Source organism: Mus caroli, unplaced genomic scaffold (assembly GCF_978045245.1).
Source record: "Mus caroli unplaced genomic scaffold, Mus_caroli_1 scaffold_5, whole genome shotgun sequence".
NCBI lineage: Eukaryota > Metazoa > Chordata > Mammalia > Rodentia > Muridae > Mus > Mus caroli.
The window spans coordinates 33081439-33369796 of record NW_028227260.1 but is presented as its reverse complement, the minus strand read 5'-3'; the positions used below and the strand labels follow the sequence as shown (position 1 = coordinate 33369796).

General features: G+C 41.2%; 7 protein-coding genes, 1 long non-coding RNA gene and 9 pseudogenes across 21 annotated transcripts in view; 10 read left to right on the top strand and 7 right to left on the bottom strand.

Annotated features, from left to right (window-relative positions):
• The window catches only part of Rab9b (RAB9B, member RAS oncogene family), a 10868-nt gene extending 26 nt beyond the window's left edge, over positions 1-10842 (bottom strand). The window contains exons 1-3 of the mRNA XM_021154031.3: positions 10380-10842; positions 4558-4628; positions 1-3473 (exon numbers count right to left, since the gene is read on the bottom strand). The exon at positions 1-3473 is cut by the window's left edge and continues 26 nt beyond it. Of these exons, the coding sequence (XP_021009690.1) occupies positions 2827-3432 (606 nt within the window). The 5' untranslated portion in view covers positions 3433-3473; positions 4558-4628; positions 10380-10842 and the 3' untranslated portion in view covers positions 1-2826. The remainder of the gene's footprint in view (positions 3474-4557; positions 4629-10379) is intronic.
• A 20438-nt stretch (positions 10843-31280) lies between these two features.
• LOC110287294 (protein tyrosine phosphatase type IVA 1 pseudogene) lies at positions 31281-31738 on the top strand (annotated as a pseudogene).
• A 25148-nt stretch (positions 31739-56886) lies between these two features.
• On the top strand, positions 56887-57594 carry LOC110286454 (uncharacterized). The gene has a single exon (XM_021152778.1). It carries the CDS (start codon positions 56887-56889, stop codon positions 57592-57594), a length of 708 nt encoding a protein of 235 aa, XP_021008437.1.
• Positions 57595-59088: 1494 nt separating this feature from the next.
• Positions 59089-60697, top strand: LOC110287324 (glycogen synthase kinase-3 alpha-like; annotated as a pseudogene).
• A 34291-nt stretch (positions 60698-94988) lies between these two features.
• LOC147004517 (lamina-associated polypeptide 2, isoforms alpha/zeta pseudogene) lies at positions 94989-97488 on the top strand (annotated as a pseudogene).
• A 5999-nt stretch (positions 97489-103487) lies between these two features.
• On the bottom strand, positions 103488-111390 carry LOC110287847 (thymosin beta-15A-like). 4 transcript variants are annotated; one of them, XM_085837571.1, is made up of 5 exons: positions 111295-111390; positions 110675-110753; positions 109925-110029; positions 104855-104959; positions 103488-103693 (listed from the first exon to the last, which is right to left on the bottom strand). In XM_085837571.1, exons 2-5 carry the CDS (start codon positions 110712-110714, stop codon positions 103656-103658), a joined length of 288 nt encoding a protein of 95 aa, XP_085693697.1. In that variant the 5' UTR covers positions 110715-110753; positions 111295-111390; the 3' UTR covers positions 103488-103655. The 4 variants fall into 4 exon arrangements, with proteins under 4 accessions (XP_085693697.1, XP_085693698.1, XP_029329616.1 ...); XM_085837572.1 differs by lacking the exon at positions 110675-110753; XM_029473756.1 differs by lacking the exons at positions 109925-110029; positions 110675-110753; positions 111295-111390 and adding exons at positions 105604-105682; positions 106224-106319.
• A 3697-nt stretch (positions 111391-115087) lies between these two features.
• Positions 115088-127860, bottom strand: Slc25a53 (solute carrier family 25 member 53). The gene is made up of 2 exons (XM_021153474.2): positions 127700-127860; positions 115088-117582 (listed from the first exon to the last, which is right to left on the bottom strand). Exon 2 carries the CDS (start codon positions 117549-117551, stop codon positions 116631-116633), a length of 921 nt encoding a protein of 306 aa, XP_021009133.1. The 5' UTR covers positions 117552-117582; positions 127700-127860; the 3' UTR covers positions 115088-116630.
• A 50-nt stretch (positions 127861-127910) lies between these two features.
• Positions 127911-131089, top strand: Zcchc18 (zinc finger CCHC-type containing 18). Of its 4 annotated transcripts, none has more exons than XM_021153473.3 (4): positions 127911-128086; positions 128453-128507; positions 128674-128813; positions 129235-131089. In XM_021153473.3, exon 4 carries the CDS (start codon positions 129360-129362, stop codon positions 130539-130541), a length of 1182 nt encoding a protein of 393 aa, XP_021009132.1. In that variant the 5' UTR covers positions 127911-128086; positions 128453-128507; positions 128674-128813; positions 129235-129359; the 3' UTR covers positions 130542-131089. The 4 variants fall into 4 exon arrangements, with proteins under 4 accessions (XP_021009132.1, XP_029329178.1, XP_029329177.1 ...); XM_029473318.2 differs by having other exon boundaries at positions 127914-128086; positions 128456-128507; XM_029473317.2 differs by having other exon boundaries at positions 127914-128138; positions 128456-128507.
• Positions 131090-138254: 7165 nt separating this feature from the next.
• LOC110286852 (uncharacterized) lies at positions 138255-172745 on the bottom strand. Of its 8 annotated transcripts, none has more exons than XR_003835704.2 (7): positions 172371-172475; positions 168720-168849; positions 166585-166707; positions 162239-162403; positions 150589-150678; positions 149612-149737; positions 138255-138396 (listed from the first exon to the last, which is right to left on the bottom strand). It is a non-coding gene; the product is annotated as an uncharacterized LOC110286852 (long non-coding RNA). The 8 variants fall into 8 exon arrangements; XR_003835705.2 differs by lacking the exon at positions 168720-168849 and adding an exon at positions 164313-164390; XR_003835706.2 differs by lacking the exons at positions 168720-168849; positions 172371-172475 and adding an exon at positions 172611-172738.
• An 11604-nt stretch (positions 172746-184349) lies between these two features.
• Fam199x (family with sequence similarity 199, X-linked) lies at positions 184350-218363 on the top strand. The gene is made up of 6 exons (XM_021153448.3): positions 184350-184796; positions 196844-197063; positions 207486-207635; positions 207930-208091; positions 209802-210080; positions 211398-218363. Exons 1-6 carry the CDS (start codon positions 184600-184602, stop codon positions 211566-211568), a joined length of 1179 nt encoding a protein of 392 aa, XP_021009107.1. The 5' UTR covers positions 184350-184599; the 3' UTR covers positions 211569-218363.
• On the top strand, positions 216824-237470 carry LOC110286393 (small ribosomal subunit protein eS7 pseudogene; annotated as a pseudogene).
• On the bottom strand, positions 231246-231360 carry LOC115030198 (small nucleolar RNA SNORA17; annotated as a pseudogene).
• A 4477-nt stretch (positions 237471-241947) lies between the features above and the next one.
• LOC110286953 (translin-associated protein X-like) lies at positions 241948-242991 on the bottom strand (annotated as a pseudogene).
• Positions 242992-243768: 777 nt separating this feature from the next.
• On the top strand, positions 243769-247117 carry LOC110286394 (cell division cycle protein 20 homolog pseudogene; annotated as a pseudogene).
• Positions 247118-247365: 248 nt separating this feature from the next.
• LOC110286395 (large ribosomal subunit protein uL30 pseudogene) lies at positions 247366-248452 on the top strand (annotated as a pseudogene).
• Positions 248453-249845: 1393 nt separating this feature from the next.
• On the bottom strand, positions 249846-254562 carry Esx1 (ESX homeobox 1). Its single transcript, XM_021153848.2, has 5 exons — positions 254381-254562; positions 254004-254129; positions 252310-252736; positions 251211-251256; positions 249846-250319 (listed from the first exon to the last, which is right to left on the bottom strand). Exons 1-5 carry the CDS (start codon positions 254463-254465, stop codon positions 249846-249848), a joined length of 1158 nt encoding a protein of 385 aa, XP_021009507.1. The 5' UTR covers positions 254466-254562.
• Positions 254563-262565: 8003 nt separating this feature from the next.
• Positions 262566-264198, top strand: LOC110286396 (ZZ-type zinc finger-containing protein 3 pseudogene; annotated as a pseudogene).
• Positions 264199-288358: the final 24160 nt, after the last annotated feature.

Here is a 288358-nt window from a genome sequence, read left to right as displayed (position 1 = left end):
TTGACACAGATGATTTTTAAACAACTGGAACAAAATATCTTATCCACATTTTTTGAGATTTTTAGCAGCACCTGCAACAAGAGGATGGTGGAATACCTCAGAATAAAGTAGAGATGGCCAAGGCAGGCACAAAGACACCTGAAATTCATCAATCCGCTGAAGACATATGAAATCTGAAGCCCCTTGAAAGTCAATACATGACAATAAACTAAATAAATATTTTATATGATATTTTAATGGACTATTGAAAACCAGTATACTTCTAATTAGAAATACATTGATCGCAAACATCTAGTGTTCATTAAAAACACCTATTGAAAATATTTCGTTGCACATTCTAGATATACAGTCTATTTCTGAACACATATGCACAGTTCTTGGTACCAAGGATAGCAGCTTTTGGTGTTTTTAAATCTTACCCAAACTATGTCAACACCCACTGAGTGTTACTCACTAAAATGCCACTGTTTTGTCACATATTGTTAAGTGCTTGATATTGTGAAGTAATTTGGTAGAAAAAAAAAAGTATGGCTAAGAAGAAAGGGGCTTCGATATGCCTGCTAATAAAATGAACACTTGTCTCGATGGACAGCATGTCTATGAACTGAATCCTCACATACTTTTATTTTTCCTCACATGACCACATGCCACTCTACAGAGACAAATACTTTGTGTGAGCTGATGGAGATCTTTATGAAGGCCTGAGATCTACAGATAGAAACTATTATAAGCAGAGTGCAAGTAGAAAGAGAAGGCCCCAGGTCTCATGCACTTAAAAAATAATTCCCATTTATTAGTTCTGACGTACAGATTTTTCACCCTAACATGATTGTAGCAAAATGACTGTAGAACATTGAAACCAGTGTGGCTGGCTATAGGCATAGGCAAGATAGGAACCAATATTTAAGAGTTGTGGGGTCCCAGTTCTGGCTTTGACTTCTGGCATCTAAATTAATTGGACAATAGGGTCAGGACTATACAATAATTAGAAATATTGAGTAAGTCTGAGTTGAAATAAATACTGTCCTACTTTTGTCTATGTGGCCAAAAGTACCAGAGTTCTTAAAGCACATAAGGTCCCACATGTAAGGCTGATTCCATGTGTGGCTACAATGGAGAATTCTAGGCTGTATTCCTGTGAATGCTCCCACCCAATCCCAGGCCTAAATCTCTTTGGAGGGCCTTAACTAATTAACTGTCCCTCTTTACATTGGTTCATACATGTTTTAAAGCACAGATTAAAATCCATGCAGATCAACCAATTAAAAAAAAAAAGAACAGATGACACACTCAGAATATAGTATATACAATTGGCAGTCATGGTACTCAAAAATTGTCAAACCATTTTTGTTATGAACATTGTACCTTTGGGATATATTTTTTTAAAATAATAGTTGCTGTTAAAGGCTAATCCCAGAATGGCTTGAGGATTTTTGAAGGCCCTCTCTATGGTCTTAACCTTTACTTTCATGTAAGTCCAACCAGGACATGGCACTGACATAGTTTATATTCAGAACGAAAGCATGAAGAAACCTTATACCAAACATGTAGCCAGTTCAGTAATTCTTTTTAACAAATAGTCAGCCAGTGACTACTTTTATTGGGAGGGAGCTCACAATTAAGGCAGTCTATTCCACATTTGAACAAATTTAATTATGAGAAATTCATCCTAACACAAAGGTTTTTTTTTTTAAAAAATCTGCTCTTTTGCCAGTTTTAATGTCCTAGTTTGGCCAGCTGAACATCTGGTGGGACATTCTAAGACTCAGATCCTTCTGAGATCTGAGATCTAACAAACAACTGAGTTAAGGAACCTGTGAGAAAAGCCCATTACTCTCCAATCCTTTCTGAGGCCTTCTGCATGAGCCAGCATGGTGAACTATAGGACTGTGTAAAATGTAGGCAGAGAGCACTACACCCGAAGCCACATACTAAGCAGCATCACTAAATTGATAAGTTGTCAAGGAAGCAACATCTCTATGCAGCAGCAGTAGACTTAATGAAGGAAAAGCAGGCCAACCATGTATTTGCAAATGTGGTTGGCATATTTAAGCGTAATCCATTCACTAGTGTCCTGTGACTCACATGGATTAGAACCAACCTCCAGTGTCATTAGAGTAATTCTTATAGAAATGATTTTTCTTAAGTTCATATGAGAGTAAACCATACGTAAGGATTTGAACATGTCAGTGTGTTTTTATACATCTACATTCCTAATCATCACCACCTTTTTCTAATACATGTTTAGAAATTCTTGCTTCCATTATTTTTTGTAACACAGCTCAGAATCCTAATTTTCCCTTTGGTAGAAATGACATAAACTGCTTGGCAAGAGTTGGTGGCCTTTGCTAGCTGGTTAATGGAACACTTTAAGCTCTTTCACTCCTTCATGCGGCTGGGTTCTAGATTAAACTGTGATTAAAAATACTTAAATCTCTCAGGACTAAAACTTTCTGATATGTCCTGAGCCACACAAGAAGGGAAAATAGCAGGAATTACGCAAAATACACTTGGCTCAATAAAGCTTTTTAAAAAACCGCTTTACAACTTCAATTTGAAAGGTTCTGTTTCAAAAACAGAACATTATCTTTTACTTTCATGTGTGTGTGTGTGTGTGTGTGCAATCACATGCGTGCATGTACTTTCATGTATGTGTCTGTGTGTACCTGTGTGTATGCAATTGCCTGTGTGAGCGTGCTTTCATGTACATGTGTATGTGTGCATGTGTGTGTGTGTATGTGTGTGTGTTCATACTACCAAAGAGCACAGTCGTTTTTACACAACAGACTGACCATCTTATTGCACACTTGTCAAGAGTCCCTACCTCTAACAACAAGAAGAACTTGCTTTGGAGCCACTGTTCAAATCAATGGTGTGACCTAACATACAATGTTCCAGCTGTTCCTCTACAGCTAACACCTGCCTAACAGCTTCTTCAAAGGCCACTGTCACATTAGTATCATCTTTGGCACTTGTTTCTAGATAAGGGTAATTTCCATTCTCCATGCACCAGGCTTGTGCCTCCTCAGTCGTCACTTGCCTATCCTCCTTGTCTACCTTGTTACCCAGAACCACAAAGGGGAAATGATCTGGGTCCTTTACATCTGCATAGTAGATGAATTCTTTTTGCCAGTTACCAAGGTTCTCAAAGCTCTGCCGGTCATCCACACTGAAGGTTAGCAGGCAGCAGTCGGCTCCCCTGTAGAATGGTGTTCTGAGGCTCTTGAAACGTTCCTGCCCCGCAGTATCCCAGATCTGAAGGGTCACAAAGCGTCCATCTACCTCCAGATCTCGATTTAAGAACTCTACCCCTATCGTGTGAAAAGCCTGGGAGTCGAACTTGTTGGTTACATAACGGTTCATAAGTGAGCTTTTCCCAACTCCTCCATCACCCAAGAGGATGACCTTTAAGAGAAGGGATTTCCCACTCATGTTGCAGCACCAAACAGGGAGAAGTCTGCAAACAAAAGAACCTGCAAATACATGAACAGGTAGGAAGGGAAATTGTTAAACCCAAAACAAATCAACTTCATAGCAAATGTCTCTGAATTATGAAGCCCCTGACAATGTACTTACATAATCATTACTTGACTTAAAACACAGACAGAAAACCCTTTTAGTAAAATGGGGGGAAAGTGTTATTCTTTTTTATGAGGAGGTGTCTTACCTGGGCAAGGAAAGGTTGAATACCATGAGCAAACCAGCTAGTGGATGGCTCCACAATTTGTTCAGTTCTGACACTATTCTAGGTGAGGGAGCCTAGAACAGGTATGTCACTCAAATATATGGCCATCCAGTTTGGACAGTTCCAAATGAGATGCAAACATGAAACTTACTTGAGATGTTTGCTTCTGAGGGACCTGGGTGTTATTAAAAGGTATATAAGCTGTATTCTTGATTTTGTCCATTGAGATCTGGGTCCCATTTAGAGCAGACCCAAGAATATGGAAAAGAGAAAAAGTTCAACAATGTTCTCTAAGCATTTATTCCCATTATACTTGTATTGTGATGGATGATCTAATAAATGGATCTTCTATAACATTTCTTCACTTACAATTACAGTTAAAGCTTCTAACAGTTGACTGATACCAATGTAACAGGCATTTTTCAAAAGAGGGTATTATAGACATTTGAATTTAAGTTTAATTACCACAAAACAAATAATATGAAAATTCATGATGAAATCTAAACACTGGGAATCACAAAGTACTTCTCTTGTCACCTACCCAACATATTTATACATGGCTACCTAAATTACATGTTAAAATAAAATATTCTGTTAAGTACTGCTTGCCATACTAGGTCTATAGTAGAAACTCAACAATGATGATATTAATCTGGTAATATTTATGCAAGGACCTCAAAAGAAGGAAACCTAAACTGATCAAACAAGTGTGTGCACAAGAGATTCAGACAGCACACACATTTAAACAGTAATTGAAAGCCATAATAGTCCTTAAAATCATTTTGAAAAGTATTCTAATTATAAATATTCACTTTTAACAGGTGAAAATGTAGAATATCAAAATTCATAGCATGATCTCATGATATACCTACCTAGTTAGGTTTCTCTTCACAATTTCAACCTTCTCCTTGTCCTTTTTGTTGCTTTATATTTTATTAGGATTCTAAAAAAACAGAATGAGAAGCAGATTTTTAATAATCTATAATACAATAAAATAAGTCTTTAGGGAAAACTCCATACTCCATTCAGGGAGAAGCCCCATAGCAATCTCAAATTACCCGTGGAGAATTCTTCTCCTCAACACTTTCAAGAGTTCAAAATGTTGCAGGCAGGTATTTAATGTGAGCAAAATAACTTTATTACCTAAACTTCAACTTACCCTAATTAGTTTGTATTTTGGGTGATTTTCAAAAAATTGTTTGTGTTGTCATTCTGCTGAATTCTCTATTCAAAGTAAAAGTAAATCCAAGAAGGTAGGTGACATTCCAAGAAGTGAAGTTTGGAAGAATGAAAGCAGAGGAATTTCAGGTAAATTGGAGATTGCTGTTTCTTCCCTTTCTACCTACCAACATTCCCATCTCAAAAACTCCCCGGCCACTTGGCAATGTGCCTCAAGGCTGTCTTCAATTGATTCCACATCATAGAAGAAATTATTACTGTTTATAGACTTACAGTGTGCTTTCTTAGCTAACTATTTTATTGATTATTTGATGTTATCTGTCTTGAACACAAGGTTTTTGTTTGATTGGGTTTTTTATTTGAGACAAAGTCTCTCCGTTCAGCCCAAGATGTTCTAGAACTCGCTATGTAGCTTGAGATGGCCTTGGACCCCTGATTTTTCTGCCACAACCCTCCTGAGTGATGGAGGTTGCAAGTATTCACGATCATTACTGAACACAAGTTTTAACATTTAACTGTCCTTAAAAAAAAAAAAACACATACATTTGTTTAACATTAATACTAAATTTTGGCATATCTTAATGAAGCAAAACTAGAATAGTGATCCAAAAAGACAAATAATTCCTATGCTTGTTAAGTATGCTTTCTTGTAGCAGAATGAAGAAGCTGTTTTAATATGTTTCTTTGCTTGGCAAAGCTACTCAGGTGTTTGTCAACTACCTAAATCAGTAACTAAAATGTAAGCGATGTCTCCTAAGTTAGTAAGCTTTATCCTACTCCTTAGGCTAAATCTACTCTGTCGAATCTTAAAATTTCTACCATTTCTCCTGCTTGGTTTTTGTCCACATTTCTCTGCTTTCAAATTTCTGTCTTTAGAACTAGCTGAGGTGCCGGGCGTGGTGGCGCACGCCTTTAGTCCCAGCACTCGGGAGGCAGAGGCAGGCGGATTTCTGAGTTCGAGGCCAGCCTGGTCTACAAAGTGAGTGCCAGGACAGCCAGGGCTACACAGAGAAACCCTGTCTCGAAAAACCAAAAAAAAAAAAAAAAAAAAAAAAAAGAACTAGCTGAGGTGGCAAATATTTCTTGAAATGACGGTGAAACAGATATGTTAGCACATTTTGCCATTCCCCTTTTTGCTTATGTTTTCTTTTGATATGCCTGGGAGGGACATAGGGCCTCAGTGGGCTAGAAAAGTCCTCAACCACCGAGCTATGTTCCCGCTTCATACTTCATTTTTAATACTAGTCCATAATATAATTTTATAGTTCAAAACTCTTCAACTCTCATTTTTAAAAGCAAGAGAAGGTAGTACACATTTAGGTAAACTATAGATGACTGGTATTAATGGTACCTAGAAAATAGGTGTTAACATCATTAAATACTCACTACCCCAGCTGTGGATAAACTCAATAGATGGGTTAAAACAGTAGATATGGAAACAATGGCCACCTCCAGGAATAATGATTAGTATTAATGACAATTTGGGAATTCTCTAGTTGGTAATATGAACATGTAGCTGTAGGTAAATAAACTATATGCTGTGGGGGGGGGGGGAGAAGTAAAGGAGAGTCTTCCTTGCTGCTATACCATGTATTTGTTTGATGAAGATGTTAGTTCCTCCTTGATCTTTAATGTGTAGCAATGCCTGGTTCCCTAACAATTTTTAAGCATCTGCATAGACTCTCAAGAGTGCCAAAAGGAACTTCAGGTCTAATCCTTCTACTGATGTTTGAGAAAGCATTGGATGCTCACTGTATGTTCTCATCATCATCAAGGTGATCCTTTGTATCGGGGGTTCTCAACCTTCCCAGTGCTGCAGCCCTTTAATACGGTTCCTCCTGCTGTGGTGACCCCCCCCCAACCATAAATTTATTTTCGTTGCTACTTCCTGAATGTATTTTTTGCTGTTATGAATCATAATGTAAACATCTGATATACAGGATATTTGATATGCAACATCTATGAAAGAGGTTTTTTTTGACCTCCCCCAACAAAGGGGTCATGACTTACAGGTTGAGAATCGCTCCTGCATATCTTCCCCCACCATTGCTAATACACATTTATTGATAAAGGAAGAATGATACCCAGTTCCGGTTGGTCTCCTTGCCTTCAATCACTAAATCCTGATGACTTGGCCCCAAATACCAATTTCTACTCCTCTATTTCCACCTCTATTTTTAAAATTGGAATCTTGCTGTGCTGGCCAGGCTGGTGTCAGACGTATGGTCTCAAGAAATTTATCCTTTTTTCTAATCCATGCTTCAGAGTAGGTGGGGTCACAGGCATTTATCATTATGCATGTTGCCCTTTAGCCACTATCTTATTGTATCTAAGTTATGTGAGCCTTTTAGATTTTTCTGTTCCTACCTCTGGTTTCTCTCCACCCAATCTATTTTTTAAAGTTTTAGCACTGAACACCCAATCGATACAGAATTCTTTGGAAAAGTTTAAGACAAGGATTTGCCCATAAGGGACTTACAAATAAACATCTAAGCTTCAATCTCACTACAGGGACTGAGGATAGAGTCCACTGGTGGAAGAACATGTCTAATGTGTATGAGATTCTGGGTTGGATTCTCAGGAGAGTTCTATTTCACACTAGAGAGAGTAGGATAACTACTGCTCAGCACAATTGATTATATATATTTTTAAATAATCAGAAGAGGAGGTACCTCAAATAATTGGTAGAGTATTTGAATGCCCTGAGTTTGACCCAGAGCACCATATAAAACCAGACATGGTGGTAGATATGTATCACTGTAACACTTTGGTAATGGACTCGAGAAGGTCAGAGGTTCAAGATCGTACTCAGCTAGAGGAGCAGGAGGAGTGAGTGCTTGACGGGTATGGGAAGGAGATAAGAGAGTACTAAAGGCGAGAATAATCACAATGCATTACATACCCATATAGAATTGTCAATGATCAAATTTAACAAAAATATTTAGACATTTTAAAAAGGAAAATACAATTTTTCCATTTTAAATTTCCTTTATAGGAAAAAAAACCAAGATTATGAAAGTCCCCAATATATAGAAATCAGTAAGACTTAAGGAAATGGAAGCAATTATTTATTACCCTTTGATCATTGCATATTTGTATCAAATGATCATATTGTACCCCACAAACATATCTACATTTTATGTCTCAATAAAACCTCTCATTATTTGCAGTTGATATTATCTCACTGTTTGATGTTAACAGACTTCTTTTTTTAAAAAATCTGTCTTTCATGCACAACTAATTTAAAATTTTTGAATAGTGAGTTATCTGCTTGTGTATGTTTTTGAAGCCTTTTCAGCAGGTGATACCAGAATCCATCATAAAAATAAGCAATAAGCATTTATGATTTAATAGATTAAATAGATACTCCCAAATTAATGAGATTAAATCGATACCCCCAAATTAATGAGATTAAATAGATACCCCCAAATTAATGTCTTGGAATTTATGCCAACAATCGATCCATGATCCTATAAGATATCCAAATGTAATCACATATAATGTAACCAAAAATACAAATTATTAATTCACCTGGATCCCTTTCCAGACAGTACTTAACAGAAATCCCACCTGTTGAAAGTCAATGGAAGATTTTCAGTTTCCTTTTTGCTATACTCACATTTTAAAATAAATATATATTTCTAACCTTATCTCCATTCCTACCAAAATCAAAGAGAAAAACAATGATATCTATTTTGTTTTCAGTGGATGCTGTCATCCCTGTTATTTTTGAAGATGAAGATGATATATGTCAGTACATATGCAAACAGAATTGAATCAGCACAGTACAAAAATCAATGAATTCAACTTCCCTTCCCCAGGAAATGCCAAATTTGATCCAATATGAAAATAAAAAAGCATTAAGCAGTGAGAAGGATTTTTGATAACAACAAAAATATCTAACACGAAGGTGAAATTCAGTATGGCTCCCATATCAGACTAGACCTGAATGAAATATTCTTTTTTTTTTTCTTTTCTTTTTATTTTTCTTTAAAAAAAAAAAAACCCTGGTACTGGGAATCAAACTCTGGGCACTGTGCATCAAACACTCTACCACTAAGCTACATTTTCAGCCCTTGGACCACAATATTTACTCCTAAATATCTGGCTTTGATTCAAATATTATCTTGAATAATAAGATGTATTAGAAATTCATATAACCAATATTCCTAGTTCTTTATCTTTCAGTGCACTTGAAACCTTTTGAATCAGCTATGTTCGCACCCATACGGGCTTATTAAAATTACTGTATTTTAGTAGGGGGTGCTTGAGATTGGGAGCAGAAGCAATAAAATAAAGCTTGAACCTTTTAAAATAACACATGTTATTGTGGCTATGGAGAGGGAAAAAAGACACACGAGCAAATTGGCAGCATCAGTTCAGTTTCCATGGTGTGGAATGATGCTCACAGTCAGTAGCACAGGTTGTTCGGGAGTAAGTCTTTACAGGGGTGTGTACTGCAGGGCTTGATGGGGGAAGAGAGGGGGACTAGACAATGGATGAGAGTGGCCTTGATGGAAGTCTACACAGAGGAGGGGACATTGCTGGAGCTGTGAGCAAAGCCCATCTTGTGGAGACATGCTGGTTGGGGCTATTCAGTTTACTGTCTAATCCTGAAATAATATTCAGAAATACTGCACTAAAGAAATGGGTGTGGCTTTCTTTAATGTATGTAAAAATCAACATAAGAAATAATTGATCTTCAAGACCCTCTAATTTAAATGATGTAGGTTGCTTCTCATACAACCTGATGCTGGGAAGGGGGTAGATTTACAGCGGTGGGGAAGCCCTGTGACGCACTCAATTTACTTCGCAGAGCTCAGTTATCAGCTACACCCATGCTCCAAAGTCTAGATGCCATAGTTGTCATGCCACCAAGATGCTATTTCTAACTTCATGCTTGCATTTCTATCACATATGCAACGAAGCGTTCAATGTGGAAATTCATGTCTAATATTTCACTCTTTGTAACAGTTCTGAGCCAATAAGCCCCAAGACACACTTGATAGGAACTTGGCACTGTCCCCAGGCCACGTCTTCCTTAATAGGCTGCCTGAAAGTAAAGGTTTTCAGGACACTAATAAAAAAAATGTCTGTAGGAGACCAGGAATGTTTGGCATCTTTACGTCAGGAACACTGTTTTAATACTGGGAGCTTAAAAGTGAAATATCATGCATAGTCCCAACTACCTCAGACCTAGGTCCTCTCACCTCATCCTCAGCTCCTAAAGCCATTCTGCGGCGCATGCTCAGTGAACCACACCCGCTCCCCACGGAGCCTTGCGCCTCTCTGCCCCGTCTGGCAGCCACTCTAGATTACTCAGCAACGCCCCCCTCCACCATCACCTACCCAGGACTATAACCTCAGCAGCTTCTAGGCCCCTTTACTGAGGTGCCAGTCGCACCAGTGATGACCTAAACTGTCCTTTCTCCCTCCTCCCACAGGCCCCCACCTCCTGGCCTCCCAGGTCCGCCAGCCCTAGCCCCCTCTTAAAGCCCACTTGCAGACACCTTACCCAACACAATGGGGAGGAGAGAGGACAGGGTTACAGACGCCAGGCAGGTCAGCTCTGCGTGCCTCTAGCCTGGCTCCTCGGCGACCGGGTCACGGCTCGCGCTGCCACCTCGTCCTCAGTGGGGCAGCAAGTGCAGCTTGGACCTCGGTGGCCTGACAGCTGCTGCTCGCTCCCGCTGCTGCTGCCGCCGCGCAGCGTCTCGAGCCCGCGCCCGCCAGGGGAGGGGGCGGGGCCCGCGCCGCCTCCTAGTGCCCCCTTCTCTGCGCAGGGGACCCGCTGCAGCCGCCTCCTGCTGCCTCTTGTAAAGACTGTGCCCTGGCTGACTTGCTCTTCCTTAGTGCTCCTTGTCCAACTCGAATCTCCCTGTCTTTCTTCCCCTCCCAATTGATTAGAAGTCACAGTGACAATGGCCCATCAAATAATTGCTCTGGCAGCTTAGCTTCTTTTCTGCCTAGGGCCTAAAGTCTCAGGCAGAACTAGCTACAGCTTCATTTCCCCCAATGACTCTTCTGTTTACCTCATGTACCAAAGATCCAACCTTCCTTCCTTCCTTCCTTCTTTTCTTCCTTCCTTCCTTCCTTCCTTCCTTCCTTCCTTCCTTCCTTTCTCCCTCTCTCCCTCTCTCCCTCCCTCCCTCCCTTCCTTCCTTCCTTCCTTCCTTCCTTCCTTCCTTCCTTCCTTCCTTCCTTCCTTTCTCCCTCCCTCCCTCTCTCCCTCCCTCCCTTCCTTCCTTCCTTCCTTCCTTCCTTCCTTCCTTCCTTCCTTCCTTCCTCTCTTCTTTCCTTCCTTTCTTTTTTTTTTTTTTTGTATCTGCTTGTTCTGTTTTTACGCCAAGAGGTTAATATATCCACATTCTTCTACAGGAAAGCACACGATCACAACACATTAGTAGGCCCTGTTGGTGCCCATTGCTCAAGAATTTCTCATGACACTCCAAAAGGAAAGATTGGTATGTAACTCAGACACAGAAAACACATAGCCCTGTATGCCTCCTTAACAATTACTGTTCTAGAGAATCTCAGACAGCAATACTGGAGGTTCCAGGAACAGCTACTAGGGTAAAATTCAATATTCCAATTACGGCCAGCCGCCAAACTAGTTCCTCCTGACCTTTGATGGCCCTCTGGTGTCCTCATCTAGTTTGTGATTACCCCTCACCCCTAGGCACGCGTATGCACACACACACACACCTTTCCACCCTCATAACTAAAGGAAAGCAAATCTCTTGAAGTAATTTAGCCTGCACTTTATCTATTTCTCAGCTACATTCATGCCGCACTGCTCTCTGAACAGCCATGTGTATATGGCACTGCCCCCTCCCACCATATGTTCCTCACATACACCATCTATACCACTCTCCCTCTATCTTCTCACAAGGCAAAATAACCAGTCTCAGCAAGGCTCCACTTAAATGCCACTTTGCAGGATAGTCTTTTTCCATAATCCCATAATGAAGGCAGACTCAATTTATCTCTTATCCTTTTTGTAGCTTGCTGTGCTTTTGTTTCTCATCAAAATCATGTATATGTAATTATATATATTTAATACATACTTACTTGGTTACAAGTCTCTACCCCTACTGAACTATACAGCACTATGGTTTCAGATGCTATGTTTAAGTTCACAACTGTAGTTCCCCTCCAAATCTAGATGTATATTTTGCACTAACAGTATTTATTAAATATGAATGAATAAACTATGTGTCATAAAATGTTGATATTTTAAAATAAATGGATCAAGTGGAATCCCCTGCATGGTTTAAACCCACCTCATTTCTCTCACAGACACACTATAATACTCTTGAGGTAAAAGAAGATATATACCATCTCTTAAAGTAACTTTTACTAGTTCTAATCTTCAACAAAAGAAAATATTTTGCATGACCCTTCTACAGCTTGATTCGTCCTTCAGCGGTTCACATGTTGAAGCTTCGTCCCCAGCATGGTAGTATTATGGTTGTGAGAAGGGATAGAGCCTGGTGGAATGTCATTAGGTCCTGAGGGATCTACTCTCAGGAATGGATTAATGATGATCTCACAAAATGGATTAGTCTCTAAGAAGTAAGCTAACTGTGATGATAGTGAGATGCTAAAAATAAAACAAAGTAAGGATACACCATGTACTTGTCTCCTGTGTGTCCATTTTTACTTCCTCATCATGTTGTTTTCCATTCAGTAACCTGTCATCAAGGTGCTGGTGGTATTCCATTTGGATCCTCTAGCCTCTATAATGGTTCATCAAAATAAGCATCTTGCATCTTCACAAGTTTCACAGTCTCAGGTATTTTACTATAGTAGTACAAAATGGAGTAAGGACCAAATATTTGTATGTGCATATTTAATTTATATGTATAGTATTTGCTATTAAATTTTTAACTAATAAGGTTATAAACTTTATGTTTACTCTATATTATTTTATATATGCATTATAAAACATACACTAAAAACACTCCAACATAGAAATTGTGAAGTGAGAGGAAATATATTGATGTTACAATGTTTATTTCTGTACCCTAATAAAATGTTTTGTGAACAGCTCTAAATTAAATGTCTTCAGTAAAGTCTCATCTTCAGGCATAATAATCTGTATTTGTTTGTTCTTTGCCAAGAGGTGCTGTTTTCTGACAGATTTTAACAGGCTTCAAGAATCTCCCAAACATACATATGAGTATTAAATGTTTTCTTATTTCTAGGCTTGCATAGCTAGTCCTGTAGTCAAGATCTCATGACTGATAAAGATATTACACTGTTAGAGAATGCTGGAAACACTAGAGGCTAACAAAACCTTGCTAATAATCCAGAGATTTCTAAATGTAAATTCTATACTATGAACATTTACATAGCTCTTATAAGAAACAAATAAGTAAAATTTCATGACCTTAAACTAGGCACTGAATTCTTAGATATGATACCAATGACAAGAGACAGTTTGACTCCTTCATAATGAAAGAAATAAAGAACTTCAAAAGACAGTACCAAAGTTCTCTGTAATAGACACCTCCACAATACAATGACTGATTTGTATAGCTCACTAACACAAAATTTAAACAGTATGTTTGCTGATTGCTTTGTATCCCATGATATTACTTCAATTCTCTAATTTGTAAGTGTGGTAAATAGTAATATTGTGCTAATCATGGGAATTTATATGTATAAAAATGTATCTAGGACTTTAGTAAGTAATCAAGGAATGTTAGTGCTATTAACATCACAGAAATATCTTGGACATTAAATTTACCTATGCTTTTGGAAAACTAATACACTATCAAGAGGCTGGAGAGATAGCTCATCATAGGGTGCATGACATGGAAGCACGAGGGCCTGAAGTCAGATTCCCAGCATCCATGTACAATGCAGGGCACAGACCATGGCAGTGTGTGTTTGTAACCCCAGTAGTGGAGGTCAGAAACAAGCACTTCCCTGGAATTCATTGACCAGTGAGCCAAGTCAGTCTATTAACTCCAGGTTTAGCAAGAGATCCTGTTTCAAAAAATAACATGTAAAGCAACCAAGAAAGTCACTTGAAGTCAACCTCTGTCCTTCACATACATGTGTTGTGAACACACTCACATGAACAGATGCCTGCATAACATATACACACACACTGCAATGATGATAATGATAATAATTATATTATTTATTATCATCATCATTATTATTATTAAATGGAATCTGCTAAGCAAGGTAGCCCATGTCTTTAATCCTAGCATTTGGGAGGCAGGAGCAGATGGACCTCTATGAGCTATAAGTCAGCCTGGCAGATGTACATAATGATTTCCAGGCCAGCTAAGGTTATATAGGGAGATCTGTCTCAAAACAGACACCCCAAAATTTTCAAAAATAAATGAATAAAAACGAGCAGGTAATCCGAATATTCTTTTACCAAAACGATGTATAAATATAGTGAATGTATAGAAAATTCTTGGCATCATGGGTCATCAAGGGAGTGCAAATTGAATTCACCATAAAGTATTACAACACACCTACTAGAACAGCTATAATTAAAAACTCATGTCACGGACTTGGAGAGATGCTTTAGTAGTCAGGACATTTGTTGCTCTTCCAGAGGACCTGGGTCCGGTTCCCAGCACCCACAGGTGGTTCACAACTGTCTGTAACTACTGTTCCAGGGTAATGAATGTCTTACAAAATGCAATATATCTCCACAACAGAATATTATTAAGTCACAAAAGAATAAAGTGCTAATACATATTATAAATGTATGAACTTGCAAAACATTCTAAGTTTAAAAAGCCAGTTACAAAAATTTCATCTTATATGATTCATATGAAGTATATACAATAGGGAAATGTATAGAAACTGAAATATATTACTGATTATATAGTACTAAAGGGTAAATTAAAATGTTGAAATTTAATGCTATGTATGAAACTTCTTTTGAGAGTAGTTAAATCCATCGGTGTGGCACAATTCAGAAAGCATTCTAAACTCCTTTAGTTGTAGATTATATAAAATGTCAACAATATGGTATGTGATTTATAGTTCCATAAAGTTAGACCTAAAAATACTTTGAAGAGAATAGAAGATGTACAAAAGGAATCTTTAACAAATTTAAGGAGTAAAACAAATCTAAATAATATCCTAGAGACCTCTTTAAACTAAATATCATCTCCCTTGGACTCTGATACAATTCAAACAACAAAAATAAAGTTCTAAGTGGTATATCAATCTACTCTCAAGTTATTTCCTTTCCCAGTGTATCAACATCCTTACTTGAAAATAAACTTAAAAGCTATAATATACGACCAGAGAAATTTGAGCACTAGACTATATATTTTATGCTATTAATAACTGTCAATTTTCTTTCAGTTGTCATAGATATTGTGGTAGTAATTTAGAAAGAAAATTCATCTTTTAAAGGCTTTGCTGAGGTGTATATAGATTATTGATATCACTGACATCTGATACTTATTCAAAAGAATATGGTGGGTGGTAGTGAAATGGGAGGCTTAGATAAGGAGTCTACACACTATATTTTCTTTTTTGTATGTTTAAAAAGAAAAATGAAAATATTTCATTTGTATTTGTTCCATTCTATGCTTATATGACTACTTCGTGTTTTTGTTAATCTAGTACTTAATCCTGTTTTTGTCTAAAAGATAGAAATAAGAATCCAAGTCATATAAAAATGTACTTATTCACTCCAAGAGAATAAATAAGGCATGAACGTAGAGAGATTGGTTAAGAGGTTTCAGTTTCCTCTAAGGTTTCTGGAGCCTGAAAAATAAATATAATGTCTGTTATCTTGGTCTTCATTACAGATCCTCTATCACTTGAAGTCCTAGTAAAGTAGAAAATTCATTTTTACCTCATCTCTTTGGTACTCACTTCATAATTTGCAGCTTTGGACATGTATGTTAAGGTTATATAAACTAGTGATTCCTAAACAAATTGTATATCAAATGACATCAAGGACTTATCACAACCATAAATTCCTGTTCTGTGACCTTGAAATCTCTGTAGTAGGGCTCAGAGACATATATCTTTAGTAAGTTCTCTAGACAATTCTAATAGAGCACGTGTATATGCATTTAGGAACTATGGACTCCATGTGTCTTCTTAGCTATTTTCAGAATCCCCTCTACAATTCCTGGACACATAGGTGTTCAGCTTCTGAATAATGACTTTATAAGTTCCATCATTTAAAGAAGTACTACACCAGAAAGCTCTTCTTATGAAACAATGAAATCTGGAATCTCTTAACACCCACACATGTTGGTACTATTTCTGATCTTGGAGATAGCAGGTAGATTAGATTTGGTTGAACTTTCTCCTAAGAGAGTACAAGCTTTTCCCTAGGAGGATAGTAAGAAGCTTCCAAGAAATAGGCCACTTGTCAGAAAGTATAATGTTTAAAAGTAAAAATAGTCGAAACATACAGAGTGTTCAGTAGCTCTGTTCATGAAGACAGTCCCTCTGCTACTCTTATACCATATACATTTTTCCTTGCAAATGACATCATCTTACTTTTCCTTATAGCTAAAAAAAAATGTGTATATATGGCACACATTTCTTTATGTCCATTTGTCTATGAATGGGTTGCTGATTCTATATTGGATTAATACAAATAGACACGAAGTAACAAGCATCTCTAAAGCATACTGACTGATCCTTTCATATGTTTTCACAGGGGTGCTATCACTGGGTCATATGGCAGTTCAATTGCTGGATTTTCAGGAAACTCCACAAACTCTGTGATTACCACAGAGGCCACTCAATTTACATTCTTATCCTCAGTATATAAAGATCTGTGTCCCTAGCTCCATCCTCATGTCTACTATCGATTGCTTGTTTCCTTGATGGTAACCCTTTTGACTAGTGTGAGATGAAATCTCATGGTTGATTAAATTTGCATCTTCTTAATAGTTTAGGAGTCTAGAGAGATAGGAAAGGGGATAACTAGAGAGTATAATGGGGAAAATAAAAGATAAAACTGACATGTTTTCTTTCACATGTGAATCTAGATTTAAACACACACACACACACACACATACACAACATGAAAGGTGAAATAACTGTGTGAAGGAATGGAGCCAACTGAAAGGGGAAACCAGACAAGGAGACAGGACTCTGAGCCACAACAAAATCATTCTTATCTGACTAAGACATCAATAATAAAAGGAAGTCATTGTATACTAGAATACTAACAAATTCAATTTTAAAATATATAATGTTTTCTGAAGTGCAAGACAGTATTTTACTTTATTCTTTTGAAAATACTATAGACTCGTTGCCTTCTAATTGTTCTCAATGCTGTAAAACCTTGGTCAGATGAGTCTGTATGTGATATGGCATTTGTGTGAAATTAATGTTTTATAGTTTGTGTCAATGAATATGAAATATCCAGAACTTGCTCAACTTTTCTTAAAGCATTATTATCAAAGCCTATAAAAAGGTCCGTTTATCTTTCTGGGGGTAGAGGTATATGTACTTAATCCCAGTACTCAGGTGTCAGCAGCAAGGTGATCTCTGTGGGTTTGAGGCCAGACTGGTCTACAGAGAGAAACATGCATCAAAAAATAGAGCCAGTTTATTTTGATAGTAAAAGAGATAAAGTAAGGTTTCATCTTAAAAGTAAAAAGTTGTCCCTAATTTTATATATAGTCTTCCAGGTCATTAACCTAAATAGCATCTTCACTCTTTCAGTTCAATTAATGTTTTATAATATTTATAAAGTTCAATAACTTGAGATCAACTGAAACTTATCATCTCAGTCACAAATGGGAAAAATACTCTTGTATCTGTTGTGGGATAGGAGAAGCAGTGTGTCAGCAATCTAGCAAGCTGCACAATAATGTAATCCTTCCCCAGCCTAGTAGTAGACCTTCTCATGTTGTTCTCACATACTCTTTTTATCTTCTTTTCTCTGAATTAAGGATCTAGAATTATTTTAATCATTATTTATGTGTACCTGGCTTTTCAATGGCTCTCTTTTCTTTTTATAAAATTTTATTTCTTATTGGTGTGTGTGTGCAATGTGTCTGTGGTCACCTAGGCATATGTGTGTCATAGCATGTGTTTGGGAGGAGCATCAAAGAACCACCTTTGAGAGTGGTCGCTACCTTTTATTATGGGCTTGGGTCATCAAGCATGCACAGAAATCACACTTACTAGCTGATCCACCTTGATGGCTTAGTTCTTTTCTTTCCTTTCTCAAAAATATTCAGTTTTTCTTTACCGACCCTTCAAAACTATGGTGCCAAGACATTAGTCAATGCAAACATGCATCAGCCACATTTATAGTATGTGCAGTCTTTATGGGAAATGGTTATTTATTTTGTTCCATTGCTGATCATTCTGTTTTATTCTGGCCCTCTCTCACATTTGTAGTACTATTGTAAATCACTGTCTTAAGATGCCAGCCTTCTCTTAAATTTGGTGTTATTTAGTAAATCAGCCAGCATGCTCTTGGTTCTATAATTTAGGTAATGATTCATCCATCTAATAATCACAGGTGATTGCCTACTCTGTTCTTGACTTCTACTCTAAACTTGATAGTATGGTAGAGAACAAAATAAAATATGGCACCAGAATACAGTTTTCTGAATTAATAGCCTAAATCCCTTAATAATGGTTGTGTAAGCTGTCAACATCAGTGATATTAGTTATTACAGAGGATAATCTCAAAAAGTAGTGTCTTATACAACCACCAGAGTACTTTAAAGGTCAAGAAGCTTTGTTTAGAAGGGTGTATTTTTCCTGGCCTGGAGCTCACTGTAAAATTTAACATTTACTGAGAAAACCAAAGTATTATTCCCCTATCAGGAAAAATGCATTTACCTATTGTCAGTACAACAATACAAATATACACATTCAATTCCTACAGTAGGAAATGCTATGCTCTATACTTCAGATGAACAGCAAATTCATAACAGATTAAACTACAGTCTAGAAGTGATATTAAAGGATTAGTGGTTCTTAGTTAAAATATTGGTAAAATATATTTCCATCACTATTTGGAGAAGGAAGTGATGTCACATAAAGCGTCTAGAACAAGTTGCAAGTATGTGTGAATCTCAACAAAGACTGACTGACATATAGGGTTTATGACAACTGTGCTAAGTGACTCCTGACCACAGTCTCTTCATCTATACAATAAAGATACCATTGCCTACACTGAAATCATTAAAATGTTGCTGGGACTATGTAAATGTGATCACATCCACTGAGACTTTTGGAAAACAAAAGGCAGTGGGGCTTCCCACCAGATCCACATAGATAGTAAGCTCTGGAAGCTGAAGACATCACATACTTTAGTTGTAGTACACAGAACTCAAACTGGGACTAAGGTGTATCTTCTTCGCTGATAGCTAGCTTCCAAAGTGGTGAAAGGTGCTTCTCAGGCTGTTGGGAGAGAAAAGTCATCAATGATGTTACCTAGCTAGAAATCCTGCATGCTACAGTGCTGACCGTCCAGACAAGATGCACCCATTGGTAAAATAACAGTTGCATGACTGCAGTGGGGGGTTGCCAATCATTTTCTGACTAAATTTGAAGCTCACACCACATGAGGGAATTCACATCTAGTATTGTAAGTCTGACAAAGAGCCCATAGTTAGGGATGTCAGTTCCTAAGAGGAGGTTATTACTGTTGTTTTCCTGTCAAACTGCTTTCTAAATATTTATATTTATGTCAATATACTAGTGTTACTTTCAGCTTTAGTCAGAAAAGCTTTTTGCACTGGGAAACAGTTAAGGAACCAACTCATAACTGGTCGGCATTGAGAATAAGTGATTGTTGGATGTTCAAGTCTAAAGAGAACAACTACATTAAGCACTCTATGGCTCATGAAGCATCATGGAAAGAATGATTAGATACTTCTTAAAATCAAGAGTAATTCTGTGGAAATACACAAAATGTTTTTTAAAACAAACAAACAAGCAAGGTCTACTACAGCAGTGATCTGCTTACAAGATATACTGGTGTAAGAATGGCACAGATGTTATGGAACCAACTACTGTCTGGTTTAAGGCTCACTCCATGAGATAGAACCCATGTCCAATGCTGTGAACGTAGCCAAGAACATGAGACTAGATAGGTTACATACCTAGAAGAAAACAGAATTATATAACTCTGCTAAAGCAACACAGCAATAAGTTGACTCCTGATGACATGTCACCATACCCATAGATCAGAGCATTACTCAGCTCTCATGAAAGAAGCTGCTTCTTGCAGCTACTAACAGAGAACTAACAGAGGAACTAACAGAGGAACTAGACAGGAACTAACTAGACAGGAACTAACAGAGGAAGCAACAACTGGACAATTTATGGAAAGTAAGAGTCAGTCCCTTTTTTATTTTTCCGAGACAGGGTTTCTCTGTGTAGCCCTGGCTGTCCTGGAACTCATTTTTTAGACCAGGCTGGCCTTGAACTCAGAAATCAGCCTGCCTCTGCCTCCCGAGTGCTGGATTAAATAGGAGTGTGCCACCACATCCGGCTGGAGTAGTCAGTCTTAAATGGGAAGTCTTCATCAAAGTCCTCCCATCAAGGTTCAGCGATCTATGGAGAAGAGGAAGCAACAGGATGGTAATAGCTAGAGGTAGTGATATTTTTTCCAAATACAGCAGGACTGATGCACATGTGAACTCACAGACAGTGGTAGCATGCATAAGTTCAAGCCACATGGGGTCCCAGCACTGAGAAGAGGAAGCGCACACAGGGTGTTACCCCTAACCAAGAAACTGTCTGTTTCCGAAACCCACCGACAAAGGAAAAATCCATTTTCTCCAATGGAATTTCACTGGGTCTTAATTAAACTTCAGGCCAGGCCTGAAACAAATTTTCTTTGTTTTGGCTTTTTTTTTTCTTTTTTCTTATTGGTCTTTTGTTTGTCACTTTGATTTCTGGTTTTGTGGGGTTTTATTATGTGTGTGTTTCTTATTTTTATTGTTTCGTTAGTTGGTTTTTTTAAAGAGAAGTTGGGTGGGTAGGGAGATGGGGAGGATTTAGGATGAATTGTGGGGGGGGGAAACATGAGCAAAATATGATGTATGAAACTTTTGCAATAAAAATACAAGCTCTAAAGCATATAATGCATGTCCACAAATATATTCATCTTCTATAATTATGTATCAGCAGCATTCTAGATTTGGGGGCTCTATGTTCTCATCTTCATTTATAAGGTATCAGGTAGTACAGTACTAGACATCAGGAATTGCATCCTAATTACATGGTATTAGTGCTGGTGCCCAAAGATAGCTCCTATCCCTTACTCTCACACTCCACTAGTACAAGATACAGAACTACAGGCCAGAATGGTTCAGCGTGTAAGTGTGCTTGTTGCCAAGCCTGAGGACTTGAGTTCCATCTCCCAGACCTACGTGGTAGAAGGAGAGAACTGATTCCTAAAAATTACTCTCTTATCTCCACAAACACTGTGGTACATACTCAACACACACACAGTCACACAGACACATACACACAGAAACACACACATACACACACTGAACCAATAAATGTACAAATAAACTTTTTTAGCATATAGAATTAGCATACTAGAACAAGAGACAGGGATTTTAAAATTTTGTGATGTACACCAGCGTTTTGTTTTGTTGTAAGTTGCCAAAGATTTAAAACAATACAAGTAATCTTCGCTGAAACAAGTCATCCAGTTTTTAGTGAGAATAGTAGGCTGCATAGAATTTTAACATAGCCTTCTCCTATAGTCTCTCTTCCCTTCTGTGGTAGCTTTGAAAATTAACAGGCTGCAATCACAGCAAATGGAGAGCTCCTGGGTCAGAAGGCTAAGTAAGAATGGGGTTGGACCATTTTCAAAGCCTCATTCCTAGAGGAACATAGTTATGTGACCTGTCCGGCAGTGTCCTGAAAACCCCTTCTCACAAACACAGAGTGCCTTTCTTTTCTTTTCTTTTCTTTTCTTTTCTTTTCTTTTCTTTTCTTTTCTTTTCTTTTCTTTTCTTTCTTTCTTCCTTTTTTTTTTTGTGGTTTTTCGAGACAGGATTTCTCTTGTGTAGCCCTGGCTGTCCTGGAACTCACTCTGTAGACAAGGCTGGCCTCAAACTCAGAAATCCACCTGCCTCTGCCTCCCCAGTGCTGGGATTAAAGGCGTGCGCCACCACCACCCGGGCCAGAGTGCCTTTCTTATTCACCTGACTCTCAGCTAGCTCTTCCTCAAAGCTTTTGTGTAAAACAGTAAATGGCAATTGTGTGTCATTTCTTGTGGCAATGATAACAATGGAAAGAAGCAAAAAAATTGACTATGCAACAGTAAAGAAGAAGCTGAGGAATGAGGGAGGTCTGAAGGCGACAAACACCAGTCACAACAATCCAATATACTGCCATTGATTTGAAAACAAGAGCCAACAATCTAGAAGAGGCACTCAACCATATAAGTGCATCTACAAAATTCCACATGGAGCATCATACTTCCTAAGAAAAGACTAGAAATGTTCTAACAAAATATGGGGGGTCGGCGCTGGTGCTTAAGCTAAGCTAGCTGACCTCTGAGCTCCAGAAATCCCCAGTCTCCACTTGTCCCATTTTGAAGTTATAAGTAAACCCTACCATGCTTGGCTTTATACATCATTCTAGGGAACACATTTAGATCTTCAGAGATGAGTGGCAAATACTTTATCAACTGATATATTTCCCTAGACCGGCCTTAATGACTTTTAAAAGATAAATTGTGTCATCAATACCTAAGCTTTCTAACATGCTATAGATGCAGGTGGATTCCTGGGGCATCCTAGCTTAAGCAGCAAGTTCCAGGTTCCACCGAGAGATCTTGTCTCTGAAAAGAAGCATGTGATGTTCGGGCCTCCACATTTGTATGAGCTCACACATACACACATGTCAGTGTACCTGTACACTCATGTGCATTGCTTCCCATGGACACACACATATGAAAGCTTGTGAGCACACGCATGCATGCATGCACACACACACACACACACACACACACAGAACCATTAAGGTTTACAAATAACTATTTTAAATCTGTGAGCACAGTCTTCAAAATCATGCATAATGCTCCATGGAAATGCACTATTTCGATAGGAGGGTCACTTCATGTTTTCCCATGGCCTCTGTTTCAATTATTGACTCCTTCCATCTAACCCCACATATCATCTCCTTTACCTCTACTCCAATTGACATTGGTTCATGGTTTTATTTGGTTGGGGTTTTTGTTGTTATTGTTGTTGTTTTGTTTTTTGTTTTTTCGAGACAGGGTTTCTCTGTGTAACCCTGGCTGTCCTGAAACTCACTTTGTAGACCAGGCTGGCCTCGAACTCAGAAATCCACCTGCCTCTGCCTCCCAAGTGCTGGGATTAAAGGTGTGCGCCACCACACCTGGCTTGGTTCGTGTTTTGTTTTGAAAGTTTGTCATTACACCTTCTTCTACCAAGTCTTGCAGTCCTGTCTGGAGATGTACCCATATTTCTCGACTTTCTCTTGAAAGTGACTCAGTCTATATCCTTTTACCATGCCAGTTGTACAACCTGTACTTTGTGGATCATACCTCTTACTTCTCAAGGGCTTTGCTTTTCAATTGCTTACTCTCTGTCTCTTGTATCACTCTCTCTGTGTCTATATAATAAACTCTATTAAGCAGAAAATATCCATTATTCCTACTGGAGAAAAGTTTAGGTCTAAGTCCCCCATTAGGCACTGTTCTGATCCTTGGAATCTTTTCTTTTCTTTCCCTAACAAAACTTCACAATAAAATTGCCTCTAATTATGTGGAGAAAGAGGAACACTCCTCCATTGTTGGTGGGATTGCAAGCTTGTACAACTAATCTGGAAGTCAGTCTGGAGGTTCCTCAGAAAATTGGACATAGTACTACCGGAAGATCCAGAAATACCTCTCCTGGGCATATACCCAGAAGATGTTCCAACTGGTAAGAAGGACACATGCTCCACTATGTTTATAGCAGCCTTCTTTATAATAGCCAGAAGCTGGAAAGAACCCAGATGTCCCTCAACAGAGGAATGGATACAGAAAATGTGGTACATTTACACAATGGAGTACTACTCAGCTATTAAAAAATGAATTTATGAAATTCCTAGGCAAATGGATGCATCTGGAGGGCATCATCCTGAGTGAGGTAAGCCAATCACAAAAGAACTCACTTGATATGCACTCACTGATAAGTGGATATTAGCCCAGAAACTTAGACTACCCAAGATACAATTTGCAAAACACAAGAAAATCAAGAAGAGGGAAGACCAACGGGTGGATACTTCATTCCTCCTTAGAACAGGGAACAAAATACCCATGAAAGGAGTTACAGAGACAAAGGTTGGAGCTAAGACGAAAGGATGGACTATCCAGAGACTACCCCCACCCGGGGATCCATCCCATAATCAGCCACCAAACCCAGACACTATTGCATATGCCAGCAAGATTTTGCTGAAGGGACCCTGGTATAGCTGTCTCTTATGAGGCTATGCCAGTGCCTGGCAAATACAGAAGTGGATGCTCACTTCCCATCTATAAGATGGAGCACAGGGCCCCCAATGGAGAAGCTAGAGAAAGCACGCAAGGAGCTGAAGGAGTCTGCAACCCTATAGATGGAACAACAATATGAACTAACCAGTACCCCTAGAGCTCATATCTCTAGCTGCATATGTAACAGAAGATGGCCTAGTCGGCCATCACTGGGAAGAGAGGCCCCTTGGTATTGCAAACTTTATATGCCCCAGTACAGGGCCAAGAAGCGGGAGTGGGTGGGTAGGGAGCAGGGTGGAGGGAGGGTATAGGGAACTTTCGGGATAGCATTTGAAATGTATATAAAGAAAATATCTAATAAAAATAAATAAATAAATAAATAAATAAATAAATAAATAAATAAATAAATAAATAAGAATGTAAAAAAAATGCCTCTAATTGCAGTCTTCTCATGGTTGCCTCCTCATTTCTCCCCACTCGACTCCTCTGACTTCTACCTTGATCATTACATGGAAACTGCTCATGCTTTCCCCAGCATTCACAGCCTCAGTAGTCATTGGTTTGTTTTCATGTGTTTAACTCCTCTGTGACACTTCTTTCTTCTTTAAACATCCTCCTCTTGGTTTCTGTGTGGGTCATCTTTGAGCTTCTATAAAAAAATATTAGAGGCTGGTTGTCTTAGTCAATAGGAATTTACTTCTTAGTTATGGAGGGTGGGAAGTTTTGGATCAAAGGATAGCAAGGCTCAGTTTTTGGAGAGGGTTCTTTTCCTGAATTGCAGCTAGATGGCTGCTTAGTCACCATGCCCTTACATGGCACAGTAGTGGGCAGAGCATGGTCAAAGGCTTTCAAATACCAAAACTATTACCTTATTTGAGAAAGTGTAAAACTATGTGTGCTTGGAGAAAAGTACATAATTGAAATTGAGAAAAGATGGGAATGTCAAAATAAGAAGGGTCTGTCCAAGCAGTGCATTATAAGGTCATAGGACCCTATCTCTCCTTCTCTTATTATAAGGGCAATAACACTTTCAGATTGGAGCTCCAGTCTTATAATCTCATGTTACTTTATTTACCTCTTATTAACTCCCTGTTTTCAAATGTAATCACATAGTATATTAGAGCTTATATTCATTATCTTCCCATTACTACAACAATAGATACTACAACAATTTAGATAATCTATATAGAGAGGGGGTTTATTTTGAACTAGAATCCCTAGTTTCTGGAGATTCTGGTTCGAGATTTGGATAAACTCATTCTTTTGGGCCTGTGGCAAGGGAGCACATCAGAGAAGGAGTGCACGGTAGGCTAGAGTTGCTTACCTCTTGATGGACAGGAAGCAAAAGAGAATAGTCATGTAGTGTGGGTTCTAAAGTGCCCTTCGAGAGCATGACCTAAAGCCTTACTGTTATTCCATTAGACTCACCTTGTAATGCTCCATTACTTCCTGGTAGTGCTATAGAAAGAGGAGTACATTTTTCATACATGGGCCTCAGGGAACACTGAGGTCCACATTATAATAGGACTTCTACATATTGATTGGAGAGGTGGGGACAAAATTTAGTCTGTGATGTTTTCTATGACTCTAATATCTTCTGATTTTTTTCCTACCACAGCCTCTTATTCTTTTTATATATTTTTTTTGCTGCCTCTTTCCTTTTCTCAGAATCATCCAATTTCTTTAATTTATTTAACCATGTACTTTTATGTAAGCTTATACATTGATAAGCACTTTTATTCTTGTGTAGTATTTCTCTTTATTTTAAAATGTATTCTTCTCTCATAGGTTTCATCCTGACTGCAGTTGCCTTCCCTCCGTCTTCTCCTCCCAGTTACTTCCTCCATCCTTATAGCCTTACTCTATGGCTCTCTCTATATATAATGAACTGTAAATGCTGTAATTGCTTTTGTTTTCAATGACTGCTCTTCCCTTACTACATATTCTCTTTAGGTTGATCATGAGTTTATAGATTCAAATGTCATCTCATAATGATGACTTTCATATTTGCATCTATATCCAGAGTTATAACTGTGAAAATGTGTATCTGTGTGCTATAGCATACATTCAGCTATATGCTTGAAATTATGATACTAATATTAACATCAAACAACTTGAAAATGGGACATATTTTTCTCTGATACATTTACTTCCTATTCACAATCTTCTCCATTCCACTTAATAGTGGCAATACTACCTTGTGTTTTATAACCAGAAACATGGGTTCTACTGTTGCCTTGCTTTGCTCCCTTAATATCTCCTTCAAAACTTAAATTGATACACCAACAAATCATTCCAATTGTCTTGTGAAAAAAAAATAAGTGGGATCTGCCTCTGAACTGTACTGTGATCATTCACAGGGAAGGTATCTTGTTCTTGTTATCACAGCTTGGAAGCTTGTCTTCTTGCTTTTATTATTGTTTTCTTCTAACAGAATGAGGGTGGTGTGGTTTTGTGTGTGTGTGTGTGTGTGTGTGTGTGTGTGTGTGTGTGTGTGTGTTGATTAAGTAATGTAGCTTTCTTACTTAGGTTTATTCAGTGGCTGAGAAGTACTTAAAGAAATGTTCAATATCCTTAGTCATCAGGGAAATGCAAATCAAAACAACCCTGAAATTTCACCTCACACCAGTCAGAATGGCTAAGATCAAAAACTCAGGCCGGACTGTTGTGGCACACGTCTTTAATCCCAACACTTGGGAGGCAGAGGCAGGTGGATTTCTGAGTTCGAGGGCAGCCTGGTCTACAGAGTGAGTTCTAGGACAGCCAGGGCTACACAGAGAAACCCTGTCTCGAAAAACAAAACAAAACAAAACAAAACAAAACAAACAAACAAAAACCTCAGGTGACAGCAGATGCTGGTGAGGATGTGGAGAAAGAGGAACACTCCTCCACTGCTGCTGGAATTGCAAACTGGTACAATCACTCTGGAAATCAGTTTGGCAGTTCCTCAGAAAATTGGACATAGTACTACTTGAGGACCCAGCAATACCTCTCCTGGGCATATACCCAGAAGATGCTCCAACATGTAATAAGGACACATGCTCCACTATGTTCGAAGTAGCTTTATTTATAATAGCCAGAAGCTGGAAAGAACCCAGATGTCCCTCAACAGTGGAATGGATACAGAAAATGTGGTACATTTACACAATAGAGTACTACTTAGCTATTAAAAACAATGAATTTATGAAATTCTTAGGCAAATGGATAGATCTAGAGGATATCATCCTGAGTGAGGTAATCCAATCACAAAAGAACACATATGATATGTACTCACTGATAAGTGGATATTAGCCCTGAAGTTCAGAATACCCAAGATACAGTTCACAGACCATATGAAGCTCAAGAAGAAGGAAGAACAAAGTGTAGATACTTCAATCCTTCTAAGAAAGGGAAACAAAATACCCATGGAAGGAGTTATAGAGACAAAGTGTGGAGCAGAGACTGAAGGAATGACCATCCAATGACTGCCCCACCTGGGGATCCATCCCATATACAGTCACCAAGCCCAGACACTATTGTGGATGCCAACAAGTGCTTGCTGACAGGAGCCTGATAGAGCTGTCTCCTGAGAGGCTCTGCCAGTGCCTGACAAATACAGAAGTGGATGCTCGCAGCCATCCATTGGACAGAGCACAGGGTCCCTAATGAAGGAGCTAGAGAAAGTACCCAAGGAGCTGAAGGGGTTTGCAGCCCCATAGGAGGAACAACAATATGAACTAACCTGCACCCCCAGAGCTCCCAGGGACTAAACCACCAATCAAAGAAAAAACATGGTGGGACTCATGACTTCAGCTGCATATGTAGCAGAGGATGGCCTAGTCGGTCATCAATGGGAGGAAAGGCCCTTGGTTCTGTGAAGGTTCTATGCCCCAGTGTAGGGGAATGCCAGGGCCGGGAAGAAGGAGGGGTGGGTTGGTGAGCAGGGGGAGAGGGAGGGGATAGGGAGTTTTTGGAGGGGAAACCAGGAAAGGGCAATGTAAATAAAGAAAATATCTAATAAAAAAGGTACAAAGCACCATACTATAAATTATCAACGTGTGTTGGAACCACATCACACACCAAGTTATTAAAATCCTATCAGGAAAACTAGGCCCGAGAACTGTGGAACATGTGAGACTCAGAAAGCATGAGTTTATCCTTCACCTGGACCCAGTAAAGAGAACACCATGATTCTGATGGCAATGATCCCCCAGCAGCCTGTCATCTGAATGCGTGGTGTGAGTATCATTGGACTGACAGAGAATTCCCAACTGTCCCAGAGGTTTCAGCTCAACCATGTCCACACTGATGACAGGGCTTACCCGAATTCCTATCTTCCCATCTGTCTGTTCCTCTTGACTCAGGTCTGCACCTTGCCTCTACAGCTTCCATGGCCCCATGTATCTTACCTCAGCAGCTCAACTCTGAACCTGTGACTTATCTTTTTGGTAATACATCCAGCATCTCCTTTATGGGGTTCACTATCCAAGCCCCACAGATATTCTCTTTACATCCTAATTAGCCTTTTGCCTGTGCCTTCTGTAAGGCTTCTTTTGGATTCCTTGAACATTGCTATAGTCCTCTAATGCTTTTATGGCCATTTTCTTTTCTTTATAAATTTAATTTTATTTGTAATTCATTTTTTACATTCCATATTCCATTCCCCGCCCCTCCCCAATCTATCCCTGGATTGCTCCAAATACCACACCTCCTCCACACCCCACCCTGGTTCCACGTGGATGCCCCCACCCTCCACCCCATCTGACTGCTAAACTCCCTAGGGGTTGCCTGTCTCCATTCTTTCTGCTGGCCCTCAGGGCTTCAGTTCGTGACCATTTTCTTTCTTTCTTTTTTTTCACCCTGGTCCAAAGATTTTATTATTATATCTAAGTACAGTGTAGCTATCTTCAGATGTGCCAGAGAGGGCATCAGGTCTCATTACAGGTGGTTGTGAGCCACCATGTTGGTTGCTGGGATTTGAACTCGGGACCTTCGGAAGAGCAGTCAGTGCTCTTACCTGCTGAGCCATCTTGTCAGCCCCTTATAGACATTTTCTAACTTACATATATGTATATAGATATAAATATGATGTGCTATAGAATTTGTGATTTGAGACTTAATTAATAATTAAGATTGAAATAAAAGAAACTGTGCTTGCCCACAGCCAGCTCTCAAGGGGAGTTGAAATTACTTGGAAAATTGCTACAAAACAAAACAAGAACAGCAGCAGCAACAACAACAACAACAAACCCTGTTGTTCATTTTGAGTTGACTGTTATTCAATAAATTCTGGTATTGTGGAAAGACATAAACATGCCTGCATACATTTCTGACATAACACTCACAATAAGAACATAGTTAAAGCAACTATTTCATTAAGGGCTCTCTTATAACTCTGAACAGACATTCTTGAGCCTCTGTGGTTTGGGGGGAACCATTATGATATGACCTTAAATCCTACATAATTCCCATGTGTCAACACTATTGAACATATCTGACTGACCATTCCTATGGTGGCTATTTATTCTCTCATTCTAGATTCTGACTAGTCCTGTGCCAGTATGGTGGCGACAGCGCTCTGTGTTATCTGCCTATTGTTTTCTGACTCAGTTCTCTCGGGGCTCTAGACTTCTATATTGGTCAATTAGATGAAATATCATATCACCAACAAAGAAAATAAATCAGCCCTAGAAAGAAAACTGACTCAAATTAAATTGTGGTCAGGCTATATATAGGTTGGACTCCTAGTAGAAACCATAACAAACATTAAGTTATTGTGTCTACTTCCTGGTTCTTGTGAGCTCTTGAATTTGTGAGCATGGTTTGAGCCTAAAATCTTAGGAAATTTTGAACTAGGACTGGAAAGGAACCAGATGCTTGAAGATCAAGAAGGAAAATACATAAGTGAGGTTTTAAAAGGTGGGCACTGTAAAAATAAATGATGGAAAGAGATCTTAAAAGAAGCAGAAATAATGAATTAAGAGTGAGAGGTAAAGAATTAGCCCTGGATAAAAGGGGAAAAATGTCCAGTATACACTCAGTGTCTGTGTCTCAGAGTAAAGGTTCCTGAAATAAGCAATTAAGACTGACATTTCAATATAGATATAAATCATCAGAAGGTCATGCTGTTACAGCATCAGATGTTTATACTATTACATTGACACTCTACTACTACCAAACATATGTGTGTATACGTATATATGTATATATATTGCAATGTAATATGATTATGAAATAAAGTATTTAATATGCAATCAGCAATGCTCTTTATGATCTGTGATTCAACAAGATATAGTTTATACTCAGACAAATTTCATATTCTTCAATCTTCTCGATTTATCTCAGAAAATGAAACTGAGTTTTCTAAAAGTTTAATTTTATCTTAATAAAATTAAAAGTCTGCCTAGACCCCTTAAAGAATGTAAGACCTGTGGTTCGGCTATGCTCCTCTGACAGCTCACTGCATGGTCATCTGGTGCCCCCACTGCCTGCATCACTGCCACAAAGAAGTCTACCACTGCCTACCCAGGTGCTGCTGCTGCCGCTGCTGGTTTCTGAAGGACAGTAGAGATTACTGCCAAGAGCACAGCATGACCTCTATGCCAACAAGTGAACTGTAGAAATTCCTTACTACTCCACCAAGAAGCCCCCATAAGAGTGGATAACCTGGACACAGGCATGTTGAATTGAAATCTGCAGAGCATTTTACAAAGGCTCAGACCTGGATGGGGTAAACCTCAGTGCACTTCCTTTGTATTGCCTAAGTATTACTGGAGTGAAGAATCACTGCTTCTTGTTAGGAGGTTCATTTCATTGCCCACTTCTCCCAATACATACTCAAAGCACTGAGAATTTCAAGTGGAGTATATTGAATATTGAAGTAGACTTCAGGTTGTTTGTTTTTGTTTTATTTTTTGTTTTTAATTATTTCTGTATTCATTTTTTTAATTCCTTCATAACCCTATTGGTTTTTTTTTTAACTAAATTAACATGGCTCGAAGGAACCACCTTGCTCCTGTGGAAGTCACATACAAGAACATGATATTTCTTATTACACACAATCCAACCAATGCAACCTTAAACAAATTTATAGAGGAACTTAAGAAGTATGGAGTTACTACAGTAGTAAGAGTATGTGAAGCAACTTACGACACCACTCTTGTGAAGAAAAAAGGCATTTGTGTTCTTGACTGGCCTTTTGATGATGGTGCACCATCATCCAACCAGATTGTAGATGACTGGCTAAGTCTTGTGAAGATTAAATTTAGTGAATGACCTGGTTGCTGTATTGCTGTCCATTGTGTCCCAGGCCTTGGCAGAGCTCCGGTGCTTGTTGCCCTAGCATTAATTGTAGGTAGCAGCTTTTGTATCTGGACAAGTACCTTCCAAAAATGTGGCTCCACTTCAAGGATTCCAATGGTCATAGAAACAACTGTTGTATTCAATAAAACCGGAGTGCCTCGTATTCTATCTGCTAAAAGCAGCCCCAGCTGTTAAAACAAGCACTCATCCCAAAAGTGCACGGTTTACATTTCCTGGACATACAGAAAATATTTCTACTTATCAAGAACTTAAGCTCCACAAAAGCCTTTGAGAAGCTACTCTATCATTCCAATTTGAAAACATGAATGGAAAATTCTTAGGGTCTGTTCTTCTCTTCCTTTGGTATCTTCTAGTAATAATAAATGTTCTCAAACGGTGTAAAAACAACAACAACAAAAAAAACAAAACAAAACAAAAAAAAAAAAAAACGGAGTGCCTGATGCCTTGGAAGTGGAACTTCAGATGGGACCTAATTTGTAATATGTAATTACCCAATGTGACAGCTTACTGAACAGTCTACTGAAGCTCCACAGGAATATTGAAAATCAGTCTTACCAGGCCACAAGCTTGACAGAATTGCAAGCTCTATATGTGGGCTATGATCAACATGTTTGGACACTTAGCAAAAGATTTTTACTGATCATCATTTAAAATGTGCTTGTTATTTGTACCAATTGACCTTTCCTAAAATAAGGTATTGAGTTATGTCATTAAATGTGCTCCTGTGCCAGAATATTATTAGTCTATAAGGAATTTAGAAGGACTCAGTGCCAAAATAACCAAGCACAATACTTGTATATTTTTAGCATCATACAGAACCAAAATTGCAGGAACTAAGAACTCTAGAGCATCCATGGTGTATCCCTCCAGTCATTTCAAACACTGCAGGGCTTCTCCCGTTATCTGCCTGCTCACTATGTTTACATCTCCCACACTTACACCAGAATACGTCAGGTTTGCTTAGCCATCCTTTATTTTTTTATTTTTTTTAAACTAAGTCTTGCGCTGATTATTTAATGCCTCTGTCTCATTTTGTTCTGTTTTGGGAAACCTCTGTTTGAAAATCAACTTTGTTACAGAAGCACATACCTTCAGTAATGTCTCCAGACAAAAAGCCTTACAGTTAACTTAATGTTTGCACTCAGAAGTGCAACCTAACAGGGAGGGCCTAAAAAAGAAAGGAGAGGAGGCTATTAAATATTTTTAGTAATATGTTGCCTTTGTCTTGTGCAGAACATGTAGAGTATGCTCTTTAATTTAGTAAATTATTTTAAGATGTAGAGATACATTGTTGTAGCTAACCAATACTTAATAGAAATTTCTGAAATGTTTGTGTTCTCCATACCTATCACAAGTTTTCCAGCTTGTTTGAATTATGAGGAGGCAACCATGAGAAGACTGCAATTAGAGGCATTTTTTACATTCTTTTTATTTATGTTTGAATTATGGTTTTTCCCCTTTTCTTCCCAGTCTCTTGCCAAAAAAAAAAAAAAAAAAAAAAAAGGTGGGATCTGCTAGTGAACTGAGCAGAAATACTTTATATGCCCTTTGAGCTATATAACTTAATAATTGCATACTTGATCATTTGTTTTATTATGTAATTGATAAAATGATGATGTATAGTAATGTTAGTTCAACCATATATTTATACTGTCTGGGAATGTGTGGTTATAGTTCTGTGGGAGAAATAGTTTGTCAGTCTTCACCAGCTTGTAAAAACTTAGTGCGAGAGCTTCAACGTCTAAATAAATGATGAAACACATTTGTCACTGAGGTCACTTTGCTTAAAATTAACTGAATATTTAATGCCTTAATTTGTATAAAACAATGGATTCAGTTAACTATCATTTCAATATATGGACAAATTTGTTAGGATTACCAACTACTTTTTTATTGCAAATTTCTCTTTAAAGGTCTAGATAATTGTGAGTCAGTTGAACGTTGGCACCGAGGGGAAACAGTTTGTAATAGGTGATGACCTTGATTTTAAGTTCAGTTCCATCAGTCACTTGTAGCTCTGTGCAGTTTCCAGTCCAGTTTTCTCATTTTTAAGTTTATTACATGCCTGTATATATTTTGAAATTAATTTGAACCTGAGCATTTGGCACATGATGGCTTAATAAATTTTAACTGTCAATAATCTGAAAAAAAAAAAGACTGTACGGCCTGGTTGATACAGTTCTTCCTTTTAACTGATTTGGGGCTTCTGACAGAGTAGGCATTCTGAGCTTTTTTCCTAATATCCACTTATCAGTGAGTGTATACCATGGAAGCAGGAGGAGGGGGGGTGAGATGGGGGTTTCTGGAGGGGAAATCAGAAAAAGGGATAATATTTGACAATGTTAACCATCATAATATAGCCCTCATTTTCAAATCTTAAAAATTTACTTAAAACCTCACAATACAGCCAGGCAGTGGAGGTACACACCTTAATCACAGAATCTGGGAGGCAGACACAGGCAGATATCTGACTTCAAGCCCAACCTGGTGTACAGAATGAGTCCCAGGACAGCTAGGACTACACAGAAAAATCCTGTGTCAAAAAATAAAACCAAGCATACAAAAATCTGAGAATACCAATTAAATATGATATATCATTTTATTATAGGCAAAGAATCTCAGAACATTTGTGGCTTCCTTAAATTTATACTGCTAGCAGTTGCTAAGACTCAAGATCAGATACTAAGTGTGCTTCAGTTATTGAAGCACATGGATTACCTCTGAGCATTGTGAAATGCAGTTAAATTCTATCTGCCTTTGCCCTAAGGAACACCATTACCAAAAACCAAGTTGGAGAGGAAAGGGTTTATTTGCCTCATATTTCCACATTACTGTTCATCACTGAAGCAGCTCAGGACTGGAACTCAAATGGGCCAGAAATCTGAGGGCAGAGGTTGATATAGAAGCCATGGAGGCATGCTACTTACTGGCTTTCTCCCCTTGGCTTGCTCAGCCTGCTTTCTTACAAAACCCAGGACCACCTCGTACAGGTATGGCACCACCCACCATGGACTGGGCCCCAACATATCAATCACTAATTAAGAAAATGCCCTCCCTGGGAAATAGTGTCACATGCCTTTAATCCCAGAACTCGGGAGGGACAAGCAGGTGGATATCTGTGAGTTCGAGGCCACCCTGATATACAAAGAAAGAGAGAGTTCCAGGACAGCCTTTTTTTTTCTTTTTTTTTTAATTTTCAATATTTTTATTACATATTTTCCTCAATTACATTTCCAATGCTATCCCAAAAGTCCCCCATAGCGCCCCCCACTTCCCTACCCACCCATTCCCATTCTTTTGGCCCTGGCATTCCCCTATATTGGGGCATATAAAGTTTGCCAGTCCAATGGGCCTCTCTTTCCAATGATGGCCGACTAGGCCATCTTTCGATACATATGCAGCTAGAGACAAGAGCTCCGGGGTACTGGTTAGTTCATCATGTTGTTCCAACAATAGGGTTGCAGATCCCTTTAGCTCCTTGGGTACTTTCTCTAGCTTCTCCATTGGGAGCCCTGTGATACCTCCAATAGCTGACTGTGAACATCCACTCCTGTGTTTGCTAGGCCCCGGCATCGTCTCACAAGACACAGCTATATTTGGGTCCTTTCAGCAAAATCTTGCTAGTGTATGCAATGGTGTCAGTGTTTAGAAGCTGCTTATGGGAAGGATCCCTGGATACGGCAGTCTCTAAATGGTCCATCCTTTCATCACAGCTACGAACTTTGTCTCTGTAACTCCTTCCCTGGGTGTTTTGTTCCCAATTCTAAGAAGGGGCACAGTGTCCACACTTTGGTCTTCATTCTTCTTGAGTTTCATGCGTTTAGTAAATTGTATCTTATATCTTGGGTATCCTAAGTTTGAGTGGAACACAGCTTCTGCTCCAATCCAATTGCGCGCGGGACCTGAGACTGCATTAGTTAGGGAAGCAGAAAACCGGCCTGAGTAGGACCACAGGCCTCTTCCGGCCGGACCAGCACCTGGGTAGCTAGAGCGCAGGACAGCCTTTTAAGTATCACATTAGCTTCCTCAATTGCTGAGGACCTTTGGACTGCATGCCCCAAGAGTATACCTAGGAACTTGTCCATGAGAATTTATGTATCCCTTTATTCAGCTTCTCATTTGCCACTAAGATCTCATCTTTCAGTAGAGATCACTTTCACAAAAATAGAGCCTCTCAAACTCACATTTTTATTCTTGAGGAAAATGACAGTGACCCTAAAGGAGAAGTTAGCCATGATCGTATCACTATTAGCAACAGGGACAAAACACAAACTTGCTCATCTATCTTGCACTCACTGAGCATCAATTCCTTTTGTGAGATATCCCACTGATCGAGATACTCAGACGAACAGTACTTAGCCCCTAGCCCTTTAAGCTGAGATCTTCTGAATGAGAAGTATCTTAGATACCCTAAGAATGCTTGGCCATTACTAAGATTATTTGAACTGCATCAGAGTAAATTGTTTCTAAATGGTCCTTAAGACATGAATTAATTATAGTCAACTCACTGACAAAAAAAAAGCAACTTCAGAAAGGGAAAGTTTATTTTTCTTCATGCGTTGAAGCTGTAATCTATGAGGTGGGAAAAGGGGTTGCAGTTGGCACAGTTTCAGGTGGTGGCAGCAAGAAACTGAAAGCGTTTGCTTACATCTCCATGATCAGAAATGAGAGAGCAGGGAATGCTGGCTATTGGCTGGCTTTCTCCTTTGTATCTTTTAAAATATATCAGTCCTTGGGATCTGCTGTCTGTAGTTAATTAGCTTTGGAAATTCACTTCCAGACACACATGGAGATATGTCACCTCAGTGACTCTAAATCCAGTCTAATTGGCAATGAATCATCACATAATCATCACATAACTGTGTGGGGACATAGAACAGTTGCAAAATTACCCTAGAGTCTTTTTTGGTTTGACCTACATCACATGTGCATATATATTTGAAATGGAGTTGTGGTGCCTAAGGTGGTCCTGATTTCATGTATTCAAGTAACTGTGCCTCAGCCTCTTGTATACATGGGGCTACAGGCATGCACTATTGTGCCCAGGTGGCACTTACTTGTTTTATACAGTCAATTTAAAATTGAGAACATTCACATTTTAAAAATATAGACGTTTGGATTATTCTGGGAAAAAATAAATCAGAAATCTGGCCTTAATAGACCAATGTTGTGGAAATAATTCTCGGGAATTAATGAGTTATTGAATGCTTTATATGGGCTGGTGATAGCTAATTCAGTTAGTCCATAAGCAGCATCTTTCACCCATTGCGGCTGTCTACTCAGTAGAGGAAGCATATCTCTTCTAAGCCAGACTAACTTACCAACTATCTGAACTGTGTCTAACAGCAGGTGGCAGTACTAAACTGCTCATCCGAGTAGGAAAGCTACTATGACTCACCCACAGGCTTCATTCCGAGACCATTCTTCTTTTCCTCTGAAATATTCACCTTTGAAAATGCAACATTGCTATATTTTAGTCAATTTGTATTATGACAAAATGAGTTATAACCAAAGATTTGGTGCTATTAGCAATGCAAACAGGAATATGTAAGGTATGAGCAAAAAAGTCTTGCTACCAGGGGAACATTCTTCAATTTAAGAGCTAAAACTCAGCTGGGTGTAGTGGTATACACTTTTACTTAATCTTAGCACTTGGGAGGCAGAGGAAATTGGATCTCTGTGAATTTGAGGCTAGCCTGGTCTATATAATGAGTTCTAGGACAGTCAGAGCTATATAATGAGGCCCTATCTCTGCGGAGTGGGGGGGACACCTAGAACATACGAGTGGGTCTTTATGGCTTCATACTAGGCAATGGTTTAGATATGGCATCAAAAGCACAAAGAACAAAAAGACAAAACCAAGATAAATGGGACCTCATCAAAACTTAAATTGCTCTTGCTACAAAGGGCACTATCAAGAAAAGGAAGAGACAATCTGTAGAACTGGAAACAAAATTTCCAATCACATATACCATAAGAAATGTTAGAGGATATTTAATTCTTACAAATGAACACATTAAGAATAAAATAGAGGTAGATGTTGTAGCTTAGTAAGTAAAGGGGCTTGCTTCCAAACTTGATGGCTTGATTTTGATTCCTGGAGCACATGGTGGAATGAAGGAACCAACTATGGCAAATCACACTTTGACCTCCACATGCCCACAGTGGCATTCACACACACACACACACACACACGCACACACATGTACACAAGCATGCTCATACACACACATGCACACATGTATGCACTAAATCAATAAATAAATGTTTAAAAATTGACAGAAAAATGGAGCAATTTAAAAATAGTCAAAGTATCTGGATACACACTTTCCCAAAGAAGAAAACAAAAGTTTAATAAGCAGAAAAAATATATACTTGATCTCATTAATAATCATGGAAGTGCAAAAACCACAATGAGATACCACTCACTCCATATAGGTAGGATACCTAAAATTCCTGAACAGATATTAACAAATGTTGGCAATTATGTGGACAAGTTGGAAGCTTTGCTAATAGGATTGCTGAGGTAAAGGGCACAAATGTAACCTGAAAATCTACATCTGTGTCCTACGTATATAGCAAATAATAATAAGCTGTTAGAGCTTTCTTGACCAAAAACATTTTTTTCTTATTATACTATGGAGGTAGATAGGAGACAGGAGAGAGAGAGACAGGCAGACAGAGACAGAGGCAGATAGAGACAGAGATGGACAGAGAGACAGAGAATACATGTAGAGGGGCAAGAGATGGACAGGAAGAGGAAGGATTCAATATTTCATGGTGGCCAAATTAATCATGTACTGGAGAAAATGATGACCTGGCTCTCAGTAGATTGCAGGTAAATGAAACCTAAAGTCCCAAGATTCAGTCATCACTCATAGTGGGGCAAGTGGTGGCTGAACAAGGGAATTTTAAAAATGTTGGGATGTCCAACAGAGGTAAGTTTAGATCAATCTCTGAATCAGGGGGCTGAATCACAAAACTTGCCATGACTTTGAAGCCAGCCTGGGCTACTTAGTAAGTACAGAGTCAGCCTAAGATACACACTGAGACCTTGTCTTAAAATAAAAATCAATCATAGGGCTAAAAATCAGAAAAGCAAGGTTCATTCTGGGCTCAGAAGCCATAGAATAAACACTACCACAAAAGATACTGAATACTCAATGTGAACTAACTGGTTTCTTGAAAACCTTCATAGAATGTCTACTATATTCTTTAAGAGGCTGACATAAACATTTCGCAAGTGTTCCTTCATAAGTGTGCCCATGGGTTGTTTTTTTTTTTTTTAAAGGCTTTATTGTAGTTATTTGCTTTTGCTTTTGCTTTTGCTTTTGTTTTGTTTTGTTGTTTTGTGGGTTTTTTTTTTTTTGAGACAGGGTCTCACAGTGTTGGTCTTGATCTTATAGGCATCCACCTGCCTCAAGTTCAGGGGATTAAAGTTCTGCTCCATGTTCAGTCTTTTTGTCCATTTTAAATTACAGCTTAATAGCCATTCAAAAAAGAACATAAGAACGGAGCATGATAAGAGGAGTGTGTCAGTATTTTGGTGCTCTACATTTTAAATGGGAACCTTTGCAAACCAGGACAAAAGTAAAATGGTGCCTTGTGAAAACCAAACAAACAAAAGGGGTGGGGGGAGTCCTTAATTGCTCAGGTTGCAAACACTGATGGTATATGGACCTCTTCCCTCTCCATATCTACAGAGTCATCATAGTTTGTTGGTTTATTTTTCTCACCTAATGTACCCCACATCTGTTCCTCTGTTTTCGATCATATTACGGCTCTATTAGACCAGGTGCTCATCAATTCATGCTTGCAAAACAACATGACTAACTAATATAGGAAAAAATGAAAGTGTCAGTTTTATAGTTAAATAACTGTGAATTTTTCTCTCAGAGAAAGAAATTGTGTTTGTTTTAGCCAAACACCTATCTAGGTGTTTTCATTGCTCAAACATTACAGCATGGATGGGCTAAGCCTAGAGTTGAACTGCTCTGCTTGGAAAATTAGCAGTAATGGCTTGGTTGGGGGATGTAATGGATTGGTTCAGTGACTCTGTAACCTATGGAAAGATAGGGAGAGGTTAATGGGAGAATAAAAGAAAGTTGAACACTGGGAAAGCTAAAGCCTTTGTGTAATGGCTAAGGAGCTTTAAATGAATCAAATCTCTCATATTTAAATGTTTGAAAATACATTTTTATTTTTCTTTGAGAATTTTGCAGATGCATACATTGTATTTTGATCCTAGCCACCCTCAGGGAGAGAGTAGCTTAAATCCAAGCAAAGGGTGATTGGTTTGCTTTGGGAACTTCCAAGCCAGTAGGAGAGCCTCAAGAACTCATATAAGTAACTATAACAGAAAGAAGAATATAATTAACTACATATAGAAATCCAAATGAAATTCTTTTCATAGTGAGAAGAACAATCACAGGTTGTATAGACCAAACACAATTTTGTGGCAGTGGACTGATAAGGACTGGAGTTTGCAAGGTAAGTAATATTTTTATAGGTAAATAGAACTGAAATCAAATGTTAGACAGTGGATCATTATCTCTCATAAGATCAAATGGCAACTTTCAACAGCCTTGAAAGATAAAAATGCTGCTTCACTTTTAAGTAAAAGATGGAAATTTTCATTATCCACCAAAATAACACGCATCTTTTATAAATCTCAGACATCTACTCTTTTAATGCAATATACCAAAGGGAAACATTTAATCAGGGCTCTCCGACTAGTGTTTCCCTCTACTAATAAATAGAATTTTATCTCTTTTTCATGAATCTCACATTATGTAACAGCATCCAAATAAATACAGAAAAATAAATTTCATACTTCATTCATTGTTCTTGAAAGTTTTGGTGATAAAGAATAACAAGAATCCCGTTAGAATCAGGAATTGTAATGTTGTAATTCAGAAGTTGAAAGATAATGGTCCTATAGCATGATTAATTGGATTCAGTGAAAATCTATACAAACTAGTATTATCCTATGGACCAAACTGTGTGGTCAACTGGGAAACAAATGGCCCTCCATTTTATTTCCTGTTGGAAAAGTCATTGCAGGTTGAGAATTGGGAAATAAAATCAAAGACATATTTCTGAACAGTACTCTTGTTGTTGGTAAATCTCCTATGAAAAGTGATATTTTCATCAACTTATCCCAAATTTACCTCACTGTAAGAACTAGCTGTAAGATTCTACCTGGAAGGCCAGATGTCTCCATCATTTTCAGACAATGGAAGAAAGACCACAGTGCTTATAAGCCAGGTGCATTTTTTATAGCACTGGTTGCTTCATTTAGGAGATATAGTTTAGGGAGCATAGAAACCTTGTTAAGGAGAAATAGAATAGTTTAGCCTGATTACAGATCAACTATTCTTGCATATCTTTTCAACTTAGATCCTGCCTTCTTACAAGCTAGCTTAGGTACTCTCAAAGCTATTTATTTTTGAGGTCAGTAAACACTCTTGGAAAACTACAGATTAGGCATCCAGTAGTGTTTAGGTTTCTATTGATCCAGATTAGGCTTATGACATGAAGATGGTCCATTCAAAACTGAGAAACCAATCCAAAAAAATCTAGATAAATTATTTCGAACAACATCATAGTTCTATAAAAACTCCCTCAACTCTAATAATGAAACTGGATTAAAAACTTAAGTATTATAATAATGGAGTTGAAGATGCCTCTTGCTATAATAAACTCCTTAAAATTTTACCACTATGTAAGTAAAGCTTTAATAAGTAAGAGAATATAAACCTCAATGTCATCTCTAAATCCATGTGTGGCTCACCTGTGGCTACGGAGTCATTTGGTTCTTGAATCTAAAATGGTGACAGCTACAATGACATCTTCCATTCAATTTATAGTATTGGACAGAATCAAAGCATTGGAATTCATTTGCCTGAGTCATAAATTATTGCCATGCCAGTGAAAACAGGAAGTACATTCAAAGCCTTTTTAATGCCAGAGAGCTTTTCTCTCCATCCATTTTCCTTGATCCTTTCTCATTCACCCCAATCTCAACCATTTTAAACATAAAATGGAAGTGTGGCTGACTCCAGTGGGGTTACATGGTAAACACCTGCTGAACACCATATACGGGTACATATGTAATTCATATTTGCTTTGATGGGGATGAGACAGCATCTCTCTATGTAGCTCTGGCTGTCCTGGAACTCACTCTGTAGACCAAGCTGGCCTTGAATTCATAGAAATCTGCCTGATTTCTGCCTCCTGAATGCTGGGTTAAATGTTGACATGACTAAGGTAATGATATTTTGTCCCAGCTTTATTTTGCACATACCTAGACACTTCTCAATTTCATCCCTAACAATCACACCTACCTTGGTAACACTTTTGAGACTATCTGTGAAACTGACCATGGTCCAGAAGTAAATAAAATAATTGGTGTTTGTACAAGCTTAAACTAAAACTAAACTAAAAGGAAGTGTAAATAAAAAAAATTATCATGATATACCTAAAAATACTGTTGAACCTTGCAAAAAGTAAGATATTACTAGGCCATCCCAAATTCCTCATTAATGTAATCCTAGCCCCCTCCCTTGAAGCACTGATGTAGTTGTGGTTTTCTCTTTTTAAGACACTGTACCCTGGAGCTTTGTCACCAAGAGACTTTTCAGAGGCATGTGCCTGTCTTCAGTCTGACCATTAATTAAAGGACTCAACAGTTTTAATTGGCTTAATCAGTTTGGTTGTTAAGAATTACCTCATGTGGATCATTTCATTTGGAGGCCCCAACAATATCCCCAATTCTTTGCTGGACTGAGCCTTGCTTCCAGCTTTCCTGGCTGAACCCCCTGACAAATATTCCAGGGCTCCCTTGAGATTGAGGAGGGCATGCTGATTTGGGGAGTCTTATTCTTAATTTGGGAAGAAATTTTCTGACAAACTCTCCTTCTCCAGTTTTGCCTTGCTTAAGTGGAATGCCAATAGTAGAGGACCTGGTCTTCTGGCTCTGCCTCTAGAGAGATTTAGCTTTGGCTTTGTTTGAATGAATGCCTACCAACTATGTCAATGATCAAATATGTGCTGGGCAAGTTTGGCTCAGGGAGTTGTTTATTTGATTTATTGATTTTTGCTGTTGCTATTTCAGATTGTCTCCACCCCTCAATGGGGAGTTGGGGGTGGCCTCACTCTGATTGACTGTTGGAGATTCTGCCTGTGTCTTGGGATTCTGCCACTAGATGGTATTGTGTACATGCCATTGTTTGCTCTGGTTGCCCCCCCCCTTTATTTTCTTCTCCAGAGGAGTCACCCAGTTTCTCTAGATTCTATCACCAGGTGGAATGCTCTGTAGACTGTTGTTGTAGTTTTCTGGTTTTTTGTCAATAAAAGCGGCTTCTTTCCTTTTCAAGATGCAAAACTTCCAATCATACCAATCTACTCCTAGAGCCACCCCCCAACTTTGGCATCCGAGTTTCATCTGCTCCAACAACATGGGGGTTTATAGCAGATATTACCTGTGGTTGTCCACTTTTCAGTGTTGATGCTGCTGGGTTGGTCATATTTTCTACTTTGTCGAGTTACATACATTTTCTTCTACTGGAGGGACCACCAAATCTAAACTATAACCCCTTTCAATGTAGGTTTAGGAATTTCTCCAAAGGGTTTAGGGATGAGTATAGGGGTGCACTCTAAAGGAAGACTGTGCACTCACTATGACATTGACTGGTCATCATATGAAGTGGGATGGTCATCCACTGGTTCCTTAGATCCAGCTATTGCAAAAGCAGTTTGGCTCAATGTCATAGGACCCCAGGCACCCTGATCAGTTCTTTATATTGATCAATGGCTGACACTTGTTCAAACCCTATCTGCTTGGTACCTCTAGAGATTAGTCTGCTGTTTGGTGTTTCTAAAAACCTCTCTCCCCATTGGCCTCCCACCACCTGTCCTGTCCCCTACAGAGGCCAAGGATTCTCTATTGGATTCCCTGCCTATAACCCATCTCCCTCTGTGAACATCACCATCCCTCCTGATGAAGATAGCAAGTTTCCCCAACTTCTCACATTTCTTACATCAAATTTGGCTTCCTGATTGTTGGGCCAACAAGCTCTGAAGCCAACTCAGATTCAGGCTCCTGTTTTTTTCTGGTGTGAGAGGCCCTATTCCATCCTAATGCGGGGGGGGGGGGTGGCAATCACATAGAGGAAGGTTGTCACTCTTTCCTGATATGTGTTTCTTTCTCTACTTCAAATCTATATGGCTTTAAAAAAAAAACAAACCAGACACCAAGCCACTCCCTGTTTTTCTAATAAGCCTCAAGCTCTAACTGCCCTCCTAGAATCTGTCCTCTATACCCATTGTCCTAACTGGGTCCGGGATGATTTCCAGAGGTTTCTTCTGACTTTATTTATACTTCCAGAGGAAAGGACATATTGGGCTAGAGGCAAGGAGGCAAGGGAGATTTAAAAAAAAAACAACAACAACAACAACAAAACCCGCCACTAGTATGGATGCTGAAAAGTTACTCAGTTTTGAGGCAGCTTTTATATCCAAGAACCTTGTTTGGGACACCAATAATTACATAGGTTCCCAAGAAATAGATACTTTTCATTACAATTCAGGGTGTAACTCAAAAGCCATTAATTTGTCTAAGTCTACTAAGGCTCATCAGGGCTCATCAGAATCCTGTGATTACAAGATTTCTGAATTTACACTATTTTGAATTTCCACTGGCTCCAAAAAAAAAAAAAAAAAAAAAAGCTAGGGCATTAAATTTGCCTTTTGTCACTCAATCCTCCATATTTATCAGCAAAAACTGCAAAAGTTACAGAGATTTGAAGGGATAAATATTTCCCAGCTCCCCAAAGTGACCCAAAATGGTTACAATAACCAGGGCACTTAGAAACAAAAGCAAGCTGCCTTGGCTCCTGGTTGGGCCACATGCAGACAGGTATAGATTATGCTGATTGCTTTCCAGTCAGTTCTCCTTGAGCTCCATACAGCTTGTGTCCAAGGGAGAGATAATAAATAAATAAATAAATAAATAAATAAATAAATAAATAACAGAGAAGATGGAACAGACCCTATTGGAAAGGAATCAATATGCTTACTATATGGGAAAAATGGATACTGGAGGAATGAATGTCCAACCTGCCCCAAAGTCAGGAAAGCAGTGACCCACCACACCACAAGAGAGATGGATAGTGAAACAGAATAAAGGGACATGGGCTCTGCCTTCTTAGGCCCCCAACAGTCCTTGTGCATCAATAGCAGGCTACTCAGTTAAATTTTTGGTAGACACAGGGGCAGTGGTTTTGTTTTTAAAACTCCAATAGAGCCAGTTACCAATAAAAAAGAGCAATACAGTGAGCCACAGACACAATTAAGGACCATAATGAATGATCATCCTGGGCCACAAACATGTGACTCACTCATTCGTAGTGGTCCCAAATTTCCCTTTCCCCCTTCTAAGCAGAGATCTCCAAAAATTAGGCACCACGATTACCTTTACTCCTCAAGAAACTAAAATTTCCTTTACACATGCTCAGCTTAACAGCACCTCTTTCTGAAGAATATTTCCTAGCTCTTTCAGAGTCACAGCAGAAACAAATCTAGACCCAGGAATCATGCTCCAGGACTGGTAACAACAGTTTTCTGAAGAATGGGCTGAGATATCCTCTGGGCTTGACAACATACTACCCACCAGTTGCAGTAAATCTCTCTTAACTCCAGTCATACCAAGGAGGGCCCATCAATATCCCAGGAACCAAAAGGCTGCACTGGGAAACTTTTCCATGCCAAGAAACCCTTGGAAGCTATCATTCTTATCCCAATTCCAGTTGTCTTGGAATATAACTTTCCTGCCTGTCCATAAGACAGGGACCTCAGATTATTGGACAGTCCAAGATGTCTGCGAGGTAAACCGACTAAAAGCATTCTTCCCACTGTTCCAAATCTACACACTTTGCTCAGTCTCTTCTTGCCAGACAAACAGGTCTATAGGGTTCTAGACCTTGAGGATACTTTCTCTTCCATTCTCCTTGCACCCATGAGTCGTCCCATATTTTGACTTTGGACTGACCCATATTTGAGAATGGGTTGATCCAGTATCCAATGAGACTAGCCAGCTAACCTAGTCATGACCACTCCAAGGGTTCAAAAATTTCCCCACACTCTTTGGGGAGATATTACAAAAAGACTTACAGGATTCAGAGTGTCCCACCTTGATTCAACTCTGCTCCAGTATGTAGATAATCTTTTGCCAACAGCAGCCAATTCTCACCAGTATAAAAAACACTAAGGACCTGTTTCAGTTGTTCCAGACATTGGGATATTATGTCTCCATTTAAAAGAAAAGGCCCAGCTCTGCCAAAGGGAAGTCTCCTATCTTGGATACAAGCTAGCTCAAGATAGAAGAATTCTCAGTGCTGCCCAGAAGAAAGCAGTCCATAGATCCCTGCTCTCCAAACAAAGGAGCAGGTTCAAGAATTCTTGGGGGTGGCAGAATACTGTAGGTTTTGGATTCCTATGTTTGCTGAAATCATCCAGCTTATTTATTCTTCCACCATGGGAGACTAGTCTGTGAAGTAAGCTTTATTGGAGGAACAAGCTTTCCTGCAAGTAAAGCAGACTCTAACCCAAGCCCTAGCTTTGGCCCTACCAGATGTCAGTAAACTGTTTCAACTTTGTACTGATTAGACTCAGGGACCTTGTTGAAGACCTGTAGTGTATCTATTCAAGCATTTGAACCCTATGGCCTCTGATTGGCCATCCTGTTTTTGCACCATAGTCGCAACTGCTATACTGATAAGGAAGAGTGACAAGCTTGCCCTGGTCCAGGACTTGACTCTAACAGCTCCTCCTGCTGTAGAAACCCTTCTAAGAGGGACAAATCATCAGTGGATGTCAAATGCCTGCATCATTCAATATCAGAGTCTCTTGCTTTATCTGCCCCATCTCACTTTTGCTGTGGTACAGAATCTAAACCCTGCAACATTGATCCCTGATGACAAGCCCTCCATGGCTCTGAGGACTTGATAGACATTTCTAAAGCAAGTTGCCCAGACCTCCAGGGAACCCCCCCCCTTACCTAAAGCAGAGGGTGATCTGTTTATTAATCATTTTGCATTATTTACCAGGCTGTTTAACCGGCTGCTTCTAAGCAGCCTGGTCATCAATGGAATAAGGAGATCCAGGACAGCAGTAACTACCCAATGAGCTGCAATACGGACATAAACCTTGCCACAGGGCACTTCAGTCCAAAAGGCAGAGCTAATTGCTCCCTTTCCCCTCTCTGTGTCTGTCTCTCTGTCTCTCTGTGTCTCTGTGTCTCTGTGTCTCTGTCTCTGTCTCTGTCTCTCTCTCTCTTTCTCTCTCCTCTTATGCAGGGGAAATGACAAAGAAATAAACATTTATACAGAAGCAGGTATACTTTTGCTATCCTTCATGTCCATGCCATGATTTATAATAAGAGAGAGACCTATTGACTGATAAAGGAAAATCTATTATTTAAAAAAAAAGAATAAATTCTTGCCCTCCTATAAAGGGTCTGGTTCACCCAAGGAGGCAGCTATTAGCCATTGCAAGGGGTATCAAGCCCCTTCTGACAGCCTTGGGAGAAATACCTTATAGCATCCCACACAATTGTGAAGGTGTTGAAAAGACAGACTTTAACATATGTCTAGGTAAACAGGAAGATGAAAAAAGGACCCAAAATATAAGTTTAAAATGGAACCAAGACACAGGAAAAAGTCCTAAACAGAACAGCAATGGCTTGTGCTGTAAGATCAAGAACTGACAAATGGGACCTCATAAAATTGCAAAGCTTCTATAAGGCAAAAGACACTGTCAATAAGACAAAAGGTCACCAACAGATTGGGAAAGGATTATTACCAATCCTAAATCTGATAGGGAACTAATATCCAATATATACAAAGAACTCAAGAAGCTGGACTCCAGAAATACAAATAACCCCATTAAAAATGGGGTACAGAGAATTCTCAACTGAGGAATACCAAATGGCTGAGAAGCACCTAAAAAAATGTTCAACATCCTTAATCATCAGGGAAATGCAAATCAAAACAACCTTGAGATTCCACCTCACACCAGTCAGAATGGCTAAGATCAAAAATTCAGGTGACAGTAGATGCTAGCGAGGATGTGGAGAAAGAGGAACACTCCTCCATTGCTGGTGGGATTGCAAGCTTGTACAACCACTCTGGAAGTCAGTCTGGCAGTTTCTCAGAAAACTGGTCATAGTACTACCGGAGGACCCAGCTATACCTCTCCTGGGCATATACCCAGAAGATGTTCCAACTGGTAATAAGAACACATGCTCCACTGTCACGTGTTTTGGTCGAGTCAGCAAGGAGACTGCAACCCTATAGGTGGAACAACAATATAAACTCACCAGTACCCCCAGAGCTCGCATCTCTAGCTGCATATGTAGCAGACGATGGCCTAGTCGGCCATCACTGTGAAGAGAGGCCCCTTGGTATTGCAAACTTTATATGCTTCTTTACCATCCAAAGAAGACTATATCAAACCCCCTCCATCCTATTTGCCTGATAGCCCAATCGGAGAAGACCCTGGTTGCCTTCTTTCCTTCTCCCCTCCTTCTCTTCTTCCTCCTCCTCCTCTTCAAAGTAAACTGTAGCCAAGAGCTTCTTTGGTTGGATGCCTACATTTATCAAGTCCTGAGTAGATGCTAATTATCTCCACTCCTGAACTGACATTTTTGCTATGTTGCAAGAAGCATACCACCTCCTAAATTACATACAACCTGAGGTGGCACAAGAGTGTTAGATCTGTTTTAAAGCCTGACTACTTTATTGGGAGTAATGGTATCCTCCAATTGATCAGCTTGTCTGTTTCAAGAAGTAGCCATTATGTTGGGAGATACAAAACCTCATGTGTGGAGGGTCTGTCTGACCACCAAAACATTTATTTTAACTATATTGAAGTACAGCCCAATTTTGAAAAAGAAAAATCAAAAACATTTAACTCAGTCCTATCAGTGCACCAAAGCCTAAGACATGTTTATGCTGAAGCTCTTTACAAAGTACAGAGGGCTTCATTCATAAGATGAGTTCCTGTTGACTTCAAACAATTCTCAAGATATAGGTCCTGGGAGAATGACTGAGGTAAATATAATCTCTGTGGGAGTCAGGATTTGTCCTAGCCCTAAGATAACATAGAAGTCACTAAGGCTGATAAAAAGAACAGAAGAACTCTCTCTCAAGAATGAGTTTTATGGCCTAGAAGCAAATGTGCACAATTTAAGGAGAAAGGATCTGAGATAAGTAAAACAACTTCTGTGAGATCCAGGCAGAGCCTGAATCATCAGAGAGCAAAGGCTCAGCAGGTTGTAAACTATTTCCTTTCCCAGGATTCCAGGAGGAACAGCGAAACATTTCATCCAATTAAAGAGCTAAGCTATACGTTTAACTGTTCCTGGCTTCTCTAATGCTTGTGCGTGTGTACAACAAGACAGTTTTGCCCTCTACGCCCATGTCTTGTCATGGCAAATTACCTCCTTGCTATTTCTCCCTTTCTGCTTCTTGTATTATTAAATTCGTGATTATTCTTAACCCAGAAGCTTATTTCATTTCCACAAACTTGGTACTTTGCATGCACCACTAGTCTCATTTGGTATATGACCTCAGAACATCTGTATAATAATCCAGTTTTATGCATGGTTACCAATGTACTTCCCAAAATTTATGTTTATTCTGGACCAGAGAAGAGCACCTTCTATTATACTTTGGGCTGCTCCACCAATGATACAGGAGAGCAGCTCTTCTCCTTGTCCCAATATTGGTAGGAACAAAAAATGTATCAGAGTTTTGAATTTACTCCTCCAAGAGGAAAATTCAGAAACAAAGAAAATATATGCTAGACAAAAGAAAGCTGTCTCATATTCCAGAGATCTGTGTAGGAAGCACACTACATGTCACCACAGCCAACCCCTATGCTAGTAAGAAAACAAACAAACAAACAAACAAACAAAAGCAGAAATTCCTAGGGATGTGTGGCCATCAATCAGAAAAAGGGATTGGGGCTACTTTCACCCTCAGGAACACATCTGAAGGATTGAAGGACAAGGTGTGGTAATTTGCTTTGAACCATATAATCCTTGAATCCATGAGATCCAAGTGGTGACGTTTGAGAAGCAGCTGGACAACAAACAGCCTGTTGTACTTACAAGATACCCACCCTGAATTCAGCACCTTTGATATGACTATGAAGCTGGTCCCACATGAGTCTTGTAGGCTTCAAAACCATACAGAGATGCCACTGATGAAGTATAGTGTGTACCATGGTGTGTAAATGATGGGATAGGAAAAAAAAGGACATGAGGCCTGGGGATGTAGCTCAGATGGTAGAGTGCTTGGCTAGTATCCACAAGGTATTATGCTCTAACCTGAGCTAAATAGTATACAGGGATGTGAGACTAAAGAGGAAGCAAAGTATATGATATAAGAATACCAAAGGAAAAGGTGAGTGATAATGGGAAAATGATATTCAAATAGAAATGATTGATAATTTCCCAGAAAAAAGTAATTAAATTTAGAGCTTATACGTGAATACTTCATTTAGTAAACATTACAGTGACAACACAGACATAACCAGAAGGTCAGAAGAGATCCCAAGTTGTTTCATAATATACCTGTCTATGTCAACTGCAGAATATGCCATAATACATACAGAGAGAAAAGAATCGTCCTCCTAAATTTATATTTATATTCCTTTAAAAGTACCATTTAAGGATGCAGTTATTCTAGACACACCCCTGGATTTCAAGGAAGCTCCTTTAAAGAGAGTCCTACTGCTCCAGTTGATGGGTAGCAGGCACATGCCAGAGGTCAGCTATTAGTAAGTTCAGCTATGATTTGCACTGCAAAGAGCTGGTTTTCCCAACATCATACATTTCCAAACAGACAATTTCCAGGACTGATCCAGGTGAGGGTAGCAGTATCATTTGTTCTACCTAAAGGCAGACCAGGTAAAAATTAGCATCCTCCTTGGGATGCAAAATGACATTTGATTGGACTACATTAATGATACACAACTGCTTCCACCAATACCAATCTCTTCCTGTCTCTTTCTACTTTCTTTAGGCCTGTATTTTGAATACATTTATTATATACTAAATTCCATATGGAAGGCAGCTTCATGTGAACTCATGCTGGCTTGTATTTATATGTATGTATGTCTATGTATATATGTATATACACATGTTTGTGTATATGAATATATACATATGCATACATAGACATATATACATATAAACATAAATATAGGTACATATACATATACACGTATATATGTTTGTGTACATGGCTATGTACTTAGGAATATATATTTAAATATTAAAAATTGTACACATTTTAAATATATACATATATTTATATACATAAATTTATATATTTAAGTATTTAGGAATATATTATATAAATATATAGAAAAAATATATAAATATATTGAAATTTATAAATATAAAAATTATAAAGATAATATAAATAAATTTTATATAAAGATAAAAATATATAAATGTTTTAAATGTATAAGTATAGTTATATAATATATATTACTAAACACTTACAATATCAATATTAACATATTAAAAATTTAGGAATATATACATATATAATATACATATATATAATACATATCATATCATACAGCATGCATAATGTATATAGGTGTAATGTATAATGTGTAATTAATGATATATATTATATGCATATTTATTCATATATTTACATGTATATATGAAGAGAATATTATTATAACCATATAATTATAAAAACATGATTTTAATATTATAAATTGTATTATATTTATAAATATATGTTTACATATAAATATTATATGTATTATTTTTTTAATATTTTTATTACATATTTTCCTCAATTACATTTCCAATGCTCTCCCAAAAGTCCCCCATACCCTCCCCCCCCCACTTCCCTACCCACCCATTCCCATTTTTTGGCCCTGACGTTCCCCTGTACTGGGGCATATAAAGTTTGTGTGTCCAATGGGCCTCTCTTTCCAGTGATGGCCGACTAGGCCATCTTTCCATACATATGCAGCTAGAGACAAGAGCTCCGGGGTTCTGGTTAGTTCATAATGTTGTTCCACCTATAGGGTTGCAGATCCCTTCAGCTCCTTGGGTACTTTCTCTAGCTCCTATATTAATTATATTATATTATATTTATATTATATTATATAAATTATATTATTATATTTATATATTATATTATAATTAATTATATTAATATATTAAATATTATGTTAAATATACTATATTAACTATTATATTAAATAATTACTATATTATATTATATATAATTGTTTACTTGTTCACTTTACATTCCACCCACTGCCTCCTCCCAGTTACCTCTCCCACAATCTTTCTCCAATCCCCCATCCCCCATCTCCTCCTCCTTTGAGTATCCCCTGACCCTAGCATATCAAGTCTCTGTGAGGCTAGGTGCATCCTCTCCCACTCTGAAGCCAGACAAGACAACCCAGCTAGAATAACATATCCCACAAACAGGCAACAGCTTTTGGGATAGCCCCTCTCCAGTTGTTCAAGACCCACATGAAGACCAAGCTGCACATCGGCTACATATGTGCAGGGAGGCTTAATTCTAGCCCGTGTATGATCTTTGGTTGGTGGTTCAGAATCTGAGAATCCCAAGGGTTCAGGTTAGTTGACTCTGTTGGTCTTCCTGTGGAGTTCCTATCCCCTTCAGGCAACAATCCTTCCTCCTATTCTTCCATAAGAGTCTGCAAGCTCCATCCACTGTTTGTCTGTGGGTGTCTGCATCTGTGTAAGTTAGCTGCTGGGTGGAGTCTCTCAGAGGAGAGCCATGCTAGACTCCTGTCTTCAAGCATAACAGAGAACCATTAATAATATCAGGAATAGGTGCTTGCCTATGGGATGGTTCTGAAATTGGGCCAGTTATTGATTCGCCATGAAATATTTATATATAATATAAAATATGTTAATTATAAAATCTATTTATAATATATTAAATATTTATATTATACTTTATTGTACTAAATATACAAAATTAAATATAATTTTATTCATAATTTATCTGTATTTTCTTTTTTATGTTCACTTGTTTTATTTGGTGTTTATAATTTTTTGAATAAAAGCCATACAATGTATTCTTTTAAAAAATGGTTATTTTATTTATTTACATTTCATATATTATCCCCCTTCTCTGTTTCCCCTCTCCGAACCCCCTCCCACTTCTCCCTCTCCCCTCCTATCTCCCCCTGCTTCTATGAAGGTGCTCTAACACCTACCCACCCACTTCTACCTCCCTACACTGGGGCATTGAGCCTTCACAGGACCAAGGGCCTCTCCTCCCATTTTTGTCTGACAAGGCCATCCTCTGCTATATATGTAGCTGGAGCCATGGGCTCCTCCATGGGTACTCTTTGGTTGGTGGTTTAATCCCTGGGAGCTCTGGGGATTCTGGTTGGTTGATACTGTAGTCCTTCCTATGGGTTACAAACCCCTTCAGCTCCTTCAGTCCTTTTTCTAACTCCTCCATTGGGGACCCCATGCTCAGTCCAATGATTGAATGTAAGCATCTGCCTCTGTATTTATCAGGCACTGGCAGAGCCTCTCAGGAGACAGCTCTATCAGGCTCCTGTCAGCAAGCACTTGTTGGCATCCACAATAGTATCTGGGTTTGGTGTCTGTATATGGGATGGATCCCCAGGTGGGGCAGTCTCTGGATGGCCTTTCCTTTAGTCTCTGCTCCACACTTTGTCTCTGTATTTCCTTTAGACGGGAGCCATTCTGTGTTAAAAATTTGGAGATAAGTGGGTGGCCCCATCCCCCAACCAGGGGCCTTGCATAATCTCTGGATATAATCTCTACAGGTTCTCTCTCCCCTTTGTTATTTTAGCTAATCTCATCCCTGCTGGGTCCTGAAAGCCTCTTGCTTTCCTGGCATCTAAGGATCCAGCTATACCATTACTGGGTACATACCCAAAAGATGTGCCAACATATAACAAGGACACATGTTCCACTAGGTTCATAGCAGCCTTATTTATAATAGCCAGAAGCTGGAAAGAACCCAGATGTCCTTCAACGAGGAATGGATACAGAAAATGTGGTACATTTACACAATGGTGTATGACTTAGCTATTATAAACAATGAATTTATGAAATTCATAGGCAAATGGATAGATCCGGAGGATATCATCCTGAGTGAGGTAACTCAGTCACAAAAGAACACACATGGTATGCATTCGCTGATAAGTGGATATTAGGAAAAAAGCTCAAAATACCCAAGATACAATTCACAAACCATATGAAGCTCAAGAAGAAGGAAGACCAAAATGTGGATGCTTCAGTTCTACTTAGAAGGAGGAACAAAATAATCATTGGAAGTAGAGGAAAAAAGCAGAGCAGGAGCAGGTGTGAGAAGAGACAGGGAGAAGTACTGAGGGTCAGGAAATCTGTATTTTCTATATTGTTAATATAACATGTTAAACTATATATGAATATATTATAATGATAATGTATTTATTAGATTATAACAGCACATAAAAATATAAATATATTTACATATTGTATAAAATATATTATATAATATATTTAATAAAATATATATTTAATAATATATATTTTATATATTCATATATATTTTATATATTTATTCATATATTTATAATATAAAATAATAACATATTTTCCTAAGTACTTAAAGTATTAGTATTATGGTATTAAGTATTTAGGAATATTATATATATATATTAATATATTATATAATACATAGTATATACTGTATACTACATTACATATAATGCATAATATGTAATATACAATATAATGATATATTTATATGTATATTTATATAATTATATATACTTATATGTATATATATTTATTTTTATATAAGGATATAGAAAGAATATGATTATAACTATATAATTATAAAATATAATTATGATATTGCAAATACAAATATATTATGATTATAATGTATTTATTAGATTATAATAGCACATACAAATATAAATAAATATATATTTATAAATATATTTACATATTATATAAAATGTATTTATACATAATATATTTCATATAAATATATATATTTATATATTATATAATATATTTTATATATTTATATATTCGTATATATTTATATATAATATATTTATTTGTATATTTATAATATAAAATAATAATAATAATTAATAATAATAATAATAATAAATTTTCCTAAGCACTTAAAGTATTAGTATTAAGTTGTATTAAGGTATTAAGTATTTAGGAATATATAATATAATATATATTATATATATTATATAATACATAGTATATACTGTATAATATATTACATATAATACCTAATTTGTAATATACAATATATTAATATATTTATATGTATATTTATATAGTTATATATACTTATATATATATTTATTTTTATATAAAGATATAGAAAGAATATGATTATAACTATATAATTATAAAATATAATTATAATATTGCAAATATAAATTATAATTATAAATATAAATTATAAATATAATGATTTAAGTATAAATTGTAAATATAATAATAATATATAATGATTATATATCTATAAATATAAATTATAAATATAATAATTTATAATATTGCAATAATTTATAATATGAAACAAATATAATATGAATATTAATATGAATAGAAATATATTCAAATTCATATTTATAAATTAATATAAATATATTTGTAAATATATTTATATATAAACAAATGCATAAATCATAAATATAATGTTAACAGTTATATTTTACAATATAATTTATTATATTAAATATTATATTATACTTATGATTCATTATGTTAAATGAAATTATATTAATGTTATGTTATAGTAAGTATATTAAATATGTTAAATTCTATTAATATTTTAAATTTATGTATAATTTTTACACACAGTCACTTGATATCCTGCTCACTGCCTCCCTCCTGGTCACCCTCCCACAATCCTTCCTCCCATCCCCTGTCTCCTTCTCTTCTAAGTGGTTATTTCCTTACTTTGGCACATCAAGTCTCTGCAAGGCTAGGGGCATCCTCTCCCACTGAACTAGACAAGGCAGCCCAGCTAGAAGAAGAAAGCCCATGTACAGGCAACAGCTTTTGGGATAGCCCCAGCTCCAGTTATATATGATATATCTATTTCAAAATATATAAAGATATTAGTTATTATATTATATTTATTGTGGTATAATATGATATCAACATATAATATACCATTAATATATTAATATATATTAATAAAATATATTTATGTATTCATATAGTTATATAATATAAATATTTCTAAATACGTAAATCATATTCCTAAATATATATAGACTTACACAAAAACAAATATATATATATATATATATATAATTGTGTGTGTGTGTGTGTATGTGTGTGTGTGTATGTGTGTGTGTGTGTGTGTGTGTGTGTGTGTGTGTAAAACAACAATTAAAAAAGAACAGGCTATGAATTTGAGTGAGCGGGTAGAAGGGGATGCATGGCAGGAGTTGAAGGAAGAAATGGAAGAGGAGAAATAATTTTATAACGAATGAATCCAGGATGCTCACGGACCGCTACGAGAGGGAGAGACCCACATGGATGTTCTTCAGCACCTTTGGAAAGTAGATAGTGAAGCTGTTCTTATGGGCGTCTGATCAGGCCGGCTCTACGCTCATCTTCCTTGATGCGTTGGCGCTGGAGAAGACGAACTGAGCGATGACGACGCATCTTGGCTTCTCTTTCTCTAGCTTCAAATGTAAAATATATATATTAATATATATTAAAAGAGAGAGTTTTGGCCCAAACATGCTTAGGTTAATTTCTAAGACTTGAGTTACTAAACTCGGGGTCTTGAAAAGAGCCCAAGTTGCAATACACTTTATGGACTTTTTTTTTCTTTCAGTTGTGTCTTTCAAAGCTGTAATGGCGCAACATTGGTCACCTAATGTGACCCTATAATGTTGTAATGCTCAGACAGGTATCTTCCTCTCATGGAGAAACTAGAAGGTCCCGGGGATTCCAAGGCCATAGGTGCCAACTAGAAAGACTATGCTAATCACATTGAGCGCTCATTTTGATTGGGCAATGTGTTGTCAGGCAGATAAACCATCCAATCATACTCAGTACCTTGTTGTCCAATCAAATGTCAAGTTGGTTCATTACGCGACCTAACGGCATGTGCATAATATGTTAACTGTTACTTCAGAAACCGCCATTTTCTGACTTTTCGTCAGGTTGGCGCCCTCAGCCATGGCGTCTACCACGGCTATGGACGTTCTGGAGGAGCTATCTTCGGATAGTTCCGAAAACCAGGTACAACCAAGAAAGCCTGAGAAAGCCAAAAGGAAAAAGGACAGACCAAAGAAAGAGGGGCCGGAGAAGAAGGCCAAGAAAGAGAAACAGGAAAAAGCAAAGCCGGAGAAAAAGCCGAAGAAGAAGCCAGAAAAAGAGAAGCAGAAGGGAGAGAAGCTGGAGACGAAACCCAAGAAAGACAAGCGGGAGAAAGCGAAGCCGAAGAAGAAGCCGGAGCAAGAGAAGCCCGAGCAAGAGAAGCCCGAGCAAGAGACTCCTGAGCAGGAGACTCCTGAGCAGGAGAAGCCTGAGGTGCAGTGTCGTCGTCGCTCACTTCACCAAAGCATCAGGGAAGATGAGCGTAGAGCCCGTCTGATCAGACGCCGTAAGAACAGCTTCGCTATCTACTTTCCCAAGGTGCTGAAAAATATCCATGTGGGTCTCTCCCTCTCGCAGCGGTCTGTGAACATCCTGGATTCATTCGTAAAGGATATGTTTGAAAGAATTGCATCCGAAGCCAGTTTCTTGGTGCGTCAAGCCAGAAACTCTACTATCAACTCCAGAGAGATCCAGACCGCTATCCGACTTCTGCTTCCTGGCGAGCTCTGCAGGCGTGCAGTGGCTGAAGGAACCATGGCGATGGTCCGGTATATCTCCAACAAGTAAGCAGCTTTAATTTCAAAACAACAAAACCCAAAGGCTCTTTTCAGAGCCACCACTTCTCCTAAGAGAGCTGTAGCATGAACAACTCCAGCAAATGAGTCACTTTGACTTTAAACCAAACAAAACCCAAAGGCTCTTTTCAGAGCCACCGCTTCTCCTAAGAGAGCTGTAGCATGAACAACTCCAGCAAATGAGTCACGTTGACTTTAAACCAAACAAAACCCAAAGGCTCTTTTAGAGCCACTACTTCGTGGTTCGAGTTTGACCTCCAGAAGCCTCCGGCCCCTTCTTCGGGCATTCCCAATTAACTTAAAAAATAAAATGTTTGTTATACTAAATGTTGTTTCTGCTAGTTCATTTGGGGTTCTGCTGGCAAAGGGATAGGTTTTTCTTAATTGCGCTGTATTTTGACAATTGTTTCCCTTTTGTTGAAATTTTGGCCGCATATCCTGATTATGGTTTCCCTTCCCTCTGCACCTTCGTTTTTCCTGATATCCTCTCCCATCAGGATTCACCACCTTTGTATCTCTCATTAGAAAACAAACAAGTTTCTAAGGGATAATAATATAATAAAATTAATATAACATTATTAAATATAATAACATACTAATACAGTATAATAAATATAGTATAATATAGTTATATTAATATAACATAAGAAAATATAATGTAATATATTATATATAATTAATGTAATATAAAACAAAAATTGTATCAGGGTCCTTTCAGGGAAATCTTGCTGGTATATGCAATAGTGTCTGGGTTTGGTGGCTGATTATGGGATGGATCCTGGAGTGAGGTAGTCTCTGGATGGTCCATCCTTTCGTCTTAGCTCCAAACTTTGTCTCTGTAACTCCTTCCATAGGTATTTTGTTCCCTTTTCTAAGGTCTTTCTTCTTCTTGATTTTCTTGTGTTTTGCAAATTGTATCTTGGGTATTCTAAGTTTCTGGGCTAATATCCAGAATACAGAAGTGGATGTTCACAGTCATCTATAGGATGGAACACAGGGCCCCTAGTGGAGGAGCTAGAGAAAGTACCCAAGGAGCTGAAGGGGTCTGCAACCCTATAGGAGGAACAACAATATGAACTAACCAGTACCCCTCAGAACTCATGTCTCTAGCTGCATATGTAGCAGAAGATGGCCTAGTTGGCCATCATTGGGAAGAGAGGCCCCTTGGTCTTGCAAACTTTATATGCACCAGTACAGGGGAACACCAGGGCCAAGAAGTGGGAGTGGGTGGGTAGGGGAGCAGGGCAGGAAGGGGGGGTTTACAGGCAACTTTCGGGATAGCATTTGAAATGTAAAGAAAATATCTAATAAAAAATAAAAAATAAAATAAAATAAAAACAAAAATTAACATCAAAATTGGCAGGAGACCTGAAAGGCATGGCCTGGAAGAGGCCAGAGCCCAAGCCCAGGGGAGGCAGTGGCAGAGGCAGCAGTGGGGGCAACCCAGGCAGCCCAAGCCCCGCGGCCTGGGCCTGTGCTTGGCACCATGAGTGGCAGCGGGCCTTCAGGAGGCGGCCCTGGGGCCTGGCACTGACCAGCTTGTTTAAGGAGCCAGGCTGCGGTGGTGGTGGCCCCAGGGGCTCGGCCTCTGGCCCAGGAGGCACTGGCTGTGGGAAGGCATCAGTCCGGGCTATGGGTGGGGGCGTGGGAGCCTCGAGCTGGAGGGGGGGAGGGGTGGCCCCAGCAGCAGAGGCGAAGAGGCAGTGGTGGCCCCGCGAGCACTATCTTCCCGCCGCCAGGAGTGAAGCTGGGCCATGACAGCGGGAAGGTGACCACAGTGGTAGCTACTTACTGTAGGCCAAGGCCCAGAGTGTTCCCAAGAAGTGGCTTACACTGACATCAAAGCGATTAGTAATGGCTCATTCGGAGTAGTGTACCAGGCTCGGCTGGCAGACACGAGGGAACTGGTAGCCATCAAGAAGGTCCTTCAGGACAAAAGGTTCAAGAACCGAGAACTGCAGATTATGTGTAAGCTGGACCACTGCAATATTGTGAGGCTGCAGTACTTTTTCTACTCCAGTGGGGAGAAGGACGAGCTATATTTGAATCTGGTGCTGGAGTATGTGCCCGAGACGGTATAGTGAGTGGCCTGCCACTTCACCAAGGCCAAGCTGATCATCCCTATCATCTACGTCAAGGTGTACATGTACCAGCTCTTCCGGAGCTTGGCCTACATGTACTCCCAAGGTGTGTGTCACCGTGACATCAAGCACCAGAATTTGCTTGTGGACCCTGACAGTGCTGTCCTCAAGCTCTGCGATTTTGGCAGGTAGGTCTGTCCTGCAGCCTGTGGGGTGCCTGAAGGCGTGAAAGAACCTCCAGCTTGCTTCCATGCTTAACCCTGCCTGTCTTTTCCCACAGTGCAAAGCAGCTGGTTCGGGGGGAGCCTAATGTGTCCTACATCTGTTCTCGGTACTACCGTGCTCCAGAAGTCATCTTTGCAGCTGGTTCGGGGGGAGCCTAATGTGTCCTACATCTGCTCTCGGCACTACCGTGCTCCAGAACTCATCTTTGCAGCCACAGATTACACCTCATCTGTGGTCGGCTGCCTGTGTACTGGCTGAGTTACTTCTCGGCCAGCCCATCTTTCCTGGGGACAGTGGGGTGGACTAGCTTGTGGAGATCATCAAGGTACTAGGAACGCCAACCAGGGAACAAATCCGAGAGATGAACCCTAAGTATACAGAGTTCAAGTTCCCCCAGATCAAAGCTCACCCCTGGACAAAGGTGTTCAAATCTCGGACAGCACCTGAGGCCATTGTACTCGGCTCTAGCCTGCTGGAGTATACACCATACTCAAGGCTCTCCCCACTTGAGGCTTGTGCCCACAGCTTCTTTGATGAACTGCGGAGTCTCGGGCCCAGCTCCCCAATGACCACCCACTTCCCCCTGTTCAACTTCAGTCCTGGTGATCTGTCCATCTAACCATCTCTCAATGCCATTCTCATCCCTCCTCACTTGAGGTCCCCAGCAGGCCCTGCTTCTCCCTCACCTCTTCCTACACCCCGTCCTCACAAGCTTTAACTGACCCTCAGACTGGTCAAGACTGGCAGATATCTGATGCCACAACTGCTACCCTCACTAGCTCTTCCTGAGGCCCCCACCGACTACCCCTCCGTGTCCATCTGGGAAGGCCCAAGTGACGCTGGGAGGGGGGCCACAGCCCATCAAGCTTCTGCTCTGGCTGGGCCCCTAGACTAGAGGGCAGAGGTAAATGAACTACCCCCAGCATCTAGGCCTCCCTCACCAGCCTAACCTCTGTGGTGGGCTTTTTAAAGAGGATTTTAACTGTTTGTGGGGGAGGGAAGAGAAGGAAGGATGGGGTTTGGGGGTATGAGGACCTTCTACCCCCTTGGTCCCCTCCCCCAGGCTACCACTCCTTCCCTCCCCCCCTCCCATGTCCCTTGTAAATAGAACCAGCCCAGCTCATCTCATCTTCCCTTCCCTGGCCCCCTGGGTGTTAATAGATTGTTATAATTTTTTTTCTTAAAGAAAATGTCGATTCACACCATCCAACTTGCCCCCCCAGCTGTACCCCTTCTTGTCCTCTGCTCCCAAGGCTTCCTCCCTCTCCCCATCCTGGAAGGAGGAAAGTAGAGAGAGTCCCTGGTGTCTTAGTTTCCACAGTAAGGTTTGCCTGTGTCCAGACCTCCGTTCAATAAATTATTGGCATGGAAAAAAAATTGGCAAGAGAAACAGAGCCCCAACCATTCACACCCATAAAAATATTAAGCTTGAAGCCACAATATAGACACAAAGGACAAGAAGGGTTAAAAGAGGGAAGAAATATATACATATATATATATATATAATTTTATATTAATTTTATAATATATAATATAATGCATACAATATAATTTTATATTAATTTATATATGTTAAATTTTATATTAATACATATTAATATAATATTTTTTAAAAAGGAAGCCCTGATAAAACATTGGAGACAAGGAGCTTCTTAAGATGCCAGAGTTCACTTTCTCCTGGTCATCTACTGCTGGGCATAGGACATACATTTAAGAGTAGTTTGTTTCCCCAGTGAGACACCCTTTGAGGAAGCTAAATTTTCATTTATAAGTAGTTATCAATTGGAGATTACTTCTGGGTTAGGAATAGAAGGTGGGACATGTGTCTACTTCTCTTTTCATTGATAGCCCCTCCCTCTCTCTAGGGCAGACCCATTGCAGACAGGTCCTGTGCATGCTGCCTATCGCCACAAGAGCCTTGTTTTTGTGGTGTCCTCTATCCCTTCTATCTTACACTTTATATTGCTTCCTATTCCACCAGGCTCCCTGATCCCTGGAGGGGGTAGATTGATGGACACATTCCATTTAAGCCTGAGTGAGCCAAGGCCTCTCAGTCTCTGCATGGCTCTGGGTCTCTGTATTTGTTCCGTCTGTCTCAGGAGGAAGCCTCTCTGATGATGGCTGAGCCAGGTACTGATAATTAGGAGTCATTTTTATTGTTACCTTTTATCAAACAGTGGTATTTGGTTATCCCCTAGGTACATGGGCTATCTAATATTCTCAGGTTCTCGGTCACACAAGCAGTGTTGGGTATGGGTACAATCTCATGGAGTGGGCCTTAAATTCAATAAGATACTAGTTAGTTATTCCAACAAATTTTTTCATTTCCTTTTTCATTAACTTATTTATTCACTTACATCCTGATCACAGCCCCCCCCCCACCCACTCCCAGTTCTATCGTCACATGCCCCTTCCCCACTGCCCTCTCTCATTTTCTGAGAAGGGGAAGCCCATCTTGGGTACCAACCCACCCTGGACATATCAAGTCACAGTAGGACTAAGTATATCCATCCCCTCCCAGGGAGGTTTAGCTAGGCAGTCCAGCTAAGAGGAGATCCAATGGCAAGGAACAGAGTCAGAGACTAACCGATAACTCATAGAAAAGTATGCCGCATGAAGATCATCATCATAATAACACACGTGCACACACACACACACACACACATATATACCTTGAACAAACTATCTTTGTCCCTGTGCCACTTACCATTGTGGAAGGATAGAAAGGAACTCTATAGCTAGTATCCCTATGGTGATAGTAGCCAAGAAGTTATGAGTCTCAGCCCAATGGCCTTTATACCACTGAAGAGTAGTACCAGTCAGAGACCTTTACTTACCTATGGAGATTTTAAACTGGCCACCATAAAAATACCACAGTGAAGAGAGGCCAAAGGAGGCAAGGAGAGAATTCCCTTGCTGAACCACTAAAATATTGCTTTAGGAAGAATGAGCCAAGATGTGGAGGTAAAAGACTTTACTGGACTACAACTGATGAAACAGCTTTAATAAGGAATAAACACTGCAGATACAAACACAGTGGCAAATTCTGAGAGGGCGAAAAACGAATGAAAGAATGACATTGAGAGGGAATAGAGTCCTTTTATAGTAGTTAAGGAACATTACAAAACCTGCACAAGAACATACCAATCAGAAGTTCCTGCATCAGTTGGGGGAGGGGCTCAGGGAGGCCCAACCTCCAACTGACAATTTATCAGCAGTTGTTGAATACTGGGCAGAGGAATAGTCAGTTATCCTTTGGAATGTGGCCCTGATAGACTAACCATGCACCAGTGGATAGTGCTACAACTGTGCATATGGGTAGTACTAATTTGACTCAATGAATTAAAAAAAAAAAACAATAGAACATACAGTTGGGAGGAGGATGCAGTAAGTTTGGTATCTGGTAGGAGTTACAGTGGGAGTGGGAGGCATATATGTTCAAATGATATTTTATTCATGCACGAAATCCTAAAATAATAAATTTAAAATGTTCTGGTTTTTTTTAAAGCCACCTGACCTTGTATTCTGGGCCTTTTGTATAGTTCAATTTGAGTAGGTAAGCCATGGCCGGCTCACTATCTTTTTAGGTAGTAAATTTTATAACATCGTTTCTCTGCACCTTCCCTGAGACTGGCTATTTGAGATGAGATGCTAGTGGTCATTAGGAATTAGGCTCTGATTATTTGTATGAGACATCACAAATCACTGGCTCAGGTTTGAGTTAGGATTTGACTATGAAAACGAGAGGGATTTTGTTCTGCAAGTTTTTGGCATTATGTTTTGGGCTGCTTTTTTCTCTGTATATTGATAATGATAATGGCATTTTCTCCCAAAGGAAATCAGTACTTTTTTTAAAGATATTTTCTTCATTTATATTTCAAATGCTATCCCCTTTCCTAGTTTCCTCTCTGAAAACCCCCTATACCCTCCCCGCCCCCGCTCCCCAACCCACCCACTCCTACTTTCTGATCCTGGCATTCCCCTATACTGGGCATAGAGCCTTCACATGACCAAGGGCCTCTCCTCCTATTGATGACCAACTAAGCCATCCTCTGCTACATATGCTGCTAGAGACACAAGCTCTGAGGGTACTGGTGAGTTCATATTCTTGTTCCTCCTATAGGGCTGCAGACCCCTTCAGCTACTTGGGTACATTCTCTAGCTCCTTCATTGGGGGCCCTGTGTTCCATCCACTAGATGACTGTGAGCATCCACTTCTGTATTTGCTGGGCACTGGCATAGCTTCACAGGAGACAACTATATCAGGGTCATGTCAGCAAAATCTTGTTGGCATATGCAATAGGTCTGGGTTTGGTGGTTGTTTATGGGATGGATCCCCAAGTGGTTCAGTCTCTGGATGTTCCTTCCTTAAGTCTCAGCTCCGAACTTTGTCTCTGTAACTCTGTCCATGGATATTTTGTTCCCCATTCTAAGGAGGGATGAAGTATCCACACTTTGGCCTTCCTTCTTCTTTAGTTTCATGTGTTTTACAAGTTGTATCTTGGGTATTCTGAGCTTCTGGGCTAATATCCACTTATCAGTGAGTGCATATCATGGGTGCTCTTTTGTGATTGGGTTACCTCACTCAGGATGATCCTCCAGATACATCCATTTGCCTAAGAATTTCATAAATTCATTGTTTTTAATAGCTGAATAGTACTCCATTATGTAAATGTACCACATTTTCTGTATTCATTCCTCTGTTGAGGGACATCTGGTTTCTTTTCAGCTTCTGGCTATATTATAAATAAGGCTTCTATGAACATAGTGGAGCATGTGTCCTTATTACAAGTTGGAACATCTTCTAGGTATATGCCCAGGAGAGGTATTGCTGGATCTTCCGGTAGTACTATGTTCAATTTTCTGAGGAACTGCCAGACTGACTTCCAGAGTGGTTGTACATGCTTGCAATCCCACCCGCAATGGAGGAGTGTTCCTCTTTCTCCACATCCTCGCCAGCATCTGCTTCACCTGAATTTTTGATCTTAGCCATTCTGACTGGTGTGAGGTGGAATCTCAGGGTTGTTTTGATTTGCATTTCCATGATGATTAAAGATGTTGAACATTTTTTCAGGTGCTTCTCTGCCATTCGGTATTCCTCAGTTGAGAATTCTTTGTTTAGCTCTGTACCCCATTTTTAAATAGGGTTATTAGGTATTCTGGAGTCCAACTTCTTGAGTTCTTTATATATATATTGAATATTAGTCCCCTATCGGATTTAGGATTGGTAAAGATCTTTTCCCAATCTGTTGGTAGCATTTTGGAAATCAGTACTTTTAATGAGCCATTTCGCCTCCAGAACTCTCTTGGACTCATAGGAGGCTTTTGCTCGACTTGTGTTAGAACTCAATTCTTTATCTCTCACTCCTGCATCCTTTGCTCCCTTACCAGTGAAGATGCTATATGCATAAAGTGTCAGAATGTCAGATGTATGGTATAAAGTGCCCAATAAAAGATCATCCTAGCATTTGTTGTAGTACTGAATCTTGGAATATGAAGAAAGATGAGATGTGGTTCTTATCCTTTGTGATATTATCCTTTGTGTTCCTGGTGCCCAAAGAGGCCAGTGAAGTGAGTCAGATATCCTAGAATTGGAGCTCTAGACAGTTGTTAGCCTGCCACGTGGGTGCTGGGAATTGAGCCTGGGTCCTTTGGAAGAGGAGTCTGTCCTCTAGTTACTGAATCATCTCTCCATTTCTTTCATATATTGAATGGAGGTGGTCATTTTTGAACTAGAACCCCCTGGATAATAAACTTCAAGTCTCTTATTAGTGTCTAACTGTTATTTCTCATGAAGGTTATAGCATTGTAATCCCAACCCAGAGAGGCTGGGTGAGTATTTATACACAGCCTCAGAGGCCTGGATTCTCTTGAGTATTTGTGTTTATAGTCAGTCACATGCAAAACCATTTTACTTCCATTTTTTTTGTTTGTAGAACATGATTTCAATATTTTCAACTGTTAATATTTAACAAACAGAATAATTATTTTAAGATCTTAAAATAATTATATAGATTAAGATGTTATATCTCCCTTTTCATTTCTGATTTTGTTAATTTGGATACTGTCCCTGTGCCCCTATGGTTAGTCTGGGTAAGGGTTTATCTATTTTGTTGATTTTCCCAAAGAACCAGCTCCTGGTTTTGTTGATCCTTTGTATAGTTCTTTTTGTTTCTATTTGGTTGATTTCAGCCCTGAGTTTGATTATTCCCTGCCGTCTACTCCTCTTGGGTGTATTTGCTTCTTTTTGTTCTAGAGCTTTCAGGTGTGTGGTCAAGCTGCTGGCATAAGTTCTCTCCAGTTTCTTTCTGGAAGCACTCAGAGCTATGAGTTTTCCTCTTAGCACTGCTTTTATTGTGTCCCATAAGTTTTGGTATGATGTGTCTTCGGTATCATTAAATTCTAAAAGGCCTTTAATTTCTTTATTTCTTCTTTGACCAAGTATCATTGAGTTGTTCAGCATCCACATGTATGTGTGCTTTCCGTTGTTTTTGTGGGAATTTAAAACCAGCCTTTGTCTGTGGTGATCTGATAGGATGCGTGGGATTATTTCAATCTTCTTGTATCTGTTGAGGCCTGTTTTGTGACTGATTATATGGTCAATTTTAGTAGTCAGCATTTCAAGTAGCCCATGAAGAATCATGTATCTTGGAAGCTCAACGAAGATACTGAAACTTGCACACTGCCTCCACTCTTTAATTCCTTTATAGGAGAGGAATTTGTAGTATGCCCAGTTTTCTGGAATGGTCAGAATCTTTTAACAAAGTATCATGTAGGATTTGAGCCAAAGCTGGAAAGATAAACCATTTTATATAGAAAGACAGAGGGGGGAAGGAGAGATTTCATGGGGTGAAGAGTCCTGGCTTGCTTATCACAAAGCCCTGAGTCAGCAATGCTCATAGCTAGCGAGGTAACAAAGCACTTTCCAAATACACCCTAGCAACTACCCATCATTACTCAGAGCAGGCTTATCCATGCAACTTCTCTAACATAAAGCCATAACGTGAGACTCGGGAGAGAAAAGGTAATCCTTTCTTATCTCAGCTGTCAGCTCAAAGCAAACAAAAGGGGCCCAGGGAACCAAAAGTGCACGCACACAGCTGTTTGGAACAGAGTCTAAACCCACTGTTTCTCATTACCCATAACTCTCAGAACAGAGAGTTGAGCTGTCCATTATTCGGTAACTGGTTGCAGAGTATGCTTCCTGCCCTTACCTCACAACAACTGGTAGGCTCCTGTTCTCTAGAGGAGACTGCTGAGGCTTAGACATATCTAGTCATTTACCCAGTTTAGTAGTAGATTCAGCTAGAGGTATAGCTGAGAAGCCCACACTACATCTGATCCAAAACCTGTAGTTAGAGTAATTACTGTTATTAGAATTCAGTCTCACTGGTTCATATCAGTCATAGACCCCAGACACTATTCTCTCTATTAATGCAACTTAATTTTAACATTTTTTTTCCTCCAGGAAACAAAGGCACACAAAGTGACAGAATAAGTCTTGAACAAGATATCAAAAGTAAAATGCCCCATGGGAAAAGGATTGAAAGACCTGGGCGTGGGGTGGGGGTAGGGACTCCACAAAGAGATCAACAGAGTTAACTAACCTGGACCCTTAAAGACTGCCCCACCAAAGACTGAACCACCAACCAAAATGCATACATGGCTGGACCTAAGCTCCCTGCACATAAGTGGCAGAAGTACAGCTTGGTCTTCATGCAGGTCCCCTAACAATTGGAGTGGAGGCTTATCTTGACTCTTGTTGCCTGCCTGTGGATCCTATTTCTCTACCTGGGCTGCCTTGTCTGGCCTCAGTAGAAGAGGATGTGCTTAGTCATGAAGAGACTTGATTACCAGGGTGGGTTGGTACCCAGTGGGAGGGAGGGTTCCTGCCCCTTCTTAGAGGAGGGATTTCTAGTTTGTTTCCAGTTTCTGGCTATTATAATAAAGCTACTATGAACATAGTTGACCAAGTGTTCTTGTGGTAGGATGGAGCATCTTTTGAGTATATGCGCAGGGGTGGTATAGCTGGGTATCAAGGTAGAACTATTCCCAATTTTCTGAGAAACCACCAAATTGATTTACAAAGTGATTTTTGGAGTTTGCACTCCCACCAGCAATGGAGGAGTGCTCGTTCCCCTTGCTCTACATTCTTGCTAGTATATGTTGTCACTTGAGGTTTTTTTTTTATCTTAGCCATTCTGATGGATGTAAGAAGGAATCGCAGGATCATTTTGATTTACATTTCTCTGACGACTAAGGACTTTGAACATTTAAGTGCTTCTTGGCCATTAGAAATTTCTCTGGCCAGGCAGTGGCAGAGGCAGACAGATTTATGAGTTCAAGGCCAGCCTGGTCTACAGAGTGAGTTCCAGGACAGCCAGGACTACACAAAGAAACTCTGTCTCAAAAAAAAGAAAGAAAAAGGAAAAGGAAAAAGAAAAGAAAAAGAAAGAAAAGAAAAGAAAAGAAAAGAAAAGAAAAGAAAAGAAAAGAAAAGAAAAGAAAAGAAAAGAAAAGAAAAGAAATTCCTCTGTTTAGATCTGTATCCTGTATTTTAATTAGAATATTTGGTTTGTTGATGTCTAGCTTCTTGAGTTCTTTAAATATTTTGGATATTAGCCATCTATTAGATGTAGGGTTGGTGAAGGTTTTTTCCTCATTCTATAGGCTGCTGTTTTGTCCTTTTGATAGTGTCCCTTGCCTTACAGAAGCTTTTCAGTTTCACAAGGTCCCATTTATTAATTGTTGATCTTAGTGCCTGAGCTGTTGGTGTTCTGTTCAGGAAGTTGTCTCCTGTGCCACTCTGTTCAAGGTTATTCCCCACTTTCCTTCTATCAGATTTAGTGTATCCAGTTTTATACTGAGGTCTTCGATCCACTTGGACTTGAGTTTGTACAGAGTGGTAGATATGGATCGATTTACCCTACTCTACATACAGACATCCTGATCAAATAGCACCGTTTGTTGAAGATGTTTCTTTTGCCATTATATAGTTTGGGTTTCTTTGTCAAAAATCAGGTGTCCAGAGATGTGTGGGTTTACTTTTGTCTCTTCAATTCAATTCCATTGATCAACCTATCTGTTTTTTGCCAAAACCATGTGGTTTTTATTACCATCGCTCTGTAGTATAGCTTGAAATCAGAGATAGCGATTCCTTCAGAATTATTTTTTATTGTACAGGATTGTTTTAATAATCCTGGGATATCACATAGTTCTAATGAGAGCTCACTAATATTAGCATTGAGAACATTTTTAGAATCTAAATGTTAAGAATATAATTTTAATCATGATAAAACCTAATTATATAAATGTAGCCCTGGCTTCCCTAGAGCTTACTATATAGGCCAGGTTGCCCTTGAATTCACAGAAATATTCCTGTCTCTGCCTCCTTAGTGATGAGGTTGAAGGTGTGTGCCAGCAGGCCTGGATAAAAATCTAATATTTTATAATGTTTAAATAGGTGTATTTTATGTTCTGTGTTTGGAAACTGGCTTTATTGTATCTCTTTTCACCAATTAACAGTGGTTTTACACAGAACCTTTGGGTGGAATGCTTTGGATGACCAGCTAGGTCTTTTATTTCAGATAAGGGAATGTCATCTGGGCCCAGCCACACCTACAGAGCACCTAGTTAGGAGCATCAGCCTCACTACTGTACAAGACATATAAAGATTTGTGTGGCCCATAATATAGAGGCCTTTATGTGCTCACAAACCCAGGGATTAGCTTTAGCCTAGCACAACTGAAGCCCTGCATATCCAAGCCTCTCCAAAAAGAGGCCAGCACCCTGATACCGTCTAGGGATTCCAAAATAACCCTTACTGCACATCCACTGACGTTTGGAAAGCAATATGTGAACACATTCTCATAGCTAAAAGAACATTATAGCAGGTACCTACTAAGGAGGGCTGAGTGCCACCTCAACAGTTGCTTTTGCCTGCTTCCCAGATTCTTCTACCTAAGCTATTCCTACCTTTCTTCTTATAGCAGTGCTTCTCAACCTTCCTCATGCTGTGGCCATTTAATACAGCTCCTTGTATTGTAGTGACCCCCAACTACAAAATTATTTTTGGTGCTACTTCATAACTGTAAGATCCTCTTACAGTGATGTGAATATCCGATATATAGGATATCTGATATGTAACCCCAAAGGGGTTGTGACCCACAAGTTGAGATACACTGGCCTAAGGCTTATTGCAGCTCCACAGTCACCATGGCCTCAGAATGCTTCAATAGTGATTTCAATAGTTATTTCAATAGTGAGCATGGCTTCTTAAAAATCTTTCAGCTGTCACTATTTGTTAGACAATTCACAGACGCTCCTGGATCCTTCCAGCTACTAGCCCTGAGAATTCAAGTGGAACATCTCCACGCCTGGGATTCTCTGATTTAAAAGAAAAAAAAAATGGAGAGATCATGGCTGGCTGAAAAATCTTATGACTTTAACCTCAACACAGCCTGCCTGCAGTTACCCATTCATGCCTCTCCCTAGTGTCCATATTTTTTTTCAACCCATTATCCTGCAGAACCAATATAAGTACTTCAAAAATCACTATTTACTAATGCTTTCTTTCCCTTGATTTGCTTTTCAGTAAAGCACACCAATCAATTTTGATGGCTCATTAGAGGTGCCCTTTACTCAACCAACAAGCCACTGAAATCCATCACCTCAGTCAAATTCACTTCCACTCTGCAACTCAATTATTTGTTCTCACTCTAATTCGTTCTTCTTCTCTATCAGTCCCACTGTGCCTCAATCCACATACCTACTTTGGGTGATAGTAATGAACATCCCTATTTCTCCTGACTTTACAAGGTCAAAGCACCTTTATCACAATAAGATTAATATAAGAAAAAATTCCCCAAGAACTAATAATACATAAAGATTTATTCATATTATAGTATAAGAAAAACTATACAAAAAAAACCTAGTTTCATTAGTTACTTGATCTCATATTTTCATACAAAGGGCAAGAAATCCATCTTCTGCTCATCTCTGGATTCCAATTTTAGATAAATGAACTTAAAAATAATCGACTTAAAACAACAACAACAACAACAACAACACAGGAAAGGAATTATACTCTGTGTCTCAGCAGCCTCTAGAATGAAATTCACAGAGAGGCCCTTACTGCTTTAACCCAGCAACCACTGTGAGGGAGCCAATGGCTATGGCTTAGAGGCTGCACCTCTCTGACTAGCAGAGCTAACCAAAATTGGGGTATTCTCACGAGATAGTCCTATCATCCATGCACAACTCAACATGAAGATAATTTTTTTAAACTAAGAAGATTTTCTAAATTTATAAGACATTTACATTAGTAATTTTAGACTGTAGGAAGATTGAAACATACATTGTTTACTAGAACTTTTGATTAACTATATCTATTTTGAGTCTTCATTTCTATAGTAAGTCAATTCTGCATATGAAACATGTTTTCTATATATTGATTGTGGATGCTTAATTCTTTTACCTGAATCTTTACTGGTCATCGACCTCACAACCTTGGGGTAATCAGAGAGTAAAAGCAGTGTCTTAGTTAGGGTTTCTGTTGCTGTGATTAAACATAATGACCAAAGAACAAGTCGAGGAGGAAAGGGTACATTTGGCTTACACTTCCATATCACTGTACATCATCAGAGGAAGTCAAGACAGGAACTCAAATAGGGAAAGGATTTGGAGGCAGGAGCTGATGCAAAGGCCACAGATGTGGGGTTTTGGTTGGCTTGCTTCCCACGGCTTGCTCAGCCTACTTTCTTATAGAACCCAGGAGCACCAGCCCTGGAATGGCACCATCCACCATGGGCTGGACCCTCCCCCATCAATCACTAATTAAGAAAATGTCTTACAGTTAGATCTTATGAAGGCATTTTTTTTCTTTCTCCTTTTTTTGGGGGGAGGAGGCATTTGAATCTAGCTTGTGTGAAGTTGACATAAAACTCACCAGCACAATTGACCCCTTGTCAGTTTGGCATACAAACACAACACTGCTAATCCATAACCTCTAATTTCTTGTTCTTCCCCAAGAGTACACACTAATATCAACATTACAATATAAACATTCTAAATTTTAAAAGTCCCAGTCTTTAAAAATTCAAACACTTAAAAACCCCACCAATTGGGGAGCCCGTATGGGATTGATTTAGGCCTTCCACATATAAAGTTAGGTAGCTTGGTCTTTAGTGGGATCATGGGCTGTCTCTGACTCTGTTGCCTGCCTTTGGGACATTTTCCCTCTACTGGCTTGCCTTGTCTAGCCTTAATAGAAGACAAGGTGCCTAGTCTTACTGTAACTTGATATGTCAAGGCTGTGAGGCTTCCCTTTTCTGAAGAGAAACTAAGGAAGAGGGAATGGGAGGGGAGGAAAGGTGAGGAGAGGGACTGGAAGGAGAGGAGGAAGGGGAAACTGCAGTCGGGATGTAAACTAAAGTTGTTTTCTTAAAAAAAAAAGTCTCTTTAAAATAGTAATCTCTTTAAAATCCCAACGTCTTTTAATATTCAAAATCTCTCAACTGTAGTCTCCTATCAATTCAAAAATAAGTTAAATATTTTCTTACTTATAAGAGGGAAGAATCAGGGCACAGTCACAATCAACTCAAAGGAAAACTCCAAAACTATAAAGAACTCAGCATTCAATGTCTGAGATTCACTCACGATCTTCTGGGCTCCTCCAAGTGGCTTGGATCCCTTCTCTGGCTCTATCCTCTGCAGTACAAACAGATTGTCTTCTAGGCCCAAACACCACTTCATCACTGCTGCTGCTGTAATTGTTGGTCAACCCATGGTACTAGCATCTCCAAAATGCTGGGGCCTTCTGTTGCAACCCAGCTACACTTTGACCAATAGCTTCTCAAAGGCTCCTTTTATGGGGCTGAGCCTCAACTTTTTACCATGACCACTTCAGTCTTGGGCCATCACCTGCCACTGAGCAACAATGACCTCCCTTGGCTTCTCACAGAGCTGAGTCTCACCTACTCTCATGAGCCTTCATGCCTTCAAAATGAGTACCACCTGGGTGACTCTTACACATTACCAAGTCCAGCTGCCAGCTTGAGGTACAAACTTGGCGGCCTTTGGAGCCCAGCTTCTGTATGCTGACGATCAGGAATCACTTCCCAAAAGATTTAACCTCAGTGATGCTGGTCTCTTCTTAATCACTAGTAATTTCTTAGTTCCAGCTAACCAGCATCAATTGTCCCAGTAACACAAGGTTTTGCTTTAGTAATTCTGTTATCTTGTTAATCACAGCTGATTCTTCAGCTCCAGATGACCAGCACCACAGATTCCTCATAGAAAAAGGCGAGTAAAGTCTGCTTCCCTCAGAGGCTTCACAAGCCACACTTTGATTGTCTGCACAGTTTTCAACATCTCTATCTCCCAAGCTCCCACAGAACAGCTCACTGAGATCTCAACACTCAGTGGCTTTTCTGACCCCAAATGCCAATGTCCTTCCACAATTCTCCCCCAAGACATAGTCAGGTCTGTCACAGCAATACCCCACTCCCTGGAACCAACTTGTCTTAGTTAGGTTTATTATTGCTGTGCTGAAATGCCGTGACCAAAGCAACTTGGGGAGGAAAGATTTTATTCACTTATACTTCCATATCACTGTTCATCATCAGAGGAAGTCAGGACAGGAACTCAAACAGGGCAGGAGCCTGGAGGCAGGAGCTCATGCAGAGGTCATGGAGGAGTGCTGCTTACTGGTTTTCTCAGCCTGCTTATTTATAGAACCCAGTACCACCAGCACAGGGATGGTACCAACCACAATGGACTGGGCTCTCCCCCATCAATCATTATTCATTTAAAAATGCTTTAAAGGCTTGCCTACAGCTCAATCATGTATATAAGCCCAATGGATGTATAGAAGAGGTTCAAGGCAGGGTAGCTGGGGAGGGGGTAAAGGGAGTGGAAGGAGGAAAGTGTGATGCACTTCTTCAATTAAAGCCATATTTCAAGAAAAGAAAAGAATACTTTTCCCAATGAGTCCATGATAGTTAAAGTCTTTTGGGAAAGTCTGAAGCCTCAATGCCTTTGTGACATGTGAAACAAAACTTTCTTTGTCTGGGATGGCAGGGACAACAATAGTAGCAAAGTCCCTTGTCTTCTATTTGAGGTTTTCCAGGTCATCTTCTGGAGCTCTTGGGAAATGAGATGCTCTTTAGAAAATGTGACAAGAAGTGGATAAGCCTCCACCCATGCTAGTAGTAGTGCAGGACACAACATGGTGGCATTGCTCCATTGTCAGGAGCCTACTTAACATCTGACTGCATAGTATATCTTGCAACAAGGTTGTCAGGTACTAGTAGGTGCATAATGTGATTGATTGGTCCTGCCTTGCATCACCATAGAATGTCTTGAGGCCTATAATCATCCTGGTTCCTTTAGCAAAGAAATTTAAGGGGTTGCGAGATCAATGAGTTGTTAAAAGCACTTGCTGCACCCTCTAGTTGGAACAACATGATGAACTGACCAGTACCCCGGAGCTCTTGTCTCTAGCTGCATATGTATCGAAAGATGGCCTAGTCGGCCACCACTGGAGAGAGAGGCCCATTGGACTTGCAAACTTTATATGCCCCAATACAGGGGAAGGCCAGGGCCAAAAGAATGGGAATGGGTGGGTAGGGAAGTGGGGGGGGTATGGGGGACTTTTGGGATAGCATTGGAAATGTAATTGAGGAAAATACGTAATAAAATAAAAAAAAAAAAAGAGACCAGCACCAGCATCACTGAGGTGAAAAAAAAAAAAAAAAAAGCACTTGCTGCACAGTCATGACGACCAAATTGTGGATCTTGGCACCCACCTAACTGTCCAGGTATTCTACAAATGCCTGGAACCCAAGTTCCAAGGAATTCAACATCCTCTTCTGGCCTCTGCATGTGCACACAGGAACACATACTCGCAGTCACCAATGTATGTTTCTTACACACACACACACACACACACACACACACACACAATGCATAAATAAACAAATTCATGAAATGGAAAAACAGGAAATGTTGAAAACATCTCAGAGAACAAAGCAGTCTCTGGACAAACTCAGCTCACTAATGCCACACTTTGAGACTTTGAAAATAAAAATAACCTTTACTATATTTCATAAGGAGTACACATCTCATATTTGATTCCTGGAAAGAATTTATCTATAACACCCCAAACCTACAATCCCAATGACCATTTTTCAATGTTCATCTTTCATATCAGAAATTATTGTATTGCAAAAATGTTCATCCTGTTTTAAACTGTATCTCCCTGTCCTGATCAGCATATTCTCACTGGAATTCAAAGGCCCTGTGTAGATACTTGACTCTATTACCATTCAGCTTGCTGGGTCCTTTGACTCTACCCATATAAAGAGCATAAGCAAAGACATTGGCTGAGGTTGTGCCTTCCAGGACCCATATCAATTAGCCATGATAGTGCCCTCTGTGTCTCTATCTGTCTCTCTCTGTGTCTCTCTCCCTCTCTCTCCCTCTCTCTCTACCTCTCTGTCTCTCTGTCTCTCTCTGTCTCTCTCTCTGTCTCTCTCTCTGTTTGTATGTGTGTGTGTGTGTATGTGTTTATGTGTGATTATCTGTGTATGTGGGTATGTGAGTATGTCTCTTTCTCTCTCTATCTCTGTCTGTCTCTCCCTCTCTGTATGTGAGAGAGACAGACAGACAGACAGAAGGACAGAGAGAGAGAGAGAGAGAGAGAGAGATTGAGAGAGGTTTGTGTATATGTGGAAGTGCAGGGATTTATATGCACAGCACCTCTATAGAACTCAGATTCTCCTATGAAAATTTTATTTGTTCTGCCAAGTCCCCATAAAGAAACCCTAGAGTGGCAAACTGAACCCTGTCCCCTGTGCTCCATTTTCTGGTTCATAATTCTGTCTGCATTTCCAGAGGCCACTCTGGCACCAAGGATCCCAGGCTTTGTTGGTACTAGGGACCACAGAGGCAATGTTAGCAACCAAGAACCCAGAGGCCATGCAGGCCACAAAAACCCCAGGGGAGACACCCTGTTGTACCTGAAGATTCAATCGTCACCAGTCACCAGGGCGTTAAGGCCAGACGACAGAGAGGAATCAGAAATCAAGGGAGGGGCGATACAAAACACACTTATAATAAATGCAAAACCCAAATGGCTTAAGACCAGCATATGAACACCATCAACAAGAGCCGGGCCAATATAACATCACCAGAGGCCAGCTATCCTACTACAGCAAGCCCTGGATATCCTAACGCAGCTGAAGCACAAGTAAATGGCCTTAATATAATCTTATGAAGATATTAGAGGCCTAAAGAGGAAATAAATGTGTTCCTTAAACAGACAAACAAAGACACAGACAGGAAAATACAGCCAAACAGGTGAAGTAAATAAACAAAATATTTCTAGAAAAAAAAAGAGAAACAGTTGAAGACCTAAAAAGAGAAATAGAAATAATAAAGAAAACACAAATGGGTGCAAACATGGAGATGTAAAATCTAGGGAAAAAAAAAACAGTAACTACCAATATAAGCATCAACAACAGACTACAAGAGATGGGGGAGAGAATCTTAGACATAGAAGATACCATAGGGGCTGGAGAGATGGCTCAGCAGTTAAAGACTAGGCTCACAACCAAAAATATAAGAAGATAATACCATAGGAGATATTGATACACCAGTCAAAGAAAATGTTAAATCTAAAACATTTCTGACACAAAACATCTAGGAAAATTGGGACACCATGATAAGACCAAACCTAAGAATAGCAGGAATAGAAGAAGATTCCCACCTCAAGGGCCCAGAAAATATTTTCAACAAAATCATAGAAGAAATTTTCCCTACCCTAAAGAAAGAGGTGCCTATAAATATACAAGAAGATTACAGGATATCAAAAATATTGAATCAAAAAGGAAAATCTTTTTGCCACATAATAATCAAAACACTAGCGAAACAGAACAAAGAAAGAATATTAGAAGCTTCAAGAGAAAAGGATCAAGTAACATATAAAGGAAGACACATTACAATTACATCAGACTTCTCAACAAAGACACTAAAAAGCAAGAAAGACCTGGTTTTGCAATTTCTAACAGACCACAGATCACAGCCTGGTCTAAGTTCAATCACTATAGGTGGAGAAAACAAGAAATTCCATGACAAAAAAAAAAAAAAAAAACAAACAAATTTAAACCATGTCTATCCACAAATATATTCCTACAGAAGATATTAGAAGAAATAACTACAGCCACCCAAAAAACAGAGGAAATAAATATTTCATACCATTTAAATTTAAATAATTTAAAACAAAAGGAGGGAAAGACACACACACACTACCAATATCAAAATGACAGGAAGTGCCAGCCGGAGGACAGTGATCTGCCCTGCAGGGAGCGCCATCTTGGCTCCGGGACTCCGCCGAACTTATTCTGTACAGGTGAGAGTGAGGACCACAGAGGCAGACAGCTTCTGGGGCAGGTGGGAGCCACAGAGCCGCTGAGGCAGCACCCTTTTGGGGCCGCAGACATCCGGCACCCTCCCAGCTGGAAGACAGTGGTCTGCCCTGCACAGGAGCCCTCTGCCTCAGGAGCAGGGAGCACATCTTGGATCCAGGACTCCACTGAACTTAGGAACTTAGTCTGCACAGCTGAGAGTGTGCACCACAGAAGCCTACAGCTTCTGTGACCTGCCAAAGCAACACAGCATCTGGGAAAGGTCCTGTTTTCCGCCTTCTTCTTCGGCCAGGAGAAGGTCCAAACGCCAGATATCTGTACACCTTCCCTTTAAGAGGAAAGCTTGTCAGCAGGGAGTGCTCTAACCACTGAAACTCAGAGGAGAGAGCCTGTCTCCCAGGTCTGCAGACAGACGATACTCAGAATCACCAGAAGAACAACCTCTGAAGAGAGACAACTATAACAACTCCAGAGATTACCAGATGGCGAGAGGTAAACGTAAGAATCCTACTAACAGAAACCAAGACCACTCACCATCATCAGGACCCAGCACTCCCACTTCACCCAGTCCAGGGCACCCCAACACACCTGAAAAGCTAGACCTGGATTTAAAAGCATATCTCATGATGATGGTAGAGGACATCAAGAAGGACTTTAAAGAACTACAGGAGAACATGGCTAAAGAGTTACAAGTCCTTAAAGAAAGACAGGAAAACACAACCAAACTGGTAGAAGTCCTTAAAGAGAAACAGGAAAACACATCCAATCAGATGATGGAAATGAACAAAACCATACTAGACCTAAAAAGGGAAGTAGACACAATAAAGAAAACACAAAATGAGGCAACACTGGAGATAGAAACCCTAGGAAAGAAATCTGGAACCATAGATGCAAGAATCAGCAACAGAATACAAGAGATGGAAGAGAGAATCTCAGGTGCAGAAGATTCCATAGAGAACATCGGCACAACAATCAAGGAAAATGGAAATGCAAAAAGATCCTAACTCAAAACATCCAGGAAATACAGGACACAATGAGAAGACCAAACCTACGGATAATAGGAGTGGATGAGAATGAAGATTTTCAACTCAAAGGACCAGCAAACATCTTCAACAAAATTATAGAAGAAAACTTCCCAAATCTAAAGAAAGAGATGCCCATGAACATACAAGAAGCCTACAGAACTCCAAATAGGCTGGACCAGAAAAGAAATACCTCCCGACACATAATAATCAGAACAACAAATGCACTAAATAAAGATAGAATACTAAAAGCAGTAAGAGAAAAAGGCCAAGTAACATATAAAGGCAAGCCTATCAGAATTACACCAGATTTTTCACCAGAGACTATGAAAGCCAGAAGATCCTGGACAGATGTTATACAGACACTAAAAGATCACAAATTCCAGCCCAGGCTACTATACCCAGCCAAACTCTCAATTAACATAGATGGAGAAACCAAAGTATTCCACGACAAAACCAAATTCACACATTATCTCTCCACGAATCCAGCCCTTCAAAGGATAATAACAGAAAAAAACAAATACAAGGACAGGAACCACGCCCTAGAAACAACAAGAAGGTAATCCCTCAACAAACCTAAAAGAAGACAGCCACAAGAACAGAATGCCAACTTTAACAACAAAAATAACAGGAAACAACAATTACTTTTCCTTAATATCTCTTAATATCAATGGACTCAACTCCCCGATAAAAAGACATAGACTAACAAACTGGCTACACAAACAAGACCCAACATTTTGCTGCTTACAGGAAACTCATCTCAGAGAAAAAGATAGACACTACCTCAGAATGAAAGGCTGGAAAACAATTTTCCAAGCAAATGGTATGAAGAAACAAGCTGGAGTAGCCATTCTAATATCTGATAAGATTGACTTCCAAACCAAAGTCATCAAAAAAGACAGGGAGGGGCACTTCATACTCATCACAGGTAAAATCCTGCAAGAGGAACTATCAATCCTGAATATCTATGCTCCAAATACAAAGGCAGCCACACTCATTAAAGAAACTTTAGTAAATCTCAAAGCACACATTGCACCTCATACAATAATAGTGGGAGACTTCAACACACCACTTTCACCAATGGACAGATCATGGAAACAGAAACTAAACAGGGACACAGTGAAACTAACAAAAGTTATGGATCAAATGGATCTGGCAGATATCTACAGAACATTTTACCCTAAAACAAAAGGATACACCTTCTTCTCAGCACCTCATGGTACCTTCTCCAAAATTGACCACGTAATTGGGCACAAAACAGGACTCAACAGATACAAAAATATTGAAATTGTCCCATGCATCCTATCAGATCACCATGGACTAAGGCTGATCTTCAAGAACAAAATAAATAATAGAAAGCCAACATTCACGTGGAAACTGAACAACACTCTTCTCAATGATACCTTGGTCAAGGAAGGAATAAAGAACGAAATCAAGTACTATTTAGAGTTCAATGAAAATGAAGCCACAACATACCCAAACTTATGGGACGCAATGAAAGCATTTCTAAGAGGAAAACTCATAGCTCTGAGTGCCTCCAAAAAGAAACTAGAAAGAGCACACATTAGCAGCTTGACAACACACCTAAAAGCACTAAAACAAAAGGAAGCAAATTCACCCAAGAGGAGTAGACAGCAGGAAATAATCAAACTCAGGGGCGAAATCAATCAAGTGGAAACAAAAAGAACTATTCAAAGAATCAACCAATCAAGGAGCTGGTTCTTTGAGAATATCAACAAGATAGATAAACCCTTAGCCAGACTCACTAGAGGGCACAGGGAAAGCATTCTAATTAACAAAATCAGAAATGAAAAAGGAGACATAACAACAGATCCTGAAGACATCCAAAACACCATCAGATCCTTCTACCAAAGGCTATACTCAACAAAACTGGAGAACCTGGATGAAATGGAGAAGTTCCTAGACAGATACCAGGTACCAAAGTTGAACCAAGATCAGGTTAATGATCTAAACAGCCCTATATCCCCCAAAGAAATAGAAGCAGTCATTAATAGTCTCCCAACCAAAAAAAGCCCAGGACCAGATGGGTTTAGTGCAGAGTTCTATCAGACCTTCAAAGAAGATCTAATCCCAGTTCTTCAAAAACTATTCCACAAAATAGAAAGAGAAGGTACTCTACCCAACTCATTCTATGAAGCCACAATTACTCTGATACCTAAACCACAAAAAGACCCAACAAAGATAGAAAACTTCAGACCAATATCCCTTATGAATATTGATGCAAAAATACTCAATAAAGTTCTTGCTAACCGAATCCAAGAACACATCAAAACAATCATCCATCCTGACCAAGTAGGTTTCATCCCAGGGATGCAGGGATGGTTCAATATACGGAAATCCATCAACGTAATCCAGTATATAAACAAACTCAAAGACAAAAACCACATGGTCATCTCGTTAGATACAGAAAAAGCATTTGACAAAATCCAACACCCATTCATGATAAAAGTCTTGGAAAGATCAGGAATTCAAGGCCCATACCTAAACATGATAAAAGCAATATACAGCAAACCAGTAGCCAACATCAAAGTAAATGGTGAGAAGCTTGAAGCAATCCCTCTAAAATCAGGGACTAGACAAGGCTGTCCACTTTCTCCATATCTATTCAACATAGTACTTGAAGTCCTAGCCAGAGCAATTCGACAACAAAAGGAGATCAAAGGGATACAAATTGGAAAAGATGAAGTCAAAATATCACTTTTTGCAGATGATATGATACTATACATAAGTGACCCTAAAAATTCCACCAGAGAACTCCTAAACCTGATAAACAGCTTCGGTGAAGTACCTGGATATAAAATTAACTCAAACAAATCAATGGCCTTTCTCTACACAAAGAATAAACAGGCTGAGAAAGAAATTAGGGAAACAACACCCTTCTCAATAGTCACAAATAATATAAAATATCTTGGCGTGACTCTAACTAAGGAAGTGAAAGATCTGTATAATAAAAACTTCAAGTCTCTGAAGAAAGAAATTCTAGAAGATCTCAGAAGATGGATAGATCTTCCATGCTCATGCATTGGCAGGATCAACATTTTAAAAATGGCTATCTTGCCAAAAGCAATCTACAGATTCAATGCAATCCCCATCAAAATTCCAAATCAATTCTTCAACGAATTAGAAAGTGCAATCTGCAAATTCATCTGGAATAACAAAAAACCTAGGATAGCAAAAACTCTTCTCAAGGATAAAAGAACCTCTGGTGGAATCACCATGCCGGACCTAAAGCTCTACTACAGAGCAATTGTGATAAAAACTGCATGGTACTGGTATAGTGACAGACAAATAGACCAATGGAATAGAATTGAAGACCCAGAAATGAACCCACACACCTACGGTCACTTGATCTTTGACAAGGGAGCTAAAAACATCCAGTGGAAGAAAGACAGCATTTTCAACAAATGGTGCTGGCACAACTGGCTGTTAACATGTAGAAGAATGCGAATCGATCCATTCCTATCTCCTTGTACTAAGGTCAAGTCTAAGTGGATCAAGGAACTTCACATAAAACCAGAGATACTGAAACTTATAGAGGAGAAAGTGGGGAAAAGCCTTGAAGATATGGGCACAGGGGAAAAATTCCTGAATAGAACAGTAATGGCTTGTGCTGTAAGATCGAGAATTGACAAGTGGGACCTCATGAAACTGCAAAGCTTCTGCAAGGCTAAAGACACCATCAATAAGACAAAAAAACCACCAACAGATTGGGAAAGGATCTTCACCTATCCTAAATCAGATAAGGGACTAATATCCAATATATATAAAGAACTCAAGAAGGTGGACTCCAGAAAGTCAAATAACCCCATTAAAAAATGGGGCTCAGAACTGAACAAAGAATTCTCACCTGAGGAATACCGAATGGCAGAGAAGCACCTGAAAAAATGTTCAACATCCTTAATCATCAGGGAAATGCAAATCAAAACAACCCTGAGATTCCACCTCACACCAGTCAGAATGGCTAAGATCAAAAATTCAGGTGACAGCAGATGCTGGTGAGGATGTGGAGAAAGAAGAACACTCCTCCATTGTTGGTGGGATTGCAAGCTTGTACAACCACTCTGGAAATCAGTTTGGCGGTTCCTCAGAAAAATGGACATAGTACTACCGGAGGATCCAGCAATACCTCTCCTGGGCATATATCCAGAAGATGTCCCAACCGGTAAAAAGGACACATGCTCCACTATGTTCATAGCAGCCCTATTTATAATAGCCAGAAGCTGGAAAGAACCCAGATGTCCCTCAACAGAGGAATGGATACAGAAATTATGGTACATTTACACAGTGGAGTACTACTCAGCTATTAAAAAGAATGAATTTATGAAATTCCTAGCCAAATGGATGGATCTGGAGGGCATCATCTTGAGTGAAGTAACACAATCACAAAAGAACTCACACAATATGTATTCACTGATAAGTGGATATTAGCCCAAAACTTAGGATACCCAAGATATGAGATACAATTTGCTAAACGCATGAAACTCAAGAAGAATGAAGACCAAAGTGTGGACACTGTGCCCCTTCTTAGAATTGGGAACAAAACACCCAGGGAAGGAGTTACAGAGACAAAGTTCATAGCTGTGATGAAAGGATGGACCATTTAGAGACTGCCATATCCAGGGATCCATCCCATAAGCAGCTTCTAAACGCTGACACCATTGCATACACTAGCAAGATTTTGCTGAAAGGACCCAAATATAGCTGTCTCTTGTGATATGATGCCGGGGCCTAGCAAACACAGGAGTGGATGTTCACAGTCAGCAATTGGATGTATCACAGGGATCCCAATGGAGAAGCTAGAGAAAGTACCCAAGGAGCTAAAGGGATCTGCAACCCTATTGTTGGAACAACATGATGTACTAACCAGAACCCCGGAGCTCTTGTCTCTAGCTGCATATGTATCGAAAGATGGTCTAGTCGGCCATCAATGGAAAGAGAGGCCCATTGGACTTGCAAACTTTATATGCCCCAATATAGGGGAATGCCAGGGCCAAAAGAATGGGAATGGGTGGGTAGGGAAGTGGGGGGCGCTATGGGGGACTTTTGGGATAGTATTGGAAATGTAATTGAGGAAAATATGTAATAAAAATATTAAAAATTAAAAAATAATAATAAAATGGAGAATAACCTGAAAAAAAAAGATAAGGGTCTAATATCCAATATATATAAGGAACTCAAGAAGGTGGACTCCAGAAAGTCAAATAACCCCATTAAAAAATGGGGCTCAGAATTGAACAAAGAATTCTCACCTGAAGAATACCAAATGGCAGAGAAGCACCTGAAAAAATGTTCAACATCCTTAATCATCAGGGAAATGCAAATCAAAACAACCCTGAGATTCCACCTCACACCAGTCAGAATGGCTAAGATCAAAAATTCAGGTGACAGCAGATGCTGGCGAGGATGTGGAGAAAGAGGAACACTCCTCCATTGTTGGTGGGATTGCAAGCTTGTACAACCACTCTGGAAATCAGTCTGGCGGTTCCTCAGAAAATTGGACATAGTACTACCGGAGGATCCAGCAATACCTCTTCTGGGCATATATCCAGAAGATGTCCCAACCGGTAAAAAGGACACATGCTCCACTATGTTCATAGCAGCCCTATTTATAATAGCCAGAAGCTGGAAAGAACCCAGATGTCCCTCAACAGAGGAATGGATACAGAAATTATGGTACATTTACACAATGGAGTACTACTCAGCTATTAAAAAGAATGAATTTATGAAATTCCTAGCCAAATGGATGGACCTGGAGGGCATCATCTTGAGTGAGGTAACACAATCACAAAGGAACTCACACAATATGTATTCACTGATAAGTGGATATTAGCCCAAAACTTAGGATACCCAAGATATAAGATACAATTTGCTAAACGCATGAAACTCAAGAAGAATGAAGACCAAAATGTGGACACTGTGCCCCTTCTTAGAACTGGGAACAAAACACCCATGGAAGGAGTTACAGAGACAAAGTTTGGAGCTGTGATGAAAGGATGGACCATCTAGAGACTGCCGTATCCAGGGATCCATCCCATAATCAGCTTCTAAACGCTGACACCATTGCATACACTAGCAAGATTTTGCTGAAAGGACCCAAAGATAGCTGTCTCTTGTGAGACTATGCAGGGGCCTAACAAACACAGGAGTGGATGCTCACAGTCAGCTATTGGATGTATCACAGTGCTCCCAATGGAGAAGCTAGAGAAAGTACCCAAGGAGCTAAAAGGATCTGCAACCCTATAGTTGGAACAACATGATGAACTAACCAGTACCCCGGAGCTCTTGTCTCTAGCTGCATATGTATCGAAAGATGGCCTAGTCGGCCATCACTGGAAAGAGAGGCCCATTGGACTTGCAAACTTTGTTTGCCCCAATATAGGGGAATGCCAGGGCCAAAAGAATGGGAATGGGAGGGTAGGGAAGTGGGGGGCGCTGTGGGGGACTTTTGGGATAGCATCTGAAATGTAATTGAGGAAAATATGTAATAAAAAAAATGACAGGAAGTAACAATCATTGATCTTTAATATCTTTCAACATCAATAGACTCAAATTTCCCCAATGAAAAGACACACACTACTTTCAGAATGGATACAAAAACAGAATTCATCATTCTGCTTCATAGAAGAAACACACTTCAACATCAAAGAGAGACATCACCTCAGAGTAAAGGGCTGGAAAAAGATGGAGTAGAATTTGAGGGAAGGGCCAACCAATGAGTGGCCCAGTTTGAGACCCATGCCATGATGGAGAGCTCACCTCTGACACTATTAATGATCTTCTGTTACACATGCAGACAGTAACCTTGCATAACCATCATTAGAGGCTTCACCCAGCAGCTAATGGAAACTGATGCAGAGACCTACAGCCAGACATTACACAGATCTTGGAGAATCCTGTAGAAGTGGCAGAGCAAGGATTGAATGAGCAAGAGAGGTCAGGGTCACCACAAGAAAACATATAGAACCAACTAACCTGGGGTCATAGGAGCTCACAGAATCTAAACCACTAACCAGAGAGCATGTGTGGGACTGATCTAGGCTTTCTGAACATATGTACCAGATGTGCAGCTTGGTCTTCATATGGGACTCCTAACAGCAGGGGTAGGAGTTGTCTCTGACTCTTGTACCCCTCTCTTCTGGCCTTTGGATCCCTTTCCCCTAATTGGGCCATTTTGTCTAGCCTCAATAGAAAAAGATACATCTAGCCTTACTGCAACTTGATATGCCAAGGCTATTTGATAGCCATGGGAGACCTCCCTTCTTCTGAGAATGAGAGGAGCAGTGAAATAGAGGAGGAGGAGAAGAGGAAAGAAGAGCTGTGATTATGATATGTAAATACATTAATAAAATTATTCATATATTTATTATTTGGAGATCAGGCTTTTGTGTCAAATCCCATGATACCATGGGATATCTCTGATACCATGATACACATGTGAATGTCAAAGAACTTTTTAAAAATTTTTATTTATTTATCACTTTACACCCAAATATCAGCCCCCCTCTCCTCCAAGTACTCCTTCATGCCAATCCTCCCTCATCCCCAGTCCCCTTCTCCTCTGAAGGGGAGCCCCACTCCAGGCATCACACTCCCCTCGCCATTCATCAAGTCACTTCAGGACAAGGCACATCCTCTCCTACTGAGGGCAGACAAGGCAGCCCAGCTAGGGAAATGAGATCCACAGGCAGGCAACATCTTAAGGGACAGCCCCTGCACCAGTTGTTGGGGGACCCGCACAAAAACCGAGCTGCACATTTACTTATGTGTGGGGGAGGCCTAGGTCCAGCCTGTGTATGTTCCTGCTTGGTGGTGCACACTCTGAGAGTTCCCAAGGGTCCAGGTCTATTGGCCTGAAACTTCTGAGAGTCAGTTCATTCTTACCATTTTGGATTCCAGGGATCAAAAATCAAGTGTCCAAGCTTACATGGCAAGGCCTTTAACTGCTGAGCCATCTCACGTGCTCCAGGGGCCTTTTATGTTGTTCACTATGTGTATGCCAGGTTAACTGTTCTGAAAGCTCCCTGGAATCACCTGCCCTCACCTTCCATTTCACCATAGAAGCATAGTGAATGCAAATGTGGACAATGGCAGCCAGCTTTGCATGGGTTCTAGGTGAAAACAGAGCTATCTCCCTAGCCTCCTGCTGTACAGTTTTTTTCAAGGAGTCCTTGAAGTATAACAGCACTGGCTGGCATAAAGATAGCCTGTCTAGTTCTTCCACAGCCCTTTTGCTCAAGGCTATCCGGACAACAAGGAGAGCCCAAAAGCTACCAGTTCTGAAATCAAGTTGCCTTATTCTGAAAAACTTTCACTTAAGTTCAGGGAAATGAATGATACTAACACTAACAATTTAAGAAGCTTGTCCTTAATACTCAGTCATTATAACAGGTTTCAACCATGCTCAAACCTACACTATAGTCCCCTTTCTTTTGTCTCCTCTCCAGATCTGATCAAAATATTCAGAGGGAGAGCAGAAGGATTCTTATGTAAATACTAAGATTTTTTTAACATTTACCAAGCTTAAAACTTTCTTAAAGTTTTAATTTTCTTACAATATTTAGATGCTTCAGGTATACTTAATGTTACTGGGGGTGAATAGGAGCTATTGGGAAAACTAATATCAGCCTAATTCTCTATGAAACCTCCTTGAGAAAGTCAGTCAAGTGAATGGAAAGTGTTTTTAAATTAAAAGCATATCCTTCAAGCATCTATCATGAGTAATACATATTAAATAATTTTAAATATAAAAGTAAGCCAGGCAAGGAGGTGCATGCCTGCAACCCGTACACTCAAAAGGCTAAAGCAGGAAGATCATGAGTTCAAGCCCAACCTACACCAGGAAATGAATACCAGGCTAATGTTGATCACACAGGGACACTGTCTCAAAATAAGGGGTGGGGGGCTTGTGTGAAAATGTCATAATTAAAGCCATTATGCGTGTTAAGTTAAAATAAATAATAATGGTACAGCAGGAAAATAGAATTTAGAACAAAGAAGGACTTAAGGACTAAGAATCTAAATGGAGGAGCTAGAGAAAGGAGCTGAAGGGGTTTGCAGCTCCATAGAAAGAACAATAATGTGAACTAACCAATACCCCCAGAGCTCCCAGGGACTAAACCACCAAGCAAAGAAAACACATGTTGGGATTCATGGCTCCAGATGCATATATAGCAGAGGATGGCCTAGTTGGTCATCAATGGGAGGAGAGGCCCTTGGTCCTGTGAAGGCTCTATGTCCCAGTGTAAGGGAATGCTGGGGCTAGGAAGCAGGAGTGGGTGGGGAGCAGGGGGAGGGGGAAGGGATACTGGGTTTTCAGAGGGGAAACCAGGAAAGGGGATAACATTTGAAATGCAAATAAAGAAAATATCTAATAAAAAATAAAATAAAATACAAGGTGTATACTTTTAAAAAAAAATGCTAGTACCTGGCAAATACAGAAGTTGATGCTCACAATCATCTATAGGATGGAACACAGGGCCCCCAAGGGAGAAGCTAGAGAAAGTACCCAAAGAGCTGAAGGGGTCTGAAACTATATAGGTGGAATAATAATATGAATTAACCAGTACTCCCAGAGCTCGTGTCTCTAGCTGCATATGTAGCAGATGGCCTAGTCGGCCATCATTGGGAAGAGAGGCTCCTTGGTATTGCAAACTTTACACGTCCCAGTACAGGGGAGAGCCAGGGCCAAGAAGTGGGAGTGGGTGGGTAGGGGATCAGGGCAGGGGGAGGGTATAGGAAACTTTTAGGATAGCATTTGAAATTTAAACAAAGAAAATATCTAATAAAAAAATAAGAATGAGACCATCCATGAAGTAATATCCCATGTGGCCAGACTTCAAGGATGTTTACTGTGAGACTGTTAAGGATCAAGAAATTTTGTAGCTACTATGATGTTTTCCTGATGAAGAGATTAAAACCTTTTTTTACTTGCAAAATGTAATGTTGTGATACAACCTGCTGAAGGAAGCATGCTGAGAAACACAAACACACACACACACACACACACACACAGAGAGAGAGAGAGAGAGAGAGAGAGAGAGAGAGAGAGAGAGAGAGAGAGAGAGAGAGAGGCACTTTTAATCAGGAATGCTATCTTCAAATGCCAGAGATCACAAAATATAATGACATAATATTTAAAATTGCCAAAGTAACACTTCTAGCTTATTCATATTTATCTGGTTCTATGTATTTTCTAGCCCATCAGTGTGATTAACTACCTGAGACAAACTACTCTAGAGAAACTTGTACAGAGGCGATACCTATTTTGGTTGGGTTTGTAGTGGTTTCCAAGATGTCTCAGTTCTGGGGTCCTAAAGCCTGTAACAAGGCAATATATCATGGTAGAGAATTTGTGCTGAAAGCTGCTCATTCTAGGGTGGTCACTAACTAAAACCTTAGAGTACAAATATGAGAATAAATAAGTGAAGAGGAGTGGCCCAGATCCTAATGTGTCTTTCAGGGCACATTATTTTTTTCTAATTTCTTTTTTCTTAATCATTCTATTTGTTTACATCTCAAACGATATCCAGATTCCCAGTTACACCTCCACAACCCCCAATCCCACATCTGCCCTCTCCCAGCTCCACGTTACCTCTATGAGTGTGCTCCCTAACCCACCCATCCTCTTCTGCCTCACCAATCCAGCATAACCCTACACTGGGCATCAAACCTCCACAGGGCCAAGGAACTCCTTCCCATTGATGTCAGGAAAAGCAATCCTCTGCTACCTATGTATTTGGAGCCATGGGCCCCTTCCTGTACACTCCTTGGTTGGTTGTTTAGACCCTGGGAGCACTAGGTGGTCCATTTACTTAATACTGTTCTTCCTATGGTTGAAACCAGAAATATCATCCTAAGTGAGGTAACCCAGACCCAAAAGAACACACATGACATGCACTCACTGATCAGTGGATATTAACCCAAAGCACACAATGCCCATGATACAACCCACAGACCAGATATAGCTTGGGAGGAAAGAAGACCAGGTTGTGGATGCTTCAGTCCTGCATTGAGGAGGGAACAGGATGATTGCGGGAAGTGGAGGGAGGGAGGCCTGAGGTGGAGAGAGTAGCGGGGAGGAATTAAGGGGACAGTATCAAGTACTTGAGGGGACAGGAGAGAGGTACAGAGGGTCAGGATATCAAATAAAAATACATAGCAGTGGGAGATGAGGAACTGATGAGAGCCACTGGAGGGTCCCAGACTGCCAGAGTTTCCCAGGACCCACCTGGGATGACATTACCTGAATATGTAGTGAAGAGGAATAGAACCTGTAGACCACCTCCAGTACATAGGCATGCTCCTGCTCAAACTAAAAGGGACCACACACCCATCTCAAAGTTTTTAACCCAGAACTGTTCCTGTCCAATGGAAAGACAGGGACAAAATAAAATAAAATAAAATGGATCAGAGACTGAATAAAGGGCCATTCCAGGACCACCCCACCTGGGGATCCATCTCATCTTCACACACCACACCCAGACACAGTTGCTGTTGCCAAGAGGCACTTGCTGACAGGAATCTGGTATGGCAAGGACACACTCTTAATTCCTAAACTAGTTCTACAAGCCTGCATCTTTCAAAGGTCCCACAGCTTCACAATACTGATACAGACTGCCCACCAATCTTTCTTTTTCTTTTCCTATTTTTTATTGGATATTTTCTTCGTTTACATTTCAAATATTATCCCCTTTCCTGGTTCCCCTTCTCAAAAGCACCCTCCCCCTACCTCCTACCCCTGATCCCCATCTCACCCACTCCCACTTCCTGGCCGTGGCATTCCCCCACACTGGGGCATAGAGCCTTCATAGGACAAAGGGCCTCTCCTCCCATTGATGTCTGACTAGGCCATCCTCTGCCTCACATGCAGCTGGAATCATAAGTCCCACCATATGTGCTCTTTAGTTAATGGTTTAGTCCCTGGGATCTCTGGGGGGTACTGGTTAGTTCATATTGTTCCTCCTATGGGGATGCTAACCCCTTTAGCTCCTTGGGTACTTTCTCTAGCTCCATCATTGGGGACCCTGTGCCCAGTCCAATGGATGGCTGTGAGCATCCACTTCTATATTTCTCAGGCAGTGGAAAAACCTCTCAGGAGACAGCTATAGCAGGCTCCTGTCAGCAAGCACTTGTTGGCATTCACAATAGTGTCTGGGTTTGGTGAGTGTAAATGGGATGGATCCCCAGGTGAGTCAGTCTCTACATGGTCATGTCTTCAGTCTCTACTCCACACTTTGTCTCTGTAACTCCTTCCATGGCTGTTTTCCCCCTTCTAAGATGGATAGAAGTAGCCACACTCTGCTCTTCTTCATTCGTGAGGTTCATGTGGTTTGTGAATTGTATCTCGGGTGTTGTGAGCTTCTGGGAAGCAATACATTGGCTTTTCAAAGACCCTTATAACTTGAGCAGTTATCTATACTTTTCTACATAAAGTTTTGTGATTGAAAACTATTCATCACTGGGGCAGATGTGAGAGCAAACCAAAGTCCCAGCAGCTCCTAGGATATCAGCTCGTATTTACTGAAAGTGATTTGGCCTGAACCAGTAACTATTTTCCTGAATATTCAGTCCCCAGAAAGAGAAAGGGCTTGTTTGGGTTTGTTACTATTTGAACTGTTGTTTCTTGATTTTCACTTGTGACAATTTAAAGATGTAAGTTCTTATAAATCCTTAGAAAAGAAAAAGCAATTTAACATTTTAGGTCCCAAATATACAACCTTTTAAAAAGAAGATAGGTAAATTAAGATCCTAGTCTGGTCAAATCTAAGTGGATCAAGGAACTCCACATAAAACCAGAGACACTGAAACTTATAGAGGAGAAAGTGGGGAAAAGACTCAAAGATACGGGCACAGGGGAAAAATTCCTGAATAGAACAGCAATGGCTTGTGCTGTAAGATCCAGAATTGACAAAGGGGACCTCATGAAACTGCAAAGCTTCTGCAAGGCAAAGGACACCGTCAATAAGACAAAAAGGCCACCAACAGATTGGGAAAGGATCTTTACCTATCCTAAATCAGATAGGGGACTAATATACAATATATATATAAAGAACTCAAGAAGGTGGACTCCAGAAAATCAAATAACCCCATTAAAAAATGGGGCTCAGAGCTAAACAAAGAATTCTCACCTGAGGAATACCGCATGGTGGAGAAGTACCTCAAAAAATGTTCAGCATCCTTAATCATCAGAGAAATGCAAATCAAAACAACTTTGAGATTCCATCTCACACCAGTCAGAATGGCTAAGATCAAAAATTCAGGTGACAGCAGATGCTGGCGAGGATGTGGAGAATGAGGAACACGCCTCCATTGTTGGTGGGATTGCAAACTTGTACAACCACTCTGGAAATCAGTCTGGCAGTTCCTCAGAAAATTGGACATAGTAATACGGGAAGATCCCGCAATACATCTTCTGGGCATATATCCAGAAGATGTTCCAACTGGTAAGAAGGACACATGCTCCACTATGTTCATAGCAGCCTTATTTATAATAGCCAGAAGCTGGAAAGAACCCAGATGCCCCTCAACAGAGAAATGGATACAAAAAATGTGATACATTTACACAATGGAGTACTACTCAGCTATTAAAAGGAATGAATTTATGAAATTCCTAAGCAAATGGTTGGACCTGGAAGGCATCATCCTGAGTGAGGTAACACAATCACAAAAGAACTCAAATGATATGTACTCACTGATAAGTGGATATTAGCCCAGAAACGTAGTATACCCGAGATAGAAGATACAATTTGCAAAACACATGAAACTGAAAAAGAAGGAAGACCAAAGTGTGGACACTTTGTCCCTTCTTAGAATTGGGAACAAAACACCCATGGAACGAGTTACAGAGACAAAGTTTGGAGCTGAGACAAAAGGATGAACCATCTAGAGACTGCCATATCCAGGGATCCATCCCATAATCAGCCTCCAAATGATGACACCATTGCATACACTAGCAAGAGTTTGCTGAAAGGACCCTGATATAGCTGTCTCTTGTGAGACTAGGCCGGGGCCTAGCAAACACAGAAGTGGATGCTCACAGTCAGCTATTGGATGGATCACAGGGCCCCCAATGGAGGAGCTGGAGAAAGTATCCAAGGAGCTAAAGAGATCTGAAACCCTGTAGGTGCAACAATATTATGAACTAACCAGTACCCAGGAGCTCTTGTCTCTAGCTGCATATGTATCAAAAGATGGCCTAGTCGGCCATCACTGGAAAGAGAGGCCCATTGGACACGCAAATTTTATATGCCCCAGTACAGGGGAATGCCAGGGCCAAAAAGTGGGAATGGGTGGGTAGGGGAGTGGGGGGGAGGATATGGGGACTTTTGGAATAGCATTGGAAATGTAATTGAGGAAAATATATAATAAAAAATATTTAAATAAAAAAGATCCGCTGAGTAGGGCCACAAGCCTCTTCCGGTCAGACCAACACCAGGGCGCAGGGTCGGCTGACACTCGCCAGCTACCCACAACACCTGCCACAGGATCTTAAGACTTCTGGTGAGTGGAACACAGCTTCTGCTCCAATCCAATTGCGCGCGGGACCTGAGACTGCATTAGTTAGGGAAGCAGAAAACTGGCCTGAGTAGGGCCACAAGCCTCTTCCGGTCAGACAAGCACCGGGGTAGCTAGGGCACAGGGTCGGCTGACACCCACCAGCTACCCACAACACCCGCCACAGGATCTTGAGACTTCTGGTGAGTGGAACACAGCTTCTGCTCCAGTCCAATCGCGCAGGAACTGAGACTGCTTTGGTTGGGGAGGCAGAAATCCAGCCTGAGCAGGGCCACAAGCCTCTTCCAGTCAGACCAGCACTGGGGTAGCTAGAGCACAGGGTTGGCTGACACCCGCCAGTAACCACGACACCCACCACAGGATTTTGAGACTCCTGGTGAGTGGAACACAGAGTCTGCTCCAATCTTTAAACAGTGACAACGATAACAACTAACCCCAGAGATTACCAGATGGCGAAAGGTAAAGGTAATAATCTTACTAACAGAAACCAAGACCACTCACCATCATCAGAACCCAGCACTCCCACTTCGCCCAGTCCAGGGCACCCCAACACACCGGAAAAGCTAGACACGGATCTAAAAGCATATCTCATGATGATGGTAGAGGACATCAAGAAGGACTTTAATAACTCACTTAAAGAATTACAGGAGAACATGGCTAAAGAGTTACAAGTCCTTAAAGAAAAACAGGATAACACAATCAAACAGGTAGAAGTCCTTACAGAAAAACAGGAAAACACATCCAAACAGATGATGGAAATGAACAAAACCATACTAGACCTAAAAAGGGAAGTAGACACACTAAAGAAAACACAAAATGAGGTAACACTGGAGATAGAAACCCTAGGAAAGAAATCTGGAACCATAGATACTAGCATCAGCAAAAGAATACAAGAGATGGAAGAGAGAATCTCAGGTGCAGAAGATTTCATAGAGAACATCGGCACAACAATCAAGGAAAATGTAAAACGCAAAAAGATCCTAACTCAAAACATCCAAGAAATACAGGACACAATGAGAAGACCAAACCTACGGATAATAGGAGTGGATGAGAATGAAGATTTTCAACTCAAAGGACCAGCAAACATCTTCAACAAAATTATAGAAGAAAACTTCCCAAATCTAAAGAAAGAGATGCCCATGAACATACAAGAAGCCTACAGAACTCCAAATAGACTGGACCAGAAAAGAAATACCTCCCGACACATAATAATCAGAACAACAAATGCACTAAATAAAGATAGAATACTAAAAGCAGTAAGAGAAAAAGGCCAAGTAACATATAAAGGCAAGCCTATCAGAATTACACCAGATTTTTCACCAGAGACTATGAAAGCCAGAAGATCCTGGACAGATGTTATACAGACACTAAAAGAACACAAATTCCAGCACAGGCTAATATACCCAGCCAAACTCTCAATTAACATAGATGGAGAAACCAAAGTATTCCACGACAAAACCAAATTCACACATTATCTCTCCACGAATCCAGCCCTTCAAAGGATAATAACAGAAAAAAAACAATACAAGGACAGGAACCACGCCCTAGAAACAACAAGAAGGTAATCCCTCAACAAACCTAAAAGAAGACAGCCACAAGAACAGAATGCCAACTTTAACAACAAAAATAACAGGAAACAACAATTACTTTTCCTTAATATCTCTTAATATCAATGGACTCAACTCCCCGATAAAAAGACATAGACTAACAAACTGGCTACACAAACAAGACCCAACATTTTGCTGCTTGCAGGAAACTCATCTCAGAGAAAAAGATAGACACTACCTCAGAATGAAAGGCTGGAAAACAATTTTCCAAGCAAATGGCATGAAGAAACAAGCTGGAGTAGCCATTCTAATATCTGATAAGATTGACTTCCAAAACAAAGTCATCAAAAAAGACAGGGAGGGGCACTTCATACTCATCACAGGTAAAATCCTCCAAGAGGAACTATCAATCCTGAATATCTATGCTCCAAATACAAAGGCAGCCACATTCATTAAAGAAACTTTAGTAAATCTCAAAGCACACATTGCACCTCATACAATAATATTGGGGGACTTTGGAGCGAGCGCGCTGGTGTGAGCGGCGGCGGCGGCGACTGTGAGGGTCCGGAGAGGAGAGAAGGAGGGGGACGAGATGCCGGAGTTCCTAGAGGACCCTTCCGTCCTGACCAAAGACAAGTTGAAGAGCGAGTTGGTCGCCAACAACGTGACGCTCCCGGCCGGTGAGCAGTGCAAGGATGTGTACGTGCAGCTCTACCTGCAGCACCTCATGGCGCGCAACCGGCCGCCGCTCGCCGCGGGAGCCAACAGCAAAGGGCCGCCCGACTTCTTGAGCGACGAGGAGCGCGAGCCCACGCCGGTGCTCGGCTCCGGGGCCTCCGTGGGTCGCGGTGCTCGGCTCCGGGGCCTCCGTGGGTCGCGGCCGCGGCGCTGTCGGCAGGAAAGCCACAAAGAAAACTGATAAGCCCAGGCTAGAAGATAAAGATGATCTGGATGTGACAGAGCTCTCTAATGAAGAACTTCTGGATCAGCTTGTAAGATATGGAGTGAATCCTGGTCCCATTGTGGGAACAACCAGGAAGCTGTATGAGAAAAAGCTGTTGAAGCTGAGGGAGCAGGGACCTGAATCGAGATCCTCTACTCCTCTTCCAACAGTCTCTTCCTCAGCAGAAAACACAAGGCAGAATGGAAGTAACGACTCTGACAGATACAGTGACAATGATGAAGGAAAGAAGAAAGAACACAAGAAAGTGAAGTCCGCTAGGGATTGTGTTCCTTTTTCTGAACTTGCATCTACTCCCTCTGGTGCATTTTTTCAGGGTATTTCTTTCCCTGAAATCTCCACCCGTCCTCCTTTGGGCAGGACTGAACTACAGGCAGCTAAGAAAGTACAGACCGCTAAGAGAGACCCACCTAGGGAGACTTGTACTGATACGGCCTTGCCCGGGAAGGGACAGACGCACAAGTTAGCCCCTGGACGGGGTTTATTTATTCCTTCAGAGTCTAGCTATGATAGATGTGTAGAGAAAAGTTCTTCACCATCTTCTCAGCGTGAATTTGCTGCCAGGCTGGTCTCTGCTGCAGCTTCTCCTTCACTGATAAGAGAAACCACTACTAATTACTCTAAGGACATAGTGGAAAATATTTGCTGTGGAGGGAAGAGTAGAGCTCAGCCATTGCGTGCTGAAGAGCCTGGCGTGTCAGATCAGTCGGTTTTCTCTAGTGAAAGAGAAGTTCTGCAGGAGTCGGAGAGGTCGCAGGTCATTTCTCCACCACTTGCTCAGGCAATCCGAGATTATGTCAATTCTCTGTTAGTCCAGGGTGGGGTCGGCAGTTTGCCTGGGACTTCTGATTCTGTGCCCACACTGGATGTAGAAAACATATGTAAGAGACTTAGCCAGTCCAGCTATCAAGATTCTGAATCCCTGTCCCCTCCCCGAAAAGTCCCAAGACTAAGTGAGAAGCCAGTAAGGGGAGGGGACTCAGGCTCCTGTGTGGCATTTCAGAATACACCTGGATCCGAACATAGGTCTTCTTTTGCCAAAAGTGTTGTCTCTCATTCTCTGACTACTTTAGGAGTAGAAGTGTCTAAGCCACCACAGCATGATAAAATAGAAGCCTCAGAGCCGTCTGTTCCTCTCCACGAATCTATCCTAAAAGTGGTGGAAGAGGAGTGGCAGCAAATTGATAGGCAGCTGCCCTCGGTGGCATGCAGATACCCAGTTTCCTCCAGCGAGGCAGCACGGATATTATCAGTGCCAAAAGTGGATGATGAAATCCTGGGGTTTATTTCTGAAGCCACCCCACGAGCAGCCACTCAGGTGTCCTCCACTGAGTCTTGTGATAAACATTTGGACTTAGCTCTCTGTAGATCTTACGAAGCTGCAGCATCAGCATTGCAGATTGCAGCCCACACGGCCTTCATAGCTAAGTCTCTGCAAGCTGACATAAGTCAGGCTGCACAGATTATTAATTCAGATCCTAGTGATGCACAGCAGGCACTCAGGATTCTGAACAGAACCTATGATGCAGCCTCCTATCTTTGTGATGCTGCATTTGATGAAGTGAGGATGTCTGCCTGTGCCATGGGGTCTTCTACCATGGGTCGGCGTTATCTGTGGTTGAAGGATTGTAAGATTAGTCCAGCTTCTAAGAATAAATTGACTGTTGCCCCCTTTAAAGGTGAAACATTATTTGGAGGGGAAGTACACAAAGTTATTTAAAAGCGTGGAAATAAGCAGTAATGAGGTTAAGAACAAAGGCAGAAACTTTGACTTGGAGAATTTGTGAGCCTTTCTAAGACTTTAGTCTCCTAATAGAACTAATTTCAAGGTGTTACGCTACCACTTATCAAGTTACAGTCTAATTGCATATGTAGAGTTGAAGCTCCGTAGGTCACATCTGTCTTACATGAGCGTACAGCTTCCTGTTTCATTTAACATTTTAGATATACAAGGAATTCCGCAACTAGAATGTCAGTGGAACCCTCGCTCCTTTAGTTTGCCATTCACTACTTCCTGATGCATAGGTCGGAGTTAAACTTTGTTAGTCACTTGAAACACCGATTTCCCATGTCCGCCCCCGCACCTCCCCCCCCCCCCAGGAGTTTAACTTTGAGAAGGCAAGGCTCCCGTGTGTAGTATGCCGAGTCTCACAGCTCCTGTGATTCCAGTCTGCTCTGCCTTCTGCTGCTTGCTTTCATTACATAAATAATATTTTGCCATGAGTCCTTTTGTTGTCCACTCATTACATTGCAGGACATCTCACAAGTGACCTTTGCACTGCAACAAACTTCATAATAATTCTAGATCAGTGTAACTCTTAAGTGCCAGTACACAAACTTATTGCTTGACTCACAGACAAGCGTGTGCATGTATTGAAGGGAAAGACCCTGCTGCTCTGTGTGGGAGAGGATGCATGTGCTTGGCATGCATGTGACCGAGTGGTTCAAAGCCACTTTAAAGTTTAATGAGAATTTAAATCTAGAGATGCTTTGTAAACAAATAAGAGGTAAATTGTATACCTGTATGTATGTATAGACACAAACACATTTCTGCACATTTTTAATAATCGAATAGAAAGGCAGTGTACAGTTTTATGTCTGATAGAGGAGGTAGCCAACAAACAATTCCTAGTTACACAAGTACATGGACCACATTTGAGGAACACAGGGAGGGATGGTAAGTGGAGTTCTGGTACACCTCATCTTCACTCAGCATGACTTTTGTTAGATGAACAAGACACAACAAAGGTGGGGCTTTTTTATTTTCTACATGTATTTAAAGGTATTTTATATGTCCTACATAGATCTGGATGCTAAAACCAACGAGATGTTTTCTAAAAACCTTAAGAATTTTTACTATACCCCAATGTCTGTGTCTGTATGAAGCAATGTATTACCCTGTTTTCATTTGTATGGTTGTAAGGTAAGGAATCCTAGCTGTCGGGATGCTGTGGAAACCAGTCTCAAGCATAATCAAATACGGTCTCGGTGTCCGTGTCTACCACTACCATGTTCTTAGGCTGCACAGTCCATCGCTACAGCCCTGTTACTTGTCTTTAAAATGTACATGTATACATGTACCTGTGAAGTGCTGTGTGATTTCTTTAAAGCAATGTATGCCTGTAGAATGCTTCTACAAATTCAATAAAGTTGTTAAATTTGAAAAAAAAAATAGTGGGAGACTTCAACACACCACTTTCACCAATGGACAGATCATGGAAACAGAAACTAAACAGGGACACAGTGAAACTAACAGAAGTTATGAATCAAATGGATCTGGCAAATATCTACAGAACATTCTATCCTAAAACAAAAGGATATACCTTCTTCTCAGCACCTCATGGTACCTTCTCAAAATTGACCACATAATTGGTCACAAAACAGGCCTCAACAGATACAAAAATATTGAAATTGTCCCATGCATCCTATCAGATCACCATGGACTAAGGCTGATCTTCAATAACAAAATAAATAATAGAAAGCTAACATTCACGTGGAAACTGAACAACACTCTTCTCAATGATACCTTGGTCATGGGAGGAATAAAGAAAGAAATTAAGGACTTTTTAGAGTTCAATGAAAATGAAGCCACAACATACCCAAACTTATGGGATGCAATGAAAGCATTTCTAAGAGGAAAACTCATAGCTCTGAGTGCCTCCAAAAAGAAACTAGAGAGAGCACACATTAGCAGCTTGACAACACACCTAAAAGCACTAGAACAAAAGGAAGCAAATTCACCCAAGAGGAGTAGATGGCAGGAAATAATCAAACTCAGGGGCGAAATCAACCAAGTGGAAACAAGAAGAACTATTCAAAGAATCAACCAATCAAGGAGCTGGTTCTTTGAGAAAATCAACAAGATAGATAAACCCTTAACCAGACTCACTAGAGGGCACAGGGAAAGCATTCTAATTAACAAAATCAGAAATGAAAAAGGAGACATAACAACAGATCCTGAAGACATCCAAAACACCATCAGATCCTTCTACCAAAGGTTATACTCAACAAAACTGGAGAACCTGGATGAAATGGAGAAGTTCCTAGACAGATACCAGGTACCAAAGTTGAATCAAGATCAGGTTAATGATCTAAACAGCCCTATATCCCCCAAAGAAATAGAAGCAGTCATTAATAGTCTCCCAACCAAAAAAAGCCCAGGACCAGATGGGTTTAGTGCAGAGTTCTATCAGACCTTCAAAGAAGATCTATCCCAGTTCTTCACAAACTATTCCACAAAATAGAAACAGAAGGTACTCTACCCAACTCATTCTATGAAGCCACAATTACTCTGATACCTAAACCACAAAAAGACCCAACAAAGATAGAAAAATCCTCAATAAAGTTCTTGCTAACCGAATCCAAGAACACATCAAAACAATCATCCATCCTGACCAAGTAGGTTTCATCCCAGGGATGCAGAGATGGTTCAATATACGGAAATCCATCAACGTTATCCAGTATATAAACAAACTCAAAGACAAAAACCACATGGTCATCTCGTTAGATGCAGAAAAAGCATTTGACAAGATCCAACACCCATTCATGACAAAAGTCTTGGAAAGATCAGGAATTCAAGGCCCATACCTAAACATGATAAAAGCACTCTACAGCAAACCAGTAGCCAACATCAAAGTAAATGGCGAGAAGCTTGAAGCAATCCCTCTAAAATCAGGGACTAGACAAGGCTGTCCACTTTCTCCATATCTATTCAACATTGTACTTGAAGTCCTAGCCAGAGCAATTCGACAACAAAAGGAGATCAAAGGGATACAAATTGGAAAAGATGAAGTCAAAATATCACTTTTTGCAGATGATATGATAGTATATATAAGTGACCCTAAAAATTCCACCAGAGAACTCCTAAGCCTGATAAACAGCTTCGGTGAAGTAGCTGGATATAAAATTAACTCAAACAAATCAATGGCCTTTCTCTACACAAAGAATAAACAGGCTGAGAAAGAAATTAGGGAAACAACACCCTTCTCAATAGTCACAAAGTATATAAAATATCTTGGCGTGACTCTAACTAAGGAAGTGAAAGATCTGTATAATAAAAACTTCAAGTCTCTGAAGAAAGAAATTATAGAAGATCTCAGAAGATGGAAAGATCTCCCATGCTCATGGATTGGCAGGATCAACATTGTAAAAATGGCTATCTTGCCAAAAGCAATCTACAGATTCAATGCAATCCCCATCAAAATTCCAAATCAATTCTTCAACGAATTAGAAAGTGCAATCTGCAAATTCATCTGGAATAACAAAAAACCTAGGATAGCAAAAACTCTTCTCAAGGATAAAAGAACCTCTGGTGGAATCACCATGCCGGACCTAAAGCTTTACTACAGAGCAATTGTGATAAAAACTGCGTGGTACTGGTATAGTGACAGACAAATAGACCAATGGAATAGAATTGAAGACCCAGAAATGAACCCACACACCTACGGTCACTTGATCTTTGACAAGGGAGCTAAAAACATCCAGTGGAAGAAAGACAGCATTTTCAACAAATGGTGCTGGCACAACTGGTTGTTAACATGTAGAAGAATGCGAATCGATCCATTCCTATCTCCTTGTACTAAGGTCAAGTCTAAGTGGATCAAGGAACTTCACATAAAACCAGAGACACTGAAACTTATAGAGGAGAAAGTGGGGAAAAGCCTTGAAGATATGGGCACAGGGGAAAAATTCTTGAATAGAACAGCAATGTCTTGTGCTGTAAGATCCAGAATTGACAAGTGGGACCTCATGAAACTGCAAAGCTTCTGCAAGGCAAAAGACACCATCAATAAGACAAAAAAACCACCAACAGATTGGGAAAGGATCTTTACCTATCCTAAATCAGATAGGGGACTAATATACAATATATATAAAGAACTCAAGAAGGTGGACTCCAGAAAGTCAAATAACCCCATTAAAAAATGGGGCTCAGAACTGAACAAAGAATTCTCACCTGAGGAATACCGAATGGCAGAGAAGCACCTGAAAAAATGTTCAACATCCTTAATCATCAGGGAAATGCAAATCAAAACAACCCTGAGATTCCACCTCACACCAGTCAGAATGGCTAAGATCAAAAATTCAGGTGACAGCAAATGCTGGCGAGGATGTGGAGAAAGAGGAACACTCCTCCATTGTTGGTGGGATTGCAAGCTTGTACAACCACTCTGGAAATCAGTCTGGCGGTTCCTCAGAAAATTGGACATAGTACTACCGGAGGATCCAGCAATACCTCTCCTGGGCATATATCCAGAAGATGTCCCAACCGGTAAGAAGGACACATGCTCCACTATGTTCATAGCAGCCCTATTTATAATAGCCAGAAGCTGGAAAGAACCCAGATGTCCCTCAACAGAGGAATGGATACAGAAATTATGGTACATTTGCACAATGGAGTACTACTCAGCTATTAAAAAGAATGAATTTATGAAATTCCTAGCCAAATGGATGGACCTGGAGGGCATCATCTTGAGTGAGGTAACACAATCACAAAGGAACTCACACAATATGTATTCACTGATAAGTGGATATTAGCCCAAAACTTAGGATACCCAAGATATAAGATACAATTTGCTAAACGCATGAAACTCAAGAAGAATGAAGACCAAAATGTGGACAATATGCCCCTTCTTAGAATTGGGAACAAAACACCCATGGAAGGAGTTACAGAGACAAAGTTTGGAGCTGTGATGAAAGGATGGACCATCTAGATACTGCCGTATCCAGGGATCCATCCCATAATCAGCTTCTAAACGCTGACACCATTGCGTACACTAGCAAGATTTTGCTGAAAGGACCCAAATATAGCTGTCTCTTGTGAGACTATGCTGGGGCCTAGCAAACACAGGAGTGGATGCTCACAGTCAGCTATTGGATGTATCACAGGGCTCCCAATGGAGAAGCTAGAGAAAGTACCCAAGGAGTTAAAGGGATCTGCAACCCTATAGTTGGAACAACATGATGAACTAACCAGTACCCCAGAGCTCTTGTCTCTAGCTGCATATGTATCGAAAGATGGCCTAGTCGGCCATCACTGGAAAGAGAGGCCCATTGGACTTGCAAACTTTATATGCCCCAATATAGGGGAATGCCAGGGCCAAAAGAATGGGAATGGGTGGGTAGGGAAGTGGGGGGCGTTATGGGGGACTTTTGGGATAGCATTGGAAATGTAATTGAGGAAAATATGTAATAAAAAATATTAAAAATTTAAAAAAAAAAGATCCTAGTCTGGATGGTTATCCTGGGTGGTTGAAGCCCCTCCACCCCCACCTCTATCCTCCTTCTTCTCCCCAGTCCCTCTTTTTAGAAGGTTTCCCTTAGAACCTTATTTTACTTCTACTAACCTCATGAGAATGACTCACAAAGGAACTAAATTACCAAACATTAGGAGCTAAAAGGAAGCATATGAACGGGAGAGACACATTTAAATCAGCAGCTCTCATTTTCACTAGAAGAATCAAAATGCTTGGTTCTTAAGACAGTAAACTCTATTCAGTGCAAAGACCAGAACAGAGATGAAATAATTTGTCATCTGCAGAGGTTAAATTCTCAATGCACACTCAGTAGAAGACTCTGTTGTCTTTAAGTACAGGATCTCTTATCAAGTGTCTTCTGCTCCCTCCCCATCCAACTCCAGGTTTGGGTGTTTCCATTAAGTTGAGAAACACTTTTAAGAATGCATGGTAATCTTTTTCTATCCCATAGAGATCAATTTAGGCCCTATGTTGCCATTCTTTCATTGGAAAAGGAAGGCATCAGTCAGTATCACTGCCTCACACTTCACACATGTGTAATCTGCTCAAGAGGTTTTCTTCCAACCAAGCTAAATGGAAACAAGTACCCTTGTGTAATTTTATCACTTAGTCTACAGTGAGTGTACCATAGGAAGTTTGGGACTATGATTTAATGTCACAGTAGAAATGAAAATAGGCCCAAGGAGCTGTTAAAGTATGCAAAGAGGATAAAGCCACTGAGGCACCTCCTGTAGGTTAAAACTGTTTTGCTTGCAAAGCAAGTGAAAACCCTACATGCACCAAGGCCAGCAAAAGAGTGTGGACAAGGAAAGTTACACACCAGTGAGCCGTGGGAAACAAATTTATTGATTCATAGCATATGGTGATTTTTGCAGCCAGGGTAGTAAAAGGAACGACCAGGGGCTGCCTAAAATGTCTACCTATAGCAAAGGGTTACAGAAACAAGCCTAGAGCCATGACTGTCAGGCAATGTTGTTGTTGCTCTTGGAAGGAGAGTCTCATTTTATGATCTTTCATTATGTTCTTTCTCTTGCTGGATAGCTAGAGATAAAAGAAAAAGAAACATAAAAATATCAGTAGCGAACCGGGCATAGGTGGTGACACCTTTAATCTCAGCTTAGAGAAAGAGGCAGGTGGATTTCTGAGTTCGAGGCAAGCCTGGTCTACAGAGTGAGTTCCACAACAGCCAGGGCTACACAGAGAAAAACCCAGTCTCAAAAAACCAATATATATATAATGAGATATATATATATATATATATATATATATATATATATATATCATTAGCAGAGAATTTTTCTAATGTCTAGTGTCTTCCTAGAGATTGTACAAGACTTCGCTAGTGTGAACTAAGGCCTGGTGTTTGAAACCAGCACCATTAAAAAGAATTCTGTGCTAAATCTTCACATGGTTCTAATACATGCTTTAATTTCAAAATACTATGTAAGATAGCACCCACAAATCCTCACAAAGTGCTATGTGAGAGTCCATAGCAACCATTTTAATATCCATTAGAATCTGAATCAACTACAGGTTTTATATTCCACTTAATATAGGTATATGCTGCTGCCACAATTTGAAAATAAATGGTAAATTTAATACTTCATTCCAATGTATCTACAACATTCTAATAAGGAAACATATACTTTCAAACTGTTTTGTCTGGTTTTTGGAACTGTCTGATAATTCTGGTGTACCAGAGGGCAACACATGGCACAGCATTTGAGAGTAAGATTTGATATTCTCTAGGAAGCTGAAAATCCGGGGAATAGAAGCCACCCTCTGTGTCTGGGGGCAGCAAACATATTCAAGATCTGAACTCACACCATTTACAAAAGGTCAGAAGCACTGGCACAGTTCACTAGGGGGACAAGATCACACTTGTCAAGGGAGAAAACACCACGATTACAAGTGTATATCAGTGGGATTTTGGTTGGTTTTTTTTTTTTTGGTTAATTATTTCAAGATTAATTTTAATGTGAGTTTCATAATTTTTTTCAACAGAAAATAGCTTTAGTTTCTTTATACTACTGATGTTTGTTATGCAGGAACCACTTATATATCTCCCGTAACACAATCAGCTACTGGATATTTTAAACTATTAAGTCTGGTAAGATGTTATTTACTTGTGAAAAACGTAAAAGAACATAGGTTTGTTAATTGACTGCACCAACTTTCCCTACTAGAAACCCCATGACTTACTTTCCTTCGACGGAAGAGTATTTTTTACTTCAGTATTAGTTTTCTTCAACTTTGATTTGTCAAATGTTTCAACTTCTGACAAGTCTGGTTTATCGCTCATATTGTCTAAAAGAAACACAAGAAAAGTTGCCCACTAGAACCATGATCAGATAAAGAGTCACAGTAAAAACATTCATTTACTATCAGTGAATGTTCTGGTTGCTGTTTTCCAAAACAACGGATCTTAGAAAGTCATGTTTTGCTTAGAGTCCTCTGACTGCAATGCATTAGCTCATTTCTGGTGGAAGTAAATGACAGCAGACAAAGATGCTCGAGAAAGCAAGATACTCTAGAAATCGGCAGTGGGGACGTAGGGGTGTGGCTCACTTTAAAACTCCCAGCAAAGGCAAAATAGAAGTGACAAAAATCACCAGATAAGAATAAAAGAGCAAATAAGGGCTAGATATGTCTAGGGAAGGCAGCAGGGACTATATGAGCATTTTCACCTTCTAGGCAGTTAATTTTAAGGTATTTGGGAATGGTGGTGAGCATCATACATAAAAAATGTCATACAACGCTGTGCTGACTTCAAAAGGATGATGAAAGCTGGTATATTAAGCTTTAGAGTATGAATGAAAGTCGATGATAAGTCTCACACAATATCTTCTTGGAGCCTTAGTAAACTTGTAAGGGGGGGGGGGACTAAATAGGTTGAGACTCATAATTTTAGCAGGGTGAAGTAAGCCAAAGAGAGTTAAGTTGTACTTCACCAGTTTCCACTGCTACTAGGTAGGAAACCAAGGTACACATGGAGACATCCCTGGTATCTTCTGAATTTCACAAGTGGATCTGGAAAGGGACAATAGGAAAACACCCCAATGGTCAGAAGGCAGAACTCTTTTGTATCACCCCAGTGGGGTAGGACACAATCTGTTGAACAAAGTATATTGGAGAATCATTATCTTCAAAGCTTCCACATGGCCCAAACACACTGTCATTCAATGAAGGATACCCTAAGGCCCTCTTTTACACAGTGAACAGCTCCACGTTGGAAGCCAGAAAAACTTGGATTCACACATTTGTAACCACAGGGGTGGGACAGAGGGACGAGAACCACAACCTGAAAACTCTTTCCCACCCGCCCAAACCCAACTTCCAGCCTTCACTAACTCCTCGGAGATGCTGGTCCCTTTGAACCTCCCAAGGTGGGGACACCACCACCACCACTGCCACCACCTCTACCAGGACCGCACTCTGCACTGGCTAGAAACAAAACGTCTGTGAACTCCCGTAAGCAGACAGCTTGGTCAGCCTGAAAACACAAAGATGATAGCACATGCTAGTAGTCGCCACTGTGCTTGGCCCAGCAAGCACCACAGGCGACTCTCACCTGCCAGTTCCAAGGCTCCTGTCAGGCCAGCAGTTAAGTCCTCAGCTACCTCTGGATCCGGACAGTGCTCAGGGGTGCAGCCTCCAACTGATAAACTCTGCCACAGTCCCGCCCCTACATCCCGCCCATCCCCTCTATGATTGAACAGAAGGTCTTAACATAATCCTTACACAGGCGACTCTGATTGGACAATTCCCGGCTTGGCACGCCCCCTCCTCAGGTCTAGTTTCCTGGGTGGTTGTCTCTGTTCTGTTTACCTGCAGCCCACCTATAGCATGGCTTGATGATGCCTAAGACATAATGATTGGCAAGGGTCAGTCCCTCCCTTCCACAGATTTAGCCCTGGGATCCACCAATTCCTTCTTTACAAATTCATTCATTCCTCTGCCAATTTAAAAGCCTCATATTAGACAGCTATACCATACCCAGTTAAATTTTAATATCCGGGGTTCGGGGGCCAAACTGAATGAATTGTACTCTACATTGTTTTTGTTGTTGTTGTTGTTGCTGTTGTTGCTGTGTTGAACAGATGCTCAGTAACCTCTGTTCTAATCTCTGGTCAGCTCATAATGCAGATGTGAGAGTCAGTGGTTCAGGGCCATCTACTCCTGAACATTGTCTATGTAATCCTGTGACATTTATACTGTTTGTGCCATTGACCAGGAGAAGAACTAGTTTAGAATAAGCACAAGACAATCTGCAGTCACTAATTTTCACTTAGAACTTTGATGCACAAGAAACAGAAGATGAAAACAGAAGTTACCTCCTCCCAAGGCTTAGGGGTTGTCCCAGAAGAGGGGCAGAATGATTTTTAAGAGCTAGAGGCACTGGACTACTACAGTGGTTTTTGAACAGATGTGATTACAGGTACATAACCGGATCAAAATTAAGATAAGACAATATCCCAGCATGGGCAGGGGGTGTTAGGAGCACCAGAAGTCCTGCCCCTAGCTGAGAAGGACTGACAGTTGACGGTTGTTTTGAAAGGGAGAGGCAGTTTTCTTCAAAGGTGAGGTCCATGAGAGGTTACACATGTTCCAGCAGATGGCCCTACTCCCGGACATACACTGGCTCCATCTTTTACCCCTGCACATCTTGTAGGCAGGAAAAATTATAGGTATAAAATTTTGTGGCTGGGTTGGTGTCCCAGGCTCCACATTGGAAGTCTCACCTGGTTCCAGGAGACAGCCAGCTCAGGCTCTATATCCCCCACTGCAAGGAGTCTTACCTAGTGTCATCCTCATAAATTCCCAGGAGTTTCCATCGCCCTAGGTCTCTAGCTCATCCCAGAGAAGCCCCTCACCCGATCTCAGTACTCTCTCCCTCCATCCTTTCCCCACATGAGCCAAGAATTATTTTGAACATACAACATTATGCAATGGCACAATAACCCAGACATAGACATAGAGAACAGTGAGACAGTTGACTCCAGGATATACAAATGCTTCATATTTGATAGTATTTTGTTATAAATGAATATGGAGAAAAGGGCTTGTCAACAAATGATAGTAGGATACCTGAATATTTATCTAGAAAATTTGAAAGTGAACATCTAGCCTCATATCGTTTACATGCTAGGGTTGAACCTGGGGCCTTCACATGCTAGGAAAGCACTCTTACCTCCAGCCACCATCCTCACATTTTACGTGAGGTCAATTCCAAATATATTTGGAGAAATAAATGTGAAAGAAAAAACTAAGGCTATCTATTCAAAGAAGAATTGCTCCTCAGAAAACACACAGACACTGTAAAGAGAACAGACAAAGGATTGAAGTGAGAACAAATAACTGCCATAATAAATCTGAAAAACTGGCAAAACTCAACAAGAAAACTGAAAATGTCTTGAATAAATGATTAAGAAAAGAAGAGATCCTAATTTCCAATTGGTATATGGAAATATGCTAAGCATTATTATTAATCAGGAAAACCAAATGAGGAGACTTCATTTTACTGGCACTGGGTTGGAAAACTTATGTCAGGTAGTGCCTACTGCTGGCCTGCAGGTGGAGCAACAGGAACTGTTGAACAGGGATTGGCTGGGAAGAAATCTGTGTGTGCTGCATAAAATGTTAGGGAGCATTCAGTTACATTGAAAGTTTGCACATCCAACAAACCTGTAATTGCATTCTAAAAAAAAAAAATACCCTACAGAATCCTGTATGTAGACATGTAGTTCTTTATGGCTGAATCATATTGTGTATACTTGTACCTAATTTTATATGATGGTGTTAAACTCTAGATTTAATATGTCTTTAAACCAATATAGTTGTTCATTAGCTCTTTATTTCGTTGATCTCAAGTCCTGAAAGTAACATTTCAAATATCCTAAAAATGACTAATTATCACAAAATGAAATATTAATGACATTTAAATTAACAAACAATAATTGTAGTGTTAATTTTACTCAGAAGATTTAAGTGGAAAAAGATAGGTCTATGTAATTTTACAACATTCCTTAGGTTTTTATGTGAACTGATTTAAATTATGCCATTCTTTGGCTGTAAATCTTCATAATTCCACAACTTCAAATTTCTACACAAACATTTAAAACTTGTGTTAAAGCAATTAGCATAAATGTAAACAGCTACCAAATTAGACTTAAAACATATCATGGGAGTTTTCCTTTTATTTTTTTTACAGAAGTTTCCCCCAGGTGACTGCTCTGACCCTTTCAGGCCTGAACCAAAGGGAAGCCATTGTTGTCCTCACAAAGTGAGTTCCAGGACAGCCAGCGCTACACAGAGAAACCCTGTCTCGAAAAACACACACACACATACATATATGTATATATATATATATATATATCATTAGCAGAGAATTTTTCTAATGTCTAGTGTCTTCCTACAGTTTGTACACGGCTTAGCTAGTGTGAACTAAGGCCTGGTGTTTGAAACCAGCACCACTAAAAAGAATTCCGTGCTAAATCTTCACATGGTTCTAATACATGTTTTAATTTCAAAATACTATGTAAGATAGCACCCACAAATCCTCACAAAGTGCTATGTGAGAGTTCATAGCAACCATTTTAATATCCATTAGAATCTGAATCAACTACAGGTTTTATATTCCAGTTAAGGTAGGTGTATGCTGCTGCCACTATTTGAAAATAAATAGTAAATTTAATACTTTATTCCAATGTATCTACCACATTCTAATAAGGAAACATATACTTTCAAACCATTTTGTCTGGTTTTTGGAACTGTCTGATAATTCTGGTGTACCAGAAATCAAACCATGACACAGCATTTGTGATTAAGATTTGAAATTCTCCAGGAAGCTGAAAATCCGGGGAATAGCAGCCAACCTCTGGGTCTGGGGGCAGCAAGCATATTCAAGATCTGAACTCACACCATTTACAAAAGGCCAGAAGCACAGGCACAGTTCACTAGGGGGACAAGATCATACTTGTCAAGGGAGAAAACACCACAATTACAAGTGTATATCAGTGGTGTTTTGGTTGGGGTTTTTTTTGGGGGGGGCAATTATTTCAAGATTAACTTTAATGTGAGTTTCATAATTTTCAACAGAAAATAGCTTTTGTTTCTTTATAATACTGATGTTTGTTATGCAGGAACCACTTATATATCCACAGTAACAAAATCAGCTACTGGATATTTTAAACTATTAAGTCTAAACTTAAATGAACATAGGTTTGTTAATTGACTGCACCAACTTTCCCTACTAGAAACCCCATGACTTACTTTCCTTCGACGGAAGAGTATTTTTTACTTCAGTATTAGTTTTCTTCAACTTTGATTTGTCAAATGTTTCAACTTCTGACAAGTCTGGTTTATCGCTCATATTGTCTAAAAGAAACACAAGAAAAGTTGCCCACTAGAACCATGATCAGATAAAGAGTCACAGTAAAAACATTCATTTACTATCAGTGAATGTTCTGGTTGCTGTTTTCCAAAACAACGGATCTTAGAAAGTCATGTTTTGCTTAGAGTCCTCTGACTGCAATGCATTAGCTCATTTCTGGTGGAAGTAAATGACAGCAGACAAAGATGCTCGAGAAAGCAAGATACTCTAGAAATCGGCAGTGGGGACGTAGGGGTGTGGCTCACTTTAAAACTCCCAGCAAAGGCAAAATAGAAGTGACAAAAATCACCAGATAAGAATAAAAGAGCAAATAAGGGCTAGATATGTCTAGGGAAGGCAGCAGGGACTATATGAGCATTTTCACCTTCTAGGCAGTTAATTTTAAGGTATTTGGGAATGGTGGTGAGCATCATACATAAAAAATGTCATACAACGCTGTGCTGACTTCAAAAGGATGATGAAAGCTGGTATATTAAGCTTTAGAGTATGAATGAAAGTCGATGATAAGTCTCACACAATATCTTCTTGGAGCCTTAGTAAACTTGTAAGGGGGGGGGGGGACTAAATAGGTTGAGACTCATAATTTTAGCAGGGTGAAGTAAGCCAAAGAGAGTTAAGTTGTACTTCACCAGTTTCCACTGCTACTAGGTAGGAAACCAAGGTACACATGGAGACATCCCTGGTATCTTCTGAATTTCACAAGTGGATCTGGAAAGGGACAATAGGAAAACACCCCAATGGTCAGAAGGCAGAACTCTTTTGTATCACCCCAGTGGGGTAGGACACAATCTGTTGAACAAAGTATATTGGAGAATCATTATCTTCAAAGCTTCCACATGGCCCAAACACACTGTCATTCAATGAAGGATACCCTAAGGCCCTCTTTTACACAGTGAACAGCTCCACGTTGGAAGCCAGAAAAACTTGGATTCACACATTTGTAACCACAGGGGTGGGACAGAGGGACGAGAACCACAACCTGAAAACTCTTTCCCACCCGCCCAAACCCAACTTCCAGCCTTCACTAACTCCTCGGAGATGCTGGTCCCTTTGAACCTCCCAAGGTGGGGACACCACCACCACCACTGCCACCACCTCTACCAGGACCGCACTCTGCACTGGCTAGAAACAAAACGTCTGTGAACTCCCGTAAGCAGACAGCTTGGTCAGCCTGAAAACACAAAGATGATAGCACATGCTAGTAGTCGCCACTGTGCTTGGCCCAGCAAGCACCACAGGCGACTCTCACCTGCCAGTTCCAAGGCTCCTGTCAGGCCAGCAGTTAAGTCCTCAGCTACCTCTGGATCCGGACAGTGCTCAGGGGTGCAGCCTCCAACTGATAAACTCTGCCACAGTCCCGCCCCTACATCCCGCCCATCCCCTCTATGATTGAACAGAAGGTCTTAACATAATCCTTACACAGGCGACTCTGATTGGACAATTCCCGGCTTGGCACGCCCCCTCCTCAGGTCTAGTTTCCTGGGTGGTTGTCTCTGTTCTGTTTACCTGCAGCCCACCTATAGCATGGCTTGATGATGCCTAAGACATAATGATTGGCAAGGGTCAGTTCCCCTTCTCTTCCACAGCTTTAGCCCTGGGGTCCACAATTCCTTCTTTACAAATACATTTATTCCTCCGCCAATTTAGAAGCCTCATATTAAACAGCTACATCTTGACCAGTTAAATTTTATTATCTGGGATTCGGGGGCTAAAGTGAATGAGTTGTACCCGGCATTGTTGTTGTTGTTGTTGTTGTTGCTGTTGCTGTGTTGAACAGATGCTCAGGAACCTCTGTTCTAATTTCTGGTCAGCTCATAATGCAGATGTGAGAGTCAGTGGTTCAGGGCCATCTACTCCTGAACATTGTCTATGTAATCCTGTGACATTAGACTGTTTGTGTCATTGACCAGGAGAAGAACTAGTTTAGAATAAGCACAAGACAATTTGCAGTCACTAATTTTCACTTAGAACTTTGATGCACAAGAAACAGAAGATGAAAACAGAAGTTACCTCCTCCCAAGGCTTAGGGGTTGTCCCAGAAGAGGGGCAGAATGATTTTTAAGAGCTAGAGGCACTGGACTACTGCAGTGGTTTTTGAACAGATGTGATTACAGGTACATAACCGGATCAAAATTAAGATAAGACAATATCCCAGCATGGGCAGGGGGTGTTAGGAGCACCAGAAGTCCTGCCCCTAGCTGAGAAGGACTGACAGTTGACGGTTGTTTTGAAAGGGAGAGGCAGTTTTCTTCAAAGGTGAGGTCCATGAGAGGTTACACATGTTCCAGCAGATGGCCCTACTCCCGGACATACACTGGCTCCATTTTTTACCCCTGCACATGTTGTAGGCAGGAAAAATTTTAGGTATAAAATTTTGTGGCTGGGTTGGTGTCCCAGGCTCCACATTGGAAGTCTCACCTGGTTCCAGGAGACAGCCAGCTCAGGCTCTATATCCCCCACTGCAAGGAGTCTTACCTAGTGTCATCCTCATAAATTCCCAGGAGTTTCCATCGCCCTAGGTCTCTAGCTCATCCCAGAGAAGCCCCTCACCCGATCTCAGTACTCTCTCCCTCCATCCTTTCCCCACATGAGCCAAGAATTATTTTGAACATACAACATTATGCAATGGCACAATAACCCAGACATAGACATAGAGAACAGTGAGACAGTTGACTCCAGGATATACAAATGCTTCATATTTGATAGTATTTTGTTATAAATGAATATGGAGAAAAGGGCTTGTCAACAAATGATAGTAGGATACCTGAATATTTATCTAGAAAATTTGAAAGTGAACATCTAGCCTCATATCGTTTACATGCTAGGGTTGAACCTGGGGCCTTCACATGCTAGGAAAGCACTCTTACCTCCAGCCACCATCCTCACATTTTACGTGAGGTCAATTCCAAATATATTTGGAGAAATAAATGTGAAAGAAAAAACTAAGGCTATCTATTCAAAGAAGAATTGCTCCTCAGAAAACACACAGACACTGTAAAGAGAACAGACAAAGGATTGAAGTGAGAACAAATAACTGCCATAATAAATCTGAAAAACTGGCAAAACTCAACAAGAAAACTGAAAATGTCTTGAATAAATGATTAAGAAAAGAAGAGATCCTAATTTCCAATTGGCATATGGAAATAGGCTCAGCATTATTAACAATCAGCAAAATCAAATCAGGAGACTTCATTATACTGGCACTGGGTTGGAAAACTAATGTCAGGTAGTGCCTACTGCTGGCCTGCAGGTGGAGTAACAGGAACTGTTGAACAGGGATTGGCAGGGAAGAAATCTGTGCGTGCTGAATAAAATGTTAGGGAGCATTCAGTTACATTGAAAGTGTGCACACCCAACAAACCTGGTCTAAGTCTTCTTTGTTTATTATGTTTTTTTGTTTGTTTTTTGAAACAGATTTCCTCTGTGTAGTCCTGGTTATCCTGGAACTCACTCTGTAGACCAGGTTAGCCTTGATTGAATTCACAGATCTGCCTGCCTTAGCCTCACGGGTGCTATGATTAAAAGCATGCACCACTACTGCCTGGCTGTCAGCCTGATTTATAGAGTAAGTTATAGGACAGCAATGGCTACACAGAGAGACTCTGTCTCAAAAAAAGTAGGGTGTGTGTGTGTGTGTGTGTGTGTATTTGCGTGCACACGCACATGTGAGCATGCAGTCTTCTGTCAAGAAATAAATGTTTCCCTGTGTATAGACAGAATGCTTGCTCATATAATACAGCAAATGAGATGAAATGTTAATAGGTGGATCTGAGTTAAGAATACATAGATGTTCTTTAAGCATTATGCATAAGACTTTGGGGAATAGTGTTATTTCTCCCTACTTGGTTACACATCTTTGTGAAATATGTTTTCTCTTGGAAGTTAGACATAAGCATAACTCGCTGCTGTTCTAATTCTCCTTTCTTTGTATGAGTGTGTATTGTACTTCCTTGAATGGACAGCATTGATATCCATCAGGATTCATGGAGATTTGGTTCCAGGACTCTCTGGGAATACCCAAACTAGTCACTTCTAAAGTTCCATATTTTCAAAACTTGTATAATTGCATTGGCATGACACTTCCTACCAAATATGTTTATTGTTTTATTTTTATTTAGGCTTATTTTTCATTTTGTGGGGAAGGAAGAGTAATTGAGTCACCATCTCATTCAGCCCAGTCTGTCCTGGAACAATGTAGCCTAGGGTGGCCTTGAACTCCTGATTCTCCCACCCTCCCATCCTCAGGAAGGGTATTACAGATATGTTGCACCATGCCCTGCTGTATTCCACATATATTTAATCATTTCTAGTTTACTTATAAGATCTAATACAAGTTTAAGTGCTCTGCAATGGATTGTTATACTGTATTGCTCAAATGTATAACAAGCAAGAGAGCTGCACATGGTCAATACCTATGTAATTCCCAGCAAAGATTTTCTATCAATAATGTAGAGAGGAAGCCAGACAGTGGTGGCACACGCCTTTAATCCTGGCACTTGGGAGGCAGAGGCAGGCAGATTTCTGAGTTCGAGGCCAGCCTGGTCTACAAAGTGAGTTCCAGAACAGCCAGGGCTATACACAGAACCCTGTCTCAAAAACCAATAATAATAATATCAATAATAATAATGCAGAGAGGTAGACTCTGCAGGTAAGAAAGACTAACAACACTGTCCCATCCCACTCATCTGCAGCTCTCCTGGAAGGTGATTTTCTGTTGTCCTTCTTGGCAAATAAATGCTAGTATTCTTATGGCCTACAATCTTGGCTTTACTTCCTGTAGCATTCAGCGATGAATTCTCATCTCTAGACAAGCCGGTCATTGTAAAAGACAATGTTGGTTCAGTGAGTAGGTAAGGGTAGAGGAGTTTATCATGGTATCATATATGAAGCAAGAACTGCAGCACATGCCATCTTGGGATCACTCAAAATTCTAGAGCTGAAAGGAGTAGGGCAGTTGTGTGGTATGAGTGTACACTTTTGATGGTAAAGTTGTTATAATTGCAAGCATGCTGTAAATACCACAAACTCACGAAGTATTGTGTTTGACCATCATTTTATTATCATTGTTATTGTTATTGGCATCATAATTAGCACAAAACTAAATCCACTATTAAAAGAAAACAAGCACACCCCAATGGCATGTGTCTTGTTGACAATGAGTCAGTGACTTTATCTTCATGTGATAGGGATAGCACCCTGAGGATAGAGACCATATCACAGCTTCATAATCAATTCCATAATTCACCAACTTTATTGAGCACCTAGGCACAATGGAGGATTTAAAAATGCATACAAGAATCCCTGCTTTTAAGAAGTTTACAGACTAGTTGGAGGTATTGAAGAACAGCAAGAACATTAGGACCACATGGGACCAGTGACATAATGGGATCAGTGCATGTTGATGATCTTCTAAAGAGAATATCACAAAATTAATGTCACATTCAGTTTTGGGGGTAGAGAAGGGGGTCCATACAGACAGTGGCATTGGAGCTAGACTTTTGTAAATTGGAGACCTTTTATTGGGGGAGGGCAGTGCAAGTGGAGAAAATGTTGTGGGGCAGAGTATGGCCTTGAGTAAGTTCATGGAGTGTTTGGGGAGTGAAAAACACTGCATTTGGCTGGATTAAGCTGTCCATGCATGTGGGGTAATAATATGTATAAAGTTATATGGGGTCCATATTGACAATGGCTCTGAATGGCAGGCTAAGATCATTATACTATATAGCTGTCCATATCAACAGAATTAGCAATTAATTGTGAAGAGATATGTTCATGCTAGTTCCAGGTTTTTTGTAGAAACTTAAAGGTAACATAATCATATATATATATATATATATATATATATATATATATATATATATATGATTGTGCCAAACTACCTATAATAATATTTTCTCTATTTGGCATATAATTAAATTAATTAAATTTCTTGCTTCAAAGCATTTTTCCTTCTATCCAGGCACCAATTGTTTTCTCAGCCCCATGTTCAGCATCATCAGTTCTTGTGGCATCTGATGGGTGGAAGTGAGCCTATTCTAGGGTTTGTAATCAAAGCAGATTCCCTGACAATGGAACCTATAACTTGGAAGTGAGAATGGCTGTGGTAGCGGCAGTGATAAATGTCACTAAAATATAGGCATCTCTGAAGTTGTCCTCAAAGTCTAGTGTAGTTCCTTGAGCTTGGAGTTCTACTCAGTTTGGTCAGTAGGACACACAGAAGGACCCCAGATTTACAGTACTGAGCAGAGTCTTCTTTTAAAGTTTCCTCTTATTAAAAAAAAAAAAAAAGGATTCCTTGAAGGCATGACCTTGAATCTGGGCTACAGCTTTTTTAAAGGCTTACTCAAAGGCTTCAGGTTCTGAGGCTACCTATGCTGCATATAGACTAGGGAGACTTTCTTTGGCCAAGGAATCCTGGTAGGCTTTGTCTCTTTGTCTGTGACTAAGAGGTGGAAAGTTAGGGGCTTCTCCCATGCAGTGACAGTTTATAGATCGTGGTTGTTTCAGATAACCAAGCCAAAGAAATATACTCTACACGACCACCACGGAAAGACTTAGAAGAGACCATAGCCACACTTCCTTTAGTCAGTCTGTCATCTCTTTCTTGGTGTGAGCCTTTCTCTGCAAGAAGTCATGGATAGCAGTAGTGAGGCCCCATGTCACACTGGACCTGAGGACGATCAGGGATCCTCCTCTATAAATCAGCAGGATTTTTCTACCTCGAGTGTCCCACACATCTTGGGCAGAGGCCCACAGGCTTGGCATTCTCTGCCATCCAATATGAGACTGCATATTGGCAACTAGCACCATCAGAGGATACAGAATCAGGCAGGTGATTGTTCCATTGACACTACCAGACACCAAGGCAGGAACCCAGTGGGGCAGGCCTTGCCTTGCCAAGCCATCCTGGATAGGATCTTTGAAGGAGAAATAGAGAGCGCTTCCCAGGCTGTTTCTGACAAGGACTGGCCAGAAACCCCGATAATAGCCCAGTGACAGCCTGCCCCAGAGCCCGTAAGAATTGAATTCCTTGAGAATGCTGAAGGTGCTAGGGAAGCAAGCTTGCTTTCGAGCATCTTGAAGCACATTCTGTACTCTTTCAAAGGGGCTGAGTGCTACAGCTTCTACTACACCTGACATGAGCCCCGCAGTCCAGCGCTGTCCGAGGGAGTGCGGCCCAACCGGGGAAAGAAAGCACAGCAAACTATCATAAGTGCCAAACAACAGAGTCCCTTGGAGGGTCTTGGAGAGAAGAGGAGGGTAGATGCCCCGGTAGAAGTACTGAGGGCCTTCATGCCAAAGCTGTTTCACAGCCTCTGACACGGCCACAGCATGGATCTGCTGCCGGAACACAACCTTATAGATAGGAAAGGTCAGGAAAGTAGACATAAAGTTGGAAATCGCCCCAAGGGTGTAGGCCTGTGACTGCCAGCTTTTCGTTCCTGGAGCTTCTGCTCGGGTCCCGTGCAGCAGTTTCTTCCCAGCAGTGTTGTCCTGCTCCTCCATGCGGAACACAGATGGACACAGATGGAAGAAGCTAGCAAGAGGAGACAAGAAGTTAGGCAAAACATTTAAAGGTCTGGACAAAGGTTTTCCTGCTTTGGACAGACATCCAAGGATGAGAAACTTGGGGGTCAGGAAACACTGTTATCAGTTTCTAGAACAGACACACTCTTAGGGAATTAATACTTCATGAACCTTAAATGAAAAAAATGTTTACTTCCTTTGATAGTGTGGAGTACTTTGATGACCCGGTAAAATTCAAACATTCAAAGAATTATGATTAAGAATCATAGAAACATCTGGGCATGGTGGTGCACTCCTTTAATCCCAGCACTAGGAAGACAGAGGCAGGCAGATTTCTGAGTTCGAGGCCAGCATGGTCTACAGAGTGAGTTCCAGGACAGCCAGGTCTACACAGAGAAACCCTGTCTCCAAAAACGACCCCCCCACACCAAAAAAAAGAAGAATCATAGAAACCCACTGGAGAAATGTGGCTCAGCAGTTAAGAACACTGACCGCTCTTCCAGAGGCCCTGAGTTCAAATCCCAGCAACCACATGGTGGCTCACATCCATCTGTAATGAGATCTGATGTCCTCTTTTTGTATATCTGAAGACAGCTACAGTGTACTTAGATATAATAATAAATAAATATTTAGGCCGGACTAAATGTGGCCAGAGTGAGCAGGGCCGACCAGAACAAGCAGGGCAGGAGTGAGCAGAGGTCCTGAATTCATTTCCCAGCAACCACATGAATGGCTCACTACCATCTCTACAGCTACAGTGTACTCATATACATAAAATAAGTATAATAAATCTTTAAAAAACATAGAAACAAGGAAAGCTGTTATCTTCAATTCTTAACTACAAAACTCAGCATTTTGAAAATGTCCCTGTATGCATGTACAAATATACCCATCCACAAAGGCTAAAAGAGGAAGACACTTGATCTCCTGGAGATACAGGCAGTTGAGTCACCCAGTTGATGTGGGGCTATGAACTGAACCTTGGTCTTCTGCTGATCTGTTGCTGTGGATCTTATTACCTACTGCACAAGTAAGTTGTTTCTCCCTTTACCAAACTATGTCTTGCCTTGCTATGGCTGGATCCTAGGCCTCGTGAGTGCACCAAGCAAGTCTACAATCAGATTCACAGCCTCAACCCCAAAATTTTTTTGGTATGTGTGTGTGGTATATGTTTGTTAGTGTCTGTATATGTGTGTGTGTGTGTGAAGGTGTAGATGTGTGTGGGCATGTGCATACACGTGCATGGATGCATACACTAGTAGAAGTTAGAAATTGATATTGCTTTTCTTCTACAGCTCCTCAACTTTTTTTTTTTTTTTTAAATCAGGGATCTCATTGAACCTGGAGCTAACGAATGTGGCATGAATAGTTGACCAGAGATTTCCAGAGGTCCTCTAGTTATTGCTGTCCCAGCTCTAGGATTACATGCATGTGCCACCGTGCCTGGCATTTTCATGTGGATGTTGTTGATTCCAGCTTGGATCCTCATGCTTGTAGAACAAGCCCTTTACTGATTCAGCCCTCTCCCCATCAAAACAGTTGTGGGGTTTTTTTTTTGTTGTTTTGTTTGTTTGTTTGTTTGTTTTAATGTAGTAAAAATTTGTGGTGTGAAGCTTTGTTTCAAAGTCGGTTATAAATTTGGGGGTGAGACCTTCCTCCCATCTACCTCTGTAGCTTCCTGCCCAAACTATAGCTGTCTCAGCAAAACACCCTACTCTCTGTGACTGAAGGAAGGGAAGAACAGAGGCCTCTGGACGTTCCCCCATGCCATGATGCTCAGCACCTGGCAATTTTCAAGTTTTACCTTTTATATGTAGAGCTACAGAATACGGCAGGGTTTCTCATGGTGTGCTCTACTGACATTTGGCGCAAGATCATTCGTTATTCTTAGCCTGTTTTAGCCACAGAAGGATGTTTTTCAGGGTTCCTGGCTACTACTCACTGCACACCAGAATCACAAGTCATGTTCCACATATGTAAGCATCAAAACAACACCATCAGGGCAGGTAGCTCAGTTGACAGAATGCTCCCCTAGTGCTCATGAAGTCCTGTGTTTAAGCCCTATCACCATATAAACTGCCCATAATGGTGCATATATGTAACCCATCACTGGGAAATAAAGACAAATCGAGGAGGCGTTCAAGACCATCCTCAACTACATATCAGGTTCAAGGCCAAGTAGGAAAACACTAGACACCCACACCCCCACACTTAAGAAATCTTAAGGCATGGAGTAGTCATATTAGATGCAATTTGGGGGCCAAGACACAAAGGAAAACTTACAATCAAGAAAGAAACAAGAGCTAAAGGTGGTAGTACAGACCAGTGGGCTGAGCTACTTGGGAGGCTCCATAAGAGGTCATTTGAATCTGAATTCCAAAAGCTGCCTGAGCAACTCAGGGAAAACCTGTCAGGAAGGAGGGAGGGAATGAGAGGGAGGGGGGAGGGGAGGAGAGGGGAAGGGAGGGAGGGAGGGAGGGAGGGAGGGAGGGAGGGAGGGAGGGAGGGAGGGAGGGAAGTTCTGAGAAGAGAGTGTGCAGCAGTGGCAGCTGTCCCTTCAGGGAAAGGATACACATGGCTGGCCAGGTACAAACAAGGAAGAAGAGAGCACATGCTGATCTGAAGGCAGAAACAGGAAGTCTAGCCACAATTGTGGACAGCAAGTTTTACACAGAACCTAGATCACTGTGGTCTGTGGTTATGGCTCACTCAAAAAGACAAGGGGCCAACCAGGCTGAGACCTGACTGAGGACTAGAGGTCAGGTGCTACATTCAGGTTATACAGCCTTCCCTGGGATTCTGCACTCACAACTGGCCTTCGAGTGCTTTTCCTAGAATCACCCTTCTTGGGTGGCCCTGCCTGGCCCTGCCTGGCCCTGGCCTCTTGTTCCGTTCCACCCCTAACCCCACAATATCATCCCTCCCTTTACTGAAGCCACACTCATTTTTTTGGTGATAGAAGAGGCTCACCCTTTTGAGATCTACCCATGACCATCTCCCCTGCTCCCAGAACTTCTTGTTGACTCAGTCTCCTTCACCTTCAAGGACAAGAAAGGGAGTAGAAGGTCCTGTGCTACAGGGATCCTCTGGCTGAGAACTTGCCAGGGCCAAAGTTTCAGGAGGGCATGTTTTACATCCATGTAGAATAATTCTGGGCACCTGTCAGTCACTTCCATATCTCAGGAGACAAATGGGGCCCCTTCCCTACCTCTTCCTGCGTAGGTCAATCAGACCTCTAAAGCAACAGGAATCTGGAACATTCCATAGCTCTCCCTTCTAAATCACCTTGGCCTTAATGAGGATAAGTTGTGAGATAAAAGGTTTTCACTTCATCTAACCCTGCCTTCAGTAACATTCCAGTTCATGCTCTTTATAAAGATGTGTACATCACTCCAAAAGGCAGTCTGACATAGTAGGAGGAAAGTGGTTTGGTGTACACCTACATTGTAAGCTCTGGTTCTGTTATGAACATTTTATAGGACTTTAGAAATTTAATGATCTCTTGGAGCCTCTTTTACTTCAGTTATAAAAAATCAGGTAAGGAAAGCTGTTCTGTTGGCATCCCTCAATCTGTATTCTGTCACAAGGGCTCAGATGGGGGAGATTCTGTACCTGTGGTTGATAATGGCATTGCACTTTTGTACCACAAATTCCTTCTACCATTTATGTCAATAATTTGGGGGGGGGAGGGTTAAAAGTGAACAGTAATTAAGAAGCACCATACTTTAGGTGTCTCATACATCACTTTATAACTTTAATTACTTGTATTTTGCCCAGGGAAGAAAGGTCATGTTTCTCTTGTGAATTTTTCCCTTAAGATACTTTGGGGAACAAATAGATCCAGAACTGAATTCTGCCTTCACTGCTTACGTAGCTGTGTGATCTGGGAGAAGGGTAGGAATATTGTCTCACATTCTTCAGCTCTAAAGTGGTAACAATAAGGTCTATAACACAAAACACTGATATAAAAATTAGTAACAACATGAGATAAAGTTTCTGAAAACCTATGACTTGGTGACTTTATGTTTTAAAAGTATCCAAAACGATTATTCCCAACATCATTATCTGTCTTCATAGAGTACATGTTCCTGAATACCAGCTAGAGCCAGATGAAGTGGCATGCTGGAACATATCCACTATTCCTATGGGAGCCAGGGATGAGCTTTCTTTTATGAATTCAAAGGCTCAACATAACCCTCCAGGAGAGCCTGGCATCCTGACATTAATTTCAAAGCATAGGATGGAGAAGGGGCTTGGAGGCTGCCTTGAACAATCATCATCTAAACCCTATGATGTGTCTCCCACATCTATAAACCTAATCCAATGAACATATGGGAAGTAAGACTTTCCTGTCTAGGCTAATGAAGATAGGTATCATGGGTGGGCATCGTATGAATCAGCCCTGCATCTATCTGTTCATTTGGGGAAATTCTCAACCAGTCCTTTGGTCAGTTAAAAAGCACATTATCAATCATCTTTTTTAAGTCATGGGCAAATCACTATGGAGCTAAAGATGGATCTGCTACCTGTCCTCAAGGATGTGGGAATTTAATCGGGTAGACAGTTCAGCAATGGACTCACTCACACTGGAAAACAAAATAAAAATTACATGGTCAAAGAAGATTAAGAACAATTTATTTTACACAGAACAAGGAAAACTCAATGCTGGCAAGGTCGTGGAGATAGCACACCCATTATATACTGTTTATGGAAATGCAGGTTAGCACAGACACCACAAGTATCAGTACTAAGGGTCCTCAAAAAAGTAAAAAAGAAAGTAGATGGCTCAGCTATTCCACTCCTGAATATATACCTGGAAAATATTTAACGGGCATACCAAAGAGACATCTGAATTGTCCAAGTTTGTTGCCACATTATCCACAATGAGATTATTATAGAATCAGTGTAAATACCCATTAACAAATGAATGAATAATGAACATGAGGTGTGTAGATTAGTATATGAAGTATTATTCTGCCACACACACACACAAAAAGAGCAAACCCTATCATCTCCATCAAGGTGGAAGAAATTCGATGATGCTGTGCTAAGTGTAATTAGTCAAGACCAGGACTTCAAATATAGCATGCTTTTTTTTTTTTTTTTTTTTACTTTTTTATTTTATTTTATTTTACAAAAGCATGGTCTTATAAAGTGGAAACTAAAAAAAAATGTAGACTTGTAAGGAGAAGAGTAATTGTTAGGGATTGGAAAGGTAGTGGGGTACATAGGTGTTTTACACTGAGCAAGAGACCTAAAGGACAAAAACTAATGTTGGCAGGGATAGGTGGTTCTAGAACACTGGTTCTCAACCTGTGGGCCACGACCCCTTTTTGGGTTAAAGAACCCTTTCTCAGGGGTTTGCCTGAGATAATATGCATAGCAGATATTTACAATTCATAACAGAAAACTTTCCGTTATAAAGCAGGAATAAAAATAAGTTTATGGTTTGGGGTCAGCACAACATGAGGAACTGCATTAAGGGTCACAGCATTAGGAAGGTTGGAAAACACTGGCCTAGAACATTATGCTTGGCCTTCACATCCATAGAAGAAAGACCTTCCCTGGCTCCCATAAGAACACCAGATGTATTCCTGCAAGGCACTTCATCTGGTCCTGACTGACCTTCAGGAACATATATTCTGTGAAGACAGAACAGCCTATAGTGCTAGCCTCGTAGAGGGTTTAAAAAAACAAAACAAAGCAAAACAGCAAAAAAAAAAAAAAAAAAAAAAAAAAGCCCAACGCTCCCAATCCTTTTCCCCTACCACCCCACCCCCGCACAAACAAACAAACAAAAACCAGACAGAGAAGAGGCTAACACAAGGAGTCATAAAGAGGGCCATGTTTATTTTCCCCACTGATGTATGTTATAGAGAACATTGTAGTCAGACAATCCTACCTTTGAATTTTGCTCTGCTATTATGACCTTGGCCGATTCTTTCCAACCCTTCTGAATCTAAATATCATTATTGTTTTAATTTATATTTCTTTCCTATTTTGATGGACGGAGTGGTACCCTGTGCTTGTGGAGATCAGAGAAAAATTGGGGCCCTCAGTTCTCTTCTTCTACCTCATAGGTTCCCAGACTGAGCTCCGGTCATCAGGCTGAGGAGCAGTCACCCTTATCAGCAGCCACCTCACCCCCTGTATCACTATTTTTAAAGTGATGTTCATGAAAACTGCATGTAATCACAACTATAAAGAGCCTGTGCTGTACGGTACATTTTTTCCAAGTGAAGTGGTAGCAGCAAAGCTCAAATGATGACAAAACCACACATGCTGGCTGTTCTAGGACCTTCTACTAGAATAATGCTTTCTTTTATCCTGTTTTTCTTTCCTCTTCAATGTTAGGGATCAAAATCAGGGTTACTTTTTACATACGAAGAAGATACTCTCCTGCTGCACTGCATCCCCAGACCTGCAGGATACATCTACATTTTCCCCTCAAGATGGAGATGGAAAGTACTCATGGGTTCTGGAGTTGGGCAGCACTGGGCTAGCATCCCGGTGGCTCCGCTTCCAAGTAGCACAGCCTTATACAAGCCACTTTACTTCCTCGAAACTCAATTTTCTATGCTGAAAAATGGTGTGTGATGTCTGTGTCAGCAGGGGCTGCCAAGAAGTTTAAATGAGATAACCAATGGAAAGTTCCTGGCACAGAGGAAGCCTGCGGCCAAAAGTAGCCACTATTATTTCGTCTGAAAGCTCTACTTCCTAACCCTCAAGCTTTTAAGGTTCATTTGTCCAAATCAGAAAATGTGGCCTCATTAGAACCATCCTTTGGTGCACACTCCTATCCATGTGGCCAGAGATAAGAGATGTTCTGCATCCCGAAGGGTTTTGCTAGTAGTAACTTTGCTCTAAAACATTCTTGCTTCAACCTCTGAACCTATACACAATCCATTCTTCTCATTATTTCTTATCAGAACTCTCAAGGCTCTCCTTTAGTTCCTGGATCTTACTCACATGGTCCAACAGTACATCTACTTTGGTGATGACGCTAGTGGAAACACAAAACAAGGGTCTGCTATGAGGTTGTTGTCTGACATGATACTAGAGAGCAGAGCAAGATATGAAGGAAACCCTACCAGGTACTCCCACTTCCAGCCCTAACTCTGCCAGGTGAACTGCCTGTCTCCTAAGTGCCTCCAATGCTCTCTACTTTACCCCCCTTCCACTGTTCCACCCCCAAAAGAAAGACATCAATAGAAAAGGTGCATCCTTCCAAATTTGGATTGCTTATATAATTCTAATCACTACAGTTGTAAATAAGAAGGCAGGCAGGACGGAGGATCCAGCAATACCTCTCCTGGGCATATATCCAGAAGATGTCCCAACCGGTAAGAAGGACACATGCTCCACTATGTTCATAGCAGCCCTATTTATAATAGCCAGAAGCTGGAAAGAACCCAGATGTCCCTCAACAGAGGAATGGATACAGAAATTATGGTACATTTACACAATGGAGTACTACTCAGCTATTAAAAAGAATGAATTTATGAAATTCCTAGCCAAATGGATGGACCTGGAGGGCATCATCTTGAGTGAGGTAACACAATCACAAAAGAACTCACACAATATGTATTCATTGATAAGTGGATATTAGCCCAAAACTTAGGATACCCAAGATATAAGATACAATTTGATAAACGCATGAAACTCAAGAAGAATGAAGACCAAAGTGTGGACACTGTGCACCTTCTTAGAATTGGGAACAAAACACCCAGGGAAGGAGTTACAGAGACAAAGTTCGTAGCTGTGATGAAAGGATGGACCATTTAGAGACTGCTGTATTCAGGGATCCGTCCCATAATCAGCTTCTAAACGCTGACACCATTGCATACACTAGCAAGATTTTGCTGAAAGGACCCAAATATAGCTGTCTCTTGTGAGACGATGCTGGGGCCTAGCAAACACAGGAGTGGATGTTCACAGTCAGCTATTGGATGTATCACAGGGCTCCCAATGGAGAAGCTAGAGAAAGTACCCAAGGAGCTAAAGGGATCTGCAACCCTATTGTTGGAACAACATGATGTACTAACCAGAACCCAGGAGCTCTTGTCTCTAGCTGCATATGTATCGAAAGATGGCCTAGTCGGCCATCAATGGAAAGAGAGGCCCATTGGACTTGCAAACTTTATATGCCCCAATATAGGGGAATGCCAGGGCCAAAAGAATGGGAATGGGTGGGTAGGGAAGTGGGGGGCGCTATGGGGGACTTTTGGGATAGCATTGGAAATGTAATTGAGGAAAATATGTAATAAAAAAAAAAAAAAAAAAGAAGGCAGGCAGGAATAGGTGAACTACCTTAGCAGGTTGAAGTCAAAGCCAATGGCAATTGCAGGGTTTCAAATGGTTCCCATGCTTCCAGGCATCAAGAGTCCAGTGTAAGCCCTCCAGGGGCCTCCTAGCCACCATCTACATGGGAGAAGTGTCACCTGCTGTCTAAGAACCAGAAGCAGGAAAAAATGGAGCAGGTTTTCTAGCTTCTGGCTTCACAGCCCATTCGCTTTGGACAGCCTTGCATGCTGTTTCCATGGAGTTGCTCCTTCCTGGGGCCAGTGATGCCAAATCCAGCAAAGGAGAAGTACCCTGAAGAGCTCACAGAAGGGCAACCTAGCAACCTAGCAACCTAGCCTTGAGCCAGGAAATAAAAGAGCTATATCAGCGGCAGAGAGCTGTGGTGTGGGGGTTAGGTCAAATGGTGTTTTGTTTCTCACACTTCGTCCTCAAGCAGATGTTGAAAGAGGAAGATGTTATGAAAATTGTAGGGCAGTGAATGGTTTTTAACTGTTTGGAGGCCACAGGCCCATCTAAAAATGTATAGAGCTATAGCATCAGAAAAAAAAAAAGTGCTCAAATTCTTTGCACACAGTTTCAAAAAGGACTTGAGGTAGTAACTTCTGCTCTGAGATTAAGTTTCATGACAAATAGGCTACGGACAGACATTTGAGTGGCAGCCCCATTTACTGATAGCCTTCGGCGTGGTGTGGTGTTTAGAACAGTGGTTCACAGCTTTTCTATAACCCAGAATCAATTATAGCAACAGGTAAAATGCAAATGACATTGCTCATCCCCAATCTGCAGTAAAGCCAAATCTCCAGAGCTGGAGCCCAGGAATGTGCATTTCCAACAAGCCCTCAGCAATGATTGTGTGGTAGCTCGCTGGGTGCCCATACTTTAGTTTGTAGCATGAATTCTGGATTGAGAGCTCTGGCTTCTTCGAAATTTTAGGCAAGTCATCTCTAAGTCCGATTTCCTTTGGGGGGGTGGTCATACAGAAATGCTGCTATTTTTATAAACAGGTGGTTTACTTTCGTGTAAAACCAGGAGCAGAAACGTGTCTCAGTTTCCTCCTTGGTAGAATGCATATCATAAAGGATGCCATTCTCTTCTTTCCCATCTCTTCCCCACTCCTCTCATCAGCACAACCATTTTATTAGCAAAGCTGCTGAGATAGTTTGTGGCTATGTATGGACAGTGAAAATGCTCTCTCTGGGTAGCCCAGCACAGGGCAGTGTTGGCATCGACACAGAGGAAAGCGCTGGCATCAACAGAACAGCTCACCGAGGTGCAAAATCGGACGCTATTAGCTGCTTTGCTGCGTGATACAGGACAGGAAGCCTAAGCTCCTGGTGGCTCAGTTTTCTCATCTGTAAGTTGATATCAGTTCTTGGTCATTATTTTTATGTAGCCCTATACTGGTCCTTTCATCTTCATTTTGTCTTCTCCACTAACCCTTAATCTGACACTAGAAAGGGGTTCTTTAAAGGGTGTAACCCTTGAGGCTAGATGCCAGGGCTGGAGTGAGAGCTATTAATTCTGTGCTTCCTACCCATACTGCCTAGGTGCTTACATCCTCCTCTCTGTTAAATGGGTGCACTGTTACGTTTTAGCGCAAGACTGATGAGAATACGTGAGATGTCCGTGCACGCGCACTGGACACACGGAAAGAGCTCAGCAAATGCTATCCCCTTCCCCCCTATACAAAGGTGAAGAACTCTCATTGTTCACTTGGTTTCGGTCCCACCTCGTGTTTAAGGCATCTGGTCGCAAAGCATCGGAGGGGAGCCAAAGCAGAAGGCGATAGGAAGAAGGGAAGAGAGGGGAAGCTGCAAACTCACGAATGAAATGTAAATGGGCCAGGTCCGTGAGTCCAAGCTGCACTTGACGCCGCGCCCGCTCCCGCGCCAGTCTGCCGCAGCCCCCTCCAGCAGGTTCCCCCCTCTGGCAGGCATTAGCATCCTGGCCCAGGCTTTGCAGGGAGGCCGCCCCTACGAACAGCTGATTGGCCACGCCACTACCTTCGTCACTCTCTTTTGTCTCAATGGGCAGAGACTAAAAGCCGCCGCTGCTGCTCTGCAGGCTGAAATTGAGGGCGGGGGCAGCTGTAGCTGCCTTGGAAACCGTGACTGCGACTCTACTACCCCTGGCTGGGCGACACTGCAGAGAGCCTAGCCCAGACAGCTCAGAGGCTGAGGCGCCATCCTTTCCTCTGCAAGGCCTACGAGGTGAGACAGCTCTTCGCAGCAGACCCTGAGCATCCTCTGCTCACCTAAGAAGGTAAAGGGAGGTGCAACTGCATAATGCGGAGATGGGAGGATGAAACCTTAATATTTTGGGCTTCAGAATTGGCAGCTTCGAGGCAAGGAAGTGAACACCCTAGTGGTTGGGCTATATGGTGGTATGACGTGAGTTTCCTACCTAGGATTTGCCTAGATTGGAGAGGGGACATTTTTTTTTTTCCAGAAAGGTAGCAAAAGACAATGAGAATGATTCACAATCCGTTTGTCCCGAAGGCCCCTTTCTCTCATCTCTTCGGGAATAGAAATACGGAGGTGGGAGGGTATTCCAATTTCTCTTCTTTTTCTCCATAGCAGCTCATCAAAGCCGATTTCAAACGTGAATTCTGTGTGACTGATTGCAGAGCTGGTAGGCCGCTGTTTTCCCCGGGTGAAATGGATTGGGGGAGGGGTGGTCCCTTTTGGCTTTTATTCTGAAGGTAGGGTTTTTCCTCCTGGCGACAATGGCGCCTGTGAAGAAATGATGAGACTGCTGACGTCTCAGACCCTTCTCCCTTCCTTTTGCTGTGGCGCAGTTTAGACTAGAGGCCCAGAGCACCTGGATCTGAGAGTCTGCGGTCAGAGATCAATCCTACCCGGACAAGAGCTATTGCGGAAAGCACCTGTTGCAGAGACTAGGCTTGAAATAAAGGTGGAAGCCAGTCTCTGAGCTCTGGTAAGAATCCTAGAAAAGGGGGAGGGGGCAGAGGGCGGGGGGGGGGGGAGGAACTTGCTACCTAATAGATTTAAGGCCTTACTTATTAACATAATTCTGTAAGGTTTACTCTACTGCCCTTTATTTGAGAGCCTAGTAGGGGCTCCAAAGGTTGTTGTAGCTAGAATTCCAAGCAACAGTTGTTGCCTCTCCTAGAGAACAAACAGGCAGTGGGGTGGGTGGGGCGCAGTAGCGAGGGAGGAGATGTGACTGACAAAGGCCCCACTAGCACACAGAAATTATTGCTCCTCAAGGTTGGGAAATGGCAGTTTCCTGCTGAGTAGTTTTAGGGCAGTGGGCAAATATTCAAGATGGTAGAAAATGTGATTAGAGGCTTGTTTCCAAGTCTATTGCGTTATTGAATTTTTGTTTTGTTTTACAGTTCCTACCCAAACACAAGGAAGAGGCTGCTGGGGAACGTTCCTTTGGAGGTTTCTGCAGATTGGACTGTTTTTGTTTGCAGAAAGTCCAGGCGTCTTGTATTCAGATATCCAATTGTTGTCAGGCATGGCTAGCCTCCTTGCTAGGATGGGTAACAGTCGCCGGCAGAATGCAGCTTTTATGCCTTTTGCCCATTCCATGCTGAGGGCCCTGGGGAGGAGCCTTGGTCCTTTGATTGCCAACATTGCAGAGAGAAACATACAGTCGTTCTCTGGGAGGGCAGAGCTAGGACCCGGGGAAGAAACCTTTGAAAACTGGCTAAGCCAAGTCCATGAGGTCCTGCCAGATTGGCCTATGTCTGAAGAAGAAAAGATCAAACGCCTGATGAGAACCCTTAGGGGCCCTGCCCGGGAGGCCATGCGTTTATTCCAGGCTGACAATCCCAATCTAAATGTCGCTGAATTTTTGCGGGCAATGAAGCTGCTCTTTGGAGAGTCTGAGAGCAGTATAACAGCACATGGCAAATTTTTAAACACCCTGCAGGCACAGGGAGAGAAACCATCCCTGTATGTGATCCGTTTAGAGGTGCAGCTACAGAATGCTATCCAGGCAGGGGTCCTTCCTCAGAGCGAGGCAAACAGGACTCGCCTGCACCAGCTCCTTGTAGGGGCTGAGCTGAGTAGGGAGCTGCGCACCAAGCTTAAGGGTCTTCTCCAAATGCATGCGCATAATGAGCAGGAAAGCCTTCCTGACTTCCTGGAGTTAATCAGGATGATAAGGGAGGAAGAGGATTGGGATGAGACTTTCCTTAGAAATAAGCGGCCCAGAAGATCTGAGACAGTAATGGAGCGGGCAGCCAGCCCTGTCGTCTTTCAGGGCTCCCTGCCTATAGTGATAGGCAGTGCCGACTGTAATGTCATAGAGATAGATGATTCCCAGGATGATTCGGATGAAGATGTGATTCTGGTGGAGCCTGAGGACCCTCCACTCTCATCCCCAGGTGCCTCATCCCTCCGAGGCACAGCCAGTACTCAGGAAGAAATGCTAATTATTGAATCCCCTGATGATTTTGATGAGGAGTCTCCTTCTACTAGCAGTGGTTCTGGGCAAAGGAATAATGGGCCTGGGGATCTAGGTAGAACCAGAAAGCGCAAGTACCCAATCCGCTGTCCTCATTGTGGTGAAGAGGGCCACGCCAAAGAAACCTGTGACAATACCAGCAACAAGGGCCAGGTTTTTGAGAATTTGATAGTCACTCTGCAGGAGCTGACTCACATGGAGAGACCAAAACCCTCTGTACCATACTAAGGTGTGACACTCGGCCCCAGATCAGTGTTTGAATCTCCTCAGAAGCTAATTCTGGAGGAAAAAGGGATGGGGTGGACTGCTGACATAAGGAATTCATTTAGAACAAGCGTTTTCTTTGGAGAAGAAAAAGCAAACTGGGGTACCATGCAACAGAGAGGCATGGGCCCACATCATTCCTTGCTCATTCCATTAACTGCTTAATGGTTGTTTCTCTGTGTGTCTTTCTCTGGTGATTTTAATCTATCCGTGAAGTGGTACCTTTTTGAACCTTCCAAATGAAATTAAAAAGAAAAAAACTAAAGTGTGCATTACCTGAAAAATCTCACCCTGAACTGTCAGCCCTTTGGTGAATGTCCTGCATATTTCCCTGTACCTGTGTGCCTCGGTATATATGTATTGATAAAAGTGATCACATGTAAGTGCTGTTCTATAGTATGTATTTTTTCATCAGGCAGTATATATTGTGGACTTCTAAATAGATGAATATATAACCATCTAATGTCATGCATACTATATCTTTGGTGAAGACAAATAAAAACTGAAACTAATTGTAACAACTACGGCAGGGGTGTTCTATTTAAAGATAGGAGGGGGAGTTGAAATGAGCTACGGTCTCTCTTCAACCCCTGTTGTAATTACTGGCCTGCCTCCTAGTTCATACAGCCATCTGCACCTACTAGTTAGTGTCTCCATGTCCTCAAACATATTGAGAAATCTGACCATGGCCCAAAAGAGGAGCCACCCCTGTCTGGTTCTGCCTTACGTCTCAGCCTGAAATCAGCAGCTGAAGCTGACTTCTGGTATCTGTCTTTGAGCATCCTTCTTGTGGGTACATTAGTGTTTTACTGAAAAAAAAAAAAAAAAGAATGACTGCATATAAGGCTGACAGCAGAGTGTAAATGAATGCTGATCTGAGGATCTGAAACATTTGTAAAAGATTAATTTTTATGTGAAGTATAGGACGTTTTGCCTGCATGTATTATGAGCCTACAGAGGCCAGAAGATGGTGTCAGATCCCCTGTACCTGGAGTTTGTAAGTCACCATATGGGTAGGTACTATGAACAAAATCTAGGTCTTCGAGGACATAAAGTGCTCTTGTCTGCTGAGATACCTCTGCAGCTGCAGTCTGAATCATTTTACCATAATACATCAGGGTTTGCAGAGATCCGTCTGTGAAGAGGGTGCACAGCACTGGTAGCTGGCATGTCAGGGACAGAAGTAGAGGTCAGGTGCTACATTCAGGTTATACAGCCTTCCCGGGGATTCTGCACTCACAACTGGCCTTCGAGTGCTTTTCCTAGAATCACCCTTCTTGGGTGGTCCTGCCTGGCCTCTTGTCCTGTTCCATCTGTACCCCCACAATATCATTTTGTACTCCTAGGACCATTTCCCCTGCTCCCAGCACTTCATGTTGTCCTAAAGCCTCCAGGGCCAGAAGGGGAGTAGAAGGCCCTGTGTTCCTGAGATAGAGCTTGCCAGGGTCAAAGGTTCAAGGGGAAGGGACATTTCTTACATCTTTCTCAAATAAGTCTGGGCACTTGGCAGTCATATCGATATCTGAATAGTCAAAATGGGCCCCTCCCCTACCTCTTCTTGCCTAGGTCACTCCGGCCTACAGTCAGGGTCCTCAACCTTCTTTCAGATTTATAGTTCTTACCTTTCTCTATAGTCAAATCTACCCCATACCCAGAATATAAAAGATCACTTCTGCCCGGGCTGCCCATCTTTTCATCTTTTCCTCTGTTTGGGGGGGAGTTCTCCAGACTTACAGATTCCACTAGAAAGTAGCTAGCTTTAAGAAGAAATATATGCTATACCCACACTGCCATCCTTCTTGCTGCTATTACCTTGAAGGTCCAGTGTGGACTGCTGATTGGAAAAGCTATAGCTTTTTTATTCTGTAGCACATCCTCTTGTCTTCCTTTCCCATCCTTTCAACTATATAAACCTGAGAGTGTGTGAATTTTCATGTCACCAAAAATGGTGCAAAGCTCATGGTTTCTATTTTACTTTATGGGACACTGAATTTTCCTTTATTGAAGAAACATGTACAGACTTCGTGTGTGACAACTAGCCTAGGACCTAGTACCTGTCACCCTTTTAGTGGCTGCTGAGCCCTGCCAACTACCTAATGCTTGCTGCTGCCCTCAAGGTCATGCCCTGGACCTCTTTGATAAAGCAGCCCTGAACATGCTGCAGCCTCCAGAGTTTAGAAATGAAAAATTTTTATCTTTAGCTTCAAACTTGAAGACACTTCTGTTCTTTACAGCTTTGAGGATCACAGTTCCTATCTGGCTGTATTTTACAATTAAATCTTATATTTGAAGATGCTATTGGAATGTCCAATAGAGACAGCTATTTTTATGCTGTAATTATTGCTGTTCATATGGTTCTGGCCCTGTTTGTCTATGTGGCCTGGAATGAAGGCTCATGGTGGCATGGAGGCAAGCAGGGCTAAAGTGAACATCACCTTTTGATCACATGAAATTTATTTTTGGAATATGTTAAACACTTCTGGGATATTGATAATAAATATATTGTTTGAATAAAGTTGAAAGGACATGTTTAAAAATAAAGAACTATGTACAAACTGGGTACAGTGGTACCCACCTTTAATTCCAGCACTCTGGAAGCAAGAGGCAAGTGGATCTCTATGAGTTCGAGGCCAACCTGCTCTACAGAGTGAGTTCCAGGACATCCCAGGGCGATCTGGAGAAACCCTGTCTCAAAATAATAAAAATAAAAACTAAAAAGAGAACTATGTCTGAGGAGAAAGCCTGGCATTTCTGCCTTCATTCTGTGTTTGTCTCCTTTTCCTTCCCATTACCTGTTTACCTCTGCACATAGGCATGCATGTAAATCACTCAAGGAATGCTTCTGTCCATTCTTTCATCCCTTTTCATGGCTAAAGGCATAGAGTAAATCAGTGTCCTAATCCTACAGTCACCATGGATTGTAGGAACAGCAGAAGCTCACTGGCAAGCCGGGCCTTCAGATGAGGGCAAGTCTCTATGACAGCACAGCTGTATGCTAGTAGAGAAATAATCAACGTCAGCGAACCAGATTGACTCTCTCAAGCAATTACATACAGCATTAAGGACTTCATCAGACCACCCTGCAGGGCTGGGACTGAGGTGATATGGTAAACTAGGCCACACTCAGAGGAGGCCTGCCTTTAATTATGCACATCTCCTGCCCCTTGCCCCAGTCCTCCACTATTTAAACTTAAAGCTCATGGGGTTACCCAAAAGATGGACTCGAGGATATCTGTCTCTTCCCAATATGGCCACATGGAATAAGTCTGTCTCCACATTTTATTATTACATGTCTAATGAATGTTTTAGGGGTAGAGAGCCTACCCTGTTGAGAAAACCCAGGAATGCCTGTGCTATTCAGATTCCTCTTGGCTTCTCTGAGCACCATGGATCCCTTTGGAATGAAGAGGGTCTTATAACCAACCTAGTATAGGTAAAAGGTAATCAGAGAGCTTCTTCGTGGCCCTATCCAAGACAGAAAGTTAGGGAAAGGTCAGTGCTTCTATGAACCAATTTGGAAATGAGATATTGGTTTTTTTTTTTTTTTTAGGCGTGTTATGGAGAAGGAATAATGAGGTATGAGCCATGGATGAAAATTATGTGTGTGTATACACATATAGTGTTTGTGTGTTGAAGGGATAGCTTATTTGGAGCCAAATTTGAGTGAGCATGGTCTTGAAACATGGATTTAGGTGTCCTCAAATCCATGTTCCAATTTGGAAGCGATTTCATGGAGTCTTTAGGGTAACAGGACAAAGACAGTTTTGTTTTGTTTTTACAATGTGTGCACACACATTCACACCGCAGCTTGCACATGGGTCAAAGCTTAGGTGAGTTAGGTCTGTCTTTCTATCATGTGGTCATGGAGACTGAACTCTCGCATCATCAGGCAAGTGCCTTTACCTGCTGAGCCATCTCACTGGCTCAGCACAGTGATTATAGGAGCAACCACAGAGTTAGTTGGTCAATGCCTGTTTCCATTGATGCACTATTACAAGACCATTGAGAAAATCAGCCTACTGATATATAGGTTTGTGAGTGTAACTAATTTTCTGGGAATATATTCCAAGAAGTGAAGTTGCTGAACCAAGGACTACAGTCCCCAGAAAGCAGAGTGGAGAGCAAGGGAGCCTTTGCATGAACTACTTAGATAGCATACTTCACATTTTCACATGCTTCCTTGTTTCCTAACTTGCCTTTAATATCCTTTTACCTCTGAGCTACTACAGACTGTAATACGTAAGACTCAGTTCAGCTTTAAAATCCTCCAAATCAAGTTTTCAAATGATTATAAGATTTGTTTTTCATGGGATTTTTTTTCAACTACACAACAGTTTAGGGAAACTTCATCCACTCATCAAGCAGCTTCAAGAACTGTTCCTATTTCTAATCATTCATTCACTCAAATTTGTTAATATTGACTTTTTCTGAGATAGGGTTTCTTTGTGTAGCCCTGGTTGTCTTAGAACTCATGCTGTAGTCGAGATTGGCCTTGAACTCAGAGATCCACTTACCTCTCCTTGAGTAGAATCCCAATTCTTTTCAGGTTACCCACATCTGATCAAGAAAATAGAGATGTAAGCCTCCTCAGCTAACTTAGCTTCTGTGAAAGCTTTCTACTGTGATGGAATGGAATGCTTCCACAATAGTCCTGGCAGAACAAGGGTATTTCTAAGAGACACCTGGTCCCCTCATTTGGATTATCCAACTACTGAGACAATTAAGTCTAAAGGAACTGAAATTTGCCTAGGAATCTCATGTTTGTTGGAAAGAAAAAGTTGAAGCATGGGGGCCAGCCTGCTGAAGATGGGTAACTAGCCTAGTTTATTAGGTTTGCTAGGACCTAGACTATGACCCTAACAACACTGGTAACATCTCCACTGTCCCAAACCTACAGCAATATCTTACTGTTCTGGGCCTATGGCTCTTTGGACTAGCTACTTGAATTCTATCTACACTTCTCCTCACTGAAAGGTATATATCATTTTTTACCAAATTATATCCACATTATAATATCAGTAAGAACCACAGTTTATGATGTCTCTAGTCTGCTTGATTTTTTTAAATTTAAATTCTCACGTTCTGTCTTCACAATAATTTTTTAATGCATCCCTCTATTATTGTGGGTTCACAGATAAGAGCTCAAGAGCCCAACAAGTAAATATGAGTGAAAAGGTTAAGGACAAAGTAAACATGTCAGAGGCAGGGTTCAAAGCTGCACGGTCTCTCTGAATTCCACAGTGACTTTATGAGGGCGCTATCATCACAAGTGAGCAAAAGAGTGGCTGCAGCATTCCCAGGCCAAGCAGATTTGCTCTTAGAAAACTAAGATGAAGTTACTTAGTACAACCTTGATGAAAGGAAATAAGCAACAATTTTAATGAAGATACACACACTGTCCATTGATTAGAATACTCAATAACTCAAAGTAAAGGAGACAGATGCAAAATGAAGGCAAAGATGCCACACTTGAACCCTGCTTTCATATAGCACGATGTCACACACCTATAATTCCAGCATTCGGGAAACTGAGACAGGTTTGCCATGAACTCAAGGTCACCAGGTCACATAGCACATCAAAGACAAATCTGTGCTCTATCCCCTGTCCCTGCATTTCTTATAGACAGGATAAATTTAGGTTGAAAGTTTTGTGGGTCAGTTGCTGTCCCTATCACTCCACTGGTGCTCCTGCCTGGTTACAGGAGGTGGCCTCTGCAGGTTCCACATCCCCAGTGCTGTGAGTCACAGCTAAGGTCACCCCCATTGATTCTTTGGCATCTCCCTGATACCTTTTAAAAACAAAAACAAAAACAAAAAACTGCCTGTGAAAACCTTCGACCCAAAATGTATCCTGTCTACAAGAAATGCAGGCACAGGGGATAGAACAGAAACTAAGGGAATAGTTAACCAATAACCAGCCCAACCTGAGAACCATCCCATGGGCAAGCACCAATCCCTGACACTATTAATGATGCTCTGTTATGATTGCAGACAGGAACCTAGCATTGCTGTCTTCTGAGAGGCTCCACCCAGCAGCTCACTCACACAGATGCAGACACCCACAGCCAAACAGTGGATGGAGCTTGCACACTCTTATAGAAGAATAGGAAGAAAGATTGCAGGTCCCGAAAGGGATAGGAACTCCAGAGGAAGAGCAACAGAGTCAACTAACCTGAACCCTTGGGGCTCTCAGAGTCTGAACCACCAACCAAAGATCATACACGGGCTGGACCTAGTCCTCTCCGCACATATGTAACCGATGTGCAGCTTGGTCTTCATATGGGTCCTGAACAATTGGAGAGGGGGTTATCCCAAAAGCTGTTTCCTGTATGTGGGACATGTTCTTCTAGCTGGGCTGTCATGTTTGGCCTCATTGGGAGAGGATGCACCTAGCCTCATAGAGACTTGATGTGCTAGGGAGGGGGGATACCTAGTGGCCCCCACCCACTCAGAGGAGAATAGGGGAAGGATTGTGGGAGGGGGTGACTGGGAAGAGGGCATGAACAGGATATAAAATGAATAAGTTAAAAAATAACATTAAAAAAGAAGACAGCTTATTTCTTAGTTAGAATATGTCTCAAAAGAGAACATATAACATAAAGTTTTATTTTTTCTCAAAATGAGTTTTGCATAATTATATATGTATATGTAGTTTAATAATAGTTACTATCAAAATCTTGCTAAGATTTCTCATAGATGAACACAAGCTTACTCTAGAACAAATAAGGAAAAGTAATTAGAATAGACAAAACACCTTAAATGAATAAACTAGGGATAATCTCTCTATCAGATATTAAAGTTTATTATACAGACAAAAGCTATTAAGGCTTGCTACTGGGGTAGCATAAGACACAAACCAGAAATGAATGGAGAACCCATAAACAGACAAACAGAAAAACACGCACCTGATACTTGGTAAACGGCAGAAGGAATGAAATGAAGATGAATACTGGTGCTCCTCTCAGTTCTCCTTTTTATTCTGTCTAGGATCCCAGTTCATAGATGCCACATTTATTTAAGGGAAAATTTCCCTTCTAAGGTAAATCTATCTAGATCTGCCCTTACATACAAGCACAGAGCTGTCTCCTAGGTGATTCTAGATCCTGTTAAATTGGCAACAAAAATTAATCATTATAATTCCACTTCCTGCCAACCCAACACCAAACATATCACCTTAGTATTCTACCCTGGTTCCCAGTCTATGTACATCTCAGAATGCATTTGGTCTCTCTCTAAAAGCTCTCATAGTCTTTAACAGTTACAGCTCTGTTCAAAAAATTAAAGTCTCCTCTGAGACTTCAGACCATCTCTTTAATTTTTAGCACCTATGAAATCAAAATACAAGTTGAATACTTCTAATATACAAAACAAAGAAGAAGTATCCCCACCCTAAATGGGAAATAATGGGAGAACGGCGAGGAAAGGATGGATTAAAGCAAAAACAAAAGCCCCGTTAGAACTAACACCTAATCCTATAGCTCCATGGCTAGCATGGAGTACTCCTGATGGGATCATCTAAGGTCTAGATTTGAGTAGTGCCAGCACTCCACTTCTGCCACCTCCAGAACATGTGACTTCTGTCTTGGACGTGTTCCACTGTGTTCTTGCAGCTTTCCTCAGTGGATAAGTACAATTCTAGAATCTCCAATATCCTGGTCCCTCCACTATAACTTGGGCTTCATCTTTCCAGCTCCATGCAATGGCTTCTCTGGGTCTTCTTCCAGGGAATCCAACAATCATAGCCAGTGCCTGGATTCATGGGCTTTCTGTAGCCTTGAAACAAGTCTTCCTGGGTCACTCCCACTTGCTTCTTCTATACCTGCAAAAGCAGAACCCCAGTGAATGCCTATGCTGAATCCTGCTTCCAGCTTGATATGTAGCCTGGTCCTATTAGATCACAGTGTCAGTGGCCTTTGTGTGCCTTTAATGCTGACCTAGAGGAAATGTTTCCCATGCATCCATTCTGGAGCAAGGAGCCACTGTGATGGTATTCTTAGTTTAGGCTCTCTTTTCCTTGCCAAACTGTACATTTTTCTTATCTTTGTGCTTTACTTGTTGCTCCTTCTCACTAGCATGGAATCCCAGCCTGAATGTTATCTTGTCTGAAATTTCCCTCTGCTGAACAAACTAGTTCATCACTTTTTGTCCATTACTTTTGAATTCGGCTTTACTCAAGTTCTCTGGCATTGGCAAATTAAAGCCATATAGCACACATACATTTTTTTTTTAATTAGAACTAACCAAATTTAAAACTCCTTGTTTTATAAAAGACTCAGAACAAAAACCAAATCTATAGAATGGGAGAACATATTTGAAAATATATAACAACATATTGTTTTTTTTAAAGTATTATTCTTCCACACAGAGTCAATACAATTCTCATAAAATTCCAACAATGTTCTCTATAGAAATTGTTTTAGGAAAAAAATCCTAAACTTCCAATGGAAGTACCAAAGACCTTGAATTAGGCAAAGCAATCTTGAGAAGAAAGAATAGTGCTAGAGGTATCCCAATATCTAATCTCAAATTATGTTACAAGGTCACAGGAAAAAAACATCCCAACACCGATGTGGACTAGAAGAAAGGACCATAAATAAACCCATGCAGCTACAACCACTTGATTTTCAACAAAGGTACAAAACACATACAAGAGATAGTGCTGAGAAAACTAAGTTAAAGAAACTATATTCATGTCTCTTACTCTGGACAAAAATGAATTCAGCGTGGATCAAATTCTAACAGCACTACAGAAAATCACAGGCGACATATTTCAAGAGTCCATAAATTCCAGCAGGGTAAGCACCTTGCCTCTATTGCATCAGGAGGGGCTCAGTGTGGTAGAGGAAATAGTTATGTAGTATTCAGCGAGATGTTGGAGTTGTAACTGAGGAAAATCAAAGCCCAGAAAAACAAATAAGTCATCACTGTAACTCATATAATAATAGTGCTTACTGTTCTCGGACTTTTGGTTTTGATTTCTAAGATTAGGCACAGGTGAAAACTTTTTGAAAGGGCCTAAACTGTCACAGGAAATAATCCCAAAAATCCACAAGTGAGATGCCATGAAATTATAAAGCTTTTATAGAACAAAGGAAAAACTGTATAGAGACAGCCGATAGGATGGAAGAAAATTGTTGCCAGCTATACATACAAGAGGGGATTGATTATCTAGAATCTACAGAGTTCCAAAAATCAAATTCCAGAAATATAAGGCAAATGAATTGAACAGACGACTACCAAAAGAAGAAAGAACATTTTTGTCGGACAGGACCATGGCTCTAACCCTCCCTGAGGACTTATGTGTAGTTAATGCTGATGGAGGAAGGAGAGATTTTTCTCAGTCCTGTAGCTACTGGCAAGGTATTCATGGTCCCCCACCCCCAAACAAACACTTGCTGATGGATGCTCCTCTAAAGACCCCTAGTGAAACACAGTGACTTACATATGAAAGAAGAAAGGCAGCTAGCTAGGAAGGAAGGGGATGAGCAGGAGTAGGAGTGGGGCAAAGAAGGGAACAGGGTAAAGATGCTATGTACATGTATGAAAATGGTCACGCTGAAATCCATTACTATGTGGAAGGAATATATGATGTTAACACTTTAAAAAGAGACCATGGATGAGAAAAAGGTTTGAAGAAAGGAGGACGAGGAGGACAATAGAATATGTAAGACATGAGAGTTGAAAATGGAATAATGGATGGCATGTGCAAGTTGGGAATGAGGGGAATATCAATGAAAACAAGCTGTTCTAAAACACCCTAAAGAAAATTATCACTTTATACGTTAATTAAAAAACTAAATCAAGGGGCCAGCAAGATGGCTCAGCGGGTCAAAGCACTTGCTACCAAGCCTAGTGATCTGAATTCAATGTCTAGGACCCAAGTTAGGAGAAAGTTGATTCCAGTAAGTTACTCTCTTACCTCCATATGTATGCAATGCATATGCATACACAAGCTCAGACAAATAATATACAAATATACAAATAAATTAATCAACACAATTTAAAAACTAATTAATTTAAAAGTTCAATATTCTTGCCAGGCAGTGCTAGCACACACCTTTTATATCCCAGCACTCAGGAGACAGAGACAAGTGGATCTCTGAAACTGAGGCTAGCCTGGTCTACAGAGTGAGTTGCAGGTTAGCCAGAGCTACACACAGAGAAACCCTGTCTCGAAAAACAAACAAAAAGTTCATTATCCTTAGGATGAAAGAAATGCCAATTAGACTTGTATTGAGGTTGAGGTGATACTTCAGTCAGTAAAGAGGATGTTACAGCCCTTGGAACCCATATCAAAGAACCAGTAGAGGTATGTGCTTACAATCTCAGAGCTCTGTGAAGGCAGAGCTAGGAGGCTCACTGGGACTCAACCGGGGAATTGCAGGCTCACTGAGAGTTCCTCTCTCAAAAACTGCAATGAAGAATGTGACGGTTGGAATGAGAATAGTCCCCACAGGCTCATCGTATCCAGATGCTTGATTATAGTCAGTGGAAGAGTTGGGGGAGAATCAGGAAGTGTGGCTTTAATGGAGGAGGTGTGTCACTGAGGGTGGGCTTTGAGGTTTCAGAAGCCCATGCCTGGTCCCTTTCCCTCCTCTTTTCCCATGCACCTTGTAGATAATATGTAAGCTCTTAGCTCCAGTGCCATGCCTGCCTGCTGCCTTGCTCCCACCATGATGGCTATGAGCTCACCTTTTGAAACTGTAAGCAAGTCCCCTTTATTTTATAAGTTGCCTTGCTCCTGGTGTCTCTTCACAGCAATGGTAACTAACGGTAACTCAGTAACTAAGAAATCACCCAATGTCAACCTGGCCTACACACACACACACACACACACACACAGTGGGGAGACAGAGATAGAGAGACAGAGAAAGGGGGAGACAGAGACAGAGATACTCACACACACAACTGGCATACACATTGAAACACACACACACATCACACGTACGTACCCCAAAATAAATAAAATATTTCATCATTTTTCTGAGCATCCATAGGCTGCCAAATTTCTTCTTTCTTTTTCTAGATTTGCAAGATTCATTACCTCTAATATCATAGACAATAGCATTATAGCTCATGCCAAAATGAAGCTTATCTTAAGACATACCACAACTTTCTGGCATTAACATTATTGTTAGTGGCACTTTAAACAGTGAAGTCACCAACAAAAGAAGCAAAAAGTAACATTAAAATGACCATGGAAAGGACACTTACAGTGTGATAACAGATATGGGAAAAGAAGTGTGTTCTCTATGCAACCTTAGCTGAGAACATCTAGTGCCTGGCCCTCTGTGCAGGTCCATGAATTACCATGAAAGTACTGCAAGTACTAACCAGAGAAGTACAGATAAATTTTAGCAAATAGTCCAAGCTATAATTATGAAATTATTAAACAATGAGGATCAACTCTATATATAATAAAATATGTACCATTAAAATTATGAGCAAAAATTGCTAATTATTTCTCTTTTTAATTTTTATAGACAGATCCTTCCTGTGTCTTATGCTAATTTACAGATCTTAGCATCCATATCATATTTTGTATTTTTAACAAAATTAGTAATACATGTAGGTTCATTGTGCTGGTCTGTGTAATTTTATGTGTAATCACAATTTTCCATAATAGATGTTTTTCATGTGTGATTACAATTTTCCATAATAGATGTTTTTTTACAGAGGCTTATTGTTATACTGAGCTGCTTTTCCACTTTCCCTTGTGTACTGGCTAGTTTTGTGTCAACTTGACACAGCTGGAGTTATCACAGAGAAAGGAGCTTCAGTTGAGGAAATGCCTCCATGAGATCCAACTGTAAGGCATTTTCTCAATTAGTGATCAATGGGGAAAGGCCCCTTGTGGGTGGGACCATCTCTGGGCTGGCAGTCTTGTCTATAAGAGAGCGGGCTGAGTAAGCCAGGGGAAGCAAGCCAGTAAAGAACATCCCTCCATGGCCTCTGCATCAGCTCCTGCTTTCTGACCTGCTTGAGTTCCAGTCCTGACTTCCTTGGTGATGAATAGCTATATGGAAGTTTAAGCTGAATAAACCCTTTCCTCCCCAACTTGCTTCTTGGTCATCATGTTTATGCAGGAATAGAAACCCTGACTAAGACACCTTGACACATTTTTTTCCTCATTAGCATGTGGAAGTCTGCAGATATCAGTCAAGGCCTTTTTATGTTAGTTATCTACTACAACCCAACTTAAAGCCTCTACCATTCTGAAAACCCACAGAGCCCAGACTAGCTCAACTCTGCGGAGGTATGGCTTTATGTACAGAAACGGCTTTAGTAAAAGGGAGTCCAGTTGTTAACCCACAGGTACGGATACCAATTACTACCTGGCTTCTAAGCAATCCTGATAAGGAACATGTCAACCATTCTTGGGAAACCAATTAATTCCTACCTAACTTTTATATATTCTTTTGACTCTAGTACATGAGAGCAAGCATTGGAAAGCAAGCATCTCTTGATTTAAAAGCTGAAATATACAGAGATCAGTTCCATCACCAGAGTTGGGATCTCATCTTCCCTTCTTAGATATCTCATATGGATGGCATCAGCTATCTCTCCCTCTTTTGCATCTTGATTCTTCTTCCTCCTAGCTTTTCCCTATTTGCATATGCACATTTCCAAGCACATACCATCGTTATAGAAAAGTCCTCTATTAATATGTACACATTCCCAAGTATCTATCATTATTATTTCTAAAAAATCCCCTCAGGGGCTGGGGAGATGGCTCAGCAGTTAAAAACAGACTGCTCTTCCAGAGGATCTAGGTTCTATTCCTAGCAACCACATGATGGCCCACTAATATCTGTAGTTGCAGTACCAGAGGACTCAACACCCTCTTTTGGCCTCTAGTGGTACCAGGCATGCATGTGGTGCCCAAACATATATTTAAGCAAAACACCTTGTACATTAAAATAAAAATAAGGATATAAATACATTATTCCAAACTACTAATTAGGAAAAATACTCCCACAATTGCATGTGAGCTTCCAGATGCTAACAGGCCATTCCCTTAGGTTGTAAATTTACTCTGCTTCCTATCTACTAGGCCACTCCATGGTCCCCAGCTGGTTGGTAATTGGTCTGGAGGGGCCCGGATGGTCTCTTTCACATGCCTGTTCAGATCTAAAGATCTGGGCTTAGCCAGGGTGCTCCCTTTCCATGCCATCTCAGGTCTCCTTCACTTGTCCTGATTAGCAAGATAGCTAGACTTCTTATATGGTTGTTCAAGGCACCAAAAGGCCACAGTGAAAGCTGTGAGGGAGTTTACGACCTACTGTTTTTTAAGTGTTTGGGGGGAAACTTCATACAAGAGTATTCTCTCTCTCCTCTCCCTGTTCCCCCTCCCCAAATGACAGCCTCTCTTTTAATTATTAGTTACAACCTCTGTGAAAGCTCATCCCTAAAGGAAACTGATTCACCCTATTTCATCAGCCATTGCCACTTGCACCTTGTGATCTAGGGGTGGGACCATGTGGTATTTCCCCTAGTGACATGTCAACTGTGCTGTCCTTATGCTGATCTTGTTTAGGCAAACATATTGTTAAGAGTTCATGGTTACATTTTCCTCTGTGTGTACACATGTGTATGGGACACTATAAAACAACAGATATCCTGGTCCTGTGGTTCTTACTTCCTACCTCATCTTCATGTTCCCTTATCCTTAGGTATGGGGTTCCATTTAAGATATATCTGTTGGCCAGGCAGTGGTGGCGCATAACTTTAATCCCAGAACTTGGGAGGCAGACGCCAAGTGGATTTCTGAGTTCAGGGCCAGCCTGGTCTACAGAGTGAGTTCCAGGACAGCCAGGACTGCACAGAGAAACCCTCTCAAAAAACAAACAAACAAAAAAAACCAACAAAAAACAAACAAACAAACAAAAAGGATATATCTGTTTAAGTTGGGCATCCCACAGTCACTTACTCTGCATTCTGACCAGTTGTGGATCTCTATATCTCTATATTAAACTTTATCTGTTGTAAAAGGAAGCTTCTTTTTATATGTTTGTTTGTTTATGTGTATGCACACACATTGCCTATGTATACAGGGTCTCATTATGTAGCACTAGTTGGCCTAGAATTCAATAGGTAGGTAGACATAACTGACCTAATCTAATAGAGCTCCACCTTCCTTTGCCTCCCAAGTGCTGGGATTAAAGAAATGCACCACTACACGTGGCTACAGGGCTCTTCGATGAGGGGTGTGAGCTACACTTATCTGTAAACAAGCAGCATCACTTCCATACATACTATCAGTTAAAACTACTTATAGAACCCACCAAATTTGAGAGCAAGGGACCACACAGGGGGATGGCTATTGGGAAGAACGGTTAGCAGGGGCTACATGATGCAGTTTACCACCCCCATAAAATCCAGAAGCTGTTGCAAAATGGCTGTGCTCCTGGACACTGCAGTCCAACTACAAACGTGAGATGAAAATAAACCTTTTGCTGTTAGACCTGATATGTTCTGTGTACAATGCTTGCTTTTATAGCATTAGGCTCTACTGAACACCAATGAGTTGGACATCTCCTTTACTTCTACATACAACCTTTTCTAATTCCCCTTTTACTTTTATAGCTACTTCACAATTTCCCAAACTGACCTACTTAGTATTCTCTCCCCTCTCTCTCATCAATTCTCTTCTCCCTTGGCACATTCTATCTGGCCATCTCATTCATAGCCACAGGTTCATCTACCACTTCTCTACTGGGCATTCTTCAATACAGATCTCTATTCCAGAGTTCTCTCCAGTTTTCCAAATTCCTGTGCATTTACCTAGATGCCTCACAGATATTTCAAACAGGGCCAAAGCTGAAACCTCTTCCTCCTTAAACTTGCCTTTGTCTTATCTTTTTAATCCTATATTTACCATATGTTGCTGTGCCCCAAGGAGAAGTTTGGGTTTCCTTAACAGTCCTTTCTATATGCTATGTCACTCATCCCTATTCAAGCTTTTAAATAACCTATCTATTTATCTCCTCCTTCTATCTATCATAGACACCAGGTCTGGCAGAGGGTTGTATGGGAGTCTTGCTCTGTCCATCTGACCTACAGCTGCACAGAAAGTATTGTTTACTACAGCTAATTTAGCATCACCTTTAAAAATTCAGCAATATTAGGGTCAGGGATACTTGGTCCTTGGAGGTCCTCATGGAAGAGGTATTAGATTACCTGCTATGGAATTTACCTGTTTATGGTGAGACAATCTGAATTCATGAGAATCCCTAAGTGGAAAGTTACCAAGCTTCTCATTCCTCCAAGTATGCCAACTGACAATATCATCACCTTCACCTTACATGCTTATAAACCCTGTCTGTATCAAGTCACATTAGCTGAATCAAACATGTAGATCCCAGATGGGTGGCTATTGTTGTGATAAAATACTATGACCAAAAAAGCAAGTGGGGAGAAAAGGGTTTATTTGGCTTACATGTACACTGGCTTACGTGTTCATCACTGAAGGAAGTCAGGACAAGAACTCTACAACTGGGTAGGAACCTGGAGGCAGGAGCTGATGCAGAGACCATGGAAGGGTGCTACTTACTGGCCTATTCTCCGTGGCTTGCTCAGCCTACTTTCTTATAGAACAAATGACTACCAGCCCAGGGCTGGGTCCTCCCACCTCAATCACTAATTAAGAAAATGACTTACAGCTGGATCTTATGGAAATGTTTTCTAAATTGAGGCTCCTTCCTCTCTTATGACTCTAGCTTTGGGTCAGGTTGACATAATACCAGTCAGCACACTAGTATACATTTTTACTGTGCCTCCAGAGTATTTGTGCTGTGTGTGCCTCAAGTTATATAACACAGCCCACACAGGTTGTAATTTCCACTCAGTGCTCCTATGAAATTGACTTTTGTTCATATACAACAACTGTATACTTTGGAGAAAAATATATTTTTAAAAAAAGGTTACATGCAAGTATTGTCAAGTAACCTAAAACAGTAAGAAAGTGACAGAAAAATGGCACTTCAAAGAAAAGGTCAGAACTGGACAATGCCCCCTCTTTTAAGGCATTTTAGCCACAACATAGCCCCAAGTCACATTCCTCATTGGTGCCTTAAACTGGACCTTACTGACCTGAAGATTGGAGGACAGAGTTCAGGGTTTTCATACAAGCTGAGAAGTGTGGAAGGTAAAATCCTAGGGTGGAGGGAGCCTGAGAGGGAGGGCCCAAATGCTGCATAGAAACCACCCAGGTTTCTTGCTGACCTCTGAATTATGCACACATAATAACATCGCTAAATAGCCCAGATAAAGCTAAGTGAACTCATTTGCAGTTTTTTTTTTTTTCCACAGAAGCGGAGTGTAATGTCTAAGTTCGGTCTACTTGACTCCCTACTAAAACATAAACAAATATCAATGCTCTTCCTATGGACATAAGGGTATCCATTTCAAACAGTCTTAGACAGTATCCATGAGACAAGCCAGAATGGTTGGATTTACACAGGAAACTGGAAACTGTGACTAGTATTGAAAAATAAAGGCACTCAGAAAGCCAGATCACAAGATGACTAACATGCCAGATTAGCAGACAAGGATTTCTAAGCAGCTTTGTAAACAATGCCAAAAGGTAGAGAGGGAAATATGCTCATCTGAATAGTAAAAGTAATCCTGCAACCATATAAAGATGACCAGTCTGAAGATGCGGGGAGCTATTTAACTATCTAGAAGAGGACAAAGCAAACCTAGCCAGGGCTACAGCAGCCCCTGATGTTGTGCCTCTTGTGGCTGTCACTTTTCAGGTAGACTAATAGATCTGCAAATTGTCTTCTTGCTTCTAGTTACTATTTACTATTACCCTCTGACACATAAATGCTAAACATGGCTACACTGATTCCAGAACTGTCCTGCAAAATAGCGCTTTAATCAGAACTCTGTTGATTGCAAGTGACAAAAACACAACTTAAACTCAGGCAAAAGAAAGAATCTATTGGATGTCTCATAGGTCATCCATCATAGATGGATGGTACAAGCATGGCTGGAGATTTGAACACCAATGGGAAGCTCCAGTTGCTCAGCCCCAAAATGACATTCTTTTAGACACGTTTCTTTCCTATGGCTGGAAAAAGGAGGCTGGGCCGTACAAGAGAGAAAGAGAGAAAGAGAGAAAGAGAGAGAGAGAGAGAGAGAGAGACAGAGAGAGATATTACTTAGGTGCCTAATACAAACTAGAACACAATATTTTTCTCCAATTAAACCTCAGAAAGACAATCAAAAGGAAGATTTCTGACAGTCTGACCTAGATAGCATAGGCATATGTTAACCAACTATGGTTAGGGAGACAAGACACTATGATTGGAAAACACCACTGGAATTGCAGAGCTGGACACAAGAGTGCTATTACAAGAAACAGTGGAACTTTAACTCATTTTCAGACCAAGCGATAGCTCATGGTGGCAAGGTATGACCCCATGCCTGACCACTGGACTTCAATCTCCAGGACCCACATGGTGGAAGGAGAGAACACACTATAATAATGGTAAAGGGGGAGAACTGACTTCCACAAGCTGTCCCCTACCTCTACCTATGTACACACAAGTCTAACAGGTTTCCTGTGTTTTCGACTTTAAGTGGTGGCAATTGCATGTTCTGGGCAATGTTCTAGGTAATATCAGAGTCCTGAATTACTTTTTTTTTTTTTTACAGCAGAGACAGCTGGTTATCTCCCATGTTGTTCTCTTTCCTCATGCTACATTTTGATGGTTTCAGTGTGAATGTGCACGCTGTAGGTGTTTCTAGTATCCTGAGGACAAATAGCACATTTGTGGAGATTAATAGGACAGTAAACCCTTAAGAAATGAGACAGTAAACCCTTAAGAAATGAGAAACAAGGGCTGGAGAGATGGCTCAGCAGTTAAGAGCACTTACTGCTCTTCCAAAGGTTCTGAGTTCAAATCCCAGCAACCACATGGTGGCTCACAACCATCCGTAACAAGATCTGATGCCCTCTTCTGGTGTGTCTAAGAACAGCTACAGTGTACTTACATATAATAAATAAATAAATCTTAAAAATAAAAAAGAAATGAGAAATAAATTCTCATCCTGTTTGACCCATTGTAATTTGGATATCTGACAACTTATACTTGAGCCTGTTAAATCATAATATTCTTACTTCCCACAGCTAATCAGACCTAGAAGCATAGCCCCGTAATTTCAGCTACTTGGAGGACTGAGGCAGGAGGCTAGCAAGTTGAAGGCCTGCTGAAGTTACAGAACAAATTCAAAGTCAACCTATGATAGTCAGTGAGATCTTTTCTAAAAATAAAAGAATAAATAAAGCAGGGCTGAAGGTAAGGTCAGTAACAGAGGACTTGCAGAAAGTCATAGGTGTAATCTATTAGAGCAGGTAGCCAAACCACAAAACAGAACTCCTTGAGGACAAAGATTATGACTTCCTAACCAGGAGGACTAACTGATTCAATACTCTGCTTTCCTCTACATAAAATGCCTCGCAGTTCACACTTCAAGTGAATCCAACATATAAACCTTGACTGGATCGTGATTTAAATAAAGCAACTGCAAACTTTTTTTTTTAAATGACACAACCAAGTAAGTCTGAACACGGGCCAGATATTGGATTATTACTCCGGATTTTAAATTTCCTATCAGTATTGCCATTTTAAATGTCTGCATCTTCTAACACTATGGAAGAAAGTATTCTAAAATGAACGTTACCTTCAGGTTGCCTGAAAATAATACAGGGCTGAGGACCTACGACACTTATACTTGAAATAATACTGGCAATGCCTAGTAAATAATTGCTAAATTAAAGTGATATATAAAACAACAAATTAATCTTTCAGGGTCTCATATTTTTATAGTAATTAAGGTAAGTTATAATACTCTACTTCTAACTAGAGTATCTGGTGACTCAAAAAAAAAATGTTAATTTTGCTTTCCTCCTCATCCTTTAAGTCCATTCCTATGGTAGCAAATCCAGGGACAATCAGGGATGCAGGAACTAAAATCCTAACAGCTGAAGAACTAGAAGTACTCTGTGCATCATTTCTCTCTTCTACCTGGTAACACAGCAGGTACAACAAGCAGTACATGGCTCCCACAGCAGATACAGCTACACATGGCTCCCACAGCAGGTACAGCGGCACATGGCTCCCACAGAAGCCTTGGGCAGGAATGGAAGTGTTCTAAAACCAAGGGAATAAAGAGAAATAAAATCACCACTTGATCTTTTATAGTCTTGACAGAAAACCAGATACAGACATAAACATGGCCTCTAGGCTAGAGACCGAGGCTCGTTTGCCTGTGCTGCTTAAATCCATATGCAATTTCGCCACCTGGTGGCTACTTGGCATTATTTCATTCAGTGTCGCTACATTTTATTCTTAGAACTCTGGCCATACTTAGAAAATTCTAGAAGGGCACAAAGCCTTTGAGTGAAATTTTAAATGAGGCATTTAAGTTAATCACACTCTTCCTCATATCTTACCGAGTTTCCTCCAAAAAAAAAAATAATACTTATAATTGAGGGTGGAAACTGTTTATCAGCTGTACTCCCATATCCACAGACAAAGAAATTATCTGTTAGGTGCAAAACACGCGATCTTACTTGGTGCCAATGGTACTCATCCGATTTAGCCTCAGCTAAATTTTCAAGACATAAGAAGAAGCCACATTGAGCATTTTTTATTAGTTTAAATACTGACTACTGCTAAGAAGTTCTGACTCAGCACCCATACATAAAAAGATTATTTTCTCATATACAAATTTATTGTACCCAAAACAGGATAAAGCCTATGCACAGGTGCTTTCCAAATGGCAAAATAATAACATTCCCAAAACAGCAATGATGGAGTTGGAGAGCTATATTGGTAATGACGGACTTGCCTAGCAGGTGCTATGGGCTAGGCCAATTTCTGCACTGTGAATGATAGTAGACACACACGCACGCACACACACACACACAAGCTTACAATAATGTAATAATCGGAAAAGCAATTAAATAATGGTTAAAACACTGATATTTGTAGCCTTTTACCATTCCTTAGTCCAATATTTCCATCCCCTGGTCACTCTCGAAAACCTTACACATTGTGGAAACTACATGTTGACGTCACTGGGTATCTACCTAGAAAAGAAGAAAGCACAATAATAAATCTCTGTAAGCTTAGAACATGAACTTTAAGACATAAACTTTTACAATAAATGAAACAAGAGACACTATGTGGCTTATCATCACGAGGTCTACTGGTAGTAGTATTCTATAGCAAATATCTTTGAGTGCTCGCTAACGAAATAATCCAACAATGTACTAGGAATCTATTCTTGTTAACAGAAATAATGAAGCACCCATAAAAGCTATTGACATATGCAAATTATAAAATAATTTAAAAGTGAACTGAAGTCAAGTATGGTGGTATAATTCTAGCATTGGAGAGGCAGAATCAGGGATACAGTGAGTACAGGCCAGTCTGGCTACACTGAAAGGTCTTGCCTCCCAGCACACACACACACACACACAGACACTGGCTACACTGAAAGGTCTTGCCTCCAACACACACACACACACACACACATACACACACACACACACACACACACACACACACGCACATGCACGTGCCTGCAATCTAAATTCTACCACAGTAAGAGAATAAAATGTCCATACATGTTATTGGAAATATTATATTTCCCTCTCAAGTAATGATTAAAAAGAAAGCAAACCCAGCCTTGTAACATCTAGTAAATAAGCACTGTGACTAATGAAAATCTAAGTTATGTCCCCCAGACGCTTCCCAGGAGACTCTACCAGTCCGACCTCACAGCCAATTTCCAGTGAAAGGGCTGCAAAGTCAAAACTTCTCCCAAGTTTGCTTTCCCTCCTCACCCAGCCAGTCTGTGGGAGTAGGTGTGCATTAGGCAGAGGACTAGTGCACAGAGGAGAAAAAGACATCACTCACGATGGGCATTGGAATGATTACCTTTCAAGAGGGTGTGTGCGTCTCTGTGTGTGTGTGTGTGTGTGTGTGTGTGTGTGTGTATCTCCTACTGACTGGCTTGTAATGAGGTTATTACACACCTTAGAAATCTAAAACCTCTAACACACTGTACACCCAGTTTATAGATCCTCCAGCTATAAGGCCTGGCTTTGGGCCTAAATGCTTGCATGTATTATTAATACAAAAACCCATCTGTATAAAACAGGCAAATTAATGTATATAGAATTTTGGCCAAAGCTGAGGAGAAATCCTCGATGCCTCTGCCTCGCCCTTAGCTATGTTAGAACTTACAAAAAAGATTAACCAAGGGTTGGAGGTACAGCTTAATGGTAGAATGCTTACCTAGCATATATGAGACCCTAAGTTAAACACAAGTCATCTAAAAAAAAAAAATTAAAAAGATGAAGCAAAAAATCAGGAACTATACACATGAAGATTTAGCCATAGGCCCCAGGAGCCTGCACTTACCTGAACAGGAAACTCAGTCTTCCTCCTAGTGTTAAATACCAGAGCTCTTCTACAGAGACTCTCCACCCCCAACCTGGCCTTTCTGGAAGGGTCTTTAGTTCTTAAAGAATGGCTTTAATCTTAGCATCTTCCTGGTCCTGGGACAAAGGCAGAAGAGACCTACCTAGGCCAGTTTGAATGGCCTGTTGTTATTTGTGTCCTGGGGGCTGGATTTAATTTGTGCTGCAATCTGGGGAGAGATCTGGCAGGGAGCCAGATGGGAGCCTCTAATCAATGTGTCCTGACCTTAACTTCCTTTTCAGTTGGTGGGAGGGTTTCACAAGTTGCTGGAACTGTGGGTTGCTTCCTTCTAGAAACTGTTTAAGGCTACTCTGTGAAAGGAAACCTGAAATAAAGATCTGCTGCAATTGCATTCCTGACTGTGTGGCCCTGAGTTTTAAAAAATAACTGTAACTTCTGATGATAATTAATCTTACAATTAATCTTTCTCTGTCAAGTATTGTCACAAATGTATTTTTGACATAATTTACCAGAAATTAGAAATACCCCTTTCATGTTATTGATGCCATAAGTGGGAACAAGAGTCCCATTGTAAATGACTACCACTTGAGTATATAACTCAGCTAGGGAGTTTCATTGGAAATGGGTAATGTATGATTTTAAGCGTGTATGGTTTTAGGCAAAGTTGAAGGAAAACTCCTTTGTTTAATTTAAGAAGAGTATCTTTGTCCCCTCATTGAAGCATGCACTAAAGGACAACAGGAATGGTCCCTTTTTAGTACAGTCAAACAACACCAACAACTGAAAAACAGACCTAAAAAAGTAGTGGAGAAAAAAAAATGACACTGGTCTGTACAATTAATTTGAGGGGGAGATTTAACCAAAAAAAAAAAAAAAATCAATGAGGAGACAAGGAGCAGCATAAACAAATGGGAGTGAACAGCCCAGAGAGCTGAGCAAGAAGCCAACCTCGGGGGCACAAGGAAGTCTCTACAAGCCACACATGGAATAAAAGGCTAGTTCTAAAATCTATAAAGAACTTGGTTGCACTAGGTGGCAGTGGTGGCTCATCCCTTTAATCCCAGCACTCAGGAGGCAGAGGCAGGTAGGTCTCTGAGTCTGAGGTCAACCTGGTCTACAAAGTGCGCTCCAGGATAGCCAGGGCTGCACGGAGAAACCCTGTCTCAAACAGAACTCAGTTGCAATAAAACAATGACGCAACTTAATAATATAGACTTCAATAGACATTTCTTGAAGAAAGACATACATACATATGGTCAAGAGACACATGAAGAATTGCTCATAAATGATACTGATAGGGAGGATTCCATGTCTCCCCTGTCTGTTCAAGAGCTCATGGATCTATCACCTCCGTCCCAGGAGTTTGGGGCTGAAAGGTGTGTGTTATCACACCAGGCTATAGTAAGTCCCAATTATAAGCACTCCTCCTGGGATTCATTTCCCTTCGATAAGCAAAGACATCAGTAGCAAGACCACCGAGCCTTTCACTGGAAGTTGTTGAACTCCTTTTTCTTCTGTGTTCCCCACTTGCCTTTACAGAAAACTTGATGGCTTAAGCCTGGCTTAACCTATATACGACAACTGCTATCCTGCACATTCTACCGATGCCCTGAGGAAACTACACAGAGATTCAAGGTGATTGCTCTGGCTTCTGAAGGCACAGCCCCAGTCAAGACAGTTTTAGTGTGTGTGTGTGTGGGGGGGGGGGGTTACCTTTTGCTGTTGTGTTAGCCTGTGACACTGTGAGTGGTCTTCCATTTCCTCTGGTGCTGTTTCTCCTCTGTACACTAGTCCTCTGCCTAATGCACACCTAGTTCCACAGACTGTCTATGTGAGGAGATAAAGCAAACTTGGGAGAATTATGATTTGCAGTGAACTCTCTATGGCTTGGAACCACTTCTACCTTATAAGGGAGAAATGCTCCCTCTGGTGGCCTAGCTAGGACCTGCTTGGACTAGTGTTAAAGACAGGAGGTATTGGGGACCTTTACTCTGCACTTTTGTTTGGATCTGGGAATCAAGGAATTCCTTAGCTCTTGGCATCAGCTTGTGTTGCAGGTTTTCATCAGACCCATGTAATGGCACTACTTAGACCTTGACATCGACCAGTGTTCCAATTGAAGCCTTAGAATGTTTGAGGCTTGCCAGCTCTGTGGAACTCTTCAACCAATCAGGGCTTTTAATCTTTCTTCCGGCTCAGCCCCTCCACCCTCCCGACTTCCAGAACCCAGTTCTTCCTGCCTACGGGGAAAGTAATTACAGAGCAGGGCTTAACGGCAGCTGTGACCCTGTAGCTATTCAGGGACAGATCCTCAAGATAGATCCCTGTTGAAGATACCTTCTTGGGGATGCACCTAATGGCCGCTCAATCTTGATAAACGGAGATGCACATCCTAGCACACCAATTTTGCTTATCTCAAACAGGCCTGCATAGCTCACTACTCATCTCTGAGGTATTTTGGAGGAATCAATCCCTGAGCTAAGTTCTGCTCTCTGGTTTAATGTCTCCTGAGCAAAGAGGTTAGTGAGGCCTTTATAACATCCAGTCTATCAGTTTGAATTTCTTCTGCATCAGTCTCCGGGATAAGAATTGTTGGTGGGGCTGGAGAGATGGCTCAGTGGTTAAGAGCACTGACTGTTCTTCCAAAGGTTCTGAGTTCAAATCCCAGCAACCACATGGTGGCTCACAACCATCTGTAATGAGATCTGACGCCCTCTTCTGGTGCATCTGAAGACAGCTACAGTGTACTTACATATATAAAATAAATAATTTTTTTTTTATAAAAAGAATTGTCGATGTGCGAATATGAGGACCCTGGTTCAAATCCCTAGCACCCAACAGGAGGATCCTTGGAGACCTGCTGCCAGCCAGCCTAGCCCCAGGTTTAGTGAGACTCCCTCATCTCAAGGAATAATGTCCAGAGTGAAGAGCAGGACATTCTAAATCCTCCCCTAGCCTCTACCCCAACACAAAGTTTTTAAAAAGATTCTGAAGATAAACTCCATTCATGTAGGGGTCGGGGAGGGGGGCAGCTGTTCATGGAAGCCAGAGGAGGATTTAGAATGTCCTGCTCTTCACTCTGGACATTATTCCCTTGAGATGAGGGAGTCTCACTAAACCTGGGGCTAGGCTGGCTGGCAGCAGGTCTCCAAGGATACTCCTGTTGGGTGCTAGGGATTTGAACTAGGGTCCTCATATTCGCACACCGACAATTCTTTTTATATAAAAAAAAAGATGTGAGTACATTGTTGCTGTCTTCAGACACACCAGAAGAGGGCGTCAGATCCCATTACAGATGGTTGTGAGCCACCATGTGGTTGCTGGGATTTGAACTCAGAACCTTTGGAAGAACAGTCAGTGCTCTTAACCACTGAGCCATCTCTCCAGCCCCACCAACAATTCTTATCCCGGAGACTGATGCAGAAGAAATTCAAACTGATAGACTGGATGTTATAAAGGCCTCACTAACCTCTTTGCTCAGGAGACATTAAACCAGAGAGCAGAACTTAGCTCAGGGATTGATTCCTCCAAAATACCTCAGAGATGAGTAGTGAGCTATGCAGGCCTGTTTGAGATAAGCAGAATTGCTGTGCTAGGATGTGCATCTCCGTTTATCAAGATTGAGCGGTCATTAGGTGCATCCCCAAGAAGGTATCTTCAACAGGGATCTATCTTGAGGATCTGTCCCTGAATAGCTACAGGGTCACAGCTGCCCTTAAGTCCTGGGCTGTAATTGCACTCCCTGCGGTCTTATCAGGAAAAGTGTGATTCAGCCAGGTGGGCAAGCTGAAAAGAACACTAGCATACTTTAAAACTCTGGCAAAATCCTTGCTGTGTGAATCACCCATCTGCCCAGGTGGCCAGACTTGCAGGCTCCTGCCTCTTAAATTGCTCAAAGCGGAAGCTGGGTCCTGGAGGACTACAGAGACTGTAAAATGAATAAGCCTAAGGTGTATATAAGTTAGTGAAATCTTCTATCGGGGCCTGCTCTTCTTTGGGCACTAGCAACAGCTGGCCAGACTTTTCCAGTAGAGATTTTCCTTTATCACTCTCTTAAGTGTGCAGGGTGATATTTCTCACTGTGAAGGCATATTATTTCTATAACAAGCTAACTCCCCAAACCCTCCTCGAAGTATCTTAAAGCACTATATCAACGAGTCCACTCAGACCCATTTCTGGGGTAGTTTGGTGTCCTGTCCACAGTAGGTTTTTCTTTTTCTTTTCTTTTTTTCTTTCTTTCTTTTGTTTTTTTTTTTTGTTTTTCGAGACAGGGTTTCTCTGTGTAGCCCTGGCTGTCCTGGAACTCACTCTGTAGACCAGGCTGGCCTCGAACTCAGAAATCTGCCTGCCTCTGCCTCCCGAGTGCTGGGATTAAAGGTGTGTTCCACTAACAGAAGACAGATGGCCCTCTAAAGTTTGTCAGTTCAGTTCCTGAGCTCCAAATGAGGGAGAGAAAAAAAAAGCTTTACTTCCTCTGCTACCCCAGAGCCTCAAATGCAACACTGAGCACAGGCTTGGCACTCAGAAGAATCTTCCCACCAGTAGTGGGAATCTGCAACCACTGGCCTAGAACACTGCATAAAATTCATCCGAATGGGATCCGCAGAGTACAGATGGACTCTGGGCGGCAACAACCTTCTCCAGAATCTCAGCGCTCCTTTCAACAGTGTGCCACCCTTCTCTTATCAAGAAAAACTGAGGGATGCTTTGTATCCAAGCACCCAAAACAGTGATGTGTCCTCTGCTGAAGCCGAGTTAGGCCCATCTCTTACATCCTCCATTCAGTGGTCCCTTCTCAATGTGGCCTTGAGAAAGAAAAAGGCCTCTGATCTCCTGCCAGGTCTTGTCTGCTCCAGCCTCTGATCCCTTCCAGAGGTGTAGCTACAAGTTTGCTTCAGACACAGCTTGAGGGAGCCACCTCCCAATTCTCTAGCCATCTCCAAACTCTAGCCAAGGCTCAACCCTGGGAGTTCCAGGGCATTGAAATGACCTGGAATTGGCTATAGGGCCAGAGCATTGGCCAACTTGTTCTTGTACTTGGAATCTTTTATGCTAAAACAAGAGCTGGGCCTGTCCCTTTCTCATCTGTTGAACCTTTCCCCCAATTTCTATTCTAAGCTGATTTGGAAGCTTACCAATCATTCTGATGTGAGAATTAGTTTTCTTATAAGAACAGTTTATTGTGATTCTTTTAAGCTGCTGGGCCAATCCTGACTTTCAATGTGCCATATCTGAATCTGTAACGTTCTACTGTTTCCCATTTTTGTGTCTCATACCTAATTCTCCCTGCATGCCTGAAGCACAGGGCCAGAATTTCTAGGTTGGACTCTTCACTTATTTTTGGATCAGAACCAGGACATCTTGAGCAAAACTTTGAAGCCTGCTATTCCATTGCTTCCTCTTCGGAAACATGGGCATACTAGCAATATATACCTCTAATGTGCTAATGAGAAAAGAAGCAATTAGCTGAACTAGAAATTGTAATTCATAAAAATGACAGGATTATCTCACAGAATATATATTGTTGGAGTACATAATAAATGATTAGAAGTAATCTAGGGGCTGTAGACAATGGAACAGTGCTTACACGTTTATCTTTCATTTAACCCCCAACAACATTTCAGTAATTGTTAAATACACTCTCCCACTTGTTTGTGTTTTTTAAATTAAATATAATTGATTGATTTAACTTTTTTAAATTTAAAAAATTTAATTCATTAAAAAGTCTGAACCAGTGGTGTAAAACTTTCTCCTTGTTTTGAACTGAAAGTTTCCACTTCTAGAGCTGAGACAGAAGGGTGTGGTTGTGTAGGACTTCAATCCCAGCCCTTGGGAAGCAGCAGCAGCAGGCTACCAGTGAGTTATAGGCAAACCTGGTCTCTACAGTCAATTTCACGTCATTTCAGGACCACATAGTGGGACTGTGTCTCAAAGGAAAAAGGACCTGACACAAGGTACAACATTTATAGATACTTCCTGTATGAAGTGAACCAAGCCAGGCTTTTAGAGAAATGCAAATACTGCATGTTCTTACCTTTGTGAAATCTCATTCCATTACAGTCAGAGACAGAAGCTAGAGGGGTGGTGACTAGGAAGTAGAAGGTGGGCGTGGGGTAGTGGAGAGGTGGTGGTCAAAATAAGACAAGCTTCAATTAGATAGGAAAAATGATTTTTAAAAATCAGTTTCACTTAATTCTTTTGTGTGTGTAGGTGCTCTGGCTGCCCCCACCGCATGTGTACCTGGTACCTGCAAAGGTCAGAAGAGAGCAGCGGATCCCCTGCAACAGGAATTGCAGACAGTTGTGAGTTCCCTTATGGCAGCTGGGAAATCAAACCTGGGTCCTCTTCAGGACCATTCAGTGTTTTAACTACTGAGCCATCTCTCCAACCCCAGAGGAAAGATTTTTGAGCTCTTATATCACTATAATCACGATGGTAATAAGAGAGTATTGAGCTTTGAAAATTCTGTGAGTCTATTTCTAATGTTCATATCTGATAAACTAAATATGTCAGATAATAGTTATATAAATTTGCTTGACTGAATCATTCCGAGACAAGCTTAAAAATCAGAGAAAAGTATGGAGGTGATGAGGGAAGAAGCACTTCCCCCAGAACCTGAGACTAAATGAGAAACCTCAGCACACTGATGAAATATAAGCTGCCTGCAGAAATAATGCCGTTTCCCAAAGACAGCTCAAACAAGGTTGGTAAAAACAACAAAGGAACTGGTTACCTGCAGCCTTGCTGGTTGTGATCGTGAATGTACCTAGACAAGCACTTGTTGCTACATACCCCAGACAGTACAGCTGATGAAACACTTTAACAATTACAACTGGAAAAGGAATTCATTTCAGTAAAATAAGAAAATTAGCTCATTGTTTTCTCATTTAATTTTGTGCCTAGCTCTTAAATGTTACTCAGTCCTGGAACTCATAAATTATATCCTCTGGGCAGTTTATGCATATATGACTCCTTTGAATGCCCCCATTAAATCTGCAGTATGTGCTAAATCAGTCTCCCTATTTCAAAGCTCTCTAGCAAGCTTTATTAAAGCTCATCCTGAAGTAGTTTTCAATGGCATTATCAAGTATCTGGGATGAATCTCACTGCCCGCATTGACAATTCCACATCGTACACGTGTAACATAACATTAAATTGAACCTCATTAACATGGAATTTGTTCATATCCATGGAGATGTAAATGAAAGTAAGTAAATTTTTTTTTATGCAATACACAACAAAATCCATCTGTCTTTTTCTCTGGGACAATTTCGCTCAGGTCTGACTGTTAGCAATGTACCTAACCATCCACAGAGATACCCTTTAGTAAGGAGCCCCAAGAAGTGCCAGACTTGTCAATGAAATGATCCAAGGCAAGAATCCTCCTGCGTGGTGCTAGGAGAAAGACCTGTTTGGTAACTTGAGTTTGACACAGGATAAAAAGACATGGAAATTATGGGGACACAAAAAGGCAAAGAAGGGGCTAGAGAGATGAGCCAACGGCTAAGAGCACTTATTGACCTTCCAGGGACCTTAAGTTCAATTCCTAGTAACCACATGGTGGATCACAACTGTCTGCAACTTCAATTATAAGGGTGCTGACTCCCTATCCCAGCTTCCAGGGGAACAAGGCATGAACATGGTATACAAACATACAGACAAAACATCCATGCACAGAAAATCCTTTTTACAGAGAATGAAGGCCATATCCTAGGATCTAGTTTGCCTTTCCTCTGAATGAGAGTCAAGAAATTTCAACACAACTGCTAAAGACAAAATGGCCTACAGAGAATTCTCTCGGTAGTTTTTCATAAAGTCATCCAATAAAGATTCACTGTTAAAAACAATAAGTAAGTGATACTTATTAGGGCCATAATTCTTGTAGCCTTGAGGTTTACTATATAGCACTTTTCCATAATCCTTAAATCAAAATAATGCACTATACCAACCTTACAAATTCATTTATCAACAGAAATGTTGTATAATAAAAGAAGTTTATATATTTTTAACTTGTGGTACATGCTTGTAGCCCTAACGCTTGGGAGGTGGAGACAGACGAATAAGAAGTCAAGGATATTTTCAGCTGTATATGGAGCTACTAGCCAGCCTAGTCTACACGAGACCCTGTTTCAAAAACCCAAAGGAACTTTTAATTTAATTCTAAGACCTACTTAATCTTTAAACCTTGTTGTAAATTCCATCCTTTAAAGATAGTCATTGTGAATTCAATTGAAGACTCAGACATAAATCTACACACTTATAGACACCTGATTTTTCTTTTATAAAGATGCCAGAAAAACACACTGGAAAAAAAAAGACAGCATCTTCAACAAAAGGTGCTGGTCTAACTAGATGTCAACATATAGAAGAATGCAAATAGATCCATACTTATACTATGCACAAAGCTCACCTCCAAACAGTTCAATGGTCTCAACATAAAACCAGATAAACTAATCTGATAGAAGAGAAAGTGGGCAATAGCCTTGAACATTTTGGCATAGGAGACAACTTCCTGAACAGAATATCAGTAGCATAGGATCTAAGATCAACAATTAATAAATGGAACCTCATGACACTGAAAAGACTCTATAAGGCAAATGACATCTTTGATAGCACAAAACAGCAGCCTACAGGAAAAAGATTTTCACCAACTCCACATCTGATAGTGGGCTAATATCCAAAAGAATTCAAGAAACTATAGATAACAAGAAAATAAATAACTTCGTTCCAGTTGGTTTAGATAACATTTTTTAGTATGATCCTAAACTTAGTAGTATTAGCATTTCCCTCTATAGGGAACCCAGTGGCCTATGTTTTAATTGGCCTTGTCAAAGAATGGAGAATTTGAGAATCACTGACTTAGAATGCTTGCAATAGTACTACTTTTCTGGCTTATAAAGCACTGGGCTGTATAACTCAGAATTAAAATTTTCTGGTAGATACACAATTCCCTGATGTGAAATGAATTCTTTGCAAAATTGAAGTACACACAAATATGTCAAATTGTCAGACCAGCAAATTTAAGAGTTCTGTAGTGTGCTGACCTAACTCAGTATCACAGGCTGCACCTATGAGGAGAGACCTTGGTGGCTAAGGCAAAGCTCCTTACTTAAATTCTTCCAAACATTCTCAACCAACCAACCGACCAACCAAAACCTAGTTTACATACTGCTCAGTTCTTCCAAGGGGCTGCACATTGGTATAATACTAGGAATACTCAAGGCCTGGAGGAAAATTTCCTGGAGGATATTTTTGTCTTTATTCTGTTTTTAAAACCTGTTAAATCACGATTTCAAGGAACTGTGCTAGACCTTGTCACTGAGGTAGTCTGGTGGTCCTTAGTAGGTTTTCTTACAGGAAATATATCTGAGACCAATAAGAAGAGTTGACCTGAGACCCTGACTGAGGAACATGTTAATCACTGGAAAAGTCACTGTCAATACTAATGACACATGATTAAGTTGACAGTGTGAGGACTCTTTGATTTGAATTTTTCTGTAAATAAGACAACAGCAGATATGGGAATGAGATCTCTAATTGCCAGCTGTTCAATTCTCTCTTGCTGCCTTGATGATCTTGAACAAAAGGACTGTCAGTCACATAGCTGGACTACTCTGCCAGCAACAGAGCATTCCAGGGATCCCTTAAAAAATATGATAGTCCCAGCTTATTTCCCTGATCTTGAATGTATCCAGAGTTGTCTGAAACTGTCCCAGTTGTTTTGCTATCATAAGCCATGGTGAACCTTAGATGGATCTGGAACTATTTCTACCTAGACTACAGGGGTGCCTTCCCTTGATGATAAGGAAAGAGGACTTCTGTCACTAGTTTTAAGTTCTAGCTATGAATGGTCCAAAACACAAGTCTCAGTGGCTCTGTATGTGTCAAGAGGTTGCTTGGTCTCAATGAGTTGGTTTACATCAGCAGTTATCAATCTATGGGTCACAACTCCTTTGTGGTCACATATCAGATATCCTGCATATTTACATATTTACATTCAAATTCAAAACAGTAGCAAATTACAGTTATGAAGTAGCCATGAAAATATTTTTATGGTTGGGGTCACCACAACATGAGGAACTGTATTAAAGGGGCTCAGCATTAGGAAGGTTGAGAGCTTAGATAAGTTCTACTGTGCTTTCTTATGATGTTGTAACATCAGGTCCAATAAACAACTTTTCTCAAGTGGTCTTTTCTTACCTATATTTAGGAGCGCAGGCTGAGCTGATCACACAAAGCATCAGCAGAGAGTGATGGACACGTGCATCCACGTGAAAGCTGGCATGCCAAGAATGATGGCTGGCTGTTACCAGCTGAAGATGGAGAAGGTGAAGCGCTCCAGAGTGGCCAGAGCAGGACGTAAGGCTGCAGAATGAGAAATCAGGGCAAAGAGTTAATGCTGAAGAAACACAAAGGCCTCTAAAAAGCCAGAAAGGCAAGTCCTAGTCACCAGGAGAGTTCCAAAGGGCTGTGAAAAACTTACAGCCAAAGGAAATCAGTCCTTCTCTTAAGAGCTATGACATGGGCCTGAGTTAAAGGTTAAGGAAACCCAACGTGGTGGGCCTACAAAAGAGCTGCAGTAGATTCTGCAGAAGGCCAGTGATGTGGCAACCTGACAAGCTAAGTTCGATGCCCAGGGTTCGCAATGAAAGAAAAAAAAAAAATCAAGTCCAGGAACCTGACCTCTGACCTCTACCAGTATACCATGGCATGCACCTGATCATTTTTTTTTTTAAAGACTGAGGAATCCCAATACATATGCTTACTTGAATACTTTAATTAAGCCAGCTGGAACCAAGGAACAAAGAATCCTACTTTGACCACTTAAGAGCTATATAGCACTTATTGGGTTAGCAAACTAGGTAGCCAAGAACTGATGCTCCCACCTGCCACAGCAGCCACTGCTAAGTACCAAATGCCAGATGGCAGTCTTTGAGATCACTCTCCTTGTTACCAAGTTTGGGATCTCGGTAGAACAGAAGAATTACCATCCAAATAATAAGTAACATATTTATTCTTACTCTTTGTGTTCCAATTGCTTCTGTTTAATGAAATGACAATCAGGACAATGTAAACGGCAATATTCCTATCTAAATCAGGAGTCTCTTCAGGTTACTACCAGATTTTCACTGCACACCTTGTAAGCACAGACATATTAAACCACAGATTCGAGAGCCTGTCCCTAAGTAAGCATGTGAATTGGGAGGAGGAGAGTATCTGCTATATAGCAACTCACTTCGTAGCTCTAGCAACCCTCAAATTCACTCTTTATCCAAGACTGGACTAAAGCAGGTAGTCCAAGTACTGAGACAGCCGGTGTATGCCACTGCAGCCCTTTTTTAATTGCTTCGGCTTTATTGTTTTGTTAATTAACTGGCTTTTCTCTTTTTAAGTTTTACACATTAGCACCACATGCTTGTCACTGAACTGGGAACTGTTAGGTAGCACACGGAGACCTGCTCCTTCTGAGTGTTTAGATTACTCTACTGTACCACTGTGCCTGGTTCCATGGATGTCTTTGCTTTTATTTGCTGTCTGTCTGTTTGATTTGGGCTTCCCTTTGTTTTATAACTTGTCTGGACAATGATCTGGAAGACAGCCTGAAAAGAAGGCAGCTTAATGAAAATTCTGATAATTTGTTCTGACCATTTTCAGGTTGGCAAGAGGGTGTCAAAGGCAGATGTAATTCTCTGTCATTTTCCGGAAGACTATTAAGAGCCAGTCTCTAAAAGGAGGCTTTAAATGAAGGTTGGCCACAGCAATACTTCTGATCTGCTTTTGACTCCTTACAGGGATTTTGTCTTCTATGGTGGGGAGATCTTTAGCAGGGCTGAAAACAAAACTCCCTATATGGTTTTCTAAACACTGACTCCTAATACAGTTTCTTGGCCAATTAGTCTGCCTTTCTGATTCTTACTTTACATATAGCTGATTACCAGAAAGTAGACCACACCATTTGTTCTTGACAATGGGTTAAGTATGACTGTGAGTTCTACTGTAAATAGAAACTCACAGGGGATTTTAATACAAACCAGGTATTTTGTGTTCTTCGCTTTAAGCCACAAACCACTAAAGAAATCCATAATGGCAGAAAAATCACTTTTTCTTAATTTCGAAAGACCATCTTAGCACTACAATCCAAAGCATACAATAATGAACATGAACAAATTCACTTTGTTACATAAGACAAACAATGTAAAAATGCTGGACATAAACAGACTCAGAAATGTATAGATCCCTTGTAAGGATCTGTAAGGAGTTGCTTTGACCTTACCCCAAAAGGAATAAATGCATACACCAATCTATGGGACTCCATCAAACTCCTCTGGAGAGGTGAAGATGGATGGGGTAGCTAAAGAGTTTGAGAGAGAAAAAAAATCAGAGACACAGATAAGCGTTGGAGAATTTATGGACTAGGGAACTCATGCAGATTATAGGGAAAATTAGAACTTCTCTTACTAATTATGCTATTTAAAAAAAATAAAATAAAAGGAAAATATTACTGCATTATATGTATGTAAATTCCATTTTCATTGTGCTTTTTATGAATAGAATCTGAATCCAGGCACATGCCAGGTAGAAGTTCTACCACTGAGCTATACCCCCCAGCCTGCAATGTTTCATATGCAAATGATATGAAATTGGTAACTGGATGGGAAGGGATACATGCCAATACTGACTTAAGCATTACAAAAAGGGCAAAATTAATAATTTGTCAGCTGATGGATGGACAAAGAAAATTGTGTGTGTATACACACACACACACATACACGCACACACACAAACCAGAATACCTGATAGCCTTCAAAAATTCTGAGACTGGGTTGCTCAGCTGCTGAAGTGATAAAGGCCATAAAACAACTGTTCTGCAAGAACAAGGAACTTAATGCTCTTCCCCAGAACCCAAGTACAAAAGACTGGGTCAGGGGACTATGGCGAGGTCTCAGTCTGTAAAGTGCTTGTCCAGTAAGCATGGTGATCTAAATTCAACCCCCAAAATCCACATAAAACTCTTGGAGGGGTAACTTATAATCCCCCCCCCTTGGAGAAGCAGAACAACAGAAGCTCTAGGGGGCACTGGCCAGTCAGACTAAGTGAATCAGTGTGATTCTGTTGCAAAAAAAAAAAAAAAAAAAAAAAAGAGAGAGAGATTGAAAATACCCAAAATCAATCTCTGACCTCCGTATGGTGCATGCAAACACACACATGCACACATTCACATACATACACATGCACACGCACGTACTTCTGAACAGGGTCCAGGAATGCAGTCATGTGAGGAGAATTCTGAGTGCTAGTGAGAACACTCCAAGAAAACAAATTGTTCTTGGAATGTGTGTTCTTGCTCCTCCCAGGTGTAGCAGATAGGGCTGAGTTTACTTTAGATTACTCATTAGCACTTGCAGCTGTTATCCAATTAAATGTTTAAACTATCCTTTATATGCCTCTATAGAAAGACATGGTTCTTTGCCACAGATGGCTTGTAGTTGTGATTGTAAGTGTTTGAACTCTTGAGAACTTTACTCATGTGACCCTTCTTAACCCTTAGAGCGTAGTAAATTGTTGCTCTGAATAAAGTTAGCTATTGCATGGGACTTTAGTCTGCCTCGTTTACTGATTCCATTCTTCCAGGTTCCACCACCTCTAGAGTGGACATGCACTTGGACACAGGGACACACACACACAAAGAAATGCTGCCCATGGGGCTGGAGAGATGCTTCTGCAGTAGAGAGCACATGGTGGCTCACAACTGTCTGTAACTCTGAAACCCTCCTCCCCGATGTCCAGGCACGCAGACAGTGCACAATACTTACGGGACATTCATCCACATAAAACAAATCTTTGTAATATTGGCCCAGGGCTGGTGAGGTAAAGATGGGCACAGATCCCTTGGGGTCATGCTTCCAGGAAGGGTTCCAGGCCAATGAGAGACCCTATCTAAAGAACAAACTGGTATAGATGGTCTGAAGATTGATGTGGGAGACCTTTTACTTTTTTTTTTTTTTTTTGAGACTTTTCTTTTTTACAGCCAGAGGTTTTTTACTAAGGAGGCACAACCACACGTCTAGTCACCTCAGAAAGGGAACTTACAACAGTCTAAAGTAAGCACTACACCAAAGTCCGACTTGGTGAACCACTTTTTACCGGACCTACTGATAGCAGCATGAGTGAGGAGGTCCTTATAAGGAGCAGAAGTGACTCAAAAGCAGCTCCATCACCAAAGCCCACCTCCACACAAAGGCTACTACTAACCCTGGGGCACTTGCCGGCTTGCAGATAGCCTGATCATCTCATCTCTGTGAAGCTGCCTTTCCCAGTCTCCACACCTAGACATGTGTACTCCTTTTCATACGGCTAGGGAGGCCCTCAAAAAAAATCTTCCAATTTCCTGTTCTCTCAGACATTTGCGGCTCACGAGACGTCCCAGGCCCTCCTGGACATGTTTCCTTTTGGAGGAAACCACCATATAAAACAAAAGGTGCATATATGCCTACAGTGTATGGGATCCCATGCAGACATGTACCCACCTGCACATATGCACTTACCCTGCCACACACCAAAGGAAGGAAACTTGTGTGAAGTGAAAACAGCCAGGCCTACACAGAAGGACAAAATTTCAATCTCCTCTAAGCCAGCCATATTCATGGGAGCAGAGCTGAATGCTGTACCTGCAGGGTATGGAGAATGGAGATTAAGGAGAAAGGAAAGACAGTAAACAAAGTAGGCGGAATCTTCAATTAGATGGGAGGAATGTTTGAGATCACTGCAATGGATGGGGACTACTAACAACAACAGGGTGCTACAGGTTTCAAAAGTGCTAAAGAAATATTTCAAATGCTCATATCAGAAACCACCAGTATTTTAGGTGTTAGTTCTCTTGATTTCATCATTCCATATCATGCATATATCATACTGTGACCCCAGATACATACACAACTTTTCAATGTACAAGAAAATAGTGTGAAAAAGTCAAAAGTTTCTGTGCGCTGTGAAAACAAGATGTATTTAAATGCCTTCCTCTCTAGTGGGCCATCATTCATATGTGACCAGCCTTCCCTACAGAGGTCCTGTAGAAGAGGAGCTAGGAATCAGGATCACTAAGGAAATGTCATTCTCGGGGTAAACGTGAACCACGGCCAATAGCCCTTTCCCCTGACACGAGGATCAATACTAATTTCCTAGTTCTGATTAGTGAATCCACAGCTTATTCCACAAATACCCACTTCTTGAATTTTATTTCCTGTTTTTCCCTCTTTTAATACCACTGAGGAAAATTTAAGACAAACTAGGATGTGAGACAAACTAGGAACTTCTGGTTCCCCAGATTCTGTCAGAAATATACGTACACTAAAATTCATAGGAGCTAAATACAGGTACACTAAAATTCATAGGAGCTAAATACAGGTACACTAAAATTCATAGGAGCTAAATATACGTACACTAAAATTCATAGGAGCTAAATACAGGTACACTAAAATTCATAGGAGCTAAATATACGTACACTAAAATTCTCAGCAGTTAAGAACAGTTGCTGACCTACCAAAAGACCTGAGTTCAGTTTCCAGCACCCACATCAGGGGGGTCACAACTGCCTATAACTTTAGCTCCAGAGAATCCGACCCCACTCTGGCCTCTAAGGGTGCTAGCGCTCATGTGCACATAGCCACACAGAGACACAAACACCAACACGTATAATTTTTAAAACAACCTTTAAAAAATTCATGTTCATATCTATGTATATATATATATATATATATACATATATATACATAATGTAGTTTTAGCAATTTATTTATGTCATGTAGAAGACCATTCTCATCTAGCCCAGGCCTTATGGCTGTGGGCTACTAACACTTTCAGGTTCCCCAATGTCAGCTGTGTATAGTATATCGGAAGAATTGTAGTAGCATTGCCAGGGAATTTAATTTAAATTGTGATTAAGAGTTTGGGGCAGGCACACAGTTCACAGTCACAAATTTGAAAAAATGTGAATGACAAATTTGAATGTGCACTAAGCTCATCCCTGAGTTCCTGTTTTGCTTTTCAGATTAGAGATTATAGGCTCTACATGAAATAGGAAATGCTATCCTATCACCAAATAAAATAGATTCTTTCACAGGGGTCCAAGTTACATCAGTCCCAGTTAGTACACAGAAACCGAACTTTGTCAGAAATATGACGAAAGGAGAATTTTACCGTATTTTAATACTGAAATATGTTTATGCCCCACACTAAAGTTCCTGTCCCAGACTCCTTCGGGATAAATCTTCCTGACACAATATGCATCATCCTACAAAACATTCTTTTTATGTCTTCCTACAAAGCAGATGGCAACTGGTAGGCTGCAAAGAGCAAAAATAAAGTGTTACTCCTTTGGCTCACCCAGCGCTCCAAACCGAGTATTCACAAGAGCAGCCAGTCTGGCACTCAGAAACCAAGGCACTAAATTCATTATATCTAGACACAAAGCAGATACGTATACTCTGGCCAGCACTTACTGATTTGCTGATCTTCCCTTAATCTGTCCACTGCTGCCCCCCCCCCATTAGACCCCGCTAGCTGCTCACCAATAAGAGCCTGAAAATGCTCCAGTACACACCAGAACAAACACATTGATATGCTGCCACGTTTTGAGACTATATCACTGGTTCTGTCCCTTCCCCTTCGTCCTTGTAGTCACCTTTCACTTTGGCTCCCAGGTGTCTGCACTCCGGTAGCTGGGTGTGGCTCTTCACATCCTTTCTACTGCCAGCTCTGGTCTCATTGTCTCCGCCCAAAGGCCTCAGGGAAAGCTGCTAATCAACTAGAACCTTGCACCAGAAACAGCCAGGAAATCACATCATACATTCCCCATTCCAACCTCCAACCTTGGTTTGACCCTGTGGGGTTCCTGAATCCAGGCATCTTTTATGCTTAAACATAAAAAATGCCTGGTCTGTCCCATTTTTATTTGTTAATATTTCCCCAAATCTGTCTTTGAGGTACACTCTATCATCACTGAAGTAGGAATTCATTTTCCTCTTCAGTGATCCGCAGTATATTGTGAGCCATTTTAGCTGCTGATTCAACCCCTGCTTTCAATGTGCTATGTTCAATACCCTGGCGCTACAGCTTTTTTTGCTTGACTTTCGTCATATTCCTAAGCAGCAGAGATGTTTCATGATATTAGTTTCTGCTATAGAATCCTCAGAATTATAATATCCTTCTATTATATTTGTGCTTTTTGTTGTTGTTGTTGTTTTATTTTTAGGTAGGAAGTCAACATGTATCCCTGCCTGCCGTCAAACCCACAGTGCCTTTCTACATCATAGTCCAAGCCATCTGGTTTGTTAGAGCCCCACTCCTCAACTCTAAAACAATTTGCCAGTAAGGAATGGCTCAGTGGATAAGAGCACCCGACTGCTCTTCCGAAGGTCCAGAGTTCAAATCCCAGCAACCACATGGTGGCTCACAACCATCCTTAACGAGATCTGGTGCCCTCTTCAGGAGTGTCTGAAGACAGCTACAGTGTACTTACATATAATAAATAAATAAATCTTTAAAAAAAAAAAAAAAAAAAAGAAAACAGCATGACATTGTCTACAAAGATTTTTGGATTTGGACCCCAAAGCAACAAAAGTAATCATAGCAGGACTATTCCAAATGAAGGCACAACAAAGCAAACCAAATGAGAATATAGACACAACATCCAGAAAGGAAGGAAGTTGAAATATACCTAAGAGGTTTGATAACAGTATAAGGAACTCAACTCTATATTCAGTAGGAAAAAAACAATTTTGAAATGACTAGAAAACCTCAATAGACTTCTAACAGGCCCCCAGACCTTAGCACAACTGACACCATGTTAGAGGCACCATTCTGACCTTCAAAGCCAACAAACAGGCCCTAACACCTGCCAAAATGGGAACAAAGAGACCTAATCCATCAAAGATCTAAGTCTGTAGTTCTAAGAAAGTCTCCCAAAATGTAGTAACACTGGTTTGTTTTTTGTTTTTTGTTTTTGTTTTTTTTTTGGGGGGGGGTGGCTTCTGTAGTTCTGCTTCTTAATATCTGAAGTGTGACAACCCAGATGTGGTTTTTGTGCATAAAAGACAAAGGGCTGTAAGGATCAGGGCTGCATGATTTGGGCAAGTTCCTAGTGCAGTCACCAACTCGCAAGAAAGACTGTCTATTCAGCTTTAAAAGTGTCCTCTGGTGGGCTCTGCATTCATTATCATTATCACACTTGGTAGAATTATAAATAGTTGATTTTTTGTGTTGTTTGTTTGTTTTTGTTTCAGGCAAGGTCTCCTTTACCTTTAAATTGATCTTCCTTTCTCTGCTTCCCAAGTGCTGAAATTACAGGCATATGATACCAGTCTCTAGCAATGATAAGCTGTTTCTATTATGCTAGGAAGCTAGACTACTCAGTAAGTGCTTGCCACAACAGGCAAGACAACCTGAGTTCAACCCCCAGAACTTACCTAAAACTACGGTCCTACCTCTGTTGGGGGTGAAGGGGGGCAAAGATATATAAATCCCTGGAATTTCCTGGATAGTCATCACTGGTGATATCCCGGGCCTGTAGGAGACCCTATCTCAAAAAAAAAAAACAAACAACAACAACAAAAAAAAAACACCAAGAACCAAAAACAAGGTGACTCCGGGTGTGGTGGTGCACACCTTTAGTCCCTGCCTAAAGCAGAGGCAGAGACAGGCAGATCTTTTTAAGTTTGAGACCAGACAGAGCTACAGGATAAGACCCTGTCTCAGAAAAACAAACAAGAAAACAAAATTAAAGTGGATGGTGCTTAAGGAATGACACAAGGTTGACTCTTATCACACACAGGTTATCAGTATGCATGACCAAACACATATTTTTTTTTCATGTTGCATATAAGTAAAATCCATTTGGGAGTGTTCTGGGCTTCCTACAGCTCCCCACTCGTATGGGTCCCCAGGAATTAGGATTCCCACAATACCACATGGGTAGGAGGAACAGATCAACCCAAAGGCCCTGGTACCTAGGATTTGGTACAGGGAAGAAGACCCATTACATGGTTATTGTAACCTGAGTCTAAGACAACCTATGGACATATAGTTCCTGATATTTGCATCATATTTCCTATAATCTGTCACCCTGCTATGGGCAAGGTGGAGACAGACTGAAAAGGTGACGAAATTCAGTCCTGTATCCATAACTATTTTTCTTGTTAATGTGAGGGTGCATTTGAATCCTGGTCAGCAGAAACATTACTTGGTAATTAGAACTGAAGCCCTCCAGTAACACTTTCAAAGTTATATGTCACCTCTGTGGCAAACTGTGTGCAAATGTTTGGCACTGTGGCATCAAGTTGTGGTCTAGAAATTGTACTGGGCCACACTCATCACTATCCTGATACACTTGTGAGACACAGGTTGGCTAGGGATGCCAGCGCAACAGGTTTCCAAGGACAGTCCTGTGACGGGTGCTGCTTCCTGCAAATTGTTAAAAATTTAAATTCTAGGAAGCTTTCCTCCCCCAAAAACATAATGAAGGAAAAAAAAAAACTCATATAAGTGAAGCAGCAGTCTGTGTCTAAACAAGTCCCTCAGAGAAACAGAACGACTGGAAGAATGTAAGAAGCAGCAACCTGCTTCATCCCTTGCTTCTCTCATTAATAAAACATCTCGATTTCTGGCCGTTCAGAATCTTTAAAACTTTGCTTAAGGTTTTGAAGAGTTTGGGACTGCATGCTGTCAACTGACTTGGCCTACAAAACAAAGACGTAGCACAAAAATTTCAAATGCAGAGTGCTCTGACATCCTAACCAGATTACAAACAGGATCCGAGTGCAGGAGTAGATTCTGATCTCGGGTTAAGATTGATTTTCCCACAGGGGTCCTGCTCTTGGTCCGCCCCCACTCCTCACTCGGGCCAAATAGCTGCACCGGGAGCTAACAGCCCCGAGGAAAAAATGTCTGGAGGAAAAGCTGGCTTTATTTATTTATTTATTTATCCATCCAAAAGGTGTGAAAGCAGTCACATCAAAGAGAGCACTCGGCCAACCATTTCTCCAGAGCTCCTGGGTCGCTAACTTTTTGTGCTCTAACTGTTCCAATTCAAATGTAAATGACAGTTGTTAGAAAGTGAAGTGTACTAAAGCCTACTTTCCCCCACCCCCACCCCCCAGCTCACAGCGGACTACGGAATCCACTGAACAAGGCAAGAGCACGATTCGTTAACGTGTAACACAAAACAACCATCCCAACAGACACAGAATGGATCTGAAACCAAAGAAGGGCCCAGACAGTTTCATACGAACACGATCTAGATGTGTGAGGACTGGCCAGCAACAGTTTTTTTGCCTACTTCTTATCTTTGCTTCATCTTTTAGGGTCCATCCTTGTATCTCGCCGATCCCTAACCTAAAACAAAACAAAACAAACCCAGCGGCCAGCACACCGGAAACAGCTACTCGCGCCGCTGTGGCGTCATCAACAGTCGCCGGGAGTTCCGTCCGTTCTCATCCATTTCCCCCGCCCCCCAGCCCCCAATCTCCTCACTTCAGTTCCCATCTCTTTGAGACTTTGGCAGCTGGAGGTTTCTAACCTTGAGCCGGAGAGACCCCGCTGCGACATCCCATCTTGTCCTCTTCTCTGGGGCTGACTGATCCAGCCGTATGGCCTCCGGGAGCATCGGCAACAGTAGCGGCAGTAGCCACACCGGGCCCGATCCCAGAAGCCTCTGCGAAGGTCGCCGCCCCCAGACTCTCGTGACAGCTTTCCGGGACCACCCAAGACGCCGTGCAGCGGCGCGTTCCTCCTTCAACCCCAGCTGGCTCCAACTTCCAACCAGGGCTGACACCCCTCCCCCACACCCCAGAGTTGCCGGGCGTTGGCGGGCCAATTCCATACAACCAGCAACAGTTTAGCATCTTTTGTGCTAAAGCAGATAAAATTCTTTACCTGCCCCCATCTCATTTGTTTGAGGTGGGCTCAGTTACCAATTATTTTGAAGTTGAAAATCATTTTCTCCATGTGATAGTTTATCGTGACTCATTTAAGCCTGCTGGGCCAACTCCAACCCCGACCCCCCCCTTTTTTTTTTGGTTGGTTTTTTCGAGACAGGGTTTCTCTGTGTATCCCCGGCTGTCCTGGAACTCACTCTGTAGACCAGGCTGGCCTTGAACTCATAAATCTGCCTCCCAAGTGTGATGTGCCCTTTCTGATGTATTCACTTTGAACCTGAAACCCTTTCTACCCTCTTTCCCATCTTTGTGGTTCCTGTGTGACTTCACTGCAGACCTTAAATGCGGCGGCTATTTTATTGTGCTTGTGGGCAAGGGTGCCAAGGCACGCCCATGGTGGTGATCAGAAGACACTCTTCAGGAATTCTTTGCTACTACTTTGTGGGATCTGGGGACTGAACCCAAGTCGTCAGGCTCTCACCCCCAGAGCCATTTCAATGGCCCCTAGGGACTTTTTGAAGTGCAGTTTCTGGATTGAATTCTCCACACACCCACTATCAACGTGGACATATTAATTAGGTATTCAATTGGTTTTCTATTTTTGTAGAATGAGTATACTAACAGTACCTACTGCTAGTGTGCTACTGAGAAGAGAAACATTTTGTAGCACAAAATTAAGCAGTATATCAAAATAGATATTTTAAATTTATTTTTAACCTTTAAGATCATTTTATATTTTAGGTCTCTTGCTTGAATTTATGTCTGTACACTGAGTGAGTGTCTGTTGCCCACAGAGGCTAGAAGAGGGTGCTGAATCCCCTGGAATGAGATAAAGGGGTGTTTGCACCATGTAGGTGCTGGGAATCAAACTCAGGACCTCTGGAAGAGCAGCCAGTACTTTTAACCACTGAGATATCTCTCCAGCCCCATGATCAAAAAGCAAAAAAGATTGTATTTTCTGTGTGTGTTTTACTTGCATGTATACATTTGGACCACCTGTGTGCCTCCTGACCAGAGAGACCAGAAAAGGGCTTCTTGGGTGCTGTGTGGGTGCTGGGAACCAAACCGGGGTCTTCTGCAGGAGCAACAAGAGCTCTTAACTGATGAGCCATTTCTCTAAGACCTGGAAATTATAATTCTTTCTTTTCTTTCTTTCTTTTTTTTTTTTTCCCCGAGACAGGGTTTCTCTGTATAGCCCTGGCTGTCCTGTCTCACTTTGTAGACCAGGCTGGCCTCGAACTGCTCTCAGCTCTGCCTGCACCATGCCTGTCTAGATGCTGCCATGCTCCTGCCTTGATGATAATAGACTGAACCTCTGAACCTGTAAGCCAGTTCCAATTAAATGTTGTCCTTTATAATAGTTGCATTAGTCTGCTCACAGAGTGGGGTATTGCTGTGATAGGCCTGACCATGCTTTTGTTTAGAAGAATGTGGATTTTGGGACTTTGGATTTGGAAAGCAATGGAATGCTTTAAACGGGGCTTAATAGGCCATCCTAGTAGGAATGTGGAAGATTTTGTTGCTGAGAATAATTTGAACTGTGCAGACCTGGCCCAAGATGTTTCAGAGGAAAAAAAATTCAGTATGTGGCCTAGAGACTGTTTTTGTGGTATTTTGGTGAAGAATGTGGCTGGTTTTGCCCCTGTCTGAAGAGTCTACCTGAGGCTAAGGTGAAGAGATTTATGTTAATTGCATTAACAAAGAAAGTCTAAAAAAAGCCCAGCAGAGACTGTTTTCTGGTTAAGTGTTAAGAGTGCTTTGAACAAGCCTATGGGGACCAGGGAGTGGAATTGATGGTTTGTATATGTTCTGCCTAAGAAGTCCCACTATTAGAAGGTGTGGCTTTGTTGGAGTAGGTGTGTCACCTTGGGCATGGGCTTTAAGACCCTAACCCTAGCTGCCTGGAAGCCAGTATTTTGCTAGCAGCCTTCAGTTGAAGATGTAGAACTCTCTGCTCCTCCTGCACCAGGCCTGCCTGGACAATGTCATGCTCCTGCCTTGATGATAATGGACTAAACTTCTGAACCTATAAGCCACCCCAATTAAATGCTGTCCTTATAAGAGTTGCCTTTGTAATGGTGTCTGTTAACAGCAGTAAAACCCTAACTAAGACAGTGGGGATTTTGTTTGTATATTTTTCCCTGAAAGAAATTGATTCTGTGGCTTCTTGCACTGAGTTACATTGCTGGCTAATCCTGTTGATTTTTTTAAACAGCAGGTTTGAAAGGTCATTTTTAGCCAGCTACAAAAGAAGTCAATGTTATGAAAATTGCCACTGATCTAGAATAATTAGCTGGGCGGTGATGGCACACGCCTTTAATCCCAGAACTTGGGAGGCAGAGGCTGATTTCTGAGTTCGAGGCCAGCCTGGTCTACAAAGTGAGTTCCAGGATAGCCAGGGCTACACAGAGAAACCCTGTCTTGAAAAAAAATATTTGGAGCCTATACTTGAGTGCAAATAAACTTAGGTGTGGCTGGGGAGATGGGTCAATCCATAAGGGCTCTTGCTGCAAAAGAGCATGAGGACCCGAGTTCGAATCCCCAGCTCATGTAAAAATCTGGTAAACCAAACACCTCAACATCTAGGCTCAGTGAGAGGCCACCCTGTCTTAAGGGAATAAAGTGGAGCAGAGGGGTGGGAGAACACTTAATTCAGGTGTATACTGTACTTCTCAAATTTCATAAAGAAAAAGGCCATAAAGTATTCTAAATTGCTTCCCCACACATGGACACACAAGAGTTGTATCAGTATACATTCATGTCAGGTTCCTTTGTTCTCTTTTGAACAAAAGGATAGCCACCAATAAAGAACCATCTATCTCGTGAAAGCTGGTTAAGTATGGTAGGAGCAAAATAACAGTGTTTGCTAACACCTACCAACTTTCCTTCGACCACGCAGACCTCAATACTGCCTATATTACCTCAGGCTACTAGGAATAAAGGTGTGAGATCCTCACCTCGCTCCATTCTTTATAGACCATGTAGGATAGTTCACAAGGCTTATTTATCAGAGTGCTAAGAGACTGTCCAGCTCTGTCTCTAGCCAATATTTTAGTTGATTCGGCTTTGCAGTAAGTTCATTGTTAGCTAAGACTATTTAGGAACCCATCTCAAAAAAACAAAACAAATCAAAGCACTACAAATACATACACTTACATGTGTGTGTACACACACACATACACACACACACACACGTGCACACACCACATAGAGTGGGCACAGGTCTTTAATCCAGTAATCAATGAGCACAAAGCTGTGGGAGAATCATCAAATTCAGGCTATCCTGGGCTATATAGCAAGACATATTTGTTTGGTCAGCTATGGGGGAAATTGAAAATAAGGCATCACCCATGGTAGCAACTGCCATAGCTAAATTCAGTCTCTAGTCTTTTTTGTTACAGTACATTTGCATCTTCACTCCAAAAATCAGATTATGAAGAGATTTCTGTTGGTTTGGTAACTGAAATAAAGTTTTCATGTGATTAAAATTTGATTAAATTGTAAAAATTGTACTTACCTGGAATGTTGGAATTTTTGGAAATTGTTCTCAAAGTAGTTTTAATAGTTTTTTCTCATTTATGAAACAGGTATGTTTCTAGATCTTAATAAAATATCTTATTAGGTTTTAAATAGTTTTTCTGTTACTTTCCAAAAAGTACCTAACACTTGTTTTTCTTTACTATCTGTCTTAGTTAGGGTTTTACTGTTGTGAACAGACACCATGACCAAGGCAACTCTTACAAGGACAACATTTAATTGGGACTGGCTTACAGGTTCAGAGGCTCAGTCCATTATCATCAAGACAGGAACATGGCAGTGTCCAGGCAGATATGGTGCAGGAGGAGCTTAGAGTTCTACATCTTCATGTGAAGGCTGATAGTGGAAGTCTCACTTCCAGGCACCTAGTGACAAACCTACTTCAACAGGTCCACTCTTCCTAATAGTGCCACTCTCTAGGCCAAGCATATAAAAACCATCTCATTCCACTCCCTGACCACCATAGGCCTGTTCAAACATGACCTATGAGGGCTATATCTAAATATAGCATAATGAAAAATATGTTTAATCCAAACTTCTAAAGTCCCTGTAGTCTATAGCAGTCTCAACAGTGTTAAAAGTCCAAAGTTCAAGGTCTCTTCTGAGATTCATTCAAATTAATTAACTGTAATCCCCAAAGCAAGACAGTAAGCCAGCTGGACAAACTTCAAACTCTGCATCTCCATGGCTGATGTCAAAGCAGTCTTCAGATCTCCAATTCCTTTTTCATCTTTGTTGAATGCAACGAACTTCTTTCTCTTGGGCCACTCCCTGTTAACAGCTTTCCTCAGCAGATAGCCCACAGCTCTGGCATTTCAAACATCTTGGGGTCTCCAAGGCAACCTCAATGTTACAGCTTTTTGTTTCAATGTCTGGGATCCTCAAAAGGGCCACTTCCAGCTCTGCCCTCTGTAGCACTTTAAGCTCAGGTTGCTCCATTGCTGTGCTGTTCTTTGTGATCATCCCATGGTGCCGGCATGTATAATATGCTGCTGTCTTCTGCTGCAACTAGGCTTCACCAATAGCCTCTCATAGGCTCTCTTCATGGTACCAAGCCTCAAATCCTTTGCATGACCCCTTCAGTCCTGGGCCATCAACTACAACTGAGGCTGCACCTTCACCAATGGCCTTCCATAGCCTCTCACAGTGCAGAGCCTCAGCTGCTCTTCATGACACCTTTATGCCTTCAAAACCAGTACCACCTGGGTAATTCATATACATTACCAAGTATATGTATAAGTACATATACTTGTATAAGTACAGCTACAGCACAAAGTGCAACCTTGGCTGTCTCTTTAACACAGCTTCTTTTTGCTCTCAAAAAAAAAAAAAATACTTTCCAGATGTCACCTCAGTGATGTGGTCTCTTCTTAATCACCACTAATTTCTTAGCTCCAGCTATCCAGCATTGTCCCAGTAGTCTCCTTCTCCACTTGACTCTAAAGCCAGAGCCACATGGCTGAAGCTGCTGAGTTCTGCTGCTTCCTGGGGCTGGAACATGACCTCCCTCGTTCTATTACATTATCACCAGCTTTCTGTTTTCCAACTTCTTCACTGCCTAAGTTTGGCTGTCCTGGATCTTGCTCTGTAGATTGACCTTGAATTTAGAGACCCGTATGCCTGCCTCCTGGATTAAAGGTTTGTACGACCATGCCTGGATCTAAATTTAGCACTGCCTTAATCTGCTATCACCAAGAACACAGGATTCCAATTCACTTTACTTCCTGGTACCCGTTTAATACTTAAACCATATATTTAAAATTTTTCCTTTCTAAGCTTGCTTCACTCGATCAAAATTCTCTTCAGGAGACTCAACCAGAGAACAAAGTCTCTGCTGGGCATCTCTGAGACTTCCTTTATCACTGCAATTAACCTCTCACCTTAGCTTCAGGCAGACTCTTCAGACAAGGGCAAAGAGTAGCCACATTCTTCTCTAAAATACCAGAACAACAGTCTCTAAGCCCATATGTTGAAATTCTCCACTGAAAATTCCTGGGCCAGGTCTGCACAATTAATCACTCATAGCAACAAAGTCTCCCATATTCCTACTAGGACAGCCCATTAAGCCCCATTTAAAGCATTCCACTGCTTTCCAAATCCAAAGTCCCCAAATCCACATTCTTCCAAATAAAAGCATGGTCAGGCCTATCACAGCAATACCCCAGTCCCTGGTACCAACTTCTGTCTTAGTTAAGGTTTTACTGCTGTGAACAGACACCATGACCAAGACAACTCTTATAAAGACAACATTTAATTGGGGTGGCTTACAGGTAGAGGCTCAGCCCATTATCATCAAGGCAGAAGCATGGCAGGATCCTGGCAGGCAGGCCTGAGAAGCTGAGAGTTCTACATCTTCATCTGAAGGCTGCTAGTGGAAGACTTCCAGGCAGCTAGGGTGAGGGTCTTATAGCCCATACCCACAGTGACACACCTACTCCAACAGGGCCACACTTCCTAATTGTGCCACTCTCTGGGTCAAGCATATACAAACCATATTATCTTAATCATTCAAGTTTCCTGACTGCTTTTTTTCTTGCCAAGAGTGATTTCTAAATGTGAAATGGAATACCTTCTAAGATGGAGTTTTACCTGTAGTAACCATTTTGATATTTTCAGAGGCTCATAGATGGAAATAAGAGATAATTTTACTTCATCAAAATAGAGGTACTGGAAACAATTGTATTCAGGTGATATTTCTGTTGACGATAGCATAGGAAGTGTCAACCAATCTAAAGAGCTGTCAGGAAAGGGTTAGCACTCTCCATATTAAATGTGTATAAAATTTTATAAAATGTTCAGAAATTGTCTCTGTGAAAAATAGCTAGTGATATCACAGTTTATCTGAGTGCTTGTTGTACTTTGCCTAATGACACTAGGCAACCACAGCAGAGTGTTATTAACCATAATTTCAGTTTTAACTATTAATAAAAAAAATACTTGGTCACAATATTTTATTCATTTTAATCTAGTATATTTTAGATCACTGATTTTCAATTAGGTATCCACAGCAATGATAGAATATTTTATTAAAATAAATATTTTTGTTGGACCTGCTGGAGAATAACTAAATTTCTTTAGTTGATGTTATTGCTATTTCCTATATAATTTATGTACCTGTAGCATAGTATATAACTGTACTTTGCATTATATTTCATATTCTAATGTTTATACATCTGTAACTGTTGTATTTTATTTCAGCAATTTGGGAAGCTGAAGCAGGAAGATAAGAGGCTATGGCCTAGAATAAACAGAAATTTAAGACCAGTTTTTGCAACTTAATTAACAAGACTGTCTTAAATTTTTTTTTTTTTAGTATATGATAAAATTGATGGCTGGGAGTTTCTCTCAGTGGTAGAAGGATAGTATAACATGCGCAGGTCCCAAAGTTCAAACCCTAACAAAAGACAAAGAAGATGAGGGGTCAGTTGTTGTTTTTTTTTTTATTTTGCTTTTTCATTTTTTGAAATTATAATAAAATTACACCTTTTTGAGCCAAAGGGTCACTTAGACCAGTCTGGTCTAACATTCCACATGTAGCCAACAATGGCCTTGAGCCATAATCATCCTGCCTCTGGCTTTCAAGTCTTCATTGGAAATTAAATAATTATTGTCCTTATAGTTATTTTATTAAAGCATGTTAAATCATTTTATCATTGGAATTGTCCCTGAAATTATTCATTTGATACTATTTGTTTTATAAGAAAAATTAGATAATGCAAGACATTGAAAATGAAGGAGGAACTCTGATTTAGTAACTGAAACCTGGGCTAGATATGTAGCTCAGTGGTAGAATACTTGCCTAGTATGTGCAAGGCACTGGGTTCAAACCACAATAACAACAACAACAACAAGAAGACACTTGAAACCCTAACCACTTAACCAAAATTGTGGATCCATTCCTTGTCTCTGCAGCGCTCTTAATTTTATACCTGGCAAGAAGACTCATAACTAAACAAGCTCAGAGAATAAAAGTGATTTAAACCATGTTCTGTAGTAGGTTGAATAACAGCTCTCTCAAAAGATACATTTACTTCTTAATATGTGGAACTTGTTTGTTTGGTTTTGGTTTTTTTCAAGATAGGGTTTCTCTGTGTAGCCCTGGCTGTCCTAGAACTCACTCTGTAGACCAGGCTGGCCTTGAACTCAGAAATCTGCCTGCCTCTGCCTCCCAAGTGCTGGGATTAAAGGCATGAACCACCTGCCTGGCTAATATGTGGAACTTGTGAATATCACTGTAGAATGGTAAAATAACAGATTCATTATGATTTTTGATTTGAGGACCTTGGACTGAATTATATGACTATGCCTGCGAAGCCTAGTAACAATGTGGTTACATACTTGAGGCAGACAGAAATCTGACAAACATGCACAAGGGGAAATATTGTGCAAAGTAAGATGAAATGTAAAGATGAAGTCACACGTGCTGGAAACTATGTGCAGCCACCAGAAACTAAGACAAGGGACCATTTCTTCCCTATCAACTCTGGAATGAGCATGGCCCTGTTAGCTCTGAGACTTTCAGTGTCCAGAACTACAGGAAAGTATATTGCTGTTGTCTTAAGTTAGCAGGTTTGTGGCAGTTGTTTGCATTAACTTCAGAAAAATCTAAGCTAGCACTCAAGACTTCCTTGCCCTAGAAGTTTGTGAAACCAAAAGGCCCTTGGTTCAGAATCGTTAGTTCAGGATATGAGATTACTTTTTGAGGGAGAATGTGGACTGCTTTGAAAGGGGAGGGGAGGGCCGGGCGTGGTGGCGCACGCCTTTAGTCCCAGCACTCGGGAGGCAGAGGCAGGCGGATTTCTGAGTTCGAGGCCAGCCTGGTCTACAAAGTGAGTGCCAGGACAGCCAGGGCTACACAGAGAAACCCTGTCTTGAAAAAAAAAAAAAAAAAAAAAAAAGAAAGGGGAGGGGATTGAGGGGAAAGGGGACCAGAAATAGTGTTTCAGTCCCTGGAGACTACATTTTACCTCGGACAGTTTGGTTAATTACCTAATAGCTACTTCTGCAGACTTCAGACTGGACATGGAGTCCCTTGCTTTGAGCAGCATTCTTAAGTGTAACTTCTATCACAGTCCTTACAAAAATTTGTTTTGCAGCTTTAGATGTGTGGTTCCCCATCACATCCATTTTTCCATCCATTGTTCCAACAAACAATTCCCCACAATGAAGAAATCTGAATATAAATTTAAATAATACTCAAAATAGAGAGTTCCAAATAACCATAGATAAGAAGCTAGGCAGTGGTGGCGCATGCCTTTAATCCCAGCACTTGGGAGGCAGAGGTAGGCAGATTTCTGAGTTCAAGGCCAGCCTGGTCTACAGAGTGAGTTTCAGGATAGCCAGGGCTATACAGAGAAACCCTGTCTTGAAAACATAAGCTGATACATCATTGGGACACCTTGAACAAGAGTGAAGATATGGAATGAGTAAGCCAGGTTATTTTATTTTATATACAGGGCCTTACAGTGCAGCCCAGGCTTGACTTGAACTTTTAGCAATCCTCCTGTGTCATCCTCCTCAGTGCAGTGAATGCCAGCTTGAGTCACCATGCCTGGCTTTCTACCCTGAGTTATTGATAATTTCTTCTTTAATTTGGGCAAAATCTACAATCCACAGGAGGGACTGAGAACAAAAACTGCCTTCCTGCACACTCAGCCTTCTTATACAAATTCAATATGAAAGTAAATTTACAAACCGAGTATAGGATTCTTTTAAAAATTAATATGGCTCATGATATTTGCTGAAATAAAACTTCCCTGAGAAATGTAAACATACTAGTTATTTGCCAGCATATGCTCTTGAGTCTTGGAACATTACCTACAGGATCATTTGAGGACTCTACTTTATCACCACTTATTTTCAAATATACTGCAAGCCTTCTGTCTCAGTAAGGGTTTTACTACTGTGGACAGACACCATGACGAAGGCATCTCTTATAAGGACAACATTTACTTGGGACTGGCTTACAGATTCAGAGGTTCAGTCCATTATCATCAAGGCAGGAGCATGGCAGCATCCAGGCAGGCATGGTGCAGGAGGAGCAGAGAGTTCTACATCTTCATCTGAAGGCTGCTAGTGGAAGACTGACTTCCAGGTAGCTAGGATGAGGGTTTTAAAGCCCACACCCACAGTGACACACCTACTCCAGGAAGGCCACACCTGCTCTAACAAGGCCACAGCTTCAAATAGTGCCACTCTCTGGGCCAAGTATATACACACCATCACACCTTCCTTTGTATAAGCTATGGCTCATTTAGCCTCACTAATCCCAGATAGACTTCTGTGGATTTGTACACTGGGGACTATGATGCAAAACATCATTTGTACAGTGCTTTAATTGGTCAACCCAATTGCATCTTAAGGAATGGTAACTTTGAAAGCCACGTTCTCAGTGAAATACTTTAAAAAAAAACAATCTAAATAAAAGAGCCACATCTGGTAGGTATCTAAATACCTGCATCTACAATGGAGAGGTGGCTATCTATATCTCTAGAACCCACATCCTTAGACGAAATCATGTTGGTGGGAGTGGGGGAAATACTCATGAGAGAAAGGGCTGAGTGTGTAGCTATGTGGTTTTACAGTTCTACAGGCATGCCCAAGGGCCTAGGTTCAAGTCCCATCATATCCATGTGTTTTAAAATGCAGATTTTTGTTATTCTTCAAATTATCATAACTTTTCATAGCATTTATGCACCCTAGAGATGATTTAAAGTATTTTGTTATGGATGGTTGTGAGCCACCATGTGGTGGCTGGGATTTGAACTCAGGACCTTTGGAAGAGCTTTCAGCGCTCTTAATCACTGAGCCAGCTCACCAGCCATTTAAAGTATTTTGAAGAATGTGTGTAGATTATATGTAAGTTACATATTTATATATTTTATATAAGGAATTTGGGATCCTGCACTCAAGATCAATCAGAATTATTCCAGAGATATAAAGGCTTTTTAAAAAGCTGAATATTAAAACAAAACCAGGCCTCCAAGATTTAAAATCGCTTGTCTAGAACACAGAAGTGAAGTGCCAGGAGCAAAGAGCACCATGTGATACCTCGTAAGTTGATTTAAGTCAAACAAGTTAAGCTCCATAATATCAACGGAAGCAGGGTTGCAGGACCTAACAGCGGTAGTGCATAAGTCTCCTTTGGGAGATAGGGAAGGCTTCACCAAGAAGATAGTGCTTGAGCTGGGGATTTAAGGATTAGCAGAGGAGAATGGCAGGACATTCCAAACACTACGAGGGAAAGAAAGATCAGAACACAAAAGAACATTACAGTCCCAGCATCTCTGAGCAGCCTAGTCGCTTTGTCAGGGTTTTTGAAGCGAGGCCACTTACAAGTGAGGCGGCATTTTTTTTTTCCTTCCTCACTCTATGGTCCATTTCTCTTACAGCTCATTGCTTTAGCTGGGCACACCTACTGCAGGAGCTCAATACAAGTAGAATCGAGACAGGGTGGTCCCGCGTGTTCAAGGGCACCTGGGACTTGTTTTTCATATATTCCCTCAGTATGACCTTGGCTAAGTCCCTAGTCCTAAGGGCTACTGTTGCTGTTTGGCCGTGGAGTGCGAGTGGGAAGCACGAGGAGGAGGAGGAGGGGCGAGGGGGGCGGGCTTGGTTGAGATGTGGGCCCTTCAAGCATCCCAGAATCGGGGACCGCATAGAGCACCGGGCCGGTTGGGTCGCCCTGGGCTTAAGACACCGACATTCAGTTCCTCCTCCACTCCGGCAGGGGGCAAGGGCAGCGGCTCGGAGTAGCCCAGGAGCTGGCAGCGGCCGCGGGGCGGACCGAAGCCGCAGCGGGCAGCGAGCAGTGAGCGCAGTGGGCGGGGCGGCCGGGCCGGGCGGCGGCGCCGCAGTGACTCGTCGGGCTTGGCGGCGGCGGCGGCTTCCGAGGTTTCAGAGGAGCGGACTGTGTGGTCTGTGGGCTGCTGCGGCCTCGCAGCGACCTTTGTGCAGAGCCCTCCCCTCCTCGGGCGGCTGCGGTGGGCACACTCGGGGGCGGCGGCCACCGCGGCCAGGTTAGCGTGGGGGAAGGGGCGAGTGCCAGAGTAGCCCATCTGCAGCCAGTGAGACCGAGCCGGCCCATCTCCCACCATGTCCGACGAGGCGTCGGCCACCACTTCCTATGAGAAGTTTTTAACCCCAGAGGAGCCCTTCCCTTTCCTAGGAGCTCCTCGCGGGGTGGGCACCTGCCCCAGCGAGGAACCTGGCTGCCTGGACATCAGCGACTTCGGCTGCCAGCTCTCCTCCTGCCATCGCACGGATCCGCTCCACCGGTTTCACACCAACAGGTAAAGGAGCTCTTCCCAGAACAGGGGTGGACTTCCCACTGCCAGGCGGGGCAAGAGGACGCCAGGTTGCGCTTCTGCAGGGTTCCTCCTGGTCCCTCGTGCAAGCCTGAGCTGCGGGCTGCCCCCTCCCCCATCTTTCTTTGACCAAGGCTCTTCCCAGCTCCTCCCTGTTTTCACCCACTGCCCCCTGATTTTTCTGAAGACCAGCTTCCCTGCACCTTTTTTCTTCTCCCCCTTTCCTTTTTGCACTCTAGTAATTCTTCCCATTCAGATCTTCTCCTTTTACTCCTTCGTGACCCCCGCCCCCATCCGTACGCAGAGAATCCTAAACCCCAACTCTTGATTTTTAGATTCATCTGCAAAAGTTTAACCCCTTTCGTTTCCGGTACACTACAGGGTAAATTTGAGAGAGCCAAATCGATCAGTGGATATTATGAAAGCACTTTTCAAGCTCGAGCCTCCTCTTTCTCAATTTTAACCTCACCCTAAACCAAATTGTACTGGAAAATTAGTCTTTTTTTTTTTTTCCATTGTTGCTTTGAGACCAGTATCTCTCATAGGTTAGACCATCAGCAAAACTGCTTATGCCCGGAGGATGACCTTGGACTCCTGGTCCTCAGGCCTCTGCCTCCCAAGTGCTGGGATTACAGACATTTGTGATGTCCAACTAAGCTTAGTGTGTTTTAATCAGTTCAAATTTACAATTTTTTTCAGTACTATGGCTTGAAACCTGAACCTCATGCGTGCTAGATAAGCATTCTACCAACTGAGCTATATGCTTGCCCAATAAACTAGTCATTTCCCCCTTCCTTTGTGAACACGTTGCCTTACTTTTGTTGGGTATGCCCAAAGGTAAACTCTGGAAGAGTCTATAGCATACCACCCGCCTTGCATCCCTGATGAGGGAAGTAGAGCAAGTTTAGGGTGGGCTGATTTATACAAATAATTTCTTAAAGGTGTTCAAGTAAATTATTTTATCAGAAGGCAGTGTTTTGGAGAATTCTCTCATGCAAGCATTTAAATGTTATACCTAACATTGGTGATGCGATGGGTTTTCAATAAAGCCTCAACTTTTAAAAATAATTTATTTTAAATTGTGTGCAAATCAAGAGTGGGCATGTGCATGAGACTGCAGGTGTTTATGGAGGCCAAAGACATCAGAAATCGAGTTCCAGGTGGTTGGGAATTTCCCCAGAAGTTGAGTTACAGGTGGTTGGGAACAGGCTGAATGTGGATGCTGGGAACAGAATTTGGGTCAACTGCAAGATATCATATGCTCTTAACCATGGTGCCATATTTCTAACGTCTTACACACACACACACACACACACACACACACACACGTAGAATATGGATAAGAGGTGAGGGAAAGGGCCCATCTAAGGATAATAGAAAGAAGGAATCCAGTTCTGGTTTCTGACCCAAGTTTGCTATGTGAGTTTGGTCATATCCTTCCCTATTTTTGCATATCTTCCTCTCCTAACCTTAAAACAGTCTCTCTTTACTGTGTAACCTGTGCATTTACATATATAATGTCATTTGAAAAAGTAAATGTATAGTTTTTGAAATAAAATGTTATAGCTAAATAATTATTCAGAATACCAGAGCAACACATTTTACAATGAAGTGGCAGTGAGTTTCTTACAAAAATTTCAACTATTCATTGCAAACTGAAGAAACTGGGGCCCAGAGAGAAAGACCAAGTATGAAATTCATAATATCTAGTCAGGTAAAGGCCATGCAGACATAGATTGCTCTCTTGAAGCCAGAGATAAAACTTGGATTAGAGCTCAAGGCTCTAATGTTATCAGTGGTCACGGCACTTTCTTAAACTAAGAGAAGCATCCTTAGCCCATGAAGTAATGAACATGCATGCAAAATTGGCAACATCTGAAGTGTGCTTAAGGTATTTGACTTTTGAAACAGGAGACAAAGTTACATAGCCAGTAAATTGAGATAATTTCAGTATTTTGCCATCTCCTGTGATTGATTGTCATCACCTGGGTGTGAGGTTGGGGGTAAGCACTGCCAAAATCTTTTAAGGTCTACACTGACTCTTCAGGTTTCTGAATTCAAACATTATTTCTCCTACGTACTGTCTGTTTATCTATTTATTTAGTTAGTTATTTTTGTTTACTTCAGTCAGGGTCTCATTTTGTAGTCCAGGCTTGTCTTGTCTGAAACTCACTGTATAACCCAGGCTGGGTTGTTAACTTGAGACAATTCTATCCTGGTCTTCCGAGTGCTAGGATTGCAGCCAGGGCCACCAAACCTGGATTGGCTCTTTCATTTCAAACCTCCCTTTCCATCAAAAAGTAAAGGAAGAGGAGTTGGTAATAGATGTGCAATTGATGATGTTTTTGTCTTAGACCATTTTGTTTTCAATTTGTTGTTGTTGTTGTTGATGATGATGATGATATTCTTTGAGAAAAGGTTTCTCTGTGTAACAGCCCTGGCTATCTTGGACCTCTCTGTAGAGTAGGCTGGCCTGGAATTCACAGGGATCCACCTGCCTCTGCCCCCCAAAAGCTGGGGAAATAAAGGTGTGCACCTCCATGTTCTGCTATTATTATTTTTAATGTGTGTTTGGCCAGAGGTTTGAGATAGCGTCTCATGTAGCCAAGAGTGGCCTTTACTTTGTGGTCCTCCTATCTTTGTCTCTACCCCAAATCTAGACCACTGGCATGGTAACCAATGTCACAGGTGAGATCCATCCTGAGAGGACATTAGTACTTGTCCTGTGACTCCTTTAGTTAATGAGATTGTAGATACAGCCTGGTATCTACAGGTGTTGAGATTACAGGCATATATCATTAAAAAAAAAAAAAACCCTTTTCTTTCTTTTTCTGTCTTTTCTTTTTCCTTCCTTCCTTCCTTCCTTCCTTCCTTCCTTCCTTCCTTCCTTCCTTCCTTCCTTCCTTCCTTCCTTCCTTTTAGAAAGGTTTATTAGTCTGCAGCCCCAGGCTGGCCTGGACTTCACTATACAACATAGTCTGGCCCCTCGATTCATTGAGATCCGACTTCCCCAGTGTGAGCCATCATACCTGCTGGCTCGTCTCTCTTTTTAAATCTTTTTACCTTCTGTAATGTTCTGCCTTCTTGTCCTTCTGCAAGATGGTGTTTGGGAGATCATGGGCTTGCTGCAGATTCTTTTTCCGGGGGAAATTATATATTCTGACACAGTTTAATTTGGGGAATCCTTTTATTTTGGAGCTGTATGCATCACTTCTTTTCTTCACATCATTTGCCAAGTCATGCAGCAGTCTGTAGATCACATATGAATAGTTAAGATGTAGTCATCATGAAGGAAACTTATTGCATCTGGAAAGTTTGCCAGTGGTTAGATATTTGGTTTATCTTTATTTTGCTTCCTGATTGTTACTGGATAAGGAAATGGCCAAACTGTTTAAATAATGCCCTTGATAAGCTGATAAGGGCCTGGTGAGGATGACAGTTTTGTGCCTTTACATTTATCAGATACCGGGCTGTATCTACATTCTCATTAACTCGGGAGTCACAGCAGCAGTACTAATTGCCTCTCAGGCTGAATCTCATTGGTGACATAGGTTTCCATGCCAGCAGTCTAGATTTGGGGGAAAAATTAAAGTCGATCACAAGTAAATACCTTTATTAAAGAATTCACTGTCTAGAATAGTTGCAGCAGCATACACATATGGTCTGTATTACTTGGGGTGCCAAAGTAGATCACTAGAGCCCAGGAGTTTGATTCACTCCATTTTAGAAACACTTATCCTTTCCTGTGAGGGATGATGTGATTAGGCTTGTCTGGAATTTTGGAAAAGTAGAATACATTTTAGTATGTCAAAATGAGTAGACTTTTAAGCAAAATGTCAGTGTTAAATACATATGTGTATTTAAGACATTTTCTTTTGGTGAGGTTTTTTTCCATTGTAAATAATAGAGGTTTTGTTGACCTACCTTTCTAGAAATCTCTTGCTTCCTTCCTAACAATATTGGTAAGTCTTATAACTAAAATATGAGATGAAAGAGGATAATATAGATTACCAGATAGTTGGTCTTTTCATCTTTCAAGAGAAAATATGCATCAACATAAACCATTGTGAAAAGTGTACAGGTGAGGACGTTACCTTGCCTTTCACACCTGTTTGGCAGGATGTGAAATGAGCTATTGGAAACATCAGTTACTCAGTTGGGTGATCTGTTTTTACAGAACTAGAAATTGTTCTAGAGTGCCATGACTGCCAAACAAGTGCTCTACTATTACTGAATAGCCCTTGTCATATTTTTATTTTGATCTTACAGGAGCTTGCTAAGTTAGCCCAGGCTAGCCACGAAGTTGTACTCTTTTCTACAGCTTCTGAGCAATTGGAATTACAAATATGTACCACTGAGCCCAGGCTGGGTTCACTTATGAGATTTTATAACCACATGTTCAGTCACCACTGACTGCAAAAATTTCATTATCTATTTTGTATCTTCTGTTTCTCTTTTCACTGCAGGGGATACAGATATTTAGGGAATATACTCCACACCTGACTTACAGCACCAACTCCAATTCTGGGCTTTTTGTACCACTTACAGATTTCCTATGGTAGGCATGGAGCTGGAGGTTCCTCAGGCTTGTACATCAAGCACTTTAATCATGGTAGTGGTGGTGGTGGTGGTGGTTGGTTTTCAAAAAGAAAAAAAGTCTGATTATATGATCCTAACTGGCCTAGGACTCACTATGACCAAGCTGGTCTGGGACTTCTGTTGATCCTCCTATCTCTGCTTCCTGACTAGGACCTGCACTACCAGATCTATAGCTCTTTTCTGGATTTGAACATTTTTGTATTTTATATATATATATATATATATATATATATTTATATTTGTTTTTCGAGACAGGATTTCTCTGTGTAGACCTGGCTGTCCTGGCACTCACTCTGTAGACCAGGCTGGCCTCGAACTCAGAAATCTGCCTGCCTCTGCCTCCCAAGTGCTGGGATTAAAGGCGTGCGCCACCACACCCGGCCAACATTTTTGTAATTTTATATTTGACATAGTGTTTTGTGCTATAGCCCAAGCTGGCCTGAAACCCACTGTGTAGCTTATGAAAATAACTTAAGTCCTCAGTCCATATATACTCTGGAACAGCCTTAGGAAGAAATGCTAGTGGCTTTATTATTTTTTTAACTAACATTTGAACAACACTTGTTAAATTGTTAAAGTCAATCACCATAAATATTGAGAATTTAATTAACATTTTTTATCTCAAAGTTTTGGGGAAAGTCTCTGTGAGTAATTTTATGGTTGTAGTTAGAATTTTGATGTTTGCCAGCCTTAGTAGACTAAAATGTAAGGGCTGGGGCTGGAGAGATGGCTCTGCGGTTAAGAGCACTGGCTGCTCTTCCAGAGGACCAGAATTCCAAAAATCCATCCCCAGTACTCACATGGCAGCTCACAATTATCTGTGACTTCATTCCTCCCTCTTCAGGCCTCCATGGGCACCAGACAAACACAGGGTGCCCAGACACACATGCCAGGAAAACAAATATATATATATTTTTAAGTGTAAAGGCTTGTAAAGTTGAATTATTCAGTGCTGAACACGAACATTCACTGACAGTTCAAAGCCATCAGAAAAGTCTCAAATAATATTACTTACATTTTTATTACAAAAGCTTCTTATTGAAAATTGAAGGTACTTTTAAAAGCCACAGAGATCACTCATCTCTTTTCTCAGAGAGAACACAGTTAACACTTTGTTGTTGGTTTGGTTCAGTTTGGTTTCTCCATGTTTTTTTTTTTTCCTATGTAGAAATACAGGATGAGAATTGCTTATCTGAAATACTTGGAGTCAAATGTCTTTCAGATTTTATATATTTTTGATTGCAATATTCACATACACATAATGAGATGAGACCCAAGTCTAAATCCTAAATTTATGTTTCACATACAAATTGTAGATATAGCTTGGAGTACATTTTATATAACATTTTTAGTACACCTGTATCTTGGCTGTATTCTGTCCTTCAAGGTCAGGGTGGAATTTTGTACTCATTGTATAAAGCTTGCCTGCAATAAGTTTTGGATTTGAGGACACTGTAAATTCTGGATTTTTAGATGAGAGATGTTTAACCTATATAATAAAACAGGGTCAGACTATATGTATTACTTGCAAACCATTTATTATAATTACGTTGTTCTTCACTTTCCTGTTATTTTTCTCATGAGTATGTAAGTTCTTGTTCATGTATGTGAGTACCTGTCTGTGTGGGTAGGCCCAAGTAATGTTGCTGGTTGTTTTGTTTGCTTTCCACCTTGTTCATTCAGGCAGAATCTCTCAGCTGAAGGCAGGATTTGCCTGCTCCGCTAGTTTTGTCTAGCCAGCTTGTCCTGGGGATCTCCTGTCTGAGCTTTCAGAATGTTGGAGTTTCAGGTGGGCAGTGATGCTCACTTGCATAGTTTCATGGGTTCTGGGATTCACATTCTGCCCCTTGGGCAGTTAAATGCTTTAACTATTGAGCCACCTCCCCAGCCCTGCGCTATCATTTTTGATAAGTGGTTTGAAAATAGCATTATTGACATCTATTGGTTATTCTTTATGCTTTGGGACATTTACTTTCCTTTACTTTTATCTTTTAAAAATAATATTATTTGTACATATTTCAATATTTTTTTAGTTTCAAAATTTCTATTTGAGGAAGGAAGTAGATTCCTAGAAGGATGAACTTAGTACCACATGCTAGAAATGGAGAAAAGTATTTTTATCCTTTTTTTCTGCATTGGTTAAAAATAATAAGAAGTGTGTTTGTGCCAGGCATGGTGGCGCACGCTTTTAATCCCAGCACTTGGGAGGCAGAGGCAGGCAGATTACTGACTTCGAGGCCAGCCTGGTCTACAAAGTGAGTTCCAGGACAGCCAGGGCTACACAGAGAAACCCTGTCTCAAAAAAAAAAAAAAAAAAAAGAAGAAGAAGAAGAAGAAAAAGAAGAAGAAGTAGTAGTGTGTTTGTAAGTTAGACTAGATATATGTACATAGAATTTAAAAGTCTTTGACAGGAAAAGGTAATATTTTTCTGTTTTGCCAAGTTTTTGTTTCAGCTGTGAATTCTGTTTACTTGCTGCTGAGAGATAAAAAAAAAAGGCAGTTGCATCTGAGAGTATCCAAGCCTTGCTATACACTCACAGATCTGAAAACCTGAGGAACGGGGAGAGAGAGAGAGAGAGAGAGAGAGAGAGAGAGAGAAAGAGAAAGAGAGAGAGAGAGAGAGAGAGAGAGAAAACGCACACAAATGCCTGACTCTTGTCAGTGATTGACTAGTTAGGTTCGTAAGTGGGACAGCCTGTTTGTGAAGAATGTCATTATTTCACAGGGAGGCAGGCAAACATGGTTCCACAGGAGGTTTGCAAGCTGAAAGCCAATTCTAATTTAAAAAGTTAGTTGTAGCTTCTCCCAGCACTGAAGATATAGTATTTGGAACCTAAATGTTACTAAGAATAATTGTTAAGTGGCTAATGAATAAAGATAGAAAGTGATATGGAGTCACATGGAATTTGAAGACAAGAAAAAAGTAGTTTGCCCAGCCTACTGCTGCACCCAGGACACAGTTTCTGATTGCTATTACGAACCTTTATTGCAAAACCTGGTAATTTGGTTAATCCTGCTGGGTTGTTTACTATATTAGTCTGTATTTGTTCATGTATGTGTGTACATGCTCAAGTGTACATAAGGATTCATGTCAAGGATCTTTCTCAACTATTTCCCCACCTTATTTTTAAATTATTTTAAAATTTTTTCCTTTCTGTGTATGTGTTTTGCCTACATGTTATGTCTGTGCCACGTACATGTAGTACTCGTGATGTCCAGAAGAAAGTTCCAGAACTCCTGGAACTGGAGTTATAGATGGTTGTGAGCTGCCATGTGGGTGCTGGGAACTGAGCCTGGGTCTTCTTTAAGAGCCATCTCTCCGGTCCCTAACTTAGTATTTTGTATTTTGAGACAGGATCTCTCATTGCCTAGAGCATACTGATCTGGTTAGACCAGCTGACCAGCAAGACAGGATCCTCCCGTCGCTCCCTGCCCATCACAGGAAGTATTTCCTCACAGTGTTATGTCAGTCTTTCTTACATGGGTGCTAGAGCTAAAACTTGTCACTCCAGGCACCTATGTCCTCATCCTTAGTACTTTTTTTTTCTAATGAGTATATTATCTACCTAGTAACCATATGATAAAACTAAATATCAGAAAATGTTCTAGGGTCTGGGGAAATAGGTTAGTTGGGAAAGGACTGGCAGAGTTCACTCCTCAGCATGAATTTGTAACCCCTAGCACTTGTAACCCCAGTGCTAGGAAGTGGGACACGTATAGATTCCTGGGACTCTCTGGCTAGTCAACCTAGCCTACTAGGTAAGTTCTAGCCAGTGAGAGCCTGTCTCAAACCAAAGTGTCAAACCATAGTACCTGAGAAATGGCACAAGGTAATATTCTGGTGTAAACACAGGTATGCACGCGCATGAATCCCCTCCCCCAAACATACACATATGCAAGAAACAACAAACAGCAAAGTGTTCTAGAATTCTTAGATGAGTTCTATATTTATGAAACTTTATTGACATCTGCTCTTTTATTTATGGAACTAAATTAGCATTTGTTTGTCAGTGCTTTAAAATACTTCACCTTCAGTTCAAAGGATAATATACCATGCAGTTTTTATTTCCTATGTTTTGTAAGTCATGGGCTGTTTATTTAAGGATAGCTGTACAAGACAGACGAGGAATTGTTCAAAGTTACATAATTCAAGAAAAGCTGGATTTAATGAAAGATGTGGAACAACCTAATAGACTTTTCTTCAGAAAGTCATTATTCCAAAAGCTTATTAGTATTGGAAATACTAATTATTATTTTAAGGATTAATTTCCTGTATCAAGACAACCTGAGTTTATGTGGGATCTTAATGATCAATGATATAAAACTAGTGGAAACTTACAAAAGAAAAAAGATAAAAGATCACTAGACTGTAAGATACTCTTACCACCCTCCAAGCCCCTCCTGTAACGTATACTATTGACAAAATGTTATAGATCCTTGAATGTCTGAAATACACACAAAATAGTAATGAAACATTAGCACAAATAATAGAAAAATAGCCAATACATATTTTTTCTTTTTTTTTTTTCTGAAGCAGGGTCTCATATGTAGTCCTGCCTGGCCTAGAAATTGTTTTGTAGACCAGGCTAGGCTTGAGACCACAGAGATCCACTTGTGTCTGCTTCCCCAGTGCTAGGTTTAAAGTTGTGCTCCACCATACCTTGGCCAGATGCACATTTTTAAACAAATTAAGAAAAACTATTTTTAAAGTTTATTCACTATTAGTGTGTATATATGTATATATTCTCTCTCTGGGTATGTGTGTATGTGTGTTTACATATGGGCATAGGTGCCATGAAGGTCACAGGAAACCTTTGTGGAGTTAGCTCTCTCGTTCCACCTTTATATGAGTACCAGAGATGGTGAACTCAGATCATCAGACTTGCTTTACCATCTGAGTCATCCTACCCATCCCAGAAATCAGTTTGACTAAATGTGTAGCATGAACTTAAAAACTGGACATACTCTTTGATCCAGTAGTTATCTTTCAAGCAGCCTATCCTAGGAGTCCTTATCTTTGGCTAGATAATTACAAACAAAAGGGCTAATTTCAGCTAGAGCAGTGGCACAGGACTAGTGGTGAAGCAGAGACTGCAAGCTTAAGATCTTCCTGGGCTACAGTGGGAGTTCTCTTCAGTCTGTGCAACTTAGTAAAATCCATCCTTAAAATAAACATGTAAAAAAGACAGTCAGGAGTATAACTCAGTGATAGAATCTTTTTCTGGCTTCTGTGAGTCTCTAGGTTCAAGTGCTTGTTCTACTGCCAAATACACACACACACACACACACACACACAGAGGGAGGGATGGAGGGAGGGAGGGAGGGAGAGAGAGAGAGAGAGAGCGCGAGAGAGCGAGAGAGCGCGAGTTCATCTAAGTATTATAAAGACAATGAAAGCAGCCTATTATTGAGATAATATGGCAACTAAATCATGATGTATTCAGTCAATTGACTACTATATGAAATTGAAATGCTTTCATACAGTAAACAGGTTGAACCTAATTTTTGGAACAATCCAAAATCTAGAAATTTTTTGAACACCATCATCCCTCATGTGGAAAATTCCATTCTGACTTTATGTGATAAGATGTCAAAATACAGGTGCATTAAAAATACTTTATATTCTGTGGGGTGGTGGTGGCTCATGACTTTAATCTTAGCACTTGGAAACTGAAGCAGGTGGATATCTGAATTCAAGGCCATCCTGGTCTACAGAGTCTCAGGAGAGCGAGAGCTACACAGAGAAACCCTGTCTGTAAAAAACAAAACAAAAAATCCGAAAACTCCTTTATATGGCTCCACAGATAGAGGCACGTACCACCCGCCAAGTCTGATGCCATGAGTTCTGTCCCAGGGACCCACATGGTGGAAGGAGAGAACCAACTCTTGCAGGTTGTCCTGTGACTTAAACACAAGCACACACACTAAACATAATATGTAGTTCATAGGATGGCATTCAGGCTATGTGCATAGGGTGCAGGTAAAAATAAATTAGTTTATTTTTATGTATGCAGGTGTTTTGTTTTGCATTCATGTATGTATGTGTACCATGGGCATGCCTCATGCCTGCAAAGGACAAAAGATTATGCTGGATTCTCTGGAAGGAGTTACAGATGATTATGAACTGCCATGTGGGTGTTGGCAATTGAAGCTAGTCCACTGCAAGAGCAGTCCCATATAAATTGGTTTTATATTTAGGCTTAGATTTCATCTCTAACATACACACACACAAATGTGCATATATATATGTATATGCATATATATGTATATATATGCACACACATATATATGTATATATATGTGTATATATGTATATACACACTAATATACTATGTATATTCCTGAAATTCAAAATAATTAAAATGTTAAAACATATGCAGTCCCCAAACATGTCAGATAAGATACTTATCTTTTATTTAAAATGTTCAGTATATAGCGAGTGATAAGTGGAAACAAGATACTAAAATATATACACACATGCAAAAAGGTACCAAGAAGCTGTGTAGTAGGGATTGCAAGATAGTGGACTTATTACTATGTTAATCTTCCTCACTCATTTCCTTAATTTTTTTTTAGATTTATTTATTATGTATACAGTGTTCTGCTTGCATGTATGACTGTACAGATCTCATTACGGATGGTTGTGAGCCACCATGTAGTTGGTTGGGACTTGAACTCAGGACCTCTGGAAGAGCAGCCAGTGCTCTTAACCCCTGAGTCATCTCTCTAGCCCTTCATTTTTTTTTTCTTATCCCTACATTTTTACAGTGAGCTTATTTAACATTGATAAAAGTTATTTAAAGGGCCAGAGAAATGGGTCAGTGCTTATGAAAACTGCTCTCTGCTGCTCTTCCAGAGAACCTGAGGTCAGCTCCCAGGACCCATATCAGTTAGCTCAGGTGGCTCACAATGGCCTGTAACTCTGCCACCATCTTCTGACATCCGTGGACACCTGCACACACAAGGCACACACAGAAAAAGAAGGAATTATTTAAATTAGGAGGCACCTTTGTCTTTTCTGAAGAGAAATGGAAGATGAGTAGATGGGGAGACAGCTACAGTAGAAATGTAATATAAATAAATAAGTTAACTACGTTTTAAAAATTAAGAAGCACTTGAACTTATGTCGACTTGGTATTCCTTTTATCTGGCCTGAAATGGTTCACCTCATTTTTAGTAATAGTAATAACTGCTGTGTACTAAGAGTTTTTTATATGTGCTAAATTTTCCATATGGGTTGTCATGCAATCCTCACAGTAACCAAGCCATTTCTCCATCCCTTGGTATATTTCTTTAAGTAAAGTCTCTAAGAAATAACCCCCACTGTCCTCATACTGCAAAAGACCTTTGTTGCTAGTAAGTGTATTTTCTTCATGTCTTTACATTCTGTGAGTTCTGTGAGTCCTTATGTGATTTCTCTGGTGGTTTTGAAGGTGGAACCTCACGTCCTGTGGTACAAGTGTCGCAAGCTCTGAATGTAGTGAGGAGCTGTTCTCATCAGTTTCTGTTGGAGATCAAGATGACTGCTATTCCCTGTTAGATGATCAAGACTTCACTTCTTTTGACTTGTTCCCCGAGGGAAGTGTCTGCAGTGATGTCTCCTCATCTATCAGCACGTACTGGGATTGGTCAGATAGTGAATTTGAGTGGCAGGTAAGGTTCCCCCCACACACACCTGACCACCTCCCCCCCACCATTGACATCACTAAGTGGCAGGTAAGTTTTCCTTGCTTCTTATTAACATCATTATATAAGTAAAGGTATAAAGTCATGTTCAAATTTTTCACTTCTACCTCTGAGTATTTAATTTTTTTTCTTTACATAGACCACTCACCTCTTATTGGGCATTGGTTCTTCAGTTAGGCTATGAAAAGAATCAGTCTGAATTGAATTCTTCATGGTTGGGAACTAAGCAGGAAGTCATGATAAGAAGTGCAGAGTGCCTTCTATCCTGGTTCCTTTTCAGTGGCGCTTGTTTTATCACTATTTGAGTTCGTTGTTCTATAAGTTGTTAGCTCAAGGCAGCGGGAACATAGATAAGTAAGCCATTAGCACCAGGCCAAGCCCAGCGATGCTCCCTTTGCTTACGTTGACTTTCTTTGTGTAGTACTGCTCATAACCGATCTGGAATGTGTCAGCAATGATGTTGAGGATGAAATCCTGCATCACTATTCAGCTTGGCAGCTCTCCCAGCTTAGTATCCACGGCCGCCTTCTCTTTTGGTGGTATGACTGATGCCATCTTGGAGTCATGAGGAACTAAAGTTTTCTTTTTATATTTTTTGAAAGCATATTGTACAGTTAGGAAATAAGTAGATGGACTATGCATTCTGTATTTTTGCCAATATGCCTTTCAGGCTTCTGATGCTACAGTTATCCTTTTGTAGATTTTCATGTAATAAGTAACCACTATTTTCTATGTAAGTTTTTACTCCATACTTCATAATTGATAGCACTCATTCATGTGCTTAGAAGATACATATCAGAATTAGGTTAGATATTAAATATGATGAACGATTTCTACCATAGTTATGTAATTTTTGGTTCTTACCAGGAGTATACTGTAGTGTGTCATTTGATATTTTTGTATGTAGATGTTTTTCTCCCCACAGTAATTTTTTTTTCTTCTTGCAGCATATATAATATGTAAAGTATCTTCAGGGCAAGTTGTTTGTAAAGGCTGCATCATAATGAGTATAGTATATCAGAGAATGCCGCTTCATTGTGCTATCGTCCACTTTGTGACTGTAGAAGAAGATAACACTAAAAGAAGCTTCGCTTGCATACACCATATGTTTTATTCAACACATAAACTTGAATCCTTGCTATTTTGAAAGTCATCTACATATGTGAACTTGTATTTTCAAAAGGGGCTCACAATAGCATTTATTTGATTGAAATCTTTTTATGAAACTGTCAAATAACAGAGGATGATATAAATTTGAAGTCTCAGTCCCACTCCAGTTACCCCTATGAAATGCTTTTACAGATCTAGGTGTATGTTCATATACAAATAGGACCATATTTCATTCAATAGTTGCCTGTATAATTTTTTTCAGATAATGTAATATCTCATTCTTCAGAGCTGCATCCATCATAACATTTTTCAGTTGGCTTCAGTTTTGTGTATATATGTGCTATCAATAGAGTGGTAGGAGAGGATACGCCTAATCCTGCAGAGACTTGATGTGCCAGGATAGGGGGATACCCAGGGGAGGGCCTCACTCTCTCAGAGGAGGAGAAGCGGGGGATGTGGGGGAAGGACTCCATGAGGTGGGGAATGGGGGAATAATGTTTGGGATGTAAACTAATTAATTAAAAACAAATGAAAAAAAGAATGCTATACTGAATTAAGAGGTTTTACAGAAGAAAACTATAGTTCACCATCTCCATTTTTATTTTTGTGTTATTTCAGCTTTTGTGCTCCATATAGATGTCAATATGCTTTGCGTAAACGTTTATTTTTCAACTTTAAAAAGTATTAAATTCACCATTAAAATAATGTAAAAACATATAATTTCATGTTCATTAATATAGCCACAATTTTGTATGGGCATCACCACTAATTCCAGGGTATTTCTGTAACCCCCCAAAAGAAACTGTACCTGTTAAACACAGAGTGTCCCACTTCTTCTCTGTCTTTATCACCTGGAAAATACCAATCTGTTCTATACATTTATCTTTAAAATATTTTTTATTTAGTGTTTGTGTGTGTACAGGTGCACGGAGGTCACAGTGCAACTTGTTAAAAGTGTGTTCTCTTCTTTAAGGATGTGTATCCCCGGGGAGCAAACCTAAGTTATTGGGCCTGACTGAACTATTTTGTCAACTTTCAGTTTGCCTTTCTTTGTGTATAAATGGGCTTACATAATTATATATGGCTCTTGTGTCTGGCCTCTTAGTTGTTGCACTTTTTCAAGGTTCATTCATATTCCTTCCTGAAGCTGATTTCAGCTTCTCCTTCGTCTATACTTGATGTTTATGCTTTTTACTTCACCCATCATAGCGAGGTGGTGTGATGGTTTGGTTTTGCTTTACATTTCTCTGATGACTAATGTTGAACATCTTGTCATTACTTCTGTCATTCTTATATACTTTCTTTAGAGAAAAACCTATCTAAATCCTTTGCCCATTTTTACTGATGTCTGAGTAATTGTAGATCCTTGTTCTATATTTTTCTCACTAAATAAACAGTTTATTAAATTTCCCTTTCATCGACTGTCTTTTCACGTACTTGTGTCTTAATTTGATAATACCCTTTGATAGAATTATTGATTTAGACAGGATCTTTCTACATAGCACAGGCTGACCTTCACCTCAGGACCTTCCTGACTCAGTTCTAGTCTTTCAGGCTTCTACTACTATGTGCGGTAAATGATTTTCGATGTAGACAAGTCCTATGCATGTTTTTCTTTATTGTGTTTATGATAGCGTATTTTTAAAAGTGGCTTTATTTGTTTACCTGTTTCTTCTTAGAGTTTTAGAAATTTAGTTCTTATAAGCAGGTCTTTGATGAATTTTGATTTTTTTCTTTTTTCTTTATTTCTTTTTTGCATATGGTCCCCCTGCTTCAAAAAGTGAAACTGGGAAAAGCCTATCTTTTTTCCTAATTGGAGAAGAAAGATTTCAGTCTTTTCCATAGAGCGTAATGTTAGTAGTTTCTCAATAAATGCCGTGTATTATACAAATTCCTTCCTCTGAATATTGACTTTCAGGATTTTTAAAAAAATTTTATGTGCATTAGTGTTTTGCCTGCAATGTATGTCTGTGTGAGGGTGTCTGATCCCTGGAATTGGAGTTAGAGACAGTTGTGAGCTGCCATGTGGGTGCTGGGAATTGAACCTGAGTCCTTTGGAAGAACAGCCAGTGTTCTAACTGCTGAGCCATCTTTTCAGTCCCAATTTCCAGGTTTTTAAAATTTAGCATCATTTGTCTATTGTGTTTCTCATGGCATGGTGTTTGTTTATTGTTTATTTTGGACTCACAATTCTATTCGCTTAATGTCAATCACTGTTCTTATGCTTGCAGAACACTTTTAATTGTGGTTTCATAGTGTGTTTTGAAATTGGGAAGTGTGTGTTCTTCCATGTTATTGTTCTTTGTTCTGTTTTGTTTTGGTTTTTTGATTTTCAGACAGGATCTCTCTATGTAGTCCTGGCTGGCCTAGAACTCACTATGTAGATCAGGCTGGCTTTGAACTAGATCCACCTACCTCTGCCTCCCAATTGCTGGGATTTGAGGCTTATATCTTAACACCCAACCAGTGTTGTTGCTCTTTATTAAGATTGGTTGGATTTTGGAGTCCCTTGTAATTCCATACACATTTTCAAGTCACCTTTTCCATTTCTACAAGATGGGGCAGTTGAAATTTTAATAGACATTACACTGAGCCTGTAGGTCACTGTCTTAATTTAAATATTCCAGTTCAAGAAAGTGGGACTGTTTTAATTCATTTTTTTCAATGATGTTTTGCAGTTTTCAGTATCTACATCTTAAATTTTTGGTTCAATTTGTTATAAGTCCTTTATTTTGCTTTGAACTTGGTATTCTTAATTTCGTTTTCCGCTTTCTCACTGCTATGTATAAAGCAATATACAATGCAGTCTTTTTAATACAGTTTGTATCTTGAAGCTGAACTTCGTTAGCTTTGCGTTTCCCCTCCTGTGTGGAGTCATCTGTGTTTTCCATTATTTAAGATCACGTGATCAGTGATCTTTCCAGCCTGTTTATTTCTTGCTTGTTCATTCTACCCAGATCATTAAAGTGTTTTAATCATGAAAGTTTTGAAGTGGCCTAGTAATGATGATGCATGCCTATAAGCCCATCACTCAGGACACTGAGGCAGCTGGAAGCCAGCCTGGGCTAGACAGGGGGTCATAGGTATCCTCCTACCTGAAAAAAAGTAAAAAAGGTGACAACACTGGGGAAAGCTTATCTTTTTTAATCCCTGTTCTTAGGAAGAGTACTTTCAGTCTTTTTCCACTTAATATAATGATAAAAGTAGATGGTTTTATTTTCAGTAAAAGCTGTATATCAAACAGCAGTTTTCATTCTATTGCTAGTTTAGTCAATCTTTTTTTTATCACGAAAGTAGTTCTGTCAAATGTTTTTCCTATGTTTGTTGAAATGTTAGATGATTTCTTCATTTTCTTAATAGAATGATTAAAGTTGATCCATTAATAGACTTGATAATACAGTGATTGCTCTCCATGGTTAATCACCTTTATATTTCTGAAACAACCCCTAATGTTTATGTAGTATTTAGTCCCTTTAAATTGATTGTGAGTATAGTTTTATAGTATTTTGTTAAGGAATTGTACATTTATATTTATAATTGTAAAGGACACTGGTCTCTAATTTTCTTGTATCTATGTTTTAGTTAGGGTTTTCTGGAAGAACAGAACTGATAGAATAAATACATATTAAATGGAGACTTATTAGATTGGCTTACATGATGTAGTCTAGGTAGCCCAATAAGTCACCTCACAATGGGGAGGCTGTAACCTCATGAAGCTGATGTCTCAGTAGTTTCAATCTAGTTCTGCAGGTCTGGAGATTTTGTGGAGAGCCACTAGTCTCCAGCCCATGTTGGAAGCCCAAAACTGGCTTCTAATATCAGCAACGGAACAGAGCAAATAAAGTTGCCAGTAAAAGTGAAGTCCAGAGGGTAAAGAGAAAGCTTTTACATTTTTCTTTTATCTGGGCTGTCATATAGATTTAGAGTGGGTCTTCCAACTTTAAATGGTCCAATAGCTGGGCGTGGTGGCACACACCTTTAATCCCAGCACTCGGGAGGCAGAGGCAGGCGGATTTCTGAGTTCGAGGCCAGCCTGGTCTACAGAGTGAGTTCCAGGACAGCCAGGGCTATACAGAGAAACCCTGTCTCGAAAAACAAAAACAAAAAACAAACAAACAAAGGATCCAATAAAGAAATTCTCTCACAAGAGCGCCTAGGAGCTTGCCTTTAACTTGATTCCTTACAATTTAACACAAAAGATTCACAGCCTGTTAGGCTTAGTTATTAGAATTATACGGGTCTCTTAGGAAGACTTAGCCATAGTGGCACATGTATTTAATCCCAGCACTTAGGATACGAAGGTAGGTAAGTGGATCTCTGTGAGTTCAAGGTTAGCCTGCTCTCCACAGTGAGTTTCATACCAGCCAGCAATACATAGTAAGACCTTGTCCCCCGCAACAGATCAAAGAAAGAAAGAAAGAAGCAAGCAGGCAATTGTGAACAAGGTAAGCACTTCACAAGCTGTAGCCCATCTAATACCAGGGATATATGTAATCGTAAAGGGGCTATGTAGGTGATGAAAGGTTTTATATGTCAAATGAGACAATACTATGAAATGTTCTCTAGAGAGAAGTATTTTCTGACTTATTACTTATATATTTAATGATTAAAACACTGAAAATGCTAAGATGCTACTCCATCCAAAGAATCAGAGCTTGCCTTTTAGAGTAGCTACTGTTTTTTTTTTTTTTTTTCCCAGAAATCCACTTGCAAGAGCAAGTTGCTGAGCCATCTCTACAGACAGATTTCCTACTTGTGTTGGAGTATCGATATTCTGTTTCAGTGGATATTTAACATTTAAATATGTTAGGAAGTTTGAAATGCTTCCTTCTGTTTGTGAGATATTATTAATTAATATTAAGTATTATCAAGTATTAAGTAATGTTAAATAAATCATGCAAGATGATGATTGCAGCTTATTGTTATGATTAACAGAGCAAAATCATTGTAGTTAGAGGTTAAACATCATCAACTGACAGGGTTAAAATCTGCGTCTATTTAAACGTTTGAGCAAATGTTTTAGTGCTACTATAGTTAACATAAGTGATTCACCTATTCTTTGGAAAGCTCTATTTGACTAGTCATAGTTTCAGAAACCATCTCTGTTGTTGAGCAGGAAGGCTTAGAGAATGCAAACGGTGAGGAATTCTGTCTCACTTTAAATCTAGAAGTGCAATCTGAAGTTACACATCAGCTGTTACAGAAATGAGGTTACTCACAGAATTCTGCTGTATGTTGCAGAAAATATGACAGAGGTTTGATTTAATTCCCTCCATGTGTCACAGCTACTGATGATGGTAGAAAGATATTGAATATAGTCTACAGAAATATAGGATAGGACTCTTTAAGCATTTTTTATTCTGAAATACTCTATTGATTATAAAGTGAGAAATTGCTGGCCTAATATATAGGAGCAAATACAATTAATTGGACTGTACAACTGCTACTGTATTGTTTGTTGTATTGTATTGTTCAATTGACTACATTTTCACCTGAATGACCTTGTTATTCCATGGTAACCCATTATCTGATGCTGAGTCCTTGATCTGTGATGTTACTTCAAATTATAGTGGTTTGATGGACAAAGTATGTTAGCCTTGGTGGCAATCTTATAGCATAGAAAATAATGACTGTTGTCTATTCAAAGAATATTTGCACACCCCATTTCCATGCTGTCCATATGCAGATTGCAGTCTTATTTAATACTACATTAAAGACCCGATTGCCTGGCATATTTGAAAACACTGTACTTGTGTTTTGAACTTGGTCACTACTTATATGAATTTCTTTGGATAACGTTATTTGTGGGAATAAGTGTGTTAAGCTAGGAAAATTGGTTAATACTCTTGGCTTATGTGATCGTGAAATATTTTCCAATGGTCTTAATATTTGACTCCTTGGTAACCATTTAGTTATCAAATAGATTTTTTTTCTTTCTTTCTTTCTTTCTTTTTTTTTTTATTTTTTAATTTTTGTTTTCCGAGACAGGGTTTCTCTGTGTAGCCCTGGCTGTCCTGGAGCTCACGCTGTAGACCAGGCTGGCCTCGAACTCAGAAATCCTCCTGCCTCTGCCTCCCCAGTGCTGGGATTAAAGGTGTCGTCCACCACTGCCCAGCAGATTTTTTTTTTCTTAAGGAAGGTTTATTTTTATATTTTTGGGTTATGGTCCATTGTGCTAAGTCCTAGAAGCAGAATCTCCAGGAATCTCAGGAGTCACTCAGTAGAGAGCAATGACTGTTTCTAAGCAAATTATAAATTATTTTCTTTCTTCAAAACCTTCTCATCCATCCATTTTTCCTGTTTATGTGTATCCGAGTGTTTGTGAGATTACAACAAAAGCTTCATGTCTAGTTCCAATCTTGGTTCGTTCTTCGTTTCATCTAGTTCTGTCACTTAGAAAATGTGTTGTCTATTCCTACATGCCACAGGAGTGCTTCTAGTTCTTCTATTGTTCACATCCTCAACACTGATTTTCTTTCCTTCCTTCTTTCTTATTTATGGTGTCTGTCTGTCTATCGATTGACAGAATCTGTGTACATAGTACTGACTGTCCTATGAAGACCATGTCTTCTTGCAACTGTGCCTCTACGCCTCTGCCTCCCAAGTGCCAGGATTAAAGGTGTGCTGTATCACTCCCGATGTATTATTATTATTATTATTATTTGTGTTGTTTATTAACCTCATCCTGTGTTCTTGCAATCTGTGCTTTTACTAAATTATTTTTCTTTTCCAAATGTCTTTTCCTTTCTTTCTGACATCATTAAGCACTGCCTTGTAAAAAAAAAAATAAGCCAATCAATTTAGCATCATAGGACACATTCTATAAGAGCTTTTATTACCATTGTAGTGATCAGAAACCATGGCAAAGAATAGAAAAAGGCAGTGCATTTACCAAGCGTCACTTGTGTTTTCTAAGCTTCTGAGTCTCCTTTGAAGTGGTGGCATCAACCTTTTTTTTTTTTCTGAAGAGTCTAACTCAAAGTAAATTAACGTACATGAGGTCACCATGTATGATACCACATCTCTGTACCTGCAGTACTTGGGAGGCTAAGGCAGGAGGAACAAGGCAGGCTGGGCTACATATCGAGAGCTCCACATAGCCTGACACACAGTGTGAGATTTTTGTCTCCAAAATAAATAAATAAATGAAAGAATGATAGGGTGTTTTTAACTTGCCCGTGAAAAAAATCACCAAAACTACTATTCATTACTTTTTTATACTACCTCATCTTTCACAATGAACAAAACCAAAGATGTGAAATTAAGTGCATATCATATAACTTTACCCCCCCAAACAGATAGTCTGCAGAAATTAAAAGAAAATTTTCTTACATTTTGAAAATATAGGTATTTTTTATATTTTTTTTAGATTTATTTAGTTTATGTTTATGAATGTTTTGCATGGAAGTCTGTTTACCATGCTGTTTCTTACTTGCTTGGTGCCCACACAAGTCAGAGCATCAGGTCCCCTGGAAATGAAGTTCCAGATGGTTGTGAATCATCATGTAGGTGCTAAGAATCGAACCCAGATCCTCTCTCAAGAGCTACAAGGGTTTTCAATTACCAAGCGATTTCTCCAGCTCAAGTATGGGTATTTTCAGTGTAGTGTGTGTGTGTGTGTGTGTGTGTGTGTGTGTGTTTTCATGCTACTTTGAGTGGGGTGGGGGCATGAGGTAGAATTCAGAGGACAGTCTACATCTTTTGAGAAAGGGTCCCTTATTGACCTGAAATTCCTCACTTAAACAACAGTCTGGCTCGCCAGTGAGCCCCAAGAATCAGCCTCTTTCTGGTTGTTTTGTTTTGTTTTTCCTGATTTATTTTTTGATTAGATGTTTTCTTCATTTACATTTCGAATGCTGTCCCCTTTCCTAGTTTCCTCTCCGAAAATCCCCTATACCCTCCCCGCCCCTGCTCCCCAACCCACCCACTCTCTCTGTTCTTAACATCTGGCACATGCTACGTTGTGCAGTTATACATGGATGGTACTGTGTTACCTTCCAAAGTATAACATTTTCATGTAACGATCGTGATTTCCATTCTGTTGAATCGCCATACCTATTACATTGCTAGGTATATATTAGAATTCAAATGCATACGAAAGCAATGGTGTTTAGTACTAAAACTCTGCTTGTTTTGGAAATTTGCAAAGCTTTGAAATCATCAAGTAAAATATAGTTGCAAATTCTAGAGAACCAAAAAAGAAAGTTGGTGTAGCTTGTCATCATGAAAATTGCTTAGAAGAGATTTTACCCCTTTCTTGATGTGTATCTTAAAAATACTACATTTACATAAACAATTTTTAGAAGATATTTATGTGCCTATCACCTTGATGTGACTGTCTTAGTTTCATGAGTGTATGTATGTACATATTCAAATATATCAAATTATACATTAATTGTGTAGTTTTGTTTATTAAGTATACATTAATAAAGCTGTGTAAACCACTCTTTTTTTTAGAGGCAATATATTCTTGATATCTCTCACTTTCTGATTTGATCTTATTTTTCTGTGTTTTAGATGAAGTATTTTTCCTTCTTTGTCTATACATTGTCTTCTATTTTCTCATTTCCTTTTCTAGTATTTCTGTTTTGAGTGTTTGCTTTAAATATAAAGCAAATAAATATAAACAGCACATTTTAAATGACTTCAGTTGTTCTTATATTGTTACTGTGCACTGGAGAGGAATTCATGGAATTCTATGTCTTAAATAACGCTCATAAGTGGCAGATCATTCGGGTCTCCTGTAATAGAGATCACTAACTCCTGCTTATTCATCTTCTATGGCCTGATAATACTGCAGCTCTAGATTAAAGACCTTAGTGGTCATTGAAACTTAGATAAGTATTTTAGAGATTCTTAGTTATGATTGATGTTTTTTAGAAAGTACATTTTCATGGGAAAGCTTCAAAGAGAATATGCTGACGTTGGTGTTTTTGTCTAAAATTGGTGTTTTGTATGGGCCAGAATTCGCCTTACCTGAAAGGGCGTCTGATTAGATTTTATTTGCCCTTAGTCTTGTATTGAAGTAAATTTTATTTTATTTTTGACACATGATCTTCTATAACTGAGGGTGACCTGAGGCTGGCTGTTTAACTCTGTCTAGTAGTGTGCCGTAGACTGCTGGTCATCCTCACTCTACTTTCTGAGTATTACAGGCATGTGCACCAACCATGCCTGGTTGAAGTAACATTTAATTGATGTATGAAATGTGTTACCATATTTAAAATGCAGTTTTCCATGTTTAATTTTCTTAACCCTTGCCTTTCTTTCTTTTATAAGTTACCAGGCAGTGACATTGCCAGTGGAAGCGATGTGCTTTCTGACGTCATACCCAGTATTCCAAGTTCACCTTGCCTGGTTTCTAAAAAGAAAAACAAGCACCGGAATCTAGATGAGCTTGCTTGGAGTGCGATGACAAATGATGAGCAGGTAAACGTGTTGACAGTCTTGGATATTGACGTCCTTAATTCAAAGTGTATGCGGAAAAGAACTTTTCCGAGAGAGGATGTGAAGCCCCCTTTATTCTCTTTGTAGCCACTGAATTATGTGAATTGGTTAATACGTCTACAATTGAGTTTCAACTTTCTTGTTCAGACAGTCATTGGTTCTTCATTGGAGCCCTGGGCAAAACAATTCTTCTAATGTCTATAATGTGTCACAATTCACATAGCAAAGGTCAGGTTTTAACACTGGCATTGTTTGTTGTACTTCTTCTTCACATAGGTGGAATATATTGAGTATCTGAGCCGTAAAGTCAGTACTGAGATGGGCCTCCGGGAGCAACTTGACATTATTAAAATCATTGATCCTTCTGCTCAGATCTCCCCTACGGACAGTGAGTTCATTATTGAACTTAACTGTCTCACAGATGAAAAACTAAAGCAGGTATGTAAAGTAAATATAGATTGTTTATCTACTGACGATGCCACCATCTTATAAAGTGTAGGCTTATGTAATCATATGTATATTCATAGGCTATCAAGGCCAGAATCACTGCTGTGAAATGTAACATTAGAAAGAAAATGATGCTGAGGTAAGAATTGTAGTTCAGTGGTACACTATAGCGTGCACAGAACCCTGAATTCAACCCCTGGTTCTGCCAAGAAAAAAATGACAATAGTTGGAGAGGATATGGTTCTAAGATGTTTTATGTGTCTCAAATAGTAATACCTTTCTGGCCAATGAAGATCTAGACTCTACTTTAAGTTATCTAGACCTTGAAACTTATTTCACCATTTAAAGGTCCAGCCAGATTAGTGCTCAGTTTAAAACAGATGAATTGTCAGACTCAAGGTGCTAATTACGACCTGGAGTGGGGACAAACACCTGTAATCCTAGCACTTGGGATGCAGAGCTGGAATGGTGAGTTCCTCGACTAGTTAGGGACTTCAAGGCCAGCCTAGAGTGTGTGAGATCCTACAGGAAACCCTCCAGTGCTACTCAACAACAGCCCTGGTGGAATAACTGAGGCTGGGCAGGGGCTTTGAGATGTGCATTTCCAATCACTTCCAAATAACATTTTTGCTACACCTTTGCTCTGGCACATGCTCTGAATGTTTTTCAATTCTCTCTTTTTGCTGTCTTGTGTTTAGCACTTGTGAAAATTCTCTCATTTCTCACAACGGTAATATTTTTTTCCACCTTTCAGATAGTTTTCTCTAGTATGGTAAGTTGATGAGTTGCATTTAAAGTCGGGTACCATTGTGGCCCTCACTAAAATTAAGGGGGAAATTCACACTTGCTAGAGACAGAATCATTACTTAAATCTTCGGTAGATGCCTGTGAAAATGTATAATCACATCTGTGTTATTTTTGTTGTTTTCACTTCAGTGTTCTTAAAATTCAAATTCTGAAAACCATAGCATTTGCTACATAAATATTTTATATTTTAAAAATATAGATCTATGTGCTTGCTAGAGTTTTAAACACTGCTGGTTTTTTTCTAGACCTTCTTTCTTCCCTTCCTTCGTGCTGTTCCTCTCCTGCTCATCTCTTGGTATCTTAGTCAGGGTTTCTATTCCTGCACAAACATCATGACCAAGAAGTGAGTTGGGGAGGAAAGGGTTTATTCAGCTAACACTTCCATAATGCTGTTCATCACCAAAGGAAGTCAGGATTGAAACTAAGCAGGTCAGGAAGCAAGAGCTGATGCAGAGGCCATGGAGGGATGTTACTTACTGGTTTGCTTGCTTATAGAACCCAAGATTACCAGCCCAGGGATACCCCCCACCCAGATCACCAACTGAGAAAATGCCTTACAACTGAATCTCATGGAGGCATTTTCTCAACTGAAGCACCTTTCTCTGTAATAACTTCAGCTGTGTCAAGTTGACACAAAACCAGCCAGGAAACTTGGGTAATTGTTTTCAAACATTCTCAGTCTATAGCCCAGACTGGACTTGACTCTAATATTAAGCGCAAGCCGGGCAGAATTAATGTACCTGACTTGGTATTTATTTCTATATTTAGGTATTTCTTATGACCTTTTATTCCCCCTCTTTTAGACATGTAAAGCACTTTGGGCATATGCTCCATCATCTCGAGGGTAGACTATCAAGGTTCAATACTCACCAGTGCTTGCCTGTGTGTCCCAAGGTCAGAAACTATATCAAGGAGCATAGCCTTCGTCAGCGGCCTACAAGGGAGGCCTGGAAGAGAAGCAACTTCAGCTGTGCAAGCACCAGCGGAGTGAGCGGTGCCAGCGCCAGTGCCAGTGCCAGTGCCAGCAGCAGCAGTGCCAGCATGGTCAGTTCTGCAAGCAGCAGTGGGTCCAGTGTTGGAAACTCTGCTTCAAACTCCAGTGCCAACATGAGTCGAGCACACAGTGACAGCAACCTGTCTGCAAGTGCAGCAGAGCGGATTCGGGATTCAAAAGTAAAATATCTAATTAATACACAACTTTACCTTTCCATAGTAACATTAGTACTCTTTTGCTTAAGTTTTTTGGCAACTAAGAGTCGTCTGGTCCACTGTGGGTTTTGGTTTTGATTGGATAGGTAGAATGCTGTCCTGTTGAGCAAAGCATTCTAAGCGAGGGCTTTCAAATACTCTTAACCCACAACCATGTCGCCTTCAACCATCTCTGGTGTTTATGTTCATTTTCATTAAGCAAGATTGGAAATAAGATTGCAACTCACTACTAAGCAAATCTCACTATGTTGCTGATGTTACTGTCAATTAGATCCTAAAACTGTTGTATAGGTCTTTGGGTGTATGTGTGTGTGTGTGTGTGTGTGTGTGCTTAGTGTTTTCTTGGTGTTTCAACCTTAACTGCTCCTCGACTAATCAAAAACTATAATAAGACTTTCCATAATTCTGTTCTCTTCTTCCATAGTTGAAACTTATTTGTTGAGCACTTGTAAAAGAAAGTTGAAGTGTACATGGATTGGTTATGTGGCTTAGCATGGGAGTATGTCGGGTTCCTTGCAGTGGCACACACTAGAGCAATTTAAACATGAAAGGAGAATTTCTTTGGGGACCCATTAGTGATCAGAAGATACACCATGATTCCTTCCCCATTTTGCTTCATTTTGTTTGTTTATTTTTGTTTTGTTTTGTTTTTGTCAAAGTGGAAGAAACAAAGGCATCCCTTATTATTTGCCAAGGAATGTCACTGGATATGTGGCAGCTCTCTTTTGGTTTTGGTTTACTAGTGATGAGGGTTGAATATCCACTGGGTTCCTAACAGGCTTTTAAGATAGCATTTGCCTAATATGAAGGCATGATTTTTTTCACAGCGACTGGAAACTTTTTAGTCCTCTGGGGGTAAAATGTACCTTAAAAGATAAGCATTAGGGATTTAGGCAATGTTTTCTGCATTTTATATTCAGTTTTGTATCTAGTAGTTTATTTTTGCTGTGTTGATACCAGTACACCCTATTTTGACTTAAAAATACAATTTTTCAGAGTATCTTGTTATCCGTAGCTAGCCCAAATGATTAAATTATACTAGCTCTTCCTAGCCAAAAGGGTCACCAGTGAAATGCCACAAAAATAGAATCTTAAAGTTTTGGGTTTTTTTTTTTTTTAACATTTAAGCCAGTGGCTTACTTATTGGTTTTAGAACCACCAGTTTCTGTAGAGAAATTTGAACAACTTAATATTTCAAAAGTAGAGAATTAGATCCACCAACCCTGGGCTGCATACAGCAGTGTCTAAACTTTCCTGACCTTTTATCTCTCTCTTTAACAGAAGCGATCCAAGCAGCGAAAGCTCCAGCAGAAGGCCTTCCGCAAGAGGCAGCTGAAGGAGCAGAGGCAGGCGCGGAAGGAGAGGCTCAGTGGGCTCTTCCTCAATGAAGAGGTGCTCTCCTTGAAAGTGACTGAGGAAGACCATGAAGCAGATGTTGATGTTTTGATGTAATAGGGTGAATCCATCAGTGTTCCTTTGAAGCGTTATTCTCTCTTCATTAGTTTACATTCATCTTGACCAAACTTTTGGTTAGGGTTGTGCTGATGTACCATTAATAATTTAGGCCAGTGGTTTTCAGAGAGTAGCCCCAGCACCCTCAGCTCTCAGCATCCTGAAAAGACCTTAGAATTGTGTTTGGGCCCCATTCCAGAGCCACAGGCAGTGTGGATTTGGAGCAGCACTGTGGTTTAACTAACGCCAGATTATTCTCATGCACATTCTCATTTAAGGACCACTGGTAAATGTCTTAACTACTTTAACTTTATGGTGATTAAGTAGGCTTTTCAAAGACTGCTATATTTACAGTTTGGGAAACTTCAGAGTACTGACATCAAGGAGTTCATTTTGTCGGTCTACATTTAGGGCCCGTAATTCAGTTGTCTTCTTAAGGGTAAGATTTTTTAAGTTTGCTTTTTCAAAGGGGCCATGGTATAATTCTTAGTTCCTAGGGGCAAAGCTGTTTCGAGGTGAGGGTGCACACAAGGTATGCATTGCTGTTTACAATAGTGCCTTCATTAGGTTTAGTTCTCTTTTCACGAATTATGAATGCACAGGTATAAAAAAGGGCCCTAATCTTTTTCCAATTAGATGTGAGTTGCTTTGTTTTTTTCTACTTTATGTCAAGTGAGAATCATTTCCGCTACTACTGAGAAGTAATGCTACGTTAGTGAAATTTTAGACTTAACGTTGTGTTGACTAAGTTTCAAGTGGAGATTCCAGTTAGGCAATGATACCAATCAAACTTTCCTGTTGTAGCCTTAACGTTAAGGCTGTCAAAGAATCTCCAAACTAGAACGTTTATCTGTTCCTCTCTATCAAAAATTTTTAATGTAGTATATCTCAATTTTATATGTTTGACGTGTGGACAGGTTGATGTTTCAAATTAACTGACAGACCACTTGGAGTGCAACAAACTTTAGAGACTGCTGTGGGTATATAAAGCAGTATGCTATAGAAAACACCTTTGTTGGTGCCTAGTAGGACTCTTAAGTCTAAATGTGAAATCATGGAGTTTTTGAAATCATGTTTTCAAAGAATTCGTTACCATGACCTTTTCTTGTATGTGTCTTTGAGCATTGGCTTGGGCTAGAGAAGATACAAACTGAGACTACTGACAATCAATTTGTTTTCTGACTTTCATGATTTTCACTTTTACTCTTGCATCTCAGAAGCAAACTACAATCTTTTGAAAAGGCCACAGAGTTCAGAGGTTAATAGAGTTTCAACATCATTTAACTTTAGTTCTTCAAAGAGATTAACAACTTAAAATTCTTAATTTTTAGTTGCTGTAAGGGCTTAAATTTTACCGAATTAAAAAGTGAAGTTTTAGTCCTGGTATGTTGACAGACACCTTTAATCCTAGTGTTCTGGAGGCTGAGGTGAGGATTTGTAAGTTCAAAGCAAGCCTAGGCTACATAGTGCTACTAAAATTTTCTATACATTTAAAATTTTTTAAATTTTATTTTGTTTCTTTGAAGGTTATAGAATTGAAACTGAGGGTAAAAATTAGTACCTTGCAGCATTGCTGAGGCCTGTGGTCGGGCTGTAACTTTTGAATGCCTACTAAGATCAGAATTTAAAATGCTACGAAGATAAAAGCGTGAATATGTGTGCTTTCAGTTACAGTAGTATTTCTGACTTTCCTCCTACCTCCTTTGGTACTCCATCTTAGTTTAAAGGGACCAAAGAGATTTTGGGGTCAGATCCTAGAATACTTAATAAAGAATGTACGCAGTTTTCCCTTTAAGTACAGAAATAGAAAAAGAAGAGAAGCAAATACATCTAAACTGTCTGCCTTCCCTTAGTCATAGCAAAATCCCACAGAGGAAATAATCTGCATGTTCTTCCTATTCTCTACGGAAGGTGGGCCACATTGAGATACAGGGCAACATTTATCCATCACCCACTTGCAAACTATTTGTTTGTTGATGCTCAGTAAAAGAAAATCCAAAACTGGTTCAGGATGTAACTTAAGACTAGTGTCTCTATTCTCCCAAAAATCACCAAGTCTTCTTAACATAGATTTAACTTAAGTCACCATTGAGTAAGTTTACCAAAGTGCCATGGGCAGATTTTAAATGTCTATAAAGGTTTGAGTATTTATAGAAGTATGACATGAAATTTTCTGTAAGTCCAGATTCACTCTATATGTTAGAACTGGAATGTAAAGTGTCGATTTGGTGGAGTTTGAAAATACTGCTTTCATTTAAAAAAAAATGTGGGACTCCTAGAGTTGTTTATGATCTAAGAGAGAGAGAGAGAGAGGAAGAGAGAGAGAGAGAGAGATTAAAATCTTTCTCCTTCCCTCCAAAACAAACTATCGCAAAAGGGCAAAAGTCTCTTTGAGCCTTTGTTATCAGTGCTCTGTTATCTGTTAGGATGTTTCATGTAGATAATCCAGAGAGAATTGTTGAAATAGGTAGTAATTTATTAAATCTGGTATCTCCACGAGGTATATTTAAAACAACTTCAAGTCAGCATCTTTTTTTCCCTTTTCAGTGGAAAACCTACCTAATCAGTTAATTAAAAGGAAAAATCAGGGAAATGCAGATCAAAAGTGTTGAGTCGGTTCTACTCCAGTAACAATGGCTATCTGTCATCAAGAAAAGCAAAAAAAATACTGGTGAGAAGAGAGGATAGAAGGAATCTGTATGTACTGCTAGCGATAGTACAAACTGTCTGTAGCAGTGGATACCTGTATGGGAGTTCTTTTTAAAAAATAAATTACAAGTGGAAGTATCTTATGATGGAGCTATATCATCCTTTGGTATATGCTGAAAGTAAACGAACTCAGCATATGACAGGGATTTGTGTGTGCCCTTCCATGTCTATTACAGTACTGCTCCCAATAGCCAATAAATGAATACCCATCAGCAGGTGGATAGATAAATAAAATGTAACATAGATACATAGCAGAGCTGTATTCAGCCATAATGAAGACAGGAATTATGTCACTTGCAAGAAAAGAGATGGAACTAGACAGAGATCATGTTAAGCAAAGCAAGGCAGATTCAGAAACACAAACATTGCATTTTTTGTACAAGTGGAATCTAGATTTAATAAAATGAAACACATGAAACTAGAATAGGATACTGTGTGGGAAGAGGAAAGGCTCTGGTGAAAAGGGGAGCAAAAAAATGGTGGGTGTAGATGATGGAAGTATAAATATGTATGGATAAATAAATGGAAGAATAGAAGTCCAGATTTTGTTCCAGTGTTGGTTATCTTCTGTCCACAACTGACAGTGGAGTGAATAAGTCTCCTTTTCATAGATTTATCCAGAGACATTTTATTAGAGATCTTGTAAGAGTGTGTCAGTCCTTATTACAGCTTTTAAAAGCGTGAACAATGAATTAAGCAAAATGGCATGTATTTTTATACAGTTTTGCAAATGTTTAAAGGAAGGTGTTGTTTTAGAATGTCATAAGTTGTAAAGGGCTAGTTTATTCTATCTTTCCAAGTACTTAAAGTCAAATGACACTTTTTCTTCATTCTTTGATAGATAGTGACAGTTTAGTTGACTTCCTCTGTTGTTTGGGTAAGTTAGACATTTCTGAATTAAGTCCCAGAAGCTGATTTATAAAAAAAAAAAAATGACCTATAGAGTGGGTAGATATCTCATTTTTCCCTAGGTTTTAAAAAGTGGTAAATTCCCTCAAAAAGGAAAAATTATATAAAACTATTGTATAAAGGTATCCTGATTCTGATGAGCTTTAAACATTGTAAAATTTATTATATATCTTTATATTTAAGCCAAAAATGTTACAACATAAACTCTATAGCAGTCTTTTTGATTTAGGTTCTCTTAGCAGGCTTTTTTTGTTCATGGCTTCTCTGTAGCCTCATGTGCCTTAATGGTGGTGAACGTTGCCATTTGCATCTATATAAGGCTTTCTCAAAATCAAATAATCAGAATGTTATCATTTGGTTCATATAATGCTCATGGTGTTTGGATATTAGTAAAACTTATCAATCAGTAGTAATAGGTATAAAACAAAATAAATACCTTCAGATCTTGGACTCATTTGCTTAAAACTAGTTTTGATCCACCAGATTAATGAAGGGCCTTGCACTTACATAAATTTTGCTTAATATATTTTTCCCACTGAAAAAATATCTGAGTCAAGGATACTCTTTTATTTCGTTTTTCTTTTTGGAACAAGGTCTCCCTATACGTTCTAGGCTAGCCTTGAACTTGTTGCCCAGGCTGATCTGGAACTTGTGATCTTTCTCCTTAGCTTCCTGGGTTTTGGGGACCCAGACGTGCCTGGGGAATATATCTTTTTAAACTGATAAAACCTGAGTTTTATCAGGAAAGAAAATGTTTAGGGTCTGTACAGAAACACTTGAAGAGCCAAGATTATATAGAAAGGTGTTTCTTCTGTTAACTTTAAGGATTCTTCGGATTCGTTTTGTAATCGTTGGGGCACCCTATTCTGCTTGGTTTAACAAATTACCTCTTTGTACTGTCTTCAAGAATTCTCGGGAATTGATGGAGGGTAAAGTTAGTTTGGGTTGCTGATAGTATAGTTCGTTTGTGTTCAATAGTAGTATTGATGTTGAATGCACTGGCATTTGACTTATTTAAATTAGAGATAAATTCCATATTTAAAGAGACTATTAGGAAATAAATCATTGAGCAAAAATCTAATAATGATAGCTTTGCAGTAGATTTAAGTTTGGTAAAATTTATCTCAGATTTGAACGTTATTAGGTAAGAAGCCTTTGAGGCATTTTGAGCTAGGCATTTCTGTCAGTATATAATTTGGAAGATAGTCCTTGAAACATTTGAATTTGGTCTCTGAAAAATAATTTATGTTCTCTATGAGACTTAAAAGGAACTCTGGCAATTCCTGTAACTGGCTGTTAAGAATGAGGAAGCTGCACAGCATAGCTCAAGATCACTACAATTAAATTTCCATTTCTTAAATACAAAGATTTGCTTGCAGCTCACTGCCCAAATATTTTTTGAATTGAGGTTATTGATATTTTAGCTTAAACCAGACAATGGCAAATTGCATTTTAATTTGACATTCATTGCCAAACTCAGAAAAACCAGTGTGATCTTTTCTGATGTCAATATGTAGTAATTTTTCTCTATTGTCAGCTTTCTTCAATTACATCTTGGTGGTGAATGGAACTTGTGGAAATCTGTGTTCTTTTTTGTGGGAATGGATGGGATGGAAAAGGGAAGAATTGCTTAATTAATGAATATCCGTTTTGACTATGTCAATGTAAATGTGGAATTACCGTGTGCCGATGACAGGTACACACTTAAGTTAGCTGAATTGTTCAGAAGGACAGCCATGGCTTGTTCTGTGCAGTTGCTTGTTTAAATTGAAGCTGATCTCTTGTGTTCGTTTACGTTGAGATTTCAAGGCTTTTGGAAAATGGGGCTGATAGTGTCTCTTCCTGTAGTAGGTGAATTTAATTTCCTGTTTTCCTGTTTAGATTTAAAAAATACATAAATCTTTGTGTTGGCAATTTAATAGTACTGTTACCAAAAGAAGTTAATAATAATCACAAATACACATAAAACACCTCATAGATGGTTAAGAGTTGCAAATTGTGGGACTTTCTGCTCCCCTTCTTTTCAAAAAGTAGTTCTGTAGAATCAATATAACCAAAGCAAGTAGGAAGTTGACTGGTTTGGAGGATCTACAAGTAGTCTTAGATACTGTAAAGTATCAGATTGTCAACCAGGACTTTTTTCCTGTATTCCTGTGAAACGTATTCTGAATTACTGCACTTTTGTATATACGACAGTCCCCTGTACATTCTCTAATTCCCTACAGTGTATATAAAACCTGGCTGGTTTTTCTTGAAGCTGTGTGAGGGGATACCAATAGTTATAATACAATTGGTTTCTATTTTGAGTTTCTTTTTGCACATGAAAATATTTTAGCAGGTATATCTAAATGAGTTTGGGTGGTTGTAACGTAAGCTGGCTATGTGATGGAGCTGCTTTTTGAACCTAGTGTCAGAATTAGGAGTCACTTTAGTTATTAAGAATTTTGGTACTCATACTATACTGAGTCCATCTCTTTCACTGCTCCTTATAACTTTATACTCAAAATCAGCTTCTTTCAAAGTTTCATCCCAGAATAATTACTACTAACAGAGAATTGCCGTTTTCTTTGGTTCACAGTTTGATTAGACTTTATAAACTTGTTTTGTGAGGGTCTCAGTTTCCCAGAAGTCATGAGCAAAACTAACTTTCTGAAGAGATCAGATTTCTAGAGAGATTATCATTCACACAGTAAGTGAAAATTAGGTCAAAGTTTTGTTGACAGAAATGATGTATTTTCCTTAAAAGATTCTGCTGTAGAATCTTTTAAAGTTAAGTTTCCAGAAATGGAATGTCTATGATTGGTTGTATGTATAGATTCAGGTGCTGTTCTGGGTTTTGTGTGTAGGGTTGTTTTTTTGTTTTGGGTTTTTTCTTTCTTTCTTTTGTTTTTTGTTTTTCTTGGGCTTTGGGGTTTTTTGATCACCAATTTTGGTTTTGCCGCTAGAGGGACATCAGTGATTCTTCTTTGGAAAAATCTTAGCTGTTTTTTGGTTTTTGTTTTTGTTTTTTACTTTCATAGATTGGCAGGACTTATTCTCAAAATGTTTTGTGTGAGTAAATATGTTCATTTATTAGTCAACGGTAGATTAATTAAGCTTGTTTAATGAAGAAGGCAGTCATTCTTGCAGTCTGTAACCTTTTGTTTTTAATAAATGTGAGTTAAATACGAAGTAAAACATGCATGTGTGTGTTTCTTTTTTTAAGGTACTGCATAGCTGTAGTGTCCTTCTCGTAGGCACCAGACATATGTGACTGTGTAAATGAATTGAAAAATATTTCCAGAGTCCAATAGCCTCATGTGGCTTTTTTGTTTTGGAAAGCACAGGATCTAAAAACCTTCCACAATGCTGGGCAGAGTGGTTCCTTTAATCCCAGCACTTGAGTGAGCTCTAGGGCAGCTAGAGAGCTATAGTGGTTCCTCCCCTCTCCTGTGTTTGTGTGTGTGTGTGTGTGTAATAGAGTATCTGCATGTGTGTTCATACATGTGAGTCAGCAAGGTACATGTGCTAATGCATACACACGTGGACGGCACAAGTTGATGCTAGGCTCTCCTTTGCCCACCTTGTTCTTGTTTCTTTATTTTGAGGCAATGTTTCACCTTATGGCCCTGGCTGGCCTGGAACCCCCAAAGTAGACCTGGTTGGCCTCAAACTCAGGGAGATCTGCCTGTCTCCACCTTCTCAGTGCCAGGGTCCACCTTATTTTTAGAAGTAGGGCCTCTCACTCAACCTGGAGTTCCATTTTATAGCTAGACCAACTGGCCAGAAAGTTCCAGGAATCTGCCCTCCCCAGTCATAGGATTATAATCATATGCCACCACTCCCAACTTTGTTGTGGGCACTGGGGACCTAAACTCAGGCCTTAATGCTCACACTTTACTCACTGAACCATCGACTGAGCTCCTGGTTCCTTTAATGTTGGATTGTGGTTCAGTACTATGTCATTTACTTTGTTACTCAAGCCTTTCCAGCATTGTACACCATATTTTATTTTATATTTTTTATTTGAGAAAGGGTCTCAAGGAGTCCCAGTTGGCCTTGAACTCCTGCCCCTACTTCCTGAATGCTGCAGAGTGAACTCAGGGCTTCATGCATGCTAAGCAAGTACTATACCAGCTGAGCTACATCCCCAAATTTAATTGAAATTTACAGATAAAATTGTATATATTTAGAGTACCTTGTTATGATTTGATATCTGTGTACATTATTAAATATTTAAATTGGGGTAAATATATATGAATCAAACATTTTTATGGTGAATACCAAGTCCTTTTTTTCTACCTTTCTGGAATGTACAAAATATTATTCTCTGTAGTAATCCTACTGAGCAATAGCATACCAGGATTTATTCCTATCTAACTTAGTTCTTTGATCAAATCTTTGGCATGCTGTGCCTCCAACTTTTTCCCACTTCTATCTAGTACAATCATCCTATTAAACATTAAATTCCACATCCAGCTCATGAGACCTTGTGATACCTGTCTTTCTGTGCTTGGATCTATTTCTCTTGACATTGTGTTCTATTTGCTGCTGCAAATGACAGGATTTCATTCTTTTGTGGTTATATAGTGTCCTGTCATGTGTGTGTACTTCACTTTCTTTATTCGTTCACTGATAGACACTTGGGTTATTTTCATTTCTTGAGCCCAACAGTGCTATAGTGCACACAGAAGAGAACTTTCCTGTTCAAAGCTTCAGGCGATTCTAATGCAGAAAAGGCCAATCCCATAATTAGAGTACATGCTATTTGGAGCCTTCTTTGTTCCATCCCTTCTGGTTCAATGTTCACTAAAACTGTTTGCTCTTTGTAAAATGCCAGTGCTGATTCAGTGAGTCTGTGGAAGGAGCCACGCCACTCTTAAACAAATCCGCAGGTGGTCGAATGCTACTGATCCACTGATCCAGGAGCAGGTGACTGACATCAAGAGGCAGAACAAAGTCCAGAAAACACAGGAGGTGGCTAGGTCCATCATCTGCCTGTTGCCACTCTGTTTCCCTAGTTTAGCTTCTGTGCATTTCTTTATTTCATGTTCAACCCAACAAATCCACTATACATTTGTCCTATGAAGTTTCTAGTATATTTTCCTGAAGATACTCCTGTTCCCTGGAATGTTTGTTGGACCTGGAGACTACTTCATAATCAAACACACACACACAAACACACACACGTTTGTAATCCTATACTTGGGAGGCTGGGGCAGGGAAATTGATACAAGTCACATACTGTCTTGAGTTCAGGACCTGTCTGGGCTACAGAACCTTATGTCTGCACAAAACAGCAAAAGTCATCACTCCTTGGATTTGACTCTGTGATTAGATTATTCTAGGAAGGCCATGACTGTTCTCATTCTCCAAAGGCAAACACAGATGTTGCTTCCTTATTTATTGAGCAATACTTGTGGAACACCTACTAAATGTCAGACATTGTGTTAAGCGCCAGTGGATGAGTGGTAAACAATACCAGAGTCTGCCTTTTGCACTGGTTTTTAGAGTCTCACAAAAACAACCAAGGCACATTTCATTAAACTGAAGACCTTTCCACACTGTCATTTGGCCTGTTTGTTAAAAATCAGTAAAGACTTCATTCCATTCTGGTTATAGCTCACATGCAGGTACTTCTGAAGTTCTGGTCTACTTTACTTTAAGGTGACCCTGATTTATATTAGGGTGTATTTCTTCCAGATACTGCTAAAATGTCCACTTTACATTTATTTACCTTATATGCCATTCTGCCTTACAGGTAGGTTTCCGTTTCTGTCTTCCCTGCTAGTCCTCATTTTCTTGTTTCTATACACATGGTGTGAAGAACACTAGTGATTTGATATTAATTAAACCTTGTTAATTTGAGCATTGTCACTATTTTCTCTTGTTTGGGGGATATATTTCCTTTTTGTTTTTCAAATACAAGTTAGTATTACATGACACATTTTCTTAATTTAAAAAAAAACATTTAATTTATTTTTTTATTTTTTTTTGAACAAAATATTGTAGAAATTTGTATTTTCAATATCTGAAAATGTCAGTGAAATAATTAAACATACTGAAATTGCCATTTTTACAATGAATTATTCAATTGTTTTTTTCCATTTTTTATTAGGTATTTAGCTCATTTACATTTCCAATGCTATACCAAAAGTCCCCCATACCCACCCACCCCCACTCCCCTACCCACCCATTCCCATTCTTTGGCCCTGGCGTTCCCCTGTACTGGGGCATATAAAGTTTGCAAGTCCAATGGGCCTCTCTTTCCAGTGATGGCCTACTAGGCCATCTTTTGATACATATGCAGCTAGAGATAAGAGCTCTGGGGTACTGGTTAGTTCATATTGTTGTTCCACCTATAGGGTTGCAGTTCCCTTTAGTTCCTTGGGTGCTTTCTCTAGCTCCTCCATTGGGGGCCCTGTGATCCATTCAATAGCTGACTGTGAGCATCCACTTCTATGTTTACTAGGCCCCGGCATTGTCTCACAAGAGACAGCTATATCTGGGTCCTTTCAGCAAAATCTTGCTAGTGTATGCAATGGTGTCAGCGTTTGGAAGCTGATCATGGGATGGGTCTCTGGATATGGCAATCACTAGATGGTCCATCCTTTCCTTGCAGCTCCAAATTTTGTCTCTGTAACTCCTTCCATGGGTGTTTTGTTCCCAATTCTAAGAAGGGGCAAAGTGTCCACACTTTGGTCTTCATTCTCTTGAGTTTAATGTATTTAGCAAATTGTATCTTATATCTTGGGTATCCTAAGTTTCTGGGCTAATATCCACTTATCAGTGAGTACATATTGTGCGAGTTCCTTTGTGATTGGGTTACCTCACTCAGGATGATGCCCTCCAGGTCCATCCATTTGCCTAGGAATTTCACAATGGAGTACTACTCAGCTATTAAAAAGAATGAATTTATTTAATTTATTTTATGTGTACACTGTGGCTGTCATTAGACACACCAGAAGACAGGATCAGATCCCATTATAGATGGTTGTAAGCCACCGTGTGGTTTCTGGGATTTGAACTCAGGATGTCTGGAAGAGCAGTCAGTGCTCTTAACCTCGGAGCCATCTCTCCAGCCTGGGGAAATATTTCTTAATGCCATAAACACATTTACTTTTTGTATCTCTGTTCCTTTCTAAAGTATTTGGACTATAATAATGATACCTAATAAATTTGTAAGCCCTAATTATCACAACATAAAGCAATAATTATATTCCTCACTAATTTTCTTAGAACATTATTCAAAATTTATACAAGATATTCTATTATTTTAGGTTTGCATAATACTTTATAAAAATGTGCCAAAATATAAAGACAGCAAAAATGGAGCATAAAATGTTGTGCAGTTTATGATTACTTAAGGCAAGAATGAACTTATGAGCTTATAAATGTAGAGCTGTGTATGTACCTGACAAGGGAAAAAAATGGTCTCTTTGTGAGTCTTTACATTAATTTGAGATTAATCAGTTTTCTTGGTGACTCATCTTGATCAAGTGTGTCCAGCAGTATTTATTTAGTGTGTAGCAATAACTATGAGAAACACCTAAAAGGAGACAGACCTCAGGTATTTCTTCCCCTGCAGTCACTTAAAAAGCTAGAAAATTTAAGATTGCTGCTATCATACTTAGAAGAAAAAGATGTAGCCAGACATAGTCAAACTGATTTCCTTAATTTCTTAAATAGTTTTAGCTAAAAATTCAAATTAACCGTGTATCTTTCCTTTGTTAACACATATGTTTCCTAAAATATTTAGTACTATCTTCAGGGAGTGGCTAGTCAGATCTAAGACTTCCAGTCCTTTTGCCGTTAGCTTCCTGAATGATTGGCGTTACCAGCTTGTGCCACCAGGCCCAGCTTATCCTCAGTTTTAATTTTTTTTACTTGTTCTAATTTGTGTGTGTGTGTGTGTGTGTGTGAATCTTTTTCTTTTCTTTCTGTTGCTATTTTGATACAGTATCTTGTGTTATCCAGGCTTGCCTCAAACTCCCTATGCAGCTGAGAGTTAACTTGATCTTCCTATCTCCACTTCCTGAGTATTGGTATTATAGGCATGTATTAACATTTCTACCTTAATTTTTGTTTGAGAATGATAAATGCATCCCTCTATTCCCTTTCCTCTAATTCTTCCCATACATGCCTCCCCCACTTTCCCCTTCAATTTCGTGAGTTCTTTTTACAGAACCCATAGAAAAGAAAAACCACCCTTAAATTTTGGTTTCAGCTCTTCTTGAAAATAAAAACAGTAAATGAAAAACAGTAAAAACAAAAAACAAAAAACAAAAAAAACCCCAAACTTACAGAGTACACCTAATGTTAGCTAGTTGTTCATGGGTATAGGAACATCATCTGGAGCCTGGGCAGCCTTTCAGGATCCTCATCCCTAAAACAAACAAGCAAACAAAACTGACTCTCTCTCTCCCAGAAGAGGTTGTCAGATCCACTGGAGCTGCAGTTCCAGGCACTTTAGAACTGGTATGGGTGCTGGGATCCACACACATTCAGGTCTCTGGCAGAGCAGCAAGTGTTTTTAGCCACTAAGACATCTTTCCAGCCCTGGAAAGTATGTTTTCATGGTCTAGTTTATATGTGGGTTCTCTGGTTAAGAACTAATACATATTTGATCAAGTTTGAATAAACTGAGATGAAGGAAAAGATAAAACATGTAAGATCCATAGTCAGAACTTCAACTGAATAAATGACTCAATTTCCTCAACGAAATTTTGAAGGGAAACTGGGAGACAACGAAGATTTTGTGGCAATGATTGTGGTCCTATTCATTAAGAGATACACTGGAACCTTATGTGGTGAAGCACACCTTTAATCCTAGCACTTGGGAGGTAGATGCAGGCAAATGTCTGAGTTTGAAGCCATTGTTTTCTATAGAGTGAATTTCAGGACAGACAGAGCTAAACAGAAAAACCCTGTCTCAACAAAACAAATGAACAAGATCCCCTGACAAATACAGAGGTGGATGCTCACAGCAGCCAACCATTAGACTGAGCACAGGGTCCCAATTGGAGGAGTGAGAGAAAGGACTGGAGGAGCTGAAGGGGTTTGCAACCCCATAGGAGGAACAACAAACAATATGATCTAACCAGTACCTCCAGAGCTCCCAGGGACTAAACCACCAACCAAAGAGTACACATGGAGCAACCCATGGCTCCAGTCACATGTAGCAGAGGGTGGCCTTGTCTGGGCATCAATGGGAGGAGAGGCCCTTGGTCCTGTGAAGGCTTGATGCCCCAGGATAGGGTAATGCAAGGATGGGGTGGAGGTGGGGAGCACCCTCATAGTAGCAGGGGAGGTGGGATGGGATAGGAGGGTTGGGGAGGGGGAAACCCCAGAAAGGGGATAACATTTGAAATGTAAATAAATAAAATATCCATTGAGAGAGAGAGAGAGAGAACCATGAGGAATGAATTAACTGATTTAGTGATGGTTCTATATTTGAGACCTGTTTCAAGGAAACAATCAGCACTTGTTCACACTGAAGGAATTGAACAATGATCTTAAAGAGTAAAGAAGCATGATTTTTTTCTGGTGTGGTAGTATGATAATCATTAAATGTTTAAGAGTTAGTATATTTTTAAAAAGTGTGTGTATATGTAGGTATGTATATATGGAAAATGTATTTTTTTAAAAAATAGCATAATGAAGCCTGTTGTTTTATGTATTAACTAAAATATAATAAAAATTAGCATGAATACATTGTTGAAGCTGATTTTTTTCTTGACTGGGATTGAATAGTTGGGATGAATTTAATGATAAGAACAAAATAAAAGCATTTTCAGAATCAAAAATAGAGATTACTAGAAATTCTTGCTAAATGAATAACACATTTGAGGAAGAAGAATGTCATTCCAGAAAGGAGTCTGACTCTGGGGAAGGAAGGAAGGGCAGGGTTGAGGAACATCTCAGTGGTAGGGTGCTTGCCTAGTATATGCAAGGTCCTGGGTTCATTCCTCAGCACTGCAAAAAAAGAAGAGAGAAAACGTGTACTTTAAGATTTGGGCAGCTGGACGTAGTGGCGCAAGCCTTTAATCCCAGCACTCGGGAGGCAGAGGCAGGCGGATTTCTGAGTTCGAGGCCAGCCTGGTCTACCCTATACAGAAAAACCCTGTCTCGAAAAACCAAAAAAAAAAAAAAAAAAAAAAGATTTGGGTATTTAGTTGCATGTTGATTACATTACAAAAACATTGGGGAAAAAATAAGTGACAAATTCTGAAAGGAAAATATAAGTGGAATCTAAAAGCTACAGAGATTTTAAAGTATCTACTTTGTGGGATAATAAAAACAAAACCAAGGCCTAATTTGATTGCTGGCCTTCAACCCCAGCACTTGGGAGATGGAGACAAACAGAAGTCTGTTCTGTAAGTTCAAACTTTGCCTCTTCTACATAGCTAGTTGCAGGCCAACTAGGGGTACATGGTGAGACCCTGTCTTTAAAAAAATAAAGCAATAACTTCATAGCTTAAAAATAGCCATTGGGTTGAAGGATGTGTGCAATATTGTTAAAACCCATTTAACATTATTGACTATGGCTGAATACATGCATATCTTAATGTTCCATTCTTGGACTTTGGGAGGGTTGTCACCTGTGATGCAGTGGGGCTTTTCTTCAGTGCGGTTTCAGAAGTAAGCCCAGTAAGTTCCTTGGCTTATCAATCGAGGCTTGGCTGGAATATTTGTGCTCTGTTTTTGTCACCCTTTGGATTAAACAGATGTTTGTTCGAATATGTCCAGGAAAGTTACAAAAGCACCCATCTTCAGAATACTCACACCACACACCATGGAGAATGCAAAGGACCACATGTATTGTCTCACAAAAAGGAACATATAGTGTAGTGTCCCATTTTGGAACATACGTCTTTCCAGGCACAACTCATCTTTGACTTTTTTTTTTTTTTTTGGTTTTTCGAGACAGGGTTTCTCTGTATAGTCCTGGCTGTCCTGGAACTCACTTTGTAGACCAGGCTGGCCTCAAACTGAGAAATTCGCCTGCCTCTACCTCCCGAGTGCTGGGATTAAAGGCGTGCGCCACCACGCCCGGCTCATCTTTGACTGTTTTACATCAGTTTTCTAGGTTAGCATATAAAAGATTGGGTTTTACCGTGTCATCTGCATACACAGTGCAGTTGACTGTGCTCTCCCTACACTGCTTCTTTGCGCTCTTCCTTCCTGCCTCCTCCAGCTGATACCCTTTTTCCCCCTAGTTAGTGCACCTTGTGATCTCCTATTATATGTAATCCATTACCTGCTGTGTTTTCACCCTCACCTAATCCTTCCCTCTCACTGTGTCCTTTCCAGCTTTGTAACCTACGACCTACACACACACACACACACACAGAGAGAGAGAGAGAGAGAGAGAGTGTTGCCTACACATTTGAAAATGTCTGGTACCCAAGAAGGACAGAAGAAGACAGACCCCCCTGGAACTGGGGTTACAGAAGGTTATGGACCTCTATATAATTGCTGGAAATCGAACTTGGTTCCTCTGGAAGAGCAATCACTGACCTATCTTTCCAGTCCTGGTCTTTTTTTTTTTTTTAAGATGAGGATGGTGCTAACCTTTGAATAACAAAGAAATAGTAGTGGTGAGAAGGAATATGAGGGGAACACAGTGGATGATATTGAGGACTATATGGTGCTTTTACAAATTTATAGCTTGTAACAATTCTGTGGCAAGGTATCCAACTGCATTTATTTCCTATGTAGGTGTGTGTGTTGTTGTTATTGTTGTTGTTTTTTTAAGACAGGGTTTATCTGTGTAGTCCTGGCAGTCCTGGAATCACTCTGTAGAGCAGGCTGGCCTCGAACTCAGAGGTTAAAGCCATACACCACCACTGCCTGGCTATGTGTTATAATCTTTTAAAAATATCTCAGTGCGGCATGATGGTACATGCTCCTACTCAATAATTCCGGACAATTGAGAGGCTGAGGCTGGAGGACTGATAGATCAAATCCAAGAATTTTGAGGCATGGTCAAACAAAACAAAACAACAGCAACAACAAAACGTAAGTCACAGCTGGACTTGGTGGTCCAGACCTGAAATCCCAGCTGCTACAAAGGCTGAGAGGGAAGATTGCAAGTTCAGGAACTAAGGAGGCTACAAAATAATTTCAAGGCCAGCCTGTGCAAAGCAGTGAGCTTCTACCTTAAAAAATGAAAAGAGGAATGTGGATATAGCTCAGTGATAGAATACTGCTTAGCATGTGTTAGGCCGTGGGTTCAGCTCCCAGTAACACAAGAAACAAAGCAAGCAAAAATAAAATATCTATACATCATTTGGCAATTTAAACCTACTTTTATATAATGCCTAAAATATCTAATTTTAATCTCCCTCCTATCCAAAGCCTTGTCTTCTCATAAAATTATTGGCTTTTTTTTTTTTTTGGTCCCTTGTTATAGCACTAATATATTATGCCTGTCTGGCATTTTGTGCGAAAAAAGAATGTAAGTTCCTCTCTCCCTTCCTCCCTCTTTCCTTCCATTCTTCCCACTCTCGCTCATTGAGAAGGAAGCTCATTTTGTGCTTAGGACTTATTCTGTAGCCCAGGTTGCATTCAAACTCCTGGCATCAACCTTCTGGCCTGAGCGGATCAGGGGCTGGGATTACAGGCATGTGTCACTAACCCTGCCAGTAAGATTCTTCAAAGCAGATTACTTATCTTTTCATCTGAACACAGAATACAGTGCTTAGCAGTTGACAAATATTTATCAAGAAAATATACTGTATTAGTTCTCACAGTTTTGCACATAATAAAGTATTCACAGCTGGAAAGTTAGATCAGCAGTTAAGAGTCAGGAGTGCTCTTGTGTAAGGCCCTGAGTTATCTAGCCCCTTTGTCGAATGGCTCACAACAGTCTATAACTCCACCTCCAGGAAGATTTGACCACAGGATACCTGTGCTCATATATACATGTGCACACAAAGATATACACACACATTATTAAAATTAAGATAATTTTAAAATTTTTTATTAGATATTTTCTTCATTTACATTTCAAATGCAATCCCCTTTCCTAGTTTCCTCTCTGAAAGTCCCCTATACCCTCCCCCCCTCCCCTACCCACCCACTCCTGCTTCCTGGCCCCGGCATTCCCCTGTACTGAGGCATATAAAGTTTGCAATATCAAGGGCCTCTCCTCCCAATGATGGCCGACTAGGCCATCTTCTGCTACATATGCAGCTAGAGACACGAGCTCTGGGGGTACTGGTTAGTTCATATTGTTGTTCCACCTATAGGGTTGCAGATCCCTTCAGCTCCTTGGGTACTTTCTCTAGCTCCTCCATTGGGGGCCCTGTGCTCCATCCTATAGATGACTGTGAGCATCCATTTCTGTGTTTGCCAGGCACTGGTATAGCCTCATATGAGACAGCTATACCAGGGTCCCTTCAGCAAAATCTTGCTGGCATCTGCCATAGTGTCTGGGTTTCGTAGTTGTTTATGGGATGGATCCCTGGGTGGGGCAGTCTCTGGATGGTCCATCCTTCCGTCTCATCTTAAAAACGGTATTTAAAAAGGTAAAATGTCCCACATACAGTCACACAGTGACTAACTTGCTCAGCTAAATTTGGAGTGATATCCATTTTGTTCTAATACTGATGCTCTCTCTTCTTATTTGGCAGCTTCCTATGCTAGCTTATTTAAACTTCACTCTTCAATATCTCAAGAGTCACACTGGGAATATCTGTTTAGTAGATAAGGCAACAGAGGCTCAGGGAGATTCTCTAATCTGGTCATCCTCCTTGAAACTAGCAGCTCTGAGATACTTCCACCACGGAGCCTCAAAACAATCTGGCTGCCTACAGTCAGACCAGAGTCCAAGGAATCAGCTTCATTTGATGCTGTGGTTCCCAGAAACTGTCCTATTCTAACTTGATTGTATGCTCCACCCCCTCAAGCACACTATGTAGCTGAGGCTGGTTTTTAACTTGATTCTTCTACAGTCCCTTTTCTAAACGCATTGAGTCCAGGGGTTGCTGAGAGTATGCTGGGCTAGGGCCATTTACTAGAACATGGCAGCCTATTATGGACGACATACAAAGAAAGCTAACACACCCTCTACCGATTGCCAATAGTTCCTCAGCTAAGAGTGGGGTCTTGCCAGGCAGTGGTGGCTTCCCAGCACTTGCGAGGCAGAGGCAGGCAGATTTCTGAGTTCGAGGCCAGCCTGGTCTACAGAGTGAATTCCAGGACAGCCAAGGCTATACAGAGAAACCCTGTCTCGAAAAACAAAAAACAAAACAAACAAACAAACAAACAAAACCTCCCCAATCTGTGCTCGAATTTAAGCTGGCTTGATAATGTGCATACTACTTCCTTGGAACATGCAAAATCCTCATCCCAGTGTTTGTGGCTTTCCATCCCACTTGCTTCATAGTTTTCCTGTCCGAGTAATGACAGTGCTTGTTTCCTAACCTGGCCCTTTAATTATGAGCAAATTTAGTTCATCAGCTCTTCTCAGAGCCCTTTCTGGAAAGCCATTTCCTCTTCAGATACATTGCTGTGACCTAGAAAATCTGATTCAAGACCCCCTAATCTTCCAAGTATCCCTTGTTAAACACATCTTGAATGTTAAAACATACATACATACATACATACAAGCAAACAACAACAAAAACCCAGATGTGTTTGACACTCTTTCCTAGAGTTTTCAGTTTAAGGGGGTGGGGATTGAAGAGAGAGAAGGGAGAAAAAGGAAACAAATAGACTAACCTCAGCAGTCTGCAGCCTTGTGAAGGGCCTGGGGGGATGGTTCCGAGGCTAAGGCAATTGCTACAAATATCTGCGGACATTGACCTCTGGTCTCTCCACACTTGGCTGCATGGGGGGACTAATTTGGTGGAAAATGATTGGGTAATGAATGAGTCATCTAAGAATGGGGAATGCTCAGGGCCTGCTTTCCCCAAGTGCTGTAGCAGATGAGGGAAAAGGGCCAGCTTTCCAGCTCTCAGGATCTGTCTGGGCCATCTCTTTCGCCTGCCCATGGTAGGGTGGATAAAAGGGAGAGGAGAGGATTTTTTTTCCCTTGATGTTTCCACTACACAGCAGGCAACAGCAGGGCTGGCTCTCTCATGCTTGTGCCCTCAGGGGCCAGCTCACCAGCAACCTCTATCAGGGCCACTTCTGTTGTGCTGCCCAGGCATGTTACAGGGCCCACTCACTTGAGTACTATATCAGGTGAGGGGCAGAGACATCTCTCCTGCTGCATCAGGTGAGGGGCAGAGACGTCACCCCTGCTCTTATGTTCCCAGGTGGTGAGGGATGTGGTGGGGAGAAGACTTTCTTTCCCTCATCCACATCACTAAAGATTTCAGTGGTAGCTAGGCCAGCTCTTTCAAACTCATCCCCTTGGGTCAACTCACACAAAGAGCAGGGCCCAGCACTGCAGCTGGATAGGGGTGGGGTCAGCTCTTCTGCTATTATACCCCCAGGGCGAGCTCTCCCAAGAAACCCAGGTGAGAATTGGGCCCAGTTCTGCACAGCAAGCAAACATGTCCCTGAGCCACAGCCCAGACCAATTAAGTCCACCTGGCTTTTGGTGCTAACAGATCCCTGTTAGGCAAGGCTCCCACTGTCAGCACAGGCCAGGACCCAGCCATTGTCCCGGGTGGCATCATTCGCTATGCACATCAAGCTGTTCCTCACTACCTTTGCTCCTTTTGGTGGCACTTGGGATCTCTCAGTGTCTCAGGTTGTCTCAGGAGTGCTGTTTTGTGCATTATGGTGCCAGACTGGGATCATCTTAGACATCTTCTCCGCCTCAAGCCCTGTGTGGCACCAAACTAGTGGTCATCTCAGGCTAACTCTCTGTCAGGGCCTCATGGAGCTGATCAGGTGGTTTTCTCAGCCTTGCTCCTCACCTACGCCTGCCCCAATGACCCCAGTTCAAGGGTTGTTTGTCTCTGACTCACTCCTGCCCTGGGCCTATGTTTCAAGGTGGGATTCTTCTAGATTCCTACTGTTCCCTACCCTGGGAACCATGTGGGCCTATGCAGCGTTGCTAGCTCCATGTCTGAGGCTCTTGGCATCAGAGTGGTGGTGGTCTCAGGCTCAGATTTTTCAGGGACTGTTAGGCTACTAATCATGCAGATGTTCACAGGTCAGAACACTGAGGCTAGATATAGCCTGTTTCCTCTCTGCCACCTCCAGCAACCGTACCTGCGAAGCCCATAGGGGCAGACGTAACATCATTTAAATGGCTGACTTTAGAATCTAAGCCTGAAACAAGAGCAGGATAGAGGCCTCGATTTACCCATCAAAAAGGATTAAATGAGACTGTGTGATTCTTTGTTGTTGTTGTTGTTGTTTTGTTTTGTTTTTCAAGACAGGGTTTTTCTGTATAGCCCTGGCTGTCCTGGAACTCACATTGTAGACCAGGTTGGCCTCGAACTCAGAAATCCGCCTGCTTCTGCCTCCCGAGTGCTGGGATCAAAGGCGTGGGCTACCACGCCCGGCTGAGACTGTGTGATTCTTAACTCTCTATTTCTCAAGCTCAATCTTCTAAGACATCTCATAATACATTTATAGCTGTTGAACTGGGTAAAGTGGGTAGAGAAACATGTACATTATTTAAAAGTTATTTAAATATTTTGCTGCCTAAGACACTACAATGACTAAGACAGAACTTGGGGAAAGTACACAGCTACAAGAAGTTACTGAACTAAAAGTGACAACCATCATCCTAATGCTTGCAGGCCCCTGTATGTAATTCACAACAACTTAAATCTGTGAATGATGAGGTATTCTATAATGAGTCATGCCATCTATTGTTATTCTTTCCAATATTAGTCAACTAATGCTGAATGAACTAAGTACAAAGTTCAACTGGACATAACAATTAGCATTTGTTTTTATATATTGATTAGTGGTTGTTTCATAAGACAGGTTGGGAGACTGCTTCAAGCTATGTATGGTGTTCACTTACTGCTGCTGCTGGTTGGTTCACGTTTTCTATAGGTATGTTCAATCTAGGGCACAGGGTAAAGAAGAACAGAATGTGGCCATTCTTCTGATAACTACAGCAGTGTCACTAGGGCTGTCTTTGAACTTTCTAGGTCATACTTGCCTGGAATTTAAAGAGATATGCTTGTCTCTACCTCCTGACTGCTGTCATAAAAGGCCTGAGACACCACACCCATCTGTACTCAAGTTTTAGAACATTTATTAGGCAACATGGCTAAAGAACTAAGATATTCAATAAAGGTTATTCCTGGAATGCACAAAAAGGGACACAAAAGAATATACTCACTGAACAGCTAAATTTCAGTCAGATGCTAGGAGCTAGGGAGGCCCCTATTAGGTAAGTGATGCACATTTCAAGCATTCAGGTGCTATGTGACATACAGGTGCCTGGATAAGTGAACCTGATGAAAGAAAATAGAAGGAGGAGAGGCTGAAAGAAAGGACAGGATTCAAACAGGCAGTTCCTGAATAATTCAGCTAGAAGAAGAAGGACAGAATGGTACAAAGTGTCCATCAAAAATGAACAAGGTGTGGTCATCTATTATAACACCATGGTGTCACAGACTCAGGCTGGAGACAGACTCCTTGCTAGAACAATAGATGAAAAGACTACTATTCAATTAGTCTGAATGTGCACTAAATCCTGCCAACATAAGGTCACAAAAGCTCAACACAGTGAGTGCAAAGAGTAACAAAAGCAAATAAATGAAAATTGAAATGTAAAAGGACAAATAAGAAAAAAGGAATCTCCTGGTGATTTGACCCCCTTTTTAAAAATAAAAAAAATATATACAATCCACATGAACCTGTGTTCTTGGCAAGTATGATTCTATTTAATTGAGATATTGAAGTCTAATATTAAATTGTACTCCACACAATGACAGTTTGATCAATGATGTATTACATGTAGCATAGTGGTCCTGTACATTTCTATCCCCTGCCACCTCCTGGGATGGGCTGGAAAATGAGGCATGGAGGCCTATGAGTCAACTCTCATTTTATCCTTTCTTTTGTTAAGCCCAGGTAGCCGGAGCTACCTCCCTGGTCTCCATTGTCTACCTCTGAGAGACACCAACCATATGACAATGAGCACTCATCACCCAGTTCCCTAAACCCAGCAACAGCACAGGACCCAGCCACTAAGATGAATTCCATTCTCTGGTGGGTCACTCTGATTTTCTGCTCTGGCCATCAAATTTTCTTTTGCTCTATTTATTTGTGTCTCTTTTACAAGGAGACCCGAATAGAGACTGGGCGGGGGTTGTTTGTTTGTTTTTGTTTTCATCTTTGTTGTTTTGTTTGTTTCTGTTTATCTGTTCTTGGTTTCCTAAAACACAATACAACATTTGTAGGCCTGGAATGGAAATTTATGTTCAAACATGACATTTCTCAGCTGGCTGAGTGTTCTGTGGTGGCTGTGTTTCTGAAGGGCCCAGGTGTATCAATTATGCTGCCCATGTCTTGGATCACTTGTGTCTTTTTGTGAAGCAACAGACTGTGCTTTCAGAAGGAGGCTTTTATGTATTTCTCCAGCCTAAAACTATTTGCATGGAAATGTTGGGAGTCCAGACAGTCTCCATAAGATCTGCACTTTGCTCAAGAAGCCACACAAACCGTTTGGGGGTACACTTGAAAATTCTATTTCCGTCCATTGTACCTTAAGTCTTGGCCGCACAATGCCACTGTGACATCTGAGCAGGAGAGACTGGCACTAAAGAAGGCAAGGCTTAGCCACGTGTTAAAGTGAATACAACTTGTATAATGACAGTTTACAAACAAAGACAAGAAAAAAAAAAAGTTAACTCAACACAAGCTCAGAGCTGGCCCGTGGCTTGTGTGGTGTGGTGCCAGTTGGCAGACACAGGTTTCCAAGGGGATTGGGAGAAGTGAGAGCTATTGTAGTGGAGGGTACAAACTACATTCCTGCTCTCAAGCTCCTGCTGTTTAGTGCTGGAGAGTGGACACCAGGATACTGCATATCTTCAGGAGCCCTAGCTTTCCTCCAGCTAAGCTTAGGGAGGAGATTCTGGTTTCTTTAAAGAAAGTCCTCTGGGCAGATGGACCGGATAAACACTGAGGGCTCATGGCTCCTCACGGGACTCCTCATGGGACAGTCTTAGGTTCCAGGAGAGTACATGATCACGTAGAGGATGGCCTTTGCTGCCTTTGCACTGTCCCAGCCCTGCACTCCCTCCTGTGTAAAATGAAGGCAGTGTACTGGGTTACTATAAGCTCCTGTAATCTTACCTTTAAAGTGGGTGTCTCCCAGGGGCCTGGGGAAGTACTTTGAAGAGTGGTGTGAAAGAACAGGGCTAGGTTCCTGTCCTCAACTCCCCCTAAGAGACACAGAAACATCCATCTGTCTCGCATGGGAAATTAAGGTAGTCTTGTATGAAGGTACCTCAAAAGAAAACAAGAATGTGTTCCCTTGGAGAGAGATGTTGGGCTAAGGGCTCATTCTCTTGCTGGTTTCTAACTACATCGAAAAATTGAAACAGTATGGAAGTCTCGAATAACTCCTCCTTCCTGCAATACTTTGCACTATTTTTTTTCAGCAAAGGAGGTATAGGATGAGATTTATATCAAGATAGCTGTTTCCTGCAGTGAGTTTGTCCACTAAAAGTTTCAGATCTCATGGCCAAATTGTAAGGGCCAATTTGTACCAAATTCTCACCTTGTCTCAATGAGAGATCATGGGCTAAAACAAAAACAAAATCAACTTTAACTATCAATCAGGAAGCACACAGTTAAGGACCGTGTTTGAACACTGTACTTTACCTTGAGGTCTTCAACAACTGTAAAAGTAATCAAACCGACCCCAAATGATGGGATAGAAGCCCCCAATACATCCACTTATGCTCACAGCATTCCCAATATTAGATACAATTGCATGGCAAGATTACATCACAAGGCAAATGTCTGTCCTTTGAAAACAGTCCAAAACAAGGTATGTCCCCTTGCTTTCTATGTATTTACAGTATTTTCCCTCCTTTTGTAAACAATTGTTTTCGCATCTGTTTCAAGAAAGGCACTTTACTTTTATTCTCTTTAACATTTATTCATTTATGTATTTATTTAGCATGTGCACATTGTGTGTGTGTGTTATGTGTGTGTGTGTATGTGTGTGTGTGTGTGTGAGAGAGAGAGAGAGAGAGAGAGAGAGAGAGTCATGCATGTGTACATGCCATAGCTCATAACTCATGTATGGATATCAGAGGACACAACTTGCAGGATCTGTCACCCTGTAGTTCCTGGGATTTAACTCAGTCCAGCTTGTCAGTAAGCAAGTTGGTTTACCTGTTGAGCTATCTCTCCACCCCAGCCAGGTCTTCTAGGATGTCTCTGGGTGGCTGCGAGGAGCTTGCCATGGCAGAAAGAATTGTGGCCACCTGAAGGCTAAGGCTGGCCCTTCAGGGCTTCTGAGGCCTGAGGCGGCTGCTCAAGAACCTGCGCAAGAACCGCAGGCCATCATAGGCAGGAGGGGACCGACTATGGAGGAGCACTCAGACCTGGATGAACAGAGGCCTTGAGGGGCCTGCAGGAAAGTGAGCGACCCAGAAAAGCGGCGAGAGGAAAGATTGATCAATCCGCTGGCTGGGCCGCGGGTCTCCCTTCTACCCAAGAGAACTGGTGAAAAGAGAACTGTCCCCTGCAAGTTGTCCTTTAACCTCCATATCTGTGCTATGGCACATGGACACTAAGAACAACATTTGAAAGCTAGACAGCAGGGAGCATCAATCCACTGAAATAAGTATGCTATTTAAAAGTAACATGCATGCGTTCTGGCAGAGAGTGCAGCTGTGAGCTAGGTAGTGAGGCCTCCTTCCACTGGGCCCTCCAAGGCCTCAGCTTGTGCCAGAAGAGCCTGGGGCAGGGTGGGGGAAGGGGGAAGGAGCCCCCTCGCAGCAGCCTCGGTCCCAGTCCTGTAGAGGCTAGAAGCGCGAGCCCTTGTGGCAGCCACTGGCAGGCCACACAGAGATTTTGCAGTGCCTCCTCCTCCTCCTCCTCGTATATTTTCTTTATTTACATTTCAAATGTTATCCCCCTTTTCCGGTTTCCCCTCTGCAACCCCCTATCCAATCTCCCCTCCCCCTGCTTCTATGAGGTTGCTCACTCACCTGCCCACCCGCTCCAGCCTCCCTGCCCTGTTATCCCCCTTACACTGGAGCATCTATGGAGCTGGCACAGGTCCTCTCCTCCCACTGATGCTCAACAAGCCCATCTTCTGCTACAAAAACAAACAAACAAAAAAACCAAAACCAAACAAACAAAACAAAACAAAACGGCAACCAACGGATTGGGAAAAGATCGTTCCTACAACTGATAGAGGGCTAATATCCAAAATATACGAAGAACTCAAGAAGTTTGACTCCAGAGAGTCAAATAACCCTATTTAAAAATGGGGGGCCCGAGCAGTGGTGGCTCACGCCTTTAATTCCAGCACTTGGGAGGCAGAGGCAGGCGGATTTCTGAGTTTGAGGCCAGCCTGGTCTACAGAGTGAGTTCCAGGACAGCCAGGGCTACACAGAGAAACCCTGTCTCGAAAAACAAAAACAAAACAAACAAGAAAAAAACAAAAAAAAAAAAAACCAAGAAAAAAAAGAACAAACAAACAAACAAACCATGGAGTACAGAGCTGACCAGAGAATTCTCAACTGAGGAATATGGAATGTCCAAGAAGCGACTAAAGAAATTTTCCGCTCTTTCTAAGCCGGCGCTCCGTCAGGACGAAGCCATGTTCAGCGAGAGCCAAGATCGTGAAGCCCAATGGCGAGAAGCCGGACGAGTTGAGTCTGGCATCTCTCCGGCGCTGCTGCTGCTCGAGCTGGAGATGAACTCCAATCTCAAGGTGCAGCTGCAGCTGCGGGAAATTAACATCACAGCAACCAAGGAAATTGAAGTTGGTGGTGGTCGGAAAACTATCATAATTTTTTGTACCAGTTCCTCAGCTTAAATCTTTCCAGAAAATCCAAGTCCAGCTAGTTCGTGAATTGGAGAAAAAGTTCAGTGGCAAGCACGTGGTCTTCATTGCTCAGAGGAGGATTCTGCCCAAGCCAACCCCGAAAAGCCCTACGAAAAATAAGCAGAAGCGCCCCAGAAGCCGCACCCTGACAGCAGTGCACGACCATCCTTGAGGACTTAGTCTTCCCAAGTGAAATTGTGGGTAAGAGGATCCTTATGAAACTGGATGGCAGTCGGCTCAAAAAAACTCACTTAGACAAAGCACAGCAGAGCAACGTGGAACACAAGGTCGGAACTTTTTTTGGTGTGTACAAGAAGCTCACAGGCAAGGATGTTAATTTTGAATTCCCAGAGTTTCAGCTGTAAAGAAAATGACTGAATAAAGTGTCATTCATAGAAGAAAAGAAAAGAAAAGAAAAGAAAAGAAAAGAAAAGAAAAGAAAAGAAAAGAAAAGAAAAGAAAAGAAAAGAAAAGAAAAGTTCCCCACCCCTAGTCATCAGGGAAATGCAAACGTGCAGCGACTCTTTCCCTGCCAACTTTGCTTCCACCACAGCCCCCCTACTCTCCAGGCTCGGATCCACAGAGAAGCCCCAGCCAGGCCTTCTGGGATGTCTCTGGGTGGCTGCGAGGAGCTTGCCATGGCAGAAACAATTGCGGCCACCCGAAGGCTAAGGCTGGCCCTTCAGAGCTTCTGAGGCCTGAGGCAGCTGCGCAAGAACCGCAGGCCATCATAGGCAGGAGGAGACCGACTATGGAGGAGCACTCAGACCTGGATGAACAGAGGCCTTGATGGGCCTGCAGGAAAGTGAGCGGCCCAGAAAAGCGGCGAGAGGAAAGATTGATCAATCCGCTGGCTGGGCCATGGGTCTGGGTCTCCTCCCTTCTACTCAAGAGAAGGCGCCAACCACAGGAGGGCAATTGGAAAAGCTAGCAAAGACTTAATATGAAAAAGCAGTTCTCAACCTTTACCCAGGCTGTTTTGAAACTCTTGGCTAAATCTGGACCTATAGCTGCAGAGATTGCCAAGGCAGGGTAAAGTAGAGGTAGGAGATCAGTGTGCAACCATTGCCATAAAAAGATCGTAAACACGTCTTTTTTTTTTTTTTTGAATCTGTCTTCCTTGCATCTGTAATATTTGGACATTAGTTTTAAGTTTGTGTATCAGCTATATATTTAAAATAATATTTCTTAAATCAGGACAAGATGATATAATGTATTTGACCCTTGAAGCTTGTGTTTGGAAACAATTCTTTTTTTTATAGTTATGATATGAACCTAACATTTTTTTATTAGATATTTTCTTTATTTACATTTCAAATGCTATCCCGAAAGTTCCCTGTACCCCCCCCCCACCCCCCGGTCTTGCAAACTTTATATGCTCCAGTACAGGGGAATGCCAGGGACATGTCTTCTACAAGTGACTTTGAAATGAAATTTTTAGGTCCTCTAACATACTGAACAAGCAGGGACAAGTGGGTCTTTCTAGAGGTGGCCTAAAAATTTTCGGGATAGCACAAAGCACAAAAGGCATCTTCTTCAGCCTCACTTTTTATCCTGTTGAATTGTGTATGCATTTTATTCCTCATGTCTTACCTCTCACCGTGTGTGTGTGTGTGTGTGTGTGTGTGTGTGTTTGAAAATGCCAAATTTTTTTGAAGATGTCTTTCTAGATGCTCTGAAGTGACTGACATGTTTTATAAGAAGTAGTAAAACGTTCTCTAAATAACTTTTTGTTCAGATTCATTTGAAATATTGTTTGGAGAGGAACAGCCAAACTTCTCCTGAGTTGACCACATTGTGTTTGTGCCCTGGTTCCCAGGAGAAGGAAATCCAGAACTCTAAGCCATTTGTGGCCCTTGGGTGGAAAGGAACCACTGTACCATTTTTTGCTTGGCTTTTTTGTGTACATAGTGTATATAATGGACAATGGGGGTGGGGTGGGGGTCCTAATTTACAACATCTAGTCACTGTAGATGTTAAAGAGGTTGCCAGTGTATGACAAAGTAGAATTAGTAGAACAATATTTTTTTTTTACATTTCATGTTAAAGAATTTTTAATTACCCTTGTTACATACATGTGTGCCCTTTACTGGACTGCTGTGTACATAATGGACAACAGTCTTTACTTGAAACATCTGGTCTATCTAGACATTTAGAAGTGCCCAATGTATGTTAAATGTAGAGGTAGTGAAATATCACTTTGCAAACACTCACTTTGGGGAGTGGGGTGATGAGCCCGTCTGAGCAGTACTGTCTTTACTTGCTCCAGGGTTTGGAGGAGGTGCTGGGAGGCAGTGACAAGGGCCATGCAGTAGTTGTGTGTATATGGAACCTTTTCTGATGCCATTTCTATTTATTTGCATCTTGTTTTGCTGTGTGTTTAGTGTGTATAATGGAGAAATATGTCTAAATTTTCAGCATCTAGACTCTACATGTTAAAGAGGTTGCCAACGTATGACAAAGTAGTAAAATTAGCACATAAGGTACACCGTTAGAATTCATAGAGAATTTTGTTCTGTAAATGGCTCGGGGATAGAAATTTGCTCAGCTGTTTCTAACCATTACACATGCCTATATTTGTCTACTGGTTTGAAGGGAGAAGAAAGTGGGTTGAAGGCCAAATGGTTATATTTAGAAGATGATATCTTAGATAGTATCCATTGCTTTGCATACAGTTTTATGTACCAATGGCATGTGAGTCGTAGATAAGTTCTTACATGAAACATCTAGTCTTTCTAGATATTTGAAAGTGCTTGACACACTCTAAAGATGCAGAGGTAGTACAATAATATTTTGTGTATATAGTGTTCTAAACTGGAGAAATGCTGTGTGTAGAAATAGAATTGTTAGCCTACCTCTGAGAACAGTGTACGGGCTGTACTTGTTCAGTGGATCGAGGAGGTGGGAGGGAAGGAACTACAAAAAGATTCCATTAGTGTGCTAGACATTTCTAGCTTACCCAACACCCTGTGTGTTGTATGCATCTCATGTAACTTTGCTATACTGTATATATTGTACATACTGGACAAACGAGTCACAGGACACAAGGCGGGCTGAAGGGGAAGAAAGTTCAGAGACCAAAATGTTCTCACAAGACACTTTGAGATCTAACCGTCCTTACATGTGTGTTTCAACACTACTATGTATATAGGGGACAAATTCATGTCCTCATCTGAAACATCTTCTAGGTGTTTAGAAGTGCACAAAATATGTTAAAAATAGACATAGTAAATAATACATTTTGTAGATTCTCCTGTTTAAACTCACCATAAAATGCTGTCTTTTGGAACTAGAAAGAGAGAACCACATCTGAGCATTGCAGCCTTGCTTTGGAGGGTCTGGGAGGGAGGAAGAAGGAAAATGAACGAAGGGCCTAATGCTAATGCAATTTTGGTAATGCAAGATAAGTCATTTTTCCTCATATTTGCAATGTATAGAAGTGTCCAAATTGGCAGCACCTAGTCTTCCTAGACAGTAAAGAGGTGCCAGTGTGTGACAAAGTAGAGTTAGTGACAAGGCATGTTTGGAAGTTATGTTAAAATTTGTAGGGAAAAAAACCTCTTTTTTGTATTTTAATATTTTATTTAAAGTTTGCTATACATTTCTGTAAAACATTCTTCAATCCATTATTTTAACATTATAAATTCCACTTGAAGTAGCTGAAAAAAAAAAAAAAACAGACAGACAGAGCAGGTACCAGGACTGACTACAGCTCAGGAGTCTATCTTATTACAGGGAGGCAAAGCCTCATCATTACCAGGACAACAAATCTAACTTACCAGGCATGTACACACTCTATTTTACTTTTGGTGATAGTTTTTGGAAAATTACACTTTCAAAGAACCAGCCTTACAAATAGATATTCTTTCCAAAAATAAAGCCCAGTATCTAAGTTGTGAAAAGTCACAGAACTCATTGAAAGCATGTGGTGGTGTCAGCTGCAGGCCACGCTCAAGCCAGGCTCTCACCACAGATGACTCTGACTGACTGGGGAGATGGAACCCACGCCCCACGGTCCCTCCTATGTTGGCAATTGTCTTATTGCTGAACTATACACAATTCTTTTTCTTTGGCAACATCACTAGCTAACACCAAGGAGGAAGTGTAAAGGTTTGGGTTGTCAGCACTGTGAGCACTATGTCCTGAAAGTGCACCACACCTAACATATGACAAAGGGCCTGGCTGCTCACAACCTACACAAGTGTGGAGTCAGTTACTCAGGGAAGACCAGTGTCAGCTCCTTCCTTCCCACATCTGTGAGAAAGGAAAAGACGATCATCCAGATACTCATCAACTCTTCAGGAAAACTGCTTCGTATGAATTCAAAAGGACCTAAACTTGACCTAAACACCTAAACAGAATTTTAAGTGAATTCTCATTATACCACCACCAAAACTTGCACTTTAAAAAACATTGATAACTTACATATTTAAATTGCTGTTTCACGTGCTAAGCCCACTTTAAAGGCTTGTCATGATACTGCTGAGGGACGTAAGCAGGAAGCTCGCTCCAGAAGTGTCACCACACTTTTCCCTCACCCACTTAAGACACTTCCTTCCACCCAAAATGTCACTCCAAGTTCAAAGTGAACTAAAGTAGGTGTGGCAGAAAGTGCAATCGGAAGCATGTTCACACAATAGAGCTAGCACATATAAACACTGTATGCAAATGCGCATGAGTGTAAGAAACGTCTCTGTGGACAAACTTATATACAGCTGTTTACAACTTCAAACTAGTACAACTGGGAACGTCTACAGAAGCCCCAATAAACTCAGATGCACACTCAGAACAGTCTCACCAACTGGTCGCCCAGGAGCTCCTTAGAGAGCAGAGTGGGGCTGCTTAAGAAATGCTCTCTTCCTGATCAATCTTGTCTGTTTTAACTGAAAACATGTCTGCCAGCATGTGCTTAGGAATCTCGGAACCCCGGACTTTCAGGGCATAGCAAGCGTTCTCCACTTTGGCCAGGCTCTGTTTCAAGGTGTACAGCATAGTTGCCAGTGTTGCCAATGAACGAGAACCCATCGTAAACCTGGCGTAAAAACGGGCTCACTTCAAAGGGGGTGTGGATGTCCCCATTCCCCACACTGTTAATACACATCCGCATCTACTCTCCAGTTAAGTTGGCCACGCCCAGCAGGTAGTCAACAGGTGTGATCTTCAGTCTGCTTCTCTTGTCCATCAGTGGGAGGAGTCTTGCTCTCTTTCCCACTGCCTTCTGCTGTAAATGTCAATTGCTTGTTAATCTCTTCCATACTGATCAGTGAACGAGTTTTTTTTTTTAAAGATTTATTTATTTATTACATGTAAGTACACTGTAGCTGTCTTCAGACACTCCAGAAGAGGGCGCCAGATCTCGTTACGGATGGTTGTGAGCCACCATGTGGTTGCTGGGATTAGAACTCTGGACCTTCGGAAGAGCAGTCGGGTGCTCTTACCCACTGAGCCATCTCTCCAGCCCGTGAACGAGTTTTGATGAAGTGTTGAAAGGAGACAGCCTCCACATAATTCCTGCAGTCCTGTGGTGACGGCTCAATGGAACTGGTGCAAGTCTTCTCCCGAGAGCTCTTGGGCTACCTGCAGGATTTTCTGTCTGACACCATCCAGCTTACTTTCTGATTCAGTCAGTATCTCCTCCATATCAGGAGCACTTGTAATCCTATGGAGAAGAAAAATTGTCCTCTTACTTTCCACAGTAATATCCCGGCTTAGCTTCACGAGTCTCTCATATTTGTCGTGCCTCGCGTCCAGCTCCTGCTGAAATGATTTGAAGGCCTGCATCACCAGCGAAGACAAACTGGCATTCTTCCCCTCTCACCTTTGGTTATGTGGGAAGTTGTCATGCTTCCTCTTCCCGAACCCTCCTGGTCCTTCTTTGCCGTTCATGGCCGCAGAGCCTCGGCTTGCACGGCTTGCACGGCTTGCACGTGGGCCAGCTTAGCGAAAGGCCTTTTGCCAGACACCGCACGCCCCCGCTGAGCCCGCCTGAGCCCGTGGGTGACAGCGCAGACCACCCTGATCGCAGTAGGCCGCCGCCTGAAGCAGAGCCGAAAAAACTCTTCTTAAACCCACTTAGGAAATGAAATTGTTAATCTCCCCACAAAAACATGATAGATGCAAACACATGGCCACTGGGTGGAGAGAACTGGAAGAGGGGCTAGACCAGAACCTTGCTGTTTAGAAGGCAGTTTCTGACCACAGACTTTGTTAGGTGTGCAGTGTATTCACTGTGGTGTACACATGCTGGGGAAACCGAAGTGCTTACTGGGAACATCTGGTCTCTAGACTTTTAAGTGCATGATAGACCTGATGTGGTAATGCATGCCTTTAATTCTAGGCCGAGGCAGGTGAATCTCTGTTCTGGGTCAGCCAGGGCTATATAGACTTTGTCTCAAAACAGTAAGAAAGTTTGGACTGGCAGGGTGGCTCAGCATGTAAAGGTGCTTGCCACCAAGCTGGTGACCTGAGTTTGATTTCCAGGATCCACTTGATAGGAGAAAAGTGATTCACAGCTTGTCTTTTAGACTCCACACAAGTGCAGTGGCACACGTGTGCACATGTACATACAGTATTATATAAATGTAAAAAATGCACAGCATGGTAAAAATAGAGGGCTGACACCACTTTTTAGGATTACTCTGTTATGTCATAGGAATGGTCACAATGGTGAAATGGAGGTTAAACTTGGCTTATGAGCAGACACTGTTACTAGGTGGTGGAGGTGGGCTAGGGCAAAGCTAGAAAGAGGCACTGTAGCTGTTGGTTGGTTCAAGTTGTCTAGCCATTGGTTAGGTGTGCATTTCAGTTAATGTTGCCAGGCATTGGAGGTAAAGCCCAGTGCCTAAAGGATGTTAGAAGTAGCAAAAGAGTCGCTAAAGGCCAGGCTAATCTTTGGGGAGGTCTGTCTTCTGGGCATGACCTCTGTTAATCCTCTCACTAGCATCATCTACACTTAAGAGTTGTGCAGAAAAGAGGATGGATGAGGGAAAGACCGCTAGTGCCACTATGTCCAGAGGACAGCTGTACCCAGGGACCCTATGTGTGTGCATCTTGGTAAAATACTTGTGTTCATTTTGCACAGTTCATTCCTTGTCATCTGGACATTATGTCCTAAAGGAGAGCATGTGGTTAAAGGTAGAGCTATGGTAGAATTGACAAAAGGGTTCCTCTTGAACATGGACCTGCTAAGCCAAGTCTGTTCTGTGTGGAGAAATTCATGTTGCTAGGCTGACTGGAGAGGCAGAGAGGTTCACAGGCCAAGTTCTGCAGCTGTGTTGAGGCTGACGTCCTGAGAGTGGCCGCTGTACAGTGGCCGCTGTAGGTGCACCTCCCAGCTGCTCCATGGGAATACATTTCCTTCCTTCCTTCCTTCCTTCCTTCCTTCCTTCCTTCCTTCCTTCCTTCCTTCCTTCCTTCCTTCCTTCTTTCTTTCTTTCTTTCTTTCTTTCTTTCTTTCTTTCTTTCTTTCTTTCTTTTTTTCTTCCTTTCTTTTTTTTAAAGATCTCATTAAAGATGGTTGTGAGCCATCACGTGGTTGCTGGAATTTGAACTCACGACCTTAGACCTTCGGAAGAGCAGTCGGAGCTCTTAACCGCTGAGCAATCTCTCCAGCCCAGGGATTACATTTCTTGAGCGATCGGGAACTACCCTTCTTCTACAAATGAACTTAAGAATGCTATACTTAGTGTGGTCTGCTGCTTTGTGTTTCCTTGCACTGAATGATTGCAGAATTTTATATAACTTTGCCAGTACATTATGTGAAAGCGTACTAGCATTCCTAGCTGGAGAGAGAGAGAGAGAGAGAGAGAGAGAGAGAGAGAGAGAGAGAGAGAGAGAGAGAGAGAGAGAGTTTTAAAGTTTGTGTGTGGGTCAGCTGGTCCAGAAAAGAACACGTTAGGCAGTTCCACGGGACTCACTATGGGGCCAGTGGCTCAGTTCGTTCTGTTGTTCCTTTGTGTTTGAGAGCCATTTGCACTCACTGCTCATTGCACTCACGCGCTGATCCCCAAAGCGCCAGTTGCGGCTGAGCGCGAAACCGAACGAACGCAGAGTTTAATTGTAAGGTTGTCCGTCTATCTAGAGGCCTGCTCCCCCCCCCTTTTTTTTTGTCTTCTATGAAATTTCGGTTGCCAAGGAAGACGGGATTACAATTTTGTCTGACAGATTGAGATATCAAAATTCTCCCTCCTCTAGTGTGGGGTTTTTCGTTGGTGAATATTCATAATGTGGGGAAAGCGTGGCGTGGTACAGACCTAGAACGACACATCGAGCTGAGTTGCTTGTGACTGGGTGACTTTGTTCTTGCCTTGTTTGTTTTGTTTCCTGTAATGCACATATTAAAAAAATAAACGAAAGCTTCTTTTAAAATATGTTTTTAAGAAGTAATATGCACGTCTCTTGAAGCCCTCGTACAGTGAAAGCTTACTCAAATTCCTAGCTGCAAAGAGAAAAAAAATTGTAAAAGTTTGTGTGTGTCAGCTGGTCCAGAAAAGAACGTGTTAGGCACTCCCACCGGACGCACTACAGGGCCCGTAGCTCCATTCCTGTTTGAGAGCGATTTGCACTCACTGCTTCAACTGGAAGCGCCAATCCCCAATGCACCCTTTGCGTGCTGGCAGTGCGAAGCAAAGGAAGGGAAGGGCCCAGCCCCCTCGTCCACGTGGGCCTCCAACAGATCACACAGCGCCCTAGGATCAAATCTAATTTCTAGGTTCAGACCACCCCTAGCTTGGAGGTGATCACTATATCCCCCAACGCAGTGCTACCCAAATGGAGGTGGCGGGGAGAGACCGGGGGTGGGGGGGGGGGAGGGAGGGAGACGCCCACCAAGAAAGAGCTTCAGAAAGCCTGGGCTCTGAACCTTTTTGGTGTGGAGGAAGCCAAGATCCTCAGGCTCAGTGGAAAACCTCAGAGTGCCCCAGAAGGTTGCCTACCAGAACAGACTGAAAAGACTCTACAGTCAGAAAGCCATGCCTGGCTTCAGCTGGAAGGCTTGCAGATACATTCCTTTCCTGCTAGACAGGAGTCTTGATGCCCCTGAAATCCGGAATGACTACTACCTGAATCTTGTGGATTGGAGCTCCGGAAATGTTTTGGCTGTGGCACTGGACAGCAGTGTGTACTTATGGAATACTGGTTCCGGTGACATCTTGCTCTTGGCTGCGAATGGAGCAGCCTGGGGACTACATATCCTCGGTGGCCTGGATCAAAGAGGGCAACTACCTAGCTGTGGGCACCAGCAATGCTGGGATGCAGCTATGGAATGTGCAGCAGCAGAAACGACTTCGAAACATGACCAGTCACTCCGCTCCCTCAGTTGGAACAGCTATATTCTGTCCAGTGGTTCCCGGTCTGGCCACATCCACCACCCTGATGTTCCGGTAGCAGAACACCACATGGCCACACTGAGTGTCCAGTGGCCAAAGCCAGGAAGTATGTGGGCTGCGCTGGGCCCCAGATGGATGACATCTGGCAAGTGGTGGCAATGAAAACATTGTCGATGTGTGGCCTAGTGGTCCTGGAGAAAGTGGCTGGGGTCCCCTACACTCAACATCAAGGTGTCCTCAAGGCTGTTGCATGGTGTTCCTGGCAGTCCAATATTCTGGCAACACTGGTAACTGGAGTTACCAGTGACCGACACATTCGCATTTGGAACGTCTGCTCTGGGGCCTAAGTGCTGTGAATGTACAGTCCCAGGTGTGCTCCATCCTGTGGTCCCCCCACTATAAAGAGCATATCTCAGGTCATGGCTCTACCCAGGATCAGCTGGTTATTTGGAAGTACCCAACCAAGGCCAAGTTGGCTGAGGTCAAAGGTCACACAGCCTGGGTCCTGAGTCTTATGATGAGTTCGGATGGGGCCACAGCAGCGGCAGCAGCGGCTGATGAGACTATGGTTGTGGCTCTGCTTTGAGTTGGACCCTGCCCTTTCTCAGGAGCGGGGTGGGAAGGGGCCTGGGGAGGGGGAAGCCAGTGTAGCTAAAAGTAGCCTTATCCACCAAGGCATCCATTGAAAACAAACCTTTCCTTCTTGATTTTTGTTTACTTTTTAAAAAAAAATAAAGTTCATATCTTCTTTTTAAAAAGTTTGTATGGGTCAGACTAGGTATGAGAGTCAGCTATGGGAATTCAATTCATTAATTATTTGTTTTTATTTGCATAGATGTTTTGCATGCATAAATATCTGTGCACTATGTATATACTTGGTGTCTGCAGAAGTCAGATCGCCTGGAACTGGAGTTACAGACAATTGTGAGCTGCCATGTGGGTCCTGGGAATTGAACCCATAGGAACTAGGATTCTGTTCAAGTTGCTTAATGTAAAAAAACATACATGGTGAAATTGTCCGCTTTTTAGCTGGGAAATCTATGACAACTGGCTCTTCTGCCTGTAAAGAAAGGAAGCAATATCTTTTAATGGTTCTTTAATAATATTTCTTCCTTCCTTCCTTCCTTCCTTCCTTCCTTCCTTCCTTCCTTCCTTCCTTCCTTCCTTCCTCCCTTTCTCTGTCTCTGTCTCTCTCTCTCTGTCTCTCTCTCTCTGTCTCTCTGTCTCTCTCTGCCTCTCTGTGTGTCTTTCTTTTAAAGACAGGCGTTTACAAGCAGGTCACCTCTCTTTTTAGGGCTGTAACCAGGAAGGCTGTTCCAGAGAAGAAAAAAGGCTTCCTGCTGTGCCAGAAACCCTTAAGGAATTTTACAGGGTTGAAAGTGAAGCACCTGCGGAAGAAGTTTGCCCTGAAGATATTGATAAGGCAAGGAGGAAGCTCATCTAGGAGAAGACAAAAGCACTATCACAAGGAGTGCAGGCAGGTGTACTGAACTGAGATATGGATGGCCAGGATGGCCTGGAAAGCTGCAAACTTTTAAGTACCCCCAGAAGCAAAATTGTTTGTCATCAGAATCTGAGGTCTCAGTGGACTGCCCAGTACTGCAACTTCTTAGTCTTCAACCGATTTTCAAGGGCACCTTTGTTTTAAGCTCAACAAGGCATCAGTTAACATGCTGAGGATTGTGGAACCATACATTTCATGGGGCTACCCCAACCTGAAGTCAGTAAATGAGCTCATCTACAAGTGAGGCTATGGCCAAATTAATAAGAAGAGGATTGCCTTGACAGACAATTCTTTGATTACTGGATTTCTTAGTAAATTTGGCATCATCTGCATGGAGGATCTAGGTCATGAAATCTATACAGTTGGGAAACGCTTCAAGGAAGTGCATAACTTCCTGTGGCCCTTCAAATTATCTTTCCCACGAGGTGAAATGAAGAAGACAACCCAGTTTGTGGAAGGTGGAGATGCTGGCAACAGGGAAGATCAAATAAACAGGCTTAACAGACAGAAGAACTAAGGTGTCAGCCATGGTATTTTTGTAATTTGGTCAGTTAATAGACAGTCAGGGCTTGGCAAATCAGGAAAAAAAAGGCAGGGTCAGTATGGTCGTTATTATTATTAATAATAATTTTATTTATGTGTGATGGGAGTTGAAAGCTGGTGTGCATGTGCCACAGTGAATGTGTAGATGTCAGAGGACAAGTCTGGGGGTGTCAGAGTCATTTCTTTCCTTCCACTGTGAGTTCCAGGGATGGCCAGCCTCTCAGGTGGCCAGCCTTGCAAGGCAAGGACTTTTACGCCCGAGGTATTTCCTTTTTCCAGGTTTGATGGAAGGGTATAAGGATCAGAATGGCTCCAATCACCACCTCCTCCATGAAATAGAAAGCATTTTACAAAACTGGGGCCTTGGTCAGGCGACTAGCTTCTATCTTCCCTTAGAGCGGTGAGTAACCTGGAGTGTTTCTCTTGAGTCCAGAACTTGGCATGGGTTCCTTTAACCACCATGCTTAGAAATGATTATTTCTTTTCCAGAAATACTCCCCAAACCATCTGGCACATACATGTGTTCTCACCTAGACAAAATAGTAATGTGAATGGAGAGGGTGGGAGGTAGAGTTACAGCGTGTTACTCCATGTATATTTTATTAATCATTCCATTTGTTTACATCCCAAATGATATCCTACTTTCTGGTTACTCCTCCATAAGCCTCCCATCCCACAACCTTCCTCTCCTCCCTGCCCTTTGCCTCTGTGAGTGTGCTCCCCTACCCACTCACCCTCTCCAGCCCCACCACTTCAGCATTCCCCCCACCTATGCTGGGGCATCAAACATCCACAGGACCAAGGGCCTCCTCTCCCATTAATGTCTGACAAAGCCATCCTCTGTTGCCTATGTATCTGGAGCCATGGATCCCTCCCAGTACACTCCTTGGTTGGTGGTCTAGACCCTGGGAGCCCTGGGCCAGCTGATGGGGTTGCAATCCCCTCCCCCTCCCTCCTCCAGTCCTTTGGCCAACTCCCCTACCAGGGTTCCTGAGCTCAGTCTGATGGTTGGCTCCAAGCATCCACACCTGCATTGGTCAGTTGCTGGGAGAACCTTCCAAGGAACAGCTACACCAGGTTCCTGTGAGCAAGCACCTCTTGGCAACAGCAATAGTGTTGGGGTTTGGTGTCTGCAGACAGGTTGGACCCCCAGGTGGGGCAGACCCCTACATCTCATCTATACCCTTAAATTGGTATAACTCTCAAAGCCAATATGCTGCTAATCCAAACTTTTATTGAAAATCAAAACAAAGAAGGCATTAACTTTGTACATTTCGTTTAACAGCTTCTTGACAGGTAATGCGCGATAGTGTTTACAAACGATATAAATCAGATTGAAAAACACTTTTGGAAAACTGATGTAGACTTCAGTATCTGTATCTGGGACCAGCAAAGTTTTGGTTAGGGTTGGGGTTGGGGTTGGGGAATGGGTTGGGATGGGGATTGGGGTTGGGGTTGGGGAATGGGTTGGGGAAGGGGTTGGGGTTGGGGAAGGGAAAGGGGAAGGGGAAGGGCAAGGGGTTATATTCCCTCGCTGCATTGGGTATGTGCACATCAGGTGGTACAGGTGGCCAGGGAAAAGGTGGTAGAGGGGGTGGCCTAAATGGTAGAGGCATTCTGAATCCTGGAGGGGGCCTGGGTGGAAGAGGCATCATTTGAGGATGCATGGGACGAGGCACCACTGGGTAACATTTCCAAATAACCTCCACAATAGGAATGGGACCATAATGATCATCAAGATATACACCCACAGGGGGACTCATGGCGACTGGAACCATGTTTCTGAATGCTTGTGCCCGTCGAAGTCGTCTCCACTTGGCCCTTCTGTTCTGAAACCAAACCTTCAATCAGAGGGGAAAAAAATAATTGTTTAGGATATTGGACCATGAATGTCATAATAGAAAATAAAACTACATGCAACTCAAATTACAAATAGCAAACTAAGCTTGGGGTAGAGCTTGAGGTATTGCTGTATTTCCCTTCTCTCCCTTTACTATTTTTAAACTATTTTCTGGGCCATAGATGCAGGTGAACTGTACCAGGTCCTTTCTGGTAATGTGTCTTTCTGGATGCTCCACAAATAAGTATACAGTTATTCCCACCACAAACCCATTGTATGGCAAAAGAAGCCTGTCCTAATTTTCTACTAAATAGTTATTTGATGCACTTATGTTTTAAACATTTTCCCCACAACCTTAAGTAGTCACCTTTTTATTTCCTGAAATAGAAAGTTTATCAACACCTAAATAAATGAAAAAGGAATTTTACATTAACGCAGATAAGAAGGCAGCATGAGAAGAGCATTTCTCAGTGAGATTCCAGAAAATATACATTAAAATACTGCTAAAAAATAGGAAAACAAAATCTTAGATGTAAGAAAATGTCCTTTTGAGAATCTTCGACCATATGATCAATTGAGTTACCATTAAATTAAATGAACATTACAATAAAATAAAATAGAAACATCATTTGGACTTACTCTTAATAGTTAGCTCTTCTGGCAACTTAGAAAATAAAATTTTCTTTAAACTTGGAAAAAATAAATTTCTGATTAGACAAGTTACTTGAACTCTAATTGTAGCCTTATAACATTGAAGTTGTATGGAATTTGAAAAGAAATGCCTATGACAGATCACATGTTTATAACATTTTGATCCTTCATAGGTCAGTGAAATTATAACCTGATGTGTGTTTTAGAATACCTGTCCCACACTTTTCGAAAAAGTACTAACCTGCACTCTAGGTTCAGGTAAGCCCAGGCGTCGGGCCAGCTCCACTCTGATGGGAGAAAAATAGGCAATGGTGAGTATTTGGAGTTGTGGCTAAAATGAAAGACAATGTTGTAACCCTACCTTCCAATGCCTTTTTCTATAATACAAAGGCTTGATTTAGGCGGTGGCTTCCTATTCACAAATTATCTGTTCAATTTAAATATTTTTTTTTTAAAAGGGAAACACGTGAAAATGTCTGGTAGTTAGCTAAATATAACTTTTCTGTCTGTGAAACAGCAAAGAATCCTAGAAATCTTTTTCTTTAGACTGCTCTGTACAAATTATCCAGAAAGTACCCCATCCCTGTTCTATAGTTGGGGCTCAACTCAGTACTCCAGCCTTCCTTGGCAAAATACTTAGCTAAACCCTAACCCCAAATATGATCATGTTTGAACCTGAATATTTTTGTTTATTCTAAGACAGCGAAATACACTTTCAAAGAAGGAAGTACAAAACTACTTAGGATCGAGTGTGCCCAGGGGAAATTATTTTTTTCTGTTTCTAAATTGAAGGCTGAGTGCCACGAAGTCAGAGAGGGGCTCTGTCTTCATTGCTTATGCACACCATCCGATTCTGGTCCTTCATTTCACCAGGGCCAGAATTGGAAGGCCCACAGCGAATCCCAGGCTTAGGAAATTTTAGCACTCTCAGGGGCGGGGTGGGAGAAGAGCTCCCGGTGTAGCCCTGCCCTACCACAGGGGCACTAATTTTGCGCGCAAAATCAAAGTTTTTAAAAGTTCACTAAATGCGGAAAAAACACTATTTTGCTATGATATTTTAAAGCCAAACTGCAATAGCTCATTCTGAATTCACTACCAACATTTTAAGTAAATCAGGTTTCTCGATCCGCTGCGAGGTAGCTCCTCCATCGGTTCCCTCCTGCTCGACAGGCCACCGGTGCCAGCTTTTGCACGCTCCGCTGGCCCAGAGCCTGCAGGTCTAAGTTGGACCCCTGGCTCTTCGCGCCCCCTAGCGGACCCCTGACTCAGGTGTGCTACCACCCAGCAAAGCCGGGAGCCCGCCTGCCACATGGTCGCCACCCCAGGAAAAAGCCACTCACCTAGCAAACAGGTCCGGGTACTGGACGCGCTGGAAAAAGGCCTCCAGCTCCGCCAGTTGGATCGGGGTGAAGCAGATGCGGTAGCGGCGAGGCTTCGGCTCCTGTTGGGGTTGCTCCTCCCCCGGCTGCTCCTCCTCCTGCTCCTCGGGCTGCTGCGGGGCCTGCAGCGGGTTTGCCAGCAGGGGTTGCGGTGAAGACTGAGCAACAGGCTGCATCAGAGGACGCATCAGGGACTGCGGCACGGGGACGGCATCCGCCTCCCCCAGCTGAGCGTTGGACTCCAGGAAGCCGCCTCCAAGGTTTTCATTCCCATTCCAGGCTTGCCGTGCTTCTGCAACCGGCGTTGCTGCTTCTCTTCTTGAGGGTTCGAATCCCTCGTGTTCCTGGTAGTTTGTTTCTTCCAGAAACATGGAGTTGAACAGAGAGTCTGGGAAAGGGGAAAAGCACAAACAAACAAGACCAGCTCGTTGGTGCCCAAAAGAGTTGTGGAAAAGAGTGGGTGAGCGGCTCCATCTAGAGGGGTGCGCGCCCAAGAGGCGCGCGGGGAAAGGGAGGAAGGGTGGCCTTTGACTGCAACGGCTCCCCGCCGCCCCTCTACCTGCCGCCTTCTCCCCAGGCCGCGGGTCGCGCGTCTCGTGCCGCCCCTCTACCTGCTGCCTTCTCCCCGGGCCGCGGAACGCGCGTCTCCGCGCCGCCGTCCGTCCCTGCTCTCCGCCGCCCCTCTACCTGCTGCCTTCTCCCCAGGCCGCGGGTCGCGCGTCTCGTGTCGCCCCTCCTACCTGCTGCCTTCTCCCCAGGCCGCGGGTCGCGCGTCTCGTGCCGCCCCCTCTACCTGCTGCCTTCTCCCCGGGTCGCGGAACGCGTGTCTCCGCGCCGCCGTCCGTCCCTGCTCCTCGCCGCCCCTCTACCTGCTGCCTTCTCCCCGGGCCGCGGAACGCGCGTCTCCGCGCCGCCATCCGTCCCTGCTCTCCGCCGCCCCTCTACCTGCTGCCTTCTCCCCAGGCCGCGGGTCGCGCGTCTCGTGCCGCCCCTCTACCTGCTGCCTTCTCCCCAGGCCGCGGGTCGCGCGTCTCGTGCCGCCCCTCCTACCTGCTGCCTTCTCCCCGGGCCGCGGAACGCGCGTCTCCGCGCCGCCGTCCGTCCCTGCTCTCCGCCGCCCCTCTACCTGCTGCCTTCTCCCCAGGCCGCGGGTCGCGCGTCTCGTGCCGCCCCTCCTACCTGCTGCCTTCTCCCCGGGCCGCGGAACGCGCGTCTCCGCGCCGCCGTCCGTCCCTGCTCTCCGCCGCCCCTCTACCTGCTGCCTTCTCCCCGGGCCGCGGGTCGCGCGTCTCCGCGCCGCCGCCCCGGCTCCTCGCCGCCCCTCTACCTGCTGCCTTCTTCCCACGCCGCGGGTCGCGCGTCTCCGCGCTGCCGTCCCGGCTCCTCGATGCCTCTCTACCTGCCGCCCGCTCGCTACGGCGCTGCCACCCCTGCGCCTGCTGCCCCCTTCTCGCCGCCTCGGCTCTCCTCCCCTCGCGGCCCGCTTCCCTTGCCGCCGCCCCTCCACACAGTTCCCCTCCCGGCCGCCCCCGCCCCCACCCCCACCCCGGGGCTCCCTTCCCGCCGCCCTGCTTCCCCCAAGCGCAACCCGGGAACATCAGGCCGAGCCCAAATTAAATTGCCTGTTAAGAACCTATCCCTGTCCAGGTACTGACTCTCCATCTCCAGTTCTTCCTCCTTCTGGCTGGCTCCAAAGTCAGAGTAGAAAGTTGTTTCAGATTCCGCGTTTTCCTGGTAGTTTGCTCCCTCCAAAAGCGTTGAGCTCAAGAGAGGCTGTGGATCTGGAGAAGGAAAAAAAAAAAAAAAAAAAAAAAAAGAAAAAGAAAAAGAAAAAAAAAGCGGTTTGGAGCCTAGGTAGGGCTGGGAAGAGCGAGGCGCCACTCTAAAGGAGCGGCGGAGACTGCGAAGGTCGGAGAAGCTGACCGCACTTCGTCACTTTCTGTGCGCGCGCACGCGTGCGCGCGCACAGAAAAAAAAGTTGTCCTCCCGAGTTCTTCTCGAATCTAAACGCGTCGAGGCGGCACCGACTGACCCTGAAGTGTTTCCTCCTCCATTGCTTCAACAAAGGTCTTCAAGTCAGTGCAGTAACAGCAGCGGCACTTTTTGTGAGATTCCATGACCGGAGCGCGGTGGGTTGTTAAGTCACCAGCTTCTGCGGACTTCTTGGCTTCCGAGCTAGTGCGGAGGTCGGGGCCAGAGGTGGTACCAGCTGCTTCTCCCGTACCCGAGTGGCGCTCGTCGAGGAGTCACGCCCCTTTTATAGCGTGGTCAGCCCTTGTGCCTCTTAGGGATCAGTAGTGTGCCTCCGCTCAAGCCCCCATTAGAAATAGTGTTTCCATTCGGAATGGGTGGGACTACGCTGTAGGGTGGGACTACATTGTAGGGGGTGCTCTGATGACAGGGAGAATGTTTGTTAAAGTGCCGGTCGGACTTTGAGCTCCCTACGCGCGCGCGCGCGCACGCACGCGCGGAGACCCGCTTCCACGTGCTGTTAACTGCCTTTTCAACTCTACCTAGGCGTCCCAGAGCATTAAGGGGCTGCACGAGACTGTGAATCACAATTTAGCAGCTCCGAGTTCGCACCAGCTCGCACACCCTCAAATATTATGTTCGGAAGCATGTAATTTTACGTCCCCCAAGGAAAAATTTTACGTGGATTTACGGGTTGGGAACGCGCAGTCTAACAAAATGGGTTCCCCCTCCCGCCACCCTTTGGACACTGGACTCGACCAAGGACTCGGTGACTTATGACTAGGGCTTTGTTTGTTGTTTTTGTACTCTCGCACCTACAGTCTGAATTAGAGCCCTAATATGTTTAGGTAGGCAGGAAGCCGGGTTTTGTAGTTTTGGGGGGTTGTTTTGTTTTATTTTGGCTTTTTGGGCTTTTTTTTTGGTGGCTTTTCGAGGCAAAGTTTCTCTGTGCATCCCTAGCTGTCCTAGAACACACACCGTAGAGTGTACTGGCCTCGAACTGGCTTGCCGCTGCCTCCCAAGTGCTGGAAGCCACCAAGGCCAGCTTTTCGAGCTTTGAGTTGGTTCCTGAAGCTTTCCCAGAACGAAGCGAGTTGGCTTTGCCGACGAACTCAGCAGCGTCTTCGGGGTGACACGGGCGCAAGTAGGACGGACACCTTGCAAGAAACCCTTTATGCCTCTTCAAATACTTCTAGAGCGTTGTGATTTTTAGGAATGAACCGGCTTGTAAAGGACTCTGCCAAAATCTTAAGAGACCCAAAAATGCCTAAGTTACTTGAGTTTGGCGCCTTTGCGGAGTTAGATAGCTTGCTCTTAGTACAAAATGCATCGTAGAAACTTGCGCTGCCTTGAACCAAAAGCCCGCCTAATTCTGGGGTATCTAACCTCAAAAGGCGGGAGAACGCTCTGCCTCCACATTCACGCCCCTCCCCCTTCCTTTTCCTGGGACTATCTTGCCTCCCCCCATCCCCCCGTCTAGAAAATGGCGAGTCAAATTTAAAATGGCTGTATAATTTTCCAAAAGATGTTCTCAAGTGTTAATATCCTTGTTTTTGTGGTCCTTGTGTTTGGCACTGCACGATTTGTTCTACAGTTTTGCCTTTACAGGCCTTTGGTTGGCATTTCACTTTTGTTGCGGGGAGGGGGGCGCGGGGTACGTGTTCGAGACAGAGTTTCCCAATGGCACCAGCCCTAGCTGTCCCGTACTCAAAGTGGCGGGCCTTTTTGCAGGAGGCCAGGCAACTTGGCAGTTTCACTACGAAGTCCGTGCACTTTTTACTTTATTACTTGTGTCTTAATTCGAAGGATGTTCCAGGCAGTGGTGTGTGTATGCATGTGTGCATGTGCGTGTGTGCGTGTGTGTGTGTGTGTGCGCGTGTGCGTCTGTGTGTGTGTGTGTTGCGGGCGTTAATTGAAGGAAAAGACCATTGGACGGGGTCTAAGGCTCTGAATCTGCTTCTCGTGAGACCAGGCCGCGTCCCTTCGCACCAGACTGGATTGCTTTGAACAAGAGGAGAGTTGGGATCCAGAAGTGCTGAATTTCTAATGCCCCCCTTCAGTTTGCTCAGCAAATCAAAAGGGCAGGCTCGAAATGCGCCCGAGGGAAGAAAGAAAGGAAGGCGGTGTGTCGTCTCGTCCCGTCGTGTGTGTCGTCCCCCCCCCCCCCCCCCCGCCCCGGGCGTCCAGGCTTTCTCCAGGCTTTAGTTGCCTTTGGTCATCTCCAGCAGAGATGAGAGTTGAAAGTTCTAGAACTGCTCATAAATTCGAACTTCTGTGTTACGCAGAGAATTGTGAGGGCACATTAGGCTGCTGCTGGCCAACCGGCCTAGGAAGTAAATTATCTCCTTGTGGCCCGTGGCCCGTGGCCCGTGGCCCGTGGCCCCAAAAGCCTATGGGCTGAGTAGCAGTCGTTTTATTAGACTGATGGTTGTGATAGCTCGGTGCTTATGTTAAAGTGATCCTTACAATATTAAGTAATGGTCCTAGCGAACAAAGAGTGATGTTGGCAGTCCTCATATGCTAAACAGAATCCCAAAATACATTTTATAGGTTAAAAAACTTTTTAAGAGCCGGGCAGTGGTGGCACATGCCTTTAAATTCCAGCAATTGGGAGACAGAGGCAGGCAGATTTCTGAGTATGAGGCCAGCCTGGTCTACAGAGTGAGTTCCAGGACAGCCAGAGCTATACAGAGAAACCCTGTCTCACAAAACAAAACAAAACAAAACAAAACAAAACAAAACAAACAAACAAACAAAAACTTTTAAAAATGACAAGTATATTTATTACATTTTCTAGATTATATACCCACATGAGATTTAGCTATAAAATTCCCCCAGACATTTAAATAATTGGATCCGAAGAAGCCAATTCAAATGTCTTGTGAGTAGATGTGGTATGGGAGCGAATGTCTGTAATTCCAGTATTTGAGAGGCAGAGACAGGAGGTTCCAAAGTACCCAGTCTCAACTACTACGTAGTTGGTTCAAGATCAGTGTTTTGTGAGAGCCTGTCAGAAAGAGTCTTTTAATTCCCAAGTGCCACACACACACACACACACACACACACACACACACACACACACACACACACACACTAAAAAGGCCATTTTCACTTCGTTACAGTCACATGCTTCGACGGTAGTTAAAAGGGTACTCCTGTAGACTCTGTACACTACTTACACTACCTTATACAGGCATTCTGTTAAAAACTCGAAGGTGCCTTCCCAGAGAAAATCCTTGGAGATTTTCTTCCTTAGGAGACCTGTGCAGGGAGAAAAGGAGCAAAGATCTTAGAAAAGGAGCGGGGGGGGGGGGGGTATGGTGTGGTAGTGCCTAGGGCAGAGACTCCCAGGCCTTTCGAGCCAGAAGAATTTCAGGACCATTGGTTTCCGTGGCTTCGGCTTCGTAGACTTCTACAAAGCCGCAGCTAGAAAACAGCAACCTAGCTCTCCAAATGTGCCAAATGCTAGGAAACAATGGGAGGGTTCCCAAACATTTGCGGGGGGGGGGGGGAGGGGGAAATAAATATTTCTTTACGCACGCTCTGCTGCGAGTTTATTATTTTTTTTAAGGCTCGCCGATTTTTTGCTTTGTTTTGTTTTTGCGCGGGTGCAGGCCGGAATGGCTTGGCTCCGTCGTTTTGACTACAAGCTTGCACTCAACTCCAAGGAAGCTCCCCGAACCTAGATTTTGTTTTTGAAAACTGCAGCCAGCCACCTCCAGTTTAAATACTGAGGCAGGCTCCAGCCCCAGAACAGTCCAGCCTCCATTAGCAAGTGGCAACCTATATAATCTCCTTCCCTAGGTGGGAAATGGGAAATACTGGCAACCTCTCTGGGCTGCCAAAGCCTTGGCCCTTTCCCTAGCTCAATTCCTCTCCCGTGGATGGTGGACACCGGCCTGTTAACATTCAGGTTTATACTGAAATTAAAAGCACTTTGTTTTCCTCCTTTACATTTTAATGGTCCCTTCTGTCCTTACTAATGTTGGATCCTTTCTAAAGAAGGGTAGTAAATGAAAAACAAATATTTTGAGCCAGCATCTCGCTCTTTGGCCTGTGATTGGCCAGGAACTCACTATGTAGAGTCAGGCCTCAACTTCTTATCTCAGCCTTCTGAGTGCTGGAGTTTCAGATATGTCCTGCCACACCTGGCAGAAGAATATTTTTATTGTTATAAAAGGATCTCACTCTATTACTCTGTCCAAGAACCCACACAATCGATCCTCCTGCCTCAGCCCCCTAGGCACTGAGATTACAGGCAAGGACTAAACTGCTCAGCCAGACATGAGACTTCCACTTTTAAAATTAGTCTTTTAAATTAGCATACAATGTACTGGTTTTCATTTAGGAATTCTCATATGTGCCTCTCTTTTTATATTGCCCGCCCAACACATAACTTTGATCTGCTGGTCCACAGGTGGGAGGAAAGAACTGGTCACTCCCAGTCTTCCTCTAATTGCCAGCCCTGCATTGATGCATCCTGTATTTTATTAGCCTCTCCCTCTCTTTTTTCTTTCTTTCTTTTCATTGTCCTATTTCTGATTTTAGCTGCATGAGAATTCTTAGCCACAGTTTTAGACTTTTTAGTACTGAGGGTTGAATCTCGAGGTAATAGTTTTTCAAAATTCTAATGAATGTAAGTATATTCCATTATTTTTAAATTTAAAAAGGTGAAAAAAAATTAAATCTTAATTTTATTAAGATTTAGCACACATACAAGTGTTTTGCCTGTCTGTCTGTCTGTATACCACTTACATGCTTCCTGCCCACAAAGAACAGAAGATGGGCATGAGATCTCATAAACTGGAGTTAAAGTTTATCAAAGCCACCATGTGGGTTCTGGGAATCCATCTCAAGCACTCTGGAAGAGCAGTCAGTGCTCTTAACCACTGGGCCATCTCTCCCACCCTGTAGTGAAGATTTCTGAACTAAGAAAGAGCCTGTCTGCTGAGGTTGTTGAGATGGAGGCTAAAAATTCCTTTTCTATGAAATTGTAGAGAAAAAAAAAAACCAAAAAACAGCGATTCACACTAGTTGTGTGACCACCACTCAAATTATAAAAGCTACAGACAGCTGAACTGTGTGTGGAGCACTGAGGCTGGCTGGCCATGGCATTAAGTTTGTATGTGGAAAGTGCACTGCATTAAAAAAAAAAAAAAAAAAAAAAAAAAAAAAGAGGATGGGTGTCTAGATTCAGGAGTAGATTTCCACTGAAAAATATTGATGAACTACTGGAGAAGTTGATGATGAAGACAGGGCCATATTCAGGCAGAGTTGAAGAATTAATTAAGGACTGGCAAGGCAGATGCTCAGTGGGTAAAATGTATGTGCTGCTCAGGCCTAATGACCTGAGTTTTATCCCCATGTTCCAAGGTAATAGGAAAGAACTGACTCCAAAAATTTGTTCTCTGATGTCTCCATATATAATATATATACCTATATATATACACACACACATATATATGCAACTCATACATATATACACAATAATAAATATATAAATATTAAAAAAGAATTTAGGGTGAAAAGATGCCATTCAAAGGGAGACTTCAATTGTGATGAAATCATAAATACAAAACACTCATGCATTTTGAAAGAGAGCAACCTGTCCACATAACTTTTGTTTATGTATTGCCATAATTATTTTATTATTATATTAATTTATTTATATTTTATTATTATCATTATTAACCCATTACCATGTCTAATTCATAAATTAAAGGTATCATAGGGTATGTGTATATATCATAGGTTCATGTGTGTATTCAGAATACTTGTTTGAGAATTATTTGTATAATATTCAACTTCTGGATTATCTGATAATTCCACTTATTTGAGAAATTGCAAGATTGTTTTGCATAGTGTCTGTAACATTTCACATTAGCAGTGATGGGGATGTATGTACCTCAGTAAAACTACCTGCCTGCTGAATCATGTTAAACCCATGTTAAAAATTCAAATCAGGGGCTGGAGAGATTCCTTAAAGACTGAGTACTGGCTGCTCTTGCAGCAGCCTGAGGAGCTTCAATTCCCAGCACCCATGTGGTGGCTCTTGACCCTCTGCATCTCCAGTTCTTGGGGACCCAGTACTGTCTTCTAGCCTCTGCAGGCACCAGGCACTCATGTGATGCAACAAACAAAATATTCATACACATAAATTAAAAGAAAAACCAAACTAAAATCCAAATAGTGTCTGGTGTAATGCTATAATCATAACACAAGAGATGGGGAGGAAGATGGCTGCAAACTTAAATCCAGCCTGATTTCCACATATTAAAATTAAAACAAGCAGCAACAGCAAACTCCAAGGCATTTCAGTCAGTATTGGTAAAGGGTTCTTTAAAATTATTATTATTATTATTATTATTATTATTATTATTATTATTATTATTATGTGTGTGTGTGTGTGTGATAGCCTGGATGTGGAGGTCAGAGTTGGTTTTCTCTTTCACAATAGGTGTTCTCAGGATGAAAGTCAGGTCACCAGGCTTGTAAGGCAAGTGCTTTTCCCTGATAGGCCATCTGCTAGCCCTTTTGATGGTGATTTGATCTATTTGCATTCTTTTAATGAATAATGAATTAATTGATTTTGTGTGTCTAGGAGTGGATATGAGTCTGGAGGTCAGAGGATGATTTCTGGGAGTTGTTCCATTCTACTTTGTTGAGGCAGGATCTCTCTCATTTCTGCCAGGATGCATACTCCAGGCTAGCTGGCTCATGAATTCCAGGCTCTATCCTATGTCTGCCTCCCATCTTGTGACAGAGTACTTGGATTCCAGGTCTGTATCCTTGCCTCCAGCTTTGTACATGGGTGCTGGGGACTCATGTAGTCAGACGTGGGAGGCTAATGCTTTACCTGTTGAGCCTCTCCCCTGGTTCCTCTTTACATTGTTGGCATTTGTTATTTTCTATTTTTTTAAACTAATGTAACATTAAATAAATTATTTTTGAGTTAGGGTCTCTCTGCAGTTCAGGCTGGCCTCAGATTAATGATTATCTTGCCTTCTGATAGTAGTAAAAAAGATATCAGCTGTCCCAGCCTCCAGATTATGATTTAGTGCACAAATAGTTTGGTTTCATGGAATGAACCTGCAGGGGCCCTGTGCTCCAAGATAGGACAAGAAATGGAAAAAGAAATCAGTTTTCTTGCCACATCCAATTGCTAGCAGGAACGTTTCTATGCTATCTTTCTTTTCCTTCCTCCTGCAAGACTATATATATATATATATATATATATATATATATATATATATATACATATATATACACACACACATACTATTACATATATAATATATCAAATATAAATTATTAGTGTGAACATATAATATATGCATGTATGACTATATATTTATATAATATATACACACAACACACATGTAACATACACATACATATATACATATGTAATATATACATGTATACATGTATACATACATACATATATACATACACACACACACTCAGTTTCTTTGCCTCTCTCCTGCTCTTTTCTCTCTCTCTCTCTCTCTCTCTCTCTCTCTCTCTCTCTCTCTCTGTGTGTGTGTGTGTGTGAGAGAGAGAGACCTCAATGAATTTTTGTGTCCCATCACTAGTGCAGGAAGATCCTAGGAGTCCAAAGGAAACAAAAATTGTGGTTCTCCAAAGGATGGGTAAGAGAAGTCTCCTTATGCCTCATACATTTTTTTTTTAAGAAATTGTGTTGACCTTAATAAGTCAGGGCTAACAGTATATGCCTGGGGTGTAGTGCTTGCCAACCGTGCACAAATCCTTTATTAAAAATGAAGGGGGTTGTGGGGAGGGGGAGGGGACTTAGAAGCGCAGGCTGCACCTTTGTGGAGTGCGGAGGGCGCTGGAGTTGGTGCAGTCTGTCAGTCAGTGTAGCAGCCGGCAAGCGGCACGGGGCGCCTCCCCAAGATGTCCGCGGTGGTGGGCCCCACGTGAGAGGCAACAAGTTGTGCTAGTGCATCCGTATAAGTAATTCCTGAAGTCTCAGTGTAACATGGACATTAACAGTGATGACATAAAATACAGATGCTTGGAAATTAAGTACTAGGAGAAACACTTCAAAAGTGAGGCGTTTAAGAGGTTCTAGTATTCTCCGAGGCTGAAGCCGAGAGTCTGATATCCCGAAGCTTAAACTTAATCGTAAATCATAGCTCCATCTCCTTCAGGATATAAAGAAATAATATTTCCACAATGATAGCTCTTTGGTTGTACAGGTTTCCCAATGAGTGTGGATCGTGATGGCCGTATTGTATTGTAGTATCGTAGGGACTTGCCATAGTAGGGCGCTTCCTGATCTACTGTTCCGCGGGAGGTTAAACGCCTTGGATGAATCTTTTTATGGTAGAACTTTAAGGAATTATAGCATCGCTCACCCAGAAGAAATCTCTTCTCATTCTCAAGTACAATCAAGATCACCAAAGAAGAGACCAAAGCCTGTGCTAATTCAGAAAGGAAATAATAACTGAAGAACTTCTGATGTAAAACAGCAGAGTGAGCGCTCGAGAATCTTGGACAATCCCTAGGAAAGAAGACTTTCTTCTTCGGAAAAGGATGACCTAGAAAGGCAGGCCCTAGAGAGTTGTGAGAGAAGGCAGACAGAGCCAGCTGCCACCAGTCTTTTTTTGTTGTTGTTTGTTTGTTTTGTTTTTGTTTTTTGGGTTTTTTTTTTTTTTTTTGGTTTTCCGAAACAGGGTTTCTCTGTTATAGCCCTGGCTGTCCTGGAACTCACTCTGTAGACCAGGCTGGCCTCGAACTCAGAAATCCACCTGCTTCTGCCTCCCGAGTTCTGGGATTAAAGGCATGCACCATCACCGCCCGGCCTTTTTAATTTATTATTATTTTATTAGATATTTTCCTTATTTACATTTCCAATGCTATACCAAAAGTCCCCTATACCCTCCCCCCACCCTGCTCCCCTACCCACCCACTCCCACTTCTTGGCCCTGGCATTCCCCTGTACTGAGGCATATAAAGTTTGCAAGACCAATGGGTCTCTCTTCCCAATGATGGCCGACTAGGCCATCTTCTGATACTTATGCAGCTAGAGACATGAGTTCTGGGGCCACCAGTGTTAAAGAACATTAAACAACAATGTCTTAGAGCTGAAGCCACAAACAGTTCAGAAGATTTGCCTGTAAAACCAGACAAGGAGCCAGTAAAACATAGGAGGACAGTAGTGGACCATGATGCAGACTTTTAAGGGGCTAACTGAGCTTGTCGATGTCTTCTATCAGATGATTGTGAGAAAAGGGAAGTTAAAAAGGTGAATGTCAGTGCAGCACTTAATGCTGCATTATTAGTAGAAGAAATCACAAGCTATTTGACTGTCAATAGTGTTGATCAGTGACTCAGGTGCTATAAACTGTAAACAAAATACCCCTGGTTTCTGTGTGCTGCAGGAAGAACCAGTCGCTGGAAATGGGGATTTGGAAACCCAGACTTCAGTGTTCTGTGGCAGTAGGAAGCAGGAAGGTTGAATAGACCATTTCGTGCCTTGCACAAAGTCAGATGTGCAGGTCAAGTTGGAGAACCACAAACTAGTAACTGCCTGCCTACCTGTGGAACGACGAAATCAGCTGGCTGCTTAGTTAGCTTCAGGACCTGTTTCTGAAATTCAGTCATCCTTAAAGAGATTCTGAGGAAGAAGTAGATGTGGTGGGAGATAGCAGTGCCTCCAAAGAGCACTGTAATGAGAACAGCAGTAACCCTCTGGACACGGGTTCTGAACGCATGCCAGTCTCTGGAGAGTCAGAGCTGTCCTCTATCCTAGACTATGTTTCAGCTCAGATGCCATCTTTATCAGAACCTCAGGAACATCGATACACCCTGAGAACTTCACCTTGAAGGGTGGCCCTGACCAGAGGTAGTTAGTTCCACAGTGCTGATGACAAAAATGATGACCTGATGTTTATTACTTTGAATCAGATTATGTGGCACTGAAATACAACAAAGAGTATGTGTAACCATGGTAACCATGCGTTCTGCTTTGCTTATCACTTCCCAGGGGTTCAGTATTCATTAATAGAGGCCCGTACTTAATGCTTTATTACAGATGAAGTTAACACTTTAGCAATATGTTTAGATTTAACATACATTTTATAACTCAAACTAAGAGACTTGATGTTTTGACACTGAACTTCATTACTCGTCTCTGGTAGTTGAAATTTTCTAGGGCTGGTATCCCATGTGTCTAAATGAGAAAGGACTAATGGAAGCCTGAGTGGCGTCTCAAAAAGATCTGGGTAGACCGGAGTGGTGACATGAGTGCTTTCAATGCTGAACCATGCCACCTCACTCTGCTGTGTACTTGTAGAGCTTTGTAATGTCTGCCTTTCCAATGTGGGTAAAATAAATAATGTGCATGGAGCTGTCAATCAGGTACTGGGAATCTAGCAGACTAGAAATTATTTACACTTTATTCCCCATTAAAGCTTTTTTTTTTATTAAAAAATGAAGGGGTTAAATAAAATGATAATTTTGGATCCAGAGATGAATAAAACTATATTTATGATATTTAATAAAAACTATCTATCCGTGAATCTTGTGGTTAATATTTGGGGTGGCTATTGGGGGCCTGTAGTGAAAATGTTTTAAGTGTCTGGCTACAGAGGATGCTTGTAGGCAAAAGAATTAAAAATCACAAGGTATTGTGAATGGGCTGCTGCTGGCCTCTTCAACCTGCTGTTCTCTGATGACCACATAACTCACACTCCAGTTGCAGGAGACAGTAAAAGTCATCTCGAAATTGCCTTAGTTTGTAAACCATAATAAAGACATTTAGTTTGGAGTTAAGAGTTAATTGCAAGCCAGGCAGTGGTGGCACATGCCTTTAGGCAGAGGCAGGCGGATTTCTGAGTTCGAGGCCAGCCTGGATGGCTAGGGCTACACAGAGAAGTCTATCTCCAAAAAAAAAAAAAAAAAAAAAAAAAAAAGAAAAGAAAAAAAAGAAAAGAAAGAAAGAAAGAAAGAACCTCCCTGCTCCCCCCCCCCCTTAATTTAATTGCAGCTCTCTTCTCCAGCTGAGCAAGTTGCCCAAAGGAAAGAAGGTCAAGGTGAAGAAGGTGGCACCGGCCCCCTGCTGTAGTGAAAAAAACAGGAGGCCAAAAAGGTTTCTTTGAGAAAAGGCCCAAGAACTTCAGCATTGGGCAGGACAACCAGCCTAAAAGAGATTTCACATGCTTGGCCTCCTTTCAGGGCTCAGGTGGTTCCCGCGGGGCTTGGATGGTCCCACAGCTCAGCTTGCTACAGGCTGCAGCAGCAAAGAGCCATCCTCTAGAAGCAGCTCAAAGCACTCCCTGCCATTAACCAGTTCACCCAGGCCCTGGCAGGCAAACGGCTACTAGGCTGCTTAAGTTTGCCCACAAGTACAGGCCACCTTGGTGGAGAACAGGAAGGCTCAGCTGGTGGTGGTTGCCCATGATGCAGATCTTTCTGAGCAGGTGGTTTTCCTGCCTGTGCTGTGTGGAAAGATGGGGGTTCCCTACTGCATCATCAAGGGAAAGGCCAGGCTGGGGAGCATGGTCCACAAGAAGACATGCACCGCTGTTGCCGTCACACAGGTGCTCTGGCTAAGATTGTGGAAGCTATTAGGACCAAGTACAAAGACAGACAAGATCAGCCGCCACTGTGTCCTAAGTCTCTGGCTCGCATTGCCAAGCTGAAATTTCAGCTGGCCTAGGTGGCTTATTGTAATGAGCGACTCAGACCTTTACCATTGTGAAGACTGAGTGCCTACCACGGAAACTTTCACAGGCTGTCAAAGATATATTTGTAATATGATTTATTGTTCAAAATAGAATATAAACAGATTTCAGATTAGCATGTATTTTATATATCTATATATATCATGACAACAGTACATACACAAAAAGAGATGAAGTTGAATGAAGATTATATATATACATATACATATATATGATTGGATTATAAATTTTTCTACAATAAGCATGTAATCAAGGAGGAAAAGACTATGTTTTCTAAATTAACTAGGCAGTATATTTTTTGTAAGCATTTGTTTTCTGAATTCAGTAATCCCCTAATGGTAATTAATTCAAATACTTTATCTGATTAGCCTAATAGGGTCTGAAAGTTTTATGGAATTGAAAACCATGAGGAAAGGGGCAAGAGGAAAAGAAATGTTTCCTTTAATGTGTGAATGAGGTCCCATCATCCCACCTCCTTGGGCTGAATGAGAAATCAGTCTCGAAGCCTTACTCGGGTTTCTGTCAGATGGGAGCAGACTTTGGGCCTGGTACCATAATAAGTATGAACCATCTTTCCCTCTTTGAATCACGTGCCATGTTCTTCATTTAGGGGCAGGAGAGAAGTGATGGGTACTGAGTCTACTCCAATGGAGAGCATTCTCTCCACCACCTCAATGAATAAGCTTCCCGTGGCTAGGATTTCCACTGTTCAAATGTTCCTCTAGGTGTGAGGAAATTATAATTTATTTATTTATTTATTTATTTATTTATCTATTTTGGTTTTCTGAGACATGGTTTCTCTGTATAGCCCTGGCTATCCTGGGCTCACTTTGTAGACCAGGCTGGCCTCGAACTCAGAAATCCACCTGCTTCTGCCTCCCAAGTGCTGATATTAAAGGCATGTGCCACCACCGCCCTGCTGAGGAAATTCTAAATATGATTTTTCACAAAGACCTTCTCCCAGCAATTTTTTCTTTTTTATAAAATTTATTCAGTGTGTGTGTCTGTGTGTCTGTGTGTAGGTCAAAGGACAACCTCTGGAAGTCAATTATTTCCTTCCATCATGTGAGTCCTGGGGCCTGAACTCTGGACATCAAGCTGGCAACAAGTGCCTTTAGTTATTGAGCCGTATTGCTGGTCTGCAATTTAAAAATTTTTCCCCTTTTACCATTTATCTTTGTAAATCCTGTGATGTCATCATTTAATAAATATTTTATTTCAATTTATTTATATATTGATTGATTGATTGAATTCAAAAGATGGCTCAGCAGTTAAGAGCACTGGCTGCTTCTCCAGAGGACTCAGGTTTGAGTTCCATCACCTACATGGCATCTTACAACCCTCTGTAACTCTAGTCTTGGGGTTCCAATAGCCTCTTCTTGCTTCTGCAGGCATATAGATATTCATGCAGGCAAAATACCCATACCTATACATTTTAAAAAGAACTTTAAAAGTTAAAAAGTAACCAATAAAATGCAGTTTAGTTTTTCCTTTATTTTTAACCAATATATAAAAAGTTGTACTATTTTTTGTTTGTTTTTTTTTGAGACAGAATTTACTGTGTAGTTTTGCCTGTCCTGAAACTAACCCTGTAGACCAGGCTGGCCTCAGACTCACATACATCTATCTGCCTTTGCCTCTTGACTGCTGAGATTAAAGATGTGCACCACTGCTACCTTGCAAAAGGAGTTGTACATAGTTTTGTGATACCTGTGATATTTCTTTTTTTTTTTTTGCAATTTTTAAAATTATATAATTTCTACCATCCCTCCCCTTCCTTCATCCCTTCCATGTCTTACAGTTTCTCAAATTCATGGTCTCCTTTATTAATAATATTGCTATACATATATATGCATAGATATACACATACAAACCTGCTGAGTCCATTTATTGTTGCTTGTGTGTATATTATTTCAGGGCTAACCACTTGGTATTGGATAACCAATTATGGGACTCATCCCTGGGGAAGACTAATTCTCCCTCCCTCACCAGTCATTATTTGTTAAGAGTGGAGCCCACTTTACTATATATAATTCCTAACTGTATTCAAAGCATCCTTATATCCAGAGTTAAGTGTATTTTTCAGTCCTCATTAGAGAAGCTTCTCTCAGCCGGGCAGTGGTGGAACACACCTTTAATCCTAGCACTCGGGAGGCAGAGGCAGGCGGATTTCTGAGTTCGAGGCCAGCCTGGTCTACAAAGTGAGTTCCAGGACAGCCAGGGCTATAACAGAGAAACCCTGTCTCGAAAAACCAAAGAGAGAGAGAGAGAGAGAGAGAGAGAGAGAGAGAGAGAGAGAGAGAGAGAGAGAGAGAGAGAGAGAGAAGCTTCTGTGTGCGAAGGACAGAGACCATTACAGAAAATCACAACTGGTCAAATGCAGAGAACAACTGCTTGTGGGGTGCCCAGCCTTAATTAAAACATCCACAGCAAAACCGCTGCACTTTAGCTTGTCTTAGGGTTTTAGTGTTAAGAACAGGCTCCATGACCAAACTCTTATAAGGTCAACATTTAATTGGGTCTGACTAACAGGTTCAGATGTTCTGTCTATTATCATCAAGATGAGAGCATGGCAGCATCCAGGCAGGCCTGGTGCAGGAGGAGCTGAGAGTTCTATGTCTTCATCTGAAGGCTGCTAGCAGAATACTCACTTCCAGGCAACTGGGATGAGGGTCTTAAAGCCCACACCCACAGTGACACACCTACTCCAAAAAGGCCACACCTGCTACTCCTTGGGCTGAACATATACAAATGATCACAACAAGAAGGACCATCACAACAAACCATCAAGGAATGACATGAGAGGAAGGAGTGAAAAGACTGTAAGATCCAGAGGACCAGTAAGTATGCTTCAAGATTGTGTCTCCTACAAATGACAAGGAAACTACACCCAAGAATACCTCAACAGTATAGCTACCTAAACATGATCTGAATAGTAAAAATACCAATGGACATGCTAACATGGAAGGAGACAATAACATGAGAATTATCTTTTAATTGCCCCCTGCACTAACTCAGATTCATGGTATCACAATTTGAAGTGTCAGTTTTAATTTGTCAAATGTGTCCTAGGATTCCTTTTTCTTTTTCTTTTTTGGTTTTGCAAGACAGGGTTTCTCTGTATAGCCCTGGCTGTCCTGGAACTCACTTTGTAGACTAGGTTGGCCTCAAACTCAGAAATCCACTTGCCTCTGCCTCCTGAGTGCTGGGATTAAAGCCATGCATCCGGCTTTTTTTTTTTTTAAACAAGTTTTATTAGATATTTTCTTTATTTACAATTCAAATGCTATCCCAAAAGTCCCTTATACCCCCCCCCCCCGCTCTGCTCCCCAACCTACCCACTCCCACTTCCTGGCCCTGGCATTCCCCTGTACTGGGGCATATGGTCTTCGAAAGACCAAGGGCCTCTCCTCCCATTGATGGACTACTAGGCCATCCTCTGCTACATATGCAAGTAGAGACACAAGCTCTGGGGGGGTACTGGTTAGCTTATATTGTTGTTCCACCTATAGGGTTGCAGACCCCTTCAGCTCCTTGGGTGCTTTCTCTAGCTTCTCCATTGGGGGCCCTGTGTTCCATCTTATAGATGACTGTGAGCATCCACTTCTGTATTTGCCAGGCACTGGCATAGGCTCACAAGAGACTGCTATATCAGGGTCCCTTCAGCAAAATCTTGCTGGCATATGCAATAGTGTTTGGGTTTGGTGGCTGTTTATGGGATGGATCCCTGGGTGAGGCAGTCTCTAGATGGTCCTTCTTTCTGTCTAATCTCCAAACTTTGTCTCTGTAACTCCTTCCATGGGTATTTTGTTCCCCATTCTAAGAAGGAATGAAGTATCCACACTTTGGTCTTCCTTATTCTTGAGTTTCATGTGTTTTTCAAATTGTATCTTGGGTATTCTAAGTTTCTGGGCTAATATCTACTTAACAGTGAGTGCATATCATGTGTGTTCTTTTGTGATTGGGTTACCTCACTCAGGATGATGCCCTCCAGGTCCATCCATTTGCCTAGGAATTTCATAAATTCATTCTTTTTAATAGCTGAGTAGTACTCCATTGTGTAAATGTACCACATTTTCTGTATCCATTCCTCTGTTGAGGGGCATCTGGGTTCTTTCCAGCTTCTGGCTATTCTAAACAAGGCTGCTATGAACAGAGTGGAGCGTGTGCCAGAGCTTTTTGGGATAGCCTCTCTAGCAGAAGCAGTGGGCCTTGCATGCAGCTTCACCAAAGTTCTCTCATTTTCATCAATGCTGCAGGCCAGGAGCCCTGGAAATACATATTCCTAGGCGAGGTTTGTTGCTTAGTGTTTATATCAAGCTCCACTCAGAAATGGGGCAGGGACCAAGAATTATACAAAACCCAGCTCTGCTCTAGGTTGGGGTGGCAAAAGCCTCTGCTGACCCTCAATGTAATTTCATCCACCTCTATCCAAAGGTCTAAGCTAATCATACTCCCTTTGATTCAAGACTTGTTTTAGATCTCTATAACTAATAAAACATAGACAGCATCATCTGTGCTACTTCCAAGAAAAAAAAAAAGCCTCTACTTGTGACTTTTTATTCTGCTCCGTTGTTTGCAGGAGTGGTTATGTAAGGCTTTGCAAAATGCCTTCATGGTGGCCGGCCCTGCTTAGGATGATAGAAGGTTCTTTTCCTTGGTGTTCCTCTTCTCTATAAAGAATTGACTACGAATGTGATTTAGACATCTTGAGGTGACATGTATAGCAGAGCACTTACTTATCCTTTGAGGCCATAGAGCCATAACAGCTACTGCCAGGCAGGCAAAAGAGGACAGACACTTCTCTTCCTCAGAGAGCCGAGCTTAGAAACATCTCTGTGGCTCTCACTGGTAGGAGAAGAGGGATCCAGCGTGTATAGCCTTTGAGAACGGCAATAATTTGATTGTAAACTTTTCCGATTCACTCATTTGTGTGTGTGTGTGTGTGTGTGTGTGTGTGTGAGAGAGAGAGAGAGAGAGAGAGAGAGAGAGAGAGAGAGAGAGAGAGAGAGAATGTGTGTGGTCAGAGGACAATTTACAGGAACGGTTTCTTTCCTTCCACCATGTGGGTCCTAGGGGTGGAACTCAGGTTGTCAGGTTTGGCATCAAATGCCTTTCTCTTTACTCACTGGGACATCTCACTGTCCTTGCCCTTTAGCAACTGTAAAGATTCTCCTTATTAATATTAATGAGTTCTTTGCATTGACATTTGTAAGCACCCTTGGCATCAATTTCCCCATAAACAAACAAAGATATTGTGGGAATGGAGCAATTTGGATCCCCAATTAAGAGCTGTGAGACTTTCCCTTGCTGCCCTGGCTGTCTGAGCAAAAAGGACTGACAGTCAAATCAGCCAGCTGGGCTTCCTTTAGGCTCTCAACAGCCCTCTTGGATATTCCAAGGATACCTTGAGACAATTATGCAAGCATATTTAGCCAAGACTATTTGTATCAGACTTCTCGCTATTACAAGCCCCAATGGCTTCTACTTGACCCTGCAAGTATTTTCACCTTGGCTGGGGAGAAACATCTGTCCTGGTTGCTTCACAGAGTGACCGCTGTGACAGGTGCTAAGAAACAGGACTCTAGCTGGGTGTGGCAGTGCATGCTTTAAATGCCAGCACTTGGGAGGCAGAGACAGGAGGAGTTCTAGGTCACCTGGAACAAAACAAAATCGCAATAGATAAAAATCCGATTTTTGAAGGACTGTAATTAGTGGAAGAGTAAGGCCCAAAATATGCCTTGATGTTTGGTATGTGGAGGCAGGACTGCAATTAATCTAGAAGAAACTATGCTAATTGGTCCAACCCCCTCCTTTTTCAGGCTACAGGAACAGGCTGCTCAGGCCCATTTAGTGAGCAGGATGGGTGGAAAAGTTCTGGTTTCCTCTGGTTTATTGGGAAGACAGTTTTTAAAAAAGCTAATTTAGTTTACTTGATAGCACAAGATACATGACCTTGCTTCATTCTTCCTAGTGCTGGAGTTACTTTTATGCCACAAAGACTGCCTAAAATATAATATAACATAAATTAGTTTTAGTGGTTCTTTGAGAGTTTTGCACAACTTGTGTCTTAACCATATTCATCCCTATCAATCAACTGTCTCTCCTTTAAAAAATACCCTCCAGACAAACTTGTGCTGCCCAAAATGTTTATTTGTGCAGTCTTTCAGTGGACATGGTTGAACAATTAGGAGCCACAGTCTCAGAGAAAACTAATCCATACCTTCCCGTCACATAACAACCCCCATGTGCTCAGTGGTTAGGGGTGGTATTGTATGGTATTGTATGCCCAACTCCCCTCTACTTACAAGGATTTGGTCTGGCCTGGGATTGCAAAGGTTTTTCTGAATGCTGTCATAAGCATTGTTAATTTATATGTACAGCTGCCTTGATATATGCCGAAGATGTTTCTTACAGTTCTTCTCCTCCTCTGGCCCCTACAATCTTTCTGCCCCATCTCTTAGCCTTGGGTGGAGCAGTGCTATATTTTGCCCCTGTATGCTGAGCATTCTACCGTCTTTTATTCTCTGCATCCTGGCCAGTTGTGGGTCTCTGTGATAATTACCGTCTACTGCAAATAAAAGCTTCCCAGATTAGAGCTGAGAGATGCACTAATCTATGAACAAATATTGTTTTAGGCATGCAACTTCAAGGATTGAGGGGATAGTTCAGTGGGTAAGAATGCTTGCTGTGCATGTATGAGTGTGTGAGTTTGAATACCTAGCAAACACACAAAAATCTAGGATGATTATAAATTCCTGCACTGTAGGGTGGAGACACGTGAATCTCATGAGCTCATGGCCAGCCAGCTTAGATAAAACGGTGAGCTTCAGGTTTAGTGAGAGGCCAGTGTCTCAGGGAAATGAGGCAGAGAGTGGTAGATAGAGCAGGACATTTGACAACCTACTCTGGCTTCACACACACACACACACACACACACACACACACACGCACCATATACCACATACACCACATACCACCACACACACACCACAGATCACACACACAAAACCACCACACATACACCACACACACACACACTACACACCACACATATACCACAATACCACACACACACACCACAACACACACCATACACACACACACAAAACCACCACACATACACCACACACACACACTACACACCACACATATACCACAATACCACACACACACACCACAACACACACCATACACACACACACAAAACCACCACACATACACCACACACACACACTACACACCACACATATACCACAATACCACACACACACACCACAGCAACACACACCACACACATACCTACCACACCCACACCACACAGACATACCACAAAGACACCACACACACAACTGCCACCACTCACATACTACACACATCACACACACACCACATACCCAAAACACCCCTCACGCCCCCACACACATCAAATATACAGACGCACACTATCATATACACAAGCATAATGAAAATACAATTTTAGATGACAAGTTTTCTAAAAGTGTGAACCACCCTTTAACTAGCACATGTTGTTGTATCCTATTTGCTCATATTTCCTGTGATTTTTCTCCAGACAGGATCTCACAGGTTGACCCCAAGCTCATTGTGAAGTTCAGGATGTCGTAAAACTCATGTGTGGGGTTTTGTTCTACTCTGCTGCTGGGCATGGCTTCTGGGGAGGGGAAACTTGGGGAGCTTGACTGCCTATTCCAATGTGGCTGCTGGGCCTGTGCTTGGCTGTAGGGAAGTGCCAAGATACTGCTCAGGGGGGTGTGAAAACACAGTCTGAGATGTGGGAAACCAAAACTGGTATTCCCTGACCCCCAGACCTCCATTCATCACTAGAGTGCTACACAGAGGAGTCAGGAATGAAGGATGGAAGGATGGGGGGGGGTGAAGGGGGGTCCACAGCCCGTGACAAGGCTGGAATCATTGGGGGCCTGTGGGCTAAGGACAGCATCTAGCTGGGGGGCCCTGGGCTGGTTGCTCCAATCTAGCTTATTGGGGAAGATAGCAGTGGTTGTTTGGAAGTGCAGAGAGGCCTTCTACTGAAGCCTTAGGTGGGGCGCAGCTCTATAGGCAAAGGCCTTCTCCATGCTCTCCATGGCAGTGGTAGGTGAAAGAGACAGTCCTTGGTTCCAAACTGCTTATTAGTTGTTCATCGTGGAAGAAAGATGTGTGCCAACTGCTCAGGGTGGGCCAGAGATTAAATAACTTTTGGAGGGAGGAATGGCAGGGCATGGGAGGTTATTGGCTAAACTCTCAGGGCCTTGGGGTCTCCTTTAGCACGGAGACCTATGTTCTGGACCTATGGGACCACAGGTCACGTTTCTTTATGTGAGAAGTGTGGCACATGTCCCAGGCCAGGACTGCCCACTTTTCCTTTCCTCCCTCCAAACCTTTTCCATCTACTGCAAAGAAAAGTTTCCTTACTTCTCTGTGGGAATAAGGACAAACATTTAGAGTGTAGACAGGGATTATGCTGGTTTGGTCATACTACTTTTCCAAGGCCCATGACGTCACTAGCCCTGGGTTTCCAGTACCAGGACTGGTTTCCCTCTTGTTATGTGAGTCACATTTATGATTCTTTAAAAAATTTAAACTGCATCCATGTCTTATCTTGTCTGCCAGCCTGCCTGCTCTTCCCTCTGTATGCAAATGTGCCCGAAGCATAGGTAGAGAGGTCAGAGGACAATGGGTAGGAGTCGGTTCTCCCTTTCTACCACATGTGCCCTGAGGATTGAACTTTGTTGTTCAGGTTTGGTGGAAACACCTTTACCAGTTGTCTTGAGGATGGAAGGTGGCCAGGCTTTATACCCAGTAAACCATCCTGCCGCCCCACATTTACTATCCTCATCTCTGTTGCTGTTTTTATACAAAAAATGTAGTAGAGCGCACTAGACACGTGTGGGGCTCTCATTCAACTAAGATAGATTTCTTATATGAATAGAAAAGTTTTATCAGCCTCTTTGAACCTCTGTGAAGGAGAGGCGGGGGGATTGTGGCTTCTATACTTTTTCAGAAAGTTTAAGCAAAGGTAAACCACTTGCCATAGGGCTCACATCAAGTATTTTATAATTAGAACAAGAATTATTATTTTGGAGGCATTTGGCACCCTGATTAAATGCTTGCTGCAGAGACTACTATCTTTCTACTGTTTCTGCATCTTAGATTATGAACTGAACATATATATATATATATATATATATATATATATATATATTGTTGGAAAGGATACCTGTAGCTGGCCATGTACTGTCACTAGTTATATCCAGTTATTTGTGCTGGCATTGAAAAAACAAACAAACAAAACCAAACAAACCAGGTTTTCTTAAGAAGTAGGAGGTAGTGTTTGGTAAGGCTGAGAGTTGGCCTGCAGTTTGGATCCATTAGCTGCCAGACTCACCCTGCACTGATCAAGAGCGCCCTCTGCTGGACAACTAGGCTTCAAGCATCCTCTTCGGTTTTAAGAGTGAGTGCTTTAACTTCCTCTGGAGAATCAGCTGGAAGACTATAACTAAAAGGAGAAGCATGCTGGCAAATATAACATACAAGGAGGAACACATCCAAATGTAAGACATGTTCCAAGGGATCTTCGGTTATCAAATGCTGAGCTAAAAGTTTAAATACAGTCAGGATCTCTTGCAGAAGAGAGTGGTGAAATAAAGGAGCAGACAAATATGACCAAGGATGCTCTGGGCATGGCTGATGTGGGTAGTAGCGCAGCACGGGCCTGGGCAGAGAGACATACTGGAGGAATCTACTGATTGACAGTATGTCTCTAAAGAGAAACGTCGCATGGGAAATGGAAGCCCTTGGATTTGTCAGTTTGAAGTGGCATCTTACTTTATATAAAAAAAATCCTTCAGACTAACTTCCAATTCATAATTATAAGTTTACTTATTCAAAACTTATTAAACATGAAATGTGCAAATATCATGAAGTCAGATGATAGCTGGTATAGGCTTCTTGATGAAAGACACACATTCCTTACCTTACAGGTGGTGTGACTTAGAACATGTTACCTCTACCCTCAGTTGCAGGGAGAAAAAAAATTAGTTATTTTGTAATTACACAAGTAGTCAATTCTCTTAAAATAAAGGGTAGGCACAAAATGTTTTAATTCTATTATTCTGAGAGATTAATAGTTTTGGTAGATTGTGGTGGTTTCAATATGCTTGGCCCATAGAAACTTGTACTGTTAGGGGATGTGGCCTTGTTGGAAGAAGTGTGGCTTTATTAGAGGAAGTTTGTCACTGTGTAGGCAGGCTTTGAGGGCTTCTGATGCTCAGGCTCCTCTCAGTGAGGAAGAGCGCCCCCTCCTGGCTGCCTGTAGAAGACAGTCTCCTCCTGGCTGCCTTCAGATCAAGATGTGGAACTCTCAGCTCCTTCTCCAGCACCATGCCTGCCTGGATGCTGCCATGTTCCTGTCTTGATGATAATGGACTGAACCTCTGAACCTGTAAGCCAGCCCCAATTAAATGCTGTCCTTTATAAGAGTTGCCTTGGTCATGGTATCTGCTTACAGCAGTAAAACCCTAAGTAAGACATTCATTTTGATCTTCTTGTAGTATCAATTGTCCTAGGAGCCCTAAACCATCTTTCATTCTGCTTTTTTTAAAAACACAGAGGAGAACGCTTTGGGGAGATGGAGTAAAGGCAGTTACAAAAGAATAAGCAACTTGCTTTACAATTGTGCTAATGTTTTACTTTATTTTGAGACAGGGTTTCACTGTACATTCCAGACAGGCCTTGAGTTCGCTGTGTAGCCCAGGTGGTCCTTGAATTTGGATCAGCCAGCCTGCCAGGTACTGGGCTTATAGATGTATTCACACATCCCCAATTCACTGAACCTTTTCTTAGGCCGTGGTAACTCTGATGACTTGGCAAACCCCTTAAGGTGTCTGCTCTTTTTCATTCCGTTTGCTTCACTCACTGCCTTTCAGCTAGCACCTTTCTAAACTTTAGTGTTTAGTTCTGAAATGCAAATTCTTCCCAATTCTGCTTCCTTACCTTCTGGGGTGGGGGGAGAGCAAGCTCCCGTTAGGCAGTTTGTGTGATTTCAGAAGAGTGATGAAGGCTCTTATCTCCTCCTTCACCAGTTTGGAAAGGCATACATTCCTACTAGTACTAAAAGTTTCTAGGAGAGAGGTGACATTTCTGCCAGCATGAGATTCTCACCACAATTACTTTCTTACACTTCCATGTTCTTGAAAAAATTTTTATGTATTTTATTATTATGCAAATATTTTGTGACTTTTTCTCATGCACCACCTGTGTACCTGGGGCTCCAGGAGGCCAGAATAGTGCATCAGCTGTCCTGGGGCTGGCTTTGCAGACATTTGTGAGCTGCCACTTGGGTGTTGGGAATTGAATATTGGTCCTTTTCAAGGGCAGCAAGTACCACTGAGCCATCTCTCCAGATTGCATTGCATTGCCATATTCTATTTCTGTGGTTATCACTCACATCAGCCTGACTCATGAGTGAGAATCCTAGGTTTTGCGCCAAAGCATTGGAGGTCAAGAAGAACAAGAGATACGGTGTATTTGGAAGCAGTTCCCTGATAGGGCAAAAGGGACTGGGACTGGCAATGCATGCAGCCCACACTGAAGCTGGATTTTTGAAGACAATTCTAGTTTTGCTAAGTCCTTCTATTTCTGTCCAGTAAGGAAGCTTAGGAGAAACCTGAGGATAGATATTTCAGATATCCCACACATTTTCCTCCTAAGGTGCTGGAAATTTGTGAGCTAAAGAATAAAGTACTCACAGCAGCAAATACGGAGACAAAGTGTGGAACAGAGACAGAAGGAATGACCATTTAGAGACTGCCCCACCTGGGGATCCATGCTATACACAGACACCAAACCCAGACACTATTGTGAATGCCAAGAAGTGCTTGCTGACAGGAGCCTAATATGGCTGTCTCCTGAGAGGCTCTGCCAGTGCCTGACAAATACAGATGTAGATGCTTGCAGCCAATCATTGGACTGAGTGCAGGGTTCCGATGGAAGAGCTAGAGAAAGGACCCAAGGAGCTGAAGAGGTTTGCAGTCCCATGGAGGGAGCAAAAGTGTCAACCGGCCAGACACCCCAGAGTTCCCAGGGACTAAACCACCAACCATAGAGTACACGTAGGGCGACCCATGGCTCCATTTGCATATGTAGCAGAGGATGGCCTTGTTGGACATCAGTGGGAGGAGAGGCCCTTAGTCCTGTGAAGGCTGCATGCCACAGTGTAGTGGAATTTGAGGACAGGGAGGCAGGAGTGCGTGGGGGAAACACCCTCATAGAAGCAGGGGGATGGAATATGGGGTTTCTGAGGGTGGAAACCTGGAAAGGGGATAAAATTTGAAATGTAAATAAAGAAAATAGCCAATTAAAAAAAAAGTAATTTTAGTACGCCCTCATGTGGCCAAATAGCATACTGCAGCACTGACTTAAAAAATTTTTTTTTATTTATTTACATAACAAATGCAGTTTATCCCTCTTGGTGCCTCCTCATAGAGTTCTTCCACCATCTCCCCTCCCTTTCATCCCTGAAAGCGTGCTCCCCAGGTATTTCCTCACACTGTGGCATCAAGTCTCCCGGGGATTAGCTGCATCCTCTCCCTCTGAGGGCGGACAAGATAGCCCTCTGCTATGGACCAAACCATGTATGCTCTTTGGTTGGTGTCTCAGTCTCTGGAAAGTTACTTAGTACTGTTGGTCTTCCTGTGGGGTTCCTATCCCCTTCAGTTCCTTCAATCCCCTAACTTTTCCATAGGGGTTCCTGACCTCCATCCAAGGCTTGGCTGTATCTGCATCTGTCTCAGTCAGCTGCTGGTAGGGCCTCTCAGAGGACAGCCATGCTAGGCTCCTGTCTGCAAGCACAACATAGCATCAGTAATAGTGTCAGGGTTTGGTGGCCACGCGCATGGGATGGATCCCAAGTTGGGCCAGTCACTGGTTGGCCATTCTTTCAGTCTCTGCTCCATTTTTGTCCTTTCATTTCTTTTAGACAGGAGCAATTTTGAGTTGAAAAATTTGTAGGTGAGTTGGTGCCCCCATTTATCCACTGGGGGTCTTGTCTGGTTTCTAGAGTTGGTCTCTTCTGGTTCCACATCCCTATTGTTGAGCATTTCCACTAAGGTCACCTGCATTGACTCCTGAGAGCCTCTACCATCCCAGGTCTCTGAGACTTCCTAGAGATTCCTCCTACACTCCAACCCACTGCAGCTGAATATTTTCATTCATTCTCCTGACTCTCCCCATATCTGATCTTGTCTCCCTATTCCCCTCCCTGTCCTTCGACCTAGGCCCCCCTCCCTCTGTCTCCCATGACTATTTTGTTCCTTCTTCTAAGTAAGATTTAAGCATCCTCACTTGGGCCTTTTTACTTGTTTAACTTCTTTGGGTCTGTGGGATATATTTTGGGCTTTCTGTACTTTTTTGGCTAAACTCCACTTATCAGTGAGTGCATACCTTGTGTGTTCTTTTGTGACTGGGTTACCTCACTCAGGACGATATTTTCTAGTACCATCCATTTGCCTAAGAATTTCATGAATTCATTGTTTTTAATAGCTGAGTAGTACTCTATTGTGTAAATTCACCACATTTTCTGTATCCATTGTTTGCTTGAGGGACACCCAGGTTCTTTCCAGCTTCTGGCTATTACGAATAAGGCTGCTATGAACATAGTGGAGCACATGCCCCTGTAGTATGGTGGGGCATCTTTTGGGTATATTCCCAGGAGTGGTATAGCTGGGTCTTCAGGTAGAACTATTTTCAATTTTCTGAGGAACCACCAGATTGATTTCCAAAGTGGTTGTACCAGTTTGTAATCCCAGCAACAATGAAGGAGTGTTCCTTTCTCCACATCCTCACCAGCATGTGCTGTCCTTTGAGTTTTTGATCTTAGCCGTTTTTACTGGTGTAAGGTGAAATATCAAGGTCATTTTGATTTGCATTTCCCTAATGACTAACGATGATGATCATTTCTTTCTTTCTTTCTTTCTTTCTTTCTTTCTTTCTTTCTTTCTTTCTTTCTTTCTTTCTTTCTCTCTCTCTCTCTCTCTCTCTCTCTCTCTCTCTCTCTCTCTCTCTCTCTCTCTCTCTCTCTCTCTCCCTCCCTCCCTCCCTCCCTCTCTCCCTCCCTCCCTTTCTTTCTTTATTGGATTTTTTAAAATTTACATTTCCAATGTTATCCCATTTCCTGGTTTCCCCTCTGAAAAAACACTCCCCTATCACTCTCCCTGCTCCCCAACCCACCCACTCCCACTCCTTGGCCCATTCCTCTATACTGGGGCATGGGGCCTTCACAGGACCAAGGGCCTCTCCTCCCATTGATGTGTGTGACAAGGCCATCCTCTGCTACATATGCAGCTAGAGCCATGAGTCCCACATGTGTTTTCTTTGGTTGGTGGTTTAGTACCAGGGAGCTCTAGGGGTACTGGTTAGTTCATATTGACGTTTCTCCTAGGGGGTTTCAGATCCCTTCAGCTTTTTGGGTACTTTCTCTAGCTCATTTATTGGGAATCCTGTGCTCTGTCCAATGGATGACTGTGAGCATCCACTTCTGTATTTGTCAGGCACTGGCAGAGCCCCTCAGGAGACAGCTATATCAGGGTCTTGTCAGCAAGCTCTTGTTTGTATCCACAATAGTGTCTGGGTTTGGTGTCTGTGTATAGGATGGATCCACAGGTGGGGCAGTCTCTGGATGGTCATTCCTTCTGTCTCTGCTCCGAACGTTGTCTCTGTAATTCCTTCCATGGGTGGGTGTTTTGTTCCCCCTTTCTAAGATGGATAGAAGTATCCACACTATGGTCTTCCTTCTTGAGTTTCATGTGGTTTGTGAATTGTATCTTGGGTATTCTGAGCTTCTGGGCTTCTGGGCTAATATCCACTTATCAGTGTAAACATTTCTTTAAGTGCTTCTTGGGCACTCAAGATTGCTCTGTTGAGAATTCTCTGTTTAGCTCTGTATCTCATTTTTAAATTGAGTTATTTGGTTTTTTGGTGATTAACTTCTTAGGTTCTTTATATATTTTGGATATTAGCCCTCTGTCAGATGTAGGGTTGGTGAAGATCTTTCCCAATCTACAGGCTGCTGTTTTGTCCATTTGACAGTGTCCTTTGCCTTACAGAAGCTTTTCAGTTTCAAGAGATCCCATTTATCAATTGTTGATCTTAGAGCCTGAGCCAAAATTTTCTCCTATGCCAATGTGTTTAAGGCTATTTTCCACTTTCTCTTCTATTGAATTCAGTGTATCTGGTTTTATGTTGTGAAAATTGACTCAAAAATACTCAATAAAATGGCCACAAACTGAGTCCAAGAACTCATTCACCATGATCAAGGCTTCATCCCAAGGATGCAGGGATGGTTCATTATATGAAAATCCATCAATGTAATCCACTATATAAACAAACTCAAAGAAAAAAAATCACATGGTCATCTACCTTATTATATGCTGAAAAAGTCTTTGATAAAATCCATTACCCCTTCATGTTAAAAGTCTTGGAAAGATCAGGAATTCAAAAGCCCATACCTAAACATAATAAAAGCAATATACAGCAAACTAACAGCCAACATTAAATTAGATCGAATGAAACTTGAAGCAATTCCACTAAAATCAGCATCAAGACAAGGCTGCTCACTCTCCTCCTAGCCCTAGAACAATTAGACAACAAAGGGAGATCAAGGAGATACAAATTGGAAAGGAAGAAGTCAAGATACCACTATTTGTGGATGATATGATAGTATACATAAATGACTCAAAAATTCTACCAGAGAACTCTTACAGCTGATAAACAACTCCAGCAAAGTGCCAGGGTATAAAATTAACTCAAACAAATCAGTAGCCTTTATACAAATGATAAACAGGCTGAGAAAAAAATTAGGGTAACAACACCTTCACAATAACTACACATAGTATATAAAATCTTGGTGTAACTATAATCAAGCAAGTGAAAAATCTGTATGACAAGAAGTTCAAGTCCCTGAAGAAAGAAACTAAAGAAGATCTCAGAAGATGGAAAGACTTCTATGCTCATGGATCAGTAGGATTAACATAGTAAAAACGGTCATCTTACCAAAAGCAATCTACAGATTCAATGCAATCCTCATCAATATTCCAAATCAATTCTTCATAGACATGGAAAGAGCAATCTGCAAATTCTTTTGGAACAACAACAACAACAACAAAAACCCAGAATAGCAAAAACTATTCTCAACAATAAAAGAACTTCTGGGGAATCACCATCCTGACCTCCAGCTGTACTACAGAGCAATAGTCATAAAAACTGCACGATATTAGTACAGAGACAGGCAAGTAGATCAATGGAATAAAATTGAAGACCCAGAAATAAACCCACATATTGTGTATAGTAATATAAAAAACAATCCATGCTATCACCAGCTTAGCACTGCCTGGCAGTCTCAGTCTGTTCCCAGTCTGGCACATAGCCCAAGACTACATGTTTCCCCTTGCTAAGGCCTCTCCTGCCAATGCTGGCCTCTGCCTCTCCAGAGCTCTGAGATAGCTCTCTTGGTCCCAGCTGGCAGCTGTGGGTGTGCTCTCACAAGCCAGTGCTCAGCTCTCTACCTTTCCGCTGGAGCTCAGTCCTTGCCCAATCTTCAGGTCCCAAAGCCTGGCTGAATTCTGCCTCCGCTTGGCCATGTTCTTTCCCTTTGGCCTACCTGAGTCACCATGGAAGAAAAACACCATACAATCTTAGTTTAGAAGCAACAGTCGCTGGGCGCGGAATCTACCATCTTAAATTTATCAACTCTTCTATGTTAGAAATCTTCCGGTGGTGGATCCTGGTGGATTCAGTTACCAGATCTAACAGTCCCTGGCCTACATTTTGTCGGCTTCTCTCCCTTTGACGTCCAAAAGGAAGTGCCCTCCTCCTGCCTTCCTTCCTTCTTCCTCTCTCAGACCCGAAGGCCCGCCTCCTCCGTGTCCAGTGATTGGCTTCTTGCCGTCATTATTATTCAATTAATTAGGGGAGAATTCTGCTACACCCACACACCTCTAGTCACTTGATTTTTGGACAAAGAAGCCAAAACCATACAATGGAAAAAAATTATCTCCAACAAGGAGTGCTAGACTAACTGGCTGTCTGCATGTAGAAGAATTCAAATAGATCCATATTTATCATCCTACACAAAGCTCAAGTTCAAGTGGATCAAGGACCTCAACCTAAAACCAGTTACACTGAATCGAAGAGAAACAACTTTTTAAAAAAAATTAAAAAAAATGTTTTTGAAACCAGGTCTCTCTATGTGGTCCTAGCTGGCCTAGAACTCATTATGAAGACTAGGTTAGTCTTGAAGAGTGTTGGGACCAAAGATGTGTGCTACTCTACCCGACCTGGCAATGACTTCTCATGGAAGTTGGCATGCTTTATGGGCAGTGGCGCTTGGCACAGCTAGTGGGGAGATGTCACTTTTCTCTTTATGGCATTGTTCTTAACATGTTTGCATAATCTTGCCAGGTTTATTAGTGAAATCACAGTTAAAGTACTTTTTTTTTTAGTTTAAAATCTTTTTTTAAAAGATTTATTTATTTATTATATGTTAAGTACACTGTAGCTGTCCTCAGACACTCCAGAAGAGGGCGCCAGATCTCGTTATGGATGTTTGTGAGTCACCATGTGGTTGCTGGGAATTGAACTCAGGACCTTCGGAAGAGCAGTCAGTGCTCTTACCCACTGAGCCATCTCTCCAGCCCCTCGTTTGAGAATCTTATTGTGTGCTCTTTAAGGTAAGTGCACCAAGCAGACTTGAGCACAAGGAGGAACATACATAATTTGAGATTTATAGAACATTTGCAAAGGTAGTGAAAACAATCTCTAAGATAATCTTCGCACACATTTTTCTCAATTTAACATTTTATCGCATTTGCTTTATAATTGTCCTTAATTATAACTGTGCATATTTGATCTGTTTGAAAATTAGTTCTCCTTTATCCTTAAATTAGTATGTGTTTTTCATAAACAAGGACATAGGCTTATAAAACCACAGTATAATTATCTAAAATGAACATTAACACCACTCTTTTCTAATCTGCAGCTTTTAATCAAATTTCTGAATTATTTCTCTAACATCTTCCTTTACAAATATAAATCACGGTCTGGTCTAGCATTATTCATTGTCCCCTTCTCTCTGTACATGCTGAGTATGAACCCAGGGCTTCAGACACTCACAGAATCTGTTAAAGTGTTCTAAGGGTGTTGGTTATAGCTCTAGCTTCTTTGATATCACTCTTTTTTATTAATATTTAAATAATATTTTATTTATTATCTGAAAATCCTAACATGTACACAATTGTTATGTCTCTCTGACCCTTCTTTAATTTGAAATCTTCTTTCATGACTATGACATTTTAAAAATTTCAGTTACTATACAACTGAAGTGTTTTATTGCAGTTCCCTCTGCTTAAAGCACTTGATACATTACTATCTCAGCCTAGCTCTCCCATAGCAAGACAGAGACACTTGGCTTCAAACATTTTTCCCTGTAGTAGTAGCAGCTGAAAGTCTACACAAAAGAAACAGATAAAGACAAGCATTTCTTAAAATAAAGTAAACTCTTCAGGTGAGCTAGGTAGATGGCCCAGTCGTTAAGAGCACTGGCTGCCATTCTAAGGACTCGGGTTTGATTCTCAGTGCCCATATGATTGAGAACAGCTGTCTGTAATTCCAGTCTAGATGTGACACCTTCTTCTCATCTTTGTAGGCATCAGGCATGCTTATAGTATACAGATATACATGCAATCAAAGCACACATACACATAAAATATTAAAATGCTTTCAACTTTTCATGTTTAAAAATAGCAGGTTATGTTCAAACATCACTTACCAGATGTTTGAAAATGATTCCCTGGAGATTTCACCCTCACTACTAAATGTGGAAAGCCTTGGGTAAGAGTTGTCATGCAGATAATACTAGAAATAGGACCATAAAAATAAAAAAAGGAAAATGTTAAAGAAAGGGAAAAATAAAACAATAAAATGTAGAAGGGTCCAGGCTAGTTTTTTTTTTTGAAGAATATCACTGAATCTGACTGTTAGATATATACTCATGATTAGAATACTGTTATTCATTGTATAATATCACAAAAGTGACATTCTTTTCTTCTGTTAATTATGTTTGCTATACATATATACATACATATATGTATAACATATGTATATACACATACACACACATATATACACTGAAGATTTGTTTTTATTTTATGTGTATGGGTGTTTTGTCTACATATATCTCTGTGTACTTCATGCATACAGTGCTCACATAAACTGGAATAGGGAATTGAATCCCCTGGAATTGGCATTACTGATGGTTGTACGCTGTCAAGGTGGTCTTGGGAATTGAACCTGGTCCTTTGCAAGAGCAGCAAGTGCTCTTAATTGCTGAGACATCTCTACAGCCCCTATATTGGGTATTTTTTGAGAGACTGTCTGATGCTGTGGATTTGCCTGGCCTAGAATTTACTGCAGTCCTTTTGCCTCAGCCGCCCTAGTTCCAGGATAACAAGTGTTTTGTGCTTCTCAGTGTACATAATGCCTTTTTGTTTGGAGCACAGGTTAACTGGTAGATTTTTGGAAAAATTAATGTGGAAAACTACAAATGTAAATACTGTTGCATTCTCTGTGGATTTGTGGCTTTCTAGTTATGGTATAAGTCAAAAGCAAGACACTGGAGAAAGCACTCGCTGCCCTTTATGGAGGGTAGAGACTTTTAGAAAATTTCTGGTGAAACAAGGTGGGATTTGGGGTGAGAGGTGTTTTCTTTGTGAAGTTTTGGGCCACAGGCGTCTCCAGGAGCTTTTATTCTAATCAGTTTTTGCAAATCTGGGGTTTTGGGGTTTTTGTGAAATTGCCCTGTTACCCTAGAGGAGAGCTACCAGTTCCTCTGCTGATTGTACAGTGTGAGAAGTGATGGTCAGTCACAAGGGAACAAGGGTCGCTAAAAAGGTCCACAGTCACTATGCTGCCTAATTGAAGTTATTCCTTTTTTTGTATTAGATATTTTCTTCATTTACATTTCAAATGCTATCCCGAAAGTCCTCTATACCCCCCTGCTCTGCTCCCCAACCCACCCATTCCCACTTTCTAGCCCTGGCATTCCCCTGTACTAGGGCATATAATCTTCGCAAGACCAAGGGCCTCTCCTCCTATTGATGGCCGACTAGGCCATCTTCTTATGCATCTAGAGTCAAGAGCTCCTGGGTACTGGTTAGTTCATATTGTTGTTCCACCTATAGGGCTGCAGACGCCTTCAGCTCCTTGGGTACTTTCTCTAGCTCCTCCATTAGGGGCCCTGTGTTCTATTTTATAGATGACTGTGAGCATCCACTTCTGTATGCCAAATTCCTTTCAGGACAGGAAATCTACTAGAGTCAGCCTAACGTGTTCGTCTATCCTCCTTCTGACTAGAAACTCACGAGTCAGTGCTAGACAACTCACAGATGCATTAATTTGCAATGAACTTGAAGATGACACCAGTCATATGTCAGTCACTGAGAGCAAGGATTTTAAACTTTCATTGGGCAATCCGAGAAATTCTATGCTAGATGTCCTAGAGATGTGGAAAGATGGTTTTTAAAGTGACAGCACCAGTTAATGCATGTGACATTTTTATTTATTTCATGTTCAGTTTGGTTGTCCATTTTTAGGTAATGTAAATTCTGAATCAATTAAAACTTTAATTCCAGGCTGGTGAGATGGCTCATTGAGTGAAAGTGCTGAATGATCTCAAGTTGTTCCCTGGAACCCACAGTGGAGGGAGAAACTGCCACACACACACTGGGACACTTCCCTCTTACAATAATAATAAATGGAATGATCAAAAATTTCATTTCTAGTATCTCTTCTCAGCTCTATTTCTGCAATATGATTATGGTGACAATTATCTAAAGATGTGTCATGCTTCTGCCTGCTGATAAAGTGTGAAAGCACTCTGAATGGATATTTGGTCTCTTATTAATATTTCTAACAGTATATTTATAATCTCACACTTCTTTTACTTTGATGACACTATGCAACGTTTAATCAGGGTACACCGTCACAATGAGGCAGTGTGCTTTTCCAGTATTTGCACAAATGTTTTTATGGTTTAAATAGGAAATATTATGTCAATCTAGAAAGGAAAATTTTGCATCAGTACAGGACTTGATCAAAGTTTCAGCACATTAAAACAAAGAAATTTCCACAGGATAGCCGGTAAATGTGATCCTGATAAGGGACCTGGTTTATATAGTTAGTAAATTTACTCAATAATAAATATGATGACTATCAAAAATATAGTGGATCATCCTTATTTTTATTTTATTTTATTTTATTTTATTTTATTTTATTTTATTTTATTTTATTTTATTTTATTTTATTTGAGAAAGGGTTTTTCTGTGTAGCCCTGGCTGTCCTGGAACTTGGTCTATAGACCAGGGTGGCCTAGAATTTAACTGCCAGACTGTACCTCCAAAGTGCTGCGATTAAAACTGTGTGTCACCACCGCCCATTTTTAAGTTCTTATTTGTACATTCCAAATTCACACATTTCAGAAAACTTAGGGTCATAATATTAGAAAACAATAGCCTATAAACTAAACCCATATAGACATTCTATTGTCATAAATTCTATCCAATATGGTTCAACAATTATTTACATAGTTTTTTTATAATGCACTAGGTATTTTAATTAATATAGTGATAATTTAAAGTCTGTGGAGGAATATACTAGATTTATATATAATACTATACTATTTTACATAAGGGACTTTAGAATTAAAACATTTTAGTAAGTGTTTATAACATTTATAAGAAGCCCTAGAATCCTGACCTAAAGCTCTACTACAGAGCAATTGTGATAAAAACTGCATGGTACTGGTATAGTGACAGACAAGTAGACCAATGGAATAGAATTGAAGACCCAGAAATGAACCCACACTCCTATGGTCATTTGATCTTTGACAAGGGAGCTAAAACCATCCAGAGGAAGAAAGACAGCATTTTCAACAAATGGTGCTGGCACAACTGGTTTTTAACATGTAGAAGAATGTGAATCGATCCATTCCTATCTCCTTGTACTAAGGTCAAATCTAAGTGGATCAAGGAACTTCACATAAAACCAGAGACACTGAAACTTATAGAGGAGAAAGTGGGGAAAAGCCTTGAAGATATGGGCACAGGGGAAAAATTCCTGAATAGAACAGCAATGGCTTGTGCTGTAAGATCGAGGATTGACAAATGGGACCTCATGAAACTGCAAAGCTTCTGCAAGGCAAAAGACACCATCAATAAGACAAAAAGGCCACCAACAGACTGGGAAAGGATCTTTACCTA

Coding starts and splice junctions, on each gene's coding strand:
- LOC110287847 (XM_085837571.1), bottom strand. CDS start 110,714: ATGTGTACCTTGGTTTCCTACCTAGTAGCAGTGGAAACTG. Junction 110,030..110,674: donor CCTAGTAGCAGTGGAAACTG/GTGAAGTACAAC, acceptor TGTTTCTTTTAG/ACAATATGAGCGATAAACCA. Junction 104,960..109,924: donor TACTCTTCCGTCGAAGGAAA/GTAAGTCATGGG, acceptor TGTTTCTTTTAG/ACAATATGAGCGATAAACCA.
- Esx1 (XM_021153848.2), bottom strand. CDS start 254,465: ATGGAATCTCACAAAAAGTGCCGCTGCTGTTACTGCACTGACTTGAAG. Junction 254,130..254,380: donor GGAGGAGGAAACACTTCAGG/GTCAGTCGGTGC, acceptor TTCCTTCTCCAG/ATCCACAGCCTCTCTTGAGC. Junction 250,320..251,210: donor TACCTGAACCTAGAGTGCAG/GTTAGTACTTTT, acceptor CTCTGATTGAAG/GTTTGGTTTCAGAACAGAAG.
- Fam199x (XM_021153448.3), top strand. CDS start 184,600: ATGTCCGACGAGGCGTCGGCCACCACTTCCTATGAGAAGTTTTTAACC. Junction 208,092..209,801: donor CAGATGAAAAACTAAAGCAG/GTATGTAAAGTA, acceptor GTGTGTCCCAAG/GTCAGAAACTATATCAAGGA. Junction 210,081..211,397: donor AGCGGATTCGGGATTCAAAA/GTAAAATATCTA, acceptor TCTCTTTAACAG/AAGCGATCCAAGCAGCGAAA.
- Slc25a53 (XM_021153474.2), bottom strand. CDS start 117,551: ATGGAGGAGCAGGACAACACTGCTGGGAAGAAACTGCTGCACGGGACC.
- Zcchc18 (XM_021153473.3), top strand. CDS start 129,360: ATGGCTAGCCTCCTTGCTAGGATGGGTAACAGTCGCCGGCAGAATGCA.
- LOC110286454 (XM_021152778.1), top strand. CDS start 56,887: ATGGCGTCTACCACGGCTATGGACGTTCTGGAGGAGCTATCTTCGGAT.